This window comes from Lampris incognitus, chromosome 3 (genome assembly GCF_029633865.1).
Source record: "Lampris incognitus isolate fLamInc1 chromosome 3, fLamInc1.hap2, whole genome shotgun sequence".
NCBI lineage: Eukaryota > Metazoa > Chordata > Actinopteri > Lampriformes > Lampridae > Lampris > Lampris incognitus.
In genome coordinates this window covers 75,924,689-76,159,056 of record NC_079213.1, presented here as the reverse complement: position 1 = coordinate 76,159,056, position 234,368 = coordinate 75,924,689, and the positions used below count along the sequence as shown (strand labels likewise).

Sequence of the window (234,368 nt, the reverse complement as noted above, 5' to 3'; positions counted from 1 at the left end):
GCGTCTTTGTTTTATGTCTGTAAAAGCCCTTTCAGTTGGATAGATAGATCATTGACTTTATTAATCTCCAGAGGGGAATTAAAACGTCATAGCAGCCACGTTTGTATTTTAATGTTAAAATAAAATGACAACAGATAAGACTAATAATTGCAAGAAAAATTAAGTTTCAAGTCTAACTGACGAAGCAGGATCAGTGGCTTTATATATTTTCATCTAATGTTGCAGCTGTTTTTTTGTAATTGTGACCCTCACTTTATATCTCCGTTCATTCGTTCTCAGGTGTGATAATTGTCAAGGTTTATTTTCAAAAACATTTTTTTTAACTTTGACTATACACAAAAATGTTCAATTCGCAACAGTTGCCTTGCATCCTTACGCCATGGGTTGTACAGTAATGGCTCAGGTGCCACAAGGCAATAGGGGCTGCATACTTTGGAAATAAAAAGCTGGCTACAAGAGGTACTTTTTCCATGCATTGGCGTCACGTTAAGTCCACATTCTCAGTGCAATTACATCACACGTTTATATTGAGTACACGGCCTAGCTTTGTGTATATGCAATCCTGCAGGTCACAGCTATTTTTCACAAATGGTATGTGTTATTCTTTTCACTTGCCCTTACAGAGGGTATCTGTGTACCCACTGCATGCAATTGGATTGCTTAAGCTCCTGCTTTAGTCAATTGGCGCCTACCATTGCAAAAAATAAAAAAAATAAATTAAATATATGTATGCCCTAAATGAAACTTGATAGCTTTGAAGATGTGGTGTATGATCTTTATTTGTATCATGGCTGCCTTTATTCACTCCGGAGTTACTGTCCTCACAATGCAAACAACAATTTATATAGGCCCAACCATTGCACTGTTTTGTATAACAAAGGTCCTGGTCTTTAGAAAAGGAAATGCCTTTCAAGAAAGACCTTACAACTGTAGGATCCACCCCTAAGATCCTGCATGTTTCACCTCTTGTAATTGTGGAAGTTATAAGCAAGGCTGTGACTACAAACTTCCATGGCATTAAATGTAAAAGGAAAAGAAAAATCTCTGCTAAAGACATACTGTAAATAACAGTCACTGTTGAGACAGAATACCATTAAAGCATACCAACTATTTGAGCGCCTGCCTTTTCCATCCCACAGAGAGCAAGTCCATAGCAGTGAACTAGATCGTATCACTGATATACATCAGGGATCTAAAGGGTTATATAAAAGCTTTCCTAAGGTTTTTTCACATGCCAAGGCATGAACACTAAATTCTCCAGCTGTGATTACCCACCCAAATACACTTGTTAGTATGTTGCTTTAACTGGGAACTTGTGAAGCCCTCATAGCAATCATTCTTTGGATATTACTGCACGCATTGGTGGGAAAGCTAGTCTGGGTTATTATGAAACATATATCTTCAGAGTAAATGAGGAAGGTATACAGGAAATATCTGGATGTATAGGTGTCCTAAGCATTCACTGATAAAGTGGACTCCAAGATAGGATACAGACTTTCCACAAAAAAATGTATAAAGTCTGCACCTGGATGTTTGGTGTCTCGTCTTCACTATTGACTCATGTTGTTGTGTTTAGTTGCCCTGATTATTACCCTTCACTGTCTTTTTAACCTCTGAAAGAATCTCTCCCTATGTCATTCCAGACACCATACGTTTTGACTCATCCATCCCTTTCCTTGGCCTTTGCCATCTGTACTCATGAGTCAGTCTTACTGAGACTACATAGCTCAGCTGATTCACTACAAACCACAGACAATCCCAGAACATAGCTTGCCACATAGCCATGGTGATTTTCTGTGCCTCACACTAAGGAACTAAAACATAGAGGTTGCGTGTGTTATGTGTACTGGGGAAAGGGGAGTACAATCAATTAAAGCACAAAATAGTCATTGTTCAGAAGTCCATGAACAATTTTAAGAGATCACAGAGAGACAAGTTGTTGATGTATTACACTAATAGTCAGCAGGTTGTAATTTTGAAGTGAGAGTGCTTTCCTATGGAGTGTCACAAGTAAATGACATACCAGTAATTTTATATAAGGACTATTTCTAGAGTATATAGAATGGGAGTTACAAGAGCAATGGTTGCAAAGAAGCTGCAGGAAGAGGGAAAATAATTAGCACAGAGGTGGAAGACTGATAAAGGGTAGGCAGGGCGGTGGGGAGGGTGGCTTCTGGTGCAGTGTACACATGGCAAGTGCTACACCTTCACAAGGACATCAGTTACTGCTATAGGCATACTGCTGATACCAATGGTGACCCATTAAATTGATGCAAGAAGCTTGCTATCCAAGAAGTTTGCTTCATCCCAATAGCAGGCCTAAAATTAGAGGACGGTGCCTTGATTTATGTGGAAAAGTATGGGGGTGGGGGCACATTCCATGACTGCTCTGGGCAGGAAGTTTTGGAATCTCCATGGAAATTAAGGCAAAACAGAGTGCTCCACAGTTATTTTTCCAAGTTTTTCTCACAGGCTATTGTGCAAAAATGTGTCTAAAGGCCCCCCAAATGAGGCCAATGCTTACTATGTGTCCCCTTTTGTGATGGCTAACACTGTTGGTTAACTTACATGGGAACTGGTTACCATTATGTACATTCATTTCATATGGATAATAGTCTAAGTACACTGAAGCCACGCTATATAAACATAAGAGTAAGAGAAGAAATAAACTACTTGCAGCATATTATCAAATTGCCTTATATTTATTCTATATTGACCATGCAAAGCAAATAAACAACTCAGCCGCTATCATGTTTGAACAGACTTATCTGTCACTGATACACTCAGATTTATCTGGTGAAATGAGAATCGTATGCAATTGTTTAGAGTCACACCGATTAAGTCACAGCCATACATGCAGTTGCTCAGAGTTTGATCACCTACTTTACCACGACAGTCACTGCAATTGTTAGAAAACTGTAGATTTCAATGCAATGCATCAGATCCATGAGCATATTGGCTGGAGGATGAGATAATGAAATTCAGCTTGCTGGCCAGATTTGCCAGGAATGAGGCTCCTTGAAGCCAGTGAGACTTGGCACCGCTCTCAGTCATGTAATCATAATCTTCCACCTGTAGAGCCACCATCACTACTCACAGTCACTGGGGGGGGGGGGGGGGGGGGGCTTTCACTCGATTCCCTTCTATTAATGGCCGAATGAATGTATGACTGAGAGGTGATCGTTTTGAGCAAACGGGGAAACAGACAAAAGTTAACTTAGATTAATTAGCAATAGATGTAAAATTATTTCAGGGCTACATGTCTTAATTGGAAAGGTATTCAGCAGGTATTGATTTATTGTTCTTGAGCTGAGAAAAGTGGCACTTATTTGCCACAAGTAAAGCCAGCAAGAAGAAGACGTGTGGCATTTATGGAATGCCATTTCAAGGTTACGGAGAGGAGCACAGAAGGCAAAATATTTACACTGAATGTCAAAGCTTGCTGAAACGTACCCTCTGCAACCACAGCAGGCAAATCACATGTGGCAGGCACACTGAGATCTGAATGATACATGATACAAACTACAGTTGAACTGCACTGAGAATAGCTAACACTGGAAAAATTGAATTCAATAATTTACTGATATAAAGAAATAATGAAACCAGAAGATAATGTGGGTTTATACATTCAAGTTTCTTGATAGTCATTTTGTACACTGAGCAAGGTGGCTCAGTTGTCTCTCTTGTATCATATAACCATAATTTATTCATCAATATTCATTAAACTTTAAATGATTCAACCAATCAATCATATAAAATGAGTACGTTTGGAGGCTGTGAGTGTGGCATTCCTCAATAGATTAAATTTCAGCAGTTGCTTAGTTACTTGATTCAACAACTTTACTACCTATTGGTTCATTTTTCAGACGATGGAAAAACCAAAAATTTGGATTGTATCCCTAAAACCCATACAATATACTGTAGGTCAGTGGTTTTCAAAATGGGGGCCTCACAAATTGGAGGGAAGAGAAAGAAGGTCCTGGGTTTGAGCCCCAGGTTAGTCCAACCTTGGGGTCATCCTGAATCGTCCTCTGTGTGGAGTTTGCATGTTCTCTCTGTGTCTGCATGGCTTTGCTCCGGGGACTCCGGTTTCCTCCCACAGCCCAAAGACATGTAGGTCAGGTGAATCGGCCATACTAAATTGTCCCTAGTTATGAATGTGTGTGTACGTGCGTGCGTGCGTGCGTGCGTGCGTGTGTGTGTGCGTGTGCATGTGTGCGTGTGTGCGTGTGCATGTGTGTGTGTGCATGTGTGTGTGTGCACGTGATGGCCTGTCAACCTGTCCAGGGTGTCTCCCCTCCTGCTGCCCAGTGACTGCTGGGATAGGTTCCAGCATCCCTGAGACCCTGAGAGCAGGATAAATGGTTTGGATAATGGAAGGAATGGATGGATGGATATAATATAAAATACAATTTATAATATAGAATATAATTAAAAACTAATAAAATAAAGAAAATATCATTTACAATAATGTATGATGATTAATATTAATAATTATATATTATTGTAAATTATATTTTATCTATAATTATATTTTATAATAAGCGGCACGGTGGTGCAGTGGTTAGCATGGTTGCCTCACAGCAAGAAGATCTTGGGTTCGAGCCCCTGGATAGTCCAGCCTTGGTGGATCATCCTGGGTCATCCTCTGTGTGGAGTTTGCATGTTCTCCCTAAAATTGTCCCTAGGTGTGTGTGTGTGTGGCTGGGCGTGGGCGGGCGGGCCCTGGCGGCCTTTCCAGGGTGTCTCCCCGCCTGCCGCCCAGTGACTGCTAGGATAGGCTCCAGCATCCTCGTGACCCTGAGAGCAGGATAAACGGTTCAGATAATGGATATTTATAATAATATATTGTTATAATAATATTTAGAATAATATAATGTTGTTTAATGTTGTTAAACTAAACTGACAAACAATACTTATAATGGAAAACAGAAATATTGAATCTAATGGAATGACTAAAGATTTGAAATAGAAATTAAATTATTATTGCATTAATAAAAGCAACGAAATGTATTCATCACTTCTTTTTTTTTTGCACTTACCATAGTAGTGTAAATGGGTTTTTAAAGACATCTTGCAGAAGCTAACGCTATTCTGGGGGCTTCGGCATGGAAAAGATTGGGAACCCCTGCCATAGAGTGCAAAAATTCAGATAAGAACTTAAATTAAGCCTTAGTAAACACATACCATGGGCTGTATTCTCAAATGTTGTACCATGGTAGTGTCCTGTGTACATGTATCTGGACCCAAACAATGCTATACAAACTTCCAGCTGTATCAAGACAAACATGTTGTTTTCTGAGATAAACTCCAACCACAGGGCAGCAAGTCAGAGGTTATTATGTATCTTTACACTCTTACAGATTAATTCCTGAGTTGGAGAGAAACCACCCAGATTATTTCATGCCCCTGTGTGTAAAGGTGAGCCCAACTTTATCTAATTAGTTAAATCTCAGCCTTCCACATAAGCACAGGCTCCCTCTCTCCCAGCAAGATTGTGTTCTTTTCTCTAAGAGCCGATTTCTACTTCCAACTTGTACCACACATATGTCCACTTCACTCCCACTCATTGTCTAACAGGAATTGCTCTTCACACCTTCCCTGTACCTTGCAGATGGTGAGCTGACAAGGCAATGACCTCAAATTTTTGTTGTTGTTTTTTTTGCTGTGTCCCATGCTGCACATTGTGGGGGGATCAGCTGGTGGCCAGACACTCTCCTATAAGTGCCACTCCGTTGCCTGCCCCTGAGTGGGCACCTGTATCTCTGTATCTCTGGTCTGTGGGATCTTAAGAGACATCCTGGTATTAATGAATCCCTATTTGTCTGACCAGTTTGCCTTGGGTAACACATCTAAGAACACAAAGCTCCCAAACACACAAATCTCAGAGTGAACAAGATCACTGAGTGACTCAGATCTCTCCTCCACAATAAGATTGCGATTGCATGATGGCTATGTCTGGACCCCCTGGAGACAGAAGCGGAGGGGGGGGGGGATTTAGGAGAAAGATCAACTTCATTTTACATAATACCTTCCACCCCCTGTATGGAAAACTGATGCAACTATAGAGCACCCTTAGTGTACAGGCTCACCCTGTCTAGGTGAAGCAAAAGGCACTTGAATCACTCTTTTGTACCAACTGTCAAGCCACACCCAATTACTGTCTACTATGGTACAGTAGGCACCAGCAAGATGCTGACACAGCATGTCCTAACTGAACTGTCCATAAAACTAATGTATAATCTAATTAGTATAATGGATTACCATGCCACATGCCTCTCAGACTATCATTTTCTTCATGCATTCTTTTTCATATATACACAATGTACATCTTTGGGGTATGAGGAGAATATGACAATGGTGACGTGTGTGGTTGGAATGACAGATGGGTTCAAGATGGAGGTGGGATTACATCAAGGATCGGCTCTGAGCCCTTTCTTGTTTGCAATGGTGATGAACAGGTTGACAGATGAGATCAGGCAGGAGTCTCCGTGGACTATGATGTTTGCGGATGACATTGTGATCTGTAGCAACAGTAGGGTGCAAGTTGAGGGGAGCCTGGAGAGGTGGAGGTATGCACTGGAGAGAAGAGGAATGAAAGTCAGTAGCAGCAAGATGGAATACCTATGCGTGAATGAGAGGGAGGACAGTGGAATGATCAGGATGCAAGGAGTAGAGGTGACGAAGGCGTATATGAGTTTAAATACTTGGGGTCAACTGTCCAAAGTAACGGGGAGTGCAGAAGAGAGGTGAAGAAGAGAGTGCAGGTAGGGTGGAGTGGGTGGAGAAGAGTGTCAGGAGTGATTTGCGACAGAAGGGTACCAGCAAGAGTTAAAGGGAAGGTTTACAAGATGGTTGTGAGATGAGCTATGTTAAATGGTTTGGAGACAGTGGCACTGACAAAAAGACAGGAGGCAGAGCTGCAGGTGGCAGTTGAAGATGCTAAGATTTGCATTGAGAGGGATGAAGAAGGACAGGATTGAACGAGTATATTAGAGGGACCGCTCAGGTTGGATGGTTTGGAGACAAAGCAAGAGAAGCAAGACTGAGATGACTTGGACATGTGTGGAGGAGAGATGCTGGGTATATTGGGAGAAGGATGCTGAAAATGGAGCTGCCAGTGAAGAGGAAAAGAGGAAGGCCAAAGAGGAGGTTTATGGATATGGTGAGGACATGTACATGGTTGGTGTGACAGAGGAAGATGCAGAGGACACAGGAAGAAATGGAAACGGGTGATCCACTGTGGCGACCCCTAACGGGAGCAGCCGAAAGTAGTAGTAGTAGTAGTAGTCATAGACACAATGTACATCTTTGATATACATAAGTTATTAGATATAAGGCCGCTCTGATGGCCAAGCGGAATAAACCGCCGTTCTTGCAATCTGCTCGTCGTGTGGCTGGGGGGTTCGTATCCCAGACTCGCCGTAACCGGTCACGGCCAGAGCGTCAACGGGGTAAGGCATTCATTAGGCCACCCTTACCCGAGGGATAGTGGGTGTAGATCGGTGTAGTGTTCGGGGACTCGTCGTTCTCCAGCGACCCCTCTGGCCCACCCGGGCGCCTGCAGCCGAAAGCATTCTCCCTACGTCTCCTTCGCCGGCTGAAGGTGATGCAATCCATGCAAGGCTTCAGCGTGTAAAATAGCGAGAGCAGCCGGCACGAGTTTGAAGGAAGCTGGTGTTACAACTATCTCCTTCCTGTGGAAACGTGAGCCAGGGGAATTATTCGACAGGAGAACAGGAAAAAACTGGGAATAAATTTAGTAACAAAAAAAAGCTATATCAATAGAATTGTTGTGGCAGGTTGTACAACTGTGTTTGCATACCTGCATATATACTTTACATTCATGTATGCAATATTGGTAAAATTCTTTTATAACACTGATCATATAATTATATGCATATATTATTGAACTATGCAATAGTGTTATCATATATCAGAATGTTTAACTACATTGTTATATTCAATTTTATCAATGACATGCCATATGCATTTAATTTATTTGCATAATATATCTAAATTTTCAGCATTTATAGATATCATTGTGTGATCTGCTGCACCACCCAATACAGTACATGTTTCATTATGTGGATTAAGGGACTTACTTTGCATTCATACCTAGTTTGGAATTTAGCAGAACCCTGTGTACAACATACAAACAGTGACTTGTAATGCAGGATGCTTGCATCAGGTCACACAGGTGTAGGAGTTGTTTTTCTATACCGAATAAGGAGGGTGTTCTCCCCGGTGATTAAGATACAGTTGACTTTTGTAAGCAGTTGAAGCAAATGTGTCAAATTTATTAATTGCATTTTAGTCAGTGTGCTTCTACTCCAGACACAATATACACGAATACACTTGCTTGAGTTTACATAAGGTTGGCACTCCAGATAACTTATTAAAACAACAAAAAAAGAGAGCATTTTTTTCAGGCATATATTAAAGATTTTAATCTATTAATGTGAAATGTTAATGGCATATACAAAAGTTACCATTACAAAAGTTCACAGCAACATCATAATGGGTCAACCAGCTGGAGCAAGGCATCTGAATAGAACCTTTTGTATAACATGTCATCAGTTATAACTTAAATGTATTCCAAATCTTTGGCATCACAAAACAGATACAAAATGTACAAATGAAAATAACTAAAAAATATATTATTGTCTCTCACTTCAAGCGGCCCTTTATGTAAACACAGTCTAAAGTGATAAGGGCATTTCAAAAATCAGCTGAATTGGACACGTTGCATTGACCAGCAAATGCAATGTGGCAGAAAATAAAATTATCAATCTTAAAGGGGAATACCAATCAAATGCAAGAATTTACACTTTTTCTAGGACCTTGACCGTGAGATCAAGCTACACTGCTTGGAGTGGAGCTACACTGCAGAATATAAATAAAGAGTACTTAGAAAATGCTGGGTTTTGTTGACTAACACAATACGGTTTTGAGGTTGTTGTTTTTTTTGTTTTTTTTTTCAACAGAATTACACTTGCAGTCCTGAATCAGATGACCTACCCATATCAAAATGGATGTGTATTCTAATTCACTTCTCCCATTGGAACTCTATGAAAGATAAAGGGGACCAGGCACTCTCCTCCCATATCTTACCAGCTAGCAGTACAGAATGATTTTTTTAATAAACTGAAACATTAGAGCAACATAATTGAATAGTTTAGCTCGGTGGTATTCCCCTTTAAAGACCAGAGGAATTCTTAATCGTGGCACATTCCAGTTTAATACAGCCTTAGTAAACACTCCCATATTTGCTCTAAAAAGGATCTACATTCTGCAATGTTCACTGACCCTACCTTGTGTAGACAGAATTTAACACAAGATGCCATGTCAAGGACATTGTAACAAGAGAAATGTGAGAAACAAGAGTAAAGAAGAAAGCATAACTCAAAAGTACACAGTGTTGGTGACAACAAATAGAATGGCAAATGCTTAACAAATATAGCTGGCCATTCCCATTTTACCCTAGTCAGTTTAGTTGGTCATGGTAGGACCAGCTATCATGGCTCAGAAAAAAATAACTAGACCCAGAAAAAGAGTTGTGATGAGAATGCATGGAGTTTTTACAAGGCCGTGGGGTCAGACTTTAGATAGCCTTTTTCTTTAACGGGAGCATTCCTTCAGAGAGGAATGTGGGGAGATTAGCTACAGCATGTAAGCAGAGGGGAGAGGAATGCTGGGCAGTAGCCATCTGAGGCCCCAAACATTAACCCGGGATCTTGAAAATTAGACCCCCGTGAAACACCATCAATCCTGTCTTCTTTTTTTTTTTTAAGAATGAACAGACATTTTCTGTGGGCTCCAACTTCAATGGGAGGTTTCAAATCATGCTATACTGTGGGCGGTGCCTCAACTGGCTATTAACAAATATCTTCTGTATAGTTAATTTAAGATAGGGAATGCTGAAGGTGGGTTAATTTGTATTTAGTCAAGCACTGTGTTAAACAGAGTAATCCTAAACATGTAGAGCATACTTCTGCCAGCTTTACTAAGCACTCCCACTGGTTTCAGAAAGGACAGTATACACAATCCAGGAAAAAGTTACTTGTGTCATGTTGGCACAAAAAGGGGAACACAGAAAGGCATATGTGAGTAACTGAATGTACTGTTTTCTTCCTTTTCTCTCTTATGGAAAAATGTCCAATATCACAGTGAGCAGCACTCATTAATATAAATAGATGACTAAAAAAACAAAAAACAAAAACAACATGCACAGCATTTATGCAAAGCAGCCCATTTCCTATACTCTGCAGTAAAGCAGAGAACTGTCCAGGTACCTTGAAGAATTCAGACTTGCCAGGGAACATTGCAAACTAAACATAAATTTTTGAGGTGTACAGAGTCAGTACAGGAAAGCTCAGCTCTCCAAACCCAAACTGTGACACATTCTTTAATCTCTTTTCCAATAACACATGGTTGATTGAAGTGAAAATGCCTGAATCTCAGGGAGACGTCCTCCAGCAGCTCTGTCCAGAAGTCAGGCAGACTTTCCTTCCCTGTGATGGGTTTAAGGGAAGCCTCCCGCTTCTCAACTATGACGTCACCGTTCGTGTTTTTGCTGATCAGTTGCACAAGCTTTTTTCAGCACCTTGTGGTTTTAGATAAGAATTTCAACCACTTCTGCCTCTGAGCAACTGATGTTCTTGAATGTTTTGAGTGGTACAGTCTGCTCCTCCAAGTTCTCTGTATTAAAGATAAAATTAGCTTGTTAGACAAAAAGTTAAATGTGCTAAAGCAAATAAAAGCAAAATTCAATCGACCTCCATCTGTCATAATCCTGGGTATGCTTACACTTTAACTAGCAAAGATCAAAGGACAGGCTTATCTTTCAAATTAATATAAGGGTAATTTCTGATAGCAGCTGCCTCGGTTTACAAAGAAGGAAGACGGGGGTTGAAAACCAGTACCTAACAATCCAAAGGAATTGAATCAAGTGCAACTGGACTTGGTATATACCCGTGAAGACGTTTCGCCTCTCATCCAAGAAGCTTAGCTTGGTCTAGTCAGAAAGGCACGAACTGATGAAGCCTCTTGGATGAGAGGCGAAACGTCTTCACGGATATATACCAAGTCCAGTTGCACTTGATTCAATTCCTTTGGATAACCATGACCTGGATGAATGAGAACATTCACAGGCCAGTACCTAACAAGACAATATACCCACCAGGGGAAGGTGGCGAGATAGCTTCCAAAGTCGTGGGCTTGCTAGGCTCTGCAGTGTGCTCAGGCTCTTGCAAGGACATGTCACTCTGGGTGCTGGAGTCACGGCTCTGAGCCTTTGTCACTGCACAGTATTGGGGTGGCGGCAAAGCAGCACCCGTCTGGTCATCTGAGAGGCTCTTCCCTAAAAATACAGACAAAAAGAGGAAGCTGTTTAATTACCAGATCACATCTAGACACAGTACACTCCCAAACATCTGTTCTGTGGAGTATCTCCTGTGACTATTCTGGATTTGCTATTTTTGAGCGAGGGATGATATGCATTCCAGTTTAAAAAACACATCTATTTGAGGGACACTAAAGGGTTGTCTTCAATTCCAGTTTTTTTTGGAAGTGTACATTCTGTCTGGCAGTACTAGCCTGTCTGCCAGTTGTCTCTTAATAGCATGTGTCATTTTAGTTTAAAAATTCTTGACTAGAATTCTAGGCAATCCATGAACTGTGACCCCACACTCTTCCACTTACCTTTCCCATTGGTGGCACAGTCCGCTGGGTTGTTGTTGGCCACAGTGTTGATGGAGGGGACAGACCTAGCCATCCGAAGCCCTTTTTTGTCCAGTTTGTCCTGCTCCCATCTGGAACGCTGCAGAAGGACCCTGATCACAGCATCTTTTTCCAAGAGCTGGGCATGGAGGACCCGGATCCTTCACATATACAAAAGTAATACAACCTGAGTACACCTACCCACAGTAGACATAACAAGGTAAATAACAATAGACCTCTCCATATGTGAGCAAGGATTAAGACAGGATGTGTACCTATTCTCCATCTCTTGGTGTCTGTGACTGAATAATGGCAGATCTTCATTGAAACTGCTGTTAGGTGAATGTCGGGGTGAGTGATTGATGATGGTCGTATCTCTGTTAACAAAGAAGAGGAGTATTAAAAATATTGGATCAATAAGAAAGCATCACAATTGCAGCTTGCTGATGATTTCATCCTTTTTCCTTTTCCATATTTATGGATGTTTAACTACCTCTGTGCTGCAGCAGTGGCAGCTGCATCCATGGCAAACTGCCTCATAGTGCTCTCCTCCAGATACTTTTGTTCCCACTTAGTGATGTCCGCCTCTAGAGCCAAAATACGTTCTTCCCTCTCCCTCAGCTGCTGCTGCAAAGTGCAAGAACTCAGCTCTGAGGCCAGCGGTCCAGCTGCCTGGGTCTGAGACTGTGCCAATTAGATAAGATACAATAGTGAAAACCATTTTACGTCACCATATTTATGCTGTAGACATAGAGATAATGCAGTGTATATGGGATCAGGAATCTCTCCCCTCACCTGTTTTGCCCTAAGACTTTTCAGCTCCTGCTCTAGCCGCGTGCGGAGCCGCAGCTCCAGGGCTTCTCTCTTCTCGCAGGCGGCCTGTAGCTGAGCTAGGGCACTCTGCAGCCGCTCCACCTTCTCCACATAGGCTCTCTTCCTTTGCAACTCTTCCTCCAGTTTTTGGTTGCGGGCCTGTGCCGAGCCCAGAGCATGCTCCAGTGCTTCCCGTCTCCGGGACCACTCCTCACCAGAGATGCGCAGATGCTGATGCTGCCTCTCCAAATTTTCCCGTTCCCGCTGCTGCTCCTCAACTGAAACAGGGAAGGAAAAGCAGAGACTTATTAAAAATGCAGCACACATTGAAACGGTTACATGCTCTTAAGAGCTACAGTACAAGGGACGGTATGAGGTTAACACAGCCATCATCTCCACGTCTCCCAAGACATTCTAACGCTAAGGTCACAGGAATGCTGTTAGTAAGTAAGAGGGTCAATCAGGCTGCTAAGTGATCACTCGGGGAGTCATCTTTTTAGTGGAATGTGATCCAGCAAGGGACAGTCTCACAACACTTCAAAGCATGTAATAAAATAGGCCATGTGACCTTGTCCTGTAGTTCACAAATTAATCAAAGAGAGTTGCAAAGTGAAGATACCCAAAAGTCTTGAAATAATGAAATATTCCTAATTTACTAGAGTGAATCAAATCGAATACAAATGAAAAAGTAAACTGTGAGGAAGCAAAAAACAGTTTGTCTCCTTTTCCATTTTTGTACAGGCAGAGATTACACAAGAGTGCATGCCTGTGAAAGGAATGTAGAATTCCTCTTATCCACTTATGCACACAAGCATAGCTTTGTACTGGGGAAAGCCCTGGAATGCCTTTAGAGGGCATGAGGTAAACAGGCATTTCTAAAGAAAATGCTAGCATTCCAGATAAGAAAAAAGTGTGAACTACACAAACTGTAAATTGGATTTCAAATGCTATTTTACCTCTACTGTGGTAACCATCTTAGGAGGGTAAAATATCTGAGAACACATTTTCAGAACACATACCCAAGTAGTCTCCTCCATGGTACAGAAATGCCTCTGCAACGGCAATAATTCCAGGATAATGTGTAACAGAAAAGTACATGTTGGTTGTGTAACTGCAGATCAAGATGACTGAAAAAAAAATAGTACTATTTTTTTCAATCCTTTTGGAATACTTCAGAATATTAATATATAAACGGTGGATGATGATAATAATGATAATAATGATGAGTCAGTGGAAAAGAAGGCTAACATTTGGAAGTAAGTCATATTTAAGTTTAAAAACCTTGCACAAAATTATCTTCTACATCACAATTTAAAATGCATAAAATGAATAGTTTGGTCCCACAGATGAGTATCATTTAACCCAGACATAGTACTGAAAAAAGCCTGATTGATTTGCAACGGATTGAGCCTGACTTTGAACCCTGAGGTAAAGAAATGCCCATACAAGGGTTATGTTGAGTTAGGGATGGATGTCCTGTAGCCCCTATCCTATGAGGGCCCCTTAAGGAGGGAGGCTGGCAGCAATGCAACCCTAAGCAGAAGGGAGGGAGGCATTCCAAGTGCTGGAACAGCCAGAAATACCAAAAAAATTCATGGAATTCAGGCCACATTTACTGCTGCTATAAAAAATGGCTGGCATTTGTGTGCTAAAAGCAACACATAGCATTAGAGATAGAGTCATCTACGTCCCCATTTGTGACTTCTGCCTCACAACGGACCACCTTGATGTGGTAGGAAATCCATCTCAGCAAAACTGCCCCTGCCACTGTGAAATGTTTCATAATACAGGGCGATGTGTCAAAATCAAGCCTGTAATTAGATCCCAAATTTCTTTCCACTTTTCATTGCCAGAAGCCCACCTCATTCAAGAGGTTGCAAAATAGTACAACAAAGAGAACATTTCCACTCAGGAGAAATGCATGCAACAACAAACTCACTTTGTTCAAGTAGTTTTGAAAAGACATGTTGTTTCTGGTCTGTAGATTCCTTCTCCTTGGACAGTCGCTGTGTTGTAGCCGTCTCAAGGCGTTCTGCAGTTTACATAAAACGAAGTCAATGAACACATTTGTATGTATTCAGTAATTTTCAAAAGCAGGATATGAAGTAGGAGGACAGTTGTGTTTCAGCAGGTGAAAAGTGGCCATACCTCTCAGGTCTCTATTAAAGTCATGCAGCCTCTTAATCTCTCCTTCTAGTTTGTTCCTCATTTTTTTCTCCAGTGCTTCCCTTTTGGCAGAGCCTTTCATAAGTGTCTCATATGCTTCAGATATCCTCTGGATTTCCAACTCCAGCTAAGGTAAAATTTGGAAGACATTTTTTGTTAAAAATCATACTCTGAAAAAAACGCCCTCAGTCTAGATTAGTAGCTCATGTTCTAACACTCAAAATCTATGGAGCTGATCGGCCTCCGGTAAAAAGCTGCCTTGCATGTTTTATGTGTAAGCCTGTCTGCAAATGAGCCATTTGCAGGCAGGCTTATACCCTCTGCCCCTCTGAAAACTGGGAATCAACATTCCTCAGTGAACACTTATGGGTCCCAGGTGTGAGGGCATTCATCTCACCTCATGGCAATTTGCCAGTATGCCTTGAAACACAAAAGGAACAGGATGATTGTAACCATTCAAGACCCTGAAATAGGAAGATAAGTCTCTGCTGTGTTGTATGTGTTATGATACATAACAGGGAGAGTCAAAGGCTAAGAATTTCCCAACAGCAGAAATGATATTATATTGCTATTAACTGTTGATGGAGGTTTGTGTAAAGTAAAAATAACAAAAAGGCTGGCATACACGTGAAAGAGCTGATTAGTTTCAGTTTAGTATATCTGCAGAAAAACAGATCTATTTGTCAATATCGCAGTTTCCTATTTGATGAAATTCTGTGATCCCAAATTACCAGGCCTCTTATCACCCTGACATGCAGCACTGGCAAACAACTAATGCTTAACAGTTTTCCCACACCCTTTGTTAGCTCAATTTATCATAACACCTCTCACCTTCTGCAATCTGGCTGCTTTCTCGGTATAGACCTCCACCTCCTTCCTTAGTCTTTCATTCTCCCGCATCAGCATGTCCATCTGAAGCGGGTTATTGCTTGGGTTGTTGGAGGCTGTGGCGAGTAGCTCTGTGTTGGCAGGGTTCACTGTGTGGTATATACCGTTGTGAACCACCTGGGGCTGAACAGACACATACCTGATGAGAGGAGAGATGAGTAATTTGTTAAAACTCCAGTGAAGAGTGCAATTGGCAAGATGGGTGAAATAAATGAAATAAGTAGCTACGCAACAGCTGTGACAGTATCCTATTCACTGGAATGACTTGATAGGCTACATTGAGATCTGATGCTGACCAGCTACATGAGAATCCCAATCCAAGTGAGCAGGCTGTTTACAATGTAACCCCATTCAACACTGTGACTCTGGTCTACCATGATTACCTGTGATTTTGTGAGTGGAAGGGTGGAGGTGGCTCTCTGTAATAGTGTCCATGCTCCTGTGAGTGGCTGACCATATAACCAGGAAGCTTCACACAGAAGGGATAGTCTGGTGGTGGGCCACGCTGATCTGGACACTGTTGGGCCACTTGCCCGTTTAGAGCCACTGGGCTGGCACGATTATTGTACAGCTGGGGATAGCTATGTGAGGAGCTCATTGGTAGACTGTCTCTTGGTCCCTTCCTTTCTAGAGAGAGTTGCATGAGCCGCTCACTAAGGGAGCGAGCATGCTCCCGTTTCAGGTCCCACTGACCCTCACCGGGACTCCCCATCATCATATCCATCACACCAGGGCCTTCCACCTTGGCTTGCCCCTTGTAAGAGATCAAGTATTGGGAGTGGGCCTTGGCCTCCTCATATGTGGGCAGCTCTTCTCCGTGGAGCTGGTATAGGTGGCATACGGGACTTTCCGAGTGTGAGCAATCCACCTGGTGCTCCTGGCCTTGAGGCTCTTGCCTTGTTGACATCTGGATGTACTGTGACTCCTCTTGAGTAAGGCTCTCCAGCGAGGACTGAGCACTGTCTGTGCCTCCACCACTACTGCCTCCACGCAGGGCCTGCTGCTGGATAGCGAGAAGTGTGCTGGTATCAGTCAGATTCCCGTAGCGCAGCTGCTCTTGAATAAGACGGTGCAGGACCGTTCCAGAAGAATCCTCACCAGTTCTCATCTCATTCAGTGGAGAATTGGCTAGAAGCGTCGTCTAGAAGTAGTAGATTTGATGCTGAAAAAAATCACAGATCTGCAGAAAGAAAAATTGCTTTTGTCAGTGATAAATTAGAAATGCAGTAGCAAAATAAGTTACATTAAACCCTCATGTTCTCTTCACTAATTAGCAAATGGAAGTACTGTTCACCAGTCCCATCGAACCAGGCCACATTTTCATTTTGGAACAATGCAATTGTAAAATTTACTTAAAATACCTCATATATCTTATCTTCATCTCACTTATTAATGATGTTAACAATATTTATGGTTAATAGTTGTTATTCAAAATGGGTCATTTTGACCCAAACAGAACACAAGGATTGAATATTCTGACCTAATGACGACAGTAGTGCACATCGTCATTAAAGCACTTCCACTACCTATCTAGTGTTGGGATAAGCGGCTTAGGTAATGGACGGATGGAAACAATCAAGCTACCAACAGGGGGATGTTTTTAACTCTCGTCTCAAATAATATTCATTCAGATATAACTCAAAACACATCTGTTGGGGAAGGCATTTGCTCTTAATGGGTAAGTGACATGATATGGTCAGTGAGTACAGACTCCATTCAGTTGCCTGATCACTGTATGCACTTTCTCAAGACCCACATAGACAAGGGATTGTACAAATACAGGCAACGTTGGAGCCCTGCCAGGAAGCCACAGAAACAACAGAAAGTTGTGATCATGAAATGTTCCAAGGGTATGATCACGGTGCTATGCTAAACATATGCAACCAATGTCCAAAGAACGTGTTTAGTCTTAAAACGCCATAACGTAGAGTGAAAAAGACATTTCATTTTTTTGCTGCTGAATTTACAGGTGGAACACATACGCTTAGCTGTATGTTTTGGGTGAGCAAAGACCGCAAGGCAGCTCATAAAAGAGGCCAATATTTCACCGCAAACTTTCATATTCCTCTCAAATGATCGACGAGTGGGCGCATATCCCCTCTGAATGCTAGAGCATTGTATCCGGGTCTAAAATCCCAGAGGCTGGCGTTTTATTGCCCAAATGGTGTCCGTCATATTTATTAATCGTTAACAAACCGGCATCCGAATCGCAATAGTTTACGACGCGTGTGGATCTAAGCGTGGGAAAGGGGGGGGGGGGAGAAAGCACTTACCAAAATATTACGGTGTCATCTTTCGAGGAAAAGGTGGATAGCGTAATCTCTCAAAACTGAGGTTTGATAATGTGGGGGGAAAAGAAACGTTTCCAGACAACTATTCCGGGTTGTCTTTTTTGCGCGGAGTGGTGCCGTCGGTGCGCACGAGAAGCTCTCCCAGCAGAGTGAGCGGGAGGGAGAGCTCGGCGCGCTAATAAATGACTGAGGGCCGATTGTTCGCTGCGACTGGTATGAACGGAATGCAGAAGGCACCAAGTCCCTCTGGGATCAGAGGCAGAAGAGAGGGGGGAGAGAAAAAAAGGAGGAGGGGGGCAGGGCACGTAGAATTGGATACGGAACAGCACCACCATCTCAGCTGGCCGCCCTCTCATGTAAAACAGTTCGTTGTTGTTGTTGACAATAGAGGAGATGCAGCCATGCGATGCACTACTTACTGTTTTAAACGAGACATGGATTTCTGCGTCAGGCGTCAAAGGATTCTGGGGGCCCTCTCTCACTTTAACACACACACACACACACACACACACACACACACACACACACACACACACACACACACACACACACACACACACACACACGTATAGATATGTGTGTGTGTTAAAAAAATAAATATATATATAGGTAAAAATGTGATTGTGTACTGTAGAAAAGTTCAGTTGTAATGGTGGTTGGTTTCTAGAAGTGTTCAGTCTATCCAGATACATCTTCCAATGGATGGTATAAAAATACAACAAAACGTACATTTCAAGGGATCTTTGAATTAAATGTTTTCATTTAATTGAAGTGTGGATTAATCATTATTTCTTGAACAGCCTATTGTTTGCATGTGCCCGGTAAATATTTAAGCCATGGCCCGTGCCAGTTAATTGCAGAGTGTGTCTGTGTGGACAAGGAGGGTGCAAGGCACACTGCCTGCCAGCTGTCCGTGGAGTGAAATCCCCTTCCCCTCCTTAATGACAGCTCTGAGAGATGCATTGTTCTCCCCAAAGCAGACATGACGGGGACAGCCCTGCCATCTGCTGTTTCCCCTCCACCACTAGCACCAGCAATGCACTCTCCATACACATGCATGTGGAGTTACTGGGACCAGCTCAGCTAGCTTGGGGGATGGGAGGCAACATATTGGACAGTGGGATAGTAAATATGTAATATTCCCGTTTTGTCATGAAATAGGTCACCTGAGTTAGAGATGCCGGCTGTTGCGGGGAGTGTCAAGTCTTTACTTGTGTCATTTGCTCTGCAGATAACAAGTATGGGTTACTTTATCTCAAACATCTACATGTCCCATGCAAATACTCACCTGCTTATTTGCATGGCAATTGAAAAGCAACAGTTGTATACAAACAAACAAAAAAAAACTGATAAGCACTATTTGATGATTAATTTGAGCCATCAAGATGATGCATGGCATCACACTGCTGCAATGTTTACGGTTTTACTATCTTAGAGTGCAATGTTACAAGGTATGACTTTGTGAAGAGCCATAACTCTTTTACAAAGTCATATCACTTTGTGAAGAGTTATGGCTGAAGCGATTTCTCTGTAATATTTCTCAAATGACCACTCTGCTATGTGGGTGTTAAGTTGGTAATAGTGTTGCTGTATTTGGTGTCTCTTGGAGAAGGCCAAAAATAAACAAATGCAAGGATTAGTTTGTAATTTGAAAACATTCACAATTACAAGCAGTTTTCTCATAAATCTATAAAACACAAATGCAAATTTTAGATGTTTAATCACTTCCCCGCCAATATTTCAGAGCAAACACAATTCAATTGCATGCACCACACACAGCTTTTACACAACTATAAAAACATTTGCTTCTGTTCTTTCAAGATTTGCACATTAAATGTCTCAAGTGTACTTCTGTGTAACATTGCAAATACTTCGGCTTTGTCGTTAATGAGTGTGGTTGTTTTATCAAATAGGCAGCAACATGACACAGATAGAGAAAGCACTGCCAAACAGCATGACGAGTCATTTCACAACAGTCCTTTTTACAATCACACATGATAAAAAGATCCATGGTTGGAAACTAATCGTGTTGGTGTTTTTGTTTTTTCAATCACAGGGGCTAGTGGGTTAAATTAAATCAACCTCCTAGTATTGTGCATTTGTGCAAGTGCCTTGAGAAAAAAGACTTGTCAGTCAGCCACACAGATAGGCATAAACATGGCAAGGATTGCAGCCTTTTCTTCTCTAGAGATGTGTGGGTGGTATGGCTATAGCATAAATTTGAAGAAACAACACATGGCATGATAGAAAAACCAACCTCAATCACAATGCAGTAGCACGGCATCAGCATCTGTGTAATCTCATTTCATTTCTATTGCATTTCATGACCTGACTTGACTTCTTTTATTACACCTCTGAGTCCATATCCACAAACTGTCATTGTGTTGTGGGTGAAGTATGTTTGATCAAAGATTATGCGACATCCATTCATATTGCCTTTACAATAATATAGGGTGTGCTAGCCTGCTGCATATTGTTAGGTTGATAAAGAACAGCTATCATTTAACAACTTACATAATATATTTGCTGAGTATGTTTGTTCAAATAATATTTGCCCAAAAGCCTGCTGCCAGATATTAGATACTGAGCAAAAGGAGCAAGGAAATGATTAGAAGAATTGACTTCAACACTCACAATGATTGATTATTTGTCTTGATTGATAAGGACATCTGCCAAATATGTGTTGAAGTTTCCCAACCAGTGTGATGCTATGAGCAAGGAAAGGTGAACCAACTTTCAATCCATCTGCTTTTAATCCATAATCAAGGTAACAAATTGGATGTTTTTTCCAAAGTATTTTCTTTGGCAGATGCAAGTTGTGATCTTTGGTTGATGTGTATATGTGACAAGGTGGTAGTGTTGTAGTACTCGAGTCCGACTCGAGTCAGGACTCGTGACTCGACTTGGACTTGATTACTGATGACTTGGACTTGGACTCTAGCATTGATGGCATTCGGACTCGGAAGTTGGAGATGAGGTCTCGGACTTGTTAATTGATAAAGACTGTTTTTTTTTTGCTAGTTTTTTTGTAATAGGCCCTAATAATTTGTCATAAGATATTGATAGCTATATTAATACTGTAACATTGATCATTAGAATGTGGTGATCAATAGCTTTTTTTACAGTGCCAGAGTGGAGCGCTGGAGCCCATCTTGGAACTTGACAGACTCAACCTTGATGACTCGGACTCAGGTAATGGGGACTTGACTCAGACTCTTCTTTGGGAACTCGGGCTTGGACTCGAACTCAAACACTGGGGACTCGAGACTCGACTCAGACTCGAGGTTTAGTGACTCGACTACAATGCTGCAAGGTGGCTGCTGCTCTTCTTATGGAAAGTGGCAGAAATAATGGGATACCAGCGGTGCTCATGGGCATTTTTCAGACCAGCAAAACTTCATATCTGAACATGTATCATCGCCAAGGAACAGCAATGGAAAAGAAAAAAAAGCATAATGAGCATCGACTCAGGTAACCATCAAGTATGTTGATTTGAAGAATGCTGCATAGCTTTGCCATAAATACCTGTAAGAACACCTCAAAATCATACTGTGAAAGTTTAGATTATGGTAACACGTGTACAAACTGGACAATGTCTTGATGCATGCCCAATAAACCAGGTAAGGAAATCACAGAAAGTTGCATCAGTTCATCTGGACACAACGTTTATGGATTAACGTTATGTCCAGATGAACTGATTCCACTTTCTGTGAAGCTGGACAATGCTAGTCATCTGCTTGTCCATGGGCATGTTCCTCAATGCATCTCAAATTAACTCAGATAATTCTGGCTGGGTGTAAGACTTTCGACCATACAGCCCATGGTATGAAACCCATTTATCATGCACTAGAAGCGGTACTTGAAATCGACCATCAGAATCCGTGATCTGACATGGCCAATGGGCCCGTCCTGGCCTGACTGGGGCAATACAATACAGTCTGTGGTCCGGGAGCACCAGCCTTGTTCTGGGAGGTGGGACAAGCCAGGCGCTTCAGCAACTCCTTTTGTTTTCCTGCAAAGGAGGAAATGGCCGCATTCCTCAGATTACCATGTCCATGGGGTCTGGCCGAGCCTCCGCTCTGCTGGTTTGTAGGGGGAAAAGTAATAGCAACAAGCAACCACTTCCATTTTCTTCTTCACTGGGGCTTTCTCAAATACTTCTGATGCACGGCTGTCCTAAATCATGAGCACAACTTTTCTTTCGAAACAATGGCTGCTAAACACCCCTTCTTGACTGTTATGTGTGTTGATTTTTTTTCCCTTTTCAGTCATGTAGAATTATGTTAAAAAGCCAGGGAGGATAAATTTAATACCAGTGACACCAATTTAATTGAGTTACAAAACAAACTCATACGTTAACAAAAGCAATCTAGCATTTATGTTCACGGATGTCATTCCTACATCTAAAAATAAATAAATGAATGAATGAATAAATAAACATGGCTAGCGTGGCATTTTGTGTCTTTTTCCCAGCCTTCAATAAACATCTGTGGCCACACCTGGGTACTGTGAAACAACGGCGGGTGAACAACATTTACACAAGTCGGTGTTGTTGCAGCTCCACTGAGAAACTGTCTCCAGCACCTGGCGACACAAGAAATTCCACACTTAGTTATAAAAAGTAAACAAGACACGCTAAACAAGTAAGGAACTGCCTCTTACCGGGCCTGCTCTTGTTTGTGATACCGGGTACAGATAAGGGTTTGTATTTTTTCTTCTATGACTGTTGTGTAGAATTCAGTCTCCTCTTTTGGGAGGGGGGGGGGTTCACTGGGGTCTTGCTGACTTTTTGCACGTGCCTTTTCACTTGTTTTACTATTTTTAAGCCCAGTATTTGCATTTAGCCAACTAGTCAAATATGGCATTTGCCGCCAGCTGCTGACTCTCTGGTTTTACCTGAGGTCAGAGTGCAATACTCCTCTATGTAGCTATGCATTTCCCAACTTCATTCAGCTTAATTTTGCCTGATCAAATCAATACTCATCATTTTATTAATGGTTATACATGTCATACTGATGGTACTAATGACCGTGCTTCACATATTCCACCAGTTCTTAGTCATCTAGATCACTTTATTCTGCTCTAGCAGGGACAGCACTTAACAACGTCGGGTATAGTAGTCATTTGGACTGACAAATTCAGTGTCTAAGGTTTGTCTCAGTGTGCATTTCTTTCCCACTGACTCATAGGTTTTGCAGCCAAAATGGCAAAGGGAATAATGTTGGATTCACCTTTTAACATTAGGGCTGTACTAAGAAACTAAGTAAGTTGGCAGAAGGCATGGCTAGACAGACACAGACACAGACACAGACAGACAGACAGACAGACAGACTGACTTTCATACATACAGACATAGATGTGTCATTGATGAATGGATGACTGCTGGGATAGGCTCCAGTGTCACATGAGCCCAATTGGGATAAGCGGCTTGGATAATGGCTGGATGAAACTAATGGCAATGTAAACCTCAAGAATTGATACACCAGCTAAAAATAGTACCAGACATGTAGGTGTAGCATGAGTCATGTCCTATTATTTCCTGACTCCCTGTCTATGTGGGCCCTTTGAATTTTAATTGAACTGAAAATGTCTCTTTGACAGCAGCTTTCAAAGGCGGGCCGCAATTTTCTCCTCTGTGGCAAAAGAGCCCAGACGAGCTTTGGAGCTAGTCGGTGCATGATGTCAAGATAAAGCACAAAGACCATCTCTGTTTGAGGGGGGGGGGGGATAAAGAGTCCATATTAATCACTAAATAATATTTTTCTGTAAAAAAACAAATGAATAAAATGTGATCATTTGCTTTTCCCTCTGTAGTCCCCCAGATGGATCTGATGGTTGACTGTGTAAAATGTAAGATATGTTTCAGCACAGACAGACGTAACGGCCAATTTAAGAGAAAACTTCAACAGTTGATATTCTTTGGTGTTAAAAGGTGACAAAATAAAGATAAATACTATAATGTTTTGTAAATTCACCACAATCTTGGTGTGTGGGATGTTGGTTTTCACAACACTTAATAGATGGTTGTGTTGTAACAGCCCAGATAAGGAAGTAATTAAAATGTCTGCAGACAAAATAGTTAGTAACAGCTGAAACTCAAGTATTCATTTTCCCCCCTCCTCTATAAGGTAGTTCAAGTGCTGCGTCCCAATTTAACCATTTCAGCAATATATGCATCTCTTATTTGGCAGACCACATAGACTGCCAGCAAATGTAGTACAGGGAGAAAAAAATCCTCCTCTCAAATGTTTCTAGTTTTTAAACTATTCCATCTGAAATTATTGTTTTGGAAACGTTTCTGTGTATATAACAACAACAATCTAGTGAGAAATGGAGCTGTCCACAGCTACCCTTTAGGGTTTATTTCTTTGTGTCCCTCTTTGACATCAATAACAACAGTGGAAAACACAAACTCAAACTGCAAACGAGGTAGAAATTTAGTGGTCATTCCTTTCATTTGTGCAGAACTTATCTTGCCTGCAGTTTTCTGGTTAGCATAGTCAGTAGGTTGGCGGTTAGTGGGATCACATACGGGGCTCCAGGCTATGGGGCAGATGTTTGGAGCAAACAAAGACATAGCACACAGCCTATCTCCTGCCCTCAAGCTTAGCAGCAAATGCACCTGTCAACCCCCTACCATATGGACATCTGCAAATTCAATTCAGTGGCAATGTATTGTATACACCACAGCAGACAACACACCAAGTATACAGGCCACATAAAGGGAAAAAGCGAGATGGCGAGAGGACAGAGGAAAAGATAGACCAAGAAACTAATGGTGAGAGGAGATAAAAAGTGGAAGACACTTGGAAAGGGGAGGATGGAAAACGTGATGTATTTGATTCAATTCAAGCACATAATCCTTCACATAGTCCTAACTACAAAGTGCAAGTGCTAGACCTAGCACCTGTACCGAGCACCTGTTTTGTCCTGACAGAGAGGTTCTCAACAAATGACAATTATCTTCTCTTTCCCCAGTCTTAATTCAAAAAGCCATTATGTTGATGAGCAGGTGGGAGAACTATTTAACGTCAGCTGCAGTCAACTTGCAGCCCTGAACAAATGGCCAAAAGAGGAATTTAACCGTACAGACCGACCTTTGTTCCTCATTAAGAAAACATGGCATTTTAACCCAGGCCATAAAGCTAACCATTCTTGCTTGATCCAAAATGATATTCATTACAAGTCTGAACAAAACAATCTCAGGTTACACAAATATTCTTGCATGCACATGTGACTATAATGCTGCTTAGCCCCCTCCCCATGCAGGCAGGCATAATGTAGGCCCTGTGGAAGCAGATGGCAGGGTAAGCCATCACTTCCAGACCAGATAAAGATGTCTCCTAGGGCTATGCTGACTGGAGATCCCCAATCTGTTCATCAGCCATTGAAATGAGATGGATGCCTCTGTGCCTGAAGCCTAGAAACGCCACACTCTCAGACAGAGGGGCAGGTGGTGGACCTATGGGTAGAAGACTAAATACTTCACAGCCGTGTCTCTGCAAGGCAAAGGTTACACACAAGGATTTCTACTATAAAACTCACAAAGAATGGGGTCAAGGCTGACACTAGACAATAAAACAAAAAGGAACAATCAATATAAACCAAAAATGTTGTGGTACAAACAAGGACAGCTTGTGATGCATCTTATATGTGTTCATGATAGAGTAAATCATATTCCAATGGTCTAGAGAGCATACATATGGTGTATTGGTAGGCATTTACATCTTTTTTAAATATGCTTGCAGATGGAAGGTGTTAAGGTGGTAAACACATTAAAACCCTATGCAATAAGCTGTCAATCAATTTTCAGACAAATGAGTATCCATGCCCAATGACTATCTCATATAGTGTTGGTTCATGTGGTGGCACCATCCTCTAGATTATTTTGCTTCATTCTTTTTGGCTAGATTGCAAGCAGTAAAAGTGTGTGAGGTATGAGGTTTCAGAGCAATTCTGATAATTATTTACTTAGCAAAGATGGTGCAATGCAACATTTATGTCAATAGCTGTAATAACAATGAGTAAATACCCAAGCACTGATTTGCTAACTACACATGATTTTTAACTCAACTTCTGAGAGGAAACACTTATTGTTAAAACTGAAGTGTGGTGCACTAGTGATGTTCTCAATGGAACCAGTAAGCATGGTCATGAAAGCGTGGCCTGACACAGTTTCCTCTGTCTGCCCCCACCTCTGTCCCAAATGTCTGACTTTGTGTTTCTGGCAATTTGCTCCCATTGTGCTGCACTTCCTGATAGGAGGAACTCTGGAAGACTGGGGTCAGTCGACTGCAAAGGAATGCGACATTCCTTTCTAAAATTAAGGATGTTTCTTTGGCTTTCTGAGGCCAATTCTTATCATTTTTACTGTGGTGTCTGGATTTTTTTATTTTTATTTTTTTACATTTTTTATTTCCTGCCCTACATTTAGGAGCACACTGAAAATACTATATCACATAATCTCACATTACTGGCCACTTTAGATTTATTAGTCAAAACCAAACAGGATTCCTTCTGGTAACAATACAATAAATGTTCTTCAGTATAACAAATACTGGCATTTCCATCATTTATTAAAAGTAAAATATCTATATCTATAGCCATATCTCTTTATCAATCACTCTCTCCATCTATCTATCTATCTATCTATCTATCTATCTATCTATCTATCTATCTATCTATCTATCTATCTATCTATCTATCTATCTATCTATCTATCTATCTATCTATCTATCTATCTATCTATCTATCTATCTATCTATCTATCTATCGATCTATCGATCTATCTATCTATCTATCTATCTATCTATCTATCTATCTATCTATCTATCTATCTATCTATCTATCTATCTATCTATCTATCTATCTATCTATCTATCTATCTATCTATCTATCTATCTCTGTCAGATAGCCTGGATATAATCTTATTATGTATAACAAACAAACCCAGGTCACATTAAAAGTAACCTCCATATGAATTCCCTGTAATCCTTACTAGGGCCAAAATGAAAACGATGAATACCCTCTTTATTCCCACTGCTTAGAAACAAATACTACAAGTCAAAATAAAAACTACCGGTATGGGTGAAAAAACAAATTTATAGAAACATATCTCTATATCAGAGAAATTTAATCAGGAATGACCTATTCATGGGTCAGTGACTTCATTTTTAAATTCTAATACTGATATTGCATAAGCCTTCCATTGACAGTACTTCCACTAGGCAACAATTCCTGGATGCTTCCTGCACACTTTCTACACTAATGATAATAATAATAATAATAATAATAATAATAACACATTTTATTTGTGGGCACCTTTCAGAGCACTCAAGGACACCTTACAGAACACAGTGTTCCAGACAACGATGTGCACACTGTTTTCTGTGTTGTTGCGGGAGATGTTTCATTTGCTTTTGCAATGAATGTGAGACCTAAGAGTGGCAGGCCCCGGTGCTAACTGGGGACAAAGGACCACATTGTTTACCCACCCATAAAGGAAGCTGTTCGAGAAAAGTGTAAGTTTGCTAGCAATGCAGTTCTTAGGTGACAAGCACTCCGTATCACCAACATGAGAGACAGGTGTGATAAACTCCATAATTTCATGGAGGATGATAGGGGTTTCACAGAAACAATGGATCCTCATGAAGGAAGAGAACAGAAAGATGGCAAGACAGCCAACCACAGGTCAGTAATGTTGAAAGAAAATAAGACATGCCATGGTGTGTATTTTCATCCAGACACCTATCAGTATCACTAATGCATGCATTCTTAGCATGGGTGGCCTCAGTGGGAGATCAATGCTCAACTGGAAGAGCTACAAGATTTCAGAAAAAGAAAAAAATGTAAGCACATGATTTTTTAAAAGAGCCATACCCTCAAATCTTCCAAATAAAAGATTTATGATTGTGTGAAAAGGCAGCCAAGGGATGGCTGGGATAACCTGTATCTCCAGATGGTAGATTGGGGTTAAAGGGAACGGGAGACAAAAGGTGGTGTTGGTGGGGGTCTGTTGCCAGGAATGAGGAAGTTCCACCCTGGCCACGACAGATAGGGGCCAGGAAGCATTGTTGTTTGCATACAAATTCAGCCTCCCCTTCACCGTGCAGCATGGGGTGAGGGGTGTTAAGGGCATGAGAGGAGAGCTGTGATCTACTGATAGCACATTGTCAGGTGGCCAAGCTGTGGCTGATGACATCCCCAGACCCGAGGCCCAAAGACAGAGTAACAAAGATAAAGGCAAACTCTGTGAGACATGTCTAGGCCTATACATGCAAGACAGGATGTGAATAATAGGTCAGCTCAAAGAAAATTAAAATCTCACAGACAAGAAACAATGAGACTCCAGTGGCTAGTTAGGGTATGATAGTGGGAAAAAAAACGACAAACTTTTAACCAGAGGCACACCAATGCCTATCATTGCATAGACAATGTTTGCTATGTGATTAAAAAAAAAAAGTCTGTTACGTTTCCAGTCAATTTGAAAGCTGGGATTTTCATTTTAAATGATTGTATTTTTCCCCCAGAAAATAGGATTTGCATATACAGGAATTTTATTACATACGCGTATGTTTTCCTAATTGAAATGAGCCTTGATGAAAATAATCTATCACGTCTCCATTTCACTATGCTGACATAGTGCTTTTTTGTGTGTTTTAACACTGAAAATAACATTTTGATTCACACCATACTGCCAATAAAATGCAGTAGTTGCAAACTTCTGAGGTCAAACTAACAATCACTCATACGTCTTTGCATAGTATGCTGACAGTAAACTACGCACCATCATTTGAATGTCTTACAGACTTTTAATTACTATAAACATCACCCATACACACAAGCACTCAAATTGTGTTTGTGTAACAAATGCCAAAGATTCTTTCCAGCACTGCCTGCAGATTCTGAAGCTTAATCTTTGTTACTTTCTCAAAGGAAAGTAATTTGAGACTTAATGAAAGTGTGACCAAAGCATTTCATATATGTCCGGTTCAAAACAAGTCTTCGTGGATACTTTTAACAGTATGGGCCAAGTAACTCATTAAACTGGGGTTTGCCGTGTGGCCAAATCAACACATAGAAAAGCAGTCCTGAGAACCTGTTGATTTATGACTGTAACCCCAAGGAGTGATCAGCACAGGTGATGACAATGTCCTCTCTGTTCTTCTACAACACTGACAACTTTATGACCTTTATAATTAAGACTGTAAAAACACAGAAGTGGAGTGAAGCATGACATTAGGGGAAGCTGTTTGAATACTATGTCTCAGATAGACAGGAAGTGCATTTAAAGGTTCCATTGAAATTCCAGATGACAAAGTGACGTTGCCATCAGAGAGTAGGGACGCCAAGCCAAATCGATGCAGCCCATTGTTTTTTCCTCTTTCAAGGAACAGGAATGCAGTTGATATTGCTCTGGGAAAACATAAATATAGTTCAGTTGCAATAATGAGATGGATGATCTAAGATTCCTAGAAAAAGAGGTCCATGTGAGATTTTCTGACTGTAAATATTCTTTATTGCACTACCCCTCTTTACCGCAACCCTGCCAAGGGACAACAGCTGCATGGGTAGCCCAAGTGTGTGAGAAGTCTTCCATCTCTAAACTCAAGAACAAGCAGTGATCAAAGAGCTATTTTTAAATCAAAACATTGCACCACCAACAGTTGTGCAATCTACTATCAGAAGATATGAAAGATATTGTTATCGAGATGCTTTTTCAAAGCAGCAGGAAGCCAAGGCATGCTAAAGTGCTAAAGTGACCTCTTCAGTCTCAACTGACTGCAGGTGTCCCCACCCTTATAAACAATACAGTGGCATAATGACCAAAAACAACGATTGGTTTCATATGCAAATTACAATGACCATTAACTAGAGTTACAATGGCCATGTGTACTATTCACAAAGGATTGGGGAATGTTTGCAATCACAACATTGTAAGATGGTGACAGATGTACTCTTAGCCCCCCCCCCCCCCAGTTCAGGGATGGTCGTTCCCTGTTGACATAGATGGCCTCTTTGACTCCCCGTTCAAACCAGCGTTCCTCCCTATCAAGAATGTGCACATCCTCATCCTTGAAAGAGTGGCCACAGGCCTGTAGATGGGTGTAGTCTGTGGAGTCCTGGCCTGATGTGTTAGCTCTTCTGTGTTGTGCCATCCTCTTGGCACAACACAGAAGGTTTGGTTTCTTCGATGTACAAGTCATGGCAATCTTCCCGGCACTCAACAGCATACACTGTATTGTTTGTGCCAGGGGACCCGGTCCTTGGGGTGGACCAATTTCTGGTGCAGCGTGTTTTGGGGTTTGAAAGCAACTGAGAAGAGAGCTAACGCCTCAGGCCAGGAATCTGAAGTCTACACCCATCTACAGGCCTGTGACCATTCTTTCAAGGATGAGGATGCGCACATCCTTGATAGGGAGACACGCTGCGGAGAGTCAAAGAGGCCATCTATGTGAAGAGGGAACGACCATTTCTGAACCGGGGGGGGGGGCTAAGAGTACATCTGTCACCATTTTACAATACTGTGGTTGCAACTATTCCCCAATCTCTGTAAATAGTGCACATGGCCATTGAAACTCTAGTTAATGGTCATGGCAATTTGCATATGAAACCAATCGTTGGTTTCGGTCGTTTATGCCACTGTGTTGTTTATAAGGATGAGGATACCTGCAGTCAGTTGAGACTGAAGAGGTCACTTAGATGAGTGATGAAATGTTTCTCTCAATAAACGTTGTGTCCAGATGAATTGATTCAGCTTTCTGTGATTGGAGCAAAGTGTTGACAAAACACTTGATCAAATTATATTATAATGCACAAATACAACAAAATATGTAATACATACATAATACATAACAATAACTCAGCCACTGAGGATGCACAAACCAGTGCATTCTTAGTGCCAGTCCCAAGCCTGGATAAATGGGGAGGGTTGTGTCAGGAAGGGCATCCGGCATAAAATCTTTGCCAAATCAAATATGAGGATCATAACTAAGATTTCCATACCGGATCGGTTGAGGCCCGGGTTACCAACGACTGTCACTGGTACTGTTAACCAGCAGGGTGTCAGTGGAAACTATGGTACTGTTGGGCAAAGGAGAAGGAGAGGGGGAAGGCATGTCCAGAGGCAGCGAGAGAGGAGGAGGGGTGGGAGTGTGGAGGTGAGAGTCAGAACTTCGAATGTTGGCACTATGACTGGTAAAGGGAGAGAGCTGGCTGATATGATGGAAAGAAGAGAGGTAGGTATACTGTGTGTGTGCAAGAGACCAGGTGGAAGGAGAGTAAGGCCAGGAGCATCAGAGGTGGGTTCAAACTCTTCTACTATGGTGCAAATGGGAGGAGAAATGAGGCAGGGGTAATTCTGAAGGAAGAGTATGTCAAGAGTGTGCTGGAGGTGAAGAGAGTGTCAGACAGAGTGATGAGTATGAAGCTGGAAATCAAAGGTGTGATAATGGATGTTATCAGTGCATATGCCCTGCAAGTTGGGTGTGAGATGGAAGAGAAAGAAGAATTCTAGAGTGAGTTGGATGAAGTGGTGGAGAGGGTACCCAAGGAGGAGAGAGTGGTGATTGGAGCGGACTTCAATGGGCATGTTGGTGAAGGGAACAGAGGTGATGAGGAGGTGATGGGCAGCTATCGTGTCAAGGAGAGGAATGTGGGGGACAGATGGTGGTGGATTTTGCAAAAAGGATGGAAATGGCTGTGGTGAATAGATATTTCAAGAAGAGGGAGGAACACAGGGTGACGTACAAGAGTGGAGGAAAGTGCTCACAGGTGGACTATATCTTATGTAGAAGGCGTGATCTAAAAGGGATTGGAAACTGCAAGGTGGTGACAGGGGAGAATGTAGCTAGGCAGCATCAGATGGTGGTCTGTAGGATGACTTTAGGGACCTAGAACAGAAAGAGAGTGAAGGCAGAGCCGAAGATCAAATGGTGGAAGTTGAAGAAGGAAGACTGTTGCGTGGAGTTCAGGCAGGAGTTAAGACAGGCACTGGGTGGTAGTGAAGAGTTGCTGGATGGCTGGACAACCACTGCAGAAATAGTGAGGGAGACAGCTAGGAAGGTACTTGGTGTGTCATCAGGACAGAGGAAGGAAGACAATGAGACTTGGTGGTGGAATGAGGAAGTACAGCAAAGTATACAGAGGAAAATGTTGGTAAAGAAGAAGTGGAATAGTCAGAGAGATGAAGAAAGTAGACAGGAGTACAAGGAGATGCAACGTAAAGCGAAGAGAGAGGTGGCAAAGGCAAAGGAAAAGGCATATGGTGAGTTGTATGAGAGGTTAGACACTAAGGAAGGAGAAAAGGACTTGTACCGATTGGCTAAACAGAGGGACTGAGCTGCAAAGAATGTGCAGCAGGTTAGGGCGATCAAGGATAGAGATGGAAATGTGCTCACAAGCAAGGGGAGTGTGCTGAGAAGGTGGAAGGAGTACTGTGAGGGGCTGATGAATGAAGAAAATCAGAAAGAGAGAAGGGTGGATGATGTGGGGATAGTGAATCAGGAAGTGCAGTGGATTAGCAAGGAGGAAGTGAGGGCCGCTATGAAGAGGATGAAGAGTGGAAAGGCAGTTGGTCCTGATGACATACCTGTGGAGGCATGGAGATGTTTAGGAGAGATGGCAGTGGACTTTTTAACTAGACTGTTTAACACAATCTTGGAAAGTGAGGGGATGCCTGAGGAATAGAAAAGAAGCCGACTGGTACTGATTTTCAAGAACAAGGGTGACGTGCAGAACTGTAGCAACTACAGAGGTATAAAGTTGATCAGCCACAGCATGAAGATATGGGAAAGAGTAAAAGAAGCTAGGTTAATAGGATAGGTGATGATCAGTGAGCAGCAGTATGGTTTCATGCCATGAAAGAGCACCACACATGGGATGTTTGCTTTGAGAATGTTGATTGAGAAGTATAGAGAAGGCCAGATGGAGTTACATTGTGTCTTTGAGGATTTAGAGAAAGCATATGGCAGGGTGCCGAGAGAGGAGGTGTGGTATTGTATGAGGAAGTTGGGAGTTGCAGAGAAGTATGTAGGAGTGGTGCAGGATATGTATGAGGGACATGTGACAATGGTGAGGTGTGTAGTTGGAATGACAGATGGGTTCAAGGTGGAGGTGGGATTACATCAAGGATCAGCTCTGAGCCCTTTCTTCTTTGCAATGGTGATGGACAGGTTGACGGACGAGATCAAGCAGGAGTCTCCGTGGACTATGCATATGATGTTTGCGGATGACATTGTGATCTGTAGCGAGAGTAGGGAGCAGGTTGAGGAGAGCCTGGAGGTGGCGGTATGCACTGGAGAGAAGAGGAATGAAAGTCAATAGGAGCAAGACAGAATACCTATGCGTGAATGAGAGAGAGGACAGTGGAATGGTGAGGATGCAAGGAGTAGAGGTGACGAAGGCGTATGAGTTTAAATACTTGGGGTCAACTGTCCAAAGTAACGGGGAGTGCAGAAGAGAGGTGAAGAAGATCGTGTAGGCAGGGTGGAGTGGGTGAAGAAGAGTGTCAGGAGTGACTGACAGAAGGGTACCAGAAAGAGTTAAAGGGAAGGTTTACAAGATGATTGTGAGATGAGCTATGTTATATGGTTTGGAGACAGGGGCACTGACGACAAGACAAGAGACGGAGCTGGAGGTGACAGAGTTGAAGATCCTAAGATTTTCATTAGGAGTGACGAAGAAGGACAGGATTAGGAACGATTATATTAGAGGGACCGCTCAGGTTGGACGGGTTGCAGACAAAGCAAGAGAGGCAAGATTGAGATGGCTTGGACATGTGTGGAGGAGAGATGCTGGGTATATTGGGAGAAGGATGTTGAATATGGAGCTGCCAGGGAAGAGGAAAAGAGGAAGGCCAAAAAGGAGGTTTATGGATGTGGTGAGGGAGGACATGCAGGTGGCTGGTGTGACAGAGGAAGATGCAGAAGACAGACAGAAATGGAAATGGATGATCTGCTGTGGTGACCCCTAACGGGAACAGCTGAAAGTAGTAGTAGTAGTAGTACATAATACATAAGAATGCATGCCACTTAGTTAGCGGTCGTGGACAGCTAACTCAATGGCGGGTTGAAAAAGTGAGCCTTAAACCTAACCTAAGAACTAAGTACCCTGGAATATAATTTACCATAACCAAGATTAAGACACGATCCAGAATAGTAAACCAGTTGAAATGAAGGTAGGGAAATGCATGTGGATGACTTTGGAATTTGCTACTGGCTAAAGTGACAAATATTAAAACCATTTAATTTTTTCACAAACTTGGACGGATTACTCAGAATTTACTGAAAATGGAAATGAGGAAGGGCCTTTCTTCAGGCCTGTCTGTTGAAAATACTTGTGAATCAAAACATGTTCTTCTATTTACGTCAGCAAGCTGAAAGAATGTAAACCGACAGTTCCCCTCGTCAATCCATCAGTGTATCCCAGGAAACTTGTGTGCAGCGTAGTTTATGATGACTTGTTTGCTTAGTTCCTTTTGCTCTGGCAAACCTTACATAATACAAACTTTGTAGATAGGAAGGCATCCAATTTCAGCAACATTTAATCTCAAAGAACCATCTCATTTGCGGTATCTAGAAAAAAATTGTGGTATACACATTTGAGATTATACACCAGTTGCTAGTGATTTACTGCAATAGTTGTCAGTCGCTATTTCTGTGTTGTTTTTTTGCATCACTCTGCAAAATTGCAACACAAAATACTACACAAAGGTCACACTAAATGAAAAATTCTGTATGTTATTGCATAACAAGTGATAACTCCAAGGAATAGAGAGACTGGGGTTAGTGTGGGATGTTTGCGGTTACAGGGCAGCTCCAAACTAATTACAAGAGAGTTTCTAAACGGATGTCCTCATTAGCCATGAATGAACTGGGAAAGTTCCAAATAGTTTTTATGTAACAGAGGTCAAACCCCGCATCAAAGTGTGCCTCATATGACTGTATCACATATCAGCAAGAACATGCTCCACTCCCCACCTCCATGATTGCAAACAGTTTGGGATCTGACAGAAACCAAAGCTCTGTCTGTTTACCCTGGGCCGAGGGGGAACGAGTGAGAAATTTAAACTTATCAGACAAACCGGTCCACAAACTACATCTAGCTGGCTTCACCTTTCCTACCCTATGTAACAGACCTCACCTTCCTTAGAACAGGAGGCACTGATTCATAATTTCACACAACTGTGTTCAAAGTATCAAACAGGGCTTCAAATGTAGGGGCAGATAATTGGAATGCAAACTGTGTTTGTTGATGTTGGTCTATGTGGCACAGGCAAATAAAATAAGCCTCAATGACCCGCAATTACTCTGGAAAATTGGTGCTCTGAGCAGGTAAACCCAAACTCATGATTACTCCTCATCAACTACATCAAAGTGTCTTTTGCAGACTTCCCTTCTTGGAGGCCAGGCTAGACAGAGGACACATTCCTGTGACAATTATGATGTGGGACAAAGACAAGGTATGAGAGTCGAGTGGTAGACCGACTGTTTTACTCATTCAGTACCAGGATGTCGTTTTCAAACATGGCTGTGGGCTGGTCACAGGTCATTGTGTTTTGGAGGAATGAGATGTTTCCTCTAGGCCCCTCTGGCAGAGTTCCTTTGGCACAGGGCAGGTCCTCTTAGTTACACACGCAGGCCGATAACAGCGTGCCCCTCTGTCTGTATGGCATTCCAAGCATCCTGTAGCAAGTGTCTAAAGTTCCAGAGGACAAAACTAGCCCGGCAAACCTGCACCCGCTCCGTGAGCACCCCGCCTCTCCAAGCACAATTTATGTTCAAGAACAATAAGAAATGCCCATTAAATAAGTGACAGGATTGGAGCTTGAAGTGGGACACGGACAGACACAAAGCACTGCAGGCACGCTCTCTGAGGCCCCACCATGGAATGTCCGATAAAGAATGCATGCAGGCGGCAACAATCGTGGGAAAAGCCGCTTTCACTTCTTATCTTGTTGAGGAAGTTTGTCCAAATGACTAAAAGACATTCTTATCATGCTTTAATCAAGACAGAAAAATCTTTGGGTGTAGGAGCTCATCTCTTAGGAGAAACATGCATAGAATATGTCTTTATGCATGTGCACTATGCATATACTACACTGTATGCATAGTATACTGAGGAAATGCTACTTACTTTTACCTTTTTTAATACTCCTTCCTTTTACTTGCATGGAGAAAAAAAGGCTTTTCTGTTTGGGCAGCTATGAAAATGATTCAAGCACATCAAAATAATAATTTTGGCCCTGATCTGTACAAAACACTGCAGCACTGCTGTGCAGGGAATCAATCTATCGATGTCAGTTTTAGAGGACAGTACAGTTAAATGACAAGAAAGTGTTTGGTGATCCAAGCCCAAATGTTTTGACTGTAATGTTTGCCTATTCCTTGGGTATCAGATATGCTTTTCCTTCTCATGGTGTGGAACTCCCTGGCAGTCTCCAACACTTTCCCAGCCAAAGCCAGCCTCACCGAGCTGCATTGGCTCTCAGCTATTCTAACTCAAGGAGATAACCGTGGACTCCATATAAACAGTCTATCTTCATTCCATCCACATGGCTAGATTTGATCTTGAAGACTAAAGGAATGCTTTAACCAAAATACCTCAGCGATTGTATCGCTCTCTCTGGAGATGGATGGATTATCGGACATCACCAGCCGCCAATCTAGAGTGAAGCAATTTTGATTGATTCACCGATTCTTCTAGCATGTGTTGTACATTTTGTTGCATTGAGGATTTTTTTTTTTTAAATGTGTCTGCAGTGTGTTTGTGATTCAATCAGTGTAGTCGCTCTAAAATAGGCATCCTCAAGGCATGGGTTATCCTCTTACAATGACGACACCACACAGTATTTAGCTGTGAGTTTGGACAGAATGCACATGGATAGTTTTAACATTCATATATGATTAAGTAGGACAACACAGCAAAAGTTAAACAGCAATAGCAGTTTTAGTGTTTGCTTGTTGCCAGGGGTTAATGAACAACCTTAGGGGCATATCAGCCTGCACACCTTCCAATAGAACTGTACTCAACAGAATGTGAAATATTTTCCACAGACTTAAATGACGTCAAGGCACTCACTCTACAGAATGTCAGCTGCAAAGCAGAGGTTCAGAGGGTACGTTATGGTATTCCCAGTGTAAAGTAATTTTGGATGACTTGAATACTGTGAACTTCTTCCAGCGACTGCAAGTTGACAGGTCGGTGGCTATGTTCACGTGCAGGCTGCATATAGATTATCTGTCCAACACAGCTGCAACATGGTAAAACCATTGCATTTAAACTAACACTTTATATGTGCAAAAAAAACCAAAAAAAAACAAACAAAACAATTCTAACACCATGAAGGATTGGGGCCCCATAGATTATCCTTGTCTGTTTGTGGAGTTTATATGTCATGGCAATATGCTCCATGAACCCACAACTGACAGGAAGTCTGCTTAATGGGTCAGCCAACCAACAAACTGATAGACATTGCCATAGTTGCATATTTAACTATTGCAGCCTATATTCATATTAACCAGCTAAAATATGTGAGGTATTTTCCCATACAGCGTACTGTTGTATTCAGTATAGGAAAGCGGTGAGTATTACGGCACCCTCTGCTGCTTTTTAACAGTAGGACAGTCTACGGAAATGGAGACTATGCAATGGTGTTGCAGTTTTTCACCAATGTTTTTTTTTCTCTCTCATAGGTTAAGAAGAAAATTTTGCACTGTGAATCACTGTCTACTAAATAAAATGATATTCTAAAACCAAGAGAAAAGGCAAATAAAGACATTTATGGCTGTATGATTAAGCGATGAAAAGTTTTACAGCTTTGTAAGTTTTTTCCTTGGTCATTTTTTTCTTCACTATTCATATGTATAAAGAAAATAAATCAGTATTGCTGGAGGAATTTTGATTTTGCTAACACTGGAAATTGGTAGTGATGGTTTTGTGAACATTAGTAAGATTTAAAGGCTATTTTTGGTCACTTATGACCTGCTTGAAAAGGCACAAAAATTGAGGTTTTCTTTTACTCAGATGGTCTTTTGATGGGCCAATTATGACTTTAGATTGCAAACACATTTTTCTGGGCCTGAGAAACTATGTGATATAGCCTGCATTCTCAGCCTTTGTATCTACAATGCAACTTGTCAGGGTTTCTAAATCTAATGTAGAGGGCCCTCAAAGGCCTATTTCCATTTTTTTTTTACATATTCAGCATTTCCAAAATTATTGAGATGTAGAGGGGAGTTGCTCTTGTTCTTCTGTATCATGACTAGTTGTTGTTCTGTGAACATAATTCAATTCAGTTGTACCACACCATTTAGCCATTCCTCATTACACAGTCTAAAGCAAATGTCTTCTGTGGAAGCAACAACAGCATAGGTCTGTACTTTGTATGCAATACAAATTGTCCCTCAACTTAAATCAGCCTTAGCATTCCTCCCTTACGCAAGGGCCCCTTGAAGGAATCCCCACAAATCAAAACCTTTTCACTTAGCTCTAGAGACACAGAGAGAGGAATGTCTTCCCTGCCAAATTCCTCGTTCTTTATTATTAAGACTTGCATTCTTTGTAATGTTGTTTAACACATACCAAGGCAAAACCCACTGGAAAGAGGACTGCCTGCACATATTTCCATAATCACCTCATCTACAGACATGTTTCTTACCCCTTCATTTCACATCTTCATATTATTAGTGCCTCCTGTATTAGGACATCAATAAAACACAAGACAGTTCCCCTTTCTGGCCTTTCAGCGTTCCTGAAATTCAATGTCCCACATGGTTGATATTAACATTCCATAAGCTCTCTCATGATGAGCAAGAGGCAGGTTGTGGGGGAGGCTCATCACTGCATTGGCATGGTGCTCACATTCCTCCTCCACTAGAACTTTGCAAGGGTCTCTACTAGATGCTGTCCAGAGCTGACAAAGGGGACTTGGGAGATGGTAGCTAAGAAAATGAGGGCAGCTATGAACAGTCCTCTCTCCCCTTCTGCTCCCTGGGATCTCTGGACAGGGATGGGCATATTTGATGGCTTTTCCATTCATGGCACAGAGAGGATAATGACTCCCTTGGCTCATTACAACATTCTTTTTTCAGAGCTTTGGTCAAATGCAAGGCACGTATTCACAAAAAAAAAAGAAGAAAAAAAAGCGCTATCCGAGGAAAATAGAGCATGCACAACCAGCATCCTTAGTGACAAGAGTAATAGTGAGATGATTTAGTCATGTCCAGGATTCTCTAAGAAAACCTGAAGCAAAAACAAGTTTGATACGTTGTACTATGGATATCTGATAGCATCAGAAAAACCACCAATATTTAAAACCTGTCAGACAACTCAACACAAATTAGTCTCAATTACAAACACAATAAAGAGCACAGTTTACAGGTAATTACATACAGGTAATTCAAATACAAATGACAGAAAAGGAGAGTGTAATAGAAAGACAATACAAACAGTAATTTACTTCAGAAAAAACTTCAAAGAACAGAAATGGCCCTGGACTACCATCCTCTATTCAAGGTGTAGCTGTGCAAAGTGCTTAGAAAAGAGATTTGACGAGGAAGACTATGAAACTGAGCCAAGAGGGCACAATTGAAACACTTGTGATTTTAAAGTCAAGCATGCAACCCATGCCACATTCCATCCCCTCTTGTCTCTCATGCAGCTTTTCTGTTAATTTCTCTAGATACTAATAAACTTAGCAGAATGACAAACCTAATCATGAGTAACAGTAGAGCTCATCATTGACTGTTCTGTGACTGGCGGGTCTGTTCAGGGCGAGGCACTAAGAGATGGTGTTGGTATTTCAACACAGTTTTGTCATTCTCCTCTCTCATTCCCTGGATGTGGATGTCTAGCCTTTGGAGTAGTTCCTGAGAACGCAAGGTCTCCTCCTCCATGAAGCGAGACACCACGCTGTCTGTGGGTGACATTGTTGATCCTTCCTGGAGGAAGAGAGGAAGAAATACACTTAAAAGTGTAATGCTATGATGAAAATGTACCACAATGCTTGTACACCAGTATCTTGCTTATGAAAATCTCAGACATAAAAACTGGTTGACTGGTCCACTGTATGGGTGTAGTGAACAAAAATACACCTATACAGTAAACTCTCCTAAAAAACAGGATTGCAGCCTTAAATTGGCACTTTGATTTCAAGGTTTTCCAGGATGTGAGAAAAACACATGGTCACACTGTAAGAGGAATTATGTTCTGAATAAATTTAACCTCTTTAGTGCATGCACATCAGATACCCACACATTTCCTTTGATTCTTGAAAGGTGGAATAGTAAGGTTATACTGCAAGCTAAAGTGAGGGACCTTTTGACTATCTTTAGACTATGTCTGCGGATGCTGAAGTCAATGAGCTATAGATTAATATAGAATTAATTGACATTGGAACCATAACATTATGCTATGCCTGATTAAGCATTCTGTATGCAACCGGACTCACCAATGGCATGAGGTCTTCTCTGGCCGGTAGGTTCAAAGCCTTCTCAGAACTGATGCTCTGACCCTCAGCAAACAAATCACTAGGAATAGCAGAAGGTACCGAGTTTTCCTTGGATCTTCTCCCTGTGTTGGAGGAGTACGAGGAACAGGAGGAGGAGGCTGGTGAAATAGATTTGTTGTCTCGGACGGAGTCACAATACCGTTGGCTAGTGGAATGGGAGAGGGACTCCAGCAATTTAAGGAGCCGTTGGATCTCTCCCTCATAGTGACTGGTGTTCTCCTGCAGCTTAGCTTTCATGGCCTCCATCTCCTCCTTGTGTTTGTGTGGTCTGGCATCTTCATTCCTGCAGAGTAAAACAAAAAACTTGCTTAGAGACTGGATTGCATGATACTTTGTATGTGCATGTATGTGAGGGCGGAGAGTGCACGTGTGTGTACACTATATACCTGTCCTGTATAGAGTGGAGTGGAGTGGTCTTGGCCAGGTTTTGCAGAGCTCTTTCATATTTGTCCTGCCAAGACTTAGTGGAGGTCTCAAAGCAGGCATACATGTCAGCCAGTTCTTTCCTTAGTTGCCTATTCTCCTGCTCCAGGCTGCTCACAGATGACACATAGCTTTCCCTAAGGGATGCTGGCGAAGAATCCCCCTTCTGTAGAGATTTAAATAAAAAGGTCATGAGATGGCTCAGATCAAGAAATAGGCAGCAAATAAAAAAAAACGATTAAACATGTCATGAAGACGAATGAAATGGTATTTGACTGAATTAATTATTGCAACAAAAGCACAACCAACCTTGGGTGATCGAGGCTCCAATCTCTCCAGTAGGCCACGCAAATGTTGGTTCTCTGCCTTCATCATCTCCAACTGCACCTGGGTACCCTGAGAATAGCAGAGGAAAAGAACAGAATATTTCATTATCATTCCCACCATCTAGACTATGGTAAGAACATGGTAAATTTCTAAAGGATCCTGCAGAAGGAAAGAGGATGGAGTAGTACACGGCAGGTAAGTGAACAACTGACCAATGTTCATGTTCTTTGAAACTTAACTCAGGAAAAGGCGGTATTCATTAGTTTCTCTCACTTAGGTACACTGGTGTATGGGTTCTTATCGCAGAATCTTGTGCTAACGAATGATAAATGGACCACCACGGGGCGCCACTGACACAATAACACTCCCATAATTGCTTTGCCCAGGAGGGAGGGTTGTATTAGTGGGCAACTACTCATCAGGATGCCGGATTGCCCACTATGGTTGGGTATTATTTGGACTCTGATTCAGCTTATCGATTCTGGTTCTTAACGATTCTCAATTCCTATTCTTTGAGGGGTGGAGTCAAAACAGGTCACATGTTGGGGGCACCCGGGTGGCGTGGCAGTCTATTCTGTTGCCTACCAACACAAGGATCACCGGTTCGAATCACTGTGTTACCTCCAGCTTGGTCAGACGTCCCTACAGACACAATTGGCCGTGTCTGCGGGTGGGAAGCCGGATGTGGGTATGTGTCCTGGTCGCTGCACTAGTGCCTCCTGTGGTTGGTCGGGGCACCTGTTCAGGAGGGAGGGGGAACTGGGGGGAATAGCATGATCCTCTCACGCGCTACGTCCCCCTGGCGAAACTCCTTACTGTCAGGTGAAAAGAAACGGCTGGTGACTCCACATGTATCGGAGGAAGCATGTGGTGGTCTGCAGCCCTCCCCGATCAAAAGAGGGGGTGGAGCAGCAACCAGGACAGCTCGTAAGAGTGGGGTAATTGGCCAAGTACAAAAAAAAAAAAAAAAGGTCACATGCTTATTGCACAGAATTAAAAAAAAAACCCTTTATACAAGTCATATTCGATCATATTCTTATTTATAATTAATTTCATACAGTTTAATTTGGTTGCTGTTATTAAATGTTATGATTCAATAATAATCTGTTCATTCTTTTTTCATTCACTGTACTGTAACTGTAACACTGAAACTCGCTGAAATGACAACAAGCAACAGTCTACTGTTTAGGAAGCTGCAGCCCATGTGGGTTTTGATGAGAGAGAACTAGGAACGTCTGTGTGAACGTTCATCAATGACAGAATATATTACAGTATTTGCACAAATTTGAGACGGTTTTTAGCAATTTGATAAAGTGTAGCTAGCTTGCTGTCTCGCTGTTAAGAATAAGAGAAACATTATTTAATTTTCACTTTCCCGATTGCGACGAGGTGCTGGCTGTTGGTTGACTGAGGAGAACGAGGCATGTGAGGGAGAGGGAGACCTGTGCAACACATCAAACATGGTACACTCATTGATTTGTATACCATGCTGGCGAAGGTGTTTTGTCATGTTAGTAGAGCATCCTCCTTTGCACAAAATAAGTTTGGCACAGGTGTTCCACTGTGCCGACCCATCATTTTTTCGAACAAAATGAAGCCACACTTGCTGTGGTCCATGACGGCGCATGGCTCTACACAGACTCACGTGCACGCTACTCTTATTGATTTTCCCACAAAACAAAATGTATCACTTTGCGCAGCGTCTTCCAGTCCAGAAAAAGCAGACGGGAAGAGCATGTCTAGCATAGGATGGGTTAAATGCAGAAAACGAATTTCACTGTATGTATATGTACAATGACAAATAATAAAGTGTCTTCTTCTTCTCATTCAGCATGCATGACTATAGGCGTGCAGCCCGTGCAGATGGAGAGCCAGGTCCTGGTACTCAAACTGAACCTAGCTCAAGTGAAATTTGTTTAGGAACTGATAAGCAGAATTGAAATTAAAATGTTTTAATGATTCCATTGGAATTACAATTTTGGAATCGGTTCCCGATGCCCAACCCTACTGCCCACTAACTGTTTCCTTCAATTGAAAAACAAAAATCGGCAATAGTGACATCATGCTGGTGAAGTTCACTGGTCAACTTTGATACCCCTTTCCTCATTCTCTCCACTTCACCTCTCTGAGTCTGTTTGGCACTTTGAAGCTCTTCTCGCAGCTCCAAAATGAATTCAAGAGTGTTGTCAAGTAATTTAAATTATTGCAACAATAGAGATATTTATCAAGAAAATGTTACATACTGATTAAGAATAATCAATTTATTATGTACCCGTAAAAATAATTCAACACTGCTCCTGCAACATTTACCATTAAGGGATGCTTTCTTTTTGCTCACCTTTTTCATCTCTGTGACAGTGCAATCATGCACCTCTCGGCTGCGCTTCAGTTCTTGCCCCCTTTTGGTGTGGTCTGCTTTATGTCTGCTCTCTATCTCTAGTCTGAGGAAATCAGCAAACTTAAGTCCTCCATTTTCACAGCAGAGCTCAACCAAACAAAAGCCAAAAAAGGAAAACAAATCCAGATCAGGTACAATTACAATATGTAAAAGCAAATAGGTCAAGTATAGTATAGTATGCAGACTAAGTGTCCGGCATTCACCTGTCTTTGAGTTGTGCTATTTCAGCCTTGAGTTGAACCTCAGAGGTATTGGCACAATGCAGCTTTGTTACCATCTTCTCCAGATCCTGCCTGAGAACGATCACACCAGAATACCCTCGGGCTACCAGACAGTCTTCCAGAGAACTAGGCACATATAAACATTTACAGCATACTGAGAAAACAATTCCGTTTTATCTTTTTACATTTTCAATCAATATAAAAATGAAATAAAATGTACTTCAAACGGATTTAATAACCATTATTTACAGAAGAAAATCCACCCACCCAATTACTTGATCTTTAGCTTGCAATCTTTGGTTAAGTCTAGCAATCTCATTGTGTAGCATTTGCTGATTAAGACCAGTCCTTTGCGCAAACATTTTGTGGGTGTCTGGGGTGGCATGAAGCTCGTCCTTTGCCTCTACGAGCACCTGTAAGAAGAGAAGTGGCTCTAAAGCTAACAATCAGTTCAACTTCCCAGTTTGTAGAATAAAATGATGTTGCTGCAGATCAAATGAGTCAGTTTTCTTTTAGCAACATTGTTCTCTAAAACTATGCAACTTTTATAAATATTCCAAACTTTATCAAGACAGGTCTGTTGCCAAAGAGAAACGTGTAAAGAACAGAAATCTAAACTGTAGCAGTTCCATTTATTGCAGCCTTCACTCTGCCAGTTTGAAACAGTTCCCCATCACTACCCTAGCCCCTTGCATACAGCTAACCTATCACTCTCTCTGGTATAGTCCCAGTCACACCTGCAGGGATCGGAGGCGCTCCAGCTCAAGCTGCTGGGAGTGAAGGATGCCCTGAGTCTTCTCTAGCTGGGTATGCAGCTGCTGCAGCTTTAAACAGCAGTCCTCATCCTCCCTTTCCTTTTGCCAGGATGCCCCTTGGAACTGATGATCAAATGACACACAAAAGTGCTCTTCATTATTTGCTGAAAATCTTCACCAAAATTGGAAAATGTTTAATGTCCACTGTTTGTCAGCATAAAAGTGTGTCTGAATTGGAAGCACATGTTCAAGGTTTAATTTAGCTGTCATTACTGTCGTGTTTGTTAACACTTCTTCCAGGTCCCTCTTTTGGGCTCCAAGTGACATCAGCTGTTCCTGATACTGGACCCTCTGCTGCTCCCACTCTGAAGAGCGCTTGTGATTTTCCTGTGCAGAAAAGTCAAGGATGACTTTGCTCCATAAAAACAGTAGATGGCGTTATCGTATCAAAAGTGTATTTGTCCAACGCACAGTAACAGCACTGCAGTTACAGTAGTTGCTGGCAATACAATGTTTCATTTAAGAAGTAACATGATGTTGACCAGAAGAAGAGCTGAGAGCAGATGTAGCTGGACCAACAACACTGTACCTCAACTTTGTTACTGCAGTTTGTCACCTCTGAATGTTCCCCCTCTTTATTCCTTGCTCCGCCGCTGGCCTCCTTAAGCTGTTTCCGTTGGTGCCTCTGATTGAGCCGCTTTAATTTAGTTAACTGTATGGAAACAATGTATGTAAGGCTTGAGTGAGCATGTCTACATGAACGATAACCTTTTCCCCCCGTTGCATTGCACATGTTTTAACAGTATTCCAAAACTCTCCAAAGCATGAATTTTAAGGAAATTTTTAATAAAGGAATAGAAAAGTACATTCTTTACCTTTTTCCTCAAGTTAAATGTCCTGATTAATTTCCATACATAACATCCTTAATATTTAAGTAGTTATGTGGGAAAAAAATAACAGGAAAAGGTTTGGTTATGCTCAACCATGGACAAGAGGGCAAATGAGTTTAATCTAATTTTCAAAAGTATTTGGAAGCTCTGATAAAAATATGTGCAATACATATGTTCTTAATCAGTTAATTTATTGATTTAGTTTATCAGCTCTCACCTCATCTCTGACATTTTGTAGCTGTTGTTCATAACTGGCAACCATCTCTTGTCTTCTAGTATGCAAATCATCTAGTTGTTTTTGAAGCAATCCAATCTATGATCAGAAGACCAAACGAACAGAGTATAAGTGGATTAACTACACTTTAAAAATCAATATGTAAAACAACAGTGCCACTGTGTGTTTGTCTATTCAAATCATGCTACTTTTGTACTAACACACCAAACACTAATTTCTCGATAAGACAGATGCTGAATGGCTGTCTTCATCATAACTCTCTTTCTTCATTTCAAAACGGGTCAAGGGTCAATCCCTGCCCTCTCAGTGGTTGACATTTTCCATCCCACTACTTGGGATTAAAAAAAAAAAAGTTTTTAAATTGAGTTCGCCCTTCTTCCCAATTAGTCTTTCCGTTTTCCAGTGAGTCGGGTTGTTGACTAACTCATATCCAAGCCCAAACATGCATTTGAACAGGGGAGATATTTACTTGTTGTATAGTTATAAACCACCTTCGTTACTTTCTTCTCAGGTACGAACTTGAACATCTGAAAGCCTGGGGCCTTAAAAGATCGAGCAGAGAGGCAGCCTTTCTGATTTTGTGCATCTTTCAGGATCAAGTCAGAGAGAGATGTATGAAAATACTGGAGGGATCCTCTACCTCCAAGTCCTTCTGCTCAACAAGACTCCTTGAGGACAAAAGCTCACGTTCTCCTGTTTGCAGGCGTAGTTCCATTGCCTGCATCGCAGCCTCCCACTCGTTCTTCTTATGATTGACCATAATGTCAATCTGTCGCATCAGTTCTTGCAACTCTGGCTCACATGACGACAGGACAGAGCTAATACACGGAGAAAAAACATAAACAATATCCCCTCCCAACAATGAGGTTAACCACCGTAAAACAGAATAGAAAGAGAAACCATTGACTGGCTAGCTGAGGCAAAAGAAAATTAGTGATCGCTGGCACACTTAAACGTTAGCTAGATATAACGTTAATTCGCTTGGTCGCGTGAATGACTGGACCCTAGTTTACCTTAAATCATTGTTCTGTAGCGATCCCAGAGAAGCCTCCATCTACAAGACGAAGAAATTCTCACTTTCGTTTCAACTTGTCAAATAACCTCAAGTAGCTAACGTGATTATGAATACGGGTTTACGTTTAGCGTGACTGCTAAATGTTAAACGCTAGCCTGCTAAATATACCACTAATTTACGCGTAGTGTCCCTCGGCACAACGAATAACTAAATTGTCTTTCCGCAAAAGCAGTCTAAACACAGTTGGACTGGGGGTTTCTGTCAATGTTTAAGATAATCATGGCTATCGAAGGAGCTGCTTCTTTAACTTGTAGGTTTCGTGTTTATCTCGCTGTTTCAAGCTAACTGCTAAAGTTAGCTTACATTCGCTTCTGTTGCGTTAGTCAAACGTAGAATTGGGACACATAGAGTGGACACGTCCTCCTTGGTTTAGTTTGACAGGACTACTGTGATAATCTCCGCTGCTTCTACGAGGTTTGAACTATGAAGATTCAGTTTTGTAACTGGATTAACTATTGTATGGTGCTGCGTAGTTACGGCTTGTGTAAACCAACCGACATTTCCAATGCTTCACACGACTTGTGGGGGGTAGCCTGTGGGCAATAAACTTCATTTTTCAACAACGAGGTCTTTTCTATCCTCTCTACTTCCGTGTTACTCAAAGGAAAGCGTCAAATCCGAAATTGTGCTCACAGGGGAAACAAAATTTTAACGTGTTTGAGCGTTACACTGTCGATTGCACGCCACAAATCCAGCTCTTTAGTTATAAAGTATATCGGGAGTTGTAACTGGATAACCACAGTGCGGTATGCGTTGTTTTTCCCCGAATCTTTGACTGATGGTAGCTGTTACTACTGTAGCCGTGAAGTAATAAATAAATGTAAACCAGAGATGAGGTTTTTCTGGAAAAAAGGGTTTATTATAATATAATAACTGTAAAGTGGCCATTAACACATGGCTTTCAAATATATTATGCGCCGGCATTAGAAGTGGGCACGTGGCTCGTTGGTCTAGGGGTATGATTCTCGCTTCGGGTGCGAGAGGTCCCGGGTTCAAATCCCGGACGAGCCCAACTTTTGGCACAATTGTACCCACATCTTTTGACGCCAGTATTTGTATAAACGTGCAAATTCAGACAGAATTACGTTCATATCTGTAAGTAGTTATCCTCAGCATGTTTATCTGGAGTACAATTGTAGAAACACTATACCGATTTACAATTAAAGCATGGCTCGTTGGTCTAGGGGTATGATTCTCGCTTTGGGTGCGAGAGGTCCCGGGTTCAAATCCCGGACGAGCCCAGCTTTTTTTTTAGAGCACATTCTTATTTGAAAAATATAAAATAGAGACTGCAAACGAGACACCGTACATTTTCTGGCTGACAACCTTCACCTTGTCAACGTGTTGAACTTGTATGCCAAAAGCTGTGGATATACATCAAAACATATTTCACATGTTTTTCTTGACGAAATGTAATCTTTTGTGGATGAAATGAAATGTTTATTTTGTCACAAATTTGTGGCTATATATTTAATTGAATCTGTTTTTAATTTATCATTACTCATGCTGTATTCAATGTCCGTTTTTTATAGTTTTTTTCATATATTGTTTGCTACTATGTGCTTATTTGTTTTTGTTTTTTATTGGATAGTATTTCTCCATTAATTTAAAAAAAAGTTACAGAAAATTAGTAAACCACATGCACGTCATTACAGTACATGTATATATTTAAGAAATCCATGTGTGTCATCATGAGGTTTGGTGTCTGAAGGCAGCACTATCCACCCCCACTGCTCTGCCTTACCACACACACACACACACACACACACACACACACACACACACACACACACACACACACACACACACACACACACACACACACACACACACACACACACACACACACACACACACACACACACACACCCCTTTCTCCACCTGCCCTCTGTCACACACCAAACAAAGAGATGCAGCGCGAGAGTTCAAGCCAGTGAGACAGAGAACCCAGTGATCCCCTTTTGTCCTTACCACTGTGTCAGACCATCTCGGCTGTCCTGCTCCCACAGCTGTTGTGCCGGTTGGGCATGCCCTGTGAGAGGGAAATAACGTTGTCCCGCCCTCACGACACACCAACGCTTTTAACAGACAGCGAAGGACCCGGCTCTTCCTCTTTATTTTTGTCCGTGGTTTACCTGTGCTCACTGTGAAACAGCTCCTCAGCAGCTTCTAAATCTACCCTTGGAATCTTTCTTATTCAAACACTGTAAGTAGGCAAGTTAAGGGGAAAAACAGACAGAATCCTCTGTTTTATTTTCATGTTTCTGAACTTAGAAATTTTACATTCAGGTTGTAGATAATTTTACCATTTTAAACATTTCATAGTCATACTTATCTGCATTGATTTACTGTTAGGTATTAACCTTGCTATTATACCTGTATTTCATTGTTTCGTTGTTAGTGCACATGACAATTACACAAAATTTAATTTGTTTTAAATTATAATTGCATATGTGCAAGTTGTCAGAGAAAACAACACAAAACAAGCCTTATGTTTATTTTGCTGCTATCTGAGTTCTACACACAAATAATCAATTCTTTGTATATGAAGGCTTCTATTGGCTGACTATGTCATCTCTAATGACCGTTACAAAAAATGTATTTTTGATTTCCCAGAGAGAACTAAACTTGAAGCCTGGATCTTGGAGCAGCTATCTACCTTATCACCAAAGCTTTTTTACTGAGCCAACCAATTAGTAAACAGCAAAAGTCTTCGGTGAGGCTTTTCCACAAGACCTTAAGCAAATGTGTTAAGCTTCTTAATATTTGCTCTCCTGAGAAGGACCTTTGCTTGCAGCAGGCATTCTGTCACATTTTGCACTCACCTAGTCAATTTGACTATGGTTGTCTGTGAGGACAGGGAATGTAGCGTGTGCTACCTTCCCTACACGCGAGAAGACAGGATCCCAAGGATGCTCCACTGTAGACACAGCTTCTGCTCCCTTTGTCTGGAGACAATGTCCAAGGTCAAAAATGACCTGCTGATGGTGAACTGCCCTTTGTGTCGCCGGGTGACCTGTGTAGGTCGAGGCCTCAGCCTGCAAGAAGCACTGTGGGTCAACAACAGGCTTTGGGACCAGATACCGGAGAATACAGAAGAAGTACAGGAGGAGGCGCTGGTGAAACTAGAAGTTGAGGAGGAGAGTTCTCAGGCAAATGGACATCTCTCACCCCAAACAGAATGGTGAGTTAAACAGATGAAAACACACAGCGCCCTGCTGGTGCTAAGGCTGTGTGGTATTACATCTTGCTTTGCTCCTAAGGTAATACACAGTGTAACTCCTAACCTGTTTTCTTCCTAGCCATTCATCCAGGAACTCTAGAACAAAGCTCAAATTTCCAGCCTTTTTCAGGAAGTTTACCCTGTCAAGACAGCCCCAAGAAAGGATTGTCCCTGGTTGCAATGTGTAAGTTCTGACTTTGTGTGCATGATGGCCGATTATTTTCCTGCTACTCTGATGATATGTCATGACAAAATATGTCTAAATTCTCCATCTGAATGTATATGCTGTTTACTTAGTGGAAAAAAATACTTTAAAAAGTTTTCTTGAATGTAACTGTGTATGATGAAATCCTACAAATAGACAGCTATAACATGGACTTTTTTTTTCTTCAAAGGGAGATGAAATCTTGGCGCAGGCTTTCAACCGAAGAGACTTTTTAAGACGTATATCTAAAAGGAGATAGATCAATAATCACCACCTGGGGTGCGATCCCTTTCCTGAATATAAATTACCTTGTGTGAATACGATACATGTGCCTGTTTCTTAAGGACTTCACTCAGCCATGTGCAACACTTGGAAGAAGAAGAGAAAAAAAACCGTCGGTTAAAACTAGGTATCGCTCCATGTGTCCGTGACATTTTGTTTTATTGTTGAAAAGCCATGAAACAACCAAAGTTGCCCCGTCTCCCCATTCTTTATTCTTGGTTTAATTCCTCACAGCTGGTGCTATGGGATTTGGCTCAGCTGTGCCAATGGAGCTAGCGTCTCTGTAGTGGTCAAGATCCCCTCATGGCAGATGGCCTCCCGAGGACAGGTCCCTCCCGATATCTGTAGCTGGACGTAGAGTACTTAATTTATCATATCGTCTTCGATCTTGTGATAATGTCGCCAGACTTGATTTAACATTTCTTAATAAAGGTATTTTTGAAGATAGTTTCTGTCTTTGCCTGGTTATTTTAGTATTATGAGTTCAGCAACCATTGGTCAAACCATCTGGCGTTGAGCTCATACATAGTAGATAGAGAATATCTACATATTACCAGCTTTTGAAAAGTAAATACGGAATGATTATGTGTGTGCAATTCATAACAAAAAGCTCGACATACACAATTTCGACCTTCCACTGTACATTATTTATAACACACAACGTTTTAAAAGTGCCTAGAAATACAGGTGGTGTGAATGGGAGATTTCTATATGAGATAATGTGTTGAAGATTCCTTTTGTGGGCATGATTGAGAACAAGAATCTGTCACAAAAGACTCGGCCATCCATGTAAATGGATTATAGACTCTATTCATTAAGCATCTGGCAAGTGTTTCATGTTAGAAGAAATTAGAATAGAGAATCCGATCATCACTCTCTCCCATTGTGTTACCTTATGCACACTCATCATTTCAAAAATGAACTGGCATTTGTACCATTTTTCTTTCCTTTTTTTGCCATTGTCCCCAAACAGTTATAATGCACATACATACTGGCCTAGTTGGGCTTAATGTTTTGAAAGGAAAGGAGGTTAAGCATATCCAGATTAGAAAAATAAATGAATCAAAAACAAGGTCACTGTTTAGGCTATTGTTATGTTTGACTATATCTGTCATTTGGGAGGGTATCGCTCATCGGTTGTTATTTTTAGACATGCTGACTATAGCGAAACGTTGGCTTCTTGTTATACAAGTTCGGTGAACAACAAGTTGGAACAGGCCATTTTGAATGGATTATCTATATTTGTAGACATTTTCACATGCATCATACTTACTCATCTGGCTGTCCAAAGCATTTGTAATTGTTATTCTTAAATTATCTTCTTAGCAAAACGGCTGACCTAATCCCCTCTACCATTGCGCAACACAAAAGGGCAATACTGAAACTCTAAATAGATGTAGGAAATACAATAGGAAAGCAGAAACATCCTTCAGGAAAAAAAAACAGGGCTGCAAGAATGCTACAGTACCATTCTAAAATCCAGTTTTTAGTTTATTTTTTAATGTTGTCTGGACCATACAAATCACTAGTGGTATGGGGGAGCAAACTGGGCAAGGGTTTCAAATGTACACTGCTCTGGCGTCTAAATTAAAGCCAATGAGGTATTTAGGGTTCCAAGTCAGAATCAAAATCAGAATCAACTTTATTGGCCAAGTGTGCATACACATGAAGAATTTGACTCCAGTTCCAAGCAGCTTCTAGCACTTGCACAAAAAAAAAAGAAAAAAGAAAAACAAACGCTGAAATAAATGGAACAACAGGACATAGGAGGCATGCATGTATGCACAACAGGTACATTGCTACTATATAGAGTTTTGTTATGGCTGAGTAATCAACAACCTATGCCCGTATACACAATATTGCTTATATACTGTGTTGTCCATACACTATACCATGTACCAATATCACGGCTCCACAACCCATCCTGTCCATATACAATGCTATATACTCCCACTATATTAACACTATATTATCTTACTAGAAGAACCCCGCTACAATGTTGCGGTTTGGTTATCCACCCGTCTAAATCTCCCTCCTCTTCATCCTGCCAGCTAACCGCCTTCCCCCTGCCCCTAACCCCCCCTCACTCCAACCCCCCTCCCCCCAAATGCTCAGAATCATCTGAAATGCCGAGAAAAGTGGTTTTTAGCCATTTTTAGAAAATGCATATTTTGCATAATTATGCATAATTATTATAATTATATTTTAATTTTCTGCTATTTTTCTGGTCCTCTCTGGAACAATACCTACCACCTCCAAAAAAAATCAGGATCATAAGTGCATTTTTGCAAAAATGCATATATTTTGCATAATGCCAAAACATTTCTAAGTCCCAGAAATTTTTTTTTATATACGTAGGTGAAAAAAATCAAAGATGCTCATAATCATCTGAAATGCCGAGAAAAGTGGTTTTTTAAGCAATTTTTAGAAAAATGCATATTTTGCATATTTATGCATAATTATGCATAATTTTAATTTTCTGGGATTTTTCCCTTACTCTCTGAGACAATACCTACCACCTCCAAAAATAATTAGGATCATAAGTGCTTTAGTTTTCGGTCCCGCTATCTACTCTAACACACCACACACACACACACATTACGAAAATATATGAGTAGATGTACCAGAAGTATACACTATATGTTCACCTACTATCCACCTCACAACTACATACTATATTATATACCTATGTTACAACCACAACAATAACAGCAATAACTGTAACCATTACACAGCAGTTGAATGTGCATTTACAATAGTACATTTGTATTGCACAAACATTTGTATCACGCATCTGGTTTAATTCCCACAAACATTCATATTGGTTTTGGTGGGGAGCCATGTTGGAATAAAACAATGCCACAAGTAATTTTCTACATTAGTGCCGATAACCCCAAGTGCTTGTGTAGCCCCTCTGGCACGTTTAGTTTAATGATTGTTTTGAGTGGGTGATGGAAAGCACACACACACTTCAAACATGTGCGAGATTGTGTGCAATCATTTTAAAAATGATTGTTGTTTTGTTGCTCGGGGGCTCTCAACAACTCCAGCAGCCCTGATGTGTCCTGGACCCAGTGCCACAACAAACCTTTAAAAACCAGTCAAAGGTCATTCCATAGAAACTATGAAAGACCACTTCTACTACAGCGGTTCCCACCATATGAGTCTTAGTCACATGTGGAAAGACCAGTTTAAAATAGACCTGTTGTTACTAGAAACCTAGAAACTAGAAACCAGCGTAGTTAAAGTATCGGCGTATGCATGGTGTGACACGTCCACAACCTTGTTTCACATTGACACAGGCTGCCATTGTTTGCTCAAGGTAGACATTAACTGTGATGCAAGTAATGGCCTCTTGTATTGCCCATAGCATCACGTGGCACAATAACACTAATTGGTGTAAGTGTACCTGATCTTTTGGTTAGGGCCGAAATCACAGACAAAATAATTGTTGTAAGTATACCTGACATTTTGGTTAGGGCTGAAATCACAGACAAAGTAATTTCTCAACTTCCGTGTGTTCAGTTAGTGTGAAGATGTCTCTGTTCAGAGCATATTGCACACCACTTTATGCTGCACACCTGTGGTCAAACTACAAAAAAAGTAAGCTTACAGAGACTTCGAGTAGCTTACAATGATACAATGAGAATACGACTGAAAAGGCCTAGATGGTGTAGTGCAAATGAAATGTTTTTGGCTGCAGAAGTCAATACTTTTCAGGCTGTTCTACGACATGTCATGTGTCAATTTATTTGTGGGGTGGCATGGTGGTGCAGTGGTTAGCATGGTGGTGCAGTGGTTAGCGCGGTTGCCTCAAAGCAAGAGGGTCCTGGGTTGGAGCCCCGGGGTAGTCGAACCTCGGGGGTCGTCCCAAGTCGTCCTCTCTGTGGAGTTTGCGTGTTCTCCCTGTGTCTGCGTAGGTTTCCTCTGGGTGTTCCGGTTTCCTCCCACAGTCCAAAGACATGTAGGTCAGGTGAATCAGCCATACTACATTTATTTTAGTTTTATCTTTAATTTTTTTAAAATTTTACTACTTATTGATCCCCGTGGGGAAATTCTTCCTCTGCATTTAACCCTTCCTAGCTGTGTAGCTAGGAGCGGTGGGTAGCTGCCGTGCAGCGCCCTGGGACCAACTTCAGCTCATCTTGCCATGCCTCGGTCAGGGGCACAGACAGGAGTATTAACCCTAACATGCATGTCTTTTGATGGTGGGGGAGACCGGAGCACCCGGAGAAAACCCACGCAGACATGGGGAGAACATGCAAATGCCACACAGAAAGGGCCTGGGATGACCTCCCAAGGTTGGACAACCCCAGGGTTCGTTCGAACCTAGGACCTTCTTGCTGTGAGGCGACAGCACTAACCACTGCACCACCATGCCGCCCTAAATTGTTCTTTTGTGTGTGTGTGTGTGTGTATGTGTGTGTGTGTGTGTGTGTGTGTCCGCCTGCTGCCCATTGACTGCTGGGATAGGCACCAGCATCCCCGCGACCCCGAGTAAGGACAAGCGGTTTGTATAATGGATGGATGGATGGAAATGTATTTGCCGGTTCAACGATTAGTGAGACCATTGGTACAGCTGCCTCCTTGTAAGACATTGATTTGCTCCTTTTATGTTATTTTATTGTGTTTATTCATAAGTATTGTCTTGGGTTTATCTTTTACCAATGGTTCTTATCTTTTATGGCTTTTTTTTTTGTTTACCCTGTCTTTCTCTGTTATGGATCCTGAGTCTGCAATAAAGTTTTGAGCTGAGTCAAGCTGAAATCTGTTCGCAGCACATCTACAAAATAAGAAGGGAGGAGAGAGACTATTTGACATTTGATTAGACTAAACAAAATCATCAGAGAACACGCTAGGTGGAGTTATTCAATACAATAATACAAGCAGTAGATTCTGAGTTTGATTTTGGATATCTCCAATATATCAATATTTGGTTACCTTGCAGCCATTATATTTAGATAAAGCAATACCTCCATACACTGAGCGGCACAGTAAGCAGAGTCCTCCACACGTCCAAGCAGGGGAAAAAATGGAGTCTGCAAGCTTGTTTGGTAATAAGACATCTTTATTGATCATTTGGAGAGGCATGCTAGATCTCTGTACAGTGTGAATGGAGAGCCGGCTCTGAATTAACCAAGTCTGCTTCACAGAGCTGTAACAGAACATACACACCCCCTCAGGCAACGGCCGTGGCCTCTACCCTCAGAAGCAGACCCCAACACACACAGACAGACATTCGTTGCTGCATCGCTGAAATATTGGTCCGTTTCTAGGAATGTTACAATCATCCTATTCCTGCGGGAACGCAAAAGTGGATTCTTCTCTATGTATACGGGAAACAGCAAACAACCATGGGAACAAATACAAATACAGACATAGGTGTGTATATGGCAACTGATCAATCATTTTTGTCCTCGATTATTAAATAAATACCCCTGACCCCCCAACCCACTCCAAAAAAAGCGCTCTCCTCACAAGGCTTCATGATCAATAGTGAGAGCAATACATTCCTATGTTTCAGCATCATCAACACTTGGTACAGAGCAGAAACAGAAGAGGCAGCAATACAGAGGTTTGATGCACAATGGCATACCTGCTCTTTCTTTTTGGTACGCCTGCACAGGCATTGATGGGTACCATTGAATACGACACTTATCTCTAAACAATCTGGCATCCTAGCACGATAGGCTATTCGTCTTCACCATTCCCTTACCAGCTGCTGTTCACTGAAATCTAAGGTGTACATTTTAAAAGTCTTCATATCTGTCATCAGATAGCATTTAATGGTTCTCTGGGGAGCTTATTATGAATAATTGCTGGCGAGGAAGAAAATGAGAAAATGCCATGGACTTGTTTTATCTTCAAGTGTGTTTGCTCTGTAATTCAGCATCTGCAAGTCAAGCCGTCTCTGCCAGTCCCAAACCCATGACAGGATGTGTACCCCCAAGATTTCTCCTGGTATCAGATCCGACTCTGCCTCCTATTATTATTTGGCTCATTACGTGGGTTAGGAAGGTTGACTAGTTTTCACACACGTGCTCCTTGTCTGAAAAATGTATGTGAAGAATTCATAAATGTTTTTATTCTACGCTAAAGTTCAAGACACAGTACTCCAAATGTTATGCAGATAATGACTAGTTTATCGTGTTTGTAAGACTTAAACTTTCACTCTTATTCTAAAACAACTTCTTAAAAAGTGCGGTAAGATATCACTTCAAAGACAGTTTGAACCAAAGTCGTATCCTCAGCGCCGGCTGACCTCGCCACCTGTACACTTCAGATACCTGGCTCTGCAAATGAGACCAGATCCGCTTTGAACGACATTGCAACATTGCATAATGCCATCGTTAGTGGTTAACAAGTTAAATACGAGCAGCAAAGTAAACCTCATCCTGGTGGGGACAAATCACGTGACAGGTTGTATGACAATTGAACAGGTCTTGAATTATGTGGCTGTATATTTACAATGAAGCGTCTCACGACTTCATATTAAACCTGAAAGGTCTACATGTGCAAATTAGTCTTTTCTTTGTTTGACAGGAGGAATGTAGCTGTTCGCACAATGAACAGCCCGAAACATCGAGATCACCAAGATAAACGGTGCACTGATCTTCAAACTATACAGCGGTCCGATTTTCATGTAACATGAATACAGTTAATAGCTTACCACATCAGGAACCTTGTATTTAAAGTGTTCCTCTTTGATGCAAGGCAAGGGCATTGATTCCTGTTGTCCACGGTTCACATATCGTATGCGGACTATCATAACCACAACTACTGAGACGTCACACAATGGAATAACAGCAGATGCCACACAAAGGTGGATAAGGGAGCCTGTGACATACTGCAAAACAAATGCTGACCTAGGCGGTGGTAAAAGTCAGTCAATGTGACAAAAAAAAAGAAAGACAATATGAGTTTTCTAGAACGATGCATCTTGGCAGTGGCCCTCTATAACTGCATCCTTAAGTTGCCTATACAGAAAGCATACATTTATTTATATACGCACATGACAAAAGATGTTCTAAAGTCAAGTATACAAATCCAGTTAAACAGTATTCAGACGCAAAAAGGACATTTAACAGGTCATTATCGGAGAGTGCAGTAAGTCACTGGTGTCATGTTAGCATTTATATTTTCAAACTCGTGTACACTAGTAGACAGTACCTATGCTCAAAATGTATTTTCATGCATGCATTAGATACCCACATGTTACTGTTCAGTTTGTCCTGTAGCCTCTAAGACTGTCACTTCTACACAGGCTGACTAGCAGAGAACTGGGTTGTCAGCATCTTACCTTCAAGAGATTTCCCTGAATATACAAAAATATAAAAGAAAAAAAAAAGAATTAAACCTACCTTTCTACATAAAAAAGTATACACATATAAGACTCGGGGACCCTTTTTTTCCACATCTTACTCTTATTTTTTTCCATTTTTAAATTTTTTTTGGCAGTTTAATTAATAAAGTTAGACTACACAATTTTATAATCAAATTCATACGATGCTAGCTCCAACCAAGGACCGATATTTGACTGAGGAGGCCAATTTCCAATGTGCAAACTCAACAGGAGGTTAACAAATAGGCAGCAACATAACAAGCACGTGGTGTACATGAAGTTCTCCAATATGGGGTACAGTATTAACAAGAACAGCCGCCCTCGGTGGTCGGTGGCTCCTGCGGTTTGTCCAACTTGATGTCAATCACTGAAGAAGTCTGTTAAGGAAACACTTGAGATGAACGGTATTAGTTTTGCACAATTTTATATTTTGAGGGGAGGGGTGCAATGGCAAAACACCTCAACCAAAGTAAATTGCATTTTTAACCTTTATCATTATCTTGGGAAAGTCAAATTGGCACATTTTTTCCCCCAATAATTCGGTGCTTCTGATTTACATAACTGAGTACAGTCACACCTGAGAGCTGTTCAATACAATCACACTCCTCCACCACTGGCCACTAAGCAGCTGCTCTGTAACCCCCCCTTTTTTTAATGTCCCCCCCTTTTTTCTCCCCAATTGTACTTGGCCAATTACCCCACTCTTCCGAGCCGTCTCGGTCACTGTTCCACCCCCTCTGCCGACCCGGGGAGGGCTGCAGACTACCACATGCCTCCCCTGATACATGTGGAATTGCCAGCCGCTTCTTTTCACCTGACTAAGAGGAGTTTTGCCAGGGGGACATAGCGTGTGGGAGGATCACGTTATTCCCCCCAGTTCCCCCTCCTCCCTGAACAGACGCCTCGACCGACCAGAAGAGGCGCTAGGGCAGTGACCGGCACACACCTACATCCAGCTTCCCACACACAGACACGGCCAACTGTGTCTGTAGGGACGCCTGACCAAGCCGGAGGTAACACAGGGATTCAAACCGGCGATCCCGTCTTGGTATGCAATGGAATAGAACACTACACTTCCCGGCCGCCCCCTGCAATCCCCTTTTTTGATGGAACCCAAAAGTTTCCTTCCTTTATATAAATATCACCCAAGCAAAAATGCAGAGACGACTGAAAAGATCCTATTTACCTTTAAAGAGCATTATGTTGTTTCTGGACACTTCCAGAAATTAGTTTTTGTAAACAAAGGAGGGTGTGCCCATCCCATTACATCCCTATGTTGCATGTGTGTGCGTGTGTTCGTGTGCATGCACGTGTGTGCATATGTGTGTGTGTGTGTGTGTGCAGATATGGTGAGTGGCACTAGTACCACTGGATGGTGCTATTGCCTAGAGAGTTACTGCTCCTCCCAGGGTAGATAGGGCATTACCAGTTTAGATGGCTCCAGTTCTGTTTTGATACTGTACTGTACTGGACTGCATTCATTTTGTGTCAGCTGTGCCATACACTCATCAGCATTGTGTTATTCTACAGCGAGTGATGGTAGTGTTTTTGCGTGGGTTTTTTCTTCTTTTTTTTTTGCTTTGTTTTTTTGTACATTTATCTTTCTTTTGTGCTGACAAGATACCTTAATGACCTGTTGGTTCCATTAAAGATGCTCTTTTCTAATGCTACATAAGGACTGACATGAGATACCAATATTGTCAAACTATATAAAAAAACAACTCAACACTAAGTAATTCCCAGCTCCTGGTCCCCTGCAAAAAAATTAAGAGGCAAGTATGGTCCGGGCAAGACCGGACCTCTGGATAGTGAGAAATAAATCCCCTTGTTCTGTGCCACCAGTGGGTACATTGATAGAAAAATGACATTTGTTCATATTGTAGTGGAATACCAGAGTTGCTGCTTTTTGTTTTAAGAGTGGAAGCTTGCAATGTCTGACAAGCAGTTGACAAGCGGCTTAACGGCCCCGACAGAACATGCTTCCTATGCCAATCATTTCATTGGTCTAATTTAGGAGATAACATAATGAATTCAAAGCCCTGAGAGTGCTCCAAATGAGGCAAGCATACATTTGGTTTGTTACAGAACATATTCAATGTTGGCTCAGTGCAAAAAAAAAAACTTGGAGGGAAAAGAGAACTTTCTCATTCATTTGCACACAGGATAGAGGAGTGCTAGATTGGAAATGAGCAAGTCTGGTGGTTTTTATTAACCCAGATTTTCTACAGTTAATAAAGATGGCACCATCATCTGAATGAAGTCTGGCACCTTATTTGTGATCCCTATGTGCAGCCCTATAATGGAGGTAATGTGCCATATCTAGGCAGGAAATTGTTCTCAAGAAAAACAACAGAGGACTGCCCCCACAGGCCTTGACACACACCATAATTCAACATGACCCACCAATCCCAAGTTTAAAACAGGTAATTACAACGAGCAGGGATTGCAAATACGGTTTAGATACAGTGTATGCTCCCAAATATCTTCACTTAGGGGTGACGGATTAACCCTCTAATATCAGAAACTGAGGAACATAGTAAACGTCACAGTGTTACTACATATTATGCATGTGGCCTGCTCAAAATTTTGTCTCTGCCCACTATTCATCTTTAATTGCCTGTCTATTCTTGTCAATGCATGGTTATTTAAAACAATCAAGAAAAACTATTCAAGTGTGCTGTTCTTGACTACAAATTGCATGTGATATTAGCGGTTTGTTTTTTTTTCTTTTAATTTGTTTTAATGGACTCCTCTAGTGACTCTTCTTGAGTCTGAACTGGACCAGCCTGAATTTGTCCCTTTCCCAGTAAGACTGATACTGGTCAGAATGAAATAATAATGCAGGAGCTGGCCCATTAGGAGACAATGTCAGCAGAGACACAAAGATACTGAAGAACTGTCACCAGTCTGCATCCATCACCATGACATGCAGTCATAAACCTTAACCACGTCCTAATCCATCTCCTCCGCCTCACTCAGCTTACAGCCATGCCCATTACTTCTCATTAAAAAAATGATGAAAAATAAAGGCAGGGAGGGAGATAAAGGTAATTGCCTGAACGTGAGCTGTGCATGACAACCGGGAACACTGGCCGACTGCACTCAAAACAAAACCGTGTTATCTGAACAGCTTGGAGCGTTATTATTTTTCTGAGCTTACTTCAAAACAGAGGTCATGAGGCGAACAAAGGCCAGACAAGGCCTAGTAAAAGTTGAGTAGCGGGCTACAATCAATAGTGCACTGGGAAGACACAATGTTGGGATGCACAAACTAGACCAAGGTCGGCATCAAAGGTGCTTTGAAAACGGGGGACGCAACTGCAGCACAGGATGAATGCCACCCTACCTACCAGCATCAGGAGCCATTGTCAGACAGCTTCACATTGACAGAATAATGAGAGGCTATAGGCCCATATTAAAATGAAAGGCATTCTCATAAATCACCCCCAGTTACCATAGAAATAGCGTGCTCTTTCTTGTGTTGACGAAAATATGAAATTCTGGTGCTGTCCGAGATACAACTGGAGGGCGTCAGGGTAGTGTAGCGGTCTATTCCGTTGCCTACCAACACAGGGATTGGTGGTTCGAATCCCCGTGTTATCTCTGGCTTGGTCAGGTTTCCCTACAGACACAATTGGCTGTGTCGGCTGGTGGGAAGCCGAACGTGGGTGTGTGTCCTGGTCACTGCATTAGCGCTTCCTCTGGTCGGTCGGGGCGCCTGTTCAGGGGGGAGGGGGAACTGGGGGGAATAGCGTGATCCTCCCACATGCTACGTCCCCCTGGCTCCTCTTAGTCAGGTGAAAAGAAGCGGCTGGCGACTCCACATGTATCGGAGGAGACAGGTGGTAGTCTGCAGCCCTCCCCGGATCAGCAGAGGGGGTGGAGCAGCGACCGGGATGGCTCGGAAGAGTGGGGTAATAGGCCAAGTACAATTGGGGAGTAAAAGGGGGGGGCCGATTAAATGGAGCTAATTTGTACAGGAATGAAAAAAAAATGCCTCAAATAATTTGTAAAATATTTAAGTAGTCTATATTTGGCTTGAGAGTTCTCCCAAATTAAAGAGTTTGGATTTGTCCTCCCACTGATGTGATGTTGAGGCAAAACCAGCGTATACTGCCCAGTGAATTACTGGGATAAAAAGAAGAAAAAAAAAATATAGCATGACATTTAGCCTCGCGCTCGGAGCTAAACTGCTTTAGAAAATATTTTCTTTTAACTTAGTAAGCTGATTTACACACTTATTAGGGGGCGTAAAGCTTTTCTGGAATCCAAATCGAAACATATCTAATGAACCGAAGACCATGGCAAAACTCTTTCTTGGAGAATAAATTAACTGAAAAGCTGCGACTAAATGGAGAGAGAAGATTTACTATGGATGAAATACCTCTTTAAAGTGGGCAATTTGGAGTTTTGTTAAAAAAAAAAAGGAATCTGATTAGAATGTTATAAGAAAGCTGATGGCTGCGCCACACCATGCATATTCAATGTGATTGTTTTTAATCCTAATCATAAATATGGTCCAAAAATCCTCACAGTTCTTACACAGATGTTCAGCACACATATCCTGCCTTATGAATACCAATGTCTGATAAATTCATAAAGTCATGTGATGCTAGACAACTAGAGGAAACCAGACAGCGGGGGGTCCATTTAGCTGGCCATGCAAATTAAACGGTGGGCTGTATTTCACACATAGAAAGACTAAAATATCTGTGCAAGTCCAGCCAGCTGTATTTTTCTCCTTTCTAAAACTCAAAAAGGCAATTAAAGGTTGTCTCCCTGTTGTATGGTAACAGTGGATTTGTCCCAATTAGTTTACACCATTATGACTTCCTAGATGCACATAATTAACAGACTGGATATGTCTTTGTGTGTGCACTGTCTTAGTGCATGTAAACATGTGTGTGCATGTATATGTGTGTGTGTGTGTGTGTGTGTGTGTGTGTGTGTGTGTGTGTGTGTGTGTGTGTGTGTGTGTGTGTGTACATAATTCATAAAAAAACTACCAAGGAAAGCAGCTGTGTGGTTATTTTCAAAGACGAATGCTAGGAAAGGCAAAAACTGCAATTCCTGATACAGCTTTCGCATTTGAGGCTGCGACATGTTCAATTGGCACCTGCGGATACAAAATGCGAGTGAGGAGCGAGCACCATGCCAACGGGGCCTGACCCACAATTAGAGGGATGATCACTGTCACTACATAAAACACGCCATCCAAGGCCTGCCTGTTCAATGCGGGCAGAACAGAATGGCAGGGCCTGCTGAATACACCTTCTTACCCAACTCTTATGACGCACCGGTGCTGAGGCATGCTTAGCTGGTTGGTGTATTACCAAATCATGAACGTCTTATTGCTAATTTGTTAAAACATGTCATTATGTGTAACATGCTGACTCATGGCCTCCACACCCTACAGATGTCCACATTTAAAAAAAAAAAAAAAAAAAAAGTGGGAGCTGGGCTATAATAGTTTAGTTTTTTTGTTGTGTTTTGAAGCCCCCCCCCTCCCTTCCCAAAGCTTTGGCTCACACTCACAGTCCACACTGAGCCATGCAGCCATCTTAGACAACCGATATCTACTGAAGCCATTCAGAAATGGCACATGTCGGCAAACATGCTGGGTATCAGCAACTTTTCTGCTAGAATTTGCTTGTCTTGTCTATTTTGATTTTAAGTTATTATTCACATCACTGAATGACAGAGGTGAGTTCTCAGGTAGAAATTACACATACCCTTTATAAAGCTAATACCTTGGTGGTACACACTTTGCTCCTAGAAGGCCCTTGAACTGTGAAAACAGTGGACAAATCTACAATCATTGCAGGGCTGCAGGTTCAGCATAGATTGTGCAGCCGGCCTACATATTTTCATTTTATTTTTTCAAACGTGTTTTTCCTTTCTATGTTGATAACCATATTGATGAAAATAAAGTGTCTGAAAAAGGATACTTCCTTCTTTGCTTGTCTCTTGCATGCTTTCCATTCCTGGGAGTGCAGCAGCCACACGTCGAAACAGCTGGGGAGAAAGAAAAAGAGAAAGTGAAAGAGGATGACTACGCTGTGACTTCTGCACAGCGCTAGGGACATACTCATCTTTAAATTGAAAAGATCATCATCTATTGGTCACCTGAACACTCACTCACCTCACTGAGACTGCAGAGCCCCGCGCACACTACAGCTCTTACTCTTAGAAACCATCTCACACAGAGTCGGAGGATAGCAAACAAAGCTTTTCCATCACAACATGGTGGTTGTATTTAGACCATTAGCTGCTCGAGCAGCACCTCACTGAAAGGAGGTCAATTTAAGGAGAAACTCATGTCCATGCAATTAAGGCGACTGTGGCTGTAACTGTTAATGCTTTGCTGCATCACACTGGACATCCAATAGTGGTCCGTTCATCTCCTTGCTCAACACTACACCACTGAAATGACTTCAGCACAAGTCGAAATGAGAGGGATGACTGGGACTAAGCAACAAAATTCCCAACTTTCCAAAGAAGGCTGGGACATTTGCGCAGGAAAGTAAAGATTAGCATATGCATGCCAGCGATACTTTAGTGAGCTTTGAAACACCAATCCAGTTGTTAACTTTGGTGTTGTCTTAATCTGCTCTGTGCTGTTCTTTCTGTGATCCATTATATGAGGATGTTTTCAGCTATTGGCATATCTTACTTTCTGATGGAGAACCCACTCTCCATCTGCAAAGGAAGTTTGGCCACCTCACTGAGGATGTAAGGATAGCGGGTGTCTTACTATTTCTATTCCTTTTCACTGTGCAAATGTAAAGCCCTCTGATACTGGGTCCATGATTTAGAGCTATACAAATAAACTTGACTTACGACATTTGGTAACATCATCAATGAACAGCCGACCACATACTGGCATTGCTACAGATTTTCCCCGTTACTGCAAAAGCCATTGGTGTTGCAGCTAGCAATAAGTTCAACAGTTGCTATAGATCTGAGGAATTGTTCGGGCTTGGTGCACACATCTAGCCTCTGCTGCCCATCTAATTACATCCAAGTCCACTGCATTGCAAACATTACAGGCGGAAGAGGGATGGTCTATTATCGGTGGTAAATTGCTTCCCAGGAGCCCCGTGCTTTTGTCAGCTCTAGTTAGTGCAGTGTTCCCCAAGAGGGCTATCAGGAGTTGCCACCTCCCAATAGGCTTGGAGAGGGTGACGGATCACCTGACAACAAGCCTGGTCAAAACCTGTGTCACATCATTGTATTTCCGGATTACCAATTTAATAACCTAATTCATAATCTTTTCATTCATATGAGAGAATGGCGACATTAAGTAACAGTATAATATCTTACCCATAATCCTAGTTTCTAATGCTATAAAACTGTGCAGGCATGGTCCAGGCCTTTCTGATTTCATTTGAATTCAGAGTATGCAAGTTTCCTCTGGGATCTATTGTGTCTAAAACTCTAGTTGCAGAGTTACATACATATAATAGAGCCAATTTTAAAGTAATTGAGACACTACTTAATTTACACTTCCCTAAATTTACATAAACATCCCCTGGCAAACAATATTTTTCTTTTCATGGCAGAGTTTTAATGAGAAATATTGATTTTTGTTTTCATTTTCTTCAATGTTTAATCCTTCAGTAAACAAAACAAGCAAATGAGTTATAATTATACCATTCAATCACCCTCATAAACCACAGTGTCATTCCTGTCTAATGGTTTGACTTATTTTTCATGCATATATAATGTCTCAGTGTGTGGCAATGACACAGCCCAAACAGTGAACACTGGCACCATTGGAGGCAGAGGCAGGACTTTGTTTGACCTTTGTTCTTATAGATTCACACCACTCTGTTCCAGCCTTGCATTTTCCTGTTAGTGTCCACAAACCCAACAAAAAAGTGCAGAAAGGGCGCCTCTGTTTGCAGCTATGCTGGGTGAGAGGAGAGGGGCCCGCCAGCCACACCATTCACTGACAGACACAATATAGCTCCACTGCTGTCTGTCATTCAGTTCCAGCTTGCCTGCATCTCATAGCTTATCATTTAGTTAACAGGCAGTTGTTCCCAAACAAAGACCTGTTTAGAGAACGATAACCTTTGTTACTTTGACCACACTTCTCACTGCATTTGCAACCCCCAAATAAAACTGATCTGTCTGATCTCTGGACAAACTACATTGGTGGATGAAACTTCCAGATGTTGGAGAAATGTATCTGTGGACACTGTGGAGTACAGTAGACCCCATCCATGAAAGGTTTGTGAGTCTGTATTAAGTGACCAGTGAAGCAGATCTCTCATGTCAACTTCTTGTACACAAGTGGCCCAGTAAATGCATTCTTATGCTTTGGAAGTCCTCTCTCACAGCTGTTTTCTACTTGACTACAAAACAGCCATGTTGGTAAAAAGTGACATCATTACTCTGTGACTCACTGATGCAAATCTGCACGCTTGCTCCATCACTGCGAGCACTCACCTGTTTGACGTTATAACCTGTCTTGGCACTGGTCTCAATAAACATGACACTCAGCTCCTTAGCCCTCTGTTCACCTTCCTCGATTGTGATTTGCCTGAAATCAGAGAGGTGGATGATAATTAAAGCATGCATATAAAACGTAAAAAAAAAACAAAAAAAAAAAAAACAGATCGTATCACAAAACTGAGGTCAACAGTAGATTCAAGAGAGATGAATTGGTACTGCGAATGTCTAAAGATGCTGCAAAGAATCACAGTAAACCACATTGGTGTTATTTCAGGCCAGCAAGGCTTCAGCCAACATAGCAGAATAAAAATGATTAATTACATTGTGCTGTGCGAAATTAGTGATACCAAATTTGCATGACATTTTAATAAATTTGGCAGTCCATGTTCGGCTAACTCCGGAGCAAAGTGCGTGTAAGGTGTCAATTGATACAAGAAGAAAGATGAGCACAGCCCTGTTCACCGCACAGCCTGCAAAGCCAGCCAAGTCTGTTAATACAACTGGGCTTAAATAACCCACCCCTGCTATTCTCTTGGGAAAACCATGACGTAACCAGTCTGGTTCCTTTGTTCCTCTCAACTATGCCAGACCCAGCACTGTTTAATTTTTCCACTAATTTCCCAAGTGACTGCAATGCTTGTTTACACATTCATATTGTCAATGTATCGTGTTGTCCACAACAGCAATCAGAGCAACATCTGATATGAATGATATCTCTACCCTTACGTAGCTCTACACAGGCATAGCACTGTGGAAGCAAGAGAAATTCAGGCTTTGTGCGACAGGAAAAGAAGTTTCCACAGTGGGAACAAAGAACTGCACTGAAGATGTATTTATATAATAGCACCTCCTGACAGAGACTTGTGCCAGTGCTGCGGCTATTTCTGGATGCAAGCCTCTGAGTTCAAACTAAAAGAATGCCCTGCCTTACTCATCATCAGCCATGCAGTTGGCAAGTCAATTGCAAAATGGATACACGACATGTGGTCCTCCCAGCAGAGCATTTGGTGGCTCAGTGCAGTGTTAAAGCCCATCCCATCAGCTTTGCAGTGATGATCACTAATATTTTCTCACAAGAGATTCATCTAAGGGAGCTACTAATACCACCTTGGATCATGTTAACCCAATGATGAAAAAAGTTAACATATAGAATTAGTTTAGCCTTTTATTGCTTCATAACAATTATATGATTCACCCAGCTAAACTACGACGGCAAGAAAATTAACATATTGTGTAAAACCTTTTGTTTGGTAAAAAACTGAAACTAGGGTGTTCGGGTAGTGTAGTGGTCTATTCCGTTGCCTACCAACATGGGGATCGCCAGTTTGGTCGGGTGTCCCTATAGACACAATTGGCCATGTCTGCCGGTGGGAAGCCGGATGTGGGTATGTGTCCTGTTCGCTGTGATGCCAAAAGGCAATTTTTATTTCAACTTTCCAGCATCTTTTACTCAGATAATTGGAATGGGCCTTTGGGCCTGTAAATATTCCTGTATTTATTTAGTATTTGCACCAAATAGTGACTACTGATTGATTTCAATTAAAAAAAAAAGAAAAAAGAAAAAGATAATAAAAAACGATCTGTAATATGCTTCTTTCACATTCAACAAACAGTCATGCAAACCCCAAAATCATCTTGCAGTTTTGTGGGGGATTCAGGCTGCCAGGTTTACAGTGCAATCATATCACAACATGCACACTTATCTCTGTTCCCTCTGAACAGTATCCCAAGGGAGGGTAAATAGTGTCAGTGTAATTGCAGGGAAAATTTAGCATATATTACCAAAAGAACATTGAGAAAAGGATGACAATTTTTGAAGGGTTCTTAAGGTTCCAGCAGTGCTGACAACATGCAAAGTAAGTTGGAGAAAAGCATCAATGGATCGACAAAATACTCTGCTCTCATCACAGTCACCTGCAAATAAGCCTCAATTCTGTCTGGCAGCAAGACTGAAAAATACACATCACCCATGCAAGCTTAAGCCTCTGCTTTTAGAGTGTTTATCAACTCCCACTCACTCACATTCACAAGTTTAAGGACTTTCTGTCATTTCAGAAAGGCCAATAGCCTCACCTTCTAGTGTTAGTAAGAGGTTAGTTTCTTTCATTCTGCATTTCTTTCACTCTTGTGTGGGACCATGTGCCATTTAATTTCCTCACACAATACAATACAGAACATTGCTTCAGTCTTCTTCATTTCTGTATTTTTTCTGCTTTTTCATGCAAATACAAGAGTTTTCAGTGCCATTTGACTGTTGAACCACCCTCCTGAAGGATCACTGGAGCCATTGAGTAGGCCTAACAGTACTGCAGACATACAGTGATTCCATTATTGCCAACCTTTTGTCACTGTAACTGTAACTGCTGCTGGAAGGTATCCCCCACCTCCACCACCCGCACAATTTACCGAGGAGCATCACAATGATTATTAAACATAGCTTCCTTTGATTTGATAATGAAAGGGGAAGGTGGAAAATACCTTTTATCGAGGAGAACAATTCAAACAATACTGTAGTTTAAGACAGAGGATGACAGCGACTGCACTCGGGAAATGCTAGTGGGTAATTTCAGCAGCAGAGAAACACTGTTGAAAATCTGAAAACCACTCGGCTCCCAGTACCCAGCAAGAGGGTTGATTTACTTCAACCAAGAAACAAAGTAGACTGCGGAAAGGGCCGAATGTTGATGTACCCAATAAAACCCTGTCTTTCCCCATTCGGGATCATTTCCACCATTTCTCACTTTGGTTTTAACTAGATAGATATTTATAAAGCCTTAATATATGGTACCAAAGACAAGTTGCCCAGGAATATAAGAAAAGTCTGAATTTTCAGCTGTCTCTCTCTGGAGACAGAGACCTTACAGAAGAAAAATACCATGGCATGTAAACTCATTCTTTGCACTGATAGGAAGAGTTGTCTAGAAAAACCTATTGGGTCAAGAAAAAAAAACAACAACTATATCTTAAAGATTAAAACAAAGTAGCCTGTAGTACTTTATTCAATCTATACCTTGTGATGCAGTATCAGAGGAGTGCTCCTTAACATGGTATAGAAAAAAATATGTCACTCTTTACTACCAACAGATTAACAAAGTACTGCAATACACATGTATTGTAGTCTTATCAACAACTTACCTTTGCAGTCTCCCTCCAGCCTGAAACCAGAGCGTTATCTGCTGTTATGGCTGCCATGAATGCTTATTGACTTATCCCACCAGAAACATCTGGAAAACTGCCATCACCAGCACTTTTCCTGCCTTTGCAGCAAACAATTAATTGTCGGGTTTAAGACATGAGCATGCCAATAGGATTTTCATCTGTAGCATAAGGTATATCCTTGCCAACACTATGTTAACAAAGCTGTAAATTTAACTGTTACTGTACAGCAGATTGTCGACAATGACAACGAATTGAGCATGCAGAGAATTTCCGCATGATTAGGCACAAGGGAAAAAGTAAAATGAAGAGAATACATTTGAGAAATTATTCCACTAAATATCTGACATTCATCCTCTTCATATCAGAGTGTTGAAGAAATCAAAAAGCTGACATGCAGTGGCTTGATTATGACCTGAGGGGAAAAAACCCACGTGGCTTAACATCACATTATCATAGGGTCTTAAATGGCAAGTCAGTCTACCGTCAGCCATTTCAAAAACTCACACTAATGTCAATCAACCAGACTCAAAAGTTTAAAGTCATCTTTTTCTTGCAGGATGCTGGCTTCATTACGAACTATCCCAGGTGTGGAAATGGTCCAGGTGACAGAACAATGATACCTGCTGTGAGGCAGACCTGTCAAGACGGCATCAAAGCAATGCCCAGAGGAAAGGAGTTTCCTTCAGAACCACATCAGACATAAAGAAAGAGGAGATTGCACAAGCAGTCAATGTCTATCATCAATCTGACTGTGTCTTAAAAATGGATTATAGCAGATGGAACATAGAACAATTCCTATTGAGCAATAGTTGAACTGTGAATTAAATTTGCTGTCATTTGCTAAGATTAACTAGGAATTGTGCCCCAACAATCTTCTGCATTCATGGCAGGCACATTATCATCATCATCATCGGTGGTCACTCGGGGTCGAGTATGACTGTCCTCCTTCTTGGTCCTTGTGGGTCTTCAGGTGGGCGAAGAGGCCAATCCTGGAGCCGCATATTTTGGTGCAGTGTGGGCAGGGGTGGGCAGTGGTAATTGTGGGATTGGTTTTGGCCTTTTTGGTGGAAACTCCCTCCTTTCTGAGTCTGCGCTTGTCTTCTGCAGCACGTTGGAGATCATTATTATAAAGTGCAGCTCCTTCCCGGACAAGTTTTCTCCAGGTCGCTCTGTTGGTTGCTGTGTCTTCCCAGGTCTTAGGGTCTATGTGGCATTTTTTGATGTTCGTTTTGAAGTTATCCTTATACCTTTTCTTTTGACCACCTGGGGCACGTTGTCCTGTGAGAAGCTGAGAGTATAGGACTTGTTTTGGAAGGCGAGAGTCAGGCATACAGATGACATGGCCAGTCCATCTGAGCTGGTGTTGGGCAATGGTGGCAGTGATAGCGGGAATGTTAGCCTCCTCCAGGACGCGGGTGTTGGTGCGTCTATCTTCCCAGGTGATTTTGAGGATCTTTCGGAGGCACCTCTGATGATGTGCCCCTAGTGCCTTCAGGTGCCTGCTGTATGTGGTCCAGGATTCTGATCCATACAGTAGGGTGGGCAACACTACCGCTTTGTAGACCAGAATTTTTGTTCTGGCCTGGAGGTCACGGTTTTCAAAGACCCTTTTCCTCAGTCTTGAGAAAACCCCACTGGCACAGCTGGGGCGGTGGTGTATTTCCTCATCAATATTAGCTTTGGATGATAGGAGGCTTCCGAGGTATGTAAAGTGGTCCACATTTTCCAGTCTGGTTTTGTCAACATAGATAGTTGGGGGTGGAGCAGGGTTATTTGTGTTGGGTGGTGGCTGGTAGAGGATCTGGGTCTTTTTTAAGTTAAGGGCCAGACCAAGCTGCTTGTATGCCTTGGCAAAAGCATCCAGAATGCACTGTAGGTCCTCTTCTGAATGGGCCACAAGGGCATTGTCATCGGCATACTGCAACTCCATGATGGATATGGTGGTGGTTCTGCTTTTAGTCCTGAATCTGTTGGTGTTCAGGAGTTGTCCGTCAGTTCTGTACATGATTCTGACTCCTTGTGGCAGGTGTTTACCCATAAGATGAAGGATAGCAGAAATGAAAATGGAGAACAGGGTAGGAGCAATGACACAGCCCTGCTTGACTCCAGTGTGAACCCTGAAGGGTTCCATTTCATCTCCACTGCCACTGAGTGCTGTGGCTGACATATTGTCATGCAATAGTCTCAGTATCCGGATGTATTTGTCCGGGCAGCCAATTTTTGCCAGAACCAGCCACAGAGCCTGACGGTTCACAGAGTCAAAGGCTTTGGTGAGGTCTATGAAAGCCATGTATAGTGGTTGAGTTTGTTCCCGGCATTTTTCCTGTTGTTGGCGAGCAGTGAAAATCATGTCCATGGTACCTCTATTTGGGCGAAATCCACTCTGAGACTCAGGGAGAATGTTTTCTGACAGGGGGAGGAGTCTATTAGCCAAAACCCAGGCAAGAGTTTTACCAGTGGTGGATAGGAGGGAAATGCCATGGTAATTTCTGCAGTCTGCCTTTTCTCCCTTCTTAAAGATGGAGACAACGAGGGCATCCCTAAGTTGTGCAGGGATTTCCTCCTTTTCCCATATTGTGAGGAGCAGGGCATGGATGTGACTAAGGAGAACTGGCCCACCATCCTTCAGGATTTCTGCTGGGATGCCGTCAGGTCCAGTGGCCTTGTTGTTCTTCATCTTCCTTATGGCATCCTGCACCTCGTTCCAACTGGGTGGTGCTCCCATATTCTCATTGATGGGTTGTTGAGGGAGTTGGTCAAGGGCCTCCATCTCAGTAGTTGTGTCCCTGTTCAGTGCTCTTTCCATCTGTTGGTAATTGACTCATTGTCTTTCAGCAGCATTAGCCCATCTTTGGAGCGAAGGGGGGCTAGACAACAGTGGCTGGGGCCATATACTGCTCTTGTGGCATTGAAGAAACCTCTGGTATCCCCACAGTCAGCAAGCTGCTGGATCTCCAGAGCCTTCCTTGTCCACCACTGGTTCTTCAGTTGCCTAACCCGAGATTGAACAGCTGCCTTTGCTATGGCATGTGCTACTCTTTTAGCCTTGCAGTTGATGTCATTTTGCCTGGCAATGAAGGTTTGCCGCTTGATGTCAATGAGCTGTTGGATTTCGTTGTCATTCTCATCGTACCAGTCTTGATGTTTCCGGATTTTGTAACCAAGAGTGCTTTTGCAGGAGTTCATGGTGATAGACCTAAGCAGGTCCCAGTGTGTATCAATATCTTCTGGGTATTGCTTGGGCAGAGCAGCGCTGAGAGTAGCCTGGAGCTGTTCTCGAAAGGTGGTGTCACCCAGCCGTTCGATGTTGAGCTTTGGCTGGCACTGTCTTTTTTGCACCCTTCTTTTCCGCGTAAGACTGATGGGCATGATGGAGCGGGTGAGGCGGTGGTCTGTCCAGCAGTCATCCACACTGGTCATCGCTCTGGTGTTAAGCACATCATGGTGGTCTTTGGCGCAGATGACTATGTAATCGATGAGGTGCCAGAGCTTAGAGCGAGGATGCATCCAGGATGTTTTGAGTTTATTCGTTTGGCGGAAAAGTGTGTTGATGATGACCAGGCTGTGTTCTGAGCACTTTGATAGCAGTAATATGTCATTGGAGTTCGTGTTGCCCACTCCTTCCTTCCCGATAGTACCTCTTCATAGTAGCCAGTCGGGTTTCGGGGAGTGCTGCTATATCAATCCAGAATCTCCTTAGCTCCCTGGTGATGATGGTAGTTCGCCTTTCGGGTCGATCACTGTGTTTGTTGTCCACGAGGGTCCGCACATTCCAGGTTCCAATGTAAGTTTGCTTCTGTTTATGTTTTTGACTGCTTAGTGGTGATCCTTCTGGGTGCGGTAGCCCAGACAGGAGTTTTCGAGGCAGGCTATCTTTAGGGCACCTTTTCCAGCCCCTTCCCCTACTAGGGTGAGCAGAGTGGATCCTTAATAGGGCTGCTCAGTCATGGGTACAGCTGCCGAAAAGCTCTTTCTGCCTCAGCCCAAGAGCTTAGCGACTGAATCAGACACCCACCGCCTGTGTGTCAGGTTGTGGCTAGGAGCTGCCAGACTTCACGGTCCTGCCCCCGTCACCACTTCCTGATCGCCACAGGACTTTGTCCAGAATGTTAACGGTCTGATTCCCTTTCGGGAGGATGCCTGTGCGTGGAATCTTTTAATGTGGGGAGGCTGGTGCACAGGAAGCCTCCACACAGTCCTTGGCATAGAAAGGCCAGGATCCAGTGGCATGGAGACCAAGACAACTGGGGGCCCTTCTTTGCTGCAGCCTTCTTCCACCTTTGCGGCCGTTGTGGTGCTCCTCACAGCCACCATCTTCCTGTCCATCTTCCACCGTTGAGGACTTATTTGCTATTAACCCATAGCTGGGGCAGTGGTTGAGAGACGCCAGGGCATGTCCACACACTGGTGGGCCTGCGCGCCTTCTCTCTGGGGCCCACTGCTGCTCCGAGATCCCCTGCAGTTTGGCCTGGGACCGCAAACTACCCAGTTACCATGTGTGGCCACGAGGAGGCACTGCAGAAGTCTTGGCGATGGAGAGGCTATGTACCGGCAGGAGGAGACTTACGCACTCGGCCCTCTTTTCACCCCCTACAAGAGGGCTAGCTGGCGGCAGTAGCTGAAAACAGAAAGAAGCAAGCAGAAGGAGCATGCAGCATGCACTAACTACAAGCACTACTGCCCCAGTACTACTGCACTGACACGTCACACACGCCCTGTGTGCTGTCACACACACACACACGGCAGGCACATTATATGACATTAAAGGCCTACATTAGGTCCCAACACTATACTGGTTGTCTTCCCTAAAAAGAATAGAGGCTATTCATCTGTAAAACTTTGTATAGATGAAGGGAAACATTTGTGTATTCTACGCAATAAGATAATGCCTACCTACCATTTTTCTCAGATTTGTGTATTCTATGCAAAAGATAATGCCTACCTACCATTTTTATCAGATTTACAAATATCAAAAAGATTTAAAAAATATTATTTTCAATAATTAAGCAATTAGAACTTAACAAGTAGTCACGGTTATCCCTATAGGTGAGCAATAGAAAAAAAGGAACCACAAAGATACATATGTATTAGCATTATTGGTGAAAGTAGAGACAGCGAAGTATACAACTTAACAAGGACTAGATAAGTGTCACGATATCCAATTACACTTTCTGGATGATGTCTGCAATTTTCTTTCAACAGTGCCACAGGACTCATTGCAAATACATCACATGCAATTTCATCACAGTCAGGAATATTATGATTTGATTCCCTGTAGTAAATTGGTTTCGGATGGAGGGATTGAGATGTCTATGCTGAGAAAGAAAAGAAAGGTATTCAATGGATCAAAAGAAAGACTGTTGTCATAAAAATTAAAAAGAATCCTAACTAACTCGATCCAGGATCTCTTCATCTCTTCAAGTATCGACCAGTCTCTAATCTTCCATTCTTTTCGAAAGTACTAGAGTGAGTTGTGTATCAACAACTTTTGACACATATAGAAAAAAACTATCTATATATGACCGTTTTGAATTGGCTTTCAGGGCCTGTAACTCCACTGAAGTCCTGGGTACGAAATTAAACTGCTACCGTCAGGTTGTCGGCAACTAAACCGGCACCCCCACTTCAACCCTTGAATTCCTGTGAGGAGGGTGTGTGGACACCCAGCAGGACTAAAAACAAAACCTGTCAAAGGGCAGATGAGTTCCTCTGTGCACCAACGGCCATTCATACCTGGACAGGAGATAGGGACCACCAGGTACTCCCCCTACTGAAATACAATGATGACTCAACCTGTTGAGGCATCAGCTCTGCTCCTACGACCTCAAAAAAAAAAGGTTATGGAACTGATGATGACGATGATGATGAACTCCATTCAAACTGCTCTGGCCAGAGTGGTTAACGACCTCCTACTTCCTATGGACTCTGATTCCACTTCTGTGCCTCTACTACTAGACCTCACTGCAGTCTTTGACACCATTAATCACTGTATACTATTAGGCAGAATAAATTGTAATTTTGGTGTCTCCAGTTTAGCTCTCTCTTGGATTAAGTCCTACTTATCTGGAAGAACACAGTGTGTCTACTATAATAATATTACATCAAAATTCTCTGACGTTAAATATGGTGTACCTCAGGGCTTGGTTCTTGGCCCTCTATGTTTCTCTATTTATATTTCACCTCTTGGCCAAATTATTCACAGTCATGGAATAAATTTCCATTGATATGAGGCTGATACTCAGTTGTATGTGCCCATAAGAGCTGATGATCATATATTAATAATTTAGAGGCCTGCTTGGCTGCTGTGGAAAAACTGGATGTCACTTAATTTCCTGCTTTTAAATTCGGATAAAACTGAGATGCTGGTCGTTGCCTCTGCTGGAAAAAAATGCTAATTTGATCAAGTAACAATAACAATCAACAACTTTGTGATTTCACAAAATGTGGCAGCCAAAATTTTTGGTGTTACATTTGATCCCAGCCATTCCTTGATAAGCACATTAATTAAATCCCCAAGACTATCTTTTTTCACTTATGTAACAGCTAAAATTCTGTCTTTCCTGTCCATGTCTGATGCAGAGACTCTAATACATGCATTGGTTTCATCCAGACTTGGCTGTAATGTTCCTCTTCAGGTCTGACACATGCTAAAAGCCTTCAGATGGTTCAAAATGCTGCAGCTAGAATCCTAGCTAAAACTACAAAATTTGATCATATTTCACCAATTCTTGCTTCCCTTCATTGGCTTCCTGTCCATGTTAGATCAGACTTCAAGGTGCTTCTGCTGACTTACAAAATCCTAAATGGGCCTGCCCCATCATATCTGTCTGATCTCCTTAAACTGTATATTCCGTCTTGAGCTCTCCACTCTCAAAATACAGGGCTCCTGTGTATACCCAGCTGGTGGCAGGGCCTTTTCCTATCAGGCCCTGTTCTTGTGGAATAACCTGTCTGCTGCCGTCAGACAATCAGAGTCTGTTTAGTCCTTTAAAGCCAAATTTAAAACTCATCTTTTTGCTTAACCTTCAATTAGTTACCTTTAAATTGAATACTTCACAACCTGTACTGCATGGCGGGTCAGTTTCTGTCTCAATGAGTTTACCAAGCACTGTTCTGCTGACGAGATTATAGAATACAGATTGACTATTGCAACTGTTCTCCTCTCTCACATGTCTTTTGTCTCTCTTTGAATGACATCTTCTCTTTTCTCTTCTCCTGTGTTTGTGAATGGTATGATGTGAGTCTCCACGTCTGCAAATGTAGTCGGTCCTCCTTGCAGGTTTCCATGGTGATGGTGGTTGCCACCTGGATGCTGCTTGGCATCTTCCTCATCACATTCTTTATATATCTTGTAAATCAATATAATTTTGTTATCCTGTTTCAATGCTATATCCCTCTCTCTCTCCAATGTGTGACTAATGTTTTTTCTTATCTCTTCCCCCATCTATGTCAATGGTGTGATGCGAGTCTCCCCTGTATGCATGTGTAGTCTGTTCTCCTGCCAGGTCTACATGGTGATGGTGGTTGCATGGTTCAGGTCCTGGGCTGTTTAAGTGGCATCTGGACACTGCTTGGCATCCTCGTCATCATATTCTTCACACATTTTATAATTCCATTATCCTTTTTCAATGTTGTATTCTGCAAATTGTTGTTTTATTCTGTACACACAACATCCTTTACATGTCTGTCCGTCTTAGGAGATAGATCCCTCCTCTGCTGCTCTCCCTGAGGTTTCTTTCAATTTTTCCCTGTTAAAGGTTTTTTTTTTTGGCAGTTGTTCCTTATCTGATGCGAGGGTCTAAGGACAGGATGTTGCATTGCTGTAAAGCCCACTGAGGCAAATTTGTAATTTGCCATATTGGGCTATACAAATAAAATTGACTTAATTTGCAGAATAAAGACTGCAGCGCTGACAGTAACAGGCAAGATATTTTCATCTTATATTTTATTGCTTATAATCTATCTCATCTCATGAATTTGCATGGAAAGTATGGTGAACAGAGTTTTGGTAGAAATCCATCACCAAATCATTTGGCACCAGGTCACCAGGATTTTTTTTCTTTTCATTTTTCTGTTACCCCATATCAGCATCCCTCTCAGGCCCAGCTCCAGGGGGCACTGTATTGAGGCTTAGCAATCCCCCCCCAGCGACATTCTATGCCCCCCCCCAATTATTTCAAGATGTTTAAATCCTCTAAGTAAGTCAAAATAGTTATTGCATTATTTCATGTAGGTGCGCTATTTACCAAATCATAATTTTTAACTCAACTTAGGAAGGATTTCCTTTTTATGTTAGGCAGCTATCCAATCCAAAGCATATCTGTTTTGCATGTTCCCTTCACGTGTTGCGTCAGCAGGTGTTTCACGAGTTTCAGTAAGGTAAGGTATGCTCAGTCGGTACACTGTTTTTGCTGCACGCGAATTGACCAAAAGTCGAAATGGATATAAGAAGATTTTTCAAAGTTGACAAAAGCAAATTACCAACTTAAAATGATCGAAGTGAAGAAGGAGGAGAGGGAACCGCAGCTGAAGTTACTGAGGCTAGTCCATAGAGCGAAGAGCAACAGGGAACCGCTTCCGAAGTAGCAGAGGCATGGAGCGGGGAGCAACAGCCATCACATAGCTAACAGTGAGGAAAGTGGCAACATTCCCTCAAGAAATCCTCACAGTAGCTCTCCAACTGGCAGCTTTGCACCAGACGATTTAGGAGTTGATATACCTGGTCAGCCCACTACTACTACTACTACTACTACAACTTTTGGCTGCTCCCGTTAGGGGTCGCCACAGCGGATCATCCGTTTCCATTTCTCCCTGTCTTCTTCATCTTCCACTGTTACATCAGCCACCTGCATGTCTTCCCTCACCACATCCATAACGCCGTCCTTTCATCGCTACCCAGGAGACTCAAGAAGCCTAGCCTCCAAGAACAACAGTCGGTCACTAACGGCTCCAACAACTCTTGACCACTGAATAATGAAGTCGAAACTAACACCCCCATGACCGTCGCTGCTAAACAAATGCAAATCAATAGCTCCGATAACGACGGGCCTGGCTGACATCGGAGCACAGGAGAGCCACGCATATCAATAGCTCTGATAACAACGGGCGTGGCCAAACATCGGTACACAAAAGAGCCACTCATATCTATGGCTCTGTTAGCGACGGGCGTTGGTAAACATCAGATCACAAAGAGCCACGCATATCTATCGCTCTGACAACAACTCCTAGAGGATAAATTCAGAGTCTCATCACCAGCCAGTCAGACTAGCTTGGTCAGAAAGGCACGAACTGAGGAAGCTTCTTGGATGAGAGGCGAAACGTCTTCACGGATATATACCAGTCCAGTTGCACTTGATTCAACTCCTTTGGATAATGCTGCAAAAAATCTTTTGTTGCTTGGTCCTCCCAACAAACTCTTACAAGCAGAGAACACTGATCTTCTCTCTGGTCTTAGACTCATTCAAAGTGCGGCAGAATGTGCGGCAAAACTTCGCTGTGAGAGTGAGTTCACCACCATTCTGGAATGGTGCCATGCACATGATGTTGAAAGGCCACAAAAACGGAGAAGGATGCAGAACAAAAATCTGCAGGGTTTCGTGGTTGAGGCAGGAGTCGGACAGAGAAATTGATGCTGAAGAGGGTCAAGATAATGAACTGAGGAAGTTGTTTCTCACCACTGTCTATATTGAAGGAGGGGGGTAGTGTAATGTACGTGAATGAGTAGACCTGTTAGCAAGGCTAACGGGTCTACTCATATCCTGTCGATATATCACAGCAGCTGATGAGTGCGAGACGCACGAAACAGGCCTGTACTGCTATGCATTAAAATCTTTTTTCCTGTATCCGAGTTGATATATACATATATATGTGTGTGTGTGTGTATGTATATATATATATATATATATATGTGTGTGTGTGTGTGTGTGTGTGTGTGTGTATGTGTGTGTATGTGTGTGTATGTGTGTGTATGTGTGTGTATGTGTGTGTGTATATATATATATATATATATATATAAAACCCAGCCACTGAGGATGCACAAGCCAGTGCATCCTTAGTGCCGGTCCCAAGCCCGGACAAATGGGGAGGGTTGCGTCAGGAAGGGCATCCGGCGTAAAATCTTTGCCAAATCAAATATGCGGATCATAAATAAGACTTACATACTGGATCGGTCGAGGCCCGGGTTACCAGCGACCGCCACCGGTACTGTTAACCAGCAGGGTGTAGGTGGAAACTATGCTACTGTTGGGCGAAGGAGAAGGAGAGGGGGAAAGCATGTCCAGAGGCAGCTAGAGAGGAGGAAGGGTAGGCATGTGGAGGTGAGAGTTGGAACTTTGAATGTTGGCACTATGACTGGTAAAGGGAGAGAGCTGGCTGACATGATGGAAAGAAGAAAGGTAGGCATACTGTGTGTGCAAGAGACCAGGTGGAAGGGGAGTAAGGCCAGGAGTATCGGAGCTGGGTTCAAACTCTTCTACCATGGTGTGAATGGGAGGAGTAATGGGGTAGGGGTCATTCTGAAGGAAAAGTATGTCAAGAGCGTGCTGGAGGTGAAGAGAGTGTCAGACAGAGTGATGAATATGAAGCTGGAAATTGAAGGTTTATTGCTGAATGTTATCAGCGCATAAGCCCCGCAAGTTGGGTGTGAGATGGATGAAAAAGAAGAATTCTGGAATGAGTTGGACGACATGGTGGAGAGGGTAGGAGGAGAGAGTGGTGATTGGAGCGGACTTCAATGGACATGTTGGTGAAGGGAACAGAGGTGATGAGGAGGTGATGGGAAGGTATGGAGTCAAGAAGAGAAATGTGGAAGGACAGATGGTGGTCGATTTTGCGAAAAGGATGGAAATGGCTGTGGTGAATACATATTTCAAGAAGAGGGAGGAACACAGGATGACGTACAAGAGTGGAGGAAAGTGCACACAGGTGGACTATATCTTATGTAGAAGGCGCCATCTAAAAGGGATTGGAGACTGCAAGGTGGTGACAGGGGAGAGCGTAGCTAGGCAGCATCGGATGGTGGTCTGTAGGATGACTTTGGAGACCAAGAAGAGGAAGCGAGTGAAGACACAGCCGAAGATCAAATGGTGGAAGTTGAAGAAGGAAGACTGTTGTGTGGAGTTCAGGCAGGAGTTAAGACAGGCACTGGGTGGTAGTGAAGAGTTGCCAGATGGCTGGAAAACCACTGCAGAAATAGTGAGGGAGACAGCTAGGAAGGTACTTGGTGTGTCATCAGGACAGAGGAAGGAAGACAAGGAGACTTGGTGGTGGAATGAGGAAGTACAGCAAATTATACAGAGGAAAAGGTTGGCAAAGAAGAAGTGGGATAGTAAGAGAGATGAAGAAAGTAGACAGGAGTACAAGGAGATGCAGCGTAAAGCAAAGAGAGAGGTGGCAAAGGCAAAGGAAAAGGCGTATGGTGAGTTGTATGACAGATTAGACACTAAGGAAGGAGAAAAGGACTTGTACCGATTGGCTAGACAGAGGGACCAAGCTGCAAAGAATGTGCAGCAAGTTAGGGCGATCAAGGATAGAGATGGAAATGTGCTGACAAGCGAGGAGAGTGTGCTAAGAAGGTGGAAGGAATACTTTGAGGGGCTGATGAATGAAGAAAATGAGAGAGAGAGAAGGTTGGATGATGTAGGGATAGTGAATCAGGAAGTTCAGTTGATTAGCAGGGAGGAAGTGAGGGCAGCTATGAAGAGGATGAAGAGTGGAAAGGCAGTTGGTCCTGATGACATACATGTGGAGGCATGGAGATGTTTAGGAGAGATGGTAGTGGAGTTTTTAACTAGATTGTTTAACACAATCCTGGAAAGTGAGAGGATGCCTGAGGAGTGGAGAAGAAGCATACTGGTACCGATTTTCAAGAACAAGGGCGATGTGCAGAACTGTAACAACTACAGAGGTATAAAGTTGATCAGCCACAGCATGAAGATTTGGGAAAGAGTAATAGAAGCTAGGTTAAGAGGAGAGGTGATGATCAGCGAGTAGCAGTATGGTTTCATGCCACGAAAGAGCACCACAGATGCGATGTTTGCTTTGAGAATGTTGATTGAGAAGTATAGAGAAGGCCAGAAAGAGTTGCATTGTGTCTTTGTAGATTTAGAGAAAGCTTATGACAGAGTGCCGAGAGAGGAGGTGTGGTATTGTATGAGGAAGTCAGGAGTTGCAGAGAAGTATGTAGGAGTGGTGCAGGATACGTATGAGGGAAGTGTGACAATGGTGAGGTGTGCGGTTGGAATGACAGATGGGTTCAAGGTGGAGGTGGGATTACATCAAGGATCGGCTCTTAGCCCTTTCTTGTTTGCAATGGTGATGGACAGGTTGACGGACAAGATCAGGCAGGAGTCTCCATGGACGATGATGTTCGCAGATGACATTGTGATCTGTAGCGAGAGTAGGGTGCAGGTTGAGGAGAGCCTGGAGAGGTGGAGGTATGCACTGGAGAGAAGAGGAATGAAAGTCAGTAGGAGCAAGACGGAATACCTATGCGTGAATGAGAGAGAGGACAGTGGAATGGTCAGGATGCAAGGAGTGGAGGTGACAAAGGCATTTGAGTTTAAATACTTGGGGTCAACTGTCCAAAGTAACGGGGAGTGCAGTAGAGAGGTGAAAAAGAGAGTGCAGGCAGGTTGGAGTGGGTGGAGAAGTGTGTCAGGAGTGATTTGCGACAGAAGGGTATCAGCAAGTGTTAAAGGGAAAGTTTACAAGATGGTTGTGAGACCAGCTATGTTATATGGTTTGGAGACAGTGGCACTGACGAAAAGACAGGAGGCAGAGCTGGAGGTGGCAGAGTTGAAGATGCTAAGATTTTCACTGGGAGTAACGAAGAAGGACAGGATTAGGAACGATTATATTAGAGGGACCGCTCAGGTTGGACGGTTTGGAGACAAAGCAAGAGAGGCAAGATTGAGATGGCTTGGACATGTGTGGAGGAGAGATGCTGAGTATATTGGGAGAAGGATGCTGAATATGGAGCTGCCAGGGAAGAGGAGAAGAGGAAGACCAAAGAGGAGGTTTATGGATGTGGTGAGGGAAGACATGCAGGTGGCTGGTGTGACAGAGGAAGACGCAGAAGACAGGAAGAAATGGAAACGGATGATCAGCTGTGGCGACCCCTAACGGGAGCAGCCGAAAGTAGTAGTAATATATATATATATATATATATATATATATATAGTTTGGGTGCCTTTGACGGTGGTCAGATTGCTCATTTTCCATGTTAATATCTTTCGCCCCCCCATTATTCACAATGCCCCTCTAACAATTTTACCCTGGAGCTGGGGCTAATCCTTCTGCTTTCCTTCCTTGTCACTCTCTTATGCACTTAAGCTTGCCACCTCAGTTGAACCGTTTTCCCATCATTCACCATCTCCTTTACTTGTCCATCTTGCTTCAATCATTTCTCTCATGAGCACCTCTTCAGCTTCTTTTCCTTTCAGCATGTATGTAGATTTATTATATAATAAAAAAAATGAAGAAGAAATTGATCTTTTGCACAGTTTTGACGAAAACCCCTCCTTAGACCCAAATCTCAACCAGATGTATTTACCAACAGAGAAACTGATCTGGGTAAAGAGCAGTAATGACATACCTCTTATCTGCCAGATCTGTTTTATTGCCTACAAGCATAATGATGACATCACTTCCTCTCTCTGTTCGCACATCATCAATCCATTTTGATGTCTGCTGGAATGAATTAACATCTGTTGAGAAAGAGCAGAAACAAAACTGAGTGAAACTGAAGATGTTATCTGTATTTTCTAATCAAGAAATTACTGTAAAGTTCACACTGTTCTCTCTTTTTTTTCCTTATAAAAACACGTTGGTTATATCGAATGGACTAATCCCAGTGATATGCTTTTAGTCGGCATAACTGCTTGAATTCTGACTAATTCCCTATTTTTCCCTTTATTGCTATATTACGTTATGCTTTAAAGAGGTGGTAAGCCTAATTTGTTTTACATTTTTTGATCCGAAAACACGTTGGTATGGTTCCAGGATGGCAGATATGGTCACCCTCATGATAAATTCAATAAAAAATTAGATGCATTATATGACGGCTTTGAGGGAAACCTCAAATGTTTTTTCTTACGTGCAGTGGAAAACCTGCATTATGATCAAACCCGTCTGAGTTGCATGTGTAATAGTGTAATATGTTGGCATTAAAGAGACGGAGACCCATATTACGAGGACGACACATGTGGGATCAAGTGTGCTAGACCAATAAAATATGAGGTGAGAAAAAAGGTGACACACCGGTGTTCGCCAACTCTCTGGGTGGACTTGTGAGAATCTGGGAGAAGGTGTTGTACTACAACCCCCCCAACACACACACCACCATCACTGCCCTCTTCTTCTACACCCTTTTTTTAATCCGTTTTCTAAATAAGAGAAGGCAGGGACAGACTAAAACTAAGTGCTTGCTTTCTCTTTAAAAAGACTTGCATGGAAAGGGAAATAACTACATATTTTGAGAGGGTGACTCAAATAGTCTGTAAAACCTTGTACCGGTTACCATCACATTATCACTATTCCTTTGATAACAGCACTTTCAGGGCAAACTGGACACATGCTCAAAGAAGGTTGAATCAGTTCATCTGGATACAACTTTTATTGACTTTAATCAATATAATTTTTATTAATTTTTCATTTATTTTATTTTCTTAACTTTTATTTCTTATTTACTAAGAGACATCTTCAGTCTTTTAGACTAAAGATGTCACTTAGTTGAGTGATGAAACATATCTGTCAGTAAACGTTGTATCCAGATGAACTGATGCAACCTTCTTTGATTTTCTTACCTGGATTATTGAGCATGCGTCAAGACATCTGTACACATGCTCATGTTATGATAAAACATGAACATCAAAAATACACATCAACGATGATCACAACATGATACGACATTCAACCAGATAAATATAATATTGGATTTATACAGCATGGTCGATGCTTTATACTATCCAGGCACCATGGAATGGCAAATATCTTTACTTGACCTTGCCACTTTCACTTGGTATGCATGCTTGTTGGCATGCATACCAAGGACCCATATTGCATTCTTGGTCTGGGGTTTTGTCAAGAAAGACACATCAGTTTCAAGGTGAAAAACAAATGTGCTCCTGTGGGAGGGAAGCCATGTTTGCTTGTGAAATCTTGTATAAAAATCATCTCCTGAGGGCGATAATGTTAAAGTGCCCTCGTTCTGTCACTAATAAACAAATGAAATTTAAGCCACTGATGGATTCGAGAAAAATTACAACGCCACATTTTGACAGCAGCCCCCTGTAAAACCTAATGGACTGATTTACATTGCCTGGTTGAACAAAGGCAACCCCCTCTGAATACCACAGCATGCTGACTGTAAAGAGGCTCCAAACGTCATCCTATCCCATATCTGGTTGATGCAGTCCCTTAAAAAGTGAACCACAGAGGTTGTCGCCGAAACAGGGACCACCGATAGATTCAACACCAACATCCAGCCAAAAATAAACCAAAAGGGAATCAAAGAAGTGGCTTCAAAGGTCCCATGAAATGGTATTTAGAGCACTGCAAACATTCGCAATTTGATGTAAATCTGAATGAAATAGGATACTCAGTTGGGATTCGGTGAGGGGAGGGATTCTGATAAGACTAACATTTTCAAGTTTTTTGCGTGAATGATTAGTGTTGAATAGATGTAAATTAACTGCAGATGAAACAGTTAACCAGAATGAAAATACATTTTCTGTTTCATGTGACCTTTACAGGGAAGAGTAAAACAGCAACACTAGGCTTTAAAAGCCAGTTAGCTAAGTGCTCTCCTAATGGCTGGAAAGATGAACTGTATTATTTCCTTTCAAGTATTTTCACTCAAATTTTGATGTATTAAATTAGAACGCCTTAATGGAAACAGCAACTTCAGACAGTAAGTCCTCAATATTGAATTGATAAATAAATAAATAACAGCAGACTCGGCATTATCAGCCAAATTAAAGCTGCATTATGCTTTATTTTGGATACCTTTCAATACCTTTCTGACCTTCTGAGTTGCATGACCAGTTCATTTACAGTTTTATACTGAGGGGGAGAGAGGCTATCCTCGCCCTTATAATGTCAACAATGAGCCTGTCTCTGTTTAAGGTAAACTGTGGACTGCAGGGACGATTCTCAATGGGATCGACAGTACAAGTGATCCTTTCACATTACATAGGAAGTAATTTGATTCACTGTTAAAATAAAAAAATATCACTTGATGGAGCTTTAATAGTTCAATTCCATTGTAAAAAAAAAAATTGAAGGACTTAGAAACCAAAATTAATGTGGTAAAGGGTGTCTGTAATTATCTGTCCATCACAACCTCTGTCATATGCATATGCCTGTATTGGTTGCATGTCCGTTTCAGAATTTCATTTTAGATTCCCACTTGTCTATTCCATTGTCAAAAAACTTGATTTTATATATGTATATATATATAAAGTAGGCACTAAAGCCCCTGTGCATGATTGTGAGTATGTGTAAATGTGTGTGTGGGAGTGCATGTGAAAGTCAAAACTTACATAACAGCATGATGGATACTCACTTGTGATATCATAGACCACCACAGCCACAGTGGAGTCTCGTATATAGCTGGGAATGAGGCTCCTAAAACGCTCTTGTCCTGCCGTGTCCCATAGCTGCAGCCTCACCTAGGGTCCAGAGAGAGAGACAGAGCTGAGCAGGCCGAGATCATTCATACATGCCAGACAGCCTGGAAGCAGCTGGCTCACGTTCAAGCATACAACCGAGGTGTGTGATAACATCATACATATACATAGACTCGTGCAAAAACACACATCTTTCCTCAATTCATAAACATAAATGCAAATGCGAAACAGACAAATGCGCACACAGTTTTGCACACAGCACAGTTCACGCACAAACATGTCATGTAGTTGACAGATGCAGACTCCCCATGCTGACACTTTCAAGGTCATGAATGGTATGAAATAATTCCTAGAGAAATAAAGAGAGGTGCGGGCTGGGCTGATTGTATAAATTTACATATTTTAAAGCAGATCTATATGGCATGCTGTATGCCACACACCAATACATTTGTGGTAACAACTGAATGCATACAATGGGATTGTAATTGAGTTTCTTACCGTTCGGTCTTCCAAGTACATAGTTTTTGACAGGAAGTCAATTCCAATTGTAGCCTTGTGAAAAGGAAAGAGAATATATATATATATATATATTTTAATATGGATCAGCATCATCATCAAGTAAAACAGAGCGAAAAGCAAGCAAAGTTTGATATTAAAGAAAGAAACAAAGGAACTTAAGCATACAAAGGCTCAAACTCTATGGAAAAGTGATGTCCTGGTGTACCTTGATGGTGAAAACGCAGCCAAAACTTAAATTTAACATTTTAATGCTTGTCATATCTTCTTGGCACCTGGCAGTTGGCTTATTGCTGGGGAACAGTCCTGATTAAACAGAGCTGTCATACATTCATGGCCTGCAGTGATTCTCTTCTGTATAATCTCACAGCCAAGTCAAGGGCAGTGCCCCTTCCACTGGGCCTGAACCTTTTGTTCTGGCAGTGTGGCACAAAAGATTTGTATTAGGCCTATTTCCTGCACATTCCTAATTGCATCAATGTCATAATCAACGTGGTTTTGCTCTTGTGACACATTAAATCAATTTCCTGCCATTAAGTAAAGCATTCATTTCCAGGAATTCAACATGTGCTGTACTCGAAAGAAATACAATCCACATGGGTTAGTTTCTCATTCAAACGTGTGCCCCGTGTTGAACAGTAAACACTCAGCGGCTCCATTTGCACATATCGTGGGTCAAGCAGGTAAGACTTTTTCTGATTTCTTAGCCTACCTATGAAAGATAGAGATGTTTGACAGAGCTGCAATTCATGTGTTTGCTCCCTCTCTCCCATTCCTTTTCATTAATACTGCTGCTTAACCCACAAGCCACAGCTCTTTAGTGTCTCAGGTAGGTTGCGTGCCATAAATGCAGTTTAGATTACTTGTGTAAACTAGTATTTTGTTCACATGAGGAGGACTCATACCATTTTTTAGATGCATGGTTTCTATCTTTTTTAGTACTCAAATGGGTTCATTATCATCACCAGAAGCAATGTGTAATCATGATCCAATTATCTTTGACTCTGTCATAGGCCAGATGGCACTGGATGCCTTCTTCAAGGGATATTTAATTTCCTCAGCCAAGCCCATGACTTTCCCCTTTGTTGCATGCCATGATATCATCAGGTGCTCTGGCTTTGAGCTTTAAAATCCCTGAAAACCAAGGCTAAACTACATATTCTTACGAATGGAGATACTGTTTGTAAAATACAATGCTTTTTGAGTTAATTAGTCTCATATCTCACAGATAAATGGATTTGACTTATTTTCAAAATAGAAAACATAGTGCATGGATCTTGTCACTGCTGTTTTGTCATTTTTGCAAAACATGTGGAAGAGAGCAATTTCCGATGTATTTTTTACCAATCTGTGAATGAGTGTGTGTGTGTGTGTGTGTGTGTGTGTGTGTGTGTGTGTGTGTGTGTGCGCGTGTTGGTTTATTTATCCTCGTGGGGACCAAATGTCCCCCAGAAGAACAATAAAATCAGAAACAAGCTGCACAGCAGGGATATTTTGGGGCCCATGAGGAAAGGGGTTATTTCTGGGCTAGGGGTTGTGTTTACACCTCGGGTTACAGTAGGGGCTAAGGTTTGGCTTAGGTCTCATATATTAGAATTTGGCACAGGGTTAAGATTATGGGTTACAATTGGGTTTATATTTGAGTTTATTTATTTATTAATTTTTATTTTATTTTATTTTTTTGGTTACTTTCCAGTAAGGGTGCTCACACATGATCAGCGGTAAATCTGCTGTGTGTTGGCTGTTCCATTGTTTTCCTACGGGGAGACCAGTGGCGCCCAAGCACTACCCTTGGTGTGTCGCACTGCTCGACATTCCCACCGAGCACTGCGCTCAAGGTTCAAATTATTTCACCTTGACCTCAGTTGCCGCTGACCTTTCGAAGTGCAACCAATGAGGTAACAGCTGTATGTGACATGGCCAGATGTGATACATGCGAGCAGGGGAGGTGAAGAGAGTGACGGAAGAAAAAGTTCACCAAACTCTACAACACAACAGTAAAAACATATCACGATCTCGGCAGGTAAAGTAATGCATGGCGAAATGTCAGTGGTCAAATGGGGCTACCAGGTTTGTGAATAGGCATATCCATCCATCCATTTTCCGAACCGCTTATCCTGCTCTCAGGGTCACAGGGATGCTGGAGCCTATTCCAGCAGTCATTGGGCGGCAGGCAGGGAGACACCCTGGACAGGCCGCCAGGCCATCACAGGGCTGACACACACACACACACGCACACACGCACACATGCACACACTAATACCTAGGGACAATTTAGTATGGCCGATTCACCTGACTTACATGTCTTTGGACTGTGGGAGGAAACCGGAGCCCCCGGAGGAAAGCCATGCAGGCACAGGGAGAACATGCAAACTCCACACAGAGGACGACCCGGGACGACCCCCAAGGTTGGACTACCCCGGGGCTCAAACCCAGGACCTTCTTGCTGTGAGGTGACCATGCTAACCACTGTGCCACCGTGCCACCGTGAATAGGCATACAGTTTACAAATTTAGCTCAAGCCAATGCTAGGTTAGCTTAGCTTTGATGATGTATACCTGCACTGTGCTTTATCTCTGTACCAAGTGTCTGCACTATGCTGTGCACCGTACCTCATGGTGAGTGAAGAGCAAATTTCTTATCATCTGATAGCAGCCTAAATTTTAAGATTATGATTAGGTTTAGGCTTAGGTTTAGAGAAAAAGGTAAGTTTAGAGTAAAATTTTGGGTTTGAGGTCGGGGAAATAGGATTTTGACTGTATGTGTGTGCGTGTGTGTGTGTGTGTGTGTCTGTGTGCTGGGTGGCCAGCAGGGTGCCCACTGCCCACTTTTGACAGAACTGGGAATCAGCAAGTTGATCACACACTTGTTTCCCTGGCAATATCAACCACTGCAGTGGACTAACTTTAAGAATCTGGCAAGAGGAACAAGACATAATTTATTCTGTTTCTCTCCCTCATCCCAATCAGCCAGGAGCTCTCCTGACTTGAAAATACAGAGCCATAAATAATCAAAACATCCACATACATTATGGTCATAAAAATATATATCATAACATCGCTTCTAAGGGACACTGAAATGGATCCAGACATTATTTCGAAAAAGTAAACAGCAAAGAAGCAAACTTGCTTTCTCACTGACACGCAGAGAAGACTGAAAGAAATCATTGTGTGCTGCAGGTTGTCTATCAAAACAAATTTTGTTAGACTAACCCACTTGCAGGAGACAGAGAGAAAAAAAAATGCTCAGATCAGGAGAACAACCCTTGCAAATTCAAGGAGATCAGAGAGGCTTGGGAACAACTGAATCAGGGTCAAATTACTGAGATAACATTTTATCAGAAGAAGTTGGAAGCACGGTGATGTTCAATATTTTCTGTTAATCTTTTTTCTTTTTCTTTTTTTTTTACTTGACAGCGCAACTCTGGGCTCCTGTGGCCCGAGGGTTAAATATAGAATCTCACACAGAGAACTATACATGAACAGATTATAACCGGAGGAATTATTCATGTCCTTTTTAAATATTAACCAGCACACATCATTAAAAGACAGACTATGGCTTCCTGGCCCACTCTACCAATGACTACAGGAAAAGGGAATGTTTTGTCAAAAAGCAGAAATAGACTGCACAAAACTACATTTTCTTTCTTTCTTTCTTTCTTTCTTTCTTTCTTTCTTTCTTTCTTTCTTTCTTTCTTTCTTTCTTTCTTTCTTTCTTTCTTTTTTGATTAAAGAAATTTCATTTTAACACTTAAACTATCTTAGATTACATTGTTTTTTTTCCTCCAACAGCTAAATGTATGCTGACATGTGCTTTAGAAATGTTTTAAATTTTTGATGTCTCAAGACATTTTGAGCAAGTTTCAAGCTGCTGAAGCAAATTTAATGTGATACATCTCAAAGACGTTGTGGAGACATATTGGAATTGGCACAACGGACAGTTTACCATTTAGTACGGAAATGATGACAAGTGGCTTTCACTATGAAGGCAAATGCTCCGGAAATGTTAATTTTAGCAAGGATCCATGAATCACTATGCAATCAACTGTATAAGAATGAATCACTTTTTTTCTGTATTTTGGACACCATTTTATTTCCTCGCCAGTGAATATGTACCTCCTGGCTACCTGATGACTTGTCAAGGCTCAGTGTTTTCGGTTTTTACCGATTTTCACTGAAAAATACCCAGATTTTTTAAAAGGAGCAGATTGGTTTAAACTGATTTTCACCCTCATTTTATGTTTCCACGGATCCAAAAGTTGTTCCTGTTCATGTGAGGTTATGTAGCAGTGTCCTCTTGTGGCGAAATTCGGCATGCTGGATGGTTTTGAAAAATAAAAACCGAAAACGCTGAGCCTTGTGAATTGAGGACATGGACCTTGGCATTACTTACAAAAGTCCTCTGGTAGACATCAGACAAAAATGATCATTACCAATTATCTGTAATTGGTTTTAACCTGCTTTAAGAACCAGGCCTATGGTGTTTGCAAAACAAGCAATACTGATGTATATATGCAATAAGTGCAGGGCTTTTTCGTCAGGAAACATCAAGTTGACATCCTTAATTACTTTGTAAGCCCTGTTGGTCTAGTTATCTTAGGAAGTTAAAACAATATCTATGACAGAAATAAACGCCTAAGACCCTCATCTCTTCCCCGGGGTCCCTTTCCTTTGTTGGGCAGGCACGATTTACAGCAGTTTGTGCTGGTTGTAGGGTAGGTAGAAAGTCTTGGTATATCATTATATATCATGATAAATACAACACGCTGAACTCTTGGTTTTGGGTCATAGCTGTGATCAAATAATATCTGTAATGGTAATTACCACACACTTAATTCAAATTGATATTCTCTTACACAGAGAATCTATGGTAGTGGAATGGGGAAGCCTATTTACAGCAATGAATCAACAACCAATTTGATCAAATAATGATAACAATCGACAACTCTGTGATTTCACAGTGTGGCAGCCAAAAATCTTGGTGTTAGGTTTGATCCCAGCCTTTCCTTTGATAAGCACATTAAAGAAATCACCAAGACTGCCTTTTTTTCACTTACGTAATATCGCTAAAAGTTGGTCTTTCCTGTCCATGGCTGACAGACTCTAATACATGCATGCATTTGTTTTATCCAGACTTGATTACTGTAATGTTCTGCTTTCAGGTCTGCCACATGCTAGTGCTAAAAGTATTCAGATGGTTCAGAATGCTGCTGCTAGAATCCTAACTAAAACTAGAAAATTTGACTGTACTACACCAATTCTTGCCACCCTTCATTGACTTCCTATCCATGTTAGATCAGACTTCAAGGTGCTTCTGCTGACTTATAAAATCCTAAATGGACTTGCCTCATCATACCTGTCTGATCTCCTTAAACCATAGATTCCATCTTGAGCTCTCTGCTCTCAAAATACAGGGCTCCTGTGTGTACCCAAAGTTGAGAAGAAGTCAGCAGGTGGCAGGGCCTACAACTAGTTGCCTTTCAACTGATTACCTCATGACCTGTACTCCATGGTGGTTGGTTTCAGTTTCAATGAATTTACCAAGCACTGTTCTGCTGATGAGATTATAGAGTATATATTGTTGACTATTGCAAACTGTTCTCTTCTCTCTCTCTGAATAACGTCTTCTCCTTTCTCTTCACCTGTGTATGTGAATGGTGTGATGTGAGTCTCCCCCATGTGCATGTGTAGTCTGTCCTCCTTCCAAGGTTTCATGGTGACGGTGGCCATCACCTGGACACTGCCTGGCATCCTCATCACATTTTTATATCTTACAAATCCATATAATTCTGTTATCCTGCTTCAAAGTTATACCCTTCTCTCACTCTGATGTGTGACTGATGTTTTTTCTCGTCTCTTCGCTCGTGTATGTGAATGGTGTGATGTGAGTCTCCCCTGTGTGCATGTGTCGTCTGTCCTCTTGTCAGGTCTACATGGTGATGGTGGTCACGGAGCTCAGGCCCTGGGCTGTTCCAGTGGCATCTGTAGACTGCTTGGCATCCTCCTCATCACATTCTTCAGATGTCTCATACTTCCATTATAATTCCATTATCCTCTTTCAATGTTGTATTCTGTAAATTGTGTTTTATGCTGTACACACAACATCCATTGCGTGTCTGTCTGTCTTGAGAGAGAGAGAGATCCCTCCTCTGTTGCTCTCCCTGAGGTTTCTTCCTATTTTTTCTCCCTCTTAAATGTTTTTTTAGGGAGTTGTCCCTTATCTGATCCAAGGGTCTAAGGAAAGGATGTTGTGTTGCTGTAAAGCCCCTTGAGGCAAATTTGTAATTTGCGATTATGGGCTATACAAATAAAATTGACAATAGCAAAATTGATATGCAGGACGAGCCCAGTCGGGAAAGACAAAATACAGCATGGATTGGTATTTGGGACTCAGAGTTTTTCCTCTTTTGCTATTCATTGTCTCTTAAATTACAGTTTTATTTCAGTTATATTTCTGCAGTTCTGACTAAGATAAAAGACCCCGTTATTGCTTTAAAATACCATTATAACTAGGGAGTGGTCACATGTTGCCAGTATCTCTATTGATTACTTTGAGTGAAACCACTATTCATAAACTCTAGAAGTAGTGAAACAGCATTTAAACACAGCGTGCTGTGTTGCAGTTATAAACTGCGACTTTGAGATAAGGTCATGGGAGAGGAAATTGGTGACAGCAAGTATCAGGATCAATGAAGCTTTTAAGGATCCCTTCATTGATAAGTCACCTACAAGCTTGTTTTCTAGAGTTACTGTCTCCTAATCAATGTCCAATAATCTAACATCCAGTACACAAGTGACAGTAAGTACCCATCACCTTTCCCCCTGGACAAAGCCCTTAGGGCATTCAAAGCCAAACATAATGGAAACGGTGCTCAGCCAATGATTTACCTGTGAGGGGGCCGTGGAGTGTAAGGGGGACTGGATTTATTATTGTGCAAGCCTCTTTTAGAAATTGATTAGGGGGTATACATATCCCATGTTAACCATACATGATGCCCAGTACTACCACACGTGCAGGACACAACAGCTTCAGCAAACCATAGTGAAGTTCAATGCAACTGCACATCACACATCTCATAGTTTCTTTCAATCAGTTAACTTCATCCAAATCACTCATGCCACACCACACTGTGGGTGCTTTTTGACCCCTCCTCCTCCTTGATAATAAAAGATGAGCTGAACTTTTATCGTCTCATGATGGGAAATTAGGTTTTTAGCAGCAGCGAACAGAGGTGTAGGTTAGAGTATTTAAAAAGTGAAATAAAGGATATAAATCACAATTAAATTCTGTTAAAAGTAAGACCATTTTTATAATGCTAATCTAATTTTTTTCCTGAGTACTCAAATGTGGTCATGGGTATTAGATCCTGACACTTTAGTAAATTGAAACCGGAGATATATTTACTCAGATACATTCCTGCATATTATGCACTTCAGCGTAATGACGAAGTAATTTCCATCGAGTGACAGACATTTTGAGAGCTGCCGTCTGATGCAATCACAGCCAAAGCCAAAGCCACCAGCCTTGACTGACAGCTCCACCTTTGCTGACAAAAGCTTTCTGCCTCTGGAGGTCCCTGGGCCTTTTAGCATGTGCTGCCAGGCAGTAAGACTGCCTGTCTCTGTCTCTTTCGGCTGGGTGGCTGCTTGATGGGAATCTGCTGCTCTGGAGGAAGCAAATCTGTCTCACCTCACTTATATCCTCCTGACTACAGTCACCACCACGCTCTGTTTCATCTTTCTAATGGCCCTTGCACTCCAGATATACTGCTGTTCTCCCCTCGTAAGGTCAGAGTGACTCACTCTTGAGGTAAGCAACCAGGAAGTAGCTGTTTAGATGAAACAATGACACAGAAAAATAGCTGGTTTGGTGTAAATCAGAGCTTCATATACTAATTTATCAATGACAAGAGAGACATCTTCTGCATACGAACCATCTTTCCACCATGGGTACTGGGCAAATCTCACCCCCCCACATCCAGCAGTATAAACACTATAAATGAGGTGATGCATGCAGCATTTTAATTAACACTCAAAGGTCCCAGGACTTGGACTGGAAAAAAGCCTGGGGAAAAAAAATAATTTACAGTCTTACCTGTCACTGAGCCAATTGCTGAGAACTAGTGACATTAAGGCACAGGGACAAAGGACACTGCACATGCATGCACATGCATACACACACATGCAAGCATGCACACATGCACGCGCGCACACACACAGTGTGAGAGAGAGGTTCAGAGCTTCAGCTTTGATCTATAGCTACAAAGCAGAGGCTGTGGTACCCATAACCAACTCATTAAGCCACTATCTAGAAAAAACAAAGAGCAGACTACTGAAGAATCTTGTTTTCTAGACCCAGGGTTAACTGGCACACATAAACAGCTTTCTTTTACAAAGAAATAGCCCTTGACTTTAATATAACAGGCTGATATAATCACAGGCTGTGACAACACTGTGGAGCAGAGAATAACGTTAAAAGCCATTAAACATGTACAGAGATTAATAAACGGGCAGATGCTGTAGCCAGTACAGTTAAAATGTAAGGGTATGGATGAAGTGGAGCATGATTGAAGCACTAGGTGCTGGTCACCTTCAGCAACCTAACTAGATATGTGAAAAAAAAGAGAGCCGTGTTTCCTCATGCTGCCCAGAGGGACTGCATTTAGTGCTCACTGTGACGGCTGTTAGATTTCACCAGCATAATTTATCTAGCTGCATTCTGGATAAGTTACAGCTGCGGCCTTGGAGCGAGACAGGCCACAGTGGCCACTGTCTGTACAACACAGACAGCCACATTCGCTGAAGGTTGCAATGATTATGAGCATGCCAGACTCTCAAAATGATCTGAAAATGAATGCTATGAATTGTGTGTGTGTGTGTGTGTGTGTGTGTGTGTGTGTGTGTGTGTGTGTGTGTGTGTGTGTGTGTGTGTGTGTGTGTGTGTGTGTGTGTGTGTGTGTGTGTGTGTGTGTGTGTGTGTGTGTATTTTTAACACAGGGCAAGAAATCGAGAGATTGCAAATATGTTTGCATGTAAAGCGTCTATGAGAAATAGGTCTATTCATTCACTTTTTAAAAATGCATGAGTTTTTAACATGTCTAAAAAACAAAACAAAACATTACATTTTCCCTAAAGTAATCATCAGAAAAGTTTTTTTGTTTGCAACGGAATTTACAATGTTGTGAGTTTATATGCTTGAAAATACTCATCTAAAAAGTAAGCTTGCGGAGTTTCCTCTTTTAATAATTTCTCCAATTACATGAGAATGAATTGATTTAAAGCTACAGAAGGCAACATGGACATTCCAACTCCGCCTGTCTGCTGCCTCGTACCACTATGCTAAGCCCCTCCCACCAAATGACACATCAAACATGCACGCGCATTTTGTGGGCCTGAAGCGGAACGTCAATGTTGTCAACTGTTGTAACTAACTAGCAAACTAGCGTTACCTGTCAAGGTATAGAGCATCCTCCGCGTTGCTCTTCAGCCCCTTACACAAATACCTCTCCAGTTATGCTAACCCTCGTCTGATCTCTCTTTTTATTTAGTGCTTTCTTTTTCTCTCTCTCCTCCTCCCGGCTCTCGCCTCTTTTGGTCTTTTTTTGTGCCATACGCCATTGTGAGGCAGAGAGATTGTAAATTGAACACAAGTTGCCATAGCTCTTGACACACCTTCCGCGTGTGCGCCTCTGTGCTGAACCGAGATATGCACAACCCGGATGGCCCTTGTTTGTAGAGTCAATGTGATTGGCTAGTTACGTGCTAGCTAGCTCTGATTGGTTGTTTGAATCAGACCGGGTCCAGTTTAAAAAAACAAAAACTAAACTAAACTAAATATAAAAGTGCCGGGCGCTCACAGACATTTTTTAAAGGAACCCTTCGACGTAATATTGTTAGTGACATGCAATTGTCAAAATTACATATCTCAACCATTATTATAATGAAATAATATTGCCTATTGCAGCTTTCATGCTTTCCTGGTGAAAAGCACAAGAGATGTTTCTGCTACATGGCTGGATTTACAGCCTTGCTGTTACTAAGTGCCAGTGTAACCTGCAGTGCGGGTACAATGCCCCTAAGGATTTTAAGTGGCTATATTTATTCACCACTCTTAAACAGGGATGAAATATCTCACAGCAATTTCAAGTAATCATTCTGTGTAGCAAATATGGAAATACATGGGTTAAGTTAATGTGTGTTAAGGAACTCAGCATGTGAGCAGGCAGGCACCTCTTCAGATATGGGATTTATTGACACACCGGTACACATAAGTGTTTACCCTTCCCAACAACGGATGCATAAGAATACAATCTTAGTAGGGCAATCAGTATTCACAAGCCTGAAGAATACGGTCCACAGACTGCATTCACAGCAAGAGTATCGCATATTTACTGTCCATAAATTCTCAATATGAATTGAATTTGGGCCAAAAATGCATATGTTATAAAATGGGGAAATGCAGGAAGTCATTCTATTATTTGATAATATTATTTCCTAATTTGCCGTTGTTATATTTAAACCAAATTCAAGTTATATATATATCCCCCAACATAATCTGGAGAGATTATTTCTATATTGGTCCAGTTTATGTCACTACAGAATTTATATAGGCATATATTTGGGTCAATGTGGCTCCAAATACAGCCAAGCCTTCCTGAAAATGAAACTGTACCATGGCGATTTGTGAGTGTGACAGGATGTTTAAAGAGGCATATCGATGCATCATGGAGATTTAGCAGCTGAACAACAACAAAAAACACCTGATCAGTCAGGGTAGAAAATCTAACTCTGTATGCATTCAATGTTTATAAATGTAGGGATATAAGAGGATATAGTGGCAATTCTGAGTACAGTGCCACAGAGCTGTAAGAAACTATCTAATCCACTCACAGTGCGGTATCCAAATCTCATTATCGCACTGCACAGTATTTTTCTGAACATCAATGAATGGAAAGTTTTCAGTTCCTTTCTTTGGGGTTAGCAGTATGCAGCAAGGATAAAGAAAGTAGGGGTTTGCTGCATTTCCAAGTAAGATCCAAGGACACTTGATAATCTGCCCTTGAGTAAATGAATCAAATAAAACCCCCACTAATGTCTTCTACCATGTACAGCCTAGATTTTATATGTGGCAAGAACAAGTAAACAAAAACAAAAATTGCATTTGCAGAGTCAACGCATCCTTAAAGGATACTTCCCTGAAGTAAATCCCTCTATGTTTTGCAACTCTTAAAAATGCGCACATTACTGTTGCTGATTCACATCATCAGTAATGACGATGGGCCAGTCTAACTGCTATAACAGCATAGTGGTGGGAGGGAGGAAGTACAAATAGAAGAAACTCTAAGCAAGATGGAGGAACTACAGCTTGGATCAAACACTGGAGAACTATTCATAGATTTATAGCTGTTGGTGTTTTGAAGGCAGAGCCTCATTCATACAGGTACTGGCTAATTTTACCATCAAGGGGGAAATTTTTCTTTAAACTTAATCATTTTGTAGTAAAATGGACACAAAAGGAGCAACTGATCACTCAAACGAAAATAAAATTTACAAGTAAATGCGTTGAACGTGTCACTTTTTCCAATCATGCCAACAAGCGACAGATATTCGGATATACTATTTCGCCATTCTTTTTTAGGATTTAAGCGAAATAAAGAAAATTTGAATGCTTTTAAAATTGCACTGCTGTTCTGTCACACCGCAAAACCACAATATATATTTTTTATATAGTTATTTCAGTCCCATGTGGGTGTATTCTCAGAATAAATTACATGCACACACACACACACACACACACACACACACACACACACACAAATACAAAAACTTGTGCACATGTGCGTGGGGGTAGAATAGCTTTGTGAGATCTATTTTTAATTTCTTATTATTGTGGAACTAGCTATTTTTTTCTGGGATGCAATAATAGTTTTAATAACAGAACTACAATAATATGGGACTTAATGCCGCTGGAAGTTGTGCAGAAGCTTTCAAAGAGCTCTGTGCAAATGCTGGCAGCACAAGCAATATCCTGTGTTTGGGATGGGAAGTGTGATTGGGCTGTAATGAATTAGCAAGGGCTCGAAATAGTAGCAGCCCAAGGCCTGCAATAAGCTTAATATATGTCTGTCTTCTAAGGTGTCTGCCTATTTGAACATCAATATAAACTGAGCAGCCCCCCCCCTCCAAACACACAAAATATGTAATAGTGCGATAAAAGTGAATATTACTAATTTCTTACCCTTTATGTCACCTATGTGATGAAGACAGATAACTGCTGCGATTGTTACCCCCCAACCTTAACATGTAACATCTTAACACATCCAGACAGAAGTCGCAAAGTGTGTTTAGAAGTCACATTTCTTTCAGATCGATGAAAGTGTGCATGCTGCGCTATGGGGCTGGAGGCAAACCGCACATCATGAGTGATCGAACAGCAATGATAAAATGTTCACTCTTGGTGCCAGCAATAGTGTCTACCTACCTGATATGTGTTGTCAAAGCTGTCATACATGAACCGTGTGATCAGAGACGTCTTTCCCACTGCAAGAGAACAAAAAGACACAGGATTATTGAGCATGCATAAAGACAGACAGGCAGTGTGTTAAATGACCTAGGTCTGAGAGACACAAGCAGTCGCAGTCCTGTGAATTGAAATACTTAATCACTGTGGCAACAGGAGTAATGTTGTGCTTGCTTCCATGGCTGGTGCCTGCTACCCAGGGAGCTCATTACTGGGTTTGAGGGCTACTAGTGGGTCATCAATTACACCGAGCCTAGGTATGATTACAATTCTGTGGCTGCTCAGATTAGGTCTGTCCCCAAACACATTCATGTGGAATTTCCCATGTGTACCTTCTCCCCCATGTCTGAGCTTAACTCTACCTACTGCATAATTTTGAAAAATGCTTAAAAAAAAGTGGGCAAGGGACTGAGGAGGTGGGGGGGTGCATGTGTGGGGGTGTGGGGGGGGGCTGAGGAGAGGGGTGGGGTGGGCGTGGATGGGTGAGGCAGGAGTAGCTGGGGGGAATCCGGGAGACCATTCCAGCACGTGCCGCTGCCGTACACCACCATACCCAGTCCCCTCCACCGGCCCGCCTTCCGGCGCGGCGTTAATCACCAGCCCACAAAGACGCCCCAGCCGCCGCAACGCAGATGCACCGCAGATGTAAGAGGCAGGTGGGTCACCCACCTCTGATGAGAGGGCGTTAACATTCTTTTTTTTTAATTTCATGACGTAGATAGGTCCGAACCGGCAATGTTCAGGGCTGATTTAAAACAGTAGATGGCATGTTGAGCCATTTTCAACCCACGAAACGGCGATTCGTATGAATTCGGTAAGAAATGTATTAACACCAGTATTGATGTGTTTCATCACTGTACAGTCATATCATTCAGTTTACAGCTCAAAAACACATCAAGTGTTTAGTACCTCTTTAACAAGCTACATGGCTGGAGGGGGGGGGGTATGCGGTGCATAAAAATTATAAATTATCTCTCAATGGGAAACCCAGGGGAAAACTCAAGAGCACATTTCAATGCTTTTTTTTTATTGACTTGGGGTAATTTTAGATAGCTATGCAGCTACAAAAGGTATGGTATCTACAGTGAGCTTCACACGCCAGGAAAAAATTAAAAAAACACGATCCAAGGGATACAGGCTTTTTGAAGAAACACTGGTGTTTGTCTTTTGTTGTAAAATTCCCATGCATGTGTTATGTCTGTGTGTGTGTAGTGGTATGTTGAGGAAATGTCTTTAGAGGTTCATTGTAGGAAATGAGGGCTTCATGGCATGATGGCACAGTGGTTAGCTCAGTCGCCTCACAGCAAGTAGGTCCTAGGTTCGAACCCTGGGGTTGTCCAACCTTGGGAGGTCATCCCAGGTCCTTTCTGTGTGGAGTTTGCATGTTCTCCCAGTGTCTGCGTGAGTTTCCTCTGGGTTCTCCGGTTTCCCCCACCATCAAGAAGACATGCATGTCAGGGTTAATACTCCTGTCTGTGCCCCTGACTGAGGCGTGGCAAGACAAACTGGAGTTTGTCCCCAGGTTAAATGCAGAGGAAGAATTTCCCCATGGGGATCAATAAGTAATAAAATATATATATATATATATATATATATATATATATATATATATATATATATATATATATATATATATTTAAACCGTTTTAACCTCTGAATCACAGGTATAAAACTTAATCTCACTGAGAGCCACCTAGAAAAATCAAAATGGAGCAAAATGCTGGAAATTATCATATAAACAATTGCTTTACTGAATAAAGGAACCTGATAACCTTTGACCATGTCACAAAATTATCTAACATATATTACATAGTATAAAATATTGCTTGATATAAAACCCCTGTGACATTTCGATGAGAAAAATATCTGCTTTAGTAAAATAATTTTTTGACCATCGTTCTTCCATCAAATGTAACTAACAGATGGCCTGCCTCAAAGGCTTAAATAACACATCAAAACCTGTTTGTTGAGCATATATTTGCCCCTGCTGGACGCTGGGGACGTTTTCTTTGATGCAAGTCCTGGATTGTGCATATTTGAGTTCGTCTATCAGTACTCACAGCCCGATTTGCTGATCTCCATCATGCAAGTACATTTGCTCACAAAGATAGGAACATCTAAACACACTCGGTACCCATGGACCCTTGAAGGTGGAGCATCAAAAGGACAAAGATTCAAACCTAACATCAGAGCACCACTGTGCTCTAATCCCCCCAGGTCCATCTGCTTGTATCCTGATGACTTTGTAGATTTCCAGAAAATAATTTCCTGAGATTTTTGGGTGGTCTGCATCTGATGCTATGTATGCAGTGCACAGTGCTGCACTCTGTGAGGTAACTGGGATTCGTATTCACACTCGGCGCAGCTGCAGCTAAGCAGGTGAGCACAAACTGAAAATGTCAATTTAAACTTGCTGCATCGTGCTGGATCTAAAATGATCTCAGGCAAGATCCAGTCCACAGGCCTTCGTTTGACCACTGGGCTCTCAGTTGTCCCACACCAGTGCTTTTTAACACACTGGTTGTAATAAATGGAAGACTTGAACTTGGAGCGCAATTAACCCATCGCAGCAGAATCAGCACAAGACAATGTTGAATAATGCATGCTTAATTATCCAGGTAAGGAACTCACAGAAAGTTGAATCAGTTCATCTGAACACAACATTTATTGAGAGAAACATTTCATCACTCATCTAAGTGACCTCTTCACTCTCAACTGACTGCAGGTATCCCCACCCTTATAAACAATACAGTGGCATAACGACCGAAACCTGCGATCATATGCAAATTGCCATAAGCATTAACTAGAGTTACAATGGCCATGTGTACTATTCACAGAGGACTGGGGAAATAGTTGCAATCACAGCATTGTAAGATGGCGACAGATGTACTCGTAGTCCCCCCCATGAGGCCCCTCAACATGACATTTCAAACTTAAATCATTCATAATAACACTCTAGATGTCAAAATCCACTCAATAGTTTACAAGCATTAAGTAAGCCTACTTCATCAGTGAAGTCTAAGCAAAGCTAAAAGTTCGAGGGATACGGCTAGCCTCTAGTGAAGTAAGACTTGATCACTAGAAAGAACATCTAAGTGTTAGAAGGTCTAAGGAAAAATGTTTCTTAACAGTAACAATCATTGGGAAGTTGGGTTATGATTGTAATGGATACATGGTTATAAAAACGACTTCCTAATTCCAGATATGTTCAATAATTTTTTTTTAATTGTGCTTAAGATGTTTTTTCATTACACTTATTCAGTTCTACAAAAGAGGAATGGCTGGAGACTGTAGAACATAAACTCGTTGATAGATGGCCTTGTTTAGACAGCCTTGTTTTCGGATTTCCTCTTAGTGCTTTCATTAATGAGAGTAACTGCACCAAAGCCTTTCTACGCCGGCATGAAGAGTTGCCAGTGGGAGTGAATCACATCTTCTTTATTTACCAGAACTAAAAACTGTTGACTGAGGACTTGCTTAAATATTCCTCTTGAAAGGCGTCAGTGGGACTGTTCTAATGTGCTTGTGAGTAATTAGGCAAGCAATTGCCAGATATTTAAAAACATTTACAGAGGCGCTGCAATAGCCCTTAACACAAAAGAAAATGCATTATCAAAAAGGAGGCATTGTGACAGAGTTAGGTGGACAGATAGTAGATCTGCCTTGCTCAAGTGTCCTTGAGTAATGACCCTACCAGCTCTAGAGAGTGCTGCACCATAGCTGACCATGTGCTCTTAATTCCCCCCGGTGGGGTGGGGGGTGGAGGTGAGAGGGTGGGGTGAGAGGGGGGCAAGCAATGTTGCAATTTCTCCTCGAGGATTAGTTAAGTATCCCATTATAGAATAGAATAGAATAGAATGGAACTATATTATCCAGCTGAGGCTGGAAAATGACCTTTGATCTCACCAGATTCAATAAAAATGTCACGTTACATCAATACAGCAAATCTCATCGCATCACACATGTATGCATTAATTGTATGACAATTAATGCAGCATACACACAGTGTACAGCATAGATTCAGCACAGAAGAGTGCAGATTAATGCAGTTTGTTCATCAGATTTAGTGCAGTTATTATTATCAGTGACAGGTTAGATCCCTTCATGGTGCAAAAAAGGCAGACATCTCTGTGTGCCACTGGTCAGCTGGTCTTGAATACGCTTGTGAAACTTAAATGCATGCTGATGTGAAATTAACTGGTCGCTCACTCAAAACATTTGAAGAAGTGTGTAGTCAGAAGATGTGAACTGCCATTTGATTTATAGTTCGCCCACTGGGCAACCAGTAGTAATTACACAGAAACTGTTTACAGACAGAGCTTTTATCAGGCAGACTAATTATGTGCATTTGTGCTCTCGGCGGGCTCCCATATCTGCAAGGGAGCATCTGATGTATAGTCTACTGATTTTAGTGATTATTAATTAATTTTCCCATGCTAAGTTATCAATTTATCATCAGGCTTATAAAGCTCAAGAGGTGTCCTAGATCAGCGTTTCTCAAACTGTATGCCGCGGCACCCTGGTATGCCGTCTGACAGCGTCAGGGGTGCCGTGAAAAAATTTGCAAATCTAACATTTTTCATATCAATTATCAAAAATTAAAATACTAATTTATTTTACAAAATGTTACTGAATAAATGAATGGATGAATAAATAAATGGATAAATAAATTCATTTCAGATAAATAAATAGCCTACATACTCATGAGAAACTGTCTCGCGTGCCCATTTCCCCTCCCACGTTACATACGGGTCAGTGCAGTGCGCGGTCACGTAAGGTCAGGGCATCGTTGTTCTCATTTTACACGTCCTGACATTTTGATGCCGCTAAAACCCAAAACCAAGCCATGGATCGTTTCCTAAAAAGAAAAGTCCCACCAGAAGCTCCAACAGATGGGGATAATTCAACAGACACTGACAGTGAACCGGAGCCTTCTTCTAGCAACAACCGGCTTTTATCCTCCAGTTCGGAGTCGTCTGCACCCGTCGTACCACCGGGAGATGCTAATGTTAGTAAGGGCAAGGCTACTAGCAAGGGCAAGGCTAAAAAGACAAAGACAAAGATTTTGCGATACCACGACAGCTACATTGCACTTGGCTTCATTAGTACCGATGATGCATGCCCTCTCCCGCTCTGCCTCGTATGTGGAAAGACACTGGCAAACCAAACTATGGTTCCCAACAAACTCAAACGACATCTGAAGCAAAAACACCCACACCTTAAAAACAAGGGGAAGGAGTACTTTGTTCGCCTTAAAACCCAGCAATCGCAGCAAGAGAAAGTCATGTGTAAAGCTGCCAAAGTATCCGAGAAGGCTCTGGAGGCCAGCTACCTCGTAGCAGAAATAGTAGCGAAAGCCAAGAAGCCCAACACAATCGCAGAGTCTGTCATAATACCTGCTTGCACGGCAATCATTACCAAAATGCTTGGCCCACAAGCTGCCAAAGAAGTAGCCAAGGTCCCGCTTTCAGACTGCACAATAGCGAGGCGAATCAATAGCATGTCTGCCGATATTGAAGATGTCGTTTTGGATAAAATCAAGGCCAGTGGACATTTCTCCTTACAACTCGACGAGTCAACTGATGTGAGCGGGCACGCTCAGCTTTTAGCAAATGTTCGCTTTGTTGATGGGGGCCGTATTAGAGAGAACTTTTTATTTTGCAAACTGCTCCCCAACAACACTACAGGAGAAGAAATCTTCCGTGTGACAACTGAGTATCTTGACAAGGGTGGTTTGAGCTGGAAGAACTGTATCAGTATTTGCACCGACGGCGCGGCTGCAATGACGGGCAGTGCCAAAGGTTTCATTACCAGGGCCAAAGCGCAAAACCCTGATATACGAACAACCCACTGCTTCCTTCACCGAGAGGCACTTGTTGCTAAGACGCTACCAAAAGAACTTTCCGACGTACTGAACAAAGCAGTGGACATGGTTCATTACATCAAGGCGCGCCCGTTAAAGAGCCGCCTTTTTTCCATTCTTTGCGAGGAAATGGGAGCAGAGCATCAAAGCTTGTTGTTACACACGGCTGTCCGCTGGCTTTCACGGGGTAAAGTTTTGACCCGAGTGTACGAGTTAAGAGAAGAATTGAGGGCCTTCGTGATAGACAAGAAACCTGCATTTGCAGAGCTACTCGCAGACGAGCAGTGGTGCGCAAAACTCGCGTATATGGCTGACATATTTAAGCACATAAACGAGCTGAATATCAAAATGCAAGGTAGACAAGAAACCCTCCTCTCCTCATCTGACAAACTACGCGGCTTCAGGTCCAAGCTCACACTCTGGCGTTCCTTTGTAGACCAGGGCAGGCTGGATATGTTTCCCCTGTGCAATATGCATACAAACAACACCACAAACAACACCCACCTTATTATCTGTCTGCCTATCTGTTCATTGATACACGCCGTCCCCTAAAAATAAAAAAGGATATTTGCACTAATAGAGGGATGCAGTGTCGTTTTTAGCTATATTTCTACACTGGGGTGCCTTGAGATTTTAGGCACTTAAAAAGGGTGCCTTGGCTGAAAAAAGTTTGAGAAACACCGTCCTAGATTAAACACACATGCCATCAACCGATCCCTTACTAGTTGAGAGTAACTCTCAAACATGACTGGTCTAGTACATCCTAAACCATAGTAGTGTGTACCCTGCCTTCTGCTTAATATTTAGCACAAAAGACACAAACCTGCCAATAAAAACAAGAAAGAAACCTACTTCATTTGACATTGTATTCTTACAACAAATGTGTTCTCTGCATTTAAGCCATTCTGTTGTATAGCAGTAGTGGGCAACTGCAGCGCTCGGTGACCAACTCCAGTTCTTCTTTCCATTGCCTTGGTCAGGGGCACAGACAGGAGTATTAACCCTAACATGCATGTCTTTTTGATGGTGGGAGGAAACCGGAGCACCCAGAGGAAACCCACACAGACACGGGGAGAACATGCAAACTCCACACAGAAAGGACTTGAGACAGCCTGGGGTTCGAACCCAGGACCTTTTCGCTGTGAGGAGACAGTGCTAGCCACTGGGCCACCTAGCCACCCACAAACAATCACACTAATCAAATTCATTGCAAGTATCAGAGGTGAGTGACTATGGTGATAGCACACATTTTAACAGATATGTAGACATTGTTCAAAAGTAGAGGTATATTAGTATTTCAACTTCATCGGATTATGATATTATTATTATTATTTTTATCATTATTATTATCATTATTATTATGGGCCCCTGGGCATGGATGTATAAAAGCCCCCCTCGTCAGGGTAGGTACACTGACTTGCAGCCAACAGCACAATAGCCACATTCCCATGTACCTCAACAGGATTTATAGCACACACACACAATTATTGCCAACAGCATATTAACTAAGACATACATGCACCTGCTGTTTCCTTCAGTTTTTCAGTAGGACTTTGGGGGCTCTGTTATGGACATGAATGACTAAGCCCTTTGACTATGCAACGAGAAATGCAAAGTTATTAACAGCGACTTCAAGCAGAGGTTCTGGCCTCTGAGCCCTGAAGGCCCCCCTAGCCCTTGGGCCCCTGGGCCTGGGCCCGGTAGGCCTGTTCGGTAATCTACTCATGTCATTACATGCTCTTATTTCTTCAGATCTATGTCTCCATACATCATATTTGTAATATTTGGGGGGCATAAAGAGGTGTGTGGGTGCTAAGGGGAGTTGGTCGAGAACACAGAGCAGTGTTAGACGGACAACCACTCGGTAGCTACCCTCCAGAGTGAGACTGAGAGTGTTATCCAACATCCTTATTGCTGACTCATCCTCCTCAACCACCGAGCAACTGGAGACAGAGCTCTCCGCGGCACTCACTCAGCCCTCTCGACACACAGTCACTGATGAAAGTCTTAAAAAGACACAGCAGCCCTATATTTCTACATCAAAAAGCAGCAGCAACCTTGAGTCTGGCTAAAGGGAAATTTTGCCATTAATAATCTGCACGTCCTGTGACTGCTGGTGGTGCAATTCATTTTGACAGAAAAATCAACATTCTCCTGCCATGAGCGATGCTCTACATTGCCTACATGTACCAGCATGCATTACACAAGGGTTTTTCAACAGCAGCGATTAGAAAACTAACATCTCAGCCAATCATCTCGGCCTTGTCCGTCATCTGCCATCCACTGATGTCGATGGACATCAAACGTATGCCAGTTTGCTGTGGCGGGCAAGAGTGATACAGGCAACAATGGGGAATATTGTGTATGTTAAAGAGATGCTGCTGATATGATTAATATGTGGAAATAAGGTTAAAATTTTGCTTTCATGAACAGCAGGTCATCAAAATTTACCATCCAAAATCCAGCCGCAGAGAGAAAATTATAGCAGACTTCAACTTTGCATGAGTGCACATACAAATCAGTGACATAATGAATGATTAATAACATGACTCATCTGTCAAACAGAGGCATTATGGTGAAACAAAACTCCAGCCCAACTTCCAAATTTCTGGAAGCTGCATCACAGATAAACAAAACACAGTTTGATTGTTGCAATTTTTTTTAAATTCAATCGGAACATGTTTTCAGATCTGTCTATATTCAATCAATAAAGCAGACTGAAGAGGGAGCTTGGCTATGCCCATGGCTACATTTTTAAGAATATGTTGTAATAGCCTCAAAGAAAAATCATTAAGGAATCAGACATTTAATTAAAGTGGCAATTTCAAAGATTTCCACTGTCTGTTAATTTACTATCTTTCACTTGTTGACAATCTTTGTTGCTCCTCTTCGGTTGGTACACAAGAGAGGAAGTTCCACCTATTCTCTCTGGTGGATCAATCACTGCTGACTTGAGTAAAACACGTCAGTTCCACGTCAGCTTGCACATCCGGAGCTCGCTCGCAGTAGAGCCACTGCTCCCTTGCATTGAAAGGAGCCAGTAGAGGTGGTTAGGGCATCTGATTAGGATGCCTCCTGGGCGCCTTCTTTTGTAGGTTAACCGGGCACGGCCAACTGGGAGGAGACCCTGGGGTAGATCCAGAACTCGCTGAAAGGACTACATGTCCAATCTGGCCTGGGAATGCCTTGGGATCCCCCAGGAGGAGCTGGTGGGTGTTGCTGGGGAGAGGGGCGTCTGGAGTGCCCTACTTAGCTTTCTGCCACCGCGACCCGACCCCGGAGAAGCGGCTGAAGACGAATGGATGAATGAATGGATGGATGGATGAATGAATGAATGTCAGTTCCTATTCATGGTTCATATGCTCGGTTTGAGGTTTTTTTGCGGTGACATACTGAAGCTGTTTTTTTTTAAATGCAAACATTTTCAGGAGCGAAAGCTGTCATGATTTGAGGGTGAGCTGAATCATTATTGTTTTACCATAGTCAGTAATAGATAGCAACGAAATGGACATTAGCTTATATGAAAAAGTTCGAGGTTATCACTTTAAATCTCACAAAATAATGTCTAATTTCTAGACGTTGCCCTTGTTATAGAATTTTCAGATTCCCCGCAGACTCCCCTTGGCGTGAGGCTAGGTTAGATTGCCCCCCCAACCCTAACCCTAACCATAACTCATTCATGCCAAGGGGAATCAGATTCTGGCAGGGAGTCATAAAATTCTATAACACCCGTATACAGTCTTCATTTTTACCAACACTGATCATAATTATTTCAGAAAGCTTCCTGACAGTTGAAACTAAGACCCTCACATACAAAATGTTCAAACTATAAATGAACTCGGTGTACAAGCTTAACACAGAATAAGGGTAGATTAGACATATCCAAGGTGAGGCAAAAAAAAAAATCACATTCCAACATTTCATGATGGAAATCAATATCCATTTAATCTACTGTTTAACAAATCCTTGGGGTTATTTGTGAAAAACTATCTTATTTTGATATTGGCAATAATCCAAATAGCTTTTTCTTTAGGGTCTGGCACTGATTAATGTGGATCTGTGTAGTTACCATCACCTGAAACAGAGAATGTAGTGGGTTCTTTGAAGCAGATTTGGAGCCCTAAAAAAATGCTTTTGTTCCCATCCACATGTCAGTATCCAAATCCCAAACCTCATCTCATCCCCATCTTAACCCTTTCCACAAACGGCTCTGCGAACTCATAGGCTCACTCTACAAGCTAACATGTGGCTGTAAATAAAAGGTCAGTAGTTTTAAAGACAAGCTCATCTGAGCCCAAATCCTGATCTGTTTACGGCCTGAAAGCAAGATCTCAATCTGCATATGCTAATGAAACTCTTCCTTGGTTTCTGCCTTAATGAGTATCTGTCTGGGCCATGAGGGGATGGGATGTTTCTTGTGATTTGTTGGCACTTAAAGTACAGTTTAATGACATAGCCCCACTGGTTGCTTTTCACAGTTCTTTATATTTGCTTTTGTTACAAGTCTGCATTGTAATCCTGCAGGATATGTAAATATAATTATTCTCATAAACATCTGTTGAACTATGTAGAAGCTTTAAAAATCATTTATTGAAATTATTTATTGAAATTATTTAACGAAATATAACCATTGTTCTTTATTAGGAAATATTTTTTTTCTTTTACACAAATGCAGTAGTGGCTAGATAGCATCATGTATGACAGAATGCCTAGCAACTTAATCCCCTGAAGGACAAATTCAGTTTAATTTGAATCAAATCAATTCAATTCAAAACACACTTGAAAAACCCCTTGAATGTACAATAAATTAAAAAAGTGGCTCTTTTGCCCGCGTTTCTCCACTGAATAAAAGCGTTTTATGCACCAACGATTCCACTACACGTAGCTAGGCCCTCAAAAGTGTGGGCAAAGTGTGACCGACAGCAAGTCAAACCCCGAAAGGGAACTGAAGATTGCAAACACAGCACATCGAAGATATATTTGTAAAATTACGGATCTCAATGCATCCCTACAACTGTAAGACAGAGAGAAGGCGAGAGACCCAGACATACCGTACATTTTCATCTTTGGGAATTTTTGTGTTAACACACTTTTAAGGTGGACTGACACCCAAGTGTGCAACACAAGGAACCTATAGACCCTTTTATGACCTACGTCACGCATAGTATGTGCACGCATTTTGGCAGCAAAAGAGGCAACTTCTCCATCTCCAATCAATGCAGAGTGCACGTGGATTTTTGATTGATTGATATTTACATTTTTAAGTCATCTTGTTGTGTTGTGGGTTGCCAGAACAGGTGTAGCTAAACTAAAGGTATTAATTTCTACCACATTCCTTCGGTGAAAAGACCATTCAATGCAAACAAGCGAAGATTGTGGCTACAAGCAATAAAACGAGTCTAGATAAATACATAAGTGGCTATCATAACAAATAGAAGTTATATTGTAGCATAAATAAGAGGTTATAGCATACAATTGTATGGTTGCAAATAATAAAATCAATTTTTTGCTGTCAAAATGCGCACACATACTAAATCACGTGATCACTGTTTACCAACTGTAAAAGGGTCTATACCAGTGACCAGAATGTAACGGTGCAGGGGAACATTTGAGCACAGAGGGTACAAGCTGGGTGGAACTATGACACATGGGATAAAACAGATAAAACCAATGATTTGTATCAAATTTGTGATTTAAAAAAACATCACTAATTTTACATACACATTGATCAGCTTCAACCTGGTGGTCATTTTGACAGTACAGCTTAGTGAGATGTATCAAACCCTAAGTTTTGATTTTTAGCCACCCTAATCTATGCCCCAAATGCCTCCAAACCATGCAGATAGCTTGAAAATGATGTATTCTCACTGGAATGGGCCTTTAATGACCTAGTGCTTTGTATGAGAACACTTGGATGTCAGCATCTATTTATACTTTCATGAAAATGGATCAAAATGAACTCACAGAAGACTGACAGAGGATTTTCAGTGAAGGATGTGCTGTTGTTCATGACCTAAAAGACTCGAGTGTGTCCATATAAGACACTCAATGATAATATCAAACCCTAAAGTCTTTTTGTTTCCTTGACGTTCCTGTTGCTAAACTTTTTTTTGTAATTATTCAATTAAGATAGTGTCATTATACAGGCATTACGTATAGTAATAATACTAATACTTTTACTATTACTACTAGTAATCGTAATATTATTATTATTATTATATATAATGTTATTATTACTATATATACTATATATGTTATTATTACTGTATATATATATATAATTATTATATATACTATATATATTATTATTATATATAGTAATATTATTACTATATATAATACTATATATAATTATCTTATGTAGAAGGCACGATCTAAAAGGGATTGGAGACTGCAAGGTGGTGACATGGGAGAACGTAGCTAGGCAGCATCGGACAGTGGTCTGTAGGATGACTTTGGAGACCAAGAAGAGGAAGTAAGTGAAGGCAGAGCCGAAGATCAAATGGTGGAAGTTGAAGAAGGAAGACTGTTGTGTGGAGTTCAAGCAGGAGTTAAGACAGGCACTGGGTGGTAGTGAAGAGTTGCCGGATGGCTGGGCAACCACTGCAGAAATAGGGAGGGAGACAGCTAGGAAGGTACTTGGTGTGTCATCAGGACAGAGGAAGGAAGACAAGGAGACTTGGTGGTGGAATGAGGAAGTACAGCAAAGTATACAGAGGAAGAGGTTGGCAAAGAAGAAGTGGGATAGTCAGAGAGATGAAGAAAGTAGACAGGAGTAGAAGGAGATGCAGCGTAAAGCGAAGAGAGAGGTGGCAAAGGCAAAGGAAAAGGCATATGGTGAGTTGTATGAGAAGTTAGACACTAAGGAAGGAGAAAAGGACTTGTACCGATTGGCTAGACAGAGGGACCGAGCTGCGAAGGATGTGCAGCAAGTTAGGGCGATCAAGGATAGAGATGGAAATGTGCTGACAAGTGAGGAGAGTGTGCTGAGAAGGTGGAAGGGGTACTTTGAGGGGCTGATGAATGAAGAAAATAAGAGAGAGAAGATTGGATGATGTAGGAATAGTGAATCAGGAAGTTCAGTTGATTAGAAGGGAGGAAGTGAGGGCAGTTATGAAGAGGATGAAGAGCGGAAAGGCAGTTGGTCCTGATGACATACATGTGGAGGCATGGAGATGTTTAGGAGATGGAAGTGGAGTTTTTAACTAGATTATTTAACACAATCTTGGAAGGTGAGAGGATGCCTGAAAGTGGAGAAGAAGCATACTGGTACTGATTTTCAAGAACAAGGGCGATGTGCAGAACTGTAGCCACTACAGAGGTATAAAGTTGATCAGCCACAGCATGAAGACATGGGAAAGAGTAATAGAAGCTAGGTTAAGAGGAGAGGTAATGATTAGCGAACAGCAGTATGGCTTCATGCCATGAAAGAGCACCACAGGTGCGATGTTTGCTTTGAGAATGTTGATTGAGAAGTATAGAGAGGGCCAGAAAGAGTTGCATTGTGTCTTCATAGATTTAGAGAAAGCATACGACAGGGTGCCGAGAGAGGAGGTGTGGTATTGTATGAGGAAGTCGGGAGTTGAAGAGAAGTATGTAGGAATGGTGCAGGATATGTATGTGGGAAGTGTGACAGTAGTGAGGCGTGCAGTTGGAATGACAGATGGGTTCAAGGTGGAGGTGGGATTACATCAAGGATCGGCTCTGAGCCCTTTCTTGTTTGCAATGATGATGGACAGGTTGACAGTCAAGATCAGGCAGGGTCTCCATGGACAATGATGTTCATGGATGACATTGTGATCTGTACCGAGAGTAGGGTGCAGGTTGAGGAGAACCTGGAGGGGTGGAGGTATGCACTGGAGAGAAGAGGAATGAAAGTCAGTAGGAGCAAGATGGAATACCTATGCATGAATGAGAGGGAGGACAGTGGAATGGTCAGGATGCAAGGAGTGGAGGTGACGAAGGTATATGAGTTTAAATACTTGGGGTCAACTGTCCAAAGTAACGGGGAGTGTAGTAGACAGGTGAAGAAAAGAGTGCAGGCAGGGTGGAGTGGGTGGAGAAGATTGTCAGGAGTGATTTGCAACAGAAGGGTACCAGCAAGAGTTAAAGGGAAGGTTTACAGGATGGTTGTGAGACCAGCTATGTTATATGGTTTGGAGACAGTGGCACTGACGAAAAGACAGGAGGTGGAGCTGGGGGTGGCAGAGTTGAAGATGCTAAGATTTTCACTGGGAGTGATGAAGAAGGACAGGATTAGGAATGATTATATTAGAGGGACCTCTCAAGTTGGACGGTTTGGAGACAAAGCAAGAGAGGCAAGCTTGAGATGGCTTGGACATGCTGGGTATATTGGGAGAAGGATGCTGAAAATGGAGCTGCCAGGGAAGAGGAAAAGAGGAAGGCCAAAGAGGCGGTTTATGGATGTGGTGAGGGAGGACATGCAGGTGGCTGGTGTGACAGAGGAAGACGCAGAAGACAGGACGAAATGGAAACGGATGATCCGCTGTGGCGACCCCTAATGGAAGCAGCCGAAAGTAGTAGTAGTAGTAATATATAGTAATAATAATATATCAATAATAATATAATGAATAATAATAATATCAATATTATGGCCAGAGGTATGTGGACACCTTTTCTAATTAATGGGTTCAGCTATTTCAGCCACACTCATTGCTAACAGGTGCATAAAACCAAGCAAATAGCCCTGCAATCTCTATAGACAAACATCAGCAGTAGAACGTGTCATACAGAACTCAATGACTTTCAATGTGGCACTGTCATAGGATGTCATTGGAGGAATAATGGTCTGGGTTGTTTTCCATGTCGGGCTAGGCTCGTTAGTTCCAAGTGAAGGGAAATCTTAATGCTACAGCATAAAATGACATTCTAGAGAATTGGGTACTTCCAACTTTGTGGCAACAGTTTGGGGAAGGCCCTCGTCCGCATGACAAGGCCCCCGTGGACAAAGTGAGGTCCCTAAAGACATGGTTTGCTGAATTTAGTGTGGAAGATCTTGACTGGCCTGCATAGAGCCCTGACCTCATCTCCAACCAACACCTTTGGGATGAACTGGAGTGCCAACTGTGAGCCAGGCCTTCTCCCCACCATCAGTGCCCAACCTTGTGGATGAATGGGAATTAATTCCAGCAGCCAAGTTCCAAAATCTAGTGGAAAGCCTTCCAGGAAGACTGGAGGCTATTATAGCAGCTATAAAGTCTGTTACAAAGGGGGGGGGCAGCTCCATATTAATGCCCATGGTTTTGGAATGAGATATTCAATAAGCACATATGGATATGATGTTCAGGTGTCCACATACTTTTGGCCATGTACAGTGGCTTGCAAAAGTATTCATACCCCTTGAACTTTTCCACATTTTGTCACGTTACGACCACAAACATAAATATATTTTATTGGAATTTCATGTGAAAGACCAACACAAAGTGGTACACAATTGTGAAGTACAAAGAAAATTATACATGATTTAAAAAAATGTTTACAAATAAAAAACTGAAAAGTGCGGTGTGCAAAAGTATTCAGCCCCCTTTTCTCTGAGTGCAACCAATTGCCTTCAGAAGTTGCCTGATGATTGCTGAATAATCGAATGTTGACCTAATGACTAAATAGAGTCAACCTGTGTGTAATCCAATCTCAGTACAAATACAGCTGTTCTGTGACGGCCTCAGAGGTTTGTTAAGAGAATATTGGGGAGCAAGCAGCATCATGAAGTCCAAGGAACACACCAGACAGGTCAGGGATAAAGTTGTGGAGAAGTTTAAAGCAGGGTTAGGCTATAAAAATATTTCCCAAGCTTTGAACATCTCATGGAGCACTGTTCAATCCATCATCCGGAAATGGAGAGAGTATGGCACAACTGCAAACCTACCAAGACATGGCCGTCCACCTAAACTTACAGGCCGAACAAGGAGAGCACTGATCAGAGATGCAGCCAAGAGGCCCATGGTGAGTCTGGACGAACTGCAGAGATCCACAGCTCAGGTGGGGGAATCTGTCCACAGGACAACTATTGGTCGTGCACTGCACAAATCTGGCCTTTATGGAAGAGTGGCACAAAGAAAGCCATTGTTAAAAGAAAACCATAAGAAGTCCCGTTTGCAGTTTTCCATAAGCCATGCGGGGGACAGAGCAAACATGTGGAAGAAGGTGCTCTGGTCAGATGAGACCAAAATTGAACTTTTTGGCCTAAATGCAAAATGCTATGTGTGGCGGAAAACTAACACTGTACATCACTCTGAACACAGCATTCCCCACTGTCAAACATGGTGGTGGCAGCATCATGCTCTGGGGGTGCTTCTCTTCAGCAGGGACAGGGAAAATGGTCAGAGTTGATGTGAAGATGGATGGAGCCAAATACAGGGCAATCTTGGAAGAAAACCTGTTGGAGTCTGCAAAAGACTTGAGACTGAGGTGGAGGTTCACCTTCCAGCAGGACAACGACCCTAAACATAAAGCCAGGGCTACAATGGAATGGTTTAAAACAAAACATATTCATGTGTTAGAATGGCCCAGTCAAAGTCCAGACCTAAATCCAATTGAGAATCTGTGGCAAGATCTGAAAACTGCCATTCACAAACGCTCTCCATCTAATCTGACTGAGCTTGAGCTGTTTTGCAAAGAAGAATGGGCAAAAATGTCAGTCCAGATGTGCAAAGCTGGTAGAGACATACCCCAAAAGATTTGCAGCTGTAATTGCAGCAAAAGGTGGTTCCACAAAGTATTGACTCAGGGGGGCCGAATATTTTTGCACACCGCACTTTTAAGTTTTTTATTTGTAAAAAATTTTTAAAATCATGTATAATTTTCTTTGTACTTCACAATTGTGTGCCACTTTGTGTTGGTCTTTCACATAAAATTCCAATAAAATATATTAATGTTTGTGGTCGTAACGTGACAAAATGTGGAAAAGTTCAAGTGGTATGAATACTTTTGCAAGCCACTGTAATGTATGTCATTACATGTCTTCATAATGTAAGTCTCTATCCTGTTTTGAACAAGCAGGAGAATCCATTCGTATCTGTGCTAGTGAACACATTCAATTTTCATTCCTCTTACCCACCTGTATCTACCCAGTGCAGTAATAGTAAATGTAACATCTATTAACAGTAATACTGCTAATGCTGCCTCAGCTACTTAGCAGGCCATACACTACGGATGAATCATGTAGTAAAATTACAGGCAGTTTAACAGGGAAAAGTGCAGATAGGAGACTCCTGTCCGGCAGATTCCCGATAATATCCAGAGCGCTGATGAAGACTACGCCTTGGATGCTTCAAAGACTCTTCAGTGTGAGTTACCATCAGGAGAGCCAATTAACAGAGAGAATGGATCACCTGCTGCTGTAAATCTGCATTTTCACAACCAGGGGTCCACTGAGTAGACTCGGGGGACCCTTGATCAAGTCAGTGCTTAGAGATCATAACAGAATTTCATGCCACATTAAGGGGGCCACATAGTGGACTTGATTCTTATAGTAGCCCACATTCAGCTACTTCTGAGATGATGCACTTTAAGTTGGTTCATCCCCATTGACTGATACGAATGTTTTGATTGAATGAATACTGAGAGACTATAGGAGAAAAAAAATATTTTTAAACCAAAATCCTTAAGCTATCACAGATATCAAAGGAACTGCAATGGTTTTATTATGTGTTTTTGATTAATGTGACTCTTAAACAATGAATAACATCACAGTTCTGATGCCAGGATAAAAAAAAGAGTTTACATTAACAGACTGGATGTCCTTATTTATTAAACTTTATCCTCTTATACAGTACAGTAATGAAGCCACCAGAATCTCCATCTATATAACTTCACATTAGACAAAGATCTGGGGGGCTTTGAAGGAGACTAATCAAATCAGGGTGAGTTGATTTTTTTGCCACAACTAACAAACATTAACATACTGGAGTGTATATAAATAGAGTGTGTGTGTGTGTGTGTGTGTGTGTGTGTGTGTGTGTGTGTGTGTGTGTGTGTGTGTGTGTGTGTGTGTGTGTGTGTGTGTGTGCATGCGTGTGCACACAGGGAGAAAGCAAGAGGGATACTGAATAAACCTTTTCCTCGACAGAATCCTTATTAAGGGAACATTTCCTGAGGAGGTGTTAAAGGCCTGCAGTAAATTTTGAGAAAATTTTCTTTTTTATGCCAGTCATTAAACAGTAAGGATGTTACCTGGCTCAGTAAAAGTTTGCTTGATTAGAAGACTGTAAAAAGACTTAATAAGCAAAATACCGATTGTGTGTCACATCATTACAGGTCTTTTAAATTCACCAATAAAAACTTTTCTCTATTTCAGTCCCTTTGGTAGAAGTTATCAGAGGTACAATACATCTACTCCAGAACTGGTGAGAACTTTTGAGGGGTCAATCTCAGCAAGTCTTAAGGAGTAAAAGTGATGGACAGCAGGGATTTTAAAAAAAGTATTGTGAATGTTTCTGTAAATTAAGCATAAAACTCTCAATTCACACCTCCATTTTTAAACCTCCCCTTGCTCAGGAAGCAAATTAACTTTAGAATGACTCTTGAACTCAGTCCTATTTCCAATTATGTCTTCTCTTCTATCCTTGGGTAAATTAAATTAGTTCAAAAGAACATATCGTGCATGATGGTGGCAACCCAAGGACCATATGATGGACACCAGTGGTATGTGAATGTGTCAAGGTACAGAGGACTCCTATTATCTCTTCCATGTCAGGCTTCTCTGAAGCTGATCACAGAGAAATTCTTCAGGGATAGGGAAAAGGAACATTCAAGGTGTGATCAGAGTTTGGAGCAGCTCTGACAACAATTTGACAACTCAGGAGGGAGGAGGCAGGACATTATGCTGACTTTTCTCAGCAAGGGTTAAGATTGCTGACCCCCCGGTAGGGGGCTTTATGCCAGCTATTGTGTGGTGTGGGAGGTGTCACTGGGATATGACGTTCTCAGCATTCAAGTCAAGTGGTCTCTCAATCTCAGTGACAGCGATTTAGGCCAACCTCCAAGTACAGCCACTGCTGAAGTGGTTTGATCACTTCCTAAGCCTGATCCCTAAGGGACTTATCTTCAGAAATGTACACTGGGAATTGCCAACTTGGAGGTTCCCCTGAATGCGAATGTCTCGTTGGGCCCATGTGACTATGCCACTTGTGATGAGAATACACAAACATGTCAACTACAACACCATGTTCCGTCGCATACATACAATGCATTTCAATGTGTTGATGAATGAGGGCATTGTTCAGGATATCCGTTCCGATCTTCCACTTTAGTACTACTGGATTAGAGATGGTTAAGTAAGTTTACATATATGCTAATAAATGGTTGTTTTGGCATTACAAAGACAGTTAAATTTAGGTATGGGTGTGGTGCTGTTAAGGTCAGGGTAAGGATCTGGGAGGCCAGTCACTAATGCTGCGTTCCACTCAAAGTCTGGGGTCGGAATTTCCCTGTTGGAATTTCCAATTTCCGACCTCCAAGTGTTCCAGGTACATACGCCAAAAGTAAACAAAAAAACACGGCTGACCGTGATAAACTGGTGTTTTTATTGACAAGTGTATCAACAACTGAACTGTCAGCACTGCAGCCTCCTCGTATATATAAATGAAACAGAGCAATAACGTTTGTGCAGAGATAACTTTCAGAGATTGTTTACCATAACCAGCTACTTATTAACATTGTTGACATTTTTTTTTTGGATTCCCCCCCCCTTTTCTCCCCAATTATACTTGGCCAATTACCCCACTCTTCTGAGCTGTCCTGGTCACTGCTCCACCACCTCTGCCAATCCGGGGAGGATCGACTCCATATGCCTCCTCCGATTTATGTGAAGTCACCAGCTGCTTCTTTTCACCTGAGGAGTTTCGCCAGGGGGACATAGCATATGGGAGAATCACACTATTCCCCCTAGTTCCCCCTCCCCCCTGAACAGGAGCCCTGACCAACCAGAGGAGGTGCTAGAGCAGCGACCAGGACACACACCCACATCCAGCTTCTCACCCGCAGACACGGCCAATTGTATCTGTAAGGATGCCCAACAAAGCCGAAGGTAACACGGGGATTCAACCTGGCAATCCCTGTGTTGGTAGGCAACGGAATAGACCACTACGCTACCCGGACGCCCTACATTGTTGACATATTTTGACATCAATTTACATGTGGAACAGGTTTTACTATATAATAGTATGTATTTTTGTAATTGAATACAGGCAAACATACTTAACATTGCCTTTTATTTTGAGCTATTACCAATTACACTGTGCGCCTCCATGGGTGCTGCCATTGTTGTGTGACATCAGACAACTGCTTCTCTATGAAATCTGGGTAGGTGGATTTGCCCCAAGTTTACAAGTAGGAACGGAACTCCAACTTTGAGTAGCGTTCCATTGTACTTTTTCTAGTAGGAGGTCAGAAAATCTCAATTGCCGAGTTGTCTGGAACACAACATACGTGTTATGATCTGCATTTAGAGAAAATCAGTGTTGAAACTCTATTGCAGTGGATGTCCTCAATCGTGTCCTCATTCCTCATTCCTTGATACATTGAGATTCACCATAATTTTGGATCCTGCAATTACAATGTATACAAACATTTTGTCTGTGAGACTGGGCTGATTTTAGGTTATCCCAGAGAGATTATAGCTTTCAGCTAGCCTGGGGTCTCCTCTGAAGGCACTGGAGAAAGTTGCTAGGGAAAAGGACATACATGCTGCTCTGCTTGCCCTAAAAAGGGGTTTTCATACTGGATGTATGGGTGAATGGAATATAACAAGCAGATTTGTCTTCTTTTGCCCGCCCATACAACAATGTCCTGTCTCTAAAGCCATTTCCCATTTCCTTACTAATGAACTTCCTTTGAAATAGCTATTGATCTACATAATGGACAGCATGACTTCTCACTGCTTCTGCGGTCTACTGTGCAAAGAGTAAATCATCTTTCAAACACACCAGTCTTGCAGTGTTTTGGATTGCTTAATAACAATTTAGGCCCGAGGATGTGGGGTTAAGTTAGCCATTCCCATTGTATAGATTTGTCCGTCCTGAAGCTGCGTGCCAAACAGCCAGGTAAACCCACTGCTGTGTAGTCACTTGGGGACAGTCGACATGCAATACCCTCGAGGGTACACTGGCCAATCAGAGCATGCTCTCTGGGCCGAATTCACAAGGAGACGGATAAAAATAAATGGCGGATGACTTCATTTGCCTTCGCACAGCACAGGGATGAGAGCTTGGCACAGCATACATGGGAGAGAGCACTTGCTATCTAATATTTATCAACTAAAGGAAAAAGAGAAAAAATTCTAAGTGGATATTTATGGCTTTGTTTGCTGAAGAGGCAGAACACAGAGACTTGGATAAAAAGAGACACCAGCAGGAGTGATACCGACTGTTGGATCTGTGAATAAAGTTATCCATTATCTAAGCAGCTAGCATACAAATCTCAACAGGAACATGCCATGCAGCAGATGGCCCCCATATTCATTACCATGAATCAAAATCAATTAATTTCACACATAAAAAATTCAGACGATCTACCACCCTTGCAGCACTGTGAATGGTTCTGTAATGAAGCATTATCGCATGTGGTCTCCAGTTTCACCCCTTGTTTTGACCCATTTATTATTCTCTAGACAAAAAGACAGCTACATACAGTCTGAGTAAACCCTTTATACAAATACTGTTCCAAAGAAGCGGACAAGTGGTTTGGATAATGGATGTTCCAAAGAAGCAAACTCAGGTTGATGCATTCTTCTCACTAGGACACGTCAGCTACAGCTAAACACATCCATTTATTATTTTCCGTTTAGAGATATATTTTAAAATTACTTGTCATATCCTTCAATATTTCTTCCGTTGTTCAATAATCCTGTCTGGCAGCCTGTCCAGGGTGTTTCCCTGCCTGCCGCCCAGCCCCGCGACCCTAAGAGCAGGATAAGCAGTTCAGATAACGGATGGATGGATGGATGGATGTTGTATCCGATCTTTCTGCTAATTTCTTTGATGCTACAATGTTAGCAAGGCCGCCTGGCAGGAGGCAGAGCCATCATCTGTTGTCCATATCCTGCCATTTAGCGAATACAATTCATCTGCCCAAGACTTTGTCACAGCTCTGGTGCTATTCAAGATGCTTGCAGTTTTGACTTTGTTTGACTTTTGGCTGAGGGGGAAAAAAAAAATCACACTAAGATTTGTCCATACAATACCACTCCAATGTCTGGGCGTATATCCAGGGACTTCGGGATGTCTTGTTAATCCTTTTCTTATTTATTTATTTATTTATTTTTGATGTAATCTAGAGTAAACATTAAACATTACACATTATATGATGATTAATATGAAAACACTGATTTCAATCTATTGAGAGATGCATTTCATTTTTTGAGTCATGAAGCAACATTTGCATTACAGAACATGTGGGACATGGATTGAACCTGTGGAGCAACAGCAATATGAACTCGTACCAGGGCACATCCATTTACCAATACCTCTGAATAATGGATGAACAATGCTTTCAAACTCAACAAAGGCTAGTCTCCCCTGCACAAACAGAGCACTCAAACACCATTTCTTCAGCTCTTACGCAGACTGATGAGGCATATTATATTTTCATTTATTTATTTCATTTTGCAGACACACATAGACATACGCGTTAGGACACTTTGACACATACACCAAGGTGTGACACCGGTTCAGAAATATATGACTCCTGTGGCAGTTGTGATTTCCTTGAGAGGGGAGATAGAAGTCATATGTCTGCCATTTGAAGCTAGAAGACTTGAGAGGCCAGTCTGCCATTTTAATGTTTAAATTAGATTATGTGCCTACAAGGCAGAAAGCTGCTGGGAGAATGCACGAAGAAAAACAGCATCCTCCATGGAAAATAACATGACCAGTGTTGTCAGACTTAGACTTGCACTTCCTGACGAATGTAGCTAATGATCCAATCACAGAAAGTTGAATCAGTTCATCTGAACACAACGTTTATTAAGAGAAACGTCTCATCACCCATTTATTGCCCCTTTTCCACTACATGGTACTGCTCAACTCAACTTTTTCGCTTTCTATTACTGGAAAGTACTGGCATTTTGGTAACTGTTACCACTTTTCTGATACCACCTTTGTCGAAGTTCCAAAAAAAAAAACTGGAGTGGGTACCAAAACCAATACAGACCAGCTACAGTGAGGGGGTACTGTTACAGTAATGAAAAACGACACTGCAAGTCGAGTCGAGCAAGAACCATGTAGTGGAAAGGGGGCATAAGTGACCTCTTCAGTCTCAACTGACTGCATGTATCCCCACCCTTGTAAACAATACAGTTGCATAACGACTGGAACCAATGATTAGGTTCATATGCAAATTACCGTGACCATTAACTAGAGTTTCAATGGCCATGTGTAGTAGTCACAGAGGATTCGGGAATGTTTGCAATCACAGCATTGTAAGATGGCAATGGATGTGCTCTTAGACCCCCCCCCCCCCAGGTCAGGGATGGTCATTCCCTCGTCACATCGATGGCCTCTTTGACTCCCTGTTCAAACCAGCATTCCTCCCTATCAAGGATGTGCACATCCTCATCCAAAGGAGTTGAATCAAGTGCAACTAGACTTGGTATATATCCGTGAAGACGTTTCGCCTCTCATCCAAGAGGCTTCGTCAGTTTGTGCCTTTCTGACTAGACCAAGCTAGTCTGACTGGCTGGTGATGAGACTCTGAATTTATCCTCTAGGAGTCGTTGTCAGAGCTATTGATATGCGTGGCTCTTTGTGATCCGATGTTTACCAACGCCCGTCGCTAACAGAGTCATAGATGTGAGTGGCTCTTTTGTGTACCGATGTCCAGCCGCGCCCGTCGCCATCGGAGCTATTGATTTGCATTTGTATAGCAGCGACGGTCGTTGGGGTTGTTAGTTTCAACTTCATTATTCAGTGGTCACGAGAGTCATTGGAGCAGTTAGTGACCGACTGTTGGTCTTGGAGGCTAGGCTTCTTGAGTCTCCTGGGTAGAGATGAGAGGATGGCATTGTAAGTGGGAGATAGGTGGTGTCGCAGACCTCCTCCTCTGTTGAAGGAGGGTTTTTCCAGTTTCGCATAGATGGCTTCCTTCACCCCTCTTTCAAACCATCTACCTTCTCTGTCCAAAATGTGTACATTGCTGTCCTCGAAGGAGTGTGTCTTCTCCTTTAGGTGTAGATAGACTGCTGAGTCTTGTCCTGAGGAGTTTGGTCTTCTGTGTTGGGCCATCCGTTTGTGTAGTGGTTGTTTGGTTTCTCCTATGTATAGGTCAATGCAATCCTCATTGCATTGTACAGCATACACCAGATTGCTTTTTTGGGTGTGTGGTACACGGTCTTTGGGATGAACCAGTCTTTGTCGGAGTGTGTTGCTGGGTTTGAAGTATACCGGGATGCGGTGTTTGTTGAAAATTCTCCTGAGTTCTCGGAGAATTTTCAACAAACAATTGCAATTTCCCAATCTAAGAAGGTTAACCTGTCATTTTTCACATCCTCCCTGGTGAACTTGATGTGGTTGTCCACAGAGTTAATGTGGTCGGTGAAATGTGGTACATCCTGAGATTTAATTTTAACCCAGGTGTTGTCCACAAATCTGAACCAATGGCTAGGTGGTGTCCCTGGATAAGACATCAGAGCCCTCCTTTCCACTTCCTTCCACATAAACTCTGTGGACCGGGGGGGGGGGGTTAAGAGTACATCTGTCGCCATTTTACAATGCTGTAATTGCAACTATTCCCAAATCCTCTGTGAATGAATAGTGACCATGACCACATGGCCATTGAGACTCTGGTTAATGGTCACGGCAATTTGCATATGAAACCGATCATTGTTTTCGGTCATTATGCAAATGTATGGTTTATAAGGGTGGGGATACCTGCAGTCAGATGAGAGTGAGGATGTCTCATAGATGAAACATATCTGTCAATAAACGTTGTATCCAGATAAACTGATTCTACTTTCTGTGATTTCCTTACCTGGATTATTGAGCATGCATAAAGACTAATGACCCAATATTACTATTACAACACACACAGACTGACCTCATACGAGCAAAGTTGTATTCTAAAAAGTCAAATGTATAACATCAACTGCAAATACCACACTTATGAATGCATGCATATAAAAACTAAGCACTGAATAAAAGGTAATCAACTGAGGAGAAATTATTTTCTCAAAAATCTATAGTATTATGAAAAAAATAATCTAAACTAAAGCTTGCTCACAGCTCTCCATGATGTAAACTTAGATGGAACAGTCAATATGAGCCGCTCAGAGTTGCTTCTTCAATCTAGACAGCGATACTGTAAAATGTCTAAGCCTAGACAGAGATATCGATCAGCCATTGTGAAAAACAAAACAGAGGGACAAATGCATGGGTGACCTGGAAGGCATTGTTTGCAAAATTGACAATGGACAAATGTTAAAATAATTCTGAAGGAAAATGTCAATTACAAACATCAGACTTTGCTATTTCTTCTCTGTTTCTGCTTTTTTTTGGTTTTTTTTTTGAGGGGGGGTCCCCATTTCTCCCCAGTTGTACTCCGCCAATTATCCCGCTCTTCTGAGCCATCCCGGTCATTGCTCCACCCCCTCTGCTGAGCCCCTGGGGGGGGGGGGGCGGGGGGGCTGCAGACTACCACATGCATCTTCTGGTACATGCGGAGTCGCCAGCCGCTTCTTTTCACCTGACAGTGAGGAGTTTCTCCAGGAGGACGTAGTGCGTGGGAGGATCATGCTATTCCCCCCAGTTCCCCCTCCCCCCTGAACAGGCGCCCTGACGATCGACCAGAGGAGGTGCTAGTGCAGCAACCAGGACACCTGCAGATACGGCCAATTGTGCCTGTAGGACGCTCGACCAAGCCGGAGGTAACATGGAGACTCGAACCAGCGATCCCCATGTTGGTAGACAATGGAATAGACTGCTACACTACCTGGATGCTCCTTGTTTCTGCTCTTTTTTAATCACCCGTTCCTTCATTTTAAAATGATAACAGGTTCTCCAGCAGATGAGCCAAATATTCCTGGTTGCCCATCTATGTCTTCTTCACAGAGGGCAAACAGGCTTCTCGAGGGCCATCGGATAAAAAAAAAATGGTATTGGACATGTCTTCTGTGCATTAGACATACTCAACAATGCTATTTATCATAGAGGTGGCAATCTAACGGATCAAAATAGCTTTTGGACTCTTATATAGCTGGATTAAATATTAAGACAACTTTCTTTTTTGAAAAGATTGTAGCCATACAATGCAATCATTCATATATAGTAAATCCAGTAACACTCAGTCTCAGCTACGGTAAAATTAACAGTCATCTATTTAATCTTTGACATTCACTGCTTTCCCATGCCCTCACGTAGAATAATAACAAGCAATAATTTTCATTAATTTTAAATTAAAATTTGTAATTTCTCCAAATGCAAAAGAGTTGGATCACACAAGCCCGCATCTCCAGCCATCATTATCTCCATATCTGCCTCCCAGGAGTGATGTTTGGTACACAGAAAATAAATAACGCATACATCCATGTGGTGTAGTGCAAAATCACCAGTTTATTCCATTGATTAGAAGCTGATAAATGAAGACAATGTCTAAAAAGTACATGTTGTTTCTTTCACAGAAAAAGGTTGGGCGATTAATCGTGACTCCACTAACAAAAATTATACATGGATTATCCGCTCAAGTACAACCAAAGCAGTCTGAGTATTGGGGGAGGGCTAACATTGTTGTTTACATGGCTTTGTATATATTCGTGTACTTCAAGGCTCCCTCTTCCTTAAGGCTCAGTGGTAGCTTGAGAATAAGCCCAGTTTGGAAGGATGCATACTGGTGGCACTGATAGTGATTGGCACTGACTGTTCAAAGTGAATGGTGTGTGCACAGCAAATTTTATACACCCAAGTGCAGCAACAAAACTAAAATGACCATATCACAGTCAAATCATCTAGGCATATGATTGTTTTATTGGCTCACATACTTTTAGCATCATTTTAGTCTTTTCATTTTCCAGTTTAATCAGGGGAGTGTTGTTAATATCCAACTTTCGATGTACTTTGAACAATTTAACTAATTTGCTATATCATTTGGTATTTGAATGTAGTGCATGCATCAGAGTCATTAGATACAGTCAGCTGTTTATATGGAGTAGTAATGGGGCTAAAATACTCTAGCAATATTTTTTCTCATTTGATCCACTGACTCGGATCTTATTTCAGATCTCTGGCTGTTTCACACACAGCAAAACTGTTTAGTCAAAGAGAGAGATTCGAAAGTCAAGTCATTGCATATAGCATGGGGCTTACAGAAGAGGTAATAGCTGAATCCCATCTCCCGGAGTCGACCAAATTATTATGGAATATAACTGGCGTCAGACGTCTATCAATATCTCCAGATGGCCGGTGTCATGCCATACATTAGCAACTGCAAAATCTTCACAAAGTAACACCCAAAGCAAAACTAACTTAAATGTTCCCAAAACCCGCTTTACTTCAACACTTCCAACTTTTTGGAAAGATGGGCTAAAAGAAAAAATCAAAGGTAAGGGAAAAATTAGACCTATGGTTTAAAAAGAAAATCATCAAATCATCAAACATGCTGTGTTTTACTGGAAGAGTAACTGTCACTTAAGCTGCATCTTTAGGAAATATAAGACACAAATAAATTAATATAAGCTGTCAAAACTATTCTGAACAGACCAATGGATTTTTTTTTTACATGGCAGATCAAACCGGATCACTGAATAGTCACGGTTCATTTGAAACACAACTCAACCTTTGTATTTAACACAGGGCTGGAAGTACCATGGACTGTTGTGTAGTTGAATATGAAGATTAAGTTCAAGGTGATGTAGAGAGATATTCAAGAGACATTAGAGTGATAAAAGGCACACAGGATTTAGCTAGCTGCAGCAAAGCCTGGCTGTGTTTGCTCGAAGCAGCTGTAGAAGGTGGGTGGTTCCAGGATGCTGAAATTTACTATTGTGCCTTTTTGAGGTGTTGTGGGCTTAACTCAATGAGACACCGATGATGGAAGGTGCCCACATGGTAAACTTGATAACATGCCTGCACTCGCATGCTAGCTGAGTGCAGGCATCTAGGTGCAGCCAGTGAGAAAGGCCAGTAGATTCATGATGGCAAGGTCTGGTGTCCTTGGCAGTATCAGCTGATAGGTTAGTAAGTTGTGTCAAGATGTGGATTAGAGCATCAGCTTGTCTGAATCGAGTATCTGTGTGATTTCTTGCCTCCGGGGTACAGCACAATTGTTCTTACGCTGTATCTTGTTGCTTTTGGATCAGTGAATAGTCAACAAATAACTGACTGGTACAAATTCACATCTCCTTGAGAGGATTTCAATGATACTTTAGCAACACTGGGACTTGCAAAGTCCACTAACCATTTTTTTGCAAGTAACTATGTGATTAATGAAAGTGCCTTGTTTACTGGAAACTTAGTCTGAGTCAAAATCTACACCAGCTTTGCACCTTACTGATACTCCAAACTACACTGACAATAAAAGGTATGGTACTGTATGTACAAGTCAGCGGGTGGATTACATGGCACCAGCAATCAAAACACTCAAGTTCAGGTGTGCAATGTTTTCCCTCAGCTTTGATATTTGCACTGAAACGGTTTAGATATGGTCCCAACAAAGGAAAATCTGATTCCTAGATCAACTTCTTACTATGAAAATCCAGATAGTTGTCAACATAACTCTCTTTTAGTGCTCATTGCATATTTTTACCATTCCATTTTTGATTTGCGATAGAAACAAACCAAACGCTGTGGCTCTTGTGCTTAGTGTAGATTAGGAAGCTAGAGCTGCATATCTTTTTCCCCACAGTTGAAACACTGTTAACAGCATTCATAAGCATTCAACAGCCACCATGCATGGGAGGAATATAAAGATGGAGATTTGGGTCCATGAAAAAAAAGGATGTCTTCCCCCCTGCTGGATCGTTCTCTGTAGCCATAATTATTCCCATAATTTGACAGGAATATTAAACATGAGCAAAAACAAATGTAACAACTCTAAAAATAGTCACCCTTGAATGAGCCATATGTGGAGAGTGGTTCGACAGTGCTGCAGCCCCAAGGCTTATCTCCCTCCTGTTTCTTGGTGAGTCATCTGCTGGTGATATTTTTCTTTATCCACAGATTAAGATAAACATTCGTCCCACCTATGAAGTTAAACTTGAGTGATAAATGGCTAGCTTCCCTCTGCCCCATGCTTTCACTATGGCCCGCCCACTGGCATCTTCATGGGGCATTATGTTCTTACCATTCTTACCATTCATTAATTTATCTATCTTTCCATGGCACTGGGCCAAACCCTTTTCTGTCAAAGTGCATTAACATGTTATCATCTCCTGGAAAAACTACCGACCAACCACAGCATTAAAGGGAACTTCCAGTCCATGCAGATACATCCCAACCATGCATTAAAACCACCACAAAACCACACCTATTATTACAAAGAGCTTCCCACTGATGGTATCAAAGAACATTTTGAAAACTCATACATATGCTTAATCAAAAACTGTTGAATGTTGCACCACTTCGAGCAGCTTGGCATTCTATCTCGGTGACCTTATTAAACTTGGAAAGAAACTGGGTGTTAATTACATTTGCCCGCATGATGGGGTTGGAGTCAAGTGGCGGCTACAGCAGGCTGAGTTCAAGCTAAAGCTGCCCCATGATGAGGGCTCATCTGGGAAGCTGGGGGAAGAGTAAATACTCGTGGAGACCTGCTGAACTCAGTGGAGTGGCACAGCTCACACTGGGTAAATGACAGCCTTCCTCCACAGCAGGGACCTTATTCTCAAAACCATTCAGCTGTTTGAGCAACTGGGATTTTCTTTAAATGGTATGTATGCTCTCTCTATTGCTGTCACTGTCTCTCTTTCTCTCACTGTCTTCCTATGTCTATCTGGCTGTCGCTCTCTCTCCATCTCATGCTCACGCTAACTTGCCCGAATGGTTTGTTGCCTCTCTGCCTGACTAAATGTGAGGTTAGGTACTTTTCTATTGCTGAATTCCTGTAGAATCCTTGTTCTTGGACAAGGCTGATGCACTTGCAATGAGAATGGCACCCACTCCCTTCTTTTTATCCCTTTTGTAAAGACTATGTGGTCAGACAGTGGAACAAAGGCAGGCAGACTGAATCAAATGGAGTTTCTCCGCATCAGTGTCTGGAAAGCAGACCGATGCAGTCCTGTTTTCCTTTGGATACAATGTATGAGTGAAGCTGTGGTTTCCCATGGGTCTCTAGGAACACGCCACTTGGCTGTGCTGCATATGTATGAAAACGATGCCTTTCCTCTTGTTATCCCTCCACCAGAAGCAAGTTCCTGGAGGGCTTCAATGCATCGCCAGTTAGAAAACATTACTTTTTATGTTTAAAAGAAAATATGTCATTTAACCAAATTCGGGGTTATTAAAATGATTTTGGCCTTTAATTTTTCCAAGCAATTTAATAAAAAATATTTTTTCTCCTGAGATCTCAAATCCCTCCAAATGCACGATATGCCCCAGAGATACTTAATACAACTTAGAATTTCTCTTTCCAGATCATTGCTAACACTCCAGTTAATATTTGATAATATATAATGTTGCTTTTTTTTTTAAGCCTGCGCTAGAAGCAGAAAACTTCTATAGGCTCAGCAAGCTAAGTGTATGCATGATGTTGATGGATGATGGTTCTGACAAAGATACAAACACTCTGTATTTGGGGGACAAAAACACCCATGATAATGTGCCATTTTGAGAAACAGCATGCATGCTTCAAGACATTTGTGAAAGCCATGGAAGGAAGGGATGGGTTGGCAAGTTGGTGGGACTGATGCCTTATGATCAATTACCCCCCATTAATGGACAGCTGAGTCGATCAATAGCAGATCAAAGCTGTCAGGGAACTGTTTCCCTCAATCCATCAGGAAAGAAGCACACTCACCGGGAGGGTGCAATGAGATGTGAAATGAAGACTCACAGTTATCTTTAGATGGAGCTAGATTACTCAATATTAACGCAACAAAGCTATTGCTGAGGGAATTTAAGCTGGACTCCCAGAGACTGTAATGTCCCTGCCAGTAAACACATGCATGCACACTCATGCACGTACGTGCACACATGGCAAGCTGCGACTCAGTCAATATCGGGCAGCCTATCTCTGATTCCTTAGTTGCTATAAATCCTACAAGGTTAGTGATCTGGTATCTCTATTCACCTCACAGCTCACTGGCCATGCCACACTCTGGAATTCAGTTTCAGCCTATGTGAAAATGCTGGGATACATACCCAGATAATAGACACTGTGAGGAAACATTTTATCCTGGGTGAAAGCCAGTGTTCTCCAGACCACCAACCAACTGCATCTGTAAGAATGAGTAATCGCTGCATTTTTTTCCACTTAACTCTGGTGAAATGATGATCATGGCCTATTTAGCCTACTAAAAGAGGTCTCCTATATAAACAGGATGCTTGTGGTGCTTTCGCACTTAGCTGCTCCCTCTTTAGCCCAGGGCTAAGGGAATGTTCCCACTACCATATTTTAACGTGGGCTAGCGCTGACTTCAGCCCAGGGCTAGTTGGCCCTGCTCTGTAAGGGGTCAGCCCTATGTTCCCAAAGCCCTGTGGGTTAGCTAGCGAATAGGTTAGCTAATGGTTATGGTAAGCGTTAGGTTAAGGTTAAGGTTAGGTAGAGATTGAGGTTAAGTCAGGTTAAGGTAGGTTAGGATAAGCTTAGGTAAGTTCAATGAAATAGGATTGAGAGATCCTAGGGTTGAGGTAACAGACACGCTCCCCTCTGGAGTAGGGTTAATACCGACTTTATGGGATTAGCCCCAGAAATTGCTGAAAACACAGCACAAAAATGGCTCATGTGAGAGAGGGTCGATGCTTAACCATAGAATTCTCACTGACCGAAGGCAGCTGCTACCTCAGCGTACCTCTGTTTGTTGTTCCTGCACAGAGAAGCAGCTGTGTTAGGAAATAGCTGCTTCTCTGTGCAGGAACACATTTCAGAGCCCAATTGCTGGGTGGATCTTCTTTCAGACCTATCTGTTGTCACATCTCATTCACCTGTTTCTGTTTATACTAAATAAATCACAAATTGGGCACTTCCCCCCTCTGATCAGTCTTAACTTTGTCAAGTTCAATTACAAGGCTTTGGATGACAATTACAACTTTAAAATCAAAGGTAAACTGGGGAAAAATGTGAAATACAACTCTATAAATGAATCCAATCTAAAGAAGGGCAAAGTATTATTATAAACTTGATATTGTGACATGAGACTTGATATAATCTGGGATTTTGGTTATTATAATATCATGATATAGCTTAAATGTTGTCATTAGCCGCCCTTAATGGATGCATTACAATACAGTGATACAATTTTCTGAATTTCTTAAATTTGTTTCAGCTGAGTGAAATGGACAATGAATGTCTCTATCTGCTTGGTCATCATATCCACAATAATAACTATCATTCCCAAAATAGATCTTGTGAGTAAATATCTTATGAATGCACAAATAGTCATCAACAGAATATTGTCATATTATCAATATAAAGATATTCAGTCAGAAATAGTGATATCTAACCATATTTTATACCATGGTGCATCTACGAATGTCTAGTATCTGATATGAAAATGTAATATTTAAAAATGACAGTGCTTTCTGATATGTTGTAAGCCTATTTTGATAATAATTTCTGATCATACGCAAAGTCATGTCGTTTTGAATGCTAACATTAGATCCAGTAGATTTTCCATCCCTCTGAAGGAGCCGCACCCAGGCTGGGACCAAGATGATCGGCTGCTGAAATTTCAGTGACAATAAGCATAACCAAGTGATGGGCATGTTCTAGCTGGCTAAACTTTAGTGGCATCTGACTACGCAGCATTTTTCCAAAGTGATCAGAGAGCACAGTAGTATGGCTCCAGAGGGTAGATAGGCAGTACAGGCAACTTTTATTGGCTTTGAAGCAAAGGAAATGTTGAAATGTTGACCAGTTTTGCACAAGTCTAGGTGCTGATATCAAGGCAGATATGAATATTCCACAAGTTATAAAATATTGTCATGTTAGACCTGCCAGGTAGTTTTGCAATGACATGCTGTTCTCAAGCTGCTGATATCACAATATTTAAATAAGCTACATATATTTGATCATTTCAGAAGCTGTCCTATGAAATGTGTGTTAATTCTGGCTTAAGACTATCATCACTATGTAGAGGCACAGCACCAACAATAAAAATCAATTTATTAGAGCTTTAGAGAACTGGAACAGATCAAACCAACAGATTTTTTTTTGTAACACTACTCAAAATGAAGGGGAAGAGTGAAAGGTGATGAAAAGTGAGGTTTCCTTAAAGCATACCCACTGCAAATGTCTGATTTCCAATGGGAAAATCAAAATTATTCAGATGAACAGAGTATTTTCCAAAGAGATTTAGTCCTGCTGATAGTCTGGAAAGACAACTAGATTTAAAGGAAAGAAAAATAACATGGTGATATCGACTGATAGCTTCAAAAGCAAGACTTTTAGTTGGTTAATGCATGTTTGATGAATAAGGTATAAAACTGCTCCAGTTGAGGAGGCATCTAAAATAAATGTATCACCTACACATATATATCAGGCAAAGCAAAATGCAAAATGACCCTCAAAACCAAAATTTCACTTAACAAATCTCAAGTCAGACATAAAGTCCATCTGATTTTATATCTTCACATGCATCCAAGACATATTTACACCTTTATTAGAGACCTAATGCTGCTAAATCATTGGCTACATTTGTATGATCATAGCTGCCCTCTGACTATGCCCAAAAATATCCCAATAATATATATTTATCCCAAATTTTATGTGGAAATTAGTAAATTCATATTTCACATGAGGGACATAAAATGTTGCATTTAAAGATTTAATGATGAATCTGAATGTAGTTTAGATTAATGAAACTGTATGTGATCAGATAGCATGGGATGGGGGTTGAGTGACAGGTGGGGGTGATGCCAGGGCATTATCACCAAGTAAATCTTTATGAAACTGTATCTGTGACTAGTAGACTTAGAAAGAAATGTGTCTGTAGCTCTGTTCAAGAAAGCCAAAAAAAAAGAAAAGAAAAAGGGGAAAAAAACAGTTTCATTTTCTGTTGCCTGGATACAGTGATGGATGGATTAGACTCAGATCAACCAAACTACTTTGTAGGATATTGGCCCAGTGATTCAGCAATACCTTGAAACCAATGCTACTTTGTATCATAGCACTCTCTAGCAAATTGGATTCAGATAATAAATTGTCATGGCAGACATGCTGATGCATCTACCAAATGTATTCCCATCTGTTTGTCCGAAGAACTGGGGATTACCTTCAAACAATTGGCTTTTAGAAAGTACCACACAGTATTGTTGCACTCAAAAGTCTGCCAATGGTGAAACAACTATGACCCAATATACAAGAAAATGCAGAGCTTTTGTAATCTTTGGTGTTCTAACAATGCCCCTGTTGATTGCCTTGGAGGCTGCAAGTGTGCAAAGTACTGTGCTGTTTCCACATCCATTGTGGACACACTGACTTGAAAACAGCTAATTTTCCAGCTTAAAACCAACAGCTTTGGCATAAAAACGTATTGTACTGCCTGCCTCCTCAATAGAGGCAGAGTGGAGGACGCCCATTGGAGGACGCCCATAGAAGCAAGAGGACAGACTTCTTGACAGCTCATTTAACATTCGTCCTACGTGAAAGGTTCAACTTCCACCCACCTAATCTAGAGGCCCTACCTCTCTGATGTTAGCTGATTCTTTTAGCTAAGAAGATAATAAGCCAGAATTCCCTCTTAGACAATTTTAGAGATGGGGAAAATTCACGATCATTATTACTGTATGAACACACAATTTTATTCACAAGTTATATTAACATATGCTTGGCTGTTTGGCAAGAAACACAAATGGAAAAGCTGAATCTAGTTAATGAGAAATGCAAAGTCATGGAGCTTAATTTGAGATGAAAAATGCATTCTAAAGGAATAATACCCTAACTTTCAGGGAAATTAGCTCGGTAATTTTATAAAACAAAAAGACTGGTTGCAGTTTCACATCTGCTTTTCAGAATTAAGTTAGCCATGTTACATTTGCTATGATGCAAAGCTTACAAAAGTTTATAAACAAACTACTTCAGTGTTACCAGCATACACTACAGTGATTTAAATATATAATAGATGCTTACAGGTACCACAATCCTATTTTTGCATGAAAGTAAGTTAATCAATTTATTCAGCAAAATGTGGTACCAGTAGTTGTGATTAAATACTTTAAAGCACCCCTCCACTCAAAAATGTGTTTTCCTTTTGTTTGTGTCGCCTAAAATGTCTTGCCTTGACTATACTGACATGTATCTGGGCAACGTTTGTCACTAGAGTGGTGTTTTCACATTCATCTACCGGAGGAGGCGCTGTCTGTGCAATTCCCTAAAATCTAAGATTCAAACATTCAAAGACTTTGTATGTCACAAATTCAAAAGCCAATCGCTGTCTAATATGCAAATGAGGGGCGGGTAACAAAACCTGAAAACTCCTGCGCAGAGCAGACTTGTCAGTACGGAGAGCGAGTTTACATTAGCATAGAGTGGTGGTTCTCAAACTTTTTCTGTCATGCCCCACTTTGGAGGAAGAAAATTTTCATGCCCCCTGCCCCAACAAAATGGTGATAAAATAGGCCTTTAACTTTATTTAAATAACATCAAGATCATGAACATTCCTTTCACTTTCAGTAATTTCTGTTGAGCAAATAACAAACGCAAGTTCCACTTCAACTTTTTATCAATTTGTCACTATCAGTCTCCATCAGTCTGTGTGCTTTTTCAAAAACAGAGAAAAGGGAAAAAATGTAAAAATCAATTTATTAGCACAATAACAATAAAGTCCAATCTATGCAACAAAAAAAAGAACAAATGCAGACATTTGGGAAAAACGATGAGTAAGTCAGTTTGTGAGAGCTCAAGTCTTATCACTACATTAGTAGCTGCAATGAGTCTGTTTTGCGCTGCACATCTTTTCAAGATGGGGTTGCAGGCTTGATACTGCCACTCTCAAGTCACACTCAATGTTGAGCTTAAATCTGTACTTTGTTTTAAATGAGGCAACAGCAGAAAAGCCCATCTCACAGAGATAGGATGTGGCAAAGGGAATCAGAATGCCCACAGCCCTCTGTTCTGAGTGGATACTCCCTCTCCACACCAAGCCAGAATTCACTGTGTCTGAGCTGTAAAGCTCAGCCTCAGGGTGGAGTCAGATGTCATCTCGATGAACTGGTCCTCTTCAGCACAGCTGAAATCAGCAGGTGCTGCTGCACTGAATGGATCTGTCACCCAGTCATACTGAGCCCTGTTGTGTGGGAAGTATTTTTGAAAGAATCCTCTCAGGGAAGAGATGTGCTCCTTAAGACATGAAATCACTGTGGTGGCTCCAGAATCACTAGTTTCAACAAATTCACTCAGATTCTCACAGAAATCAGTATTTCCTTGATCAAGTCGCCTGTCCCATATCTCAAGCTTTCGAGTGAATGCACTGATCTTGTCTGCCAGGTGAGGGAGATGCTTGTCTCTGCCTTGAAGCTGAAGATTTAATTCATTCAGTTTTCCAAATATATCGCTGATAGGCCAGTTTTGTCAGAAATTGTTCATCATTAAACTTGCTTGCAAGTTCATGCATACGCTCCTCCTCCAGAAACACCTGAATTTTCTCTCTGAGCTCAAAGACTCGCGACAACACTCTACCTGGCGAAAGCCACCTAGCCTCATTGTGAAATAACACAGTTGAATGTTCAGCTCCCATCTCCTCACAAAATGCAGAGAACAGCCATGCTCTCAGGGGTCTTGTTTTGATGAAATTGACAACGCTAACAACATTGGTCAAAACCTCATTTAGGTCAGGGCTAATCTGTCTTGATGCTAGCGCTTCTCTGTGTATGACACTGTGTCCCTTGCGCATTTGATGAGATCCTCTTGATTAGTGCCTACAATCCCTTCATTTTCCCTGCCATGGTCTGTGCACCATCTGTGCAAACGCCGCACAGTTCTCCCATTTTAGCCCTTGTTCTGTCAGGTAACAGTCAAGAAGCCTAAAGCGCTCATCAGCTGTCACTCTACTTGCGATGTACTTGCAAACCAGCAAATCCTCACAGTGACTCTGACATGACAAAGTGAACATAAGTAATAAACAAGCAGTCTTCATTGCTGTCAGTAGCCTCATCCACATGTAAGGTGAAATGTTTGTCTTTCAGTTTTTCAATTAGTTGTTCTTCAAAGTCATTTGAAATGCCGCATATACGTCTTGCAGCTACCATTGCACAGAGGGACAGTCTTTAATTTTGCGGCGCTTGTCTCATCAAACATAGTTGACACCATATCTAAAGCCGCGGGAAGTATGAGCTCCTCTGCTATTGTGTGTGGTTTCTTGCACTGGGCAATTCTGTATGCGACGTTGTATGATGCCATTAGTGCTTTGTTGTTCACCGATGCAGCTTTTACAAAGCAATGTTCCTGTTGACGGTATGCACCAAGTTCTTTCTGAAAGAACTCGAGTGGCTTATTGACGCGACTGGGGTGTAATGTCTCTGTCTTCTTAATTTGTTTGGTCTCATACTATCAGCTGCCAGAGTTCCGTCCATCCATCCATCCATCCATCCATCCATCCATCCATCCATTTTGCAAGCTGCTTATCAGACATGAAATACACACTGGTGTCTCCTCATCTGTCTACCACCACATTAACCTTGAACCCAATAGCAAGATAGGCATCATCATATTTTCTTAACTTGGTTTTTGATTGATTATCGTCAGCTAAGCACTTTGTCTTGTTTGTCTCGGAAGCATCGCCTGTCTTTCTTTTCATCCCTGTCAAATATCTCTCCATTCTGTGAACCTACAGACTGTCTCATGAAAACACATTTTGTTGATTGTTCCACCGTGAAAAAGATTCGGATGTTCCGCACTACATCCCACCCCCCGGTCACGCGTGCCCCCCCGTCATGACTTTGTGCACCCCAGGGTGGGACGCCACACACTTTGAGAAATGCTGGCGTACAGAAAATTTTGATGGCAAACGTCATAGAATGTGCAGTTTTTGGATGTAACCCGGACCCTGGAGCTTCCTTCCACTATCTACCAAAAAAATCCCACGATACTGCTGACATTTTTGGAATTTATTTACAGACATCAGACTCACATGCCAATAAACCTGGAGAGTCGTTGCAATGCTCATTTCAGTGAGGAATGTTTCCATAATCTAATGCAAAAGTCATTGGGTTTTCACAAGAAATTAGTTTGAAGTCTGACGCCGTGTAGACTATTTATCCTGGGACTGCAACAGAGCGGGAGTCAGTATGCAAGTTATGCATTTCTTTTACTCAACAGTTAAATGAAAGCTTTCTGCATGTAACATTTCCTTTGTGACTCATCAATAGCATTAAGTACGTTAGCTTTTTGCTGGCTGCCGGGGTGCTGCTGGGGTGCATCATTTTCACCTCAAAAATGGCGCGGCGTGCAATGTAAACCTCTTTTCTAGTCTGGACTTCGATCCCGGCCGGGCTCGCGTGGGTCCCCCCCTGCTCCGGTGGCACCACTAAAGGCGTTTGTCTACGTGCGCTATGAGGGCTGATGGAGCGGCGGCAGCGGCGGCGGCTGGGGGGGGTTCCCCCTTCTGGTGCTTTCCGGGCTTGGTCCCAAACAAAACTCTCGGAACCATAAACTTTTGTGCTCTGCGGGTCACTTTGCCCTGACGTCAAGTGGGTTAGAATTTTTGCCAGTTCCCAGGCAAACGTCTATCAAGATAAACAGATATTACACATAACATTAAAAACCTCAGCCAAGCGGAATATATATCTTTCTGCAAACTTTGATTAGACATCTGGTATACAATTATGTAATGACAATGTGAACACACTGTAATATTGTAGCAGATATGTGTCACAACCAGTGCTGTGTCAGTGGCTGCCTGTTACAAGCCAGCAAACAACATAAACAAAGGAAAGATGCTAACTACACTTACCATTCTGATACGTCTGCTAGTCGCTGATTTTGGTGCACAACAGTCTGAGTGTGGGTCTGACTGAGGCTCCAACATGTATGGCTGAACCTCTGATGTTTGCTCTAACGCTAGCCATCCTGATGTGCATCGCTCTTTCTCGCGTGATTTTTTTTCGTACCTGTTTTCCGGGAACTCTGCCTCTGATTGGCTAGTACTCATTGAGAGAGCGTTCACCTGGATTCGGGAAGACCCGCCCCTACTCTATCTCTGATTGGCTAACCCTATCCCTATCCCTAACCCCAACCTAACCCTAACCTTAACCAACCTAATCAACGGAGGCAACGAGTACTAGCCAATCAGAGGCAGAGTTCCCGGAAAACGGATACGAAAAAAATCACGCCTCTTTCTCCGGTCAACCTTGCGAGCAGCGGTGGTGGGCGGGGCATTAGGCCTGTGACATTTGCATACTCGTACTCCTGAATTTCTCAATCAAGGAGGAAGAGTAGATGTGCTTCCAGCCCCCTGTCAGGGTTTTTTTTTTTACGTTTCATGTGGGAAAACCATATATTGATCATCTCACAGTATTTTTAAAACGTGTCTGGAGGGGAACTTTTTTTTCCACAATATATTTATTGATTTTCAGTTTGAAAATCACATCAGATTATACAATGAAAACAATTATATAAAACAAAGCAAATATTTTCCACCCTCTCCTCCCTCCCATAACTCATCCCTATCAACTGAGTCTGGAGGGGAACTTTAATTCAAACAAGTAAATATTGAAATACAAATGCAGTGAATTCCAACTGCAAGTATAGCTATAGAGAGAAAACATTTTTATGCAGACATTTGTCAAAGTAAAATGTTTAAAACTGTACAAGCGAAATGTAAATTGGAACAAAGGGGGCAAATCACATTTGTAAGGAAAAAAAAAGTCAAATGGAAACCAAGAACAAGAATGACTAACAAACTCTCAGCAGTTGCTCCGAACATCCGTGTTATTACCAGTGGGTTTTCAGGCAACATATGAAGCCCCCCAACTCATGCCCCTGTCCCTGACATAACTGAGTCCTGTCATGTACATTAATAAATGATAGAAACAGACCTGATGGGATTTATGCCTGCCTGGGTACCAGCCACAGTAATTGCCGATATGTCAGAGAGACGCATTTTCATCAGAGAGGGCCCAGTCAAACCCGAGGATGGAGCAGCCATTGTCTGGATGCACACCGACTGAAAAAAGTCCCCTGGCACTGAGCTGTGCTCAGTATGATAACAAACTCTGCTGTAGACTTATCTCCACCACAATGGCTGTGACCCCTCATCCATAGGCTTTATTTTCACGCCATGGTCTCCAGTGGCTCAACAAGTCAGCAACCCAGACAATTTCCCCCAAATAACACCATAGACCCTGCAAATAAAGGCCAGCCAGAGAATCTCTAATTTTCTTCCACCCTACAAACATCTAGAAAAAAATGCTCCATTTAGCTAAGACGTTCGATAACTCAGCAGTCCACTTTGCTTATTTGCTAAGAAAAATGTACTCATCAATATTTCAGTTCTACAGTCAGTTGCAATCTATTTCTGTATATGTATGTCATACAAGTCGGTGTAATTCTTTCAGATCCTAAAGACCATCTCTTTAGTATTGAGGAAATTAAAAAACCCACCACATTCAATTACACATCGGGAGAATAATACTGACCCACTGAGAAATGGAGGTGCAACACTGAACACATCATATCCAACCTGAAAGAACATAGAAACGTGGAAAGAGAGCTCATTCTTTTGTGTTCTTTCTATTTTCTCCTTTATTTTTTAAAACTGATGCAAGCAAAATGTAATTCGCATTTGCCAGATTTGACCAATTTTGCTTAACAGTCAGACAGTTCAATAGCCTTGAAATGCCCTCATATCATATGTTTCTGAGTCTAAATCCTATTTGGCTCATTATTTGGCATTGAGTACATACATCACATTTAAAGACACAAAACTAAGATGTGTTGTGTGCAATTTGTGTGGAGAAAAGTAAGTAACCTGCTAACATCTATTTCAGCATCTCTGGTATAATCTCGATTCATCTGACTTACATGTCTTTGGACTGTGGGGGGAAACCAGAGCACCTGGAGGAAACCCACACAGACATCTAACATGTACTGAATTGTCCCTAGGGGTGTGTATGTGTGTGTGTGTGGGGGGGGGGGGGCTGTGATGGCCTGGTGGCCTGTCCAGGGTGTCGCCACGCCTGCCGCCGAATGACTGCTGGGATAGGCCCCAGCATCCTTGTGACCCTGAGAGCAGGATAAGCAGTTGGGATAATGGATGGATGGATGGATGGATGATATATTCTCTGCACCATTGCACTTCACCACCTCTTATTTCACCTAAGTCAATCCTTGTGTATATAGCTGAAGATTGTTGTGTTGTAGTGTTGTTATTATATGTTAAGTACACTGAGAGAGCCACGAAACTGGAGTCAAATTCCATGTATGTGCAAACCTACATGGCCAATAAACATGATTCTGATTCTGAAAAGTGTCTTAAGATATATAATATATACACACACACATATATAGTATATATTGACTGAGGACAGAATGTGGTGCGTTCAAACAACAAATCCCAGCACAAAGCACATTTGGGTTAATATAGACAAAAGTATGATGGTATTAAACAGTAATCCCAGTAATATTTGGATTTGACTGAAGCTTTTCAATGAGAGATGAGCACATGAGAATGGCAGCTACAGTAAGTTACCATGTTAATCTTTCTACAACTGTGCTCTTGTACGTTATCAAACTCAAACTAATTCTTCAAAATTGAGTGGATCACTAATAAAAAAGGCACATGGTCAGGTCATGAACAACAAGAACCCCCCCCCCCAAAAAAAAAAACTGCACCCGATCTAAAGAAAATAGGCCAGAAAGATGACTAATCACTGAGGAGGTTATCTGCCCCACACACACTTCTTGCTGATGGGCTCTATTTTGACCACGAAAAGACTTATCTTGCTCATCTGAGAGGTGGACAAGTCAAAGTTAACCTAAATATGAAACCACTATCTTATCCAGCGGTACTCAGCTCAATGTAATCCTGCAGAAAAACAAAAAAACAATTACGGTGGCCCGCGTGCGTCCAGGCTTGAGAAATGGTGAGGTTGTGGACCGTTTCAGGGTGTGGACAAGTGAAGCCTCCGGTGGAGGAAAAGACGAAGATAAATCATAGATGAGCTCCAGATGTCAAGTTAACAGTCATGCACCACGTTCGCTGTGTCACGTTAACGTTTTCTAAAGGTATACTGACATTATTTCGTGGTGGGCCAGCATACAAATAACCAAACAACTTAGTCGTCCTCGGCAGGCTGGATGAAACAATACCTGTGCAGAGACTGCAGCCACACAAGTTATCTCATCGCCACTGAGAACCTGGGCGTGTCTCAACACACACAGGAATATTCACCAACTTATTTCTCGCTAACCCATTATCCACAGCAACATATCAGTACGAGATATACGCAGTCCCCCCCCCCTTCAACCTCAAACGTTTATCTTTATAAATAATTTCAAACGCCGAGGTTTTTCTCGTTCTCAACTGTGATGTGCATAAATGCAAGTAACTGCGCCGATAAAACCAGGGTTGTTTCAAACAAATGATATACAGCTTTAGCAGGCAGATGTAGACTGAGCACGGATTTTGTTTTCCAGTTTAAAAGTTATACTGTAGCCTTAAGCTGATGGCCACTGCCTGTTCCATTGTGCGATGCTTTATCGCCCAATAAATTAGATTAAATACACCCCCCCAACCTCCGATACCCACCCACACACACGCACGCGCACACACACACACAACGCACACATACAAACCTACTGAAATGAATAACTTCCATTGAAATGTTTAAAGGACGAAACGACAGCTCAAACGAGTCACAAGGCCATAAACCACTCCGTCATTTTTTTTAAAACAGGGTTAAACTTGAAAATTGGCTTCCTGTGTAATGCAGCAGGTGCAATGGGTTCACATTACCAGATGGGAAGTTCTCGTGAGAAATCGGCATGACTTACCACTTTGCTCCCCCAGAAAAACGAGTTTGAATTTTCTTAAAGGGTTCCCAAAGTCACTGCCCACGGACATTTTGGGTGGATACTGAATAACTGATGAAATTCTAGGTGTGACTGTGTTTTTCCCTGCACTAGTTCGGATTTGGATGATGAAGATGCTGTATGTAAAAGGCGACGGTCTCTCCCCGTTCACCCCGTTCCGTGATGGGAATGCTGCACTGTGGAGCTTGCCTGCCGCGGGCTTCTGCGCATGCGCGGCCTCTAGTCGTTCTCCATAAACCATCAAACCAAACCCGCCTTCACCATTTTCACGATATGACGTCATACGAAACCGCCAGTGTGGTGTGGGCCGGGGAGATGGGGGGATAGTCGTACAATTTTGCTCTTCAGCCTCCGGTCAGTTTATCTTGGGGGAAATGTTCTCCTCTTCCATTTCGGATCCGTACACTTGATGCACAAACTCTCTCTCACATGTTAGGAGATAGATGGGTCTAAATCCATCGGGAGCTCACAGACGGACAGGGAGACGTGCACAGGATGGCCTACCGATAACCACATTCACAGAAAGACGTCAAGGCGGCTATTTCTTCAGATTTTATTTACTTTCTTTATTCGTCAGTTAGGCTGTGCCCATAAAGCTAGCCAGATAACCGAATGAACCATACCAGCAGAACGCACATTCTTTTCATTTATATTGAGTACATTTTATTTGTAAATGAAAAATTCATTGCAAAGCTATAGTGTCGCTTTATATGTGAGAAAAATATATCAAACAAGTAATAAAAATGTCACCTATGCCTCTGTGTTTGAGACAAACATCTATATAATAAAACTTAAATATTAAGCTAGTGTTAACTATGTTGCCATTTGCAACTAGAAACCTGAATGGATAGATTCCTGCCTTTAGGAGCAAGCAATGGATGACCAAAGATGTTTATCCTTCACATTATCATTAATCACACTCTTTTCGGTGTCTTTCCGTCATCCCCAGCAAAAACAGGCAGAATGTTATGAGGTTCCAATCGAGATGTGTGTTGGACAATACCAATGCTGTTGTCATCATCCCTTGTAGGGCCATCTAATCAATGTAGTTCACATCAAATCTCTGTTAAAGATCTCATCAAATTCATGCGAAAAATATCCAAACTCTTTCTCCCACCAGAGAAGCTCAAAGTGGGGTACAAAATGGAGGTCAAAGTAGGCATGCTATCGATCCTGGATTCTCCTCGGAGGCATTCTTACTCAGCACATATTGTAGTTTCTCAACAGGTGGACACACACCTATTCAAACACCTACACAGACCGTGGAGAAACAGTGGAGCTCAGATCACAAGGACATTTCTTGAGATTTTGCTCTTTAACAGGTGTGGTCACAGCGGTCCCTCGGGCCTCTTCTCTAGACTGTACTCCCTGGTCCTCTTCACCTTCCAGCCCAGTATCATCAGGAGACAAATCCCCATGACTTTAAAAGCTACCTGTAAGCCCAGGTACCTGTGAGAGTTAGGTAGCATTAGCAACTTCAATATTTGGGTAGCTCAGAGTCAACATCAATACGAAAATAATGCATCAATATCACATGTCAGTAATATTCATTCTAAGTTCTCTGACCGGTTCCTCAATATGTTGTTGTCATAGTAACCACAGCTCAGCTTCTTCCCACACACATGCCTCCACCAGATGCATGATGTATCAATGGCCATCCCAAAGAGAGCAGGGGCTGGTAGCCAGGCTGGCAGGAGAGAAACAATGTTAATGTAAAACTTCCTGTCAGTGCAGACATCTTAGCACAAATTACCTACAGTCTCTATAATGTTTAATTCAAAAGAAGATTAACTTTGTTGAAACTCAATCATCTTATTTAAATTTATTTAAAAATAACATAATTGTGTGTGTGGTTTGGTAAGCACAAACCACATACACAATATACTATTTAGTCTATTCTCTTACCAAGCACTCTCATAAGCAGAAACTGGATCCCAATTGCAAATGACTTTTCCTCATGGGGAACAGTTCTGAAAGGAAAACAACAGAGGTATGAGTTTGAAGGACACATCTTAAATTAGTCATTCTTCCCTTAATGCAATTGATGATCAAGACAAAATAGTCATTTTAAGAAACTATGGAACAATCATGAATCTGCACACAATGGGTACCAAATATTCGACGAATTTGTTCATAGTATTGACTCCTTTACCAGCAGACACAGACTGGCAGGGAAGCCAGTCCGTGTCTGTCTTTTATAATCTTTGCAAATGTGAGAGCTCATTAGTTTGAATTTAGCAACAAGCTATAATAAATTGTCATTTATTCATCTCTTACCTGAGAACCATCATGTATATGGGGTTATGTGTGAGGCTGGCAATCAGCCCTGCCAGTGATATGAGGAACATAACAGGGAGAAGAAATTGAGGGCAACTGTTTGGACAGGGGCCTGGACGAGCATGACCTTGGTTGCCAGATATACACCTGCAGCTGGTATATGACTGTATGCAGGAAGAAAGAAAGGAAGGTAAAATATTGTACTATAATCTGAAGATATAAAAAAACTCACTACATGTGCTTTACTTTTGCAAACAACTAACCCCAAATGTTAATAATAAGTAATAAGATAATGATTGCCAAACTACAGGTTGATTCCAATAGTTGCATATATGAACTCATAAAAGAAGTCCCACTTGACTTTCAAATCAGCAATAAGACTCTATGCAAAAATCTATCTACAATCTCAGAACAATTGTGGACCTCATGTTTGCAGGAACTGGATAACGTAATGTTGGAAAGATTCAATTTCTGTATTTTATTACAGTAATATGAACTCAAAAGTCACGCTGCCCTCCTTCCCTCACCTGGTTTGGTGTATAACTGATTACCCTGTCCATCTGAGTATCTCAATATCTCAGTTTCTGTGTGCATTTTGGACAGACTTATGAGGCCAACTTGGCTCAGGTCTGAACCAGCCTGAAACAGAGTAAAAATAGAGGAAGAATTCCCAAAAGAGGAAATGTGGCTGTGACTCCAAATCCACTGTCTACCTGCTACAACTCTCAGGAATGTACAACAGCGTGCAAAATGCTCATGCAAAGGAAGGAGTGGTACACGTTCTTCTAAACCCCCGGGCACAGCCTGTCCGCTCTCATCACAGGGACAACTCCGGTTAAAAATACCTACTGTTTGCTGTGAACAATCCTAGGGAGTACAAAAGCCAAACAATCAGCTAAAAATGGAATACAAGGTCATTAGCCACAATGCTGTAGCAATGGTAAATCGGCATTCCCTGTTACCTCCCTGGGCACACTTTCCACAAATAAATCTCGGATCTATCCATTAAAAGTTTTTCCTACCCAAGATAGACTCCCCAAAAATCCACAACAGTTAGTCTTTAATTGCGGGGGTTGACTCCCTTCAGGAAGCTGCAGCCACCACTGTCTGTAACTGTGCAATAGGATTAATATGCTGAGTCAAATTAACTAATGCTGTATTAGCTTCCATAATCCACCTGCCAGTAGATTATCCTGCTCTCCTTTTAAAATAACTCCTATATACTCTGTGGCTAATTAGGCATTGGCTGGACATTGATTTTGAACCACCCGTGTCATATCAGTAGCACAGCCTGCTCTGACCTTTCAGACATGAAGCTGCAGGCTGATGAATCTAATTATGCAGTACATGGCTGAGGATCTATCGAGAGATCTGCACACTGATCGATATTCCCGTTCTTTGTTTTATGCTTTCTAAATACATTATGAGTAAAAATGAATTTAAAAGCATTAAAAACTAAAACATTCAGCTAAGATAGTGTCATGAAATTTGCATCTCAGATCAAAACATAAATTGTATATGAAACAGTAGTACACTGTGATGTGATTTGATTTTAGGTATTTTTATATAACATGATAAAATGTGATGAGAACCAACATGATAAAATCCTCCAATATGGTTGGGGGGGGGGGGTTCAAAGGCCTCTCATATGGAAACTTTGAATTTTTTTTGTGAAATATTTTTGGGGGAACAAGTTTATTTAATGTATCCTTTTATGGTCCTCTAGTACCCTCTGACCCTGGCCCTTATGTTGGTGGTTTAGGAATTCAATTTTAAGCAGCTGGTGCACACATTATAACTTTGGATAAGACTGTCAGCTAAATGCATGTTAAAGTGAAGAGAGGGAATAGCTATTCACCTGAACCCTGTAGGTGTTGTTGGGGTCCCTTGTAAAGTTGGTGCAGCCGGCATGACAAGGAGAAATGTATTCTATGCCGTCTGAACCACACACTGGGTTGAAGGCACTAGCGGGACAGGAGCAGTTGGAGTAACACATGGAAAGAGACCTTGTGGGGGAGGAGAGCGAGGGCCAGATGTCAAAATAAAGCCAAAGGAGTACACAAACACCAGGAGCTGGGGCTAAAGTTCCCCACTATTGTTTGTGTAGTCTGTGTTTCATTTGTGTTTTAGAAGTAACAACATCTAAGTACTTGGTGTCTGTCAATAGGACTAATCCAAACAAAATCTTCATATTATGTAATGCCGCACTGAGAAAGATTTACTTATTTTGTCATTTTTATGAAGTTCAACACTGACACAAGTTTGACACTCTAAAATACATGTAAAATTTGGTCTGCCCAAAAAGATAGATGATCATTATATTTCATGCAGGCAAATAATAAGAGCTTCAATGTGTGCATCACCTTCTGGAAATTTGTCTGCCAAAGGTGCAGTCAGGTATTGTAAATCACTTCTAAGACAGAATTTGTCAATAGCTTCAGTGGGGGGGGGGTGTCTCTCTGGGATTTTTAAGTTAATTTCTATTATCTCTGGGAGAGAGGCAAGTGGACAGACACAGCAAAGACAATTTCACAAAGTCTCAGGCAGCCAAGCAGTCAGCCATTGACTGAGACAACTTCTTATGTCGGGCGGATAAAAGCAGTCATTTAGGAAGCTAGAACAAAGTTTATGAAATTATGAATCTGCGCCCTTCTTACTCACCCACGCTGTCCAGTTTGTTGATGATTGACCTCTGAAACTTTCTGAGTGGGACAACCCATGAAGAAAAGTGGTATACAGAGTAGGGTGGAGATGGTCAGCATGACAATGGAGAAACGTGGAATGGCTTTCAGAGAGAGACCTGTCCTTTTCATGATCACCCCACCTAGTAGCATCCCCACCGCGACTGATGGCAAATTCACAGCACCTGGGGGCCGATACAGGGCTTAGTGAGCTTCAACTGAAAATGGCAACCGTGGTTTACATAACATCTTAAAAAAAAGTGGTTTCTCGTGCTCTTCCTCTTCCTCCGAGAAAGGTTTCCTATATCCCTCTGGTACGGATATGAACCATGGCTAAAGACACATAAAAACCTTTATCTTGAAAATATCTGTGTTAGTTGTACTTGTAACAATATGTCTCTGGCATGGTAGTGATTGAGTCAGGCTCTTATCTTATACCATTGATTGGCTTGTTAAGAAAATTACTACACTCATAATGCTTCCTTTGCTACTGCCAAAATAAACATTTGGTGCAATGAGGTGTGGAAACTGTGATGACTCAAACAGTATTTTATAAAACCACCTACATATATTCCTAAATAGCAAGAAAGAAATACTGTAACAAAGGTATTTAGCATTCACTTCTGAAGTACTTATTGTGTTTGGTCAAAGTATTTACTTTAAATACCAATAGTTCCTCTGCTACTAAGCATGCTGTAACAACAGTCTGCCCATCAATAAACACAGGAGTTGCATAGGGACTACCTTGCTATAAGTTCACACAAACCCAAATTTCATTTCATTCTTAAAATGATGAAAAAAAAAAAACTCACTTTTTAACTTTTTGGCAAGCAGTCGCCAAATAAGTTGAACAATACTCTCTAAGGTGTCTGTGTACATACATTAACAGATTTTGCTGAGGCAACCAATCTTTATTTCACTAAATGGGTACCCCAAGTCATCCATCATCCATTGCCTCATTTAACACGATATAAATTGAATGAGGCGGCGATTAAAACAAATTTGTAAAAAAATTTTGGTCACCCAATACTATATATCTGTGACTCTGCCTACCTATGAGCAGGCTGCTGTAGGCAGCTGAGGCGCTGTATTGGCGCTCAAGAAACTTATTCAGGAAGGTAGCGAGTCCCGCCATCACAGAGGAAAAACAGCACTGTGCCAGGACCAACAACAAGAAGAGAGGACTCAGCAGGAGTTGGACAAAGAGTTTTGGGAACACTAAATCAGACACACAGACACGCATCCACAGAAAAAGACAGAAGCAAAAATGTGTGATTATTTTAAGCATGTCCACATAAGCATAGTAGGGCTATTATGAGCAAGTGTGCAACAAGTACAACAGGGGGGTGACATTTATCTGACATCAGTAAAAAAAAACAAAATAAAAAAAAACTTACTTTTCAAAAACTCCAGAAAAGACAGATCTGGCTTCTTTGACTCTTCTTTCATGTCACTTTCAGTTCCCCTCACCTGTGAAATAATACAATAAATGTTGCACAGCAGCATTTATGCATACATAATATCAACTTTGAATGAAATCTAATACAGGCAAAGCTAAAGCACTGGGTTTTGATTTAATTACAGCATGTATTCAGTATTGTCAGGTCAAATTTTAGACACAGTTGTATCACAAAGGGCTCAATCAGTTTAAATAAGAATGGGATTAAGTCACCTTAAGTGACAGGAAATATATTTTGTTGCTGCTACCAGTTTGAAAGGTCTTACACAAGCAAAGAGGGGAAATTGCACGATCAGTGTCAAATCAGTGGCTATGAAAATCTGTAACGTGTTCAGAATTATCCTTTACCAGCTTGATTTTACTGTGCCATGTGACATTCTGGCATCTTAAAATGTAAAGCAGACTACTAAAGCTGCAGACTTGTATTTAGTGGCTTTAAGACTGTTAAAGCACAAGGAAGAAGGAACGAACGTGTGCAGTCTTGATGTAAGGCCAGTAGATGTCAGTAAAACATGACTATGAGGGATGACTGACCCTCAGATTGAGAACTAGTGCTGCTGACCGCTGACACCGTCACCAACATTACACCATTAGTGTTTGGAGGAGTGTGCCCACAATCTATAATATATATGTTCATTCAGGTGTTCCTCTGTTTACTAGCTGCTGTTTTCATAGGATACTAGTCTAGTTTATTGTATTTCCTATGTAGATTGGACAGATATTGAAAATATTGAGGGGATATTGCCATATTTTCAGTCATTGTTAAGTGTCTTAAGTGGAACTGTCCTCTACTTGAGGATCCCTGAGTATTGAAGTGTCTTACATCTCCATTCATAGGCATTCTCTGCGGGAAGAAGAAGTAAGGGATGGAGGTAAGCGCCAGGCTGCCAGAAGAAATGAGGAGGCCCATCCACCACGCCCCCACCCAGCGGGGATCACTGGGACTCAGCTCCTGGTTCACCACTGTTCATAAAAGAGACATTGAAGCATCTGAGGACAGGATACCGTATGCAATGGTGGGTCATCCTTTCTGTTTTTATCATCACCTTTGTGACATATCTTAAGACTAAAGAGCGAGTACCTGAGCCAGTTCTGTCCACATCCACGTAGATTCTTAACATGATTGATCCCAGTAGGTAGCCAAAGGCAGGCCCAAACACTGAGATGGCAAAGAGAATGGCTGCAAATGACAAAGAAGGGCTTTGAGACTGGATCTTCACAGGTTATAGGTATGCAGCCAATACAAATGTTTATGATGTAAATTTACTACGACTCTACTAGGACTTATCTACATTGTTTGCCACTTAATGACCTGGTGTGCCTCCATGGCCCTGAGATTGTGTTCTGTTTATCTATATAAATCAATCTATCATTGAACTACAGGCCACTCACCTATGTAAAGGGGGGAGTTGCCAGACCCAGCAAAATCATCCACGTAGGAAATGCCAAAGGGTTGGATGGGCACTGAGCCCACGCCAAAGAGCAGCTGAGCACTGGCCATGACAAACCACAGGTTGTTTGTATCAGACAGACGTCTGGTCTCCTCACGGCCACAGGACTCTGGGGTGCTTGAGTTCACTTGCAGGTTGCAAATGTCTTGGCGATCTGGAGCACAATACACATACAAAATGCGTGTGTGTGTGTGTGTGTGTGTGTGTGTTTGTTGGGGGGTGCCGAAAGGGAAAGAGAGGGAAAGACAGAAGAATAGAAGTTAATGGCAAGCCAATTAAATCAGATGGACAGACTACTTTAATTTCCTGACAATTCAGTGACCCTGCATTGATACGCTACATGAGGCCAGGACATATTTTGTTCAAGGCCAAAGGTGGGGGGAGACGAGGGATCATATTGAGAGAGCAGTAGATGATTCTCATCTCTTTGGCTTTCCTGAAGTGGATAAAGATTAGGCTTTCCAACTGATTTTTGCAAGGGTTCAACTGAAGAACACTTGCAAGCTTTCAAAACACTCCAGCCCACTTCTGCCTTCCTCTTCTCAGTACAGTCAGACAAAACCCAAACAGGAATGATTCCTAATAGGTACTGTTGAGCCATGGCTGTGGAGTGACCCAGTGTTACACGAAGCAGTGTTCTATTTATGTCCTAATGCAACATGCAATATATTGCAGTGTAATGACATATTTTTACGTTCACCGGCCCTTTGCTCTAGACAGACTCACATTCCTCTGCTATAGGACAACCAAAAAACATAGAGCAGATGTGTTGTGGGTAGGGTCCGGCTGAAACTTCATCTTACCGTGTAAAACTGAATCATACTCATAAGGTTGGGATAAAAAGTGAGGTAGGGCCAGGATCATGGCACTAACGGACATCAGCAGCCCACCAACTCCAATGAAACGGGGACGATGAACCCGGCTTCCAAGATAACTCACAAACACTATGAGCACAGTGTTTCCAACCTGAAAAACAAATACAGATAAAGGCAATAGATAACTTGCATACTGTTCCTTAGGCTATGGTTAAAATGTGTTTAAAATGCGAATGTTAAAATCCCATATGCCAGGCTGATTGAGTGACATGGCTTCGGGATTTTTTTTTCATTTTGTTTTGGGACAATAATAGCAGAAGAAGAAGAAGAAAAAGAAGATGAAGACTTCATACAAAAAAGAAAATTCACAGCACTTTTTCCTGATAAAGAATAGGTTTTGCAACATGCTAAACAGTCCACAAAAACATTATTCTTACATGTAATAAGTAAACAGAAATAAACAAATTGATAAAAATAAAAGGTTTTAATAAGTGATTTGTATGTCAAAAAAGTTATTTACTGGAATTATTTTTTTCATGACTATGAGACTTTGAATACTGAAAATAATGAGACCTTTTATCAGTGGGTGGCACACGTTTATATCGCTCATAAGCAAACACAATCTCCTCTTTTGTTAATTCTTTAGCTGTCTTCACCCCCAAGTAAAACTAAAATGATTGTTACAAAGTCTCGACTGAATTGCCAGGAAGCGTGATTCTGATAAAGTGCTTGTTCTGCAAATCCCTTTTTGTTGTCAGCGTGTTTGAAATAAATCTATCATGACCTTAAACTGCAGGAACGTGTTATGCTTGGCTCCTACCTCATGGAGAGAGGAAATGCTTCCTGAGGAGAAGCTGTTGAGGCCAAAGCGTCTCTCAATGGTGGTGATGGTGCTCTTGAAGTAGGAACTGTAAAGCAGCTGAGTGAGCTGCAGGAGCCCTTGACACAGGACAAACACCTACAAGGAGATCCAGTAGATGTGGACTGAGTTTTACACAAATCTACAAGAGACAAAAGTGACGGCAGCTCAGAGGTGAAGCACGACGGAGGGCACTAAAAGCTCCGCATACAGCTTGACTGTGGAGTATTACCTGAAGAACGGGGCTGGACATCATTTGCTTCAACACAATGGAAGTTGACATTGGGTTTTTTTGGGTTTTTTTTGCAAAATTTACTCCAACGAGCCCCATTTATGATACAACGGGTCTTTGGCGTACAATAATATATGCTTGTGAAATTCTTTTTTTTCGGTACATTTTTAAGCTGTTATAGAGATTAAAGGGACAGTTCACCCCAAAATCAAAAATTCACGTTTTTCCCCTTAGCTGTAGTACAATTTATCCATCTAGATCCTTTTGGTATGAGTTGCTGAGTTTTGGAGATATCAGCTGTAGAGATGTCTGCCTTCTCTCGAATACAATGGAACTGGATGGCACTCAGTTTGTGTTGCTCAAAGCACCAAAAAAAAAAAAAAAACATTTGAAAAACTCAACAGCAATGTCTCTTTCCAGAAATCATGACTTGGTTACTCAAGATAATCCACAGACCTTGTGAGCAGTTTCATGTAGGAACTATTTTCTTAGACTGAACTACACCTACATGAAACTGCTCACAACAAGGTCTGTGGATTATCTTGAGTAACCGGGTCATGATTTCTGGAAAGAGACATTGCTGTTGAGTTTTTCAAATTTATTTTTTGGCGCTTTGACTAACACAAGCCGAGTGCCATCCAGTTCCATTGTATTCGAGAGAAGGCAAACGTCACTACAGCCGATATCTCTAAAACTCGGAAAATCGCACCAAAATGATCTAGGTGGATAAATAGCACTACAGGTAAAAGGAAAAACATTTATTTTTGATTTTGGGGTCAACTGTCCCTTTAAATTTCTTCCATTTCCACTGTTGATGTGTGTGGTCTAACAGTTAAGGAAGGACTTGTCACAATGATGATCCTGTGGCGGACACTAGGGGCTATGCCTCTCACCCAGCAGGACTGTGAGCTGGGGGCGTGGTTTACGTTCCCGGGCTCGCCGGTGCGCGATATTATGAACCCTACATAGCCCTCGCCAAAATCCCGTACCCTGTCCCAAATCTCGCGAACGGACGCCGGATTTCCGCTGCGTTGCTAAGGAAACAATCAACTATCAACTCGGTGCGAAGCAAAGCTAACGTTAGCTACCTTCAATTTTGGTCGCCAAAGTTAGTAAATTTCTCCCCCTAGTGGCAAAATAATAATTAAAATGGCAGTCTTATGTGCTCTCCTCTGTTCATGATCCTCATTAGTAGAAAATGTAAACTTTCTGGTAAATGAAGTGAAAGACATGACTAGGATGTTTGTCTTATGATTTAAGTGTTTGCCCTGAAAACGAAATTAAGCAGGAAGTCTAGATTATTTTTTGGTTTTGATTAAAAATAATCAAAATATCAAGTTACATAACTTATGAATCGTCTAAAAAGTGAACCATGGGGTTGAAATTATGATTGTGAGGGAAAGAATAGCCTTAAGTTGACTAACCTAACAATTTTAGGTTACAAGGTCTGCCTCTGCTCCTTGGATACGTTATTGGTATTATATTAATGTTGATTGTGGATAACTTAGACAGGTTAAATTGTGGGTGTACAGCGTTTCCTTGATGAGCGCTAACCCCATAACAACATATTTTCGCGTTGCTACGGTGGCGCACACGTGACAAAGCCAGAAACGGGATTTTGGCGAGGCCTATGTAGGGTTCATAATATCGCCGCCGGTGCTGGGTTGTTCCTGCTGCAGTTGGTTTTTGGAGTTGAGGAATAAACATCAAACTCGCCTTGGTCTCCTGTGTTTTTCCTCATTCCTGCCACATTGGTGACCCCGAATTGAACATGTTTGGAGCAGAAGAGGAGTGTGAATCCACTTCGGCCACGCCGCCCCAACTCTCACAGCCGGCCGTTCTCGCCGCGGCTGTGAAACTCCCAGAGTTCAGGCAGAGCAACCCGGCCTCGTGGTTCCAGCATGTCGAGGCGCTGTTCCACCTGCGTGGAATCTCCGCGAACGACTCCAGATACTATTTGGTCGTCGCTGCGCTGGACCAGCAGTCCACACGCCGGGCCATGCAGCTGTTGCGCGCCCCTCCGCAACACGATAAATACGTCGCCCTCAAACATCTTCTGCTCCGGAGGTACAGCCTATCTGCCGCAGAGAGGGCAGATAGAATCCTTTCCCTATCCGGTTTGGGCGACGGGACGGCTGTGGATCTCATGGACAATATGCTGTCGCTGCTAGGCTCAAACGAAGGTGGGTTCCTTTTCCCGCACGTTTTCCTGCGCCAGCTCCTGTCTCCTGTGCGCGCGGCTTTGGCTAACTCCCCGTGTCTGGCCGCTGGTGACTGCCGAGGTTTGGCTGAGGAGGCCGATCGGGTCCTGCTGGCTACCAGACGGTTCTCTGTGCAGAGTGTGGCATCGGAGCCTCTGCAGCCGACGTCGGAGGACGCGGACCCGGCAGTGGTGGCTGAAGTGACTGCCCGTAGACGGCGCGGGAGAGGCCTCTGTTTCTTCCACCAGCGGTTCGGCGGCAAAGCGAGGCGCTGCGTCCCTCCGTGCACGTTTGAAGCGGCAGGAAACTCCAGGGCCAGCGCTCAGTAGCAGCTGTGGGTGCTGCCGGACGTAGTTAGCTGCTCTTCATTAAGGACACGATGTCAGGAAGACGGTTTCTGGTGGACTCAGGCTCGCAAAAGAGCCTACTCCCTCCTGCTAAGACAGACAGGTCGGCCGAAGGCGGCGGCCCACAGTTAAGTGCAGCTAACGGTTCGTCCATTGCGACGTTTGGCACAAGGTTGGTGACTGTTTGCTTCCACGGGCGCCATTTTGAGTGGGACTTTGTAGTGGCCGCCATTACTGTTCCTATTATCGGCGCGGATTTTCTGTGTGCTAATGGTCTGCTGGTTGATGTTGCAAACCGCCGTTTAATGGATGCTGTGTCTTTCGCCACTGTTCCGTGCGAGACAGGGGGAGCCGGGCCGTTAACGCACGCTAACTTTTTAGCATTAGGTGATGGTTTTCAGCGTTTGCTGGCGGATTTTCCATCGGTGACTACGCCTGCCTTTTCCACCGCGGTTACTAAACACGGGGTACAACATTTCATTCCCACTCTGGGACCGCCAGTTTTTGCGCGCGCGCGGCGCCTCGACGCGGTAAAATTGGCTATAGCTAAGGAGGAGTTCGCCATCATGGAGCGTCTGGGTATACGATGCGTTCCAACAGCCCGTGGGCCTCGCCGCTTCACATGGTGCCCAAGGCGGATGGGTCGTGGCGGCCTTGCGGCGATTTTCGCCGCCTGAACAACATCACTGCCAATGACCGCTATCCCATCCCACACATACAGGACTTTTCCATACGCCTGGCAGGTACCACTATTTTCTCTAAGGTGGACCTGGTGCGCGGCTATCATCAGGTTCCCGTGCGCGCAGAGGACGTGCCCAAGACCGCAGTGATCACCCCGTTTGGGCTTTTGAGTTCATGCGCATACCTTTTGATTTGAAGGGAGCAGCGCAAACCTTTCAGAGGCTGATGGACTCGGTGTTGCGTGACCTTGCTTTCGTGTTCGTTTATCTCGACGACATATTAGTGGCCAGTCCGTCAGCTGAAGAGCACCTGGCGCACCTGTAACAGATTTTCCGTCGTCTGGACGAACACGGCCTGATAGTCAACCCGGCCAAGTGTCAGTTTGGACTGCCGGTGATTGACTTCTTGGGTCACCGCATTTCGCCGCAAGGAGCGGTCCCGTTGCCTTCTAAGGTGCAAGCGGTGGCGGAGTTTCCCCGCCCAGTCTCTGTTAAGGCATTGCAGGAATTCTTGGGCATGGTGAATTTCTATAACCGTTTCCTCCCTCGCGCTGCCCACCTCCTTCAGCCACTTTACGAAGCCCTGCGGCTTAAGAAGGCTAACGACCCTGTCGACTGGACTCCCGAACAGGTCCAGGCCTTTGACGGAGCTAAGTGCGGCCTGGCTAACGCTGCCCTCCTCGCCCATCCCACACCCACTGCGTCCATAGCTTTAACAACCGATGCGTCTGACATAGCCGTGGGGGCTGTGGTTGAACAGCGTGTGGCGAATGCGTGGCAGCCACTCGCATTTTTTAGCCGCAAACTGCGGGATAGCGAGCGGAAGTACAGCGTTTTTGACCGGGAATTGCTGGCACTGCACCTTGCAACCCGGCATTTCCGCTTCCTGCTGGAGGGTCGCCCATTCACGGCTTATGTGGATCATAAGCCGCTGACTTTTGCCATGTCCAAGGTGACTGAGCCGTGGTCTGCTCGTCAACAGCGCCACCTAGCGGCGATCTCCGAGTTCACAACGGACAATTCAGCATGTGGTCGGGAAGTCCAACCCTGTTGCTGATTGTCTGTCGCGTGTGCTTGTGTGTCCTGTGCACCTCGGTGTGGATTTCTCCGCTATGGCTGCCAACCAGCCCAGCGACCCGGACGTCCTTGCCCTTAGGTCAACGCGTACCGGTCTCAAGCTAGAGGACGCTGTGATGCAGGAAGGCAGTCCTGCCCTCCTCTGCGATGTCTCCACCGGCCGTCCCCGCCCCGTTGTTCCAGTGGCCTGGCGCCGTCGAGTTTTCGATTCGATTCACTCCCTCTCGCACCCTGGAGTTCGGGCGTCGGTGAAGTTGGTCGGTTCCAAGTTCGTCTGGCCTGGCCTCTGCAAGAACGTCAAGGGGTGGGCAGCTGCGTGTGTAGCGTGCCAGCGCGCTAAGGTCCACCAGCACACTAAATCGCCCCTCGAACTGTTTCCGATCCCGGCCAGACGTTTCGACCACGTGCATGTGGACCTGGTGGGCCCTCTACCTTCTTCACAGGGTTTTACGCACCTGCTCACAATGGTAGTTCGGACCACCAGGTGGCCAGAGGCTGTCCCTCTATCCTCCACAACATCCTCGGATGTTGCACGCGCTTTTCTTTCCTCCTGGGTCGCCCGTTTCGGCACTCCGTCAGATATCACCTCAGACGGGCCCCCAGTTCGTGTCAGAGCTCTGGTCGGCACTTGCGCGATCCTTGGATGTGCAGGTACACCGCACTGCCGCGTATCACCCTCAGGCTAACGGCTTGTGTGAACGTTTTCACCGGTTGCCCAAGGCAGCGCTGCGCTCTCGGATGGTAACTGGGTGGATCGTTAACCTTGGGTTATGCTCGGGTTGCGTTCGGCTCCTAAGGAGGACCTCGACGCGTCACCCGCTGAGCTGGTGCCCGGTCAGCCGCTCCGCGTCCCTGGGGAATTTTTGCCTGGGAGTTCCGCTCCTCAACCCCGCCCGGCCGTTTATCCTTTTTTGTCTGACAGCACTCGAGTTCCAGGTCCCGTTCGCCACTGTTTTCCGCGGTCGTTCGTGCCTGCGGAGCTCATGCCGGCTCGTTTTGTTTTTGTACGGCATGATGCTCACCGCTCACCCCTCCAACCCCCATACGATGGCCCATTTCGGGTTCTTGAGACGGGTTCTAAGGGGTTTGTGCTAGATATGCGTGGGCGTAGGGAGCGTGTCACGCTTGATAGGCTTAAACCGGCGCACAGGGTGGCAGGCGAAGTTGTGTTTCCGGCCGAGGTTCCCCGTCGGGGTCGTCCTCCTTCCAGGTCCCCGGCAGTGTCTTCACGGGTTCAGCGTTCTGCTTCTCAGCCGGCTTTGGACTGTGTTTCACCTACTGTTTCGGCTGAGGGACGGCGCAGCCGTTATGGCAGGCTGCTTAAGCCTCCAGTGCGACACTAATATTCTTTCCAGGAGTCCCTTCTGGGTGTTCGGGGGGGGGGTGCTGTGTGGCGGACGCTAGGGGCTATGCTTCTCACCCAGCAGGACTGCGAGCTGGGGGCGTGGTTTACGTTCCCGGGCTCGCCGGTGCAGGGTTGTTCCTGCTGCAGTTGGTTTTTGGAGTTGAGGAATAAACATCAAACTCGCCTTGGTCTCCTGTGTTTTTCCTCATTCCTGCCACAATCCCATGATTAACATAGGTGGTGGTCATTATATGGAAACCTCAAATGTTTGTCGCACTATTGTTAATTAAAAATGTAAAGAACAAAATTGTTAAGTGGACCAGACTCATCTACTCTCCTGAATGGCCTGGCCAGTACGTTGCACACTTTCTTCTTTCCTAAAAGATGTCTTGGAGGAGTCATATATGAGTCAAAGTTATTTCACATCCCAAGCTGACAGCTCATATGAGTAATTCATTGATGTTTATCTAGCTTGCTGAAAAGCATTATTACAAAAGAGTGTGGAGAAAAATACATGATGGTTGCTATATGTGAGTTCAAAAACAAAAAAATTTAATCTAGCTAGATTCAAAATTTTTACGTGTTCATTTTATTACAGAACTCTGTCTCTGTTGCTTTTCCTTTGACAGCCAGTGAAAAGAGATTAAAGTCAGCCATCAGGCCCCCTGTACAACCTGGAAGAGGCACTTGGATTTGTGTGCAGTGAATGGACACAGCCAATTATATGACATGCCTGTCAAATCGATTGGGCTGTTTTAGTGGTCCTGACAGCATGAAGCTCTCTGAATGACGTGTTGAGATTTGGAATGAATTTGCCATGAAAACACAAGTAGTAAATCCAAGCCTTCTGTTATTTACCAGCTGCCAGGCAGGCTGAGCAAGAATAAACTCTGCGCTCGACTCTGGAACAGCTAATGCTCCTATTAAAACTCAGCGTTATGGTTTGTAAGCACAGACAATAGCCGCTTTTACAGCGATGCTAATATTTCACCATCACAACACAGCCATTAATTATCAAAATATGTCGACGAGACCCTTATTTGTTCATGCGGGCAAATGAGGTCCTTTGTGATGTGTGGCATAAGACAAACTGCTCCTATAGTAATCGCTTTTCAGTCACAGCCCTAGGTCAAGCTAAAGTCTGGATTCCTATGAAATAAAACAGAATTCAGATTTAAAAAGCATTCATGTTATAATGCTTCAGAGACAACAAAGAACTGGTTATATCTGGTCCTCAAGGCTTTCTGTTGGTTTGAATAGTAAATTATTTCCGGTCATTTGCCGTGGAAAATGGCAGCTTTAGATTGGAAAATTGAGAAAGCAGAATCTCTTATTATACTCCAATATCTATAATTATCCATGCACAAACACACACATACTACAGTATTGTGCGCAAAAAAAATCTGAATTTAGGAATGTGGGCCAGATTGATGTTGCATAATGATGAAAATTGGATAGGACATGGATGTGAAGACACTTTGCATAAAAAAGAAACAATGCCAAAATAGGGCTGATGCTGGGTATCATGTCTCTGATATTGCACAAACCCACCAGGGCAAAACCCAATGTTGTCATCATAAATCTTGAGTTCTGACAATTTGGCGATGTTTGCCAAGACAGTCAGACGACGTGGGCCTCATCACCTACATACCCACTTTGATACAAATTATTTTAGAAATAGCTGATGCTCCTCAGGAAACACATGTCCACCACTAAATCACAATATTTCAAACTACAAACGTTGCCCTGATCCACTTTATGTGCGGGTTGTGAACATCAATCATGGACTCCATCCTCCCTGGAAGTCATTGTCTAAGGTCTCTGCCCCGCCGCGAGCAAAGAATAGAGGGAAGTTTAGACTTCAATTTCAAATGCTTTTATTTCTGGGACACGTGTGGGTCCCATTGGGCTGAACATCCTTAGATTTCCATGAGGAAGTCGTTTTAGCCACAAGAGAGTAAAACATTTGACCTTTTCTTAAAAAAAATGAAAAAGGGAAAAGCTCTGTAGCAAGTCCCCCAAATATAAATGAAGGTAGCCATTCATAGAATCACTTCCTTTTCTACTGTGAAACAAACTTAAAACATTTTGCTGCACAATAGTGTCCTTATCAAAGGTCTCAAATATGCCATCACAGGGGCCAAAGACCCCTTTCCGTTATTGCTCTGTAATACAAGGCCATGATGAACACCAACACTAAGGCAAACAGTCAGATCACAAATAGCCAATTTTACGCTTTAATGAGATGCAGACAAGAGCGGTGAAAGCCAACTTTTGAACAGGAGGGGAAAGCAGGACAGAGAAGACTTCACTGCAGAGCACATCCTGACCTGTAACCATCATGTTCTTTGGAAATCGGTGTGTCTGGGTGCAAACCTGGTTGGTTAAAGGAAAGGAAGGCTAATGTATTTATTTATCTATTTTTATTTTAGATTAAGATTTGAATGGCACACCTCCATTGTGTAAGCTAGGTGTAGCCCACAGGGTAGGAGTTCAAAGTTTGCTGTGAGAAGGCAAACATAATGTCTTGATGAAGATCAGTAAATACAAAAAGCCAGGCGCTGTACAGCGTGTACTATTTGTGTCAAGAAAAGATGGATGGTTATGAGAGCTCCTAAGGGAAACTTTGTTGGCCTACTGACGCATGGGATTGCAGAGGGATTTAAGCTTCCCAGGAAAAAAACCCAAGGGCCAATTTTCATCATTACAATTTAACTGTCGACCAAGGTAAACACAATAACTAGAATTGCAGTTTTTGACAGAACAGATATAAAAACACCAATGAGATAGCATCTTGAAAGAAGATGAAATCTTGTCTGTCTCTTAATGTCTATGCAAAACTGTAACCATAAAGATCTGGCTGGAGTATGATATTGGATATTGACGTTGCAAGCATTTCCTCCACTTGACCAAGTGAGAACAGCTTGAGTTAAATTGAGGGAGTCCAGCACCAATTATTTTGAGGTAGGTCTCACATTGTTAACATTCCTCTGGAAAAGCGATTTGTGTTTGGCTCATCAGCCTTGAACGCTTGGTGGATTTGTACATTGTAGGATGAAGAAATTAAGGGGCATTTCACAGGAGCTTGTGCTAGAATAACCGTTCAGATTCAACAAAACGTACATCAATAATCATGCTTGGTCATCATCCCTGAGGCATCATCTGCACACCATCACCGAGCACCTGGCTGATGCACAATATCCTCAATTGTTCGTATATGTACAAATTTGTTCTTACACACCCATGGAATTTTTTAGCTCTCACGTTGTCTGACATGCAGAAGCAAAGCCTGATGGTTATTAGTAATTTCTTCCCCCTAACATTTATTGTCTACCTCTTGTAAAGAGAGCCATCACCCAGGCTTGCAAAGACATCAGTGTTATGCAAATGGTGTCTAAATTCAGGGGTTAGCCAGGTTCTACACTGATCTTTGAAACAAAGTTCAGGGCTAAAAACTTCCAGGGGCGTGTAAGAACAAATTTGTACATACGAACGAACGATTGATGAAAGAGGCCCATAATGTGTTTGTTGAGCAAGACTGCTTTGCCTGCGCTATTGGGGGGGGGGGGGTTTGGAAATGATGACGTAATGTGATAAGAGGGACGACTTGCAATCACTTCCAACCTGCATATCTCTTCTGAATCTAAATGGGCCTACTGCGGAGTCTGTATATTAGCCGCAGCGCTTTAGCTGTAGGGCTCCATCTATGTTGGTTGTCGCTTGTTTGCTTGTGTTTGTAAAAAAAAAAAAAGTATGCACTGCATTGTATTCAAAATCCCGCAACAGATAAGGTCACAACCTTCTGTGGCCTTGGCTTGGCTTGTGGGTTTCCATTGCAGGATTGTGCTCAGATGTCCCTCATCAAATTAAAAAAATAGGAAATCAATTTTTCATTGACAATAACAGTCATATTTCGTTCCATTCACACTCGTAAATGGAGCAGGTACTAATCTATAGCTAATCCCCTCCATATAACATTTGATAGTCTCTTGCTAGTTTGACAAAGACCACCGGGGAGCAAGATGGAGCTTTCCTCTTCTTATTGTTCATAACCCTTAATAACTATTAGTGTCAAACTCATTCTGTCATTGGTGTTGTGTTTGATTCCCCGTAAGAGTCAGTCCAACACATGATATGTGAACTAGAATTGCAAAGAACTTGGCAAAACCCTTGCTTTTCAGTAGTTAGAGACGTACTGCGTGTCAAATTCGGATTTGGTTATTTGAAAAGTAAACCGTAAAAATTATGAATGACAGAAAAACAAAACAACCCGTTTGGCTCACTTTCTGAAAGTGGTGTCTGAACTGAGGCAAAAGAACACTCAATTTTTCGCACGACAAACTTCATTTTGAAATGTGTTTTGAGCCTTTGACCACCGTGGAAACGGACAGAATTAAATGATCTCTTCTTTTTCTTCTTCTTCTTCTTTTCCAATTGTCAAATTTTTGGGGGTCAAACGTACGAAGATTCAGCATAGACGTCCATTTGTGATACCAATAGTAATGAATTTCAACAGCGGTGATCAAAGCACAACAAGCCGCCTACGTTTACTTTTATACCGGTTTGAATCGAATATTTCTTCTTTTTCTACCGCGGGAAAAAGCAGCCAGGTTTCTTTATCATCTTAAAAAGTTTTGTTGTTTTTTTCGCGCCTCTGAATCAACGCCGTCACCTTTCTCGACACCTTTCTAGATATCCCCCATACGTATCATCACCGTGGCTTTCAACGTGGACAGCCCATATAATCTAAGGTCAGGTGATCTCGCTAACACTTATCGCCGTGGTGTTTAAAACGCTGGAGATTCATTCCTCTAACGGAACATTTTACAAAAAAAAAGGCACGCTGCTGCTACCTTACCTTCACATTACAAGATAGTGAGCTCGGTCTCTTCATTTCTTTGGTGTACAGTATCTCCATTTCCCCCGGAGCCGACGTCCTCTGCGGGTTTGTGATTCTCTCCGCTTGCCTCTCCGGTGAGTTTGAAGTGGGTTTTTATCAACTATGCCCGTCGGTGATGTAACTGGACTCAGCCTACAACCCCACGCGTAAATGTTTTGACAGGATGAGGCAGCAGCGCGGTTTTTTTTCCCCTTTTGGCACACGCGTCCGAAATGTCCCCCTTTGAGCAACCACAGGAGATTAACGCCGAATGAGAAGGGGTGAGAAAGAATGAGAAATCTGACACCTTCCGTTGTAGTTGACAGCAGTTAACCACGTTTCTCTCTGGATACCTATACTTTTTTCTTTTTCTAATTTCAAACATCATACTCTGATTTTTTTCCTCTTTTTTTTGAGCGAAGCCAGTCTTGCAAAAGTGACGGTGTGGTAAGAGGCATGACCATGAAACCAGCACCGCAATGTGTTAAAAAGAGCAGTACACGCCTGTCTGAACAGACTACACGACAAACTGGGCCCATCGGCTACTATACACGAACAGGATGAATAAATCAGAATTACTTTTTCTTTTTTTGAATCTTCAGGAGGCAGTATGTAACCCTCGCATGTCTATATGGCACCTTATTCAACATGTTTCTGTACAAGCTGGTGATCACAATGACACGTAGAAGCCAATGAATCTTGCCATAAATAGTGTTTTATATGAGTTAATTTCGTTTATCACCGCTTAAAATGCCACAATCCCGAATAAAACAATAAGCAAATTGTCGTCTCACCGTAGTGAACTGACAGGACCTGCTAAAGGCCACAAGTAATTAGCTCTCTCATCCTGTATTGGATTGAGTGACTATAGATGGTGGATGGATGCATGCATGCATGCATGGAAAGACAGATGGATGGACAGACTGTATAGGCTACACGAAATCGGTGTGCTCCAAGACATTCCAGTTAAGTAAAAATTAAAATAGATGACTTTCCATTAAGAGGGCAGTCTTCTTGCAATTTCACCCCAATACTAAAATAGAAAAATAAATATGACCAATAATGACTAGAAAGAAAGACAAAGTATCAATAGCAAAACCATCTCATTGTTACCAACGTCAGAAATTTGGGGTGCACCACTAACAGATTTCCAGACATTCATGGGTATGGCTTTCTGCCTATGCTATACGGTATATTCATCAACATCTAAACAGATTCACCATTGTAGAATACATTTTTACTACCGAGTTGGATCTTGTATTCTCAGGGAAGTAATTAGAAGGTAAAATACCTATCATGTTGTATTGAATGCAGAAACCAGACAGGGCCATGATGTTCTAGCCCTGTGTGTGTGTGGGGGGGGGGGGAAACATTACCCACTCTATAATTAACAGGTCCTGTTTAATTTGTGGATATGAATTCAGGAAGCAGTTTACAAAGTACCTTTAAATCAACATGCAGTGACCATAAAGACACATCACAAGGATGTTATAGGTGTGAGATTAAGATCAGACCAAGCCAGATTGGCAGTTTTGTGTTTCACAGTGAATTCTTTAAGTGTTCTAGTTACAGTTGCAAGAATACAAGTCTGTGAACCCTTTGGAATTACCTGGATTGATTACTCGGAAAATGTGGTCTGATCTTCATCCAAGCCATAATCATACACCATCCCACTGCCTAAACTAATAACACACAAACAATTGTATCTTTCATGTGTTTATTGAACACATTGTTTATTCATTCACCGTCCAGGCTTGAAAAAAGCATGTGAGCCCTTGCATTTAATAACTCCTTTAGCAGTAATAACCTCCACCAAACATTTCCTGTAGCTGCAGAGCAGACTTGCATGACAGTGACATAAACTTTTAAGTCAAGTCAATTTTATTTGTATAGCCTGATATCACAAATTACAAATTTGCCTCAGTGGGCAAATTTGTAATTTTTTCCCTACAAAAGTGTTTCACTCATTGATATTTCTGGGATTTCTTGCATGACAGCTGTCTTCAGGTCATGCCACAAGGGTTAAGGTCTGGACTCTGACTTGGCCGCTCCAAAAAATAAATTTTCTTCTTTTTAAAAACCATTCTGTTGTTGATTTACTTGTATGATTTGGGCCGCTGTCTTGTTGCATCATCCAACTTCTATTAAGCTTAAGGTGAGTGATCGCTCCACTGACATTCTCCTGCAAAATGTCTTAACACAATTATGAATTCATTGTTCCTTCAGTGATAGCGAGCTGTCCAGGCCTGAGGCAGCAAAGCAGCCCCAAACCATGACGCTCCCTCCACCATGCTTCACAGTTGGGATGAGGTTTGTCTTTTGCAAACTTGATACGTGCAGCTATTTTTTTTTTTTGAAGAGCAGTGGTTTTCTCCACGGTGTCCTACCAAGAACACCATTCAAAATTCAGTGTTTTTTTAATTAGTGGACACATGAAGAGACTTAAGTATTGCATGTTGTGCTCTTGGTGTCATTTTTGCTGGATGCCCACCCTTCAAGAGAGTAGCAACAGTACTGAATTTCCTCCATTTGTAGACAATTTATCTTATTGTGGATTGATGAACACCCAGATGGTTTAGAAATGCTTTTGCAGCCTTTTCCAGCTTCATGCATCTCCACAATTCTTCTAAGATCCTCTGAAATTTGCTTTGATCGTGGCATGGTTTTCACAAACAGCTAATTTCTTAAGAGCAGACTGTGTGCCTTTTTACAGGGCAGGGCACTTCTGCAACCCATACCGCCAATCTCATCTCATTGATTGGAATACCTGACTCCAGTTAGCTTTCGGAGAAGTCTAAACCTAGACTGTGCATGTTTAAATGGTGTATTCAGTATTGACAAGAACAACCACATTTATTTGTTGGTCATTACTTGAAGCAGATTGTGTTTGTCTATTACTGGGACTTGGATGAAGATCAGACCCCATCTGATGAGAATTAATGCAGAAATCCAGGTAATTCCAAAGGGTTCACAAAATTTTTCTTGCAGCTATATTCACAAAAGTTGCTCTAATATTCCTGTGAAAGGCTGTGTTCTGACACAGAACAAATTAAACATAGAGAGTAGAAAAACAATAATAACCCTGTTTGAAAATTGTGGAGTTTGTGATAGTGGGTATATAAAAAAGGACAAAGGTCAGCATTCCAACAACTGACAAAATTTACCAGAATTCCCTCCAGATATCTTAAAAATAAGTTCATATGGGGATGCACATTTGTTCTTTTGTGACCTGTTGCATCCGCAATTTGTTCGTTTGTTTGGTTTTAAAAATGTTGAGGGCTTACAATGCAGTCGCCACATCATCTTCAGTGACACTTTTGCAAAGTTCTATAGAAAATAAAAAAAGGAAAAACATGACCTGTGGCACATTTTTTGTGTGTCTTCCAGAGAAAACCAAGGACCACTGAGATTGGACTCTGAACATCTGTTGCCAAATATCCGACACAAACGCGGCTCAGGACACGTCTCCCGTACCAAGCTAGAGCTTAAACAGAGTGAGGCAGCATGTTGAGAATATAGGAACATATACAGACGAAGCCCCCCCCCCCCCCCGAGTCTACTTTGGTACCCTTATTATTCTGCTGTGGAATTACTCTTATCCCAAGCACATCTACAATACCAAATTTACACTGTTTTTTTTCTAAGTTACAAAACTGTATAAAAAAAAAAAAGACTGTCCATAAAACCCAGCTCTAAGAGGCTCAAACCTTATAAATCACTGTAACTACTTGATGGCACATAAGGTTCTTATGTGTCTATTAGGGTCTCCCTCCTCAGTGATGTGCTGATGGTGAGGAAGCATTTTCACTATTCAGTTCTACTTGGCAAAATGATTATACCACTGCTGTTTTTTTCCCTAGATGCTTTCAAAGCATTTGAAGTAATATTACTTCAATAAAGAATCCTTAAACCTCTTGGGGGGGGGGGTACTCTTGACTATCTGTAACAACGTATTCTATACAAAAATCTCAAAGTACTGTACAAAATAGAATTATCAGGGCAGAAGTCTGCTCACTATTTTAAGGCACACTTTTACACATATGCTTTCCAAGATTAGTATTGTCCATAAACTTCTGGTGTTCCACTTTTTCTTCTTTAAAACAAAAGAGCTTATTAGAAATATGCTGGTCTTCACACATAGGCTCCTAATGCTGCATGAAACTCTGTGAGACACTGAACAAGCTGTTGAAACTTGGGTCTCTCCTCTGGGTCCAGGGCCCAGCAACAAGCCATTACTGCAAACCTAAAATGCACAATGAAGAGGGAAAACATGAGATTAGTCAGAAATCCAATTGAAAGATTGTTTCAAAAGTGTCTAATAAGATATTTAATATTTCACAAGCAAAAATGGTTTTCTGATGTACCTAAGGCCATTTGTAACATTTTGTACTGTCAATGAAATAGAATTAACCTAAATCTTGCATGACAACTACATTATATATTTTGTTTGCTTATTAGTTGCAAGTTCTTCTCTACAACCAATGATATTTTGGAAAAGAAGGTATTCAACTCAACACCTAAGCGTACAACTGTTTCACCAACTACTCCGGCAGAAAAGCTGCTTCACAGGAATTTGCATATACTATGTTGCTAAGTTTGCCTTCAAGAAAAGTAAGACAAGTCATAGTATGTAGAAAGACAGGAAGTTCATTATCTGAGGGAAATGTATATATTTATATTCAAAACCCCTGCAGCTTGCCATTGACTTGATCCAATTAGTCTGTTGCCAAATGAAGTAGGGCCTATATTAAACCATAACACTGCCTATAAATGAGTGACTTAGATGACTTTTGCTGGCTTACCAGGAAGAACAAGACACTGAATCTATACTCTGAATAGAAAGCTATGGATGAGTTCCAACGTGCAATGCATACTCATAGCCAAAATCGCACCATGTGCTCATAAAAAGACATTTAAACCATCCAGCTATGCATAAACACATACTTTTATATCTGACAGTTTAATTTTTTTCACCCATAATAATATGCAGCAGCAGCCAAACTACATGTGAGATCAAATCTCTATCCCATAATCTCTACTGTTGATAAGCAACAACCTAATTGGGAATGTGACAACAGGACACAGACCAAAAAAATGATGCAATGTGGGCGAATGACAACCCTGGCTTTTGTACTTCTAATTCAGAGTAATCAATAACAACCTGAAAATGCAGAATCAGCTATCTGGAAACATCCCTGTCTTTCAAGGAACTTGTAAACAGTATCCAAGCATTTATATGTGCATACACTCTTGATTTCATCATTTATAACATCATGAGACAGCACAGTTGGATAAAAGACTGAAGAGCTAAAGTCACGTACAGTTCATCCGGACAGTTGATTGGTTGTGCTATTCTGTACCCATCCTTCAGGTAGGCTGACATCTCAAAAGGATCAATGTCAACATAGGGGGTCTGACCCAGAGTCATCAGCTCCCACAAGGTCACTCCAAAGGCCCACTGTGGAAACAGAACACACAAGCTTGATAAACGCCATGGTAAACAGTACATCACAATACTTCCTATTTGCAGCAAGTCCGAGAGATGAATAACACAAGCTACACTGTTATTAAAGAGATACTTGCATCAAAATCCGACTTTTCCTGTTGTTAATCGATGTAAGGAGTGTGGATGTGATCGATGAGACAAATGGTAGCCCTAAAATCTCATTTATGGCCAGACGAGATATATCGGCGGTTGAAATCATATTTCCGGTTGGCGAAAATATGGTAACTTTCCGCGAATTACCATTAGCATAGAGGGCGTGTCCATAGCGGGACGCTATAAAAGCAGAGATGCACCCTTTTGGCTCGAAGGAATACAGCTGTACTGGCTGAACAACATATTCGTGAGGCGAGTATTCAACTTCCACTGAGAAAGAGGAATCGTCTTCCACTTCCACATCCTCAACCTCAAAGCTACTGTCGGTGGTCTCATCGCTCGCCTTTTTTTTTTTTGTAAAGTGACAACAGAGCAGGAAGGGGGCTGTCACCATTTCTCATTTTTCTACAGCAAGCGGTTTAGCCCCAATGTTTAGCCGACCCAGCCACACCCACACGACCGCCCTGAATTTCAGTAGCCAATAGCTCTGAAATCATAAAACCACACCTACCTTTCAGTTGTAATTCAAACCACCCATGTTAAAAATGTGCTCAGAAACAGCATGAAGGCATCTCTTTAAGGATATTATTTCCTAAATAATTGCACTGATTTAAAGAGTTCTGTAATTAATATGTGCTTCTGGTGCAAAGAGTGAATGGTGCCAATCTACATACTGAGAGCAAAGTGTTCTACAAAAACAATACAAGGACATTTTGCCAAAGAATTAAATTGGATATAAACCATCATTTCAAATTATGACATAAGGGCTTGGAATAAAACCCGTCTGATGGTGAGCGTCCAAATTGTAGACATCTCCTTGAGCAAGACACTGAATCCCTATCAGTTCCAGGGGAGCCTTTGTATTAATGACCCTGTTTTCTGAACTTCTTGGAAGAGCCAAGCAGAAATTTTTTTTACCCAATAATCAATTAAGTATCATTGATTATTATTAATATACCCAAATTAATCTAATGGGATAAGGCCATGCTTGAGAACTAGGGTTGTTAAAGCAGTTGTTGCCCTCTGCATGTCAAATCCGCTCTTTCCACCGATTTCTACTTTTAGGAATGAGATATTTTTAAAGGGTCCCCCAGTAACTATCCCAAAGTTAAAGCTGTCCAGTGTTTACTGACCCAGCAACGACTTTTAGATGAAACACCATTAATTTTAGGCTCTCTGAGAATGGTAAAACAGTTCTTTAACTTAAGTGACCTTTGCTGGGGTGACACAAGGTTTCTAAAGCAAGTGCAGGGAGTGTTAGCAGGGTGTAGTGATGAATAAGGAGGGCCCGCTCCAAAGGACAAAAATGTACAGTACAGTAATCCCTCGCATCTTTATCAGTACCAAGACTGTTGCCAACAACAGTCACAGTAACACTAACAGTCAGGTAAACCTCGCCATGCTAGCACTCACTGTTCACTGGCGATCTGGTGTTTGTAACTACTGAGCTAAAGTAAGCGTGTGTAATTTGTCTATGTGCATGACACTGATTCTCGTAAAGCACAGATGATGTTCCATAGGTGGAGCTACAACTCTGGTTTCTCACTACTAGGTACCCAGATTCTTGTCAACATTACCGGGTAAGCCTCGCCATACTAGCACTAACTGTTCACTGGCGATCTGGTGTTTGTAACTACTGAGATAAAGTAAGCGTGTGTAATTTGTCTGTGTGCATGACACTGATTCTCGTAAAGCACAGATGATGTTCCATAGGTGGAGCTACAACTCTGGTTTCTCGCTAATGCGGAAGTTGAATGTTTATGCCAGACTTCACTTTAATGTCAGCGCAAAGTGGGTGAATACAAAGCATCCTGACCATGGCAGGAATGCTGAGGGGTGGGGGCATGTCTGGCTGAGGCATGCTGTATGTCTGATGGGTGTCTCAGAGGACCTGAGAAGCTTCCGGACTTCCTCCCTTCGTTATTCTGACACAGAACAGAGGAAACATGGTGTATCACAGCCAGAGGCACACTGTGCTCAACACCATACCTCCCCTCCCTCTCACAATAAGACAAGGCTCCTCCAGATGGCTTAGATATGATCAGTGCTATTTCCCGTGTAACCCTCTCTTTTCCATGGCACACATCCAGTGCACTCCCATCAAGTATTAAGAACACTTTTGCAAAAGTGAGCCAAAACTTATCCGTGAAGTTGAGGATTATTTTGATGACCAGTGTGTGGTGAAGAGGTAAATATATACAACTGGAGGTATGAAGAGGTTGGCTGTGAATGGTTGCTGTTCTCACCACATCACTGGCGCTGGAGAAGTCGTTATTGAGAAGGCTCTCCAGGGCCATCCAGCGGACAGGCCGGTTCTCATTGTCCCCAAGACAGTGGTAGTCCATAGGGAAAAGGTCCCGTGCCAGGGCATTGTCTGTGATCTTCACCTGCATATTGTCGTCAATGCTGTTGGGGGGAATAGGTAAGGGGGAGTCTATCATATGTCCCTGAGTTCCATGCACAAATACAGGAAAAGGTCCTTGTAGCTACTAGTTACTAGCCATAGCTAACTACAAACTTGACCTTGATAATGCTGTCAAATCGTCACTAATACAAACGGAAATCATGGAAACAATGAACAATAGTGAATGTTAGCTGGGTCATGAACACTTACACACAGTTCCTGGCAGCTAGGTCTTTATGGATGACCTCCCTGCGAGCCAGGTAGCTCATCCCACAAGCAATTTGGATAGCCATGTAAACCAAGTCTTGCTGTGAGACAGCCTGAAAGGAGATTAAGGAATGAGAAAATACAGTTAAAGAAGAGTTATTTAAAAATCAAAAGATAAGATTAGGGATCAGGTGCCCTCATTTTTTTTAAATGTAGCAATAATATATAATGAGTATGTATATTTTGTGATTTTTTTCCTATAGGTGTAACAAAATACATGTAAGTCATACAAGGAGTGGGTAGCATACTTTCTTTTACCCTTGACAGTTACATATATTACAGAAAAAGACAGCAGGGAGAAATAAATAGAAATGACAACAATAATGACATCAGTGAAAAAAGATTCCGAGAACACACACACAATCCCATAATCAGAATGGAAGGCTCGCATAACATTATTAAGCTGACATTTTTAATACTTCCGTGTGTGCATAGCTTAACAGAAATGATTCAGAGAAAATCCATCACAAAACCTTTGAGCTAGGATGACATGAAAGAAAATGGTTTGTTTTGTTGCTGTAACTTCAGAACACTATCCTCTAGGCAAAGGCCAGACAGTCAGTCTGAGAAAATTCTGCTCAATACAAAAAGAAAGACCCCTCACTGGTTCGGGGAAAACAATCAGTGAAGCCAGGCAAGCCCTGGGGTGGCTCTGTCTCATTATTTGCCTTGTCTTGACATTCCAAGCTTCAATTTTAAGAATAATTACTAAAGCTTGGCTTTATGTACATAAACATCTTGCACATGTACCAAGAAAACAGACAGACAATGATGCGGTTAATGCCCTCTGGGACAGACCCCAAAGGAGCAGCACCTTGCTTATGTACGTCATCTTTTCTTTACGTAATCTTGAGTAAGACACACTCGGATGCAAAATGAGCCCTGGCTGACACACTCTACAAAGATTTATGGCTGTTTAGTATGTTCCCCTCTTATCTGACAGTGTGACTCAATTCACCAATTAAACCCTACTACACAAAGAAAAACAAGATACTGGCAACCTGTGGCACTGAGAATCCTCTTAAGTCAACAACCAGGTATCAATTTGAAACTTATGGAAGAAACCTGTGTTAAGCCAGAGGCTGTCTCTGTCCATCAGTCAGGCAAGAAAGTAACAGTTAAACAGTATGTAAAAAAATCACAACTGTTACAAACTATGGTAGTTATTTACAGAACACTTTTCCACCTCACAGCGGTAACTTTAAAACCAGATGTTCACTTTTAGTATGTGTGCCAAACTGTAACATTACTCCCCTTCAGTGCCTTCCAGTTTTTTCTCTCGCTCTGCTCTTATTGCTGATTTATAGCTTGATGTTTATTCCAAAAGCACATAGAAAGAAGTTAATGACTATGTCTTTGACAGCCCTTTCAACTGCGAAAAGTACATAATGAGATTGCTGAGGGACAGTGGTGATGTGTTACCTGAAATGTTGCAAAAGGGTTTTAATCAATGCAAAGGGGTGACAAGCTTCATCTTGTGATGGGAAAGTGTTTGCTACAACTACTGGAAAATTTCCTCATGACGTGAGGGCTGTGTCTCTTCATAGCAAATAAAATGCTCTGCCCTGAGCTTTAAACTACATTAAAAGTCCTTCTAATAACACTGTAAATGGTAGTAACAGTTAGTGTCAACTGATGGCAATTGTTGCAAACATGACAAATCTTTTAATATTCTTGAACTACAAAAGGGAGAAACAGATTTTTCCTCATTATCTCTGGGGTATAAACTTAACAGTTTACAGTAAGATAGTTTAGGTGCATTCAGAGTTGTGCTCTTGAGATTGTCAGCTAAACCAGAGGTACATTGAGCCAGGACGTCACCTGTGGATTGTTGGCTTCAGCTAGCTTGCATTGCCGCAGGAACAGCTTGAGGTTTCCCCAGGCCATGAAAGGCAGCAGCACCATGGGTTTCTCCCCCTCTTCCGTGCACACATTGCTAATAGGCAACAAATTTCTGGGAGCAAGGAGAGAGAGACAGCTCTGAATTTACAGTATACATAAGCATAAGCAATCTTATTGCGAGACAAGAAGTGACACAGTGATCCGAGGAAGATTCTAATGTGAGAGATGGCCGAAGGCATCATACCCATTGCCAAATAGCTGTTTAAGAGGAAGCGTGTGAGACACGGCCCTCATTGACACTCTGTCCTCAGTAATGGAAAGAGGAAGGTGTGGGCAGATATCATGACGACTGTGTCTTTCACAGACTGTCACAGAACCAGTGGTATTGTGAATGTCTCATTCTCAGAAATATTGGACCAGTATTTACACCAATAGGACTGTAGCCATATTCAAATCTAATAATGAATATAAAAAAAAACAACAAAAAAAAACACGAAAAAGCAGCAAACAAATAGAAGGATACTGTCATCCCAACAGACAATAGAAACACTTTCGTCATTTAACCGGAGTGATAGGCATTTATTACCTAGAAGGCCATATGAAAATGAGCCACAAACAGTCCATCTCCAACACTTGGTTTCTTTTTCTCCCTTCTCAAAAGTACCTATTACAGTATGTATGGTATGCGAAAGTCTATGGAGGAGTTGCTCTTTCGTCAGTTTTTAAATGTAATCATTTGGAGACCACAGAAATTGCTGACGTAAGGACAGTGCTGGGGGTGAGAACGAGCCTGTCTTATCATTGCTATGGTAAGAGCTGGAACTGAGTTGCTATTGCACAAGCCCACAGCCTTGCTTTCAGAGAAACTAACAAAATAGGGGGGAAAGCAGTTGATATAAAGGTATTTTCTGGTTTCTGAGTTAATATTTCATTGTCTCCACTAACCTGTGATGAAGGCCGCGAAGCTTGCAGCTTTCAGTCAACATCATGGTTACTTGCACCTCTGATGCATGATCTGAAGCATAAGAGAGACAATGAGGTCAGTGAGTGCACCCAGTGCTGAAATGCAAACTAATGGTGAGAGAAAATCTACATTTTATTCAAACAAAGAAAGAATTGGTAACTCATTTGTTCGCTGGTTTATAAAAATCTTTACCAAAAAATGGAATGACAGATCAGGTTTCAAAAAAGTTGGAATGCACTTTGACCAACTCCATGACCGCTTACAGTTAATGTTTTTTTTTTTCTCTGTTGATGGGAGATGCCATATGTCCTCTGCTGAAAGTTATGTCATTTGTAGTGGGAAACTAGGGACGAAAACTTGACTTTTGCCAAACTCATTGAGGCCTAATTCTTAATCTCTGCATGCAGCTTTAGCCGCCGTTCGGTACTTATGGGAACCAGTATTGTTTCCTGCCCCAGGGGCATACAAGAAGGAAGTGAAGTGTTTAACAAAATCCAAAACTGGCATGAGCATATTGTTCGCTGATTGGTATCCACCCCTCCCTGAGTAAACATGAGAGAATAGGGAGGGCAGAGGGCAGCTGGCAAAGAAAGCTGCCAGGTTTCAGGCTGCAGACGAAGAGTCTGACAGAGCCACCTAAGGGAGTCCTTTCACCTGCATTTTGACCTTACAGTTGACACTCACAAGAGGGAGGCTATCTGTGGATTTTTAAAATGCACTGCTTCTCCATTGGGTTAAACCCAGAGTTGTGTTGTGACTGCCTCTTGGAGCCATTTGTAAAATACCTACTATTTCTGTCAAACAGCTTTTGGTTTAGTGATCTACTAGGGAGAGTAAAAGAAAAGCCTGTGACAAGCCCTGGTGTACTGCTCAGTTTCAGCACTAAACCCCAAGCCAATGCCTGTATCCAATTTCCCTGCAATTCATTTCCCAACTACATGGCAAGTTTCAAATTAAAAGAAGAGATGGGAAATATTATCCAAAATGTCTATGTACACGGTTTTGACATCCTTAAAAACATGAAGCTTGTGCGACTATGTAATGTAGCCATAGAGCAAGGAATGCATACCTTTTACCGTTTTTACAAAGACCTGCTTCTCCTTGCTGGGATCCTTCTCATCCAAAAGCACACCATGAAAGATGCGGCCAAACGTGCCTGTGAAAGACAAAACATAGATTTTACTTGCAGAAAAGGGTTAGACAGGGAGCCAGACTTATCTCACTCATGACAGAAATGTCAGCTTGCCCACTGGTTGCTATGTCTGGGTGATCTGAGGACAGACATGGACAGGCTCATTGTAAACAGGAGGAACTCTCATTGACAACAGCCAACACAAGAGCAATTAACCTGGCCTAAGGGAGCTATTCATGACGTAGGGCTATCAAGGTAGGGTAGGGCTTAGAGCTTCGAAACACACACAGTTACTGCTGTTACAAGTGTCAGTATATTGAGCATTCTCCTTTATCTTATCTGTTGCCTCAGTGCCAAGCAGGGATGAAGCTAGCATTCACTGAGGTAAAATACCTTTTCAAAAGCATAAACCATCAACGTAAACTGAGAAAAATCTGAGCCCCACGGCAAACAAAGCCCTATGTTTGAACATGAGTGGTGACGAGCAATAACAACGGGGTTAGTGTTTAACTGCCCCCCCCCCCCCATACCTTCTCTCTTAGACCTGTGCAGACCTGAGAGATCTCAGGAGCAGAAGCCCATACTGAATACATCCTTCTTCCAACACTCATCCTTTACAACCGTATCATAAACAGTGGTTAGTTTCCTCCCCGAAAATTATTACATCAGTATTCCTCAGCGGCCCTTTTATTTGCCATCCAACTACTCACTGTGAGTTTCAATCTGCCATAACTCAGTTACAATGAATAGTTATGTTTGTTGACTTAACAGAAATGTGAAGAGAGCTAAAGAATAACGTGATGAATACACAATTTTTTAGACCTGTTGCATTACATTAAATTTGATTTGGTTGGGTTTAAACCTAAAACCAGATGCACAAGCACAGCATATCCACCATCCTACTCCTGTCCACCATACTTAGCAATCCTAAATCCTTCAGTTGAAAAAAAGTGAGATTGTACTGTCCAGTTTTTTGCTCCAACTTTGACTGCACTTGCTGGACCCAGGTTAATAAACATTATCAAATCTTCTGAGCATGTTGATATGCTGTTACTAATAAGCTGTCCTTAGTGTATGACACTGACACTGACAGGAAACATGGTGCCAGCCACAAATAATTTGGTCTTGTTAAGTTTTCCTAATTGTTGTGTAATATGTTCTTTTACCATCCTTGCATTTTTTTTATTTTCTCCATTTAAATGTAGAACGCTGTCATTTATTATAACAAGTTGTTGATACGTCGAGCCCAAGAAGATTAGGTGAAAGCACGTACATCTCCTTACAGGAATCCTTTTAAATAAACAACTCAATATATTTCCAAAGCAGTTTTACTTAAGTGGAAGGCTGTGGAAGATTCCTTGTTTCAAGTGCCTTTGACCCGTATGATTTCACTGCATTGTGCACGTCATTACAGACGTTAAGGCAACAGTGAAAAAGGACAGCACTATGATTTTAATGAATGTGATGAAAATTAGACTCAGTTGTTGACAGACTGACCAAAAACCAACAACCACCCCAATTCACAGGAGATGACTAAGGTAATTGAGGAGCAAAACTCCATGGCTATATTCCAGCAGCTTTGGCAAAAACAACTGTACATGCACAAGCCAAGCTTACAAGGTGATATCTCCAGTGTGGTGGAACTACATTATAACTGCCAAATGATTGTATAACAACATTCAAATCAAAATCGATTTACACACCTGCACAAAGTACACTCTGCAAAGTAGGGGCAAAAAACTGAAGTCAACTGGAAGGTTCATGAGTATTTTATACATAGAGTATATTGCCTGATTTACAATAAAGGAAAATCAGATTTTTTCTATTGAGTAGGAACTGAAACATGCAAAGTAAAGAAACAACTGAGTACATTTACACTAATTAGCTTGCCAGATTACCAGCCAGATTAGCTAGATAGACACATAAAAAATGTGACAATCAGCCATGTAGCTTGTTAAATAGTTGGCTAGATTGCTAGATAGCTTTAAAGTAGTCAGATTGCCAGGTTAAGGGACATTCATCACAGTAGAAGCTGTGAGGCTTTGTTGGCTAGCCTGTGGGAAGCCAAGTGCAGTGTCTGAAAAGGGGTTGTTGTGCTTGATTAAGACTACAAGCGAATGATGATGTTGGTAGTTGCGTAAACATGCCCTAACAAGTATAATAGAGGTGAGTTGGAGCAGGGCCAAAGGGGGCTGCACTGAAACTGGTTAATGTAATCAACTCTTAGTGGTCCTCAATCCTGGGTCGCTCCCTCAGTCAACAGAAATGTCCTTCCTTTACTGGGTTTCACAACCATGTGTGTGACGTTAGACTTGTTTGGAAGTAGTTTTAGATATCATTCACCAGCTTTTCAACATCTGTACAACTTTAATATCTCATTTCTTTCATGTACTTCCTTTGTGTGTGTGTGTGTGTGTGTGTGTGTGTGTGTGTGTGTGTGTGTGTGTGTGTGTGTGTGTGTGTGTGTGTGTGTGTGCGTGTGTGTGCTGTATTTTGATCTATTTTGTGTAGAAACATCAATGCACATTAAATTTGTTCCTTCTTACTGTGTTTAAAGGCATTCTGAGCCATGTAATATATAGCTATGATTCAAAAACGTCAGTTATACATTGTCTATTTCTTCTGCTGAAGATATACAATGGTTTTTAAAGGCTTAAATGAGTGTCCCAATGGACCGTGTTGAAGCCCATTGAGAAGACTAAGGAAAGTGACGAGTTTCTCAAAATTGAAACAATGGGTGAAGTTTCCATATGTAAAATTCCAAATGATGTCCAACAACATTTTAGTAAGGTCAAGGTCTTAAAATAAAAGTGAAGCTTATTTGAAACAGTGTGTGTACTTGTATGATGCGCACTACTGTCCATTAGGCCCAAAGCTTAACAAGTGACCTGTATGGACATGTGCTGTCACCTCACTATGTTCCTGGAGCAAGATTCTTTTGATCGCTGTAACTGAAGAGCCACAAATTGCTCTACCTCACTCCATAAAAGTTTAGATATGAAAACTGTCACTGGCAGTACTTTCACCCTTGGCACAACTGTGGTTGTGTAAGGTTTCTCAAAATTATATTCTCTGCTTGCTCATTGTGAGAAAGGTGCAGGCTTAAGGGTAATGGGAGGAAACAGGTTTTGTTTTTCTTTTAATGTACTGGGGAGGGATGGGGAGATGTTGCATGGTGAACCTTTTTTATCATCAGGGCTTAGGTAGTCTCTCAACAGGTAGATAATCAGAAAGCATGCCTGGGACAGCAAGTCTCAAAAGAGTCCATCCATCCATTATCCAAGCCACTTCAAAAAAAAAAAAAAAGCTAAAAAAAAATTTCCAAAGAGTCTGATGCATTATAAATAAGAGTCAAGGTACGATGTTCATAATGATGTAAGAACAGAGAGGTGCGGGAGAGGCAGACAGAAAAACAGGGATCAGACTGGAGTTAGAGATATCTATAGGTATTTTTGTCAGATTAATCTACCAGTGGCAAATACCCATGCACATGAGCCCCAGATATTGAAAGTCGTGTCACTGACTTTCTTATGAAACCACTTAATATTTGACATCACAGCTTTAAATAGATAGCATTTTTTTTATTAGCATTAATGTAATGAGACAAGCATGGCATGGATAAGCGCACCATCAATTTTTTTTTAATATCTCATTACAATATACTTTGAGTCTCACACATCCCCTCAATAATGGTCACATACAGTCGGCCAAAAACAGCCAAAAAATATTGTACCTTAATAATAATGAATAATAACAGCAGACTTCACTCAAACGGGGAATCCCTGTTTTTACTTGGCTCCCTCCTCTGGAAGATGAAAGCATGGGGTCCACTGTAGAGCAGAGCCCTAGAGCTGGTTAGGGATTCAGTCTCTTGCTCAAGGACACTTGAGGGCAAATACTTTCCATATCTCTAACAACTAGACCATGCTGCCCCCCCCACGTTAGTTAGGGCATTTGGTGGAAAATGAATCTTGTTTAGTTATGTCTCATTCACACAAGACTATTAAGTGATGGCAACTTCTTCAATTTGATTTTCATCTGTAGACTTTTTATATCAAAATCCATAAGCTCATGAACAGTTACTGTTTTTTTGGCACCTGCTGGTAAATAACAGCAGAAAAAATCTTAGTACACTATGTGAACCATTTTTAAAGCTAGGTCTGTACAGAGATAATATTGTACATTCTATAAGATGATTTTGGCATAATCCCTCCAATTAAAGTCTGCCTTCCTTGTCTCTATGCCTAATTTCTCTTCCCTATTTGCACACTTAAGGGGCAGCCAACTGGTGATCGATTTAGGCATACAAGTATTTCATTTACATTTGTTAAAATATTCACCCGTTGCTTTTTCCATGAAAATCTTACTGGCTGTTTTAAAGGTTCTTTAATTGGTTATTTATTTTGTCTTTATTAGATATGGTGATGAGACAGGAAGGCTAAGGTAGAGAGAGAGAGAAAGGGGAAGACATGCCACCAAGGATTCTGGGCTGAATTTGCCCGTTAACTGACACTCTGGGATACCTGGGGGGGTGTTATAGTGCATGTTTATAACTCACCTTCGTGCAAAACATCCCGTAGTGTGACTCTCTCCCTGGAGATGGCAATGTCTTTTACCTTGGCTTTGGCTTCCATGAGGGTCACACTCCTTAGGTCATTCTTCTCAATGCGCAGGGATGGGTAACCTGGCAGAAGGGAACAAAAACAGACTCACACCATGTTTCAAAACATTTGTTACAACCGAGCTGCATTTTCTTCACGTCACAAAGGCTTTTTCAAAACATAGAGGGTGGCCCCCATGTGAATTCTGAGCATCTTAATATTTACAAGAAATGTAGTCATCCATGCCGACCACAAAAGGAGTTGCATCAAAGCGTTCACTGAAGCTGAATATTACAGTACTTTATTTCGTAACATCTCCACGATAATCGTTTGCTGTCAGGTTTCCATAGTACGCAAGCCAGTACATCATGGAAAATACAAGCTCCCCACACCGACTTCAAACAGATAAGCATACAGTGTAAATAGGATCCTCTTTATTTTTACACACTTATTGTATACAGAACATGTCAGGGGATTAGAGACAACACATTCAAATTTTTGTTCTCACAATTGGCTTGCTGCTAATATGGATTTCTTTGCGCAAGGGTGAATTGTATGTGGATCCATGGTCAGGTAAGTGTGGTTGACTGCTGGAAGGAAAAAAAAAAAAGAGAAAAAAAGAGCAAACTCGACCAAGGCTAAAAGACAACGAAGGTTGGGCAACCACACTGGAAAATACATCAGCCACCTATTTGGGTTTGAGGCCGAGAATGTCTACGTGCTCTTTCGGCAGAAGGAAATGTGTGCCTGTCTGTTTTAGATGTGCAATGCAACTTTGAAATTTTGTTTTTAAAATAAAAATACTTGTGAATTTAACATCATACTAAAATATGCAATGCATTAATATCTCAATTGGATATTTATCTTGACACAAGACAGAGTTTAAAAACTGGCCATCATTTTGACCGCCCATGGTTGTTTGTTTTTTGGTTTTTTTTTTGTTTGTTTGTTTTTTAAGTTTACGTTTTTTACATTTTTAAGTTCTGGTCGTTGTTTGGAACTGTTTCAATGGTTACTTTCAATTCTTTTTTTTTTTTTTTTACTTTCACAGTTTTATAGTCCTTGCTGTGTTTGTTAGATTAGCAATACGTGTTTTCCATTTTGTTTTTCAGGTAATATTTTCACTTTTTCAATTTCGCTACTCAAGTTCGACCATGTCTCTCTGAAGTTTAATTTGTTTAAAAAATAGTATTATAGATGTTAAAATGATCATTTTGGTGTCAGTCGTTTCCTAACAGACATACTAACATATGCAATGCATTAATATCTCAATTGGGTATTTATCTTGACAGAATATAGAGTTTAAAAACTGGCCGTTATTTTGACTGCCCATGATCGTTTAGGTAGGAGTGAAATACCGGTCGTTCTCGGTCTGTCTTCATAATGGACTGTGGAATGAATTAAAAGTATTTCAATAAAATCAAAGATATAGAAATATTATGAGTTTCGAGAAGCAAGGGTAAAACTAAGGAAGGGGTTAAACTGAGGCACTGACTCCAATGTTGTGCAGACAGATGAAGGACAAGCCAGGGAGGAATCCCAATCTGTCTTCAGAGACATTGTCCCTTATCAAATGTTGAAGCATTTGGAGTAAATTATGATTATAGCGTGAGACATTTTAAATGGAGCATGGTGACTTGTTTTGGACAATACTGGGTTACAGGTTACTGTTGCCACCTAGAGGTCAAATAACATTTACTGTTAATGGCCCAACATTTGCTGGAACAGTCCAAAATTAAAGATTCTTAAATTGTAGAACAATGACAGCTGATACCTTTTATGTAAATATAACTATATTTTTAACAATATTCTACAAAATTATGGCAGAACATAATTCTGTGTAACTGCCCAATGGTGAATCTTTAGTTTTTATTCTATACTTTTTTATATCTATTTTCTTTCTGACAATAGTATGCATGGTTCTTTGACTTATGTGGATATTTGCTGGGGCATAAGATGCTAAGCAAATTTCTGTGCAAACATGTATGTCTTTTTTGATGACATTATATTATACCATTGTAATATTATTACCCTGTGATTCCCTGGCGGCCTGTCCAGGGTGTCTCCCTCCCTGCCTGCCACCCAATGAGAGCTGGGATAGACTCCAGCATCCCCACAACACTGACAGCAGGATAAGTGGTTTAGATAATGGATGGATGGACATAATAATGATCCTTTCTTCTGTAGTATTTTTGCAGACTTGAGGCTTCAGAAATGAACACATGATGGCAGTAAAACATCATCCAGAATTAGAGGCACTCTTAGTTAAAACAAAGTCACAAAGAGCTTGAAAATGTTGACAAAACACTCCATATAAAAATCTACTTCTACACTTACACATAGGCAATTATTAAGCTATTATCAGAGAGGTTTTGTTTTTCTTTTAGATCTAACAATGCAATACTTTTTTAATCGTCATGAGAGAATTTCTTCATCTTCATTCATCTTTATGCGTACGTGCCTCAAATTAAATGGTCGTCTACATCAGTGGTTTTCAATCCAGTCTTCGGCGCCCACAGTGCTGACTGTTTTCTATTCTGCCTGGTAGTCAGTTATGTCGACCTGTTGTGCTGGTTCTAAAACCCCATGATTAGATGGGTAGAATACCTGACACAACAGGCAAACTCAATCGACTACCTGCCACCTGTAAGAATAGAAAACCAGCAGTGTTTTATATATATATATATGTGTGTGTGTGTGTGTGTGTGTGTGTGTGTGTGTGTGTGTGTATATATATATATATACATATATATATATATACACACTCAACGGCCACTTTATTAGGCACACCTGTCCAACTGCTCGTTAACGCAAATTTCTAATCAGCCAATCACATGGCAGCAACTCAATGCATTTAGGCATGTAGACATGGTCAAGACGATCTGCTGCAGTTCAAACCGAGCATCAGAATGGGGAAGAAAGGTGATTTAAGTGACTTTGAACGTGGCATGGTTGTTGGTGCCAGACGGGCTGGTCTGAGTATTTCAGAAACTGCTGATCTACTGGGATTTTCACGCACAACCATCTCTAGGGTTTACAGAGAATGGTCCGAAAAAGAGAAAATATCCAGTGAGCGGCAGTTCTGTGGGCGAAAATGCCTTGTTGATGCCAGAGGTCAGAGGAGAATGGCCAGACTGGTTCGAGCTGACAGAAAGGCAACAGTAACTCAAATAACCACTCATTACAACCGAGGTATGCAGAAGAGCATCTCTGAACGCACAACACGTCGAACCTTGAGGCAGATGGGCTACAGCAGCAGAAGACCACACCGGGTGCCACTCATGTCAGCTAAGAACAGGAAACTGAGAATACAATTCGCACAGGCTCACCAAAATTGGACAATAGAAGATTGGAAAAACGTTGCCTGGTCTGATGAGTCTCGATTTCTGCTGTGACATTCGGATGGTAGGGTCAGAATTTGGCGTCAACAACATGAAAGCATGGATCCATCCTGCCTTGTATCAACGGTTCAGGCTGGTGGTGGTGGCGTAATGGTGTGGGGGATATTTTCTTGGCACACTTTGGGCCCCTTAGTACCAATTGAGCATCGTGTCAACGCCACAGCCTACCTGAGTATTGTCGCTGACCACGTCCATCCTTTATGACCACAGTGTTCCCATCTTCTGATGGCTACTTCCAGCAGGATAACGCGCCATGTCATAAAGCTCGTATCATCTCAGACTGGTTTCTTGAACATGACAATGAGTTCACTGTACTCAAATGGCCTCCACAGTCACCAGATCTCAATCCAATAGAGCACCTTTGGGATGTGGTGGACCGGGAGATTCGCATCAGGGATGTGCAGCCGACAAATCTGCAGCAACTGCGTGATGCTATCATGTCAATATGGACCAAACTCTCTGAGGAATGTTTCCAGTACCTTGTTGAATCTATGCCACGAAGGATTAAGGCAGTTCTGAAGGCAAAAGGGGGTCCAACCCGGTACTAGCAAGGTGTACCTAATAAAGTGGCCAGTGAGTGTATATATAATTCAGTTAGTCAAGTAAATTCTTTCTGTTTCATTCTGTCTCATGGAGAATTTACTTGACCAACTGGATTATTTTGCTCCTTATTTGTTGAGAACTTTCCCTACCGTTGAGTGTTTCTTTTAACAAAGTTTTATATATATCCATTATCCAAACCACTTATCCTGCTCTCAGGGTCACGGGGATGCTGGAGCCTATCCCAGCAGGTGGGGAGACACCATGGACAGGCCTCCAGCCCATCTCAGATCTTCATTTAACTATTTAATTGTAAAAAGAAAAACCTTCAATCATAGTAGACTATCGACTGATTGATTTAACTTCAAGCCTTATAAACGTGACTTAACTTTTAATAAAATCTGAAAAAGGAACAACAAAGCACTGCAGAAGCACAGGCCTGGTGTGATTATATACAGTGCATCCGGAAAGTATTCACACCCCTTCACTTTCCTCACATTTTGTTATGTCACAGCCTTATTCCAAAATGGATTAAATTCCTTTTTTTTTTCTCATCAATCTACACACAATACCCCATAATGACAAAGTGAAAAAGGTTTTGTAGAATTTTTTTCAAATTTATCAAAAATAAAAAACTGAAATATTGCATGTACATAAGTATTCACACCCTTTGCTATGACACTCAAAATTGAGCTCAGGTTCATCCTGTTTCCACTGATCATCCTTGAGATGCTTCTACATCTGGTTGAAGTCCACCTGTAGTAAATTCAACTGAGCAGACATGATTTGGAAAGGCACACACCTGTCTATATAAGGTCCCACTGTTGACAGTGCATGTCAGAGCAGAAACCAAGCCACGAAGTCAAAGGAATTGTCTGTGGACCTCTGAGACAGAATTGTATTGAGGCACAGATCTGGGGAAGGGTACAAAAAAAATTTCTACAGCGTTGAAGGTCCCGAAGAGCACAGTGGTCTCCATCATTCGTAAATGGAAGAAGTTTGGATCCACCAGGACTCTTCCTAGAGCTGGCCACCCAGCCAAACTGAGCAATCGGGGGAGAAGGGCCTTGGTCAGGGAGGTGACCAAGAACCCGATGGTCACTCTGGCAGAGCTCCAGCATTCCTCTGTGGAGATGGGCGAACCTTCCAGAAGGACAACCATCTCTGCAGCACTCCACCAATCGGGCCTTTATGGTGGAGTGGCCAGACGGAATCCTCTGCTCAGTAAAAGGCACAAGACAGCCCGCTTGGAGTTTGCCAGAAAGCACCTAAAGGACTCTATAACCATGAGAAACAAGATTCTCTGGTCTGATGAAACCAAGATTGAACTCTTTGGCCTGAATGCCAAACGTCACGTCTGGAGGAAACCAGGCACCTCTCATCACCTTGCTAATACCATCCCTACAGTAAAGCATGGTGGTGGCAGCATCATGCTGTGGGGATGTTTTTCAGCGGCAGGAACCGGGAGACTAGTCAGGATCAAGGGAAAGATGAATGGAGCAAAGTACAGAGAGATCCTTGATGAAAACCTGCTCCAGAGCGCTCAGGAACTCAGACTGGGGCGAAAGTTTACCTTTCAACACGACAACGACCCTAAGCACACAGCCAAGACAATGAAGGAGTGGCTTCGGGACAAGTCCGTGAATGTCCTTGAGTGGCCCAGCCAGAGCCCAGACTTGAACCCCATTGAACATCTCTGGAAAGACCTGAAAATAGCTGTGCAGCGACGCTCCCCATCTAACCTTACAGAGCTCCAGGGGATCTGCAGAGAAGAATGGGAGAAATACCCCAAATATAGTAGGTGTGCCAAGCTTGTAGCCTCATACCCAAGAAGACTTGAGGCTGTAATCGCTGCCAAGGGTGCCTCAACCAAGTACTGAGTAAAGGGTGTGAATACTTATGTACATGCAATATTTCAGTTTATTTTTAATAAATTTGCAAAAATTTCTACAAAACCTTTTTCGCTTTGTCATTATGGGGGTATTGTATGTAGATTGATGAGAAAAAACAGGAATTTAATCCATTTTGGAATAAGGCTGTAACATAAAACGTGGGGAAAGTGAAGGGGTGTCAATACTTTCTGGATGCACTGCATATATAAATATATATATACATATATATATATTTATATTATTTGCCAACCAAACTGAAAACCACTGATCTACTTACAGTGCCCCTGGAGCTGGAAGGGACTAATGCCCTTACCCTTTGGAAACTCCAGCCTATGGATGCTAGTGGTCTAGGGTCTTGAACTCAGAATCTCAAGTTGAAAGATGGTCCCCCTAGTGACTGAACCACCCTTCCAACACGTATGGATTTGATTTTTTCTTGAATCTACAATCCTGTAGATTTACTTGCCAACAGATGTCCTTTTTAATACTTTCTATCAATGGCATATTTATGAGAATAGCTAAGCTATGAATATTGAATTTATGACTGGTTTTGTAGTTGCTCAATATTTGCAGTTGAGTAGGACTTCCACGGGAAAAATTATACAGCACATAGCATTGTGTATCTCCACTAAAGCAAATACCGAATGTAGAGGAAAAAAAAAACAGGTAATGACGAGTTTGAAGACAATGTTACTGTAGTTTACAGTCATATATATATATATATATATATATATATATATATATATATATATATATATATATATATAAATAAAAAGACTAACCTCTTAGAAGACCTTTAAAAATAGACACAATGTCAATAGCTGAAACCATGTGTTCAACCATGTGTTTCTTACAAAATGGGGTATGTAGTGCTGATACAACAGCAATGGCATTTTCACATCTTATTAATCTCTGGGACTTACTGGTTAAACACAAATTTAGTATCACCAAAGGTGCGAGTAAATAGCTTTAAATGATATTACTATTGATTGAAAAAAAATTGGCTTATAAAATTGCTGGCACCTTCTCAAGGATTCCTTGGTCTTTTGTTAGTTAAACTTCCATTTTTATTTATTATAACTGCTTTACATAAAAACACCTTGAATATGAAACAAATGGTTTATATTCTTGAGAAACTCTAAATCCCTGAAAACAGTGTCTTGCATTTCATTTAATTATTTTTCATATAGTTCCGCCTATCGCAACTGTGTGGACTACATTTATAACCACTGAACTACCAAAGTATTGACGTTATATATATATATATATATATATATATATACACACACACACACACACACACACACACACACACACACACATATATATATATATATATACACATACACATATATATATATATGGCAGTCTATTTCATTGCCTACCAACACAGGGGATTGCCAGTTCGAATCCCAGTGTTACCTCCGGCTTGGTCAGGTGTCCCTACAGACACAATCTGTGGGTGGGAAGCCGTATGTATCCTGATCGCTGCACAAACACTTCTTTTCACCTGACAGTGAGGGGCTTTGCAAGGGAGACGTAGCGTATGGGAGGATCACGCTGTTCCCCCCAGTCCCCCCCCCCGGAACAGGTGCCCCCACCGACCAGAGGAGGTGCTAGTGCAGCGACCAGTACACATATCCACATCCGGCTTCCCACACGCAGACACGGCCAATTGTGTCTGTAGGCACACCCGACCAAGCCAGAGGTAACACGGGGATTCAAACTGGCAATCCCTGTGTTGGTAGGCAACGGAATAGACCACCACACCACCCGGACGCCCCGCTTATTCATTTTCTTAAAACATTTCCACCTTAGCAAGAGCTAGTCGAACTACTGTTACATGTTCTGTTGCACAGGCAAAGCCTACAACCAATGTTTGCGCTACACTGCAGTGCAACAAGGAGATTCATGGGAAACGTATTTATTCATTATTTTGAAAATAATGAAAACAAATCAATCAATCAAAGACAATTTTTTTCTTTACCCCCACTATAAAAATTCATTCTGAGTGGCCCAAATGGCCAATGGTCAGCCGTGGCCCTTCTGGCATTTGCCCAAATTCCAGAAGGCCAGTCCATCACTGGGCCTCAGCATCCTTGATGATCCCATATTAAGGTGGGCAATTTGGACAAATTCTTAAGAAAATGGAAATATTTTCTGCCTCCAAAGCAGCTGCATCTCATTTTTTGTTGAAATATCATGAGGGCAATCAGATCTGCCATCCTTGGCCCATACCAACACGTTCATTTTAAAAAAAAAAAATGTAAAAAAATAAAATAAAAAAGTAGCGGGAACTCAGTAGAGTGCAGATCCCCACCAGCCATATCTCACCTTTTCCAGTTCTCAGACTTGGTGACAAACCACCCTTTTTTCCAGCTTACTGTGAAAAGGGAAAATACAGAGACACTGCCTGCGTAGCTCCCCTTCTCCAGTGCTCGGACTCAGGCGAATAACCAGCTGAGGAGCTAGCAGTCAATTGCAGTATAAAACAGGTTTTCAAAGGTTTTGAATCACTGCAACCATGAGAGGTCATAACTGTGCACAAAAATCATTAGGCTAACAGGCCCAGTAGTATGGGAGATTAGCAGCAGAGATACATGCACACACAGACAAAAAAACAAGTGTTTTTCCCACCATTATAAGACTTTTGACCAGGTGAATTGAATGGGAAATATGGGGGGAAAGGGTTTTTAATATGCAGTACTCAAGTTAAAAAGTCTACCCAATAAAAACGTTTTGCCTGTCAGTCTGTTGATGCGCAGCCTCCTAGACGGACCCTCACATGAATGCAGCCAATTCTAATATGAACTTGCACTTTCCAAAAAGAAAAGGTTTGCTGTGAACATTTTGGTCTGACCCTAACCCCGTCTCTATTTTTACAATATGAAAAAGCTGAGTAAACCGTTTACACTCACACATATGTGACTCACATCTACGGTTGACTCAGACTGGACAGTGACAAGAATATGCAACATTTCCTGTTTTGACTGCAACCTGGAAGACATTGTTCCTTTACAATGTATGCATTTTTTGGATTATCAAATTTCTTTTAACAACTTCTGATCATGTCACTGCCCAATCTGAGTCAACCATCGATGTGAGTCGTGCATGCGTGAGCGTAAACAGTTTACCAAGCTTCACTATTTTATGAAAATCAAGACAGAGGTTATTATTTTTGGTTCATCCAGCATTCCTCCAGTTCTCCTGTGCTGAGATCAGCAGTGAATGATTCGTTGACTCGCAAAATATGATCGACTTCTCGTTTACTTTCAAGACTCATACCCAAATACTATGTCAAAACACAATGTTTTGACATAGTATTTGGGTATGAGTCTTGACACAGTCACTGCCGGATGAAAGTCAACCGTACACCGTAGATGTCAGTCGCAGATGCGCATGGTTGACTTAGATTGGGCAGGGACAGGTCGAGCGAACAAGAGAGTGAATGAAGAGGGAGCAGCGGTAGCGAGAACAAACGTTTTTCAAAGGTTTTGAATCACCACAACCAATAATATATAACCACTAATATACAATATTAGTGGTTATATAACCACTAGTATTATATAACCCTCTCGTGGTTCAGAATCAGAATACAATAAAGTATTCTGATTCTGAACCATGAGAGATTCTTGATTTTAGTCATAACTGTGCAAAAAAAAAAAAAATTAGGCTGATAGGCCCAATAGTATGTGATATTGGCCGCAGACAGACACACAACCAAACGCAATACCCCGATCATACAGTCATAACTGTGCAAAAAAATTTTAGGCTGATAGGCCCAGTAGTATGCGAGATTAGCCACGGACAGACACACACACACACACACACACACACACACACACACACACACACACACACACACACACACACACACACACACACACACACACACGACGAAAAGCAAAACATTCACCACCCATTTAAGAATCAATATTATCCAACTACATACATAAGCGTGTCCAGGAATATTTGCCCCTACAATAAATTGTGTTTCTTTAAGACTGAGAACAAACCACAGCTCAATACTTTGGGTATTTTCTTCTAAATTCTCCATTTCATCTTTGCCAATCTTCTTCTTCTTTTGGCTGCTCCCGTTAGGGATGGGCACAGCGGATCATCAATTTCCATCTCTTCCTGTCCTCTGCATCTTCCTCTGTCACACCAGCCACCTGCATTTCCTCCCTCACCACATCCATAAACCTCCTCTTTGGCCTTCCTTTTCCTCTTGTCTGGCAGCACCATCTTGAGCATCCTTCACTCAATATACCCAGCATCTCTCCACACATGTCCAAACCATCTCAATCTCGCCTCTCCTGCTTTGTCTCCAAACCGTCCAACCTGAGCTGTCCCTTTAATATACTCGTTCCTAATCCTGTCCTTCTTTGTCACTCCCAATGAAAAGCTTATCATCTTCAACTCTGCCACCTCCAGCTCCACCTCCTGTCTTTTCCGTCATCTTTGCCAATGATGAGGATTATTCCCCAGGGAAAAGTGTATGGCTGTGAGCTACAAATACATTTTTAATGGACAACACACATGTCACTACAAGTGTAACAGAAATGGTTAGGACACTTATAGGGCAAGAGAATTACTGAGCCACACTGAGAGGATCCATGCTGTGAACAATAGCTCTGTGGGAGACTTACTGCTTTACTGCTTTTTTACAGTAACAAAATTTTTGACACAACCTTCTGCTCTTTATATCCCAGCTATAAGCAAGATGATTTCACAATAAAGGGATACAACTATATTCCCATGTATAATAAACAAAAAAACAAAACAAAAACAAAAACAAGAGCAATACAAATACAGCACAGTGACAACTGATACACACTCCTTTCTACTGCATCTTTTTACAGGGGGCATGGCTACAGTGCTGAAGACCTTCCTTTTCTGGTTCCTTACTTTTCTCTGAGGACTCCTTTGGAACTTACTTTTGGTTTCATGAGAGGGGGCACCAGGGTTGGGGAAGGAGGCGGCAGCAAGCTGGAGGATGGGTGCAGAACCAGGGTGGTTGTCTGATGATGAGAGGGGTAGGGGAGGGAGTAGAGGGTGGGAGAGAGTGAGAAAGAGGGGGTTTAATGGATAGCTCACTCAAATTACAACATGACCTCATCTAATGGATGTAGAGTTGGTTGTTGAACAGTCCAAAGACAAGACATCCATCAAATAAGGCATGCCTGCAAGTTGGGTAAACTTACCCATCAAAGGCTGGGTAAAAAGGAAACTTGATGGTAGTGCCAATTAACACATTCAGCGAAGCAAACACAAAACAAAGATGGGGAGTGAGGAGGGCACTCTCAGAGTACGCTCAGAGTATAAGAGGAAAATTGTATCCACTAGGGGGCAATGATGCAAAACACACTCACAAGGCACAAAAACAGCTTGTGGTCTTTTCACAATGTGAAGAAATGGTAGGCATAAAATGCAACAAGAAAACTGAAACAGCTAATGGGAAATTCTGTGAAAAATCTACAGTATAACAAACTCTGCCTATCACTGGTAACACTGAGACCGATCCCCACTTTAAAAAACAGAAATTGCTTGGGCTCAGCGTAAACTTTCTTTTCAGGGCACCATGAATGGTATTTCCACCTCATACCACATGGTGCAAGATCACCCACAATTATAATGAATGTCTGCCAGCAGAATAAGGGCCGGGTGGTAGTGTGATGCTGGTTTCACAATATGGCCTTAAAAAAAAAAAAAAAAAACAGCATCATGGGATGGCATTCAACCACAATAGCAAACAGTCTTTGTGTTGTTAAGCAGATTTTGATAAACAGCTTTTATGGTCTTTTTTATATGGCACTGTGATAAATGTCAGAGTGTTAAATGGTATACTGTGACAGCTCATTTTCAATACTTAATTTGGAAATATCTAATTTGGTGTTTGGTTTTCATAAATAATGCTTTGAATATTATTCCTGGTGTGTATGAAAACAAAGTTACTGCAATAATGCATCCAAACCAAACGATGCAAAAACATCTTTCTCGTAGAAAGGTTTCGCAAACAACTTCAACAAAATGAACATTCAGAAGAAAGCTTGTTCATTAACAAGTTTATCACAAGATTAGAACATACTCTGACGTACATGGCTTTTTTCTACATCCATTTTGATTAATATTTCCTCGTCCAGTTTTGTCTTCACTACTTACTGCACTAAAAGTAATACAATGGGAAGATTCAACTTTTGTTGCCGAGTTCGGTCTAAAGGCATGGTAAATGGCACTTATACTAGCATTGATAGAGCTTACCATCTTTCTGCTGTTGAAAAATATAGACCTCTGGTCTGTGGTATACTACACACCGCCACATTACGAATGCAACATGTCTACACTGCCATCTCCAACCACTGACCATGAGGATTTCTAATGGTGGGTATGTGCTCGGCCTTCATCCATTTATCATAAATTGAGGTTAGAGGGGAGGGTAGGACAACAAGTAAATCCCTCCACTTTGACCAGACAGTGACAGCTAAAGCAGCAAAAGCACTGAGAAAAAGGGAAGTATACCACTGCAGGAACCACGTTGTTTATTACAACCTTATGATTCAAGTTACAGTAATTAGGTCATTCACAGCCAATCATCTCATTTGGAAAAGAATGTTTGGGGATGGGAGAGTAGACAAAAAAGATAAAACAATTATTGTTAGGACTTTTACAGCCCTTCTGAAACCCCAATGTCACTGGTGAAAAAATATGCTTTAGCTTTTCTTAAAATATTTGAAATGAGACTTTCTTGCCATGTTCGGACCAAAAATCTATATTGGCTGTCTTTAATGACATATTTGGGTATATAATCAATGTACAGACTCATACAAAAAGAAACCCTCTCAATCATCACTTATGATCCACTACACATGTGTGGCAGTGTCTGTATCTGCAGAGACCCTGTCCTTTGCCTGTATTTTCTTGTTTTTCTTATTTTGCTGTGTATGGGACGTTTCTGGGTATTAACCTTTGAGCAGCGGAATTCTATAAAAACGTAGCATCCACGTGCCAGATCAAGATCGTAAGCATGCATCCAAGAGGAAGCTACGACAATGGTGGAAACAGCAGTGAAAAAACACAAATATAGCTAGGCAAAATGCCAAGCGGATAAAGCTGGTTCCAAAACAAGAATAAATCTGGGTTGACTTTCACCTGCTGGCATACACTGAAGGAGAGGATGGGAATGAACAGCAACATGAAGTTGGCCTGTAAACTGGGATAGGTTCTGGTAACTGCAATCAGGGGGCATGCACTTCTGGTGTCGTTGAGCCGGGAAGGAGGGGCCAACTTTGAATATTGTGTTACAAACCGCAACCAACAACTCCTACTCCTTCTACCTTTTAAGCAAAATTTAGTTCATTTGAAGTCCTTTTGCAGTGCATGAATACACAATGATACTCATTTATTTTCAGACCTGTTCCTTTGGAATTTGTTTAGAGGAATGTATTGATGAACAAAAAAAATATATCTAAATTCATGTTAATAAAATCATATTCTATCTGTTACAAAGCAGCACACACAGAGCATTACAAATAAGTGAAAGTACAAAAGTCCTGTACTGCCACAGCACATGCATAAAAAGCAGTTGGCCAGAGACTAGAGAATCTATTCTCATGAAATGCAGAAAGATTATATGAAAAAAATAAAATTCTGCATTGTTTTCTGCTGTAATTTAGGTGCACTGTGTGAGGTAATCTGCTTGTGTAATTTGCTTTGGAGGAAACTTTCTATTCCAATCAAATGGAACCTTAACATGTATTTCACTGGGATTACTAGGCAAGCTTACATATGGACTTCAAAGCACAGTGGCATGTAGTAAATATCTTATCATAGTGGAAAATGGATTCGTCAAATATTTTGTAAAATCTTTCTACAGCACACCTTGCAACAACATTTTAATGTTTCACTTTCTCTGCAAAAAAAGTAGTTTATATCCACTTCAAAACCGATTTTTGACCGTGTCACATATTGTTAGATAATGGCTAGGGGCTTGAATAACCAATCCAGCGTTGAGCTGGAGACATTTCTGACAGTTTTCCCAGTAGGTGAGCAAATGAAAAGTAGAGCTGATCCAGCTATGTCTAAACTGAACATGAACTGATCTGACTTAGAACAATCAAAGCATCCCTGAGGCACTGACAGTGAAAAATCATGGGGAGATTGTTTGAGATCAGCAGGAATCATAGGTAAGGCTGGGTGTTTATCATGGAAAATATTGACTAAAGTCACGGAGCAATCACGGCAAAGTTGTAGACAATCACGGAAAACTGAAAAGAAAGAGGCAGAAATCACGGAGTGTTTTATAGCTTGAATGTATTCAATTAACCAAGAGATCTCATGCACAGTAGTGGTAAATTAATGAACATGCGCAATTGTAGCAACAGTAACAAGTGCTTGAATTTTTTTTTTTTTTTAAAACAGCGGGCAGTTGCCGCTAGTAACAAATACAACTAAAATGCATTGGTAGACTGCTGCATTTAATAGTTTCGGTCCATCACGGAAAGAAAGAGCATGCCCTTTGGCCTTTAATTTAACAGAACGTTGTGATAAACAGATTATGCTCAAATTGCATTACTAAAATAATAAAACGGTTACCGTGTGTTTATTTATTTAAAGTTTGTTTTGATACAACATGTTGTACATTGCGGGGTTTGAGTCTTTTATGGAGCGCCTGTTGTCACTGACAACGTTACCGTAATGGGAGAAGGAGCGCTCAGCATCAACACTGTTGACAGGGGCCGTCAAACATCTGATTGCAACAACTGACAAGGATAGGAATCTTGATCCCAACGCATTCCAGAATCTGTATACATTGTCGCACTTTGTTTCTCCCAGCATTTGGCAGTATGCACAGTACTCACGCTGTGCTTGTGTATTGTCCTCGAATAGCGGAATGTCCTGGAACAATTCTTTTTCGTCCAGGTTTAGGAATATGGCCTGGCTGGAATCGAATACCCGACATGTACTGAGAAATCTTGAAGCAGGTTCTCTGAAACGGGCCGTGGAATTTAGGTCCATGTAGCCTTGGAGTTTCTCAGCACTCTCTTTCAGTGCTTCCTTCCCAATGGGGTGGTCGCATTCATTAAAACTACCATCAAGCCACACCGCAAGGTCGCGCAATTCATATGTGAGCGAATCGCCGGCTCTTCATATTTTCTCAATGTGTGCATGATGCGTGGTGCATACTGTTGAAGCATTGACAGTTGTTCGATGACTTCGCGTGACTGTGACAAACTGATAAGCTCAGCGATTGATGTGCTCTGAGACCGTTGTCTTTCTTCCTCAAAGAAGTAAATGTAGTCATCCAAGTGGTTCATGTGGAATAAGGCTGCTTCAAACCAGCTGTTCCATCGCGTTATTACAGGTGTTGGTGGAATGCAGTTTTCTCATTTTCCTGGAGATACATGCGGAATCTAGCTTTACGCACGGGACAAGCTGTAAACACCTGTTTCACAGCCACAACCAGATCGTTGACTTTCTTAAATGTCTTGCACCACACGTCACCCACCAAGTTTAACAGGTGTGCAACACAGGTGATATGGACAGTGTTTAGAAAGAGGTTTAATTCCTCGTTCCCATGTCTTAGTCATATACGCAGCGTTGTCAGATACAACTGCAGTGATTCGATCGAAGGGGACTGCATATTTCGTCAGTGTACCCTGTATGGCCTGGCTTACTGTCTTGAAATTGACAGTCTAGAACCACGCAATCTAACAGAATTACATCCAATTTCAACTCCTCCTCACACTCGGGTTTGCTTAATACAGCCAGTATGTTGAGAACGCATCTGTCCTCGGCATCAGTGGTCTCGTCAGCAACAATGCTAATTCCGTCACAAACTTGGGAGTTTGTCTTTGATCTTGTTCACGTGTTTCGCGAATACGCTAGGCAGGTAGGTGTGTTGGAGTTAACAGGCACTTGGAATTACTCCGATGTCGCGGAGATTGCTTTCCAGATAGGACTTCAGGCCAACATTGTCCAGTGTGTGTAAAGGGATGTTGGCTGAAGTGAAAGCTTCTGTAAGTTTAATTACCTCACTCTGTCTATGCAATTGTGCGGTTGTTTTAGCTTGAAACAGCTCTGGCACAGTTTTCTGCAGTTTTCAGCTCTTCTCGGTTTCAATGGCCCGATCTGTGGTTTTCTTTTTATGGACGTTTTCTGCAAATGCTTGTCGCAACTTGCTTTTCGAGTGTAGTCCACCGGGATGTTACACACTGAGCAAAATAACAAACCACCACTGACATGAAAAGTTTTTTCTGGGTAGTGTAGGGATCGTGCTTTAGTGGAGGTCATTGCAGTTTTACTCATTTTGAAGTTTTTGATCGGACCGTGACTAACGTTAGCTGTTCATTCATTCGCACTTCTAACGTAACCATGGGAACGTAACATTACACTGTAAACTTCCCCTAATTGGGACAATCTATGGGTCGGAGTGTAGGTCAAAATGTACAATGCTAGGCTATATGCGGTTCAGAAGTGATGGTTAAAATGCTTAGTGCCTATACAGATCACACTGTAGGCTACGTTAAGATTGACAGTTAGGCTACCATTCAAAACTGTAGAAAAATCACGTAAAGCACTAAAAACTGGGGGAATCGGGGACATGGCAAAAAAATGGCGAGAATCACGGAATCCATGACACCTGCGACTTCCGTGACAAACACCCAGCCTTAATCATAGGCCAACCATCTAAAATTGATAGATCATTTATTAGATAGATATGCAAGCAAATAAACAACAGCTATTACACCGTCACAAATGTAAAAGGCTTGCCAGTCCAGGGCTCTGGTGTGGAATTTTGGTTTTATGGTGTAAAGAGAGTAGAAAGTTCTTACTGGTAACAGGGGTCGCATTGTTTGGAGTGTCAGCCCTCAAGTACTGCGTGGTCTGGGTGGATGGTTGGGAAAGACCTTGGGAGCTTCCACTGTCGCTCACACTGAAAAATGGAAAGGACGGCGGATAGTTATTCACATCAACTGCAGACTGGGGCACCTGCCTTCCAAAAGTGCTCTGACTTAATAACAAAGTTACTTGGAAGGACCCTTTAGGAAGACCCTGACCTACATGCAAGTCGAAACCCTGCTGACTCAGCACTTCAAGCTAGTTGTAGGGTCTACAGCAGAAAATCTTGCTGCAAGTCCTCTTATTCAGTCTAACAAGGTCCTCTTGTTGAACACATGGATCCCACCACGTCAGAGCTCACAGTGTGATCAAATTACGCAAATTCTGTAAGATATCATTAAAGCAACTCAATTTGTCAGGACTATCTCGTTAAAAAGATTCCTGTGGTTGTTTAAGCAACTTTTCAAGGACTCACCCACAATAGAGCCAATGGCTGACCTGAAATATATTCTCAACAGTTGTGGCAGAACTTTTGGATGTGCAGATTTAACTACACATTCTGATAGCTAAGATAATGTCGCTTTTAAGTATTACTTGAAGGGGGGTTAAAAGGACGAAATACAGGAACCATACAGTTCAGGTTTCAATTTGCTATAATTGCTCTCCCTGTAGGGGTGAGCTATTTTTTCTTTGGACACTGATATGCTGTTGGGTGTATTAATATAAATTGCTAGAAAAATATGAAACTGGGAAGCTAGGCTGATGTTGTGTGCTGGGGTTTTTACAACTTTTCTTCAAACTAATAGCTCTTACACACTAACTTAATGACTCACAACATGGAACTGTCTAGGACATTTAAGAACCTGTGTAAGTTCTGGTATAGGTTCTTTTTGTTTCCATTTCAAGAACTCAAAAGCTTGGTCACACTGTCAACATCATTTGTCATGTGACATTGTGCACAGCCCACAATAGTGGTTCTCCTGCTGAAACAGACCCTGAAACTTAAGTAACCCCTTAAGTTTAGACTGTGGATAAGGGATTTATGTGTACGTGCTTAGGTCAGATACAAAACTATTCTGTCAGGTCTGCTGACTTTCTTAATTCATTCAAAAAAAGCCAAACACATTTCTTTCCCAGGCCTACTTTAATCCATGGTTGGCCCCAAGCATGATTGTGACGCGGATTTGTGGCTTTGTCCAACAAATCTATATTTTGAAACCCCTATTATTCACATTATTATCGGTGAGCTACCCATTATCCATTTATACTGACTGTATTTGACATGACACACACTCTTGACTTTAATATGATTACTACTGACTGCTCTACGATGACTTTAGGTGAGGAGTAGACAATATCATCCAGAAAGGGCCGCTGTGGATGCAGGCTTTTGTTCCAACCATGCAGTTACACACCCGATTCCAACCAATTCAAATCAACCAGTAGAGTCTGAGGAGCTTGATTAGGCATCATGTATAATATATGGTAGGTTGACACACAGATATCGTATCTTCTAATTTGCCGACACTCTTGTAAGTGGCTTTAAGTAAAAGTATATGCTAAATGAGAAGATGTAAAATATAAATGTAATAGACAACAGCCTGTGTATTTCTCCTCTTTCAGATGGGATTTTGATTAAGAAAGTGCTACAGTGGACGAAACAAAAAGGTAGAGTGGCAAACCTGTCCTCCATCTCCACTCTCTTCATGCTGTGCAGGTGGAGGATGGCCAGGATGATGGCCACAAGAAAGATGACAATGCAGCAGACGCTCACACTGATGTAGAAGACCCGAGTGGAGGTGGTTGGCGCATTAACACCATCTACTGATAAGGACAGGTCATTGGATAAAGGTCAGTTTAAAGGAAAATGCTGATGGGTCAAGTCAAGTCAGAGTTCATTTAAAGTGCAATTAGTTTAGAGCAGTGGTTCCTAAACGTTTTTCCTTGGAGAGCCCCCCCCCCCCCACTTGCTTCTAAGAAAAGCTGAGCCCCCCCCCCCACACACACACACACACACACACACACCAAGAGAAAAGTGATTCATTCCAAATATTTGCAAAAATTATCAATTATAGTTTTTTCCACCTTTATCTTCAATAAATGTCTTGTTTCCATCCTTAGAACATCTGTGATTAAATGTCTCTTGTCTTGTATAACCTTAACATTTTTTGTTTTCTTTTAACAACCCAACAGAGTAGGCCTGTTGTCATCTGACTCAGGCTCACTGAAACATCAACATATTAGTACTGTTGTAATCTGACATCCACATGCACATCATGTAAAGTTGTGAACACTGTGTTTTGACAGACAGTAGGCATATGTGTTATTTTGGCTCTAACAGTAACATTTTTACCGAGTCTGTGCCATCCTGTTCATTCATAAACCAATAACACTGTTTTTTTGACAGGCAGTATGTGTTATTTGGCTCACGCAGTCACAATAACAACTTCTTCCTTACATTTTTTACTGCGTCTGTACCATCATCTTCATTCATAAACCAATAACAACGTTTGTTTGGGGGTTTTTTTGACAGGCAGTGTGTGTTCTTTTGGCACACCCAATAACAACAACTTCTTCCTTCCATTTGTTTTACTGAGTCTTTGCCATGCTGTTCATTCAGAAACTAATGGCCACCTTGGGCTTGCATGCTTTTGACCAGGGACGGAATGTCAGGTGCAGTGCTTGTGACAGCCAGCCTGAAGTCCTGGTGTACATCGAGTCTGTTGTGGGCTTTTGTTTTTATTGTTACAAGGGCATTGAAGGCTGTCTCAGACAGATATGTAGTGCTGAATGGGAGAATAACCCTTGTAACGGCGTGTCTGGCCAGTCTGGGTGCAACAGCGTGTCCTTTGACTATCCAAAACTTTTTGTATCCGTTCTCCTGGAAATATTTCTTTGACACCGAGTCGGCTTGAAAGTCAGCAAGCTCATCATAGCTGCAGCCCCACCTGTGCAGCATGCGGCAAGGTTCTCGTAGGGCAGATTGTTGGATGAGAGATAGGAGTCCACAGCCTGGCCTGTTGTGGTTAGATTGGTAGACATAAGAATGTCTTGTTTCAAGTCATCACTGTCAACATATTGAACATAAATGATGAGCACAGACTCGTCTGACTGTTGTCGTTTCATCCAACCGAATGGCAAAGGGAACATTCCTAAGCTTCTCGTGCAGCTTGTTCTGACAATCTCCAGCCATTTTATCACTGCCTTTGACGGTGTTGTCAGAATGGGACGGTTTTCATTTTATCAACCGCATGTGGGCCACACAGCCTGTCTACAATGTTCAGAGAGGCGGGTTTGATAAGCTGTTCTCCAACAGTGTGTGGCTTTTTAGCCTTGGCAATTAACTATTATTATTAATAATTAGCAAACACTCAAATGACACCTCCGTGGCTCTGTGGAAATCACTGCCTGCTCGTTCAAAAGCTTTTCTGATGTCGGTGGATCTTCTTGATAGTGCCAACTGCTTTTTCCTCTCAAAAAATTCCTGACTTTCACCAATAGTCTCTTGATATCATTTCATTTTGCTTGGCTTCATGCTGTCAGTAGCTAGTTTCTCACCACACATGACACATTATGGCTTGTCCTGTCCTTCCATAAAACCAAAGTTAAGGTAGCTCTCAAAATAAAGCCTTACTTTCTTTCTTGACACTGAGTCATCCGCACTTTCATGTTTCTCAGCCATGTTGTTTCATTCATAAAGTGCTGCTGCTGACTGCAGCAAAAAACGAAGATAAGCTATCATTAGCTGCTAGCTGAGTAGCTATCTGACAACACTGCCCGCTCAGTTTGATAGCGCAGATTGACGGGTCACAGAGGTGTGGTTACTAGGTGAAGCCCAACTACATTATAGAAGGGGGGGGGGACCAAAAATGTATCTTTTTAAATATCTTATATAGACTTTTGTCTCCAATAAATTATCCAGTGAGTGAGTTATTATGCTTTTATTTATGTGCACTTTGACAACCTCAGAGCAGAAAAGCCTCGCACACCTCCTGTGATCTTTGGCGCCCCCCCCAGAGCAGACAAAGTCTTGTGCACCCCCTGGGCTCTTAGGTACCCCCTCCAAGGTGTGTGCGGACCCCAGGTTGGGAACCACTGGTTTAGAGGGTCAACATATCTGAAGCAGTGGTGTACATGAAATATGCGCACCATTACTGAAGGCTTCAGCAGTATTGCCATTACGGAAATTGAAATATTAGCTTCATGGCAAGAAAATGGACAGGGACGGTGGGAGAGAGAGAGAGAGAGGAACCTTTCACAGTTAATGGAGGCCTGAAATACCAGAGGCTCAACTTATGATCCAGTGTCTGAGAGCTTTCCTCACCATCTCTCTAAAAGCCTCTGAGGCCCCAGGTTCTACAGGCCCACCCAAGCAGAAGGGAGGCAGCCCAGGCAGCTAATGGTGCTTTGTTGCTAAGGCACTAGGAGTCACAATGGACCTGAATAAAGCTCAGCTTGGGCCAGAGTAGGAAAGGCCACTCTGGGGCAGTGGGGTGTGGGGAGTGGGGGTGGAGGGGTTGACAGGGTGCTTTTTTGATGTTAGTCTCCCTCAGGGTCCTGGACCATACAGATTGGTAACTGAAAGGCTAGATAACACTGGCTATACTACACTAAGGTCCTCCATTCTAATCCACCCTCTATCTTATCTAGTTGAGCCCTATTGAGAAAAGTGATGCTTGACATTTTGAGAGCGGAGAAAAGGTACAGAAATATGATGGACGAGCTATACTTACATTCGGGCCTTTGGAAGGTTTTATTGCTGGGAAGTGAGGGAATCTTTGGGTCAGAATCGATTCCTTTCATAAAAAAGGAGGGGGGAGAATCAAATTAGTTGTAGTGTCAAGAAAACAACAAGTTTCATGGGAACAATATAAGTGAAGGGAAAAGACAAATGGAAAAAATACTTTGTACTGAAATCATTATATTTCACATAACATTTGTATATCTGGTGGTAAAGTTAAAGATGGCTTTTCTGTGTGACCTTTGATGACTATGAAAGTACCCGAGCCAATAACAAATTTGACAGCTACACAAACATCTTTTTATCCTTTTTGGCTAGACTATGTAACATGGGCACAACCCATGAATAGTCATTTTGCAGTAAAACTCACTAAACAGACATTTTACATCACTGTGCTATGGACAAACACCATTCTTCTACAGCTACTAATTCAATCCATGCGCTCAAAATAAGATGGGCATGAATCTGTTTCCACGAGGCATATGACAAGGAGCCTCTTGGGCTAAGTGTAATTATCTTTTGTGGGTTTGAAAATAGCCCACAGCTGAAGAATAACACTGGTACATTTTCAACTGTAACTCGTGAAGGAAGCACAACATACCAAGTATCTGATACACAGTGCTATCATTCAGGAGTGAGCAACAGAGCACATATTGCAAAGAACCAACCACTCTTGCAAAGAACAAGGAATATTCATTGAGCAATATGTTTTGAAAAGGAACTATATTACTTTCTAACAGTACATGCTTAACAGGCTCTAACATGAGTTGTAAGAACAATATTGAGTTAAATGTGCAATAGAAGCCATTAAAAAATAATAAGAGTCCATTAATTATGTAATCGTGTTCATTTCCATGTTATTACACTTACTTTTGTAGCACATTTTCCTCCTCTTGAAGTTGAGGACTGTGAAGTTGTTGGCATGGATGGTCAGGTTGAGCTGCACTGTCAGAACTGCTTCGCCATCCACCTTGCCAGAGCAGAAGAGGTCTACTCTGAAGACTGTGAAAGCACACGCGCACACACACACACACACACACACACACACACACACACACACACCTTACTTACAGAAGCACCTGGCCTCCTTGTCATATACAACAGGGGGGACCTTCATAGCTGCAGCCTCAAGAGTCAACCGTGGTGGCAAAAAAGGCATACAATTCAAAACACTACCAAAACCCAGTCTGTGGGGAAATGTAGACAACAGCAGTCAACCTTCAAATCAAACAAAGGCCTTTCATTGACAAGTTGACAGTTTTCATGACAGAATTGATTTATTCATGGTGTGCACATACAGGTCCTGAGATAAATTACATAAATGCAGTAATGAATAGATAAATATTATAAATACATAAATGTTAATTTTTAAAGGTATGCTTGTATTTAACTATTCATTTATTTAACTATTTATTTAATATCGTACCTTTATATCCTCCATACTGACAATACAAACATAGGAAATGCGCGTTGAAAAATCCACTGATTTTCTATAATTTAAAAGGGGTGAGTTTTACAATATAGCTTAAAAAGTAATGACAGGCACAACAAACCCCACTCCTGAACTTTGACCACTACTGATCTTTAAAACTATGCATTTATCCTTTTATCAATGAAAAGGAATAAATCTTTGAAACAGAAAGCCTTAATTTTGGTATCGGTGTCAAGTACACAAACCATCTTTGACAAAATTAGGGTCAAAAAATTATTAGGACACGTTTTTCGGGTTCTTGACCATGACCTTGAACCAAAAACTGCCAAAATTTAATCAGGTAATCTAAGAACCAATGCCCACCTTTACTAATGTCAGTGTTATCTCATGTCATTTCCTTCAGTCAATGAACTTATTGAAACACAGATAGAAAGACCGAAAGAAAAAAACAAAAGGCACCAAAAATAATAACCCTCAGGGTAATAATAGAAAATTCCCCAGGTTAACTTCAGGGACATGTTTGCCTCCATGGAATGTGAACTAAATGATGCAGGACAGGATAACGTTTCAATATCGCTCACGCACACATGAACATGAACACACACACACACACACACACACACACACACACACACACACACACACACACAGATCAGGGCTGCAATAATGAAATGCTGTGTCCTCTTGCAATGTAGATTTGATTGTTTTAATTATCCAACACAATGGAAAACCTATTCTACAATAAGGTTTGGGTGTGTAAAACCATATATAAAATTAGTCCATGGGCCAAGACCCAAAATAAGATATACCGGTACCATCTGGGTAGGCAAATTCTAGTTGTGATTTTTTTTATACCTATACATCCCTAGTTTATGTTTTGATATTACAGACCTCTCAGACTGGTAGCTTTTTAGTGGTTATCACCTCATGAAGTAAACCACCCCTGAAAGTAAACTGCATTTTTGCCACTGGTGCATATCCTGGTTTAGGCTCATGGTCAAGACACTTTCTATGTTTTATAATATTGTATTTGGTATCATTTTAAAGGGTGCTTTCTACGCTTTCATTAAAGGCCATTGGTGAAGCTCTCTGATAAACATATAGGTCACTAGAGCTCGTCAAACCATCAAAAACACACATTTTTCTACAATTTTCGCCTAAACTATACATTTTATTTAAGCCCTGTGGTATCAGGGAACATCAGAGACACAAAAGACAAAAACTGAAATACTCACAGCACTCCAAGGATTCAGGAAATGTATACTATACCCATATGCTATTTCATTGTTAGATGTGATTTCAGGCCTAAAATAGGAGGGATGACTTTGGCCAAAATCTCTAAGAGTCCTTATTCCATGCAGGCCAGACCAGACCAACTGAGTGGGTGAAGCCTTAGGCTACCTATACTTTTTTTTTTTAAAGGGGTCAATATAAGTAAAAAAAAATGTCAAGACTATTTTATAAACATTTATAGACCTTCAATATTATAAACTTTCCATTGGAGCAGCTTTTCATAATTATTGGACATTTTATTTTACCATACCTGTAGGAGATTTTGTTGTAGTTTTTGTTTTCACCAATATAATTTCTAAATAAAATATGTAATTGACAGTAGTTACACAGTATTAATAGTAGTACTATTAATAATAGTAATATAGTAGCTGTCTCTACTTTGTAATAAATCACAAACATTTCTAAGGTTTTGTCAGATTCCATCTCTGCATCAAGGAAGACTCTTGGTATCAGCCAGATTAAGGACTCAACCAAGAAACACCTCCGCCGTAGGTTGGAAACCGAACTTGGACCCATCCATATATTTCCTGATAACAACGGGAAGCTTCCTCTGTACCCACACAACCTATCAATGACCAAGCTGGCCAAAACAGCATACTCCTTGAATATGGAACTACATTATTCCAGATCTGTGAACTCCGGGGATGTTGTAACAAAAGCAGCTTTGCTGATAAGAAATGAGATACAAAAACAAGATGGCAAACAAGAGTGGCCACCTGATGTAGAAGAAGATGAATTCCTCATTCCTGAATTAATCACTCAATTCCTGCAAACACTACTGACTGGAAACTGTAAATACACAAGTCCATCTGAAAGGGTCAAGCGACTTACCACCTCCTTTGGCAGTGACTTGATCTTTGCAGTCATCTGTGGCAGAGTCAAGCCACCAAAACACCTACTGCTTCCATTTGCTGTGAAGTCCTTGACAGGAAACACAGAACTTTTACACACCTTGAATCGCCTCGGACACTGTGTGTCCTATTCTCAGGTTGAAGAGATTGACACAGCACTGTGTCTGCAGAAGATGGAACTGTCGAGGGATGGCGTATCACTACCTGAAAACATTTACCGAAATGTCTTTACTACCCTGGCCTTTGACAACAGACCGGCTAGAAGAGATAATTTGTGGAGCAGGAACCTCCCACCAAGTCAATGGCATAGCTGTTCAGGCAAAAGTAATTGGATCTGCACCTCTAAGAATCATGCCTACAGCCACCAAGTCAAAGGAGAGAGGTATCAGCCCCAAAGCAGTGATGCTGCCCATCTATAATTCTGGATGAAGAATGGCGCCACCAATCACCCCAAGTCTAGATGCTGGCACTACCATACAGATCCAGACTGCAAAGGAAAAAAATCTTGTCTGGGTGCTTGCTCGAATGTCTGCCCCAGAAGCTCAGACAGTGAGCAGCTGTACTGGATTTAACATCCAGGTCCGCAATGATGTCAAATTGATAAAGGACACTGTGAGCTACCTGTCAACAATAAATGCTCCTGCTACAGAGTTGTCTATGGTGTACGAAATACTTAACCAGACAGTAGGCATCATGGAGTCCCTGCAGTTAAAGACAATCGTCTGTGTGTTTGACCAAACACTCTATGCCAAAGCAACAGAAATCGTGTGGAAACATGACCAATTCAACAACATTGTTATCAGGATGGGTGTGTTCCACACCATTTGCAATCTTCTTTCCATTCTGGGGAAACGTTTTAAAGATGTAGGGTTGAGGGACCTCTGTGTGGAATATGGTGTCATTGCTGCGGGGTCAGTAGCTGGTGTGATGGAAGGCAGAAAGTACAACAGAGCTGTCAGGCGACACAAGCTTGTTTATGAAGCACTGATGCAGCTTGCCTGGAAAGGCTTTCTTCTGTGGCTTAAAGACCAACATCCAACAGAGGTTTGCCACCTTGAAGAAGCCCTGAGAAGCATCGACAACTTCCATTGTGACATCCGTCAGGCAACACTCAAACAACTTCTTGAGAATGTTTCAATCAACTGCACCATGGAACTGTTGCAGGTCTACCTAGACTCCCTCCGGACCCAGCATGGTCCTTCAGCCTTTTGGATGTCATACCTTGATATGACAGAGATTATGTTGGGCCTGATTCGAGCTTCCAGAGAAGGCAACTGGATGTTGCATCTTGCATGCATCCGAGAGATGATTCCTTGGTGTTTTGCTTATGATAAGCTCAACTACGCTCGCTACCTGTCCTACTACTATGCCAAGATGACGCAACTGCCTGTGGAACACCCTGAAGTGCATGCCCACTTTCTGCAGGGAGGCTTCTCTGTCCAAATTGGCAGCCAAAATCCTTTTGGGCGAATTCCTGTTGATCAGACCATCGAGGAGACAGTAAACAAGGACAGGCAAACACCTGGAGGAACAAAAGGCTTCAGCCTCAAGCTGTCTCCAAGTACTACTTAACATCAGAGTACTGCAGCGCCTACCTGAGGCAACTGAGGGAGATGGTGGGTCGAGGCGATTCTCAGCTCAATCAACCAGACTTACAACTGCCCCGGATCAAAAGAGATGAGGCTGATGTACAGTCCATTGTTGATATCCTGGAAAACTGCTGGGTGAATCCACTGAGTCCAGAACAATATGAGTTTGTCAGCTTGTCAAGTGCCACTATTGCCCCACCAGATATGGCCAATGACCTGCTTGAGACCCGAAAGATAGGACAGGAAGCATATCAAGCTTTCAAACATGAACGTCTTGAGACAACACCGCCAATTACACAGTTCCAAGACAAGATGAAAAAAAAGAAAAAAGAAACTGAAAACATTCTCAGAGATTCAAAAGAAACCACGCAGCAAAGGGCAAGCCAAGGAAGTAGTTCTTAAGGCAGATAGGAATCTGTTTGGCCACATGGTTCTGGTGGCCCAGAGCTACATATGAACGATGTGTTAGCTCATCCCCTGGGAACACTGCCATGGGCCCTAGCTAATGGGGATGAATCTCTCCGCAAGACTAACAAGGCAGCTCTCGCCAGAGAGTTGGAAAAGAGTGTTGCCCCAGCAGAAGTCATTCCAGAACCATCAACAACTATCATCGATGGAATGAGCTTGATGCAAAAGATGAAAGGGAATGACAAAACATTTGCACAGCTGGCAGACTCAACACTAGCTAGGGTCCTGCATGAAGGTGCCAAGAGTGAACGCATTTTTGTGGTCTTTGATGTTTACAAGGACATGCCAATCAAAGACGCAGAAAGGGTAAACAGAGGTGCAGACTTGGGGATCCAGTTCAGGAGTACTGTTTCCGGCCACAACATCCAGAAGTGGATAAAACTACTCTGCAGTGCTGCCAGCAAAGCCAGTCTAATCAAGTTCTTGGTTGAAGAATGGAAAGCACCCATGCACAGACAAAAGCTAAAAGACAAGACCTTATATGTTACCTGTGAAGAGGTCTGCTTCAAAATCAGCAAGAACAAGTGGGAGGAAGTAACACAGCTCAAATCCTCTCAAGAGGAGGCTGACATCCGCATGCTATTGCATGCTCGTCATGCAGCAGAGTCTGGCTACAAGGCTGGGATCATCACAGCTGATGACACAGATGTTCTGGTGCTGACTCTAGGTTTGAGTAAAGACATCCCATGCCAAGTATACCAAAAATGTGGCACACAAAGCCAGACAAGTTTCCTGGACATCAACCAACTCTGCCAATCACTTGGTGATAGTGTTGCTGGTGCCTTGATTGGTATGCATGCATTCACCGGCTGCAACACTGTTAGCGCATTTGCAGGATGTGGGAAAGTGAGCACCCTCAAACAGATGAAGTACGCCAAGAGATACCAAGAAGCCTTCCTTGAACTTGGCTGTGCTTGGGATGTGTCTGATGAGCTCTTCAAGAAGCTGCAGGAAATCACGTGCCGCATGTATGTACCCTCCACACACACTACAGATGTCAACGTGCTTCGGTACCAACTTTTCTGCACCAAATATGGGGAGGTAGAGTCTAGTCAGCTTCCAACATGCAATGATTGCCTATTATTGCATTCTCTTTGTGCCAACTATCAGGCTGCAATCTGGAAACAGTCTCTTCAAGCCCAGCCATCTGTAGCAAGCCCCAAGGACCATGGATGGACCACAGACGATGAGGGGCAGCTTGAGATCCAGTGGATGTGTGGTTCTCCAGCACCAGATGCTGTCTTGCTGCCGATGTCCTGCAAGTGTGTGAGGTCGTGCCAACTACCAGAGTGCACATGCCTCAACAACGGCCTGAAGTGCACAAACATGTATGAATTACAAACTTGTTCCAACCAACGCAGTGAGGAAGAGCCTGTTGCACAGCTGACGGACTCAGATGTGGATGACAGTGATGATGATGATGTTGAACTGTAGTCACAGATGGCATGGTGTCTCAGGAAGGGTAGATTACATTGTCTTAATATTGTTCTGAAAGACTGGACACATTTTGAATACAGTTGTTCATATACGTACACTACCGTTCAAAAGTTTGGGATCACCCAAACAATTTCGTGTTTTCCATGAAAAGTCACACTTATTCACCACCATATGTTGTGAAATGAATAGAAAATAGAGTCAAGACATTGACAATGTTAGAAATAATGATTTGTATTTGAAATAAGATTTTTTTTACATCAAACTTTGCTTTCGTCAAAGAATCCTCCATTTGCAGCAATTACAGCATTGCAGACCTTTGGCATTCTAGCTGTTAATTTGTTGAGGTAATCTGGAGAAATTGCACCCCACGCTTCCAGAAGCAGCTCCCACAAGTTGGATTGGTTGGATGGGCACTTCTTTGAGCAGATTGAGTTTCTGGAGCATCACATTTGTGGGGTCAATTAAACGCTCAAAATGGCCAGAAAAAGAGAACTTTCATCTGAAACTCGACAGTCTATTCTTGTTCTTAGAAATGAAGGCTATTCCATGCGAGAAATTGCTAAGAAATTGAAGATTTCCTACACCGGTGTGTACTACTCCCTTCAGAGGACAGCACAAACAGGCTCTAACAGGTACTATTTAATGAAGATGCCAGTTGGGGACCTGTGAGGCGTCTGTTTCTCAAACTAGAGACTCTAATGTACTTATCTTCTTGCTCAGTTGTGCAACGCGGCCTCCCACTTCTTTTTCTACTCTGGTTAGAGCCTGTTTGTGCTGTCCTCTGAAGGGAGTAGTACACACCGGTGTAGGAAATCTTCAATCAATCTTCGAGTTTCAGATGAAAGTTCTCTTTTTCTGGCCATTTTGAGCGTTTAATTGACCCCACAAATGTGATGCTCCAGAAACTCAATCTGCTCAAAGAAGTGCCCATCCAACCAATCCAACTTGTGGGAGCTGCTTCTGGAAGCGTGGGGTGCAATTTCTCCAGATTACCTCAACAAATTAACAGCTGGAATGCCAAAGGTCTGCAATGCTGTAATTGCTGCAAATGGAGGATTCTTTGACGAAAGCAAAGTTTGATGTAAAAAAAATCTTATTTCAAATACAAATCATTATTTCTAACCTTGTCAATGTCTTGACTCTATTTTCCATTCATTTCACAACATATGGTGGTGAATAAGTGTGACTTTTCATGGAAAACACGAAATTGTTTGGGTGATCCCAAACTTTTGAACGGTAGTGTACATCTTAACAAATTAAACTACTTTTGACAAACTTTACCTGGCATACTTCTCTCACATACCTGTGGAAACAAAAATAGTCATATATTGTGCTTACCTATCTTACTTACCTTTTATAGCCTACCTGTGAAAACAACATAGTTATACACTTACCTACCTTACATAGCCTACCTGTGGAAACAACATAGTTATACACCTATTACCTTACTTACTTTTTATAGCCTACCTGTGGAAACAACATGGTTATACACTTACCTACCTTACTTACCTGCTATAGGTGTGGCCAAAAATGTTCATACATTTACACTTACTTGGCAAGGCATACTTAAAGAGCTATGGAAACACAATTTTACATTTACCTAACAAACCTGTGAAGACAACTTGAGAAATTTTGGCCAGAGTCATCCCTCCTATTTTAGGCCTGAAATCACATCTAACAATGAAATAGTATGGGTATAGTATACATTTCCTAAATCCTTGGAGTCCTGAGAGTATTCCAGTTTTTGTCTTTTGTGTCTCTGATGTTACCTGATACCACAGGGCTTAAATAAATTATATAGTTTAGGCGAAAATTGTAGAAAAATGTGTGTTTTTTATGGTTTGAAGAGCTCCAGTGACCTATATGTTTGTCAGAGAGTTTCACCAGTGGGCTTGAAGGAAAGCGTAGAAAGCACCCTTTAAAATGATACCAAACACAATATTATAAAACACTGAAAAGTGTCTTGACCATGAGCCTAAACCAGGATATAATCCTGCAGCAAAAATGCAGTTTACTTTCAGGGGTGGTTTACTTCATGAGGTGATAGCCACTAAAAAGCTACCCGTCTGAGAGGTCTATCATATCAAAACATAAACTAGGAATGTATAGGTATAAGAAAAATCACAAGTAGAATTTGCCCACCCAGATGGTACCAATATCTGGTCTGGCCCATGGACTAAATATATCATTTGCAAAGGATGTGTCAAAGCTAATCTAACAGTTTGTCTTGTTTATGTAATATTCTGAATGACTGTGATATTTTGGGAGAGGAATATAAAATTAGATTAATTTAGATGCCAAACACAATTTACCAGGGCAGAATGCAAGTGTGGGAAAAGGTAAAAAGGTAGCCGTGTGTATTTACACCAAAATCCTGGTATTTCCCTGAGTTTCATATCCTAGGACTGATTTTAAGTCTCTTTCAAATCCCTACATTTTAGTAATGTCAGACACCACTCTGCACTATGGTCACTCATCCTGTCCTATGATCACTCTATGTTTATCACATCCTTGCTAACACTGAGGTTGAAAAAAAATACATGACCAGAATACAAAAACAACACGTCAAACATGCAATGCTAGGATTCTTGAGACCTGATTACACAGTCATGATGCTAGGAAACTGCTGTGCTCATGCCAAGGAAGACTGCTGTACCATACCCAAGGCTGATTTCCAAGATCCTTTCACACTAAAGGGGATTCAAAAACCGAGGATTTTAGTTCAGTGTGAAAGGGGTATTATAGAAGGTATGGGGAGAGCTTGTATTAACCAGAAATCTATTCAGGTATGGCAACACTGACAGCAAGTGATTAGAGAATCTGCTGAAAAGGCCAGGTTTTTTTTTTGTTCTTCACATTAGAGTTAAACCTTAACATACCAAGGGGAGGACCCTCAAATCTAACCATTTTCTCCTGACTGAATTCATAGCAATCAAAATCATTGAACACATGAAAATCAATAAGCTAGTCAAGTTAGCATGCAACATACCAGAAGTGACACGGGGCACCTCCCCCTGACTGGAGATGTTACTCTGTGGTTGGTTCATGGCTGCAGGGTTCTCAACAAGGAAGCCAAGTCGGTAGTCAACCTGTGGATGGACAGAGACAATAATGTAGATGAAATACAGCTGTGAGATAGAGAGCATGTGTACGAGATGACCTGCTGATTACCCAGAGCCTTACCTTCGTCTTGGAATGCCATGTGAAGTGCAGACTGTTGGTCTCACTGGGCACAGGCAAGGTGAAGGATAGCGCATAATGATTCACTACGTCATCACGCACATAAAAGAGCTCTGCATCCAGGCCTAAGTGGGGACAAAGTATATAAAAATGCACCTGATTAGAAAATCCACGAGGTCGGTTTTTATTTTCTAAATTAGCCTACAGAAGTACCCTTTGCATGCACAAATAAAATCAAAAGGAGAATCCACAACAGTAAACATAAATCCCCTCAATTCACAACAAAGTCACACACCAGCAGGCTGACTGCAACACAGAAGTAAAGGAAAAACTTTATTACACAGAAAGCAAAATATTTATCTTGGATTTGGGGGTTACCTCTAAATGACAGATATAGACTAACTACATCTGTTAGCACTTCAGAGCTTTTAGTGCCCAACTAAAACACATCAGAACTCAAGGGAGACAACCCCTAAAATATGACTACAATTTCCTCGCCAGGAAAAATTTGGGTAGTGGATGCTTAAGAGACCGGTACTGGAATGCTTTTCATAAAAAAAAGTTCTGATCCTTTCAAATTACCATACAACACCCAGAAGCCCTCTAACCATTTTGCCCCGAGTGAATTCATAGCAATGAAAATCCCCGTACACAAAAAAGTCAATAAGCAATAAGCTAGTCAAGTTACCATATGGTGTCGGCGTGTTGTTTTGTTTTCGTTTTTTTTCCTGTTGTGTAAAGCAAAAAAAACAAAAACAAAACTTCACTCCCACTGCATCATAAAGTCATACAGGTAATACATGGTGGTTTTTAATGTAGGGAGCGAAATCCCCAATCCTGGCCTGGGGCAGCGTCATTAGTCCTAGAAAGGCCCTGTCTGGTGGAGTGGGGACAGTCTATCAGTTTTGGAGGATCGAGTTAAAAGAGATGGGAAGAATGTGCCCAGGCTCCCCTCAATACCCCAGAGCATTGTCTCAATGCTCTATGCTCATGGATCTTTTTCACATTGGCTCAATTAGAAACACTCTCAGGCTTCTGCAAACTCAAGATACTCAGTGAGGAGAGGGGGGTTTAGATTAGACTAGTTTCTAAACAAGTACCAAGAGTCAGACAGCCCCCTCCTCAGACCTAGTTGATGGCTTTACACTGATGTTTTGTGACGTTTGACACCTTATGAGGTAAAGACTCCAAGGAGTGAAATTCCTTTAAATCCCTGGAGCGCTACTGAGCATTCTAACTGGTCAAACCCATACCACAGGCTGAACAGCGGTGGAATGCCTCTATACACCGGTTCTCATGCACAAAGGACCAGGCACACATTTAACAGTCATGTGTGTGCCTGCATGAACACACACACACATACAGGAGCATGCCATGCAAACACACACACACACACACATACACACACACACACACACACACACACACACACACACACGAGATCAGGGCTGCAATAATTGCCTTCCTCATGCTCAACTCTGTGTGACTCCCGTCTCTACATGTGGCTGTACTGCTTTGATACCAATTAAAACTATGCAGCCAGTCACAGGGGCCAAGACAAGGAATAGGAAGCAGACCTACCCTGAGTTTGTTCTTTTCAGAATCCATGCCCCGCCATAACATCTCAAAGAAGTCAATTTGTGGAATAAGTAGACTTGAGAGCCGAAGTGCTGCCAGGCAGCATACTGAAATAAGAATATGAAAGACCTCAACAAGCTGTAAGATGCGATTCTTACTTAATGGATAGAGGCGATTCAACAGCCTGTACTGTTTTGAGCTGCACTGAGGATTTGGAGTTTGTCGGATGTCCGCCTCTAGAATTACATGTGACATATTTAAGACATTTACATTGTCTGGCAACAACAGATGTAGCAACCAATTATCTTATCTGACTGCAACCCATTCTTGTTGACTGATAGATGATCAGACCATGAAATAAAAGCATCATCATGAAATAAAAGTGTCAATATGAAATGAACGTTCCACTGAAAAGTATTGCTAAAAGGGGAAAAGACACACTTGGATACATACTACATTTTGGGAACGTACAATGAAATAGTGTGGTGAAGAAGGCATTTTGAAATAAAACATGTTCTTATGAAATACAAATGAAGTTAAATGTAACAATATAGATGTGAAGATGAGTATGTAATGATTAAATGTTTTAGAATGATGCGTTGCATATCATTTAATCATTAAATTGTTTCACAATTCATTGGCTCATATTGCTGCATTTATTATAATAATAATAGTGATGATGATGATAATAATAAGTTTCCTCCCACAGTCCAAAGACATGTAGGTCAGGTGAATCAGCTGTACTAAATTGTCCCTAGTGTGTCAGTGTGTGTGTGTGTGTGTGTGTGGGCCCTGTGATGGCCTGGTGGCCTATCCAGGGTGTCTCCCCGCCTGCCACCCAGTGACTGCTGGGATAGGCTCCAGCACCCCGCGACCCTGGGTAAGGTATACGCAGTTTGGATAATGGATGGATGGCTGGACAATAATAATCATTACATTTATATAGCGCTTTTCTAGACACCCAAAGCACTTCACATTGGTGGTGGTTGAAGTGAGTTACCCTCTTCAATGTGTAGCACCCACCATAATTCATATAATTATTCATATCATAAAGGCATAATCATCTTTTTTTAATTCAATTTTGAATAAAATTTTAAGACTGAGGCTATGTACTCTCTAAAAGCTATAACAGGGAAACCAGCAGAGGAGACTGTGCGTGTAAACAGGATTCTGTTAGCTAGTTTTCACAACGTATCGCGTCTAACCATAATATCACACACTGGTTGGCATGATGCACAACCACATTGGCCTACTCTTATATCAGTAACAACTAGCTGAATACTGAAGTCCTGCGGTCTTCACCACATAGCTATCAAACTGCACTCACCGAGTGTCTGCTAGTTGCCTTTAAACTACACTAGGTTGTGTAGAACCATCCGACAGGGAGTGAGAGGGAGGGGGCGGTTTCATACCAGATCATTTCATGGTTCAATCGCTAATAATATTAAGAGTGAGAGATTAAAAAAAAAAATATTGGAATTATGTGAATACTAGCAAAATAACTTTTAATACAACTCTCTAGAAACAGATCTAGTGCCAAAGGTTTGATCCCACTTTCTTATCCAACTAACATACTCGTCTTGGCATAGGTCCCCTCTACTTCTGCTTGTAAGCAAAGACTCCTTCCCAGTACATGACTAGAGCAGAAACAAAAACAAGCAAAGACTATTTTTACTGTTATGCTTTGCTAAACAGTGAGTCCTATTTACTTAGAAAAAGTGAAACCAGAGAAATTAACAAGGAACAGATTAGTCCTGAATTAGCAACAGTATGGTAGTGGGTGCAGTGACAGCACTCTTCCATATATCAAGCTGGTGGTGGAAGGAGCTTCGCAAGAGGCCAGAGGAGTCTTTGAAAATGAAAAACCCACCAAAACAACATACAACCCACCTATAAAATGTGTTATGTTGTTATTAGCATTCTTGCTAGGCTACTCTCCACAAGAACTAAATTTACCAAAGAAAAACATAAATAATATATGCGATAGTCCAATTTCTAGGCAATCCCATTGGGTTAAATGATTCCAGAAGAGGGATGGACAGTAGCACTAAAAAAAAAAATAAAAAAAAAAAGAAAAGAAAAAAGAATCAAGATTTATTTTCATTCAATCCTGTTATAATATTACAGTTGCTTTATGAATTTCACCACAACACATGTGGACACAGCATTTTCATTAAAAATCAATGGTGAAAAATGAAATGATAATTGACTGAACTCAGTTAAAGTATCATAAGAGACTCTCCAAATGTGTAGGGATTCTGCATAGTTATTGAAGAATATCATTGACCGGGCTGTCAGGAACAGTATTCCCATGACATGAAAATGGCATGTTCTTACAAAGTCAATTTTACAAAAGGCAAGACTGAACTCTTGTCAGCCGCACCATTCAAATGTGTAATGATTAACCTGTATAAAGTACTACACGTGACTTGATGTTAATATGAAACAGCAAGCGCAAGACATTTGCAACAATACATTTAGCTATTATTTTGGGCCCTGCAAAGCATGAAGTCAACATGCAGCCTTCTCTTGCAAGCTGTGGATCACGTTGCAGGCTTTGGGTGAGGAGAACAAAAGGTGGCCTTGGCCAGGTGGCAGGGCCCAGGACAGGTAGAACAAAGAGCCTCCTATGTAGAGTCGACACTGCGCCTCCCAAAGCCTCCATCTCCAAGTATCTAGGAGATAAACATTCCCCTCAGCCCCTCACTAAGGAGATACCGGCCACATTATATAGGGAGGAGAAAATGAGGGCCTGCTCGAAACTCTATCAACTGGAAACTCCAAACAAATCCATGGACAAGAGGCATGAGTAGGCTTACCTAGTTTGGATCTCATAGTCTCCGGTTTCATCAAGCAACTACAGCCGCCAAAAGCTGAAGAGGCCTGCTTTTTGTCAGTGATTGAAACATAGATAAAACTAGAAGTGGTTTACAAGTCTGTTAGGATACATACTTTCCCACCCAACAGATTTTCTAAGCCAACCTCAAGACAATCTTAAGACACAATGGAACAAAATATTTTTGCTCCGTTCTATGCAACAATCAGGTTTCTGTTGGGAAAATTGTCTGTCAGCCCACATGCCCTGTGGGAACATTTCAATTTGTCAGACAAATAAATAGGGAGGGCTCACATTTGCTAAACCCAATATACTCAGAGCCCTGTCATTTGTAACACTGACAAATGTTAAACTGGCTCAACAGGGAGTGAAAAAGCAAACATATTAGACATGTTCACAAGATGAACTCACAAAAACATGCTGAACGATCAAGATTTTGTAGCTAGCTATCTTGTTATAAAGTTAATAGTCAAGAAAAGTTGATAAGCCCAATGGACCAACACAAGACAGTCATTTGGGGGAAGAGCTCCCCATAACAACAAAAGCAAACACTGGCAAGCAATGACAAATGCTGTAAGTTTCCCAAAAAAGGATTGCATTAGGTCATACATTGAAATAGGTGCATACATTCAAATGTGAAAATACTTCAAAAACATTCTAATATGATATTCTGCTCATACCACCTATCTTTAAATAAAGGGTATTAGAAACCTTGGTTGACACATGAGCTACATCACTATCACTTATTAGTCAACAGGAAATGGCTTGTTGCCAATTTAGTTTGAATCCCCTGTGGAGTGGTTGGTTTACACTTGGCTGAAATAAATCATAATGTTAGCCAAATTTTACAGCACTTTCCAAGAGCTCTTTAAAGCTGCTACGAGGAGTTTTTCCATTATCTGATTATGTCTATCGTGATTATTTCTCAGTTGCAATTTACTCTTGATGGCTTTATATGACTAATGTAAGTAAGTGAAACCATTAACGAGGAGATTGGATATTTCTATATAATGATTCTGAATGCTTGTCTCTGGGTCACATTACCTGTAAAATCTGCTGAAATGATTTATGGTAAACAAACAGGATACATAGCTATAATTAGAGATACATCCTAACTGCTGCATAACTTGAAAACACCCACTTTTCCAAAACACCACTACATCTCTCACTCTTCTCATCAAAACAGATGCACGAGCTGCCAGAGGAGGAGTGGAGATCTTTGCGACAACACAATTCTTATGTGAAACGTAGTTGTTCTTCTGCAAAGCACTACAGTTTTTGTCCACAGGTCTACAAAGTCAACAAAAATCCAAAACTCTGTGTCCTGGTCACTGCACCAGCAACTGCTCTGGTCAGTTGGGGCGCCTGTTTGGGGGTGGGGGGCATAGCATGATCCTCCCACGCTCTATGTCCCCCTGGCAAAACTCCTCACTGTCAGGTGAAAAGAAGCGGCTTACGACTCCACATGTATCTGAGAAGGCATGTGGTAGTCTGCAGCCCTCCCGGAGCAGCAGAAGGGGTGGAGCAATGACCGGCTCGGCTCAGAAGAGTCAGGTAATTGGCCGGATACAACTGGGGAGAAAAAGGGGGGGGTCCCCCTCCCCCCCAAAAAAATCCAAAACTCCTCACAGCAGCTTAAAAAAAAACTCAATTAAAAAACGTGAGATCGTGTTAACCGTTAAGTGTAAGAAGCGGACCAATATTCCTCTAACCAAAAATAATTCCCCACTAAAACGTCAAAAATCCCTTATGTACATCAATGTGTTTCCGCCTTGACAGCAATAACTACAATATGTTTTATTATCTGTCTATACATCATTGTTGGATATTTAACAAACCACCCCATGTAAGTAGGACAGGGTTGTTGGGATTGAGACAACATGTATGAAATTCCACCCTTACTAAGATCTAAGCAGCCATGCACCTTTCTTTGCAGGTGGTCATATGGGCATGCCAAAATCAAATGAGAGATTAGATCTATGGTGGCTAAGGCTGACAGAGGTTGGCGTGTCACAACAGAAAACCACTTTCAGATGTGACTTGACTTCCGGGCCAACATCACAGCACCGGGATGGACATCAAAGAGGGGGTCAGGAGGGGGAAACAACCATCACCACACAGGCACAGGCCAATTATTTGGGGGGGGATGTATATTGAAAAGCTTAACTAGAACCTTAAAGTTCTAACTAAAAAACAGCATTTTAGCGATGGATGACACTACAGCTCTCGTGAAAAATCAGCCAAACTTTAAAGCATTCCACAGCGAGGAGAAAAAGAGAAACACACACCGAATCACAATTTCTGAGGTTTTCTTTCACTTACTTCAAAGAGGCCATACATCAATTTCCCTTTTATTCCATGGCACGCCCTAAGGGCAGAAAAGGATGTTGGGAAGAAAAAAGGAATCTGCGCAAGACTGTCTGCCGCTGTCCCATCATGTTGATGGTTATGCTGCTGAATGGGGCACCTTAGTTTACTCAACCAATAGAAAATAGTTTACTGAACAAACAGAATGTGGGTTGGTTGTTAGTGGCAGGATCATACCATCTTGAGGTTAATATAGGTTCGTTTAAGTGGCCTCACACACCACCCTTCTTGTCTAAATATGGGCAATGTTTTTATGCGGCCTGCTTGTGAATTCAGCTTTGTGAATTTAGTAATGGTTTGAAGGCCTGGGTAAAGTATGAACCAAGTCAAATGTTTATATAGAATTTAATGAAGGAATTGTGTTTACTTCTTAACATTCTATTTATTTTCTAACTAAAATAACTTATGCTACATTTTAGCGATAAACTTCTGTACATGCAAAGTTATTAAAGAAATAACTTGTCTACTGTTTTTAACTGTATTTCTTTTAATTCCACAACTTAAGCATATCAAAATCCATGTAATTCTTGAAAAACAAAGTGATTTTAAAATCAGTTGTTAAATCTGCTGAATCTCCTCAAGAAACTGAACAAGCATCAGGGACAAGAACATCAGCATGCAAAGCTCAATTCCATCAGTCCTTTTTGAATACACATGCGCGTACATCACACTTTCAAACACTCAATTGGTTTGAATCTTCCAGCAGACCTCTATTCCCAAGGGGTTTGAAATACACTTAATCTATAAACAAAGCTGACACACAACACATAATCAGGATATGCTGTGCCACACCACACCACATGACAGGAGGTCTGGAGATACTTTGACAATACACAGCTTAGGCCTTCCTATTAAACACAGAACTAAAGGCAACTACTGACAACTGAAGTTACTGTACAGAAAGCCAAAGAAGAAAAAAAATCTGATTTAAAGAGATGATCAAATGACAGGTTAGAGCAGGACTCTGCCACTGAATAGCAGAATCCTTGGAAGGTTGTACAAAGGAAATGAATACAGCTGCCAATCATTCCCTCGCCGTTTGCAGGCTCTTTTCTCTGAGCCGTTCTGATTGCCTTTCAGTTCTTTGAATGAGGGAGGGAGGGTGGATAGCACTGGGCTCTCCAGAATGCACTGGTGATTTTTCACACCACGTATTTTGCATGAGGAACTTAGATACTGAGGGACAGTGAATGGACTGACAAAACTAATAAAGATATCCATCTGGATACTGCCAACTAGCTAAAAACAGCCTATCCCTACTTTAAGACGAGGAAACAATTCTGAGGAGAACTAAAAGCTGATTTTAATAGGAAATGCCTAATTCCGTCAAAACAATCGTCATGTCTGTTGGGCAGCTGTGGCATCCACTTGACTGGAAATACCCAATATTTGCACTACTATGTAGAGAAGCGAGACAAGCAACATGGTGAGAGTACCACGCAAGGACTGGAAACAGACTCTCAGTGCTCACTTCTTCACTGACAAAATTCCCTTGGAATTTTTTTTGGGATCTACTCCACTGATGGATCTTCCATGGAAAACTAGGGCTCAAGCAGGCCACTCTTACAGGAAACCGTAAATAGAGGATGAACAGAAAACTCCCACAATACTTTTACCTCATCTGCTAATGCTCCAATGGATGCCTATGTCAGATGAAACAGAGTGTAATTGAGACCTTAAAAATGTAAGACAAGTGACATAGATAGGAGTTTGGGCTCCCACAATCTACTCAGAAGCTTTACACAAAAACAAGGGGGGAGTGAGCAAGCAAGCAGGGTTATCACTCATCTTTATTATCAGTCTTTTGTTTTAGCAGAAAAGTAGGAGAAAATGTTACCTCCTAAAGGGAAATAATCCCTTTGATAAAAACATTCTTATTCATCTTGGTTCAACTCACTAAGAATTATTAGCCAGTATACACAAACTACCTACAAGCTACAGCAGTCAATGTATATGCTTAAATCACAAGCCTTCTAATAAGGAACCTCATTGTTTAGCTTGAGCAGTATGATGACACCCACATATTGTGCATTTTTTAAACTATCAGCATCCACTCCAGTTTTGAACCAATGGAAAGCTACCTTCACACCCTCAAGTCTTAGTTACATATGGCCATCCCTGTCTAGGCAAATGTACTTGTCAGTCAGACAGATTGATGAGTCAACGTCACAATGCAATTTACATGCATTCTGCATTGTCTGTCCTTTTATGTTGTCTTACCGTGGTATGCTGTAGACAACTTTATTTTTTTAATGCCTTGCTGTAGCAGCTGACCCTTTGGGTTGAATAAAGCTAAATAAATAGAAACTGAGTCAGACTGTGAGCTGCAGCTGAATTCAAGGCAACAGATACAGGTCTTGAGACATAGCAGATACAGGAACTGGGGGATGGGAGATAAATGCAGGTGGTGAGGCAGTTGGGAGGTTAAGAAAGCAGCTCCTGTCACAGGGAAGGATTTACGAAATAGGCAGTTCACTAGCCATTAGTCACATGTGCAAAAACAATCAAAGATGCTGCTTCTGCATCACTAGGAGACAAATACACAGATATACAAAAGCGCAGTTTTACTTCAGCCATGTCATTTTCCTTTCTTTCCTATGGGAGTCACATTGTTTGGCTAGGTTATCAAAATTGATGGAGGTTCAGAAGAAAAAGCTTAAACAAATGTGCAAAGTCCATCTGTTGACTTAAAATCTCAAAGCAAGAAAATAGCATCAATAGAGCACATGACTCCATTATTATAATTGTTATCTTATCTTGGAGGAACAATAGCTCGGGAGGTAGAGCAGGTTGACTGGTACCTGGAGGATTGCTGGTTCGATCCTCGGCTCCTTCTTGCAAAAAATGTCAAGGCGCCCTTGAGCAAGACACCTAACCCCCTTAACTGCTCCCGATGAGCTGGTTGTTACCTCGCATGCCTGATACCGTCACTATCAGTGTGTGTGTGTGTGTGTGGGGGGGGGGGGGGGTGAATGTGAGGCATTCATTGATTGTAAAGTGCCTTGAGTGGCTGTTGCAGCTAGAAAGGTGCTATATAAATGCTATCCATTTACCATTTAGCCATGGGCAAGGAATGTTCATTGGGTTGGACATTTCTGTGTCAAATGGAAAATAAAGCACCTAGTTAATCCAATGAAATCAGGAGGTAAAATGGCGCTTGGAAATCTAAAGCTTTGCTTCATGCAAAATAGAATGGTTTAAATTCTTTCCTACAGAGACATTCTAAAAAGTGGAAAACTAAACTTCTCTCTGCTTTGAAAAGCAATGTTGTAAGATTACATTTCTTTTACGTAAATAAGAAGCAGCATATACTGAAGGCTGTGATCATACTGGACTGAAAGAAAATCGTAGAGAAAATGTCAAATGAAATTCTCTGCATGACACTCACACCTGAGTATCCTATTAAAGACCTACTTAAATTAATACAGGAAATCATTAAAAAGCCTTCAAAAGTTCTGCAATGATGATTACAGAATCAAATTTCATGTTTGCAGCAGTCTGCCTAAAAGTTAACCATCAATCTTAAATCCTGCCTTTCTTGGACAGGGTCAGGGTGGCAACACAGCTCTGCAGCCCACACATCGTTTTCCCAAGCAAATTTCTTCAGCTGCCACAGGGAGATCTCAAGGTGTTTCCAGTGAGGACATTATCCTTCAGCTGAGCCGGGATTATTCCTCCACAAGTCGGCTCTTATGAGGTGGAAGAGTCACCTCAACTTACTGTTATCAGTTGAACAGAGCAATAGCTCTACTCCAACGTCCTCCTAGATGCTGGACCCTATCGCTACAGGGTGAGCCCTGCCACCTGCAAAGTAACGTCATTTTTTTTGTCATATGTAAGGGTACCAGCAAGAGTTAATGGGGAGGTTTACAAGATGGTTGTGAGACCAGCTATGTTATATGGTTTGGAGACAGTGGCATTGACGAAAAGACAGGAGGCAGAGCTGGAGGTGGCAAAGTTGAAGATGCTAAGATTTTCACTGGGAGCGACGAAGGACAGGATTAGGAATGATTATATTAGAGGGACTACTCAAGCTGGACGGTTTGAAGACAAAGCAAGAGAGGCAAGATTGAGATGGCTTGGACATGTGTGGAGGAGAGATGCTTGGTATATTGGGAGAAGGATGCTGAATATGGAGCTGCCAGGGAAGAGGAAAAGAGGAAGGCCAAAGAGAAGGTTTATGGATGTGGTGAGGGAAGACATGTAGGTGGCTGGTGTGACAGAGGAAGATGCAGAAGAGAGGAAGAAATGGAAACGGATGATCCGCTGTGGCGACCCCTAACGGGAGCAGCCGAAAGTAGTAGTAGTATTGTCTCTGTGACTAGTCAGAGCTTGTGCTTATAGATAAGGGTTGGAATAAAGATTGTCCAGTAAATATTAACTAACCGACCTTTAACATATGTCAAATAGGTTCCGGTCCACCTACAAAGACACTCGGGTAGATCCAACTAAATGTAAATCTTTAAGAGCCCACAAGACAAAGGAGTAGACCCATCCTGGTCTTTGAACAAGCAAAGAGGCCAAAGATAGGCCTCTTTTGTGTCCTTACCACTCCCATGGGCAGCCCCCCCCCCCCATAACCACAGAAAAAAAAACCTTTCAATTAAATTTAAAAAACACCAGTGAGGTGCTTTTCTATGTGAGGTTGGAATGAGACATGTAATTGCTGCAACACTGGCATTACGAAGATGATGCCAGCCTCCCCTATGTTCACATGTATTTTGTCTAGAGTTACCAATACATCATCAAAGGATGTCTCCCCACAGATATTTTCATTAGCACATACAAACATTATGAGATTTCTCCACACAGCTAGAGGTGTTTCAGACAAACCTCAAGCCTGCACCTGCTTACCTAACAGCTCAAAGCTATCACCCATTAAACCAGTGTTAACCAACCCCGCTCCTGGAGGGCTACCATCCGGCCGGTTTTCACTCCAACCCTAATTTGACACACCTGATTCTACCAATTACCTACTTATCTAATTACCTTAATTAATTGAATCAGATTAGGGTTGGAGTGAAAACCAGCAGGACAGTAGCTCTCCAGGAGCAGGGCTGGTGACCACTGCATTAAACTGTGCTTAGAAAAAGGAGCACAGTGACAAAAGGGGGCTCATGGTCTAACATCAGAGTGCACTGAGAGAAGGGAGCAACATCAACAACATGCGTGCTATTTTTTTCCTCCCATTCAATAGTTTGATGCTCTTGTCACCAAGTCTCTCTGTGACTAGATGCTATCCCTTCATTCCATTCACACAATTTCAAATCGAATATTAATTAATTGGGAGCCACATGAAAAATCTGTAATCTGATCATTCACTAAGGTGGTGGTTATCAACCATGTGCCTTGGAGGGTTCATGTAGGCCTAAATATGGGTTTTAATAGCCAACCACCAGTACACCAGCTAATTACACTGATCACTCCTCCCCTTTCTGGTTGAGGGTGTGTTAAATCAGTTAAACTAAATAGTGTCATGTTGGGTTGGTATTGAAATTCACATATACATAGATATCCATGGCATATGGATGAGTACCACTGTGCTAGATGATTTTTTCAAATTCAAACAAGGACTAAAAAAAAAATCACCAGGAATTACACTGAATCCCTAAAAGTAACACAAGTAATGCATATTTTCAAGACTAGATAAAGGAGTGGTAACTTTATTTTTACATGGTAGGACAGTCAGGACAAGATGGTAGGCAGCGTCTAAGCCACGGACCATTGGTTGCTTTCAGAGGAATAATGAGAAAAAACATGGGCAGGAAATAAAGCATAAAGGTGGTTCATTCTCTGTAGCTACCCCAACTGGTCCTGCAGAAGTGCTGGAAGATTAAGATCTGTTGAAGGAATTACAGAGCAATAGAGACCCCAGAGATAAGGAGAGGAAATGTCTGAGAGGGATAGGGGAAAGCAAATGTCTATTCCAACATGATTTGAGATGCCTCAGCCCTCCTCTCACCACACAGCACTATCCCAAAAAAAAGAGTCAAGAGACACTCCTTATATCAGATTGTATAATCTTGTTCACTAAAGCACATCTCTGAAAGCCTCAGCATTCAAGATGTGGAACTAATTGCTCCCAACGTCTGTGACCAGTAGACCTGTTTATGTATCTGAAAAGCATTAATTGTAACATTCTAGAGCAGATTATACGATGATATTAGGTGTCTAAACATCATAAACCACATATAATCACTTCTATCTGGAAGTAATAAGTAATGCAGCATGAACAAATCAGCCAATACAGCTTCCTGTTTGAGGAGCAAAAAATAGGACACGATGGGCAATGAATATCTTGTTTTATCTTTCAAATAGACAGGTGAGAACCTTTTTTGCTCTACTCCAGTGGTGGAACTTGATACAAAATGTGATAAATTCAGTCAATTAATTTTCCAGCAGCACCTTAATGATGCAGTTGTTAAAGGAAAATTCCGATTTTTTTTTTAAACGAGGGTCTTACTTTCAAAACTGTTGCCACTGTGTATCACTTATGATATAACTTTACCCACTTGCTTCATTTTGGAGATTTTGGACACGGGACAACCACTGGAGGCGCCTTACGAGGCAACTGAACAAAAGCATTAAATCTGTCCTTTAAAAAAAAAAAAAAGAAACCCTGGTGCTTCAGTTAGCGTTTATACATGATTTCCCATTATCTATGACTTCTCAGTCACGCTGTAGTTAATTGATGATTACTACCAGCTGGTCATTACTGCAAGTTGAAGCAGGAAGTAGCTCAGCAATGGAATTGACCTTTGATAATATTGGACATTTCTGGTATTAACTTTTAATGTGTACTTTTGTTTTCACCTCCAAACATGTCATTTAGATAATTGGATTAAATTAAACTTGTTGAAACATGTCTGACGCTCGTATTCTGTTGCCCCTTAAGACGCTGTCTAAAGCTGAGTCCTGTGGTGGTTCCATATCCAAAATCTCTACAGTGAAGCTGGCGAGTAAAACAATATCATAACCGATATGCTCGATGTCAAAAACTACAAAATAAAACACCGAGGTTGTAAAAAAATAATAATAAAATAAATTCCTTGAATGTACTGGCATCTACTGTACACTGGCATTTGACATGATATCTCTTAGCTACAATATGATTACTATTTAGTGCTCCAAGATGCAAGTTGGTTGACACGCATATATCTGCTAATTGTTGACTCTTTGGATAAATGTTTCTGCCAAATGACAAAATGTATGTTAATGTTATCTGAGAAGTCATCTAACGCCTAAGCTTCCAGTCTTCAGCAGGACATTGCTCTCTAGTACTATTACCGCTTTATTAGTCCGAGAGTGGCACTCACACTGTTAATGACTACTTTCAAAAGCACCACCCACACTTCCTAGTAAACCCTATATTAACAACTTAGGACCAATCAGTGATGTTGCTCTTTTTCAACACCAGCGGGCCATAAGCTTATTTGGAAATGGAACACAGTGACTAATACAACAAATGTCAAACAACGCTTTGACTTACAGTTAAGGTCAAAATTATTAGCCCCCAAGGTACTATGGAATATTTCCTTAAAATTCTGCCCAATGTTTGCATCATTCATAAAACTTTACATAGTAAATCATTCATCAATGTTAAGGCCCCTATTTGGTATATTTTGGAATGTAAAATAAATCTTCATATTTGCTTTATACCAAATGTAGTGAAAATTGAGGTGGTCAAAATTATTAGCCCCCCCATGTGATTTTCTGCTTTCAAACCACACCTGAGCAATCAATCAGCATTGAACTTTACTTAAGGGACTCCAATGAACAGGGCTAGTGGCACTTGAACACTTGATTGAGAGGGACTACTCTTAAATTCTTGGTAAGAAGTAATTTCATCATGCCAAAAAGTAAAGAAATCAGTCTGGAACTCAGAAAGAAGATAGTGGATGCTCAGCTTAAGGGGTAAGGCTATACTGCCATTTCCAAGCATTTCACAGCGTCTAGAACAGCTGTGCGGTGCATCATTGTAAAGCACAAGGAGACCAAATACGTGAGAAACAAACCTGGGCATGGTCGAAAGTGCAAGATTTCAAAAACTTTGGAGAGGAAAATAGTCAGAGATGTCAACAACAATCCCCGGATCTCGGTCAAGATGATTGTTGCTGAACTGGCCTCTTCTGGACTTGATGATTCAAGGAAGACTGTTGTGAGGGCTCTTCATCGTGGTGGGCTTCGAGGTCATCGTCCAAGAAAAACTCCATTGCTCACACAGCAGCACATCAAAGCCAGACTGAAGTTTGCCCGTGAACATTTGAAACATGGGCATGAGTTTTGGAAGTCTGTCCTTTGGTCTGATGAGACTAAACTTGAGCTGTTTGGGCACATGGATGTTGCTTTTGTTTGGCGAAGGAAGGGAGAGGCCTTCAACCCTAAAAACACAGTTGCCACAGTTAAACATGTTGGTGGGAGCATAATGCTGTGGGGCTGTTTTGCTGCTTCAGGCACAGGGACCTTGTTCGGATGCATGGAGAAAGAAGATTATGTTGATATTTTGAAGGATAACGTAAAGAAATCTGCTGCCAGTCTAGCTTTAGGTCGCTGCTGGGTCTTCCAGCAAGAAAATGACCCAAAGCATACATCCAAGTCAGTCCAAAACTTTTTGAAGGACATCAAAATCAAGGTCCTGGAGTGGCCCTCTCAGAGCCCAGATCTCAATCCTATTGAGAATCTGTGGCGGCAGCTCAAGGTTAATGTCCATGCTGGAAAACCACGCAATTTGGGTGAGCTGGAACGATTTGCCATGGAAGAATGGGCTAAGATCCCTCAAGAGACATGTGATAACCTAGTTAGGAACTACCATAAGAGGTTGTTGTCAGTTGTGAGTCAGAAAGGTTACACTATTGACTATTAATTGTCAGAGGGCTAATAATTTTGGCCTTGTTGTCAGAGGGCTAATAATTTTGTCCTTGTCTTTTTTTTTCTTGTTTCAATTCAGTGCATCAGTAAAATATCTTAATCAAGCTTAGTGGAGATTTTGTCTTTGTTCTTCTGGAAGCAATTAAACTATAAACACTTTTGGTTATGGTCAGTTCCATGGAAAAGTTAAGGGTTTTGCTTGACTTCATAAAGGGGGCTTATAATTTCGACCTTAACTGTATAATATTCCAAATGTGAAGTAAATAAAGAACATGCACCTGTTTGTTTTGCAGGTCAATAAAAAACATCAGGGTGGTTGGTTAATTTCATGATATTTGAATGTAGTGCTTTTGGCATTGGCTGCTTCATTAAACCTGTGAACCTGTTATGACTTGCTTTATGTTGCCTAGGCTTAGAAGGCTGACTAACAGCATTAGTTATTACACCATTACCCCCCATCAACTCCTGATAGCATTGCTTCTGAGTTTTTTTCTTAAACAAAAAAAAAACTCTGAGGGTGATCTTGGCCATCAAAAAGACATGCATGTTAGGAGTTGGTACTCCTGTCTATGCCCCTGACCGAGGCATGGCAAGACGAACTGGAGTTGGTCCCTGTGCACTGCACGGCGGCTGCCCACTGCTCCTAGCTACACAGCTAGGAAGGGTTAAAAACAGAGGTAGAATTTCCCTGCGGGGATCAATAAAGTAATAAAAACATTTTAAAAAATAGTTGAAGCAACTAAACTAACACTATTTAAATGGACCTCTCATCAACCACAAGCCAATTCCTTTTCTGGAGTATGCAAGGTAACTGCTAAACTAAGGGAAGCACCATCACAAAATGTCTTGTCAGGATACTACAGAGCAGTTCGGTGTGGGTTTGCAAGTACTTGAAATGTTTTTGTGAGGGATGCAACACCATTCCCCTGCAAGGTATTTTATCATTGGCATTTGCTCATAAAATACTAAAGCACCCCCTCACCCTTCAGATGGGAACACAGACATCCCAACAAGAGACCACTGCAATCATTTAAAAAATAAAATGCTGTGTCAAAGAATGGCCATGTTCATTCAGAATGGAACTGTATTCGCTGGCATTTATCCTGGTCTGTTTGTGGGTGAGTACACCAAAACCAAAAACATACTTGGAAACTGCACTTCACCTGTTTTCAGTATATTTTGTATTCTGCATTCACAAGTGTTTCCTTTATTTTTGCAGTTACGTGCAATTATCCATGGCCTACAAATTGCCAAGCATATGGGTTGCAGTGTGCAAAGAGTTGGACAGATCTCAGTCAAACAGGCGGAAACCATAACGGGTGCCTTTTTGTAACCCATTCAGCACAACAGTTGTCAGAAAATGTACTAAATGTTTTGTCCAAAAGTGAATTACCTGTTTTATGACCAATATTATATTGGTATTAATGCAAAATTGAAATCTATACATTCCCGGAAGTAATTAATACACCCTGACCCCCAGAATTGAATAAATGATGAAACATTTAGAAACATCACTGGAAGATGCAGTTTGTTTAGCCTACATGCACTCCTTTTGTGAATCACATTCACCTAAATTAACCAATGTTGCCATAACTGAGAATTATAAAAACCAAATTGACTAAGCTGTTCGTAGGCTGGGCCTGGCTCCATTAAAAATTCCCAAAAATTTATTAGCTGGTCAAGCAATCTTAATTCAGAAAAGCTCAATCGTGGAGGTTGGAAAATTCAGCTTCTAGAAACCCAATTAATTACATTAACACAAACTTTTGTTTTCTTAGAGAAATATTCACATACAGAAATTCTGGCTTTCTTGAGGGACAAATTTTGTGACCATGCAGGACGTATAAGAAAACAGTCCCTTTCATCCTATGATATGTTTTATTTCCAAGTTAAACATTGACAAGACTACAGAGGCCGTTACTGTTACACAAACTGTCATCCAGTAGCCAACAATCCTCTTAGGCCAAATTTACAGCGTAAAACAAATGTCAGTCACACCCTAACACTGTAAGTAAGACTCCAACAGAATATTTTTGTATTTATTCCGAGACAGCATCTAAGACAAACTTTACACCGCTATCATGGAGATGAATACATCGTGATCACTGTTGAGCTGCATTTACATTATGAAATCAGCCTGTGCTATGAATGAATACCACTCCAGGAAATATATGCTGGTATTCCTTTATCTATGGCCGACAGTCTTTAATCACTTGCCTGTCTAGAAAGGCTATTAATTGCAAAAATGATCTCTAGTCATATTTTGAATGTATTACAGCTACTTAAAGACCTTTTTATCTCACATAAACCTCTATTTCACGATACGTTTTTAACCTCACCAATAACTGAATAAAAAGACAAAATGAATGACATGAATGAAGCAAAAGGCATGCAACCTATGCATCCTATAGAAAATGACTTTTACAACGGTGTACTTGTCCAAGTCTGTAGCTCTTTTCGATCTGCGTGTGACATGACACCTCCCTGGATCATAGGAACATTCTGAGGGTCAGACAATTAAATTAACGCAAATAAACCATCATCTAGTCAAAACATGCCATACTCATGTTATTTGTGATAAATCCATTTTGACAACAAGAACATTTGAAGCCATTGGGCTCACCAAGTAAATTTTCAAGTAAACTGAACTGAAAAAAAATATAGCCGTTTCCGTTGATTTCAGATGTTTTAACACCAGTGTTTATGATCACCGATTAGTTTGAAGGCCAGATTAGCCCTTTCATCCTTTTGGCACACAGGTACCCTCGCTGACCCCAATGACACCAGCACAGGGCTATTAATGGGACTACGTAATACATTTCCAACTACACACCGCGGTTCAACACAACTTAGTACTGCTTTGATTGCAAAGGAAAGCCGATAAGTGCATGGGCACTGGGTGACAACTCGACCGCAACGAGCAAACAGATTGCTGCCACACGAGTTCAACCCAAGTTATTTAACTAATAGGGAATCAGACTTTACAAACAGAGGCCGTACTCAAGCTCCCTTACCCAACAGCTTCTTCACTTCCTCCACGCTCATGTATATGTTGACACTGGGGTGATTGTTATTGTTGAACCCCGGAGCGCTGCTTGGGTTGGCGAGGCAGACGGCCCCTTCCAGCAGAAATAGGAGAAAGAAGCCCCCAAGTCTCCACAGCAGCGAATGTGGCCAACATCGGGACTCAGACGAGCTGCCAGAGCAGTGAATCAACCCCAACATAGCAGTTGTCGTCTGACTCGCAGTTGTTCTCCTTGTTTCCCGATCCCCGAATTCTCTCATCCGTATCTGAAGTTAATCCCCGAGGGCAGCATTACTATCGACGTAACGCGGAGGCGCAATTTTGTTTAAGCTAAATTTACGTTTTCGCCACTTTGTTTTTTTTTCTGGAGGGGGGGGGCGCTTCTTGTTAGCTCGACCGCTAGCCAAGCAGGCTAACTTTTAGTCAGGTTGTGCTAACCGTCCGCGTTTTCATGTGTCGTCACGGCTCGGGGGTGTTGGGCGAAATATAAAATAGATTTTCGTCGTACGTATAAACTTATCAACACACTACCGCTGGTCCGCTTTGATTCGTACGAGGAGGTAAAAGGTTAAAAATACGTCTTAAGTCTCAAGCTAACGCACCCAGCTCCCTCCCTCCATGGTCCTCCCTCCCGTCGTCTTTCCTCACAACTGTCCTAGGAAGAAGGGGGGCACGCTCTGACGTCACAAGTCCTCGACGAGCGCGAGTCTTCGCAGAGTTTGAGGAGTACTGGAAGAGTCTTCCAGCAGTCTTCTAGTCCACAGAATGAGTAAGAGATTTATTCTGGAGTAATTTCTCTTTACTGAAGGAGACCGGGACAAGTCGTCAGGAAGACAGAAACTTTGCAATTAAACGTTCAAGAGCGAAAAAGACGATCAATCGCCTTTTTATAGTGAATGAATGAATGAATGAATGAATGAATGATTGATTTATTTTGAACATGTAAATAAGCAGGATATTACAGATAAACCATTGCCAATAATCTGAAGTGATCAACAAATCCACACAAACTCAGCGAACAAATCTCCGCATGCATCAGGTTATTTGTTACGTGTTTGAAAAGGAGGAGGACGTATACACTTGTTTTTTTCCTACCCCTTCTCGCCCACTCTTAAATTAATTCAGCTTCTATACGTTTCAAACTCAATTCCCACTGTACTGTATTGCTCAAATTCAATGCAAGTTGTGGTGTACAATATAAACTCAACTACTGTAAACAATAAGAGAGGAAAAAAAACACGCCAAAAACACAAAAGAGAAAGGAAAAAAAGAAGTTAATGAAAAACATCCTAATGTCATGTACCAAGAATAAACACATCTCAATGCTACGTATACAACCCAAATAGCCACTCGGTGTCATAGAAAGAAAAGGGAAAAACAAAAACAAAAAAGTAATAAGAAATTTTTTGAGACAACGCTTCGTCATACCTATATCTCTTGATAATTAGTCCTTTGCACTTCTTCTTGAACTGCATAATGTTTGTACTGTCATGATCTGTGATCATGGCTCTCCCACGCCTGATTGGGGCTTTAATCCAACTGCGCCCGTGTTCCTGAATGACCCGGATTGCTCAACTTCGCTCAACCTCCCCTGTCTCCCATTGGCCGGCCGGTTCCTGCGCACCTGCGCCCAATCTCCTCGATTGGCCTCCCTGGGTATATATACATGTCCCTTGGTTGCTAGGGCGCTTTGTCGGGTCGTCTCACACTCTCACTGAGACTTTTGATAGCCAGAGTGCCTCGTCTGTTGTGAGCTTTCCCCGTGTTCATTCACGCCGTTTGTACCTGCTGTTTTGTAACTTTTGCCGCTAATCCTCCCCGCTATCTATACCTGCTGTTTTGTTCCCCGTAATAAAACATTGTCGGAACCGGTGTGCCTCCACCGTCTCCACTTGGGTCCTATTGCTGCTACCACCGTTACAGTACAACACGATGGTTTGGTGTACCGGAGACAACGTAGGCCGGGGCCAGTGTCTGGGGTGAATGGCCTCCGGCGAGGAGTTGTTCGGCTGGATAACCGGTAGCCTGCCTCCCGATCTGTTGGTACTGAACCCGCCAGCCTGCCTACCGCCCGGTAAACTAACGATCAAGGGGTGGTGCCAAGCCGGATCCAGCTCTGGACCCATTCTGGGGTACCAGCCTGGCCAGGGGAGGTCCCCAGTCCCATGTTCCTCGGTTCCGACGTCCTGTCCGACTACCAGTCGCCCGCCACTTCAGCCGACCTATCGGGGCTCGGCTGCCCAGCGTTCCCGAGCCTCCGAAGCCTGCTCCAAGCGGCGGCTGCTGCCCTTTGGAGATCGCTAATGATAAGCTAATGCTAGCTAGTGCTATGCACCCCGTACTGGTGGCTAGCTATGGGGGAAACGTGGTTGCACATATAATTGAATGATTGTTTTATGTATATGCTTTCAGCTCTTATGGTGGGTCTATGGTGTGACTAGTAAAATGCTGCAATAAATGGTCTGATACCGCACCATGGACCCATCAGTCGTTATTGGAGTGCATCGTCTGAATAAAGTCCGGCTGGAATGCTACAGTAAGAGCTAGCCTCTTCATCAACCCTGCCGCCACGCTGCACCGAGAGGTCTATGACGACGAATCACGGGGCCAAGTTGCTACTACGTCTGGTGTTGCTGACAACGGACACTTCGTCGAGCAACTCGGCGCCATTCTATGGGTCTTCTAGACCAGGGGTTCTCAAACTTTTTCACACCAAGGACCACTTGATCATAAAAAATTGTTCCGTGGACCACCTAACCAGCCGGCCAACACCCCCCCCTCCCCCGCCCCCAAAAAAACATTTTAAAACAGTCTATATTAGGCTTACAATAGCATTTTATGTTTTATATTACAAATTGTCTGCAGAATATTACAATACAAAATATGTAATAAATAGGCTACTAGCAAAATTAGGCTAGGCTTCTACCATATACCTTGATTTTTGTGAGATGTGTAATTACTGTTTCATATTAATTTTGTTCAGAGCTATTGCCTTTGGTTGTGATGTGATGAATAAAACATGGGAATTTATTTGAAATACCACTGTCAGGGTGAACTCAATGTGAATTAATCATTAAAAGAGTGAACTATTAATGTTAATTTAACAAAAATTTGTTTTAATATGAATCAAATCTTTGTACTGGCTCTTGTGAAGCTATGAAATTACACATTTCAAATAAGCATAACGGCTTTACAGGTAGCAGCAGTCAACAACTAATGGGAGGAATTCTGTTGCATCACTGACTCAATGTCTGGCTCCACACTAGAGAGTTTCAGTCTCATACAGGGGGCTACATCGATCTTGTTCCTCTGCTTGGTTTTCAAACCAACCAGTGTGGGGAACCCAACTTCACAGTTGTAGGTGGTTGAAAACGGCATTAACACTTGCAAAGCAGACTCAGCCGGCTCAGGATGTTCAGGTTGGATGAGAACCCAGAAGTCTGTCAAGCATTTTTCTCTTGAACGCCATTCTCAGTGTTCCATCTGATGCAATGTCCACAAGACTATCCACCTTCCGTGTGTAACGGGGGCAGTCCTATGCTGTTCTATGCTGGTCAGCCTGCTGCACGCCCGTCACTCTCATCATTAGCTCTGCGTTGTGTTCTAGTTGGGTAGGGCCCCAGGTGTTGTGGGGGGTGTAATGTCCGTAGACGCCTTGTCTTACTGACATAAGAATAATTCAAGAACGAGCCGACTTCGTAGGTTCTTAACTGTGTAGCTTTTACTAGCGTTCATCCGACATACAACCTTCATAACATGCCCTTCTAACTTCCTGTATACGTCACACGCACTGCACGTACACCCGTGAGTAGGTCAAGTTAAACACGTGACCTTTCATTCATTACATCTCCCTCTCTAAGATGATTTTCTAACCTGTATATCACCCCCCTTTTCACAAAAAAAATAAAAAATCCCCCACAGTACACAAGTCCATACGCCTCACAAATCCAGCCGGATTGCAGGCTTGCTCACCCTGCCAGAGCGAGTAACATATGGTGTGGAAGTTGGCATTTCTGCTGCTCGGGACTCATCCGTGTTTCCACTCTCCCTTGGAGTGACATGGTCAGGATCCCTGCTGACAAAGGTGAGTGTTTTAGGTGTGGCCAACAGGTGGCGCCTGTTCCTTCTGTAATGTTCACCTTGAGCTGTCTCCACTATGTAGGATCTGGGAGTGGAGCTCTGACTGTGAACAACTGCTGGCATTGTCCATGTTTTCTGTCCATCAAGTTTGGTGAGTACTGCGTCACCCGAGTTCAGTGGGCGCAGTGTCCGCACGCCGTTCCTGCGGTTGTAGTAGAAAGCCTGCCTCGATTTGGCTGCGGCGTCAGCGGTTTTGATCAGTTCCTCTTTAGGCCAGGCCGGTTTCAGGTTATGCTGCAATGTGGGTAAGGTGGTTCTGAGTCTCCTACCCATGAGCAATTCCGCTGGACTGGCTCCAGTGGAAGAAGAGGGTGTAGCTCTGTATGTCAACAGGGTGAGGAGAGGGTCTTCCTGCCTTAATATGCTTTTGGCTATCTGAACAGCCCTCTCTGCCTGTCCATTACTCTGGGGGTAGTGTGGGCTTGAAGTCACATGGATGAAATCATAATCCTCACTGAACCTCCTCATCTCTTCTGAAACTAGCTGTGGCCCATTATCGCTAACTACAATTTCAGGGATACCAAAACGTGCAAATGTAGCCTTCAGCCTAGCTACAACCTGACTGCTAGTAGTTGTTGGTAGATTTAGGATCTCCAAAAACCTGGAATAATAGTCAGACACTATCAAGTAGTTTTGCTTTTTGTACTCACACAGGTCTATGCCAACTTTCTGCCATGGTCTGGATGGGAGCTCACTTGACATTAAAGGCTCTTTTCTCTGTGTGTTCTTGTGTTCTCTGCA

The 234,368-nt window shown here is 41.8% G+C and overlaps 6 protein-coding genes and 2 non-coding genes across 9 annotated transcripts; 3 read left to right on the top strand and 5 right to left on the bottom strand.

The window, feature by feature from the left end:
• Window positions 1-8,284: 8,284 nt before the first annotated feature.
• Window positions 8,285-18,024, bottom strand: amotl2a (angiomotin like 2a). The gene is made up of 11 exons (XM_056276165.1): window positions 17,862-18,024; window positions 15,972-16,768; window positions 15,532-15,727; window positions 14,683-14,827; window positions 14,474-14,566; window positions 12,517-12,812; window positions 12,215-12,405; window positions 11,997-12,098; window positions 11,704-11,882; window positions 11,183-11,362; window positions 8,285-10,701 (listed from the first exon to the last, which is right to left on the bottom strand). Exons 2-11 carry the CDS (start codon window positions 16,694-16,696, stop codon window positions 10,616-10,618), a joined length of 2,193 nt encoding a protein of 730 aa, XP_056132140.1. The 5' UTR covers window positions 16,697-16,768; window positions 17,862-18,024; the 3' UTR covers window positions 8,285-10,615.
• Window positions 18,025-38,376: 20,352 nt separating this feature from the next.
• Window positions 38,377-46,692, bottom strand: cep63 (centrosomal protein 63). The gene is made up of 13 exons (XM_056276809.1): window positions 46,652-46,692; window positions 46,279-46,456; window positions 45,621-45,716; window positions 45,103-45,225; window positions 44,787-44,900; window positions 44,496-44,636; window positions 44,026-44,171; window positions 43,741-43,884; window positions 43,478-43,580; window positions 41,122-41,208; window positions 40,776-40,978; window positions 40,330-40,672; window positions 38,377-39,820 (listed from the first exon to the last, which is right to left on the bottom strand). Exons 1-13 carry the CDS (start codon window positions 46,690-46,692, stop codon window positions 39,617-39,619), a joined length of 1,923 nt encoding a protein of 640 aa, XP_056132784.1. The 3' UTR covers window positions 38,377-39,616.
• A 960-nt stretch (window positions 46,693-47,652) lies between these two features.
• On the top strand, window positions 47,653-47,724 carry trnap-cgg (transfer RNA proline (anticodon CGG)). Its single transcript has one exon. It is a non-coding gene; the product is annotated as a tRNA-Pro (tRNA).
• A 158-nt stretch (window positions 47,725-47,882) lies between these two features.
• Window positions 47,883-47,954, top strand: trnap-ugg (transfer RNA proline (anticodon UGG)). Its single transcript has one exon. It is a non-coding gene; the product is annotated as a tRNA-Pro (tRNA).
• Window positions 47,955-49,553: 1,599 nt separating this feature from the next.
• Window positions 49,554-50,705, top strand: im:7152348 (uncharacterized protein LOC559250 homolog). Its single transcript, XM_056278013.1, has 3 exons — window positions 49,554-49,897; window positions 50,016-50,120; window positions 50,332-50,705. Exons 1-3 carry the CDS (start codon window positions 49,554-49,556, stop codon window positions 50,375-50,377), a joined length of 495 nt encoding a protein of 164 aa, XP_056133988.1. The 3' UTR covers window positions 50,378-50,705.
• A 7,302-nt stretch (window positions 50,706-58,007) lies between these two features.
• On the bottom strand, window positions 58,008-142,321 carry rab6ba (RAB6B, member RAS oncogene family a). Its single transcript, XM_056276808.1, has 8 exons — window positions 142,000-142,321; window positions 99,009-99,067; window positions 86,511-86,564; window positions 85,949-86,054; window positions 82,979-83,090; window positions 66,220-66,313; window positions 63,714-63,780; window positions 58,008-58,132 (listed from the first exon to the last, which is right to left on the bottom strand). The coding sequence occupies exons 1-8, from the start codon at window positions 142,319-142,321 to the stop codon at window positions 58,068-58,070; spliced, it is 879 nt and encodes a 292-aa protein (XP_056132783.1). The 3' UTR covers window positions 58,008-58,067.
• A 260-nt stretch (window positions 142,322-142,581) lies between these two features.
• On the bottom strand, window positions 142,582-162,452 carry slco2a1 (solute carrier organic anion transporter family, member 2A1). The gene is made up of 14 exons (XM_056276332.1): window positions 162,321-162,452; window positions 151,542-151,679; window positions 150,710-150,872; window positions 149,848-150,060; window positions 149,537-149,635; window positions 149,279-149,418; window positions 148,394-148,466; window positions 148,050-148,214; window positions 146,977-147,181; window positions 146,174-146,321; window positions 144,316-144,479; window positions 143,944-144,008; window positions 143,605-143,725; window positions 142,582-143,487 (listed from the first exon to the last, which is right to left on the bottom strand). Exons 1-14 carry the CDS (start codon window positions 162,378-162,380, stop codon window positions 143,367-143,369), a joined length of 1,875 nt encoding a protein of 624 aa, XP_056132307.1. The 5' UTR covers window positions 162,381-162,452; the 3' UTR covers window positions 142,582-143,366.
• A 597-nt stretch (window positions 162,453-163,049) lies between these two features.
• On the bottom strand, window positions 163,050-230,106 carry ryk (receptor like tyrosine kinase). 2 transcript variants are annotated; one of them, XM_056277315.1, is made up of 16 exons: window positions 229,477-230,106; window positions 210,817-210,938; window positions 210,623-210,722; window positions 201,434-201,565; window positions 200,556-200,618; window positions 197,505-197,646; window positions 195,816-195,916; window positions 189,921-190,004; window positions 179,108-179,233; window positions 174,487-174,573; window positions 173,399-173,468; window positions 172,433-172,565; window positions 170,555-170,664; window positions 170,187-170,346; window positions 167,663-167,799; window positions 163,050-166,584 (listed from the first exon to the last, which is right to left on the bottom strand). In XM_056277315.1, the coding sequence occupies exons 1-16, from the start codon at window positions 229,745-229,747 to the stop codon at window positions 166,473-166,475; spliced, it is 1,950 nt and encodes a 649-aa protein (XP_056133290.1). In that variant the 5' UTR covers window positions 229,748-230,106; the 3' UTR covers window positions 163,050-166,472. The 2 variants fall into 2 exon arrangements, with proteins under 2 accessions (XP_056133290.1, XP_056133291.1); XM_056277316.1 differs by having other exon boundaries at window positions 197,505-197,643.
• Window positions 230,107-234,368: the final 4,262 nt, after the last annotated feature.

Coding starts and splice junctions, on each gene's coding strand:
- amotl2a (XM_056276165.1), bottom strand. CDS start 16,696: ATGAGAACTGGTGAGGATTCTTCTGGAACGGTCCTGCACCGTCTTATT. Junction 14,828..15,531: donor AAGCAGCCAGATTGCAGAAG/GTGAGAGGTGTT, acceptor ATTTTACCTTAG/CTGGAGTTGGAAATCCAGAG. Junction 10,702..11,182: donor TATCTCGCCACCTTCCCCTG/GTGGGTATATTG, acceptor TCTTTAATACAG/AGAACTTGGAGGAGCAGACT.
- cep63 (XM_056276809.1), bottom strand. CDS start 46,692: ATGGAGGCTTCTCTGGGATCGCTACAGAACAATGATTTAAG. Junction 41,209..43,477: donor CTGTCACAGAGATGAAAAAG/GTGAGCAAAAAG, acceptor TGCTATTCTCAG/GGTACCCAGGTGCAGTTGGA. Junction 40,979..41,121: donor TGGAGCCTCGATCACCCAAG/GTTGGTTGTGCT, acceptor AAATCTCTACAG/AAGGGGGATTCTTCGCCAGC.
- im:7152348 (XM_056278013.1), top strand. CDS start 49,554: ATGGTTGTCTGTGAGGACAGGGAATGTAGCGTGTGCTACCTTCCCTAC. Junction 49,898..50,015: donor CTCTCACCCCAAACAGAATG/GTGAGTTAAACA, acceptor TTTTCTTCCTAG/CCATTCATCCAGGAACTCTA. Junction 50,121..50,331: donor ATTGTCCCTGGTTGCAATGT/GTAAGTTCTGAC, acceptor TTTTCTTCAAAG/GGAGATGAAATCTTGGCGCA.
- rab6ba (XM_056276808.1), bottom strand. CDS start 142,321: ATGACGTCATATCGTGAAAATGGTGAAGGCGGGTTTGGTTTGATGGTT. Junction 86,055..86,510: donor TGTACTTGGAAGACCGAACG/GTAAGAAACTCA, acceptor TCTGGACCCTAG/GTGAGGCTGCAGCTATGGGA. Junction 58,133..63,713: donor AGAGACAAGCAAAGAAGGAA/GTATCCTTTTTC, acceptor AGACTTCTTCAG/TGATTGACATCAAGTTGGAC.
- slco2a1 (XM_056276332.1), bottom strand. CDS start 162,380: ATGGAGATACTGTACACCAAAGAAATGAAGAGACCGAGCTCACTATCT. Junction 146,322..146,976: donor CAACAAACTGGACAGCGTGG/GTGAGTAAGAAG, acceptor CTCCCCCACAAG/GTCTCTTTCCATGTGTTACT. Junction 143,488..143,604: donor AACAACATATTGAGGAACCG/GTCAGAGAACTT, acceptor TAACTCTCACAG/GTACCTGGGCTTACAGGTAG.
- ryk (XM_056277315.1), bottom strand. CDS start 229,747: ATGAGAGAATTCGGGGATCGGGAAACAAGGAGAACAACTGCGAGTCAG. Junction 170,347..170,554: donor CTAGCTGCCAGGAACTGTGT/GTAAGTGTTCAT, acceptor TCCCCCCAACAG/CATTGACGACAATATGCAGG. Junction 167,800..170,186: donor TCTCCAGCGCCAGTGATGTG/GTGAGAACAGCA, acceptor CTGTTTCCACAG/TGGGCCTTTGGAGTGACCTT.